The sequence below is a fragment of the Lutra lutra genome, chromosome 1 (assembly GCF_902655055.1).
Source record: "Lutra lutra chromosome 1, mLutLut1.2, whole genome shotgun sequence".
In the NCBI taxonomy this organism is placed as follows: domain Eukaryota; kingdom Metazoa; phylum Chordata; class Mammalia; order Carnivora; family Mustelidae; genus Lutra; species Lutra lutra.
The window spans coordinates 168,277,347-168,534,787 of NC_062278.1; the positions used below are offsets into that span (position 1 = coordinate 168,277,347).

The following is a 257,441-nucleotide window of genomic DNA, read 5'->3' on the forward strand; positions in this document are numbered from 1 at the left end:
TAGTGAGGGCTGTGGATCAGGAAGGCAGAGACTGGGGGCAGACAGAGACGGCGGAGTGAGGGACGCGGGAGAAGGAGGGAGCCATGGAGAGAGGGGGAGCGCCAGGCACACAAAAACAGAAGGGAGAGGGGGGAAACGGGTGGTGGTAACAGAACCGATAGAATGAGAGGGAGTCCGAGAGAGGGAAGAAGAGTCAGAGGCTGAGAAAAAGAGGGAGACAACACACACGGAGTTGGGGGGCCGTGAGGGGTTAGGGGTTAGAGACACGGGCAGGGAGACAGACAGGGCAGTTAGAGACCGGGAGAAAGAAAGAAAAAGGAAACAAGCCCGAGCCAGACAGGCCAAGCGGCCAAGAGGGAGAACGAGAGAGAGGAACGAGCGACGGAGGCGGAGGCAGCACCGGGAAGGGGAGCCTCGAGCCTCGGGCCGCGGGCGCCGCGCGGGCGCCGCGCGGGAGAGTCCTGGAGGGCGCGGGGCGGCGGGACCCGTCGACAGCCGAGCGAAGGCCGGGCGGCTGGAGGGCCGGGCGGGGCCGGCGGGCTGCCGGGGGGGGAGGGGGCCGGGGCGCTTGGGGAGGTGGCCGGGGACCGGAGGGGGGCCCGGGAGGCGGGGCGCGGTCGGGCGGGGCGCGGCGGGGGCGGGGCGCGGCGGGGGCGGGGCGCGAGGGCGTGTCCGCAGCGGAGCCGCCCCCGCCCCGCCCCCGGGTTGCGCGGCGCGGCTGAGCCGGGCCGGGGCTCCTGGGCCGGGGGCCGCTGGCGCGGGCAGGAAGCGCCTCGCGGCCCGGGCCCGCCCCCCGCCTCCTGCCGCCTCCGGGCTCCCGGCTCCGGCCGCGCCGCGCCCCATGCACTCGCCGCGCCGCGCAGCCCGCGCTCGCCCGGATGGCTCGTCGCGCCGCGGGCGGCGCACCCCTTAGCGCTCGGGCCGCCCCGGCCAGCCCCCCGCCGCCGCGCTCGCCATTCCGGCCCCGTCACCGTGCCCTCTGCTGCCGCTGCTGCTGCTCCTGGGGGCGGCGCGGGCCGGCGCCCTGGAGATCCAACGCCGGTTCCCCTCGCCCACGCCCACCAACAACTTCGCCCTGGACGGCGCGGCGGGGACGGTGTACTTGGCGGCCGTCAACCGCCTCTATCAGCTGTCGGGCGCCAACCTGAGCCTGGAGGCCGAGGCGGCCGTGGGCCCGGTGGCCGACAGCCCGCTGTGTCACGCCCCGCAGTTGCCTCAGGCCTCGTGCGAGCACCCGCGGCGCCTCACCGACAACTACAACAAGATCCTGCAGCTGGACCCCGGCCAGGGCCTGGTGGTCGTGTGCGGGTCCATCTACCAGGGCTTCTGCCAGCTGCGGCGCCGGGGCAACATCTCCGCGGTGGCCGTGCGCTTCCCGCCCGCCGCGCCGCCCGCCGAGCCCGTCACGGTGTTCCCCAGCATGCTCAACGTGGCGGCCAACCACCCGAACGCGTCTACCGTAGGGCTGGTGCTGCCGCCGGCCGCCGGCACGGGGGGCAGCCGCCTACTCGTGGGTGCCACGTACACCGGCTACGGCAGCGCCTTCTTCCCGCGCAACCGCAGCCTGGAGGACCACCGCTTCGAGAACACGCCCGAGATCGCCATCCGCTCTCTGGATGCGCGCGGCGACCTGGCCAAGCTCTTCACCTTCGACCTCAACCCCTCCGACGACAACATTCTTAAGATCAAGCAGGGCGCCAAGGAGCAGCACAAGCTGGGCTTTGTGCGCGCCTTCCTGCACCCGCCCGACCCGCCGCCGGGCGCCCCGTCCTATGCGTACCTGGCGCTCAACAGCGAGGCGCGCGCGGGCGACAAGGAGAGCCAGGCGCGGAGCCTGCTGGCGCGCATCTGCCTGCCCCGCGGCGCCGGCGGCGACGCCAAGAAGCTCACCGAGTCCTACATCCAGCTGGGCTTGCAGTGCGCGGGCGGCGCGGGCCGCGGCGACCTCTACAGCCGCCTGGTGTCCGTCTTCCCCGCGCGCGAGCTGCTCTTCGCTGTCTTCGAGCGGCCGCAGGGGTCCCCCGCGGCCCGCGCGACTCCGGCCGCGCTGTGCGCCTTCCGCTTCGCAGACGTGCAAGCCGCCATCCGCGCCGCGCGCAACGCCTGTTTCGTGGAGCCCGCACCGGACGTGGTGGCGGTGCTCGACAGCGTGGTGCAGGGCACAGGGCCGGCCTGCGAGCGCAAGCGCAACATCCAGGTACGCCGAAGGAGCGGAACGCCCGCTCCGGGGGGGGGGGGGGCAGGAGGGACAGCGTGCAGGTAACCGGGCGGGTTGTGTGCTGAGCGGGACACAGGGGGCAATGTGTGGGACCCAGACGTGCGTGTGGAGATTCAGGTAAGTACTCTGGGCCACAGGTGCGTTTGCTGGGACCCAGGTGTCAGGCATGGTAGGGGCACTGGTGCAAATATGGTATAGGTGTGCGCCGGCGGGCACTCAAGGGAGTGCTGAGTTACAGGTGAGCACAACTAGGTGTGTGGGAGGGGTCGAGGTTACACATGTGCGCTGGAGAGAGCTGAGGGCCGGTATATAGGTCAGGTGTGCACGTGGTGGTCCTACGTGTGTGCAGAGTGCCTGAGCAAGCGAGTGCATATCTGCCCAAAAGCGTGTCTCAGGCTGGCAGCGTGAGCCTATCAGGGCTGCCCTGGGAGTTGGCAGTTGTGTGCTTGGGTGTGGCAGGTGTGCAGGGAGGCATGCAGGTGTGCTCCAGGGCCCTGCAGGTATGTGTGAGGGGCAGCAAGGAGGGAGTGAGGGGGGTGTATGCGCCAGATTTGTGTGTCACTGAGCTGGTCCTGCAGGAGTGTAGGGCAGGTAGAAGTGTCCCAGAGGGACATGGGCAGCAGGTTGGGCCCGAGTATGCAGTGGGATGTTTGTGGCAGGGAACGCAGGTGTTTGGGGACCAGTAGAGACTCTGCGGAGACCCCTGGTTGGCAAAGAGGTGTGTTCCTGAGGCCAGCTTTTATTCACTCATTCAACACATATATACTGAGCACTTAGCACAGACCAGGCTTGGGGGCTGTGGGCTAGCCAACCACCTTTGTGGAATGCCTACTAAGTGCACCAAATGGCGTAACTGTTTTGGTTTTCACAGCAACCCTCTGAGGTAGGCTCTACTCTCATCCCCATTTTATAGATGAAGAAGTTGAGGAACAGAGAGGTTCAATAATTTGCTCAAGATCACAAAGCCGGGAACCAGCAGAGGCAGGGTTTGAATCCTAGCTGTCTGGCGTCATCTGTGTTCTTAATACCACTGTTCCTTTTCTGCTTCATGGATGTGGAACTCAGTGTGTGTGTGTGTGTGCACGCAAGTGTGTTGGAGGAGTCTCAGGTGGCTGGTATGGGGAGGTGCGGGAGCTGGGGGAGTGAAAGGAGGTGAACAGGACTGTGTGCAGCACTGGGATGTGCAGGGGGCAGGAGAGGGCCAGGGGCTCAGGAGGGAATGGGGAGGAATCAGGTTCGGCAGCAAACCGGCTGGGCAAGAATGGGGCCCAGGAGGATGGGCTGGGTCAGACAGAGGTGAGGGTGCCAGATTGGAGGATCCCTGTGTATGTTGACCTTGCAGGGGACATGACACAGATGTAGAAGGGAACTTTGTGTAGGTCCCCTCAAGGAAGCCCACTAGCAAGTGGTCCTTTCTTCAGGGAGCCCTGAGAGGTGGGACCCTGTGCCTTTTCCACACTCTGCATCCTGGTGTGAGGCAGGGGAGTCCATTTCAACACCTAGGAAGCCTCAGTTTCTCCCTCAGCAAGACACAACTTGGCCTTTTCCTAGGGAGACCTCTTTGGGGCCAGGCCCCTCGTGGCCCTGCCCCATGCCTTCTCCATGGTCTTCAGGCTACGGAAAACTCTCATGAGATTAATTATTCCCGTGGGTGTGCCCAACACTGGGGCTTTGAGAAAACGCAGATTCCTTCGCTTTCATGCTCCCAAGGCTGCCCACCACCAGCTGGCTGGGTGCCCTGAAGATAAAGGGCACGGTGGGTGAGCGGGGCAGGCTGCCACCCACAAGGGCTGGCCGGGTCAGGGCTGGCTGCCCAATCCGGTGATTGGGACATCTACCACTCCCCTCCTCATAGCCACATCCTCCAAAGGGGTGTGTTTGAGGTACAAGCTTTGTTTGGGGGTCTCAGGGCCAGAGGAGGTGGGTGGGGACAGTCTTCCCTGTCCTACGGAGGGAAGACCCTACTGTGCTGGCCCAGGCTGAGGTCAGGCCAGCCCCTGGGCCTGCCTTCGGCCTTTCCAGGGCCTGTGTGTCCATCCAGGCCCTTGGTGTGGGTTGATCCATGGGATTCCTCAGGCCGCCACTGCAGTATCCCCCCTCCCCCTCTGGCAGGAACCGGCCTGGTTCCCACGGTCCCCAGCCTGGCCTGGTGCAGTGACTCACTCTGCTGAAGGGGGCTGGGGCTTCTTTCTCCTTAGAGGGGCAGGGCCTCTCCAGGGACACAGCCCCAGGGACAGAGTGGCCATAGGCCTTCTCCCCACCCCAAGGTGGGGTGGGTTTCTGGCCCTCCTCAGCCACTCTCCCTATGTCCTCCCCCACACCCTTCTCCACTTCCCCATGCCTACTTGTGGGCACAGGACAGTGCTGCTAGGCCATGTCTCCCATATGCATCCAGGGCCGCAGGGTCAGGGTCTCTAGAGTAGCTGTGGGTGGGGGTGGGGCGGGGGATGGTTATTCCTGCTGCAGGCTGTTGCCAGCTCCCCAGTGACAGGCCAAGAACTTGGACTTGTACTCTGGTTCAAATCCTCCTCTGTCACTTTCCAGCAGTGTGACCTTTGCAAGTGACTTAACCTCTTTGAACCTCAAGTTTCCTCCTCCACTAAGTGGGGACACTAAAAACAAATCCCTAAGGATTGCTTCAAGGACTAAATTAACGTGTTAATGAGAAGCACGTGATGCCTGGCCCTAGTAGCACCTGGTAGCTGCCTGCTCTTCATGCCGTTACCCCGGGGGGGCTTATTAACAAGGTTTTAGGCTCTACCCCACCCAACCCTAACCTCTTTTGGCTCCTACAGCAGCAAACCCCCCACCCTTTCCCACCTCTAGCCACAAATGGAGGCCTCAGTAGACATTTCCTAAGCCCCTACTGTGTGCCCTAGCCTGGCGCTGTGTGCTGGAGACCAATGGTGACTCAGTTTCTGCTCTCGTGGCTCGTGCAGGTGAGCAGAGGACAGACGTGTGGCCAGGCACCTAGGGGTGGGTAATAAGAGATCCTGGACAGAGGGAGCCCCAAAAGGGGACATGACAGCTTCTGGGGGAGGGGCTATCAATGTGGAGGTAGATGAATGAGCAGGGTTTAGACACATGAAGCTGGCAGAGAAGACAAAAGGGTCCCAGCAGAGGGAACAGCCTGTGCGAGGGCCTGGAGGTAGGAAACAGCAAGAGCGCCAGAACAATGGAAGGTGGTCCCTGCAGTGGGGGGATCATGGAGGGGTATGTGAGAAAGGGGCTGGGGGAGAGGGGCAGGGCCTGCAGGTATAGGGAGTCTGCATCACGGAGTTGGGACTCTATCTTGGGGATGTGGGAGCCATGAAGGGTTTTAGCCAGAGGAGTGGTGTGAGCTGAATGAGCACCTCGCTTTCCTCTTCTGTCTAATGGGAACAATAAGAAGGTACTTAACCACCCAGGAGAGTTGTGAGGATTAAAGGAGCTAACACCTGGGCACCTGAGTGGCTCAGTGGGTTAAGCCTCTGCCTTCGGCTCAGGTCATGATCTCGGGGTCCTGGGATTGAGCCCCACATCGGGCTCTCTGCTCAGTGGGGAGCCTGCTTCCCTCTCTGTCTCTGCCTGCCTCTCTGCCTACCTGTGATCTCTCTGTCAAATAAATAAATAAAATCTTAAAAAAAAAAAAGAGCTAACACCTGTAAAGTTCTTAGTAGAGTGCCCGGCACACATATTTGCAATTACAGTTGACTCTTCAACAACTCAGGGGTCCAGGGTGCCAACCCCCTACACAGTCAAAAATGTGCCTATAACTTCTGACTCCCTCAAAACATCATTAACTACTCAGAATAGCCTTCTGTTGACTGGGAGCCTTACTAGTCACGTGAACAGTGATTGACGTGTGGCTTGTGTGTTATGTGTGTTGTGTGTATCCTTACAAGAAAGTGAGCTAGAGACAAGGAAATGGTATGAAGAAAATCAGAACAAAGGGAAAATACATTTATAGTGCTGTCCTGTAAGAAATCCATACATAAGTGGACCCACACAGTTCAAACCCACATTGTTCAAAGGTCAACTGTACTCTGATTATTTTTAGTGTAATTATTCTGCAAAGTCCCTAAGTTGCTAGTGAGAGGGAAGATGAGAGGCAGAAAGAGTGTTTGGAGGGTGGTGCTGTCTTCCAGTCAAGCATTTCACTCACTCATTCGCGAATATTTCTTTTTTTTTTTTAATATATTTTTTTAATATTTTATTTATTTATTTGAGAGAGAGGCAGTGAGAGAGAGCATGAGCGAGGAGAAGGTCAGAGGGAGAAGCAGACTCCCCGTGGAGCTGGGAGCCCGATGTGGGACTCGATCCCGGGACTCCAGGACTCCTGAGCCGAAAGCAGTCGTCCAACCAACTGAGCCACCCAGGCGTCCCTCGCGAATATTTCTTGAGCACCTACTGTGTGCCAGGCCCGTGGTGGGCTCTGGGCATGGCGGTGGAGGCGGCAGGTCCAGCCTTGATCCTGGGGCTGTATAGGGCCTGGTCTGCAGGCATAGAGGGAAGCAGCGGGTTCCAACCAGTTTCAGGTGCCAGGGTATAGCCCCTGAGGTGGGGTTGGACAGGGAGGAACAAGAAGCGGCCCAGTCTGGTCCAGCATCAAGATGGAAGTTGGTGTTGTTGGAGTAGAGCACATGGTGGGGTGCCTCCGTGGGGGAGAATAGATTTGGTCTGGGGGTGTTGGAGTTCCAGGTGTCTGGAATACCTTTCTTTCACAGAGCCCTCTGGTCTGACTTCTCTAGCAGTAGGTGGTCTCAGGGGGGCTGGACGTGGGGGACAGGACCCTGTCCTCTAAGGATATCTGACCTTCAAGTGAGGTGGCTGGGATGGGCTTCTGGAAGCCCAGGCTTCCACTCTTGCTTGGGGACTCTTTTGACCCCATAGGTCCAGCCCCTAGCTCAGAGTGATCTCAGACATCACAGCTTCTCTCTCTTCTGTCCTCGGCCGCCCACCTTTATGACAATGAAGCCTTAACCTCCACTGCCACCTTCCAGCCAGGAATCTGCTGGAGAAGGGAGGAGCTGCCAAGGTGCGAGGTCAGAAGCAGGGAAACTTGTCCACCCTGCCAGGCTTTGGAGGGCCCCAACTTTGTCCCTGATTATTTTTGGCATACTTGGGGCCGTTGCATGATTTTGAGAGCGAAAGCGAGTGTGAAAATTATCCTCTATTGCACGTAGCTTGGATCCCTTTCCTCAATTTATGTCTGAGGTGAAAGCCAGTTAGGAAGTTGCTGTGTGCTGTTGATGGGGGAAACTGAGGCACGGGTTACCCAGCCAGGCGAGGGCAGGCTGAGTCTAATCCTCTGCCCCAGAGTCTTTCCTCTTAACCTTTGAGTGACCATGATATTTGTTTTTTTTTTTTTTTTAAGTAAAAAAGAAAACCAACAAGGAAATGCCAATGCTGCATTTTCAAGGTGTCTTTTTATAGTAAAGGTGGAAAAAAAACCCTCAGGCTCTTTTAAACTGGCATGCTGTGGGTGGGTGTTCATCGTCAAGAAGGCGTTTTCTGAACCAATTTAGGGGCTGAAATGCTGGGTGGAGGTGGAGGGAGACAGAGCTTCCAAGATGGGCTTTACATTTGGAGTTGGGCTGGGGGTTGGGAGTGAGCTTCCTGCAGCCAAGGGTATAAGCAGACACTTGGTGGGACTCAGGGGGTTCCACCTGTGTTGGCCAGGATGCCCTTCTGGCCTAGAGAGACAGACAGGCCTTGGGCCAGGCGACAGTTAATATCCCAACCCACCCTGGGAATGTCACCAGTCCTGACTCCCAGGTACAAGCCATTGAGTCCCATTCTTCTGCCCATATGCTGTGTGACCCAGGGTGATCTTTTACCCTCTCTGGGCCTCATGCTTCCTCATTGTAAGATGGTACAGCATCTCTCTCTGAGGATGTGGGCAGATTAAAATCTCATATGCAGTGCCCAGGAAATGGCAGGTAGAGGTATTAGTAACAGGAGGGAAAAATTATATTTGAGAAAAATGTGCTCAGCATGTGTCGGAGAGCCAGCAGAGCAGGGAGTGCTCAGAGGAGGGGGGTCAGGTCCTTGGAGAAGATGGAGGCACACCAGGTCCTAAAGGTGTCTTAGGCGGGCGAGACAGAGGGGTGAGGCGGGGGCGTGTCCAGGGCTATCCCAACTGAGTAAGCTCAGAGGCAGGAAGGCAGCAGCTGACAGGGAGAGAGTGGGCATGTTTTCCCTGCTGTTGATGGGGCAGGCACCGAGCTTCTGGTGGGCCTGAGGGGTGTGTGGAGAGTAGGTCCCCCGTCAGCTCTCTGGGGCTGGATAGTAAACTTTGCTGAGCTCCCAGTTCTGAGTGGGTTCACCGTGTTGGCCCTTCATGAGCACCAGTGTATTTGATCTCACAGCCCCCCAGCACAAGGCAGGAAGTACTGTTATCCCCAGCTTACAGATGGGGAAACTGAGGCCCAGGGTCACACGGCTGGTTAGCAAGAAGGGGGATCTGCAGACTGGCTGGTTGACACCAGAGTCCATGGTGGGCGATGGCTAGTATTAGCTGTGAGCTCTTGGCTGGGAGTTCTGCACTTACCCTGCCCCAGGGAGACTTGGGCAAGGCCCTTTGTACAAACCCTCTTCTGTGACAGCACCTCCACGCAGGCCCAGATGGCAGCCGGGAGCTGATGGGGCAGTGACTCAGTTCCAGAGTAGGGGGAGGCTGCCTGGGGCATCTGTCGAGGCTGGGGCTGGTCAGGCCTTCTGAGGAAGTGGGGAAGGCTGGGAAGTACAAGTTGCATTCATGTCTAAAAATGTGATCCTCTGGGGTGCCTGGGTGGCTCAGTGGGTTAAGCCTCTGCCTTTGGCTCATGTCATGGTCTCAGGGTCCTGGGATTGAGCCCCGCATCAGGCTCTCTCCTCAACGGGGAGCCTGCTTCCCCCTCTCTTTCTGCCTGCCTCTCTGCCTACTTGTGATCTCTCTCTCTCTGTCAAATAAATCTTAAAAAAAAAAAAAAATGATCCTCTGGATTCTGGAAGGAGTGAGCCTCCTGGCCCTTTAAGTGTGCAAATGAAGGATGCGGACAGTTTGAACAATGACTTGACAAATCTCTTTCAACAGTGATCCCATCCCTGGACCAATGCTGTCTGGGTACTGGGGCTGGGAGGCTGCCTCCCCTCCAGGGCAGTACGGCACCATCCAGGGTTTGCTAGGAGAGGGGATGGAGGATCTGTCTGGCCCTGACCATACCCATAGTTAGGACCTGCCCTACCCAGGCAGACCCAGAGGGTACATGCGTGCTGGACCTCAGCACCAACTCCCTGGATTCAAATCCTGATGCTGCACCTTCCTAGCTGGGGCTTCAGCAAGTCACTTACTTTCTCTGGTCCTCCTTTTCCCCATCTGTAAAGTGGGTTCAGCATTGGGAAGAATGGGGTCAGCCTGGTGTTCAGCAGAGGCTGTGGGAGTCAGCAGCAGCCCCTGCAAAAATACTCCACAAGACAGAGATTCACTGGCCCACGGCTGCTGGTTTTCATGGACATGCAGGAGACAGGCCAGCTTCTGTGCCCTGGTTGCTGGACGGAGAACAGACATGGTGTATATGGAATAGGAGCCTGAGCGCTTGAGCCCTGGGCGATGTGGGGTCCTGTCCCCTTTCTGGACTTCAGTTTCCGGATCAGAGTTGGGCTGTGGGGTGGCAAGGGAGGGCTCACTGGCATGGAATGGCTTCTGCCAGCCCCAGTGGGATTGCTATTACTGCTGTTGTTTCTCAGGATTTTGTGTCAGGCATATCGCAGAGCGCTTTCAGGATAGCCTATCTTTTAATCCCCCTGGAAATGGAATGAGATGAGTGTTAACCCTAATCTACAGAAAGGGGAAACCGAGGCCCAGAGAAGTTAAGTGACTTGCCTGAGGTCACGCAGTGGGGAAAATGTGGAGCAGGTGTCTAGCTGCAGAGCCTGTGCTCATCCCCTTTACTCCCTGGTTCCTCCCAAAACACTGATGGAAGGGGTGTGATCCAAAGGGGCCCTCAAGGTCACAGTGGGGAGAGGTGGATGGGTCCATCTTACAGGTGAGGAAACAGACACTCGAGGCAGCTCTGGCCTTGCTGGGGCTGCTGGGACAAGGAGCAAGAGCTTTCCAGTGAGCCCTAGTGCCCAGCGTGGTCCTGGGCATGGGGCCCCGTCCCCAGGATTGCAGCTGCCTCCACCTTCACCCACCAGAGCCCGGCATCTCCTGTCTGCCCCTGCTCCTGGTGGAGGCTAGAATGTGGCAGTAGACGAAGGGGCCCAGCCCAACAATTACATGGCAGCCCCCAGAAAGGGATGAATCAGACTCTGCCCCTACCCTCCAGGAGCTCCTAGACAGTCCAGGAGGAGATCATGTTGGAAGATATGCTGCAACCAGGGCAGCATACCACCCAGCCTCTTCTGAGGCAGTCCAGGAAGGCTTCCTGGAAGAGGGGAATGTTGGAGAAGGACTTGGACAGATGGGGCTGGGGAAGGCATTCCAGGCAGAGGCGAAGGCCCAGAGATGTGGTAGAACGTGGCTTGGGTAGCAGGCAGAGATGAAGCTGAGAGTGTGTTGGGTCTGGGGTCCAGGCCACGGATTTAGATGCTCTCCTGTGGGCTGTGGGGAGCCAGCAAGGATTTGGGGGAAGAGCGAGGCATGGTTGATCTGATTCTAGAAGGGACTCCAGAACTGCCGGTCCCTTATCAGTCCTGCTAGGTGCTGGCAGGAGCAGGAGGCTCTGTCCCAGAGCCCCCACTGTGGCTGGACCAGGTGACTCCCGTGGGCCTCTCCAGTGCTGACAACGGTGTGGGGATTGCCATGGAAACCAGCCGGTGCCGTGTGGGGACAGGCCTGGAAAGTCTCCTGGTGCGAGCCACGTGCATTTGGATGCTGGCTACCCCCGGAGTGTGGCCAGTGTCTTCTTTTCAAAGCCCGTGTTTGGGCCAGTGCCGAACCCAACAGGCTGCCTGGAGGGGCGCCTGCACCCCCCACTCCTCCACTGACACTCGATGCCACCAAGATCAGAGATCTGCTGGGCCAGCCCAGGCCCCTCCCCGTCCACCATCCTTTCCCCTGAAACACGATAAATCACACGCTAGAGGAGGGAGGAAGCTCAAAGCTCCATTATGAGGCCCAGCGAGGCCCCAGAGGGGCGTTAATCATGTAGTGCTTTCTGTTCTGATCGGTAAATAATGGGGGGGCAGTGGGCAGAGGCCTTGAAGTGGAGGCCTGGCCCAGGAAAGGAGCTGAATGGGGCTCTGCAGTCACCTTTGCCCCCGTGCCCTTCTCAGGCCTGTCCAGCATCTGTGTTTGCAGTGAGGAGTCCTTCAGAAGTGACCATCTCCTTGATAGGCCTCAGTTTCCCTATCTTGCCACCCCAGGCCTTTCCAGCTCCAGGCAGCCAGGCCCCCAGCTGCTGTTGGCACTAGGCGGAGAGGCTGTAGTTAAGGGCAAGGACTCTGGAGCCAGCCTGCCAAGGTTTCAGGCTCACATCTGGCCATTCTGGCTGTGTGACCCTGGACAAGTCACTGCTCTGTGCCTCAGTTTCCCTTGCTGTAAAGTAGCACCAACTTCTCAGGGTTAAATGAGGCTCTGCAGGCCGGGGCACAAAGCCAACTTATTATAGTGTTGGTGATACTACTGTATTGTTATTACTTTAAAGCTGTCCTTTCCTGACTTGGGGGTGATCTCTGAACTGGAATGTGGGCAGCCAGAGAGAGGGACACCCGTGTCATCTCCATGTCCCCAACACAAGACCCAGACCAGAGCTGTTTGCTGGGGCCTCCAAGCCTGCCCTGTCCCCTCCACTGTGCCCACAATCAGTTATATGATGACTCTGGGACGGAGGCCAGCACCCAGGGGATGGGAGGAGGGTGTGAGTTCCAGTCCCCAGGGCTCCTTGGCCCCAGGAGGAGGAAGGCCAAATGTGCCCGAGAGAGAGGCAGCTGCGGCTCTCAGCTTCTCCTGGCCCACATCCCCTCTAGGGGAAGAGGCTGGGACAGAAACTGTTCCAGGGAAAGGAGGGGCCAGAGCCGCAGCGCTCTGCTGCCCTGCCTCCCATTAGAGCTGGCGGGCGGGAGTGACTTCCCCCCGGCCAGGGAAGAGTCGAGTCGCTGGCTGCCCATCCCACACTGGGCTCCTCTGGGACCCCAGGGGGAAGGGCTGGAAATGGGGCCAGGCTGGGCCAGAATGAGAAACAGCTTCAAGAAGGGGGAGCTGAGTGTCTGGGGGGGGGCTGTGTCCAGCTAACAAAACAATGGCTGCTTGAGTCAGCGGCTGTGGTAGGAGTTCCCAGGCCGGCCTGAGCAGAGCGGGCCTCGGCCTTGGCCGGGCTTCCAACGTGCATTGTGGATGAGGGTGGATGTGGTGGAGTGGCTGGTCCTGGGGGGCTCCGTGTGACCTGCCCAGCTAATGGGGAGCATTGACTGAACATCCGCAGGGGCCAATATCGAGGGCTGCAGTGAGCTGAGCCCTTGGTGGCAACCCTCTAGGGAGGGTGTTGTTATTGTCCCCATTTTACAGATGCGGAGACTGAGGCTCAGGTGGAAGCAGCATCCCATGCTGAGTGATGAGCCACAAGACTTTCTATGTCAGGAGCCTCAGTTTCTCTGTCTGTAACGTGGGGATACAACAGGGGTGTGGCTGTGAGGCAGCTCCACTCGGGGCCTACACACAGCAGGTCTGCAATCCAGCCAGGCCTCTGACCTCAAACTGAGGGCTGTCCCTCCTCACTGCGGCCAGCTTGGTGGCAGGGCCCAGGGTGCCAGTTGTGGCTAGACAGACAGATCATGCTCAGAATGGCTTGGCTGGCTGGTTCACGCAACCCTTCCAGATGACGCTCAGCGGGCCTGGTTGAATGTAGTGCTCTGTGGCTGAGGGACCCACCCTTCCAGAGAGTGGGTCAGGGAAATAAAGGCAGGTGTCGGAAACTCTGGAAGGGCCTACACAAGCTGCCATGTCCATTGCTACTTCTTGGTCGTCCCCCACCCGTCACTGCCTGCCACCCCCCATTCAGGCAGCCTGGGGTCAGGGAGGGGATTTTCAGGTGCTATGTGTCCCGAGGAAGCCTCTGCCCCTCTCTGTACCTTGGTTTCCCCTCTGGCTCAGAGCCAGGCCTCTCGGCTGCTGTTCTGTGGCCGGGTTGCACATTCTCTCCTCGCCTCCCCCTCCAGGAAGTAAGCATCTTGATCACCCACTGGGAGGTGCTGGTATTTCCTTCCCAGGCAGGGGTTGGCTTCCTCTGGTTGCGGGCGGGGGTGGGGGGGTGGGGGGGTGGTCAGGGAGGGGGGGCATTGGAGGGTGGTGCTTGCCCCTTAGAGGTCTGTCCTGGTCCTGTTTCCTCCCTAGGCTGGCGCACAGTAGGTCCATGGCTCTTTTCCCTGACTCAGTTTTTCGTCAGTGGAGGCGTCCTCTTGGTGGAGCCATAACCCATTAGCTGCGGTTTCTGAGAAACTGCCCTGGCTAAAGTGGGAGGGAGGAGTTTGGGTTTGGAGTCACAGGCTGACTGACCTGACAGAGTACCCACGTGGTCACCTGAGTGGGTGACCTTGAGAATGCTTCCTTTTAACTTCAGGGCTTCTGAAGAAGGGTGGGGGAAAGGCTGTCACCCGGGCTTTGTGGGAGGCAATAATCCTGCAGGTTTTTTTGTCTAGTCCTCCAGCAGACTGCCTGTCAGACCCCGAGACCACCCTACCTGATCCTTGCTTGCCCCCTCTCCTCTAGTCTGGGGCATTCTCCTTAAGGAGAATTCCTTGTCCTTGGCTGTTCAAGCTGAGGGAAGAGTTGGCAGGGGAGGGTGTTGAGGGGAGCCTCAGGGGGCCAGGCCAGGTAGAGCAGGGCCTTGAGGGCCCAGGAGCAAAGTCTGGGTTTATGTTGAGGGCACTAGGGATCCATTGATGGCTGTTGAGCTGCAGAGGGGACACAGACTGGTTTGTGGTTGCTTTTTTTTTTTTTTAAGTTTTTTATTTTGGAGTATTTTTAGATTTATAGGAAAGTTACAAAGGTAGGACAGATTGTTGCTATGTATCCTTCCCTCCATTTTCCGCATTGCTAAGGTTTTACGTTCCCATGATATATTTGTCAAAAGGAAGAAACCAACATGAGTACTTTACTCTCAACTGAACTTCAGACTTTGCGAGTGTTCTTTTTCTTTTCTGGGATCACATGTTGCATTTAGTGCTTTACAGTTTTATTTTTTTTTATTTTTTATTTTTTTTAAGATTTTATTTGTTTATCTGACAGAGAGAGACCACAAGTAGACAGAGAGGCAGGCAGAGAGAAAGAGAGAGAGAGAGGGAAGCAGGCTCCCCGCTGAGCAGAGAGCCCGATGCGGGACTCGATCCCAGGACCCTGAGATCATGACCTGAGCCGAAGGCAGCGGCCTAACCCACTGAGCCACCCAGGCGCCCCAATGCTTTACAGTTTTAAAAGCTCCCTTTGGCCTCTGTGGAGGGTGAAGAGGAGGGGGCTTGGTCCAGTCCCAGCCCACCTGTTTTTTAACAACCCACAGTGATGGTGTGCTTCTAGCTCCTCACGGTGAAACTTGGCTTTCCTGGGACCTTGGTTTGATAACAGCCAAACACCTGAAGTGGGAAAGTGCCCTCAGTTCCTGATCACAAAGCCCCAGAAGCCGGTGATTCTATCCCTCGGGCGGAACCCCTGGGCCTTGAAGCCTGCTATCCAGCCCACCATGGATGCCTCTCCCTCCTCTCAGAATGCCACCTACTGTGGGTCTGAGGTTTGGTGGGGTCTGCAGGCAGGAAGCAGAGGCCTGAGAAACTGGGCTCTTGAAGCTCCTGCTGCAGCCAGCCTCCTGGGGAGAGAAAGGCAACACAATTACAGTTGGTAGTGAAATCAATATGTCAGAGTTTTAATGGGGAAAGTAGGCAGAGCTGAGCTTTGGCCCCAGGAGGCAGCTAGCTGGAGTAAGAGGGTGTGTCTTGCTCTCAGAAGAAAGTGGAGACAGTGGCTAGCTATTGCTCGGCCCATTTCAGAGAAGGGTACATGGAGGTTCTTAGAGGAACAAAAAGTAGTAGCTGGGTGCTTCCTGGGCCTGACCACCTGACTCCCCTTTGTTGCCATACACAGTAGGTATACAGTTGGCTCATATGTTGTTCTAGTTCTCCAACAGCCAGCATGGCAGTGGTGTTCTTGATCTCTGTTTGGAAAAGCAGCAGCTGAATATAGTCAATCACACTTTAGTCAAAATTAGTCTCCTTTCCTTAGTAAACATTCACCCTAGAGCACAGTCTCTACCCTGGAGAAGCTCGTGTTTATGCTACCATGATAAATGAAAGCGGTAACCAGCACAGTGCCTCCCGAGGAGGGGAGGTTTTTTTCTGCATCACATCTTTGAAAGCTGGTGAAAAACTTGCTGCCTGGATATGTCTAGCAAAGGGACTAGCAGGGTCAAGACAAGGGGGACTGATGGGACAGGGGAAGTGTGAGGGCGCAGAGGGGCGGGAAGGGCATTAGCTGCTAAGGGAGCAACGTTATGAAGGATCAGGGGCCCCGGTGGGAAGGTGTGGCCACATGGGAGGAATTGCAGAGGCTGATGTGGTCAGAGCAGAGGGTGGGACAGAAGAAAAAAGCGAGACTTGAAGCCTGAGCAGCTGGAACCGGATCACAAAGGCCTTGAATGCCAGGTCTGATCCAGAGGACAGCCGGGAGCTGGAGAAGGGTTTGATGCTAGGGAGGAGTGAACCAGTTTTGTGCTTCAAAAGGTGCCTCTACTGGGTTGGAGGGGGCTGCTGGGAGAGGCCGGCCCTCCCCTGCTCCCAGGGGAATTTGTGTTTTGAAAGTGAGACTCAAAGGAAGGCTGGTGCTAAGGGAGGAATTTGAGGCAGCGTCAGACAACGACGGTCAGGGGGTACCTTGGGGCTGTGGAGCTAACTGCCCCTAGAGGCCAAGCTCCGCAGAGACCACGCTTGGGAGGGCTGCCCCGTCCCCAAGGGCACTGTCCCCCTTTCCCAGGCCTGCAGCTCCCTCCCCCAGCAGGGGAAGCACCTCCCGCCTCTTGCCTGCTCCGTGGGCACAGGTCCCAGCTTCCACTTTCCAGTGGGTTCTCAGCCTTGTGATCCCCCAGCAGTCCAGAGTCAGCTTCCCCTCAGAGCACAGACCATCCAGAGCAGCTGATGAGGGTTACTTCTCCTTTAACACTTTTTTTTTTTTTTAGATTTTATTTTTAGGATAAGGAAAAAAAAAGTTGGAGAAAAGGCTTTTTAGAAAATTCCTTCGGTAGAGAATTAATGGCTTGTGAACGTCAGGGCAGGCAGGCGAAAGCTGGATTTGCTGCGTATTCCTGCCTCATCCTCTCTGCCGCCTGGCCAACAAATCACCCTCATTGGGGTGCCTCATCCGGCTTTTCCGGACTGGCTGGGGTCCCCCATTGTGGGGCCCAAGGCCGAAAGACCTAAGGGTGTCATCCGGGGCCTCCCAGGTCTTTCCTTCCCTCCCCCGCTCCCAGAGCTCAGGGCGGAAAATCATATCCTCCAGGCAAGGGTTTACAATTTTAATTTTAAAACAGCTTATTATTTTATGACGCAAGTAATCCATATTCAGTGAAGAAAAGTTATGTAACCCCTAGGAGAAGCATCCCCCATGGGAGACCTCAGGCCCAAGTGTCCACTCTTCTGCCTACTTGCTGACAGAATCCCCCTCACCTCTTCCCTGCTGCTGCAGGATGGCTGAGGGGTGGACCCAGGACTGGGAGAGGCTTCTGGGGGAAATGGTCCAGCACTCCCTTTACACAGCTGTCCTCAACTTGGGCACACACAGGGTGAAGTCAGGCAGGGTAGGTCTAAAGCTGCAGGACAAGAGGGAGCCAATTATGTGACAGTCTGGGGAACGACACTCTAGGCAGAAGGAACAGCATAAGCAAAGACCCTGAGGCAGGGCCCAGTGTTGGAGGAACAGAAAAGATGCTCCTGTGGCTAGAGTGGAGGAGTGGCGGTGAGGAGGGTATGGGATGGGTTTAGAAGGGCTCAGGGCCCCTGATGGGAGGATTTAGGATTCAGTGTTTATTCTGAGTATTGTGTAAACTATCAGATGGTATCAAGCCTAGGGAGGCTTCTTTGTGCTTTTTAAAGGGCTCACTTGGCAGCTGTGTTCAGGGGGACATGTTGAGGTCAGAGTGAACCCAGAAGAGAAGGGCTGGGAGAGCCTCCCAGGTGAGAGGCTGCCTTAAGGGGCTCCTAGGCAGTCTGGCTGGAAGGCTTTAGAGGTAGGCATGATTTGTCCCAAATTCCACTTCATAATATTTGAGTGACAGTCCCATCTGAAATGGCAGTGGAGTCAGCTAACACCTCGGGAGTGTTTCCTAGCCAGTGATCCCCTCCCACTGCTTGGGAGGGGGTGCGAGAGATGTATCTACTTGGGAGCTCAGAAAAGCAAGGTCACTTGCCTCGTCACCCCCGGCCCTCCTGTGGAAGACCATCCACTCATGGGTTCTGGCCCAGGGGCAGCCCCAGCCCCACTGCACCTCTGGGCTCAGTGCCCGCCCCCCCCCCCCCCCCCCCCCAGGAATGCTGTGGGATACAGGCCTTACCTAGAAGCCTGTGGGGCCTGGAACTGTGTTTATTCGCCTGAGGATAGGTGAACCTGGTATTTTTTTGTTTTTGAAAACTAGCTGAGTTTGAGCAAACCCATACGGGCACATCATCAGTGGCTTAGGCTTGCAAAAAGCACAAATGAGAAATTAAAAAAAACAAACAAAAACCAAAAGACTCTAAGGCTGCACCCTTAATCCGGTTCTGATGCTACATGCTGGTGACCTTCTGAGTCCCCGCTCAGAGCCTCCGCTGCCCAGGGCCCAGCATCCAGGGTGCCGAGGTGGGGCTCAAGTCTGCTTCCAGTTTCTTTCTTTCCTTCTTTCTTCCTTCCTTCCTTTCTTTCTTCCTCCCTCCCTTCCTCCCTTCCTTTTCTTTCTTTTTCTTCTTTTCTTCCTTTCCTTTCTTTTTTTTAAGATTTTATTTATTTATTTGAGAGAAAGAGAGAGCACAAGTGGGGTGAGGGTAGGGAGAAGCAAACTCCCTGCCAAGAAAGGAGCCTGATGTGGGACTCAGTCCTGGGACTCTGGGATCATAATTTGAGCTGAAGGCAGATGCTTAACCAACCGAGCCACCCAGGTGCCTCCATTGCCAGTTTCATTCATGGAGGCCTGACACTGCAGCTGGGGAACTAGAGCAGGCTCCTTCTCCTCTGAGCCTCAGTTTCCCCATCTGTGACATGGGACCTCATAGAGCTGCCAGGATGTAGGGAGTTGATGCCCAGGCCTGGTACAATGTCAGTTCTCTGTCAGTGCAGCCTGTTATTATTATTCCTTTTTAAACAATTTTATTTATTTAGTTGAGAGAGGGAGAGGGGAGAGAACACACAGCAAGAGAGGCAGAAGCAGACTCCCCACTGAGCAAGGAGCTCCAACCCCAGGATCCTGAGATCATGACCTGAGCCAAAGGCAGACATGTAACAGACTAAACCACCCAGGCGCTCCAAACACAGCCTGTTGTGTTTGCTGTCATGACTATTACCTTATTGTGGATGCACCAGGGTTAGCAAAATGGCCCTCTGACTTCCTGTGACTTTTCTCAGCTGGGTATCTTTGTGTCCTTATCCATAGGGATTCATAATGTCACTCAGGGGTGGGGGCAGCTCTCCTGGACGAGGTGCCGTTATCTTCATGCTCAGTCCTGCAGGACCCTGAGGTTGTGTACACCTGTTCACTCTTCTAAACCATCCTCCTGTCTGCATCCTTGTGGATTTGCACGATTATCTTCTCAAAGGTGCTTCCTGGAGGCCTGTTTTGCATTTTTGTGCAAATTGCAGAAGGAACCTTTGAAGCGAGCCACAAGACCCAGGGAAGGGCAGGGACGAGTCCAGGGAATGGTTGGGAGCTGGGGTCACTAGCTCCATTTGTCTCATCCCAACATGTGGTGGGACTGATCTGCCACTTGGGGTGGCACTGAGCTGATGCGATGGCAGGGCTGGGCACTCGGACACACCTTGCCTTGGTCTACCCATCTGTAATGTGGGCAGATGTAGGGAGTATATGCTTGTGGGAGAAAGGGAAGGCCTCAGCATGGGGAGGCCTTAGTCTGGGGTCTGGCGAGCCACTGGGAATTTGGATGGTGGTGCTGGGGTCAGAGCAGGGGACCTGAGAAACCCCCGGGTCCTGGGGAAACCCCCAGCCAAGACAGGAGGGACACTCTTGGATAGCGGCAGGTAAGCTGAAGCAGAGGATGGCCTCAGGAGGTCTGATGTGGGCTCCTCTGCTCTGCCTGGCTATGACCAGCCAGGAGGAACAGCTCCAAGTCTATGAGGGTATGTGGGTCTCACCTGTCCTTACCTCCCTGGCCTCCTGTCCTTGTCCCACTGCCAGCTCTTCTTGCCTCCATCACATAACTTTTCCGGTACGCTCCGTACCTACCTGAAACACCATCTGCTTGGGGTAGCTCTGTGACGAACGCTGAGGTCAGGGGTCAGCCTATGGTCAGGGATGGGGTCCCGCTTGTGTTTGGGCCTCAGCCCCAACCTGGGCATATAAAGCAACGCAGGACTTTAAAGCTCTGATGCTGAGGCCTGACCTCCAGTGTGGGCAGGGAGCCAGAGAAGGTTCTAGAGCCAAGGTCTGACTTCCTGCTTCTCTTCCAGCTACAGCCAGAGCAACTGGACTGTGGGGCTGCCCATCTGCAGCACCCGTTGTCCATCCTGCAGCCCCTGAAGGCCACGCCTGTGTTTCGAGCCCCGGGCCTCTCCTCTGTAGCCGTGGCCACGGTCAGCAACTACACCGTGGTCTTCCTGGGCACTGTCAGTGGGCGGCTGCTCAAGGTAGGGCTGGGGGCCAGGCCTAGGAAGGCTGAAGGGGTAGAGGAGGTGAGGGGAGGCCGAGTCTGGGGAGGGTGTACACATGGCTTGTACAGGCCTGATACAAGACTTCATTCTCTCCGGTTTGCCTAGCACCTTACAGTTTACAAAGCATTTTCCACATCCATTTCTTCTACTCTTGCTTATAACAAGAAGTACCCTGTCCTGCAGAGGAGGGAAACCAGGCCTGAGAGAGGCCCTTCTCCTGGGTTTCTAGGACTCGGGCTTTGAAGCAAAGACCAGAGTCTCTGGATTCTGCCACTTGCTGGCTGCTTGACCTTGGACAGTGCACTTTCTCCCTCTGGGCCTCAGTTTCCCCATCTGTGGAGGGTTGTAAGCCCTGGCTCTGGAGACTATTGTTGGGCTCTGACAGGGGAAGGCTGCAGCCTGGCAAGTGGGGGCTCTCACTGCCATTTCCTCCCCCACCCTGCTGGCCTCCCTCTGAAGTTTCCCCCTCCCCTCACCCGCCCCAGCCAAGAAGACTGGTTTCTGGAGGTGGTGATTCCTAGAGCTGGGAAAGATGAGAGGATTCTTACCACCGTGGGGTGGGAAGGACTTTCCTGGGCCCCCAGGTGAGGGGCTGGGTCCGCTTCCTCCTGGCCCCCTCCCAACCCCTGCCTGTCAGGAAAGTCGGCCACCTGGCCCAGTTCCAGGGTGTACCAGGCCCTGGCCTAATTGACTCAGATCCGATAACTTAATTCTCTCAGCTGCCCAGGCGGACGCCATGGGCCGGGGGGGTGGGCTGGGGATAGGCGCCCTGGTTGCCTGGCCCCGGGACCCTAGCTGGTCCCCTAGTAGAGGTGAGGAAGGTGCCTGGTATGGGAGCAGGGAGGTGGTGGGGGGCATCCTCCTCAGCCTTTGAAGCCGCATTGATGGTCCTTAGACCGTGGGACTCATGTTTTGGGGGTCAGATACTTGGATCGAGATCCTGGCTCTGCTGGCCCCAGGAGTGTGGCCTGGGGGTGGTTGCTTATCACCCTGAGCCTCCGTCTCCTCCTCTGTCATGGGGGAAATTAGCTGGACCCTCCCAGACTGTGGTCAGAGTCTGTGGTCCCCTGTGAGGGAGGTAGCGCCAGGATTCCCATTTCACAGATGAGAACACTAAGCCTCCGAGAGGGGCAATGACTGCCCCAAAGTCACACAGTGAGAGCTGGGGTTGAATTCAGGGCCAGCCGACCAGGAGCCCAGCATGTGATCCCTCGACCCAGACCTCTTTACCTACCACCTTGTCCTGTGCACGGTCTTCTACCAGCACTTCCCTGCTTGCGGCTTCGATCGCAACACCCGGCCCCGGCTCTGGCGCACAGTAGGTGCTCAGTAGACCTTTGAAGGAGTGGAAATAAGCTGAGTGTCTGCTGCGTGCCTGAGGAGAAGGTCAGAGACTGAGCTGGGGCCCCGCCTGCCTGGGCAGAATCCACAAAGAGGTCCCCCAGGATGGGCGATATCGCAGGGGCTGGAACCCAGGCTGTGGGAGCTTGGGAAGAGAGTAATTTCAATTTGGTGTGTGGAGGGCATTTGAGAAGCTCTTCTGAAGGAGGCACCGAGAAGACGGATCTTCGCTGAAGGGGCAGGAAGAGAAACACTCCAGCAGGGAGCACAGTGTGCACGAAGGCCCAGAGGCCAGAACACTAGAGTCGGGTTGAGTGGGTGGAATAAGCTGTGGTTGCCTGTTGGGGCCTTGAAAGCCAGAGCTAGTTTATTCCATAAGCAGGAAGGAGCTACCAAAAGTTAGGTGCCCACAGAGGAGGGCCAGGCAGTAGGAGTCCCCTGGCCGCTGGCCCAGGGAGGCTTCTAGACTGTGGTCCCAGCTTGGCCCAGCGGGGCCTACAACAAAGCAGCATGCTGGGAATGTGAGGGGCCAGCAGAAAAAGAACAAGTCTGGATGCAGCTCTGGTGGGCATTGTCTGCTCTTAGGAGGACACGCAGGGGGCTCTCAGAGCCAGAGGACCTTTCAGGCCTCCACTAGTCCTGGTCTTCCTCCTGCCGGGACCCTGGACCCCACCACTTCACCTCATCCTTAGACTGTGGGGTCAGACAGGCCTGGGCTTGGGTTGTGCCCCCAAAGTGTCTTCATTTTGTGACTCTCAGCAAGTCTGTAGCCTCTCTGGGCCTTGGTCTCCTCATCTGTGAAATGGGTGCAAGAGGGGAAGGATGAGAAGTGTGGCCCCATCAGCACTTTGCGGGCATCTTCTCCGTGTGTGCTCACCACGGTCCTGAGGGGCAGGTGCCATCACGAGTCCCATTAGGTCAGGAAGCTGTGAACGAGGGGAGTGACGACTTGTACATGTGCACAGCTTGTGAATGTCAAAGCCAGAATTCAAACCCACGTCCCTGCTCTTAGGCATGATGCCAGACAGCCTCCCAGAGAATCTTTTGTAAACTGTAAAGTGTCTATGTATTCACACGGTGGGATGTGTTGGGGAACATCATTCAGGGAGGGAGTTCCTGGTGGGGGCCCAGCAGAGGCACTCGTGTAGAGGTCCGACCCACAGCTCTCCTTCACATGTCCGTGATTTCCCACCTGGGAAGGCCGGAAAGAGGATGAGGCTGAGACCCCAAGCCTGGGTTGAGTTCCCACCCGCAGGCGCATGTCCCTTGCCATGGGCCCTGTCGCGGTGCACCAGAGTCCCCCTGACACCCCCCTGCCCCCCCACCCCAGATCAACCTGAATGAGAGCATGCAGGTGGTGAGCCGGCGGGTGGTGACGGTGGCCTATGGGGAGCCTGTGCACCATGTCATGCAGTTCGACCCAGCAGACCCCGGTTACCTTTATCTGATGACATCCCACCAGGTAAGGCCAGAGCCCCAGCCTGACAGGGTCCCCAGACACCCAAGCTTTCTTCCTCTCTTCTGCCCAGCAGGAGCACCTTCTGTCACCAGCCCCTTTGTCAGCTAGCCCTTCCCCTCCCAGTGTGGTCATCACCTCTGCAGGGGAAGCCCTGTGGCCCCACATGCTCCCTGTTACAGCCTCGAGCCTCAGTTTCCCCAGCGTCTCAGGACCCTGGCCGTGGCTGGTTCCCCACGGAGCTGGGCCCTCACCTCTGCCTCCAGATGGCCCGGGTGAAAGTTGCTGCCTGTGCCGTGCATGCCACCTGTGTGGACTGCGTGGGGGCAGCTGACGCCTACTGTGGCTGGTGTGCACTGGAGACACGGTGAGCCCCCTGGGGCAGAGGCTGTGCCTGGGGGGGCCACGGCAGGGTGGGAGGGGAGAGGAGCCCCCTGGGGGCCTGACCTGTGCCCTGCCGCTCCAGGTGCACCCTGCAGCAGGACTGTGCGAACTCCGACCAGCAGCATTTCTGGACCAGTGCCAGCGAGGGCCCCGGCCGCTGTCCCACCATGACAGTCCTGCCTGCAGAGATCGACGTGCACCAGGAGTACCCAGTGAGTAATGGGGGAGCCGGCTCTCAGCTTGGGGGCAACACGGGGTGGGAAGCCACCTTTCACCTGGCCCCCAAGTCCCCCAAGGTAGAGACTCCTGCCCATGGTGCCCCACGGACCCCGGGGGCAAATAATGAGAATGACTTGGGCTCTGCCGAGTGCCTCACTGAGTGTCAGCACTCGCTCTGCACGTGATATTCACCTCTGTCGGGCTTCATACAACTCTGTGCACATGAGGAAATTGAGGCACAGAGAGGGAAAATGACTTGTTCATCGTTTTATGCTAGGGACTAGGGGACCTGGGATTTGAACTCAAGTGGGTGGGCTTTGGAGTCTCAGGAGGGAGGGCTCAGGTTGGAGAGTAGAAGGAGAGTGAGTTCCCAACCCCCACCTCTTCGTGGCCCCAGTACGGGGAGAGGGCAGAGGGGCCATCAAGTGCCAGGGCACTATTTCTTGCTCTCGGAAACTGATGCATCTACAGTCTGGAGGCAAGTGGCTCCCTTCCCCGCCTGGGCCGGGAAGGCCTGGAGATGCTCCAGCCATCTCCCACCCATCACAGGCAGTATGGTGGGGGTGGGGGGGAAGGGACAGATAGGCCTGGGCCCCCCTCGGCCCTGCCCTCAGTGACTTCTCAGAGGCTGGGTATCCTTATCCATCAACAGGTGGTTCTAAAGGGCCAGGGGCGTGGGGCTCCTCTGCAGCCCTCTCCCCGTCATTCTCTGTCAGAGTTTTTCACATGCTTTATCTCATCAGGCAGACTGGGCATAGGTTTGTCCATCCATCCATCCATCTAGTCATTCATTCATCAAATGTCTTCTTGAGCACCTACTATATGCTAAGTGCAGTTCTGGACTCTGGGGACGCAGCATTGAATAAGACAAAGACCCGGCCCCTGATCGGCTGACATGCTTGTGGGGGTGAGGGAGTAGGCAAGATAGGCTCAAGACAGTGAGAAGTATGATGGTGGGAAAGGAAGGAGAAGAGAGGAGTGGAGAACGAGTGGAGGAACATTGACATTTTAGACCAGGTTGGAGCTGGCCTCATACAGTGAATATTGCCTTTGAGCAAAGACATGAAGTAGGTGAGTCAGCTGGGTCTCCGGGAAGAGCATTCTGGGTGAAGGGAACTCACCAGGCAGTGAGAACAGATTGGTAGATTTAAGAGATTCTCAGGAGAGTGGGTCAGAAGAGTCTCGGGGACCAGATCTTACAAAGCCTCCTGGACTGTTATCAGGTGGTCCATTTCATTGTGCAGCTGGGAAAACTGAGGCCTAGGGAGCCCCAGGTAGATATAGCCCTCTGGTCTAGAGTCCCGGCCCCCTGTCCCCACTTCTCCCAGGGTTGTTGAGGTAGGAGTGGAGCTATGAGGGGGAAGGCCTGCTCCCCACTTCCCTTGCTGAGGGGCCCTGGCCCCTAGGGCATGATCCTGCAGATCTCAGGTAGCCTGCCCAGCCTCAGCGGCATGGAGATGGCCTGTGACTATGGCAACGACATCCACACCGTGGCCCGGGTCCCAGGCCCTGCCTTTGGCCACCAGATCGCCTACTGCAACCTCCTGCCGAGGGCCCAGTTCCCGTCGTTCCCGCCCCAGCAGGGTAAGCACCTTGCTCACTGGGCGGTGTCTTGACGGCATAGCCTGTGAGGTTGGTGGAGACCCCAGACCCCTTTGTCCTCTCCCTGGTCCCCCTGGTCCATTTCCCCGGTCCATTCTAGATCACGTGATTGTTGAGATGTCTGTGAGGGTCAACGGGCGGCATATCGTCAGAGCCAATTTCACCATCTACGACTGCGGCCGCGTTGGACAAGTGTATCCCCACGCTGCGTGAGTGGGTCAGGCGCGTGCCCCTGGGCAGTAGGCAGGGGCACGGGGTCGGGGGGGGCGTTCTCCGCTATCAGGGAGACCCTTGGAAGAAAAATGGTGGTGTCCTGGAGGCAGATAGGATCCTCACTTCTTTACTTGTCAGCTCATTTACCACCTGCAAACCCTCGCCTGGCTTCCGTGGGCACTCAGGCTGCCTGGGCAGAGAGAAGGGCTTTCACCACACTTACTTTCATCTCCTAAAGGCCCTGCTTGTCTCTTTGCTCCTTGCATACCTCTTGCAGCGGGGAGCTCACTATCTTAGAGTGCCTAGGCCCTTGATGATGCAGAAGACCTTTCCCTTTTGCATTGGGATCTGCCTCTTGGGTCCCAGTTCCCAGGGGCAGGGGTGAAGTGAGGGTGGGGAGCTGAGTGTGTGAGGGGTCCCTTGTCTTCCAGCTGCACCAGCTGCCTGTCAGCACAGTGGCCTTGTTTCTGGTGCACCCAGCAGCATGCCTGTGTCTCCAACCAGTCACGGTGTGAGGCCTCACCAAATCCCACGGTAAGTCAGGCCTGAGGGGGATCCCCCCTGCCTCTTTCATTACCATTTTTTTTTTCTAATATGTTGAGAACATTTCCACGTCATTAAATTTTCTTCCTGGCACTAGATCTAACAGCTGTGCTGGGTTCATCACATAACAGCACATTTAACCAATCCCCTATTGTTGGATATACGGATCGCTTCCCGTTTCTTCTTGTGTTCTAAAATAGCCCAGGCGTGGTGTGTGTCCTTGATTAATCCCTGGAGGCCAGTTCTAGAAATGGCACTTCGGGGGAGAAAGTGTGGCCATGATGTTTTTACACCTTTAACTCAACTGCCTCCAGAAAGTCTGAGTCTGGTTAAACTTCCACCTGGAGTAGGAGGGTCCCTTTCTGTACATTTTGCTGATACTGGCTAGTTTGTTTTTGTTTTTGTTTTTTAAGATTTTATGTATTTGTGGGGCACCTGGGTGGCTCAGTGGGTTAAAGCCTCTGCCTTCAGCTCAGGTCATGATCTCAGGGTCCTGGGATCGAGCCCCGCATCGGGCTCTCTGCTTAGCAGGGAGCCTGCTTCCCCTTCCTCTCTCTCTGCCTGCCTCTCTGCCTACTTGTGATCTCTGTCAAATAAAGAAATAAAATCTTTTAAAAAATATATTTAAAAAAGTATTTATTTGCGAGAACAAGAGAGAAAGAGCATGAGTTGGGGGGTAGAGGGAGAGGGACAAGTAGACTCCTTGCTGAGCAGGGAGCCCAACATGGGCTCGATTCCAGGACCCCGAAGATCATGACCTGAGTGAAAGGCAGATGCTTCACTGACTGAGCCACCCAGGCGCCCCAGGACTGGCTAGTTTTAAATTTCACCTGTAACATTTTCAACAACCCTGTGGGATCAAGGCAGCTGTCCCCGAGGCCAGGAAGTACCAGATTGGGACCTCGAATCCAAGCTCTTCTGGCTTGGAGCCCATGTTCTCCTATCTTCCCCAGGTCAGGAATTGGGCTGAAAGGCCCTCACCTTGGTCTCCCCATGGGTGCTGGGGACCCGAGGGCTGGTGATTCCTTGGGAAGAGAAGGTGAGCTGGCTTCAGGAACCACATGCTTCCAGGTCCAATTGCTTCTGCCGGTCCCTTGAGCCCTGCAGCTGGCCAGGATCCAGGCCCTCCTGGGTGTTCTGGAGTGGCTCGATTGAATCAGTTGCACCGGGGTGGGCCTGGTGGGGAGAGTTGGGGGACGGGGCAAAATACAAATGAAAATGCTGCGTAACTCGTGGCTGGTTGGTTTCTGCGGTGTTTATTCACACGGTGGCCTCCTGCCTTTGCCCAAAAAACCTCTAAGGCCACCCCAGCCTCTGGCCAGGGATGACCAAATGGGATTCCCGAGGCTTTGGCTGGGACCGTCGTGCTCAGCCAGGTGGGATGGCTAGACTGGTTCCAGGGTTCTGAGACCACAGCTCATGCCCTCTTTGACCTCTGTCTTGTATGAGAGCTGTGAGGGGTCAGGTTAAGGCACTGAGTCCCTGCCTGAGGCTCCTCTCACCCCATTTTCCAGATGGTGCAACCGAAGTAGCCAGTATGGTCTTGGGGGTCCTGGTTCCTATAGGAGGAGGTCACCCCGGGCATGACTCCCAGGGAAGCAGCCCCAGTCCCCAGAGCATCTAAAGCCCCAACCTCTTGACTCTGGGCTCAGAGAAGCTTATCACAAATCCTCCAAGCAGGTGCAGAGATCAGTGTGCAGGTGCAAGGGGTGGGTGCTCCATGGCCCACACCTGGAATCCTCTGGTCTCTGCACCTCCTGCCTGAGCCTCAAAACTGCTTTGCAGAGGGACGCCTGGGTGGCTCAGTGGATTAAGCCGCTGCCTTCGGCTCAGGTCATGATCTCAGTGTCCTGGGATCGAGCCCCGCATCGGGCTCTTTGCTCAGCAGGGAGCCTGCTTCTCTCTCTCTCTCTCTGTCTGACTCTCTGCCTACTTGTGATCTCTCTCTCTCTGTCAAATAAATAAATAAAATCTTTAAAAAAAAAAAAAAACTGCTTTGCAGAAGAGTCACCAGGAGTTTAACTCAAAGGACTGACACAGTAACATGGGCCTTCTGGCACTGGGGGAGAGCTCCAGGGGTGTCCATGTGGCCAAACCATAGGGGAGGCCCCCAGGCCTCTTCAGTGAACGCTAGGTTTCCGGTCCCGGCCAACTGGGACTCCTGTCTCGTTTGGGGTCCGCATTTCCCCAGCCTCCAGCCAGGGCTCGGTACAGAGCAGGGACTCAGTGAATGAGAACATACAGCATATGCATTGGCAGCCGGAGTCCTGTGCTCTAACCTACAGGAGTGGTGGGGTGAGGAGGACCCCACCTTAGCACGGTCCATTCAGCATTGATCGGGCACCCTTTGTATGCCTGAATCTGCACGAGGCAGTGGGCAGGACCCAGTTAGACATAGTTCTGCTCTCCCTATCATGAGTCAAGAGCCCAAGGTGTATGTTGTGGCTGTGTGATCCTGGGCAAGCTACTGAACCTCTCTGTGCCTTTTTCCCCATCACCTATTTTGCTTGCTATAAAGTTGTCCATTTTACTTCTTTAAAATGGCCCTCCTTCGCTGTGCTGGGAAACTGGAACTGCACCTGGGAGTACATTTAGCTCCATGTGTGGATCATTGTAGGTACTAAAAGGCCCCTGTGCTGCCTAGGGGCTGGTGGCCGCTTTACTGGGTGGGCCAGGGAGCCCTTCTCTGGGAAAGGGACCTTTGTGCAGGGTCCTGACAGATGCATAGGAGCTCGCCAGCCTGGGGATGTTTCTGCAGCAGCATCTTGTAAACCGCCCCCCCTCGCCCCAGGTCTGCTGATCTGGGGGTCAGGAACTGGGGTGGGGAGCACAGAGAGGGCCTGTCTTAGAGCATTATGATAATCTAGGAAGAGAAGAGGCAGCCCCTCCCCAGGCCTGCAGAAGGCTCTGATACTGAAGTTGGCACTTAATTACATCTCAGCCATGCGGGCGCCATGCTTCTGGTCAGGTGGTGGGCTGGGAGGTTTGCACATCTGTCTGCGCCCCTCAAGCGCTGGGAGGAGACAGTAGGGCTTGCGCTAGGCCAGGGAGGTGTCCCTGGGGAGCTGCCAGGGGCTGAGTCTCCTGTTATTTTCCCATTCCCTAGTGGGCACCAGAAGGAAAAGTGGAGGGGAGAAGAGGTGGGAGGCCAGGCCCCTTCGATGGCGTAGCTGCATCTGTGAACCCGAACTTCATTAGGAGCCAGTGAGGAGAGTGGTTTGGTAGGGACAGGGGAGAGCTTGGGCTGTGAAGGTACAGAAAGGTAGGAAGGGACCCTGTGAGGTAGATTCAAGGCCCCTGGGCCAGCTGTGTATTGGGACACCAGTTCTTGACCCTTGAGCCTGGGAGAGACGGCAAGAGAGTCTGTGAGGGGGCGCCTGGGTGGCTCAGGGGGTTTAAGCCTCTGCCTTCGGCTCTGGTCATGATCCCAGGGTCCTGGGATCGAGCCCCGCATCGGGCTCTCTGCTCAGCAGGGAACCTGCTTCCTCCTCTCTCTCTGCCTGCCTCTCTGCCTACTTGTGATCTCTGTCTGTCAAATAAATAAATAAAATATTTAAAAAAAAAAAGAGAGAGTCTGTGAGTCCCATTGTGGGGATAGGTGAGACCCTCTGTGAACCAGCACATGCTGGGCTCCCATCAGGGTTGGTGGTGCCTCCCAGCACTGCCGACCGAGCCTCTGTCCTTGTTCCTGGTATCCCACCTTCTCAGCTCTGCTAGAGTGCGGGTAGTTAGCTTTGGTTTCCTGAACTTGCAGGCTGTGCCCCGTGTGGCACTCCAGCAAAGGGGAGAAGCCACCCAGCCTCTTTTTGATGTGTCCATGGCCTGGCCTGGAATGGGACAGGGAGGCCCCTGTCCTTTGGTTGCATGTGAGGAAACCCTAGTTCAAACTGGCCTTGCCCCAACAGAATTAATTAACTTGTGAGTGTTAAGTCTGGGGGTTGCATCACCTTCAGGTACAGCTGGATCCAGGGGTTCCCACCACGTTGTCGGGGCTCTCTGCCCCTCTGGGTGGGCTCCATGCTCAGGCAGCCCTCTCCTCTTGGTAGCCAAGTCAGCCTCAGCAGCTCCAGGCAGGCTCCTGATTTCCTGGCAGCCCCAGAAAACAAAAAGAGCTTCTTTCTCTTATTGGTTCTACAGGAGTCCCGCAGCTGACTTTCACTGGCTGAACTAGGGTCACTTATGCTCTCTGAACCAATTGCTGAGGCCAGGGCAGGCCCGGGACACCCGCCTATCCCTGGGGCTGAGGAGTAGATTCAGTCTTCCCAAACCGCAAGCCTGTGGGGGAAGTTCCCCAAAAGCCAAGCTAGGCTTGGAGACAGATGGCTGGAGGCTAGTAGCAGACGCTCCAGCTGGCCCCATGGAGGGTTAGCCAACTCAGGGGGCGGGGTGGGGAGGAGGTACCGAAGGAGGGCAAAGGTGTGCCAGGACCCTTAGTCTTGATTCCACTCCAGAGAATGGTTACAAACATCGAAGTGGCCATGGGATCATAAATAGGGATCAAGGAGAATGGGAGGCCCTTGGGGGGTAGTCCCATGACATTCCCTCTGGGGAGCCTCCTCTGGAAGCTGCCGCCTCTGACCTTCACTCCCCAGCCCCTCCTGTCAGCCACTGACCCACTGGTGGGGTGGAGCCGGGAGGACAGAGCACAGAGCCCCCAGCCAGTTGCAAGGCAGAGCTGTCAGCGGCCATGTAGACTGATTGCAAACATGTGGGTTCCGTTCTGTGAAATTCCATGGGGTTTACATACGAGACTTTGCCAGACAGCAGCTCGGAGGGACAGAGGTTTGTGTGCACTCACACTGAGCTGGACACAAGCTCCTCCCTCCCGGCCCTCCAGAACCATCGCCCAGGAGGCCTCGCCCTGGCCTGGCCATGCTGCTGTTTCAGCCAAGGCCTCTGCGGTCTGCACTAGGCGCCACTCCTGAGGAAACAGACCAGTCCGGGCGAGGCTTCTGGCCTGGTGGTCAGCAAACAATTGGGACAACCAGGTGGGCTCTGGTGCTGCCCATTCCATAAAATGGGTGCGATGATTGTGCCTACCTCATGGGGCTGTTGGGAGTTAGGATTTGGTGAGTTAATACAGTGTGGAGTGCTCAGAACAGGCCAGGAGCACAGTGAGGGCTGTGTGAGCTCATGGCTACCACTGATAATGACATGGTGAGCACCCATTGACCTTGAGGTTCAGTGGGATCCTGGGTCCCTAGGGTGCCCTTTAAGGAGCTCCCTGTCCGATTAACAATAGGGAGAAAAGACCCGCCGGGGAGGCCTCTCAAGTCTATCCCCAGAAGCTGTTGCCCTGGTTGGGTGACCCCAAGGTGGACACACGTGGATCATGGTGTCCCCAAATCTGTCCCCAACCAGACTTGGGCAGGAAGAAGGCAGAGCAGGAAGCCCTCTGGGCTGGAGAGTGGTTAGGCCTTGGTGCAATGTGGCTGCTGCTGGGTCCTCGGTCTTCCTCTCAGGCTCTTGGCGGTCGGGCTTGGAGTGTGAGGAGGCAGGACACAGCCCACGGGGGCCCCCAGGTCAGGAGAGCCTAGTTCAGGGTGAGGGCTCCAGACTTAAAGCTCAGAGAGGTCACTAAGGCAGCAGAGTGGGCACAGCCCTGCCCCCTGGTCTCTGTCCCTCGCCCTAAGACTCAGGTTCAGGCCTGTTTCTGGCCTAGGAGGCAGCCAGTAGGAGTTCAAAGACCAGCTCTGCCCTTTGAACTCAGGTGTATCACCACCTGCCCTTCTTCCTTCCATCCCTTCCATTTTGGAGGTAGTCCCTGCTCTACCAGGCCTCAGTGGCTATACTGCCAACACTGGAATGCTGATGCCCAGGCCTGCCCTGAGACTCTGGGAGCCTGGCACCTCGGCCCAGAGGCGTGACTCTTGCCTGAGGCTATGGGGAGGGGTGTGGAACCTGGTGGCACCAGGGTCCTCAGAGCCCGTTTCCCACAGGCCATCCAGAAGCCTGGAGTTTCTTTTCTCTGACTCATTTAACATGTGTGAGCCTAGAAGCCGAGTCTTAGAGAGTGGGTGCAGTCCCTCATTTTATAGTCAGGAGAGATGAGGCTCAGAGATGGGAGGGGGGGCCAGCCCCGGAGCAGCCACGGGGGAACTGGTTCCTTCACTGGGCAGTTTATTTCATTGCTCTGTGCCTCAGTTTCCTCATCTGTAAAATGGGGTCAGTAAAGTCTCCTGCCCCTACGCTTGTCTTGAGGATCAAATGAGATGGTGTGTGGGAGGTGCCGAGCTCGTCACCCTCTAGGCTGTTGTGAGTTTATTCCTGGTGTTTCTCACCTCGCAGGCTGGCAGGCACATCTGCGGGGAGTCCTGTCCCTTCTGAAACGCTCCCTCGTCACCTTCTCCTCCTTGTGTTTTGACTGCAGAGCCCTCAGGACTGCCCCCAGATTTTGCCCTCAGCCCTGGTACCCGTACCTACAGGCAGCTCCCAGAGCATCCCAGTGCGTCTGGCCAATGCTGCCTTCCAGGTAGGTGGGGGCCGGGCCCGGGCTGGGTGGGAGGCTGGGGAGAACGCGTCCTGGATGGGGACCCACGCTCTGGGCCCTCCACCCACACTCTGGTTTTGTGTCTCTGAGTTTCCAGGTTCTGTCTGAGAAAGCCCCAGGGTGGTTGCAGGGGGTTGGAGGAATGAGAAGTGGGTGGTGAGGGCCCAGCCCAAGGGACGGCAGGCTGCTAACAGCTCCTGAGGAAAACGCTGGCCAGGACCCATTGTATGTGGAAATGCTTTGGTGGGGGACCCCCAGATTCCCCTACCCTCCAAAGCTCTCCCAGCAGAGCTGGGCCACAGCCCACAGGTGGACCTGGTCCTTGTCCGGCCCACCCCGCCCCAGGTTGAAATGTGGTTCTGGACACACTTCCTCAGTTCTGGCTGGCCTGTCTTGCCCGAAGAGTGGCCCTGTGTTGCCCCATTCCCCACTGTCCAAATGGGGAAAAGGAGACCTGGAAAGCGGAAGTAGATGTACATGACGTAGCGCTGGACTTGCACCCTAGCCCTGGACTCCTGAGACAGTGCTCTTTCCTGCCATCTGCCTTCCCCTCCCCACCCCCCACATGGGGAGGAGGAGATGCAGCTCCTTTCTGGGTCCCTCCTGGAAGAGTGTCTTGGGTGGGAAGCGTTGACGAGTTCTGGAAGTGTGCCAGCCATCCCTCTCCCCAGCTCCTGGGGAGTCACCATCTGTTGCTTCCAAGGGGGAGCGGAGGCCTGTGACAGCTGTCACACATGGGGGCCACGTGCTGGGCATCTGGGACGTGTCAGGCAGCCTCGTGGCTGGGGCCAGAGCTCTGTGGGGGGCAGGCACCCTCTGACTCCACCGTGCCACATTTGGGACAAGAAGGGGCCTGGGCTGGTATGGAGGACAGTGCTACTCCCTGGGGTTATGGGAGCCCAGCAGGGGGAGGCCCAAGCCCTGGGTTTGGATCCTGGCTGCCGCTTCCCAGCCAGGGATCCTGGGGGACATGTGTCTACCCTCAGTGTGCCTGAGTGATCCCGGCACTCCTGGCCCTAGGCCTGCTTCTAGAACATGAGGGGCAGGGTAGAGGCAGGCAGAGCCCCCTGCCTGGGCTCTGCAGCAGGCCTATTTGCTGGGCCTACCCCTTAGGGAGCCCCAAGACAGTTTGGGCTTGCTGTCCCAACTGGCTAAGACCTGGGTTCAGAGACTCAAGAGGACAGACCCCACCACCACCACCAACTGCCAAGCTCAGCATGGGCAGATGAGCTCAACAGCCACCTTCCTGTGAATGGGGAGACCGGGCCGGTGGTGAGGTGAGGTAGGGGGTTGTTGACCTGTGTTCTCCTCAGGGTGTCACATCGGCTAACAACAGGGATGTAAACAGGAAGTCCTGCCACGAGGCTGGCTGAACATGCTTGGAATCTGGGTTTGTTCAGTCAGCAAATATTCATCAATACTATTTCCTGGAGGCCTGTGCTGGACAAGATGAGGCTGGGGGGGTGGGCCCTGTTTAGTTAGTCAACAAACATGTATGGAGCACCTCCTGCATACTAAGAGCCCGCATATGTTAGTCACTGACAGTGTGCAACCTGCTAAAGATACATCAGCTCCTGTTTCCCCAGCAACCCTACAGATCAGGGAAGCCTGTTTCTATTGCCAAGTTTAGAGGACCAAGGCTCAGAGAGGAGGACCACTAGCATAGGGGTGCACACCTAGGAAGTAGCAAAGTGTGGGATTCAAACCGATGGAACCTGAGCTCACTTGCTGACCTCCACTGACCCGTGAAGGTGTCACAGGGGCTGAGACCCAGCCCCAACCCTCCCCAGGGTGCAGGGAGACCAGTGTAAACAGAACCTGGGCAGGGGGATAAGGGTGGTCCTCAGCATACACGGTGGAGGCAGGCTTTAGGAACTTCTCAGAGTCCCAATAGGCACCCAACCCCCTGCCAAATGAATGAATGATCAAATGAGGGGCGCCCACCTGATTTAAGGGGAGGGACTGGGAAATCTTTGGAATATGGGGCATTTGAACTGCATTCTGAAGGCTGTGTTGTTGCGCTGGGTGGGTAAAGGGGAGACAAGTTATTTGGGTGGTAGGAATGGACAGGGCAAAGGCCCGGGGGCAGGGCAGCCTGTGCCATGTCAAAAAGCATCCTGCCATGGCTTGGGCATCAGCCTGTGGGAGAGAGGAGGGGGTGTTTTAAGGTTCAAAGAGCAGGTGGAGTCTCCCTGGAGTGAACCTTGAATGCCGGCCATGCTGAAGAGTCAGGACTTTATGAGCTGAGTAAAAGGCCTTTGGTTTAGGCCATTGGGGGATGCTGGTGAGGTTTTTAATGGCATGGAGAGCTCAAAGCCAACGTTCTAGGTGTTCATGTACTCCTTGTCTCCCTTAAACATTGGACATGAAGATCAGGAAGGACATCTGTGGCAGGGAGGGGCCTGGGAGTAGGACTCAGCCCACTCCTCAGGGCAGTAGGCCATGACGTGCTACTGATGGAGGCAGAGGGTAATGAGTGCTGATCCCACACTCCTCGGCGACCCCATGTCTTCCAGGGCGCAGCCCTAGAATGTAGCTTCGGACCAGAGGAGATCTTTGAAGCCATGTGGGTGAATGAATCCACTGTACACTGCAACCAAGTGGTGGTGAGTGGTATGGCTCGGGTGGGGGTGGGGTAGGGGTGTGGGGGGAGGCCTGCACAAATCCGGATGCTGTCTCCTTCCTTCCCACCTTATTCCTTTCCTCTTTTTGATCCCCCCCATCCTCAACATCCCTGCCCTGTCCTCTCTCCAGGACATCCATCCCCTCCCCCAGCAGAGACCTAGATGCCACTCATGCCCCTCATGCTCTTTCTTGTCCTTTGGCAGCTGCACACGACCCAGAAGAGCCAGGTGTTTCCACTCAGCCTCCAGCTAAAGGGGCAGCCAGCCCGATACTTGGACAGCCCTGCCCCCATGACAGGTGGGGGCCCCCATCTACCCCATGTGGCCACAGGGGATTCAGTCTTAATGGGTGGGGCTCTCCCTTGGGGGACTCAGCGAGTGCTCACTGCAAAGTCACAGATGTCCTGTCCTGTCCTTCCCTAACACACAGGTTCTCAGAACCGAACCTTGCCCATCCCATTTGTACTTGGTCACTGGCTCGTATTCATTCGCTGGGCAGCTCCTCTGGGCCAGGCATCTCTGTGCTAACGGCTGTGCAGCTGCGGGCCCCTGCTTAGCCGTCACTCTCTGAGCCTCATTGTCCCCATGGGACATGAGGCACAGACCCGTTCACGGAAGGCTTGGTGAGGATTTGCTGAGATGATGCACACAGATCTTACATTCATGTCTTGGACATAACACCCCCGGATTGTGGCCAGTGTCCTTGCTGTTCCTACATGGACTGAACAGATTCCCCAAGAACCTGTCCATGGGGACCCTCGGCCACCCCTGATGGACATGGGGGCCCTCATCCCCATCATGAAGACCCCAGAGAGACCCCAGCACCAGCCTGAATACCCAAGGCCCTGGAGAACTCTTCCTGTGCTCCCTCTTGGGCCCCTCCGAGTGTCTGAGCCCCTGGCGCCCACAGAGCCCACGTTGCTCAGTGGTGGGTGAAAAGTCCCACTCAGGCCTGGGTGTGAATCCAGGCCCTGCCACTCACGGGCTGGGGGACCTTGGGCAAGTCGCTTCTCCCCTCCGACCGTCAGTCTCTTATCTGTCCAATGAGGCTAGTAAAGAGCTCCCCGCTGACTGAATCGTGGTGAGGACGGATTTTAATGAGGCTGTGGCTGCACTGTGCTGAGTGCAGGCCCTGGAGGGTTTGGAGGACAAGGACTCACCTCTGGCGGGGGTGGGGGGACATCCCTGCGAGAGGGAAGGTGCAGAGGGCACTGTGGTCATAGGGCAGGGGCCTGACCCATGCTGCCTCCTTGTCTCTCCCAGTGGAGGTCTATAACTGCGCCATGGGCAGCCCCGACTGTTCTCAGTGCCTGGGTCGGGAGGACCTGGGACATCTGTGCGTGTGGAGTGACGGCTGCCGCCTACGGGGGCCCCTGCAGCCCCTGCCTGGCACCTGCCCTGCCCCTGAGATCCGTGCGGTAAGTAAACCACCCCCCCCAGCCGTGGGGGCCCGTCGTGCCCACGTGCCTGCCTGTGTGACATACACGGCTGCTTGCTTGGGCCTTCAGACCCGTGGCTCCTGTGCTTCACGTGGCCAGGCGTGCAGAGTGACCTCCTGAGCACTGCTGGGGGCTGGGCCCCCTCCGTGCCATAGACACAGCCGTGAACACAACACACAGCACCCTCGACCCGGAGCTCATGGTGTCATCGGGGAGCAGGGTGGGCAGTAATAAGTAAGGAAGTCAATAACTTTTATATATAGAAGATAGTGCTGTGGATAAAAACAGAGTAAAGGGGGGAGGCTGGGATAGCAGAGACGTTGGGGCTTGCATATAGTTTTTATAGTGAGGTCAGGGAAACCTTGCCGATAGGGTGGTAATAACCACTGAGCCTCAGTTTTAGGGAAGAAAGTCTTAGGTCAGGATTGTCACGGACTTAGCCTGCGTCAGGTGCCCCGCTCTGGCTAGGATGCAGGATCCTGTGGTCAGACATCTGGGAGCAGACCTCATTGTCCCCAGGAGACCCCCCCACCCCACCCAAGTATCCTTGACTTTGTGCACACACACTCTCATCCCCACACCCATGTGGGCTCAGTAACCCACGCGCACACCCTCCCTGGCAGTCCCAGGGACCTGTCAAGTGAATGGTGGTCCTAGTCCTCTTAGAACCAGAACCTTCTCCTGAGCAGCAGGTGGGCGTGGTCCTGCCTCCCCCTGGGCAGTAGTGGGGGAGGGGAAGGCTGCTGGTGTCCCATCCTCAGAACTTCAGCCATCCTCTGTCACCTGGCAGATCGAGCCCCTGAGTGGCCCCTTGGACGGCGGGACCCTGTTGACCATCCGAGGCAGGAACCTAGGCCGGCGGCTTAGCGACGTGGCCCATGGCGTGTGGATTGGCAGCGTGGCCTGTGAGCCCCTGGCTGACAGATATACGGTGTCCGAGGAGTGAGTAGAGGGCAGTCCCCAGGGTGGTTCTGAATGACCTCTAGCAACCCGCCCCCAGCAGTGCCGGCCACAGCTCTGCCCTCCCCTCTCCCCTCGGCCATCCCACCCTCCTCCGCAGCCTGCAGCTCCCCAGAAATGGCCCACCGCCATTTGGACCTTGCTCAAGCTGTTCCCCCTCCCTGTGCATCCTGCCCTTTTCTGCTCTGGCCACTGGTCTTTACCCTTCAGGTTCCCATTTCAGTGCCTGCTGCTCTGGGAAGCCCTCCCAGGTGCCCCTAGACCAGCTCCCCTTCCATAGAAGCCTTACACTCATAAAAAACAAAACCACAAAAACCTTGCAATTAACAAAGCATGGGGCTGCCCGTGTGGTACAAAGGTCTGGGCCTGCAGCTGTGGGTCAGCCCAGAGGGGCTCTAGAAAAGCAGGGACTAAGCTGGATTTCCTTTTGGGGGGACTGTAAGACCAGCTTGCAGAAAGACCATCAGTCTCCCAGCCTAGCCAATTTTCTCATGGTTGGAGAGCATTTGGGTCCAAGGAGACTGTCTTACCTAGCCCCTTTTTTATAGGGTTGCAGAACTGTGGGAGAATCCTGGGGAAGAGCCTAGCATCAGGGTGACACTGGGGGGTTTCAGAGTGGCTGTTTGCCACGTGACAGGGAATGGTTTCAGTATTTTGATGTGGGTAATGCCTTTGGGTGTCCTGGCCACGTGGCTGCCCCCGCTGTGAGTGTCAGGGCTGATAGCTGAGGGCAAATGTGCGGCGCTCCCACACCGTCAGGGTGTACTGGGAGACATTATTCAAGGGAGGAAACCCAGCCCCTGAGATCCTCGGGCTGCTCTGCTGACCAAAGCTGCCTCCCCCCAGGATTGTGTGTGCCACAGGGCCAGCGCCAGGGGCATTCTCAGACGTGGTAACAGTGAATGCCTCCAAGGAGGGAAAGTCCCGGGAGCGCTTCTCCTATGTGGTAAGAGAGGCCATGTCCACCTTCCCGCCCACCCCACCAGGCACACACCTGGGGAATGGCCTGAGGCCTGACCACCTCTCTTCCTCCCCACAGCTGCCCCTGGTCCAGTTCCTGGAGCCTGACAAGGGCCCCAAGGCTGGGGGCACCAGGATCACAATCCACGGGAGCGACCTCCATGTGGGCTCTGAGCTCCAAGTCCTGGTGAATGACACAGAGCCCTGCACAGAGCTCGTGTAAGCCCCTGGGCTGGGCCACCCCTTCTAGCCCAGGGTAACTGGAAGGCTGGGGGGCTAGAGGGGTGGAAGGACATCCTTGCACCAAGGATCACTTGAGTTTCCACTGGCTGTGTCCCCTTGGCCAAGCCCCTCTCCCTCTCTGAGCCTCAGTTTCCTCATCTGGTAAGAACAGTAGTTATGAGTAATACTCTGGCATACAGTAGGCACCTCATAAGTGACAGCTGCAGTGAGAATGGTGATGATTGTACACATTCTCAGATCTTCTGATGTGTCTGCCAGCAGGGGTGTGGTCCATAACCTCTTGGTGAAAGCCTCTGTCTTTATCATGCACTTACTGCATACCAGGCCCCAAGGATGGGCATTGCTGTGGCTACCAAGAAGAGTGCAGTACAGTCACAGCAGGGGAAAGCAGATATTCCCACAGGAAATAGAAACATCTGAGATGGGGAGAAAAATCAGTGCTTTCAGAATCACTCCACAGCAGGGATGACCATTGAGAGAGGAACACTGGGAAGTCTTCTTGGGTGATGTGGGATGGGGCAGAAAACTGGGAAGGACAGGCACGGTTTGAGGAGAAGGGAGGATGTTGAAGGTGGGGAGCACAGACCAAGCAAAGTGTGGTGGTGGAAATATGGAAACAACAGGTTTCTGTGCAAGGGGCCAGAAGCCCAGGCTGGGGCCCTGTTGAGGAGGCCTGGAACCCAGGCCAAGTGCACAGGCTCCTGCCCCGGGCGATGGGACAGGCAGGAGTGACCCTGGGGGAGGTGGGGCCGTGCTGACGATGGCACTGCCTTCCGCAGGCGCACGGACACCAGCATCACCTGCACAGTGCCCGAGGGCACCCTGCCGGCCCCTGTGTCTGTGTGTGTGCGCTTCGAGCACCGGGGCTGCGTGCGCAGCAACCTCACCTTCCACTATATGCAGAACCCCGTCATCACGGCCATCAGTCCCCGTCGCAGCCCTGTCAGGTGAGACCGCAGACCTGCCCCACCCCAGGCTGAGCCTGCTCTCTGGACCTGCAGGGGGTCTGACAGGCTTGCCATCTCCCGCAGTGGCGGCAGGACCATCACCGTGGCTGGCGAGCGTTTCCACATGGTGCAGAATGTGTCCATGGCTGTGCACCACATTGGCCGGGAGCCCACGGTGAGGGGGCACAGGGCCAAGGCGGGTGGGGAACAGCCTGTGGCCCTGACTGCCCAGGCCTCACTCTGCTGCCTCTCCCTTGCCTCTGTCTCTTTCTCTCTCTCTTCCCAAACCTCCATCATTTCTCTCCATTTCTCCATGTCTGTCTGCCTGTCCCACACATTGACCCTGGCCCTCCCCTGCCAGCTCTGCAAGGTTCTCAACTCCACCCTCATCACCTGCCCATCCCCGGGGGCCCTGAGCAATGCATCTGCCCCCGTGGACTTCTTCATCAATGGGCGGGCGTACGCTGATGAGGTGGCCGTGGCCGAGGAGCTGCTGGACCCCGAGGAGGCGCGGCGGGGCGGCAGGTTCCGCCTCGACTACCTCCCTGACCCTCAGTTCTCCACGGCCAAGAGGGAGAAGTGGATCAAGCACCACCCCGGGGAGCCGCTCACCCTGGTTATCCATGTGAGTGCCCAGGGGTGCGGGGGGGCGGGGGAGGACATGGCGGGGCCGGGCTCCGCCACGGCCCTTGGTGAGCACCCCCGCTCTGTTCCCGCAGAAGGAGCAGGACAGCCTGGGGCTCCAGAGCCACGAGTACCGGATCAAGATAGGCCAAGTGGCCTGTGACATCCAGATCGTCTCGGACAGAGTCATCCACTGCTCTGTCAACGAGTCCCTGGGCACAGCCGAGGGCCAGTTGCCCATCACGGTGAGTGAACAGGGCGCCCCAGGTGGAGGTGGCCCTGGCCTCCAGCCCTGCCCCATCTGCTTGAGTGCCAACTCCTTCCCCACATGCCATGCTGGGGCCAAGCATTGTGCTCAGTGGATGAGGCAAGGGGAGCAAAGCAGAGCTTTACATCCCCGCTTGACAGAGGAGGCCCCAGCACTTAGGGACCTGCTCCAGGTCAGTGATGGGCCTGGGATAGGCCTGATGGGGCTGGACCTTCAGAGGCCATAAGAAGTTGTCCCTGTTTTTCAGAGTCCATAGTCTGAAAAACAATCAAGAGTTTTGAAGGGGCGGGGGGTGGGAGGTTGGGGGACCCAGGTGGTGGGTATTAAGGAGGGCACATATTGCATGGAGCACTGGGTGTGGTGCAAAAACAGTGAATTCTGTTCGCTGAAAAGAAATTTAAAAAAAAAAAGTAAAAAAAAAACGTTTTCCCTGTTTGACTTGATGCTCCCCCCGGAGTCTGGGCCTCCAGTCACCATGCAGAGTCACAGAGGGGAGGGAAACAGGAGGAGGGCAGAGAGGGCCCAGAAATGGGACCTTTTCTATGTTGTATCTGCTTGCATGCCTCCTGGGATGGGGAGCTCCCTCCCTCCCAGGCAGCTGGTGTTGCCCAGAATGGGCAAACTCTGACTAGAAAAACTCCCTTTCACCTGCACCCCAGTCCCAGTGATGCCTTCTGAGTTCTCAGACTTCGCCTGCTCCCTGGGTCCTTGAACAGCCCTCCAGGTATGGTGGGCTGCAGCCGGGGCCTGTGAACTGCCCTGTCTCTGGTTCCTCCATGGCTCCTGCCAGGCTATAATAATTAACACAGCCCCCTGTACTGAGCAAGTAGCCTCTCATATGGCCCTCAGGGCAACTCAGGGAAGTGGGCGTTGTTATCTCAGCATTCCAGATGTGGCAACTGAAGTTCAAAGAGATTAGGTGGTTTGCCCAGGGCCCCACAGCTAGGGAGGAGAGGAGCCAAGGCATAAGTCCAGGGAAGCTACAGCCCCTCCCCCGACCTCCATACAGATCCAGGTTGGGAACTTCAACCAGACCATTGCCACGCTGCAGCTGGGGGGCAGTGAGACGGCCATCATTGTGTCCATCGTCATCTGCAGTGTCCTGCTGCTGCTCTCTGTGGTTGGTAAGAAGCCCTTCTCTCATGACGCCATGCCAGACCTGTCCCACCTTGTCCCAGCCCCTCTGAAGACTGGCACGTAGGAGAAAAGACATGATGGGCGGGGGACACAGCTTGCACAAAGACCAGGTGTGCCCTGGCTACGGCTCATGCAGGCAGAAGTGATAGATACTGGGTATCTGTAGTATACTGGGTAGATACTGGGGGATGTGCTGCCTCCAGGCTGTGGGCCCTGAGTGCCCGGCACAGGAACTCGGAACCTTGTCCTCTAGGCGCTAAGGAGCTACTGAGGAAACTTAAAAGAGCGCTGTTCAGGGAAGATTAACCTACATATTTGGTAGGCTGCCCCACTGTTAAAATAGTGGTTATGAAGGTGATATGGTTGATCCTTGAACAACGTGGGGGTTGGGGTGCTGACCCCGCACAGTCAGAAATCCACATATAAGTTTTGATTCCCCCAAAACTTAACCACTGGTAGCCTCTTGTTGACTGAAGCCTTAGTGTCAACACATTTTGTATGTTACATGTGTTACATACTGCATTCTTACAGTAAAGTAAGCTAGAGAAAAGAAAATGTTATTAAGAAAGTCATAAGGGGGGGGCGCCTGGGTGGCTCAGTGGGTTAAAGCCTCTGCTTTCAGCCCAGGACCCTGGGATCAGGCCCCGCATCAGGCTCTCTGCTCAGCAGAGCCTGCTTCCTCCTGTCTCTCTGCCTGCCTCTCTGCCTACTTGTGATCTCTGTCTGTCAAATAAATAAATAAAATCTTTAAAATAAAAAAGTCATAAGGAAGAGGGGCGCCTGGGTAACTCATTCGGTTAAGCAGCGAACTTTGGCTCAGGTCATGGCCCAGGGTCCTGGGATTGAGCCCCGCATCGGGCTCCCTGCTCAGCAGCCTCCCTGCTCCCTTCTCCCTCTGCCTGCCTTTCTCTCTCTCTCTTTCTGGCAAATAAATAAATATTTTAAAATCTTCAAAAAAGAGAAAGTAGTAAGGAAGAAAAAATACACAGTTATTACTGTGTCTATTTTAAAAAATCTGTGTCGAAATGGACCCACACAGTTCAAACTCAGTTGTTCAAGGTTTGGCTGCGTGTGTGTGTCTGTGTGTTTCCCCCTTCCCCACCCCAGAAAGGGACTATGATATAATACTGGTGTATAATCTTTGGTGTTTCATAATTTTTGATCTTTTAAATGTTTCACAAGTTAATATCTAGTCATTGTGGAAAGGACTGAAAATGATAAAGAACAGAGAACAGAAATCACCCATCATTCTTTCACCCAGGGAAAGTCACTGTTTACCATTTTTTACTGAATTATAATTGGCATACATTATTATATTAGTTTCAGGTATACAACATAGTATTCAGTGTTTTTATTCAGTTACCATCTGTCACCTTACAAAGATATGACAATGTTATTGACTATATTCCCAATATTGTACATTAGGTCCTCGAGGCTTATTTATTATATAAGTGGAAGTTTATACCTCTTAATCCCCCTTACCTATTTCATCCAATCCTCCACCTCCCACCCCTGTCAACCCCCAGATTGTTCTTGGCATCTATGAGTCTGTTTCTGTTTTGTCTTGTTCTTTAGATTTCACATGTGAGTGAAATCACATAGGATTTGTCTTTCTCTGACTTCATAGCATCGTACCCTCTAGGTCCATCCATGCTGTCACAGATGTCCCTGATATTTTTCAGGGCTGGGTAATACTTCACTGTATCAATACACCGTGACTTCTTTATCCATTCATCTATCTGTGGGCGCTTGGGTAACTTACGTGTCTTGCCTATTGTAAATAATGCTTCAGTGAACCTAGGGGTGCATGTATCTTTTAGAATTAATTACTGTGTTTTCTTCAGTTAAGTACCCACAAGTGGAATTGCTGGGCCCTAGGATATTTGCATTTTTAATCTTTGAGGAACCTCCATAATATTTTCCACAGTGTGATGGTTGCATCAATTTACATGCCCACCATCAATTTACCAGGGGTCCCTTTTTCCCACAGCCTCACCAACACTTGTTATTTCTTGTCATTTTGATACCAGCCATTCTGACAGGCGTGAAGCGATATCCCGTTGTGGCTGTGATTTGCATTTCCCTGATGATTAGTGATGATGAACATCTTTTCATGTGTCTGTTGGCCATCTGCATGTCTTCTTGGAAAATTGTCTGTTTAGGTCCTCTGCTTGTTTGTTATTCAGATTGTTTTTTAGTTGTATGAGTCTTTGTATATTTTGGGTATCAACATTTTATTGAATATATTGTTGGCCAGTATTGTCTTCCATTTATTTAGTAGGCTGCCTTTTTGTTTTGTGGATGGTTTCCTTCGCCATCCAAAAGCTTTATAGTTTCATGTAGTACCATTTGTTTATTTTTGTTGCCCTTGCCTGAGGAGACATATCCAAAAATATATTGCTAATACTGATATCCAAGAGCTTACTGCCTATGTTTTCTTCTAAATGTTTTATGGTTTCAAGACTCACATTTAAGTCTTTAATTCATTTTGACTCTATTTTTGTATATCGGGTAAGAAAGTGGTCTAATTTCATTCTTCTGCATGTGGCTGTCCAGATTTCCCAACACCATTTATTGAAGAAACTGTCTTTTCCCCATTGTGTATTCTTGCCTCCTTTGTTGAAGATTAATGACCTTGTAAGTGTGAGTTTATTTGTAGACTCTATTCTAGTCCATTGACCTGTGTGCCTGGTTTTATGTCAGTATCATACTGTTTTGATTATAATAGCTTTGTAGTATAGTTTGAAATCTGGGAGCATGATACCCTGCTTTGTTCTTTCTCAGATTGCTTTGGCTATTTGGGGTCTTTTGTGGTTCCATTTGGATTCTAGTTCTGTGAAAATTACCACTGATATTTTTTGATAGGGATTGCATTGAATAGATTGCTTTGGGTAGAATGAGCATTTTAACAATAATTCTTCCAATGTATGAGCAGGGTATAACTTCCCATTTTTTTGTGCCATCTTCAATTTTTCTCATCAGTGTTTTTTAGTTTTCAGAGTACACTTTTTTTTTTTTAACCTCCTTAGTTAAATTTATTCCTAAGTATTATACTCTTTTTGATGCAATTGTAAATGATATTGTTTTCTTATTTTGCTTTCTGAATAGCTCTTTATTAGTGTATAGAAACACAATAGATTTCTGTGTATTAATATTGTATCCTGGGACTTGACTGAATTTGTTTAGTAGTTGTAATAATATTTTTGGTGGTCTTTAGGGTTTTCTGCATATATTATATCATTTGCAAAGCGTGACAGTTTTACTTCTTCCTTTCCAATTTGGATGCCTTTTATTTCTTTTTCTTGCCTAATTGCTATGGCCATGACTTCTAAATGCTGTGTTGAATAAGATTGGTGAGAATGGGCATCCTTCCTGATCTCAGAGGAAATAATTTCAGTTTTACCCCACTGAGTTTAATATTAGCTGTGGATCCATCTTACATGGCCTTTATTGTGTTGAAGTACATTCCCTCTATACCCACTTTGTTGAGAGTTTTTATCATAAGTAGATGTTGAATTTTGTCAAATTATTTTTCTGCTTCTGTTGAGATGACATGATTTCTGTCCTTCATTTGTTTGTTAATGTGGTGTATCACGTTGTGTGATTTATGGATGTTAAACCATCCTTTTATCCCTACAATGATGCCTATTTGGTCATGGTGTATGATCCTTCTAATGCATTGTTGAATTCGGTTTGGTAAAATTTTGTTGCAGGTTTTTGGACCTTGGTTCATCAATGATATTGGCCTGTAGTTCTCTTTTTTTGTAGTGTCTCTGTCCAGTTTTGGTATGCTGGCTTCATAAAATGAATTTGGGATTGTTTCTTCCTCTTCAGTTGTTTGGAATTATATCAAGAGGAGAGGTAGTAATTCCTCTTTAAATGTTGGATAGAATTCACCAGTGAAGCCATTTGGACCTGGACTTTTGTTTTAGGGGAGTTTTTTTGATTACTGATTTGATTTCATTACTAGCAGTCAGTCTATTTGGATTTTCTGTTTCATGATTCAGTCTTAAAAGATTGTATATTTCTAGGAATTGGCCCATTTTTTTCACAGGTTGTCTGATTTGTTGGTGTAGCCAACTGTATAGTATTCTTACCTTTTGTATTTCTGTGGTATCAGTTATAATTATCCATTTTCATTTCTGATTTAATTTAGTCCTTTTTTTTTTCTTGAGGAGTCTGAGTAAAGGTTTGTTGATTTTGTTTCTTTTCAAAGAACGAGCTCTAGGTTTCATTAATCTTTTCTTTTGTTTTTTAGTCTGTTTCATTTATTTCTTCTTTGATCTTTATTTCCTTCCTTCTTCTAACTTTGAGTTTTGTTCTTCTTTTTCTAGTTCCTTTAAGGTTAGATCATTTGAGACTTTTCTTGTTTCCTGAGGTAGCACTATGAACTTCCCTCCTAGAATGGTTTTTGCTGCGTCCCAAGGATTTTTTTTTTTTTCATTTTCATTTTCATTTGTCTCTCTGTATTTTTTATTTCCTCTTTGACTTCTTCATTTACCCTTTGGTTGTTTAGTACCATTTTGTTTAGTCTCTACATGTTTGTGCCTTTTCCCGTTTTCTTCTTATAATTAATTTCTAGTTTCATACTGTTGTGGTCAGAAAAAAATGTTTGATATTACTTCAGTTTTCTTAAATTCATTGAGGCTTGTTTTGTAGCCTAACATGTGACCTATCCTGAAGGATGTTCCATGTGCCCTTGAAAAGAATATGTATTTTGCTGTTTTTGGATGTTCTATATGTATCTGTTAAGTTTATCTGGTCCAACGTGTTGTTTAAGGATGATGTTTTCCTTATTGATTTTCTGTCTGGGTGATCTGTTGATGTGAGTTGGGTGTTAAAAAGTCTCCTGCTCTTACTGCGTTGCTGTCTATTTCTCCCTTTAGGCCTGTTAAAATTCGCCTTGTATGTTTAGGTATGTTCAATACATTGATCTTTACAAATGTTATAATTCTCTTGTCAGATTGACCGCTTGGTCATTATGTAGAGCTCTTCTGTGTCTTTATTACAGTCTTTTTTTTAGTCTATTTTGTCTGATGTAAGTATTGCTACCCCAGCTTTCTCTTCATTTCCATTCTTATGAAACTTGTTTTTCTACCCCCTTCCTTTCAGTCTGTGTGTGTCCTTAGATCTGAAGTGAGTCTCTTGTAAGCAGCCTATAGTTGGGTCTGGTTGTTGTTGTTATTGTTGTTTTTAATCCACTCATCCACCCTATGTCTTTTGGAGAATTCAGTCCATTTATATTTAAAATAATTATTGATAGCTGTACTTACTGTCATTTCATTAGTTGTTTTTTGGCTCTTTTTGTAGTTTTTCTCTGTTCCTTTCTCTTCTCTTTCTCTCTTCCCTTGTGGTTTGATAGTTTTCTTTAGTGGTATGTTTAGATTTCTTTCCTCTTTTCTCTTTCTTTTCTTTTGTGTATTTTATGTTCTTTCTTTTTGGTTACCGTGAGGTTCATATATAATATCTTATGTATATAACAGTCTCTTTTAAGTTGAGAGTAAGTTAATTTTGAACAGAACTTTATGTTTTTACTCCCCCCCTGTTTTATATATATATATATATATATATTTTAAGACTTATTTTATTTATTTCAGACAGCAAGAGCAGGAGAGGCAGAGGGAGAGGGAGAGAGAGGCTCTCAGGCAGACTCTGCAATGAGCATGGAGCCTGATGCAGGGCTTGATCTCGACACTGAGATCATGACCTGAGTCGAAACCAAGAGTTGGGTTAAACCAAGTTGCTTAAACCAAGACCCAGACACATTTCTCCACCGTTTTATATTTTTGATGACCACATTTTACTTGTGTGTTTTATGTATCTCTTAACTAATTATCATATTTTAATGAATTTTCCTACCTTTGCCTTACCTTTATACTTGCTTTATAAGTGTTTGACCCACTATCTTTATTTCATAAGGTTTACCATTATTTTAAAGCACACACTATTTTATAAGGTTTAAAATACACTATTTTATAAGGTTTACCACTGTTTTAAAACACAAACTAGGGGCACCTGGGTGGCTCAGTGGGTTCAAGCCTCTGCCTTCGGCTCAGGTCGTGATCTCAGGGTCCTGGGATCGAGCCCTACATCAGGCTCTCTCCTCAGTGGGGAGCCTGCTTCTCCCTCTCTCTCTCTCTGCCTGCCTCTCTGCCTATTTGTGATCTCTCTCTCTCCCTGTCAAATAAATAAATCTTAAAAAAAAAGCCCCATAAACTATTTTTTATAGTGAATTTAAAAAAGATATTTTATTTATTTATTTGACAGAGATCACAAGTAGGCAGAGCAGCAGGCAGAGAGAGAGTGGAAGCAGGCTTCCTGCTGAGCAGAGAGCCCAATGTGGGGCTTGATCCCAGGATCCTGAGATCATGACCTGAGCCGAAGGCAGGGCTTAACCCACTGAGCCACCCAGGCGCCCTTAAAACACAAACTATTTGTAAGAAAGGGACATCAGCATTATTTTCCTGGGCACTCCCGAACCCTTTACCATGTAAGCGTTTCCAGCCCTCCAGGGAGGGGAGGACTGTGGGCTGAGGGCACCCATCCACCTTCCCACACCCTGCCCAGAGCAGGTGGAGAGGAAGCCAGCAGGACCTCTCCCTCCAGGCTTGAGTCCTGTACACGGCCATGTGCCCACCAGTGTTTTCTAAAGGGCTTTCCAGGCCTGACCTGCCTCTCTACCACCCTTAGCCCTGTTCGTCTTCTGCACCAAGAGCCGCCGTGCGGAGCGCTACTGGCAGAAGACTCTGCTGCAGATGGAGGAGATGGAATCTCAGATCCGAGAGGAAATCCGGAAAGGTACTGGGGGGGGACCGTGCAGGGCTGTGGACCTTGGCTTTGCCATATGGGGAATGGGATTGAGATCCACTCACAGCTCCCCGGGGGCCAATCCACCAGGCTTTGCTGAGCTGCAGACGGACATGACTGATCTGACCAAGGAGCTGAACCGCAGCCAGGGCATCCCCTTCCTGGAGTATAAGCACTTTGTGACCCGCACCTTCTTCCCTAAGGTCAGCCCGCACCCTTGCCAGCCGCCTCAGGGGCTCCCTGATCCCTTTCTGAGCCATGCCAACCTAGAGGAAAACGTGGTTCCCCATGGGCCCCTTGAGCAGTGCGTAACCCGCATGCACGCTCACGGCAACCTTGGCCACCTGCCCTCACCTGCCAAGGGAGGTGGCCCAGTTTCTCCCCTCTTTTTTCTTTTTCTTCTCTACTCATTTGATGTTTGATTGTCCATATGGAAGCCGGCTACTAGCCCCACTGTACTCCTGGGGTGTAAGGCCTGCTTCTCCCTTCACTGAGGGGTGGTCCACGCTGTCCTGGGCCCCTGGTGCCCCACCAACCTCTCTCAATGCTGGGTCCCTTCCAGGGGTTTTGGTCTCTGCGTTCCCTCCTCCTGCCCACTGGACTTGGCCTCAAGCTTCCCATCCTTCTTTGTGTTTCAGGGGCTACTGCCCCGTCCTCACCTTCCCTGGCTGGCCAGAACATGTGTGCTGGTGGCAGTGGTCTGCCTCTTGCCCTGTCCACACTGCTCTCCAAGCAGCAGCCCGAACAAGGCCACGCCATGGTCCTTGCTGGCCTTTCTGCTCTTTCTCCCACTCTCTGCTCAGCTCCTCTTGCTTCATCTTAAGCCTTGTGCCTTCTTGCATTGCACACCTTGCATCTAAAGAGAAGGCTCTACTCCTTCCTTTTCCCCCACAAAGCCCGTTGGGCCACCCCTCCCTGTGTCTCTGGATCCCTAAAGCCCCTGGGCATGGCCTGCTGCCTCTCTTCCTTTGCTTTTGTTGAGTGGCCCTTGCCTGCCAGCCTGGGGAGACCACAGCCCTGCTGAGATGCTGGGGGGTGGTCTACCCCTACAGTGCTCCTCCCTCTATGAAGAACGTTATGTACTGCCCTCCCAGACCCTCAACTCCCAGGGCAGCTCCCCGGTGCAGGAGACCCACCCACTGCTGGGAGAGTGGAAGGTGAGTACCCCATGCACGTGTGTACACACACACAGGGCTGCCTCAGAGCCACCCACCCCTCCTTGGGCCTCACTTTCCTGTTCATCTGATCCACTGATCCTAAGCGTGGGGAGTTGGGAGGAATCAGTCATTGGAAGACAGTGAGTCCATCCCAGGAGACAGTCACGGAATAACACCATTCAGGGTGTTAGAGGTTCTGACTTCAAGCCAGGAGGCAAGGGGAGAGGATTGGGCCTTTCTGGACATCCCACTCCACCTGCTTCCTAGGGAATGAAAAGCGAGAGGGTCCTAGGCACAGGGATACCTCCCTTGACATTCTCTGAGCCCCCCTTTCCAACTCAACTGAGCCACTATTCCCAATCCTGGGGGGTTAAGAGACATCTGTCATGAAAAGGTGGTAAACTTACCATCCCAGGAGGCATGCACAGAGCCATTCAGGGCATTGTAGGTGCTGCCCCCAAGTCCAGGCAGAGGCACCAGACCCCCGCGGACAGCACCGATTGCTCCCGCAGATCCCGGAGAGCTGCCGGTCCAACATGGAAGAGGGGATCAGCCTGTTCTCCTCGTTGCTCAACAACAAGCACTTCCTCATTGTCTTCGTGCACGCGCTGGAGCAGCAGAAAGACTTCGCAGTGCGCGACAGGTCAGGCTGTGAGGCTCTGGGAGAGGGGCAGGGGCCTGCTGGAGGCCACACAGCCTGTCGGGGCTCGGCCTAGCTGGACCCATGCCGGGGGCGGTTTGCAAACTACCTTGCCTGCTGGGCAGGGGGCATCCACCCGGCTCTGGGCCCCCACGTGCCTCCCTCTCCTGGGCCTGGGTGCCTAAGGCAGGGGCCCGCAGGCACAGCGGTGGCCGTGGACATTGGAGAAAGTGGCTCTTTCTGCATGTGGGTTTGAGCTGTACTTGCCCACCCAGGCGGACGTGGGGCCGCCAGGTCTGTGGGGCCTCGCCAGAGCCCCCACAGCAGCCACGCCTTGGACCCCCGGGGCAAATGTGCCCGCCCACCCGCAGGTGCAGCCTGGCCTCGCTGCTGACCATCGCGCTCCACGGCAAGCTCGAGTACTACACGGGCATCATGAAGGAGCTGCTGGTGGACCTCATCGATGCCTCGGCTGCCAAGAACCCAAAGCTCATGCTGCGGCGCACGGAGTCGGTGGTCGAGAAGATGCTCACCAACTGGATGTCCATCTGCATGTACAGCTGCCTGCGGGTGAGGCGGGGCCAGCCCACCCCTGCCCCCAGGACCAGCGTCACAGGGCAGGCCCGCTCCGCTGGGAGGGGTCCTCACGCCCTTTGCGCAAATGTGGAAGGGGCTCAGGGAGCAGGGACAGACCTGTAGGGTCCATTATATGGCTCCAGGGAGAGCTGGCTTCCCGCAGCGGCCCAGAGCATGCTCAGAAGGCTTTGTTCCAGATTGCTTTCTCAGCCATCAACCCCCACCCCTGGCCTACTGCCCTTGTCTTCCTTTGGGCCCCGGCTCTGTGTTCAGACCATAACTCAAGGCCCAGTCCTAGCCCTTAAGACTCCTCCAGGCTTAGAGGAGACGGAGGCTGAAATAGCAAATACAGAGCAATCAAGGCCACACAGTGGCGCTCAAGCTCTGAGGCCTCGGACCCCGCTGGAGGGTTCATGGTGGCTTCCTGGAGGAGGTGGCCCTAAGCTCAGGTCTAAAGGCTTCGTAGGAGGGCAGGGGTATGAGGCCTAGCCTGGCCCAAGACACTGTCCCCTCAACAGCCTGGGATTGGAGACCAGATGCTGTGTTCTGCTTCCACCTAAACTCACCCTGGGTGGCTTAGCAGAGTCACGGGGACTTGGGAGCCAGCTGATCTGGGGCCCAAGGCTAACTCTGCTACTTCCCCACTGGGTGACCCTGGGCAGGTTGATGGTCCTCTCTGAACCTCAGCAATGAGGATCCCATCCCATATCCCATATCCGGCAAGAGTTGCTGAGATGACCAGATGAATGTGCCTGCCCACAGCCCGTGGTTTTCTGCCTTGGGAGTCCAGAGACATTGGGGGTGGGGGACAGGAGGCAGGGGGAGGTGGGGAGAATGGTGCTAGGATCCCAGAGGGGGTGTTACCCCGGCAGCCATGGAGGTGTTGGGGAGGGGCAGTGAAAGTGTTCCACATGGAGGCCACGGCATGGCCAGAGGCTGGAGGGCTGGACCATGGAGGGTGGGGGCTGGGCTGGGCAGGCTGGGTCCCAGCCCCTGACAGCTCTGTGCCCACCCCCAGGAAACTGTTGGGGAGCCATTCTTCCTGCTCCTGTGTGCCATCAAGCAGCAGATCAACAAGGGCTCCATTGATGCCATCACAGGCAAGGCCCGCTACACACTCAATGAGGAGTGGCTGCTGCGGGAGAACATCGAGGCCAAGCCCCGGGTGAGTTGTGTGGCTGGGTAGCCAGGTGGGAGCCCCCTCCCAGGCTGGCAAGTGTTGGGGGGATCTACATGCCTATAGCACCCTGACCCTAATCCTGACCCTGCTGCCCTGGGCAGGTGGTTGCCCTGCCTGGGGCCAAGGGTAGGGATGGGAAGGGCTTGCTGACTGTTTCCTCCTCTCTTGTGCAGAACCTGAACGTGTCCTTCCAGGGCTGCGGCATGGACTCACTGAGCGTGCGGGCCATGGACACGGACACGCTGACACAGGTGAAAGAGAAGATTCTGGAAGCCTTCTGCAAGAATGTGCCCTACTCTCAGTGGCCACGTGCGGAGGACGTTGACCTCGGTGGGCAGGAACGGGGTGACGGGCCTCAGCACTAGGCTACTCCAGCGGGAACTTTCTCCTGCTTTGGTTGCATATTCCTTTCACTCAGGAAATGTACGTTGATTGTGGCCCTGGGGACATGGAGATGATCAGACCAGGTGCCCATTGCCAGGGAGCTCCTGCTCTGGCAGGGAGATGGGTACTGCAGTGTGAGCAAGCTGCAGACAACAGTAAAAAGTATTCACGAAAGATGTGCTCAAGGAGTGGAAATTAGAGTGGGTTTTGAAGGATGCATAGGAGTTCTGGTTAGGCCAACAAGCTGCCCTTTGTTCTGTGATCATAGGCCCTGTTCCAAGCACCAGGTTGTGATGATAAATGGGCACAGTGACTGACTGTTCAGAGCAGGGGGTTCCCTGGGTCTGGCATGCAAGGGCCGGGATAGGCTATGAGAGGAGGTTGGGCAGGCACTCAGTCACCCAGAGCCTGGAAGGGCAGAGTCAGTACCTAAGGACAGTGAGAGTCATAGAAGGTATGTGATCCCCTTTACACGGCACTTTTTCTTACTTCATCAGCAACAGTAAAGTAACAACCTCAAGGGTGAGGACATTGCCAGACCTCCTGCTCTGTGCCCACCACCACCCTCTCCTCTGGATCTTTTTCCTCTTCCGCTATTTTACAGATGGAAAAATAGAGGCTCAGAGAGAGGCATGGTTTGCCCTAGGTTCCACAGAGAAAGTGAGAGGCCTCTCCCTGTGTGGGCCAGGCTGGTGCTGCCCCCTCCAGCCTGTCCCTGTCCTTGTCCCTGTCCCTGACACCCCGTTCCCTGTCCCCAGAGTGGTTTGCCTCGAGCACGCAGAGCTATATCCTCCGGGACCTGGATGACACCTCAGTGGTGGAAGATGGCCGCAAGAAGCTCAACACGCTGGCGCACTATAAGGTGGGGTCCCCAGCCCCACCCATCCCCCACTTGCACCCTCCCTAATCTCTGACCTCTGACCTCGGCCTCTCCCCTCCTGTCAGATCCCTGAAGGTGCCTCCCTGGCCATGAGCCTCACAGACAAGAAGGACAACACACTGGGCCGAGGTAGCACCGGTGGACACGGGGAGGGGGTCAGGCCAGGCTTTGGCCCCTTCTGAGCAGCCCTAGTAGGGAAACCGAGGCTTCGAGAGGCAGGGCTGGCCAGGCTCTGGTCTCCTTGTTTGGGGACAAGAACTGGGCCAGGCCCCTCTGCCCCAGTACTGTTTGGGTAGGGCCTGCTGCCAGGCCTCCTCAGGCTGGGATCCTGTGGGTAGCCAGAGAGAGGCCCCAAGAAGGCGGGATGTGGTTTCAAGAGGTCTGGGCTGCTGCCAGGTTGGAGGGGGAGGCTGGCATGCCCATCAGGGCTTTGGGCTATATCCCTGCCTCCATCCCACCCTCCATTCATACCCTCAGGCTCCCAGGCCTAGCTGCCCAGCTGCCAGGCATGGGGTCCAAGGCTCCTTTGGTCTCAGGGTCCTCTGCTAAGGTCAGGAGCATGATCTTGGGTCTCTCCCTGCCATTTACAAGGTCTGGGTTGGCAGGAGCTCTGGGTTGGGCAGTGGAGAGGGTGAGGGCAGCCATCCTGTCCCCTCTGGGGTCTCCCGCATGCCCATCTGTTTCTCCTTTCTCCTGGTGGGCATCTCTCTCTCATGGCCTTTTTCTCTCAGTCTCGTTCTGTGTGTCTCTCTCTGGATCTCTTGCCTATTTTTCTTTACTACTCTGGCACTCTTTCATTTTCTCCAGGTATTGCTTTGGATCTCTGCCTCTCTCCAGTTTTCCGTCTCCATTTCTGTCTCTCTCTCTCTCCCCCCTCCTCTCTCTTGTTTATTTATTGTGTTTTCCCTCTCACAGTGAAAGACTTGGACACAGAGAAGTATTTCCATCTGGTAAGTGCCCGGCCTCCGGCCCTGGGGGTGCCCGCCCTCACTGGGTGTGGACTTGGCTTCCTGCCACCCTGGGGATCTGGGCAAAGTATTCCCAGGCCCTGGGAAAGGCCAGGGATTGGAGAGCAGGGATGGGTTCCAGAATCCCCCGCATCCCTTTTGCACCACAAAGCATCTGTGGAACCAGATGGAACCCCGTACCTGTGGGTCTCGGGATAGGACCTCCCACAGGACGGCCAAGGATGGTGCCGGGCACCAGCCACTAGACTGACCGCTGCTCCGGCCTCCCAGGTGTTGCCCACGGACGAGCTGGCAGAACCCAAGAAGTCCCACCGGCAGAGCCACCGCAAGAAGGTGCTCCCAGAGATCTACCTGACTCGCCTCCTGTCTACCAAGGTGGGCCTGGCCTCTTCTCCCCCTCCCCCGTGGGCCTGTGCCTGGGGGTGGAGGGAGAGTTGGGAGAGCAGCAGGCAGAGGGCGAGGGAGGAACAGGCTCCTCACTGAGCAAGGAGCTCGACTCGGGGCTTGATCCCAGGACTCTGGGATCATGACCTGAGCCAAAGACTGACGCTTAACCAACTGAGCCACCCAGGCGCCCCCAAACAACTTCTGTATTAGCCAGCATGACAGGGCAGCAAAGGCCCAGAGGGGTTAGTGCTGTTCCTGAGGTCACACGGCTCAGGGGGGCAAAGTCAGCATCCCGGCCCTACCAGTTCCCCCACTCTGCCTCAGTATCTGGATCAGTCCTTACAATACCCTTGGGAAGAGGAGTTTGCTAACCCATTTCACAGACAAGAAAACGAAGGACCAGAGAGTTTAGGCACCAGCCTGATGGTGCACGGCTTTCCCACTCACCAGCTCAAGCACAGAGGTGCCCACTCACTCTCCCCAAGTGGCCCTGGGCTGATGGCAGCCCCCTCACTCCTCTGCAGGGCACGCTGCAGAAGTTTCTGGATGACCTGTTCAAGGCCATCCTGAGCATCCGAGAAGACAAGCCCCCACTGGCTGTCAAGTACTTCTTCGACTTCCTAGAAGAGCAGGCGGAGAAGAGGGGAATCTCCGATCCCGACACTCTGCACATCTGGAAGACCAACAGGTTGGTGGGCCATGGATGTGTGGGCCGTGGGCGGGCAGGAAGGGATGTGTGGCTCCGTTGTTTCAATGTGGATGGCGCTCAGTGCAGGGGTTCAGAGCCTGGTCTCTCAGCCCGCCTGCCTGGATTCAGTCCCTGTTTTGCCACTTCCTAGCTGTGTGACCTTGGTAAGTCACTTTACCACTCTTTTACTCTTCCCACCTCTAAAACCAGAGGGATAAAAAGTAATCCACCTTAATTGTAAGAATTAACCAGAAGCAAGCATGATAGTTTTGACCTCAGCATCCTCTCTCTCCTCCACTCTTCTTAGGTGGGTACCATCAGCTTCGTTTTACAGATGAGAACATTGAGGCTCACAGAGAAGTGCCTGCCCAATGTCAGGGGCAGAACCAGGCTCAAACCCACATGCTCTGACTCCCCTACCCTGTTCATAGCCTTCCTCTAAGGCTTGTCTGTCTTAGCTTTCTGGGTTGCAGAACCCCACAACTTATTGAGAACTGAAGCCTGAACCTTAGGAGAAGTGACACAGCCTAGAAGTTTCTGCGTGGTTGCAGGGGCTTCTCTGAGCTCTTGGGGGGGAGGGTGTCCATGCACGCCAGATTGCTGAATCACTGGGTGGCCCTGGGGGTGGGGATTTTGCCAATCTTCTCTGGCCTCCAGAGGCCAAGGCCAAAAATCCAGACGCCGCCCTTCCCCAGCCCTTTCTGGCTGCTCCGTGGCCCCAGCTAATGTGGACTTCCTGCTGCCGTGCAAGGGCTGGAAGGAGGAGCCGTGTGCTGCCAGGCAGGGCGGGGTTGGGGGGTTCTTCTAATGAGAACCAGGACCGGGTTTGAGGCTTCCTCGTGAGAACAGAAGGCGCTGTGGGAGCTGGGGGGCAGGCATGCAGGTAGGCTGGCCCGCTGCAGGCCGCAACCTCGGCTCAGGGCCTTTCCACCACCCCAGCCAGAAGGGATGGTCTTCAGCCCCCTTTGTGGATGAGCAAACTGAGGCTCCATCTTGGGTTGAAGCCTCTCTGGCCTGTAGAGGAAAGCAAACCTGTCCTTGGCGCCTGACTGCCTCCCTCCTGTGGACGCCACCCCTCAGCAACCACTTCTTCACTGCCCCATGCTCTGGGTGAGCTCATGGTGCCCCCATCACCCCCTCCCACAGCCTTCCTCTCCGGTTCTGGGTGAACATCCTGAAAAACCCCCAGTTTGTCTTCGACATCGACAAGACGGACCACATCGATGCCTGCCTGTCCGTCATTGCTCAGGCTTTCATTGACGCCTGCTCCATCTCTGACCTGCAGCTGGGCAAGGTCTGCGGCTCCGGGGCTGGCTGCCCATGGGCTGGGCGGGGAGACAGGCCACAGTGGGGCGCGGGGTCTCGGATTTTTCTGGGAGGGGGACCCAAGGAGCTCAAGCATGCTTCCAGCTGGGGCGTCTAGTTGCCCAGAACCTGGCCCTTGTCAGAAACCTGCACCCGCCTCAGCTGTGCTCACCACCACCTCCCACCATCTGGGCCCTAGAGCCAGAACCTGGGATGCCCGTATCCATGTGGGAAACCAGCGTGGGCAGGTGCAACATCTTGAGAGCCAGCCAGTCTCCAGCAGCCATCCTGCTGGTCAGGAGCCCTGCAAGTGGTCACTGAGTAACAGTGGGGGTGGAGGGGGCAGGTGACCAAGACCTCTGAGCTGCATGCAGGAGGGATAGCCCCAAGACCTCTGCGGGGAGAGGATCCGGCTGGCTTTTGAGCAGGGAGAGGAGGGAGAACAGTCTTCTAGGCAGAGGGACCTACCTGGCCAAGGGCAGGGAGGCATGAAAGCCTGGATGCTGGGAACATTGAGGAGATGGTCTGATGAGACCCGGCGCTGCAGGATGGCAGGTACATGACCCTGCCCTGCCATGAGCCCCGGACTTTCCAAGGCTGAGAGAGGGAGAGAAATAGAATGCCTTCACTTCTCACATATGGTCTCTGCAGACAGGTTGCCTCTGACAAAGCTCTGTGAGTATACTTGGCACGTTTGGCTTTCGGGCATTGGAAACATACAGTGGGAAATATTCCACTGAGCCAGCAATCAGGCTTCCAGCAACCTTAGCCACCAAGACCCACAGCCCTAAGCAAGGATCCAAATGAAACAGCCTGCGTGCAACACAGAGCTGGCCCACAGCCTGTGCACTTTTCCCCCCTAAAGGAAGCAGGTCCCCCTGTTTCAGGTCATTCCCAACGGTGTCCTAGAAAATAGGGCAGGGGGTCCATGCCAAAGGGCAGCCTGGGGAGGGGTGGGGAGGAAGAGCCCTGGCCTGGACTGAAGCCGGCTGTGATGGGGCTATTGGTGTGGCCGTGGGGACCTGGGCTGGGCCAGAAGCAGACAGGTCTGTCTGGTCTCCATCGGCCACCTCATCCCTGCCCCTCCTCTCTGCCCAGGATTCGCCCACCAATAAGCTCCTGTACGCCAAGGAGATCCCTGAGTACCGGAAGATTGTGCAGCGCTACTACAAGCAGATCCACGACATGACTCCGCTCAGCGAGCAGGAGATGAATGCGCACCTGGCCGAGGAGTCACGGGTGCGGCCGGTGCTGGATGGGCTTGTGGGCGCGGGGTTGGGGGTCACAGATTTCCAGGGAGAGGCTGGGAGAAGCTGGGGGCTTGCGTATCACCCCCCAGGCTGGGATGGTCTCCAGGGGTCAGCTCACCACCCCCTCCCCGCTCCGCCCTCCTTCGTCCTAGAAATACCAGAACGAGTTCAACACCAACGTGGCCATGGCTGAGATTTACAAATACGCCAAGAGGTATCGCCCGCAGGTGGGTCCCTGACAGGAGGCACGCACTCTGGGGCCCACGGTGCCCCCCCACGCAGCCCTGCCCGCCTCCCCTCTGCTCAGGGAAGCCCCAGGAGAGGCTTCTGCTCAGGGACTCACCTGCCGATGGCCAGCTGTGGCAATCCAGGCGCGTTGTCCCCCCATCTTCTGTGGCAGGGGCTGCAGGGGCCTCTGGGGCCAGGGCCGTGGGCTGGGACCCAGCTGCTCCTTGCTTCCCCCTCAGATCATGACGGCCCTGGAGGCGAACCCCACGGCCCGGAGGACCCAGCTGCAGCACAAGTTTGAGCAGGTGGTGGCTCTGATGGAGGACAACATCTACGAGTGCTACAGCGAGGCCTGAGCCTGGGGACGCTCACGACCGCGACCGCACTTTGTACCCCGTGCCTCGGACTCTGGCTGGGGAAGGACTGAGCAGGGTCGGCTTCGGGGAGGCTGGGGGGGCAATGGAGGGGCTTCTCTGTGCCAGGCAGAGGAGCCCCTAGCCCCGAGCCCCTTGGGCACTTCTGTCCCCTCCCACCAGCCCCCAGACCTGATCTCTGGGTTGGGGACCTGAAAGGCACAGCCCACCCCTGATAAGGCTCCCACCTGCCCCCAAGCACAGCCTGGATGGAGCCCCCACCCCCCAGCTCTGTCACCACCACCGCTGCTGTGAGCCCCGCCCCCCAGGGCCCTCTACAGAGATGAGCCCCTGGCCCCTAGGCCCCAGCCAGAAACACTACCTCATCCCATGTGGCGGAGAGGAGGCCTCCTTGAGCCAGCCCTCCAGTGGTTTCTGCTTCAACCATCCAAACGTTCCCTCCATCTTTGGTCACCCAGAGAGGATCCTGGCGATGCATGGTTCCCGGCGGCGTCAGGTGTCGGTCGCTGGAGCAGCTGCCTGTGGGCAGGCTCCGTGGGCTCTTCCCCCCAGCTGGGTGGGCAGAGCACGAGGGGACAGGTGCTGAGCGCTGCTGGGCTGCAGGGAGGGAGAGGGGCTTATGTTGTACCAAGGCTGTAGCTGGGCTACTTGATCTTGCTGGAAGTGTTTCTAAAGATAGCACCACTTTTTTTTTTTAAAGCTTTTATATATTAAAAAACTTATCACGCGCCAACTGTGAATAGCTGCCGCTTGTGCAGAGGACCTGGGGAGGGGTCCCCAGGGGCTCTCACCACAACACTGGAAAGGACTGTTCCAGAGAACAGGCAGACCTGGCAGAGACACCCCCCCCAACACCCAAGGCCCTGAAAAAAAAAAAAATCACCCATTTTCTGTTCCTGTGAGAAGCCACCCTCCGTGGCTGGGCCGGCTCCCCCCGCAGCACACCCAGCCAGTGCTGGGACTGGCTCCGAGCCTGCGGGGGCTGGGCTGGAGGGGGTGGCTGGGATGCTCTGGAACCTTCTTTATAATAAAAGCCTGATGGGAAAACCTGCTGTGGGCTCAAGCCTTTATCCTGAGATGGCCAAGGAGGGAAATGTGTGCTCTTAGTAGAAAGGAGAGGGGCGGCGGCGAGTAGAGCCCTGCCTTGGCCATGTTCCTGCATGAGGAGGAGCATGTACCAGCCCGAGCCCTGGGGAGCCAGTGGCAGGGCTCAGTGGGACAAGGTCAGCTTGGCCAGGGCCTGGCCCATAGCTGAGCTTCCTGGGCTTGGAGGGCTCTCATGGGCCCTCCAGGAAGATGTCATGGTGGCCACGTGCCACCTACCCCTGGGCAGGCCCTGCTCCTCTTACCTTTATAATAGGCCAGTGAGGAACGGAACATGTTACCCATTTTACAGATGTGGAAATGGACCCTCAGCACAGTGGAAGAATCCTCAAAGGCCAGGGAGTAACAAAGTGGGGACCGAAACCAGGTTGCGTGTCCATTTTGTGCTTCCTCCAGGCAGTCGCCACCGTGGCCCCCATATGCATGGGGAGGTCAAGGGGACAGCCCTAGAAAGAAAACTGATATTTACATATGCCCCCTAAATATTTCCTCAATTTTGAAAACCCCATTTTTTTTTTTCATGTGAGGAAATGCGCAGTTTCTCCAAGGCCAGTGTAACCCTAGACTGTTCCCAGAGGGGCAGTCCTTTCCTCAGGAGGGTCAACCTTGGGGTCAGCATGACCACAGAACCCCCAGCCCACCCAACGGGCTCTGGGCCCGAGCTGGGGGTGAGGCTCATCACTGTCCCCCAAGAAAAGGTCATGAGAGAACTAGCTCCAACTTAGAAACCACTCATTTTTCCATCATAATGGGGGAAAAAGCAAAGCACCCATTTATCAAGAACTAGGACAGAAAAATTCATACTATTTCAAACAAAATCCCACAAATACCAGTTCTAGAATTAATGAGAACAGAGAAGTAAGAAAAGAAAAACGAACAATTTTTAGATTTATAAAGAGCCTTTTCCTGTAGGGGCTTCTGGGTGGAGACAGATTCTTTGTCTTTTCAAATTTTCTATTCTGAGCTGATTCCTTTTCATTAAGCAGCAGATTTTCTAATTTAAGTTATTGACACATTTGATAGGGATTTTTTTTTTTTTGGTGTGATTTTAGAATGAATATATGTTTCCTGCCGAAATGTCAGGATATCCAAGCTCTCCTAACCCACCCACAGTTCATGTCCCAGAGAACACTGGCCCAGATCGTGTGCCCACCTGGGCCGGGGGCTGCGTAAATCTGGGACCAGGGTGTACGCACCGTTCCGTAACCTGCCTTTTCCCCATGCAACCATATGTCATGACATCTTCCCGTGGCATTAAATATTCTGCAGCCTGTTGTCACGCCTGACGAACACACAGTTCCTTCTTGAAGTTTAGAAGCATGTTGGCACATGGAAGAAATCTCTCTAGTTTCTGGGGGTCACTTCTCAGCACAGAAGGTGGGCACCCATAGTTACCTGGGGACCTGAAGACTTGCCATGCAGCAACAGGTAACCCTTCACTGTCTGAAGGTCATGGAAGGTCATGGACACTTCAGCACGGTGTCCTCAAGCAGGGAGGCCGTGTTCCCTGGGTGCTGGATGCTGTCCGGCCTAGGCCAGACCTGGGGTACTCCCCCACCCCTAGCTCACGGAGGTGCAAGGCCCAGGGATGCCACTCAGGAGCCTGGCCAGGTGCCTCCCTCAACCCCCTACCAAACCGTGAAAGGAGCAAGGGCACAAGCAGACCCTTTCCACGGGAAGCACCAGCCTGGCCCCTGCTGTCTGCTCACAGTACTCTTGGGGCGCAGCTGGCAGCCTCCTTACTGATACCCCAGGGAAGCTGGTAGCACAGCTAGAAAAAGCCTCACGTGGGATTCGAGGCACTGAGGACAGGGCTGAGGGAGCAGGGCAGGAAGGAACTGCCCAATGCTCCGTGCTGGCCTACATCGGTTTCCCTCTGTGCCCTGTCCCCTTGCCCGAGTCCTGTCCAGTCTCCTACCTTCTGTGCACTTCCTCACCCCTTCCTTCTCTGCTTCTCCCTGCCTCAGCTGTCACCCCTCGACTGGGCTTCCTCTCAGCAGCCTCCTGCCCGGGCTGAGTCCTCACCCCAGGAAATGGTCACCGTGGGGTCACCAGGCTGTGTCCACCCCACACTGTAGACTCTTCTGTGACCCCTTTCTTCCACACAATACTTCAACAGATCCCATCCACCCTGCTTAAACTTCCACTCAGAACGCACCACTTCTAAGCCCTCCTTCCATGAACAGCTCCCCTCACCGGGACCATGGCGGGGCTTCCTCGCTGCCCGTGTCCCCTGCTGCACTCAGCTGTTCATGGGCCTCTAATGGTTCCTCCTCATGATTAAAATGAAACCCAGAGATCTTCCCTTGGCTGACAACACCCTTCCCGATCTAGCCTTAGCCTACAGTCTCTGTGTGGTGACCTACTGCTGCGTTACTAACCACCCCAGTTCTCAGGGCTTAAAACAATCATTTACATTTAGCACCCCCCCTCCATGGGGAGACACCCGTGGAAGCCTGACACCACAAACAGTACAAACCCAATATGTACTATGTCTTTTCCTAGACATACATACCCACGATAAATTTCATTTATAAATTAGAGTAAGAGATCAGCAAGTAGTAATGAAATCGAGCAACTGTAACAAGGTACTATAATCACGGGACTGCGGCTCTTTCTCTCAGAATAACTTATTGTATGGTCCTCACCCTTCTTGTGACAGGAGAGGATACAAGGTCTGCATGAGGAGGTGCCACGAGGGGTAGAACAGAAGGACTGTGACCTAGCGTTAGGCTATTCTCAACTCTTGGATGATCCATCAGGAGGGTCACCTGCTTCCGGAGTTGGGCTGCCCACAGATAACGGAGACCAAGCAAAATGAAACCGCAGGACACACAGGGAGCAGAAGCAGCCAATCTCCTAAGGTCTAGGCCCAGAGACAGTCATAATGTCCCTTCTGCGGTATTTTACTATTCAAGCAATCACAGAGCCCAGATGTAAGGGGCAGGGGCACAGACTCCACCTCCCTCTGGGAAGAGGGTCACATGTGTTTTTAAAGCACCATGGATCTCATTTCCCACTACCATCCCTCCTCATTGGACTTTAGCCCCATGAAACTCCCTGAGGCTCTTTGAACCTGTCAAGCAGGTTTCCACCACAGGGCCTTTGCACTCTCTCCTCCTCCTGTTGATTAGAGCAGGGCTCTGCTCAGTAACCAGCTGTTGAATGGTCCTCTCCATAGCCAGAGGAATCATCTTCTTTCAGATTTGAGACAGAGAGATAGAACAAGCAAGGGAAGGAACAGAGGGACAAGCAGACTTCCTGCTGAGCAGGGAGCCTGACATGGGACTTGATCCCAAGATCCTGAGATCATGACCTGAGCCAAAGACAGATGCCCAACTGACTGAGCCACCCAGGCACCCCCAGAGGACTCTTTCTAAACACACACTAACCATATTAATCTCTCCCCTGCCCATAACCCTCCCAGCTCCCCCCCACCACTGTCTACCTTCCCCTCATCCACCCATCCCCCACCCTCCCCCCATCCCGAGCTCCTCTCAGAGCCACAAACCCCCTCCTTCCACGATACTGGCCAGCCCCACTGCACATTCTGGGTTCTCTGCCTACAGTGCCCTTCCCCGCTGAGCTGTCTCCTGCTCATCCTTTAGGACCAAAATCCACCTCCTGGGAAGCAGTTCCAGATTTCAGGCTGGATTTAACAGCCCTCCTGTCCCTCCATAGGCCCCTACAAGGCTTGGAGCCCTGCAGCAGCCCTTTATGTTGTACAGCTGGTCTCTGCCAGGGAAGAATCTCCTATCTGGACTCAAGCCGCAGGTGGCCAAAATCCTTGGACCTCAGCCTCCACCCACACCGATTTGTGACGGAAAAAAGTCTTTATTGATAAATAGGTTACAATGAAATAAATAGAGTGACAGTTTTTGGGGGAATAAAAACTCGGGTAGGATTTCCGTGTCTCCACCCCAGCTCTAGCTTTCAGCCTCCACCTTCCTACTGGCCAGTTTGGATGATGAGGCCTTGGTGGGCACGCCCGGCCTCCTCGGGCCCTTGGGGGCCTCTATCTTCCTGGCCAGGGGTTCAGGTACCATCTTAGACCCGCCACCCCTGGGACGAGCAGAGGCCTTGGCTTTGGGCCCCTCCTTGGCCACATGGGCAATGACCTCTCTAGGGATGTGGTTTTCCTTCTTTTTGGCTGGAGAAGCAGCACCATTCTTGCCCTATAAAAGAAAGCAAACCGTAAGTAAGAACAGAGTGGGGCAGGGTTGGATGCATAGCTTAGAGCCCACAAGAATAGGATTGAAATCCCAGTGGGCTCCAAGCTGGGGAGAAATCTGGGTGGCTTTGGACAAGGGGCCCCAACCTCAGCCTGGGTCTTATGTGGGAAACAGGGGTGAGGATCCTCTGAGCACTGGAGGGCCAGATGGAAGTGAACAGAACTTTGTATCAAAGAAAATTACTCCCTTCTCCACAAATTCTCCTTTCTCTAGACCCTCCCAGGGGCCTGGTGCAGGATGCCCAAGCTCTGCCCATGCTCAGCATGGAGATCCAGACCAGGGAAGTCATGCAGGACCTACCTTAGGGACCGTGGATTTTACACTCTGACTCCCAGCTTTTGTCTTCCTGGGGGCCTCACCACCTGTCAGAGGGTAGGGGAGAGCATGTGGGAAGGAGCCCTTTCAGGAGGAGCTGCTGAAGGTTCAGGGGCCCTAGTCCTCGCTCTGATACTTATTGGCTATGTGACCTGGGGCAAGGCAGTTGGTCTCTTTGAGCCTGGGTGCCCTTGTCTACAAACTGGGGGTAACAGCATCTCTCTCATGAGATGGTTGGGGGATTAACTGGACAGTGGGAGACCATCCCCCACCCTGAGCAAGGCACCAGGCGGAGCACCCCCCTTGCTGTGTTCACCCGCACCAAAGATCCCTAACTGGTTTATTGGTCTCTAGTCTTTAGCCTGCCTTCTACACTTGATATATTTTTAAAAATACTCTGTACCTTAGCTGTTCCCTGTTCAAAGTCCTTCCACGTCTTTGTTGTCCTCCAGATCAGGTCCAAACTCCCAGCTGCCTTTCATAGGCTCCCCCTTCTACTTCCCACATTGCACACAGAACAATTTGCACTTCCTCAATACCTCTACCTTCTTCATGCCTCTGGGCCTTTGCACAGGCTGTTGTCCTCCCTAGGACACTTATTCTAGGAAACTTCCCCTGACTCCTCTCAGATGAGCCAGGCTCCTCTTCTCTCTGGGTTTCCCCTTCCCTAAACCCCCCCCCCACCCCCAGCTACAATGAGTTCTCCAACTTTCCACGTCAAGCCAAGCACTCAGCCACATCTATAGATAAAGAACCCCTTCCCCAGAGCAGGCCTCTCCTTCCCTCCCACCTCATATCCAGCAGCTGCCACAAACCCTTGTCCCCAAGCTTTCCTCCCAGCCCCCTCACACACCTACCTTGGCTCTTCCTTCTGCCTTTGACATTTGACTTCTCACTGAGCCCAGTGGCACTGGGAGGAGCCCATGGGGCCTTGTCTGGCTGTTGAGAGGCCTTCCTGGCCTCACTCACTCTTGCCTCTTGGTCTTTGGTCTGGCCGCCTTTCTTGGGAGCCTTCTCTTTGGCTGCACCTGGTTTGGGAGGAGCCATCCTTGCCTCTCGAGGCTTCTTCGGTCCCCTTTTCACCTCAGCTGGGTTGGAAGGGTCCTTCTTTGCCTCTCTTGGTTTCTTAGGGACCTTCTCCTTGGCCTCACTGGGTTTCCTGGGGGCGGTCTTGGTGGATGTCTTCCTGGGTTGGACTTTCCTTTTATGCTTGGGAACCAACTGGTGGAGGAGAGAATGGAGTGGAATTGAGAGCATAAGTTCTCAGGGTCTCGCACCCCTACACACTACACGAGGCTCAGAGAAGGTGGCCTTGTTCCAAAGAGGGAAGAAGGTGGTCGAGGGCATGAGCACGTCCCAGATGCCAGATGCCAAAGACACATTCTATCCCTGTACGGCTCTTTGAGGGAGGGGTGCTGCCACTGAGAGCTGGGGGGCCCAAGTCTCCTAGACACATCCTAGGTTCTCTTACTTCCTGCATAGGTGGTTGGCAGGAGAGCATAGGCAAACCCCCTCCTGCCCCCGAAGTCTGGAAGGCTCAAAGCCAGGCTCCTGGGAGTAAATTGCACAGCACACATTGTGAGTCCTGACCCGTCCTCAGAGATGATAATCTACAAATCTCCTTCAACCTCCCAGCCCATACACCTTCGCTTGCACCATGACTCTGACTCCCCCTCCTCCTCCCCCTACCTAGGCCCTGCCCCTCACCTCATGCCTCATACCTCTATGCCTCCCTGAGTCTCCTTTTTCCCCTTTTGCCTTGGGTGGACCCTCCAAGTCAGAGAGCTGAGAGTTCACAACTTCCTGTGGAACTCAGCCAAGTCTTCTGGTCTCTCATTGGCCTCAGTTTTCCCATCTTTACAATGGGGCCATCAGGGAGTGATTGAGAGGCAGGGGTATGTGAGGGTCCCTGGCAAATAGGTGGCCTCATCCTTCTACAGCCTGTCTCTAGTGATGTTACTCCCTCTGCTCCCCAAATCTCATTATCATCATGACCAGAAACAACCTCCCCTCCTAGCACACACACATTCTTAATTCCACGACCTTTACTCCGGGCTCCCTTCCTCGCCTCCGCTCCTCTCAGCCCACTTTACGGATGGGCTCTCAGGTCCTGCAGCCTAACGCAGCCACATGCACCCTCAGTGCCCCCACCTTGCTCTCCTTCACCCACCCCTGCCCCGTGCCCCTGGACTTGCCATAGCTTGTGTCCAAGCTCTGACCCTCGCCTGGGAGTTCTGTGAGGAACTTGCTGTCCTCGGCCACCTGGTTACCACAGGGACCGGAACATGGTAGCTTGAGAAAGTTCCACAGTGTTCTATGGTTACGTTAGAGCAACTGCCACGTGCTGGGGCCCAGCAATGACAAGACAGACCCCATGTCCAGGTCCCCAAGACTTCCCTGGTGGCAGCTGACAGTCACATGCTGGGGTTGGATTTTATGCCCAATCTGCCCTCAGCTCTAGGTGTTTCTGGATGGCTTCCCTCCGGGACCCTTCCCTTTGAAAGATGAGAATGGGGTGGCTTAGGGAGGTACAAGCCCTGGTCTGGAGACCTGGGGTTTAGAGCCAGAGAGTGTGGGGTGCAAACCTGTGACCTTCTAGAGCCCATAGTTGGGTGTGCCTTGTCCATGATGGAGAATTCCAGGCAGGTGTTGTGGGCACTAAGGTCTCTGAGTGAACACAGCTGAGATAGTCCCTGGTCATAGAACACGCGGGACAGGGATGAAGGCAGATGCAGCTGGTGAATTGGAGCTCTTGACGGAGGCATAGCACCACCCTCCTGGAGGAGAGGGTATCTCCAAGATGACAGAAGGAAGACAAGGAGAGAAGATGGGGAACAGCCCCCCCGGGGGTGGGGACTGGGAAGGAGGAGCTGGGCTGAAGCTCAAAGTCTGGGGCCCAGACCCTCCCACCCTGCGGCCTCCCCCAACCCCACTCTCCAGCCCCAGCAGGCTCACTTTGAAGCTGCCAGTGGCGCCCCTGGCCTTGGAGTTGGTGGGCCTGATGAGCAGACCGCGGTGCACGCCCGTGGCCAGGGCCTGCTTCAGCAGGTGCTTGAACCGGAGGCTGTCTGCCATAGGGTAATTCTGCAGGATGTAAAGCTTGATGGCAGCCACAGAGGTGCCCCGGCGCTGTTCTCCTGCCTGCAGTGCCTCCAGGACCATGCGTAGCACAGGCGGGTGGCGGCGAGGCCCTCGGATGGCGCTGCGACTTGGGCCTGTGGGCGGACAGTGGCACGTCACCTGGTGCCCAGACCCCCACTCCGGCCCGACAGACCACGGACCTTCCTGGCAGAGCACCCACCAGGCACCGGCCAAGCCGCATGGCGGGGTGGGTCAGGGGTCTGTTGCGGGGGGGATCAGATACACCCCAGGTGGGTAGCCCCGCCTCCTGGCCTGTAAGCAGCCCAAGGTTGGGGGGCAGGCTGCTTGTCTGGCCACTGGCTCCCAGTGACTGGTACTGGGCTGGGCCCACACCGGGCGCTCCTTAGAGCCTCACTGAAAGAACTAAATAGTCCTTTTAGAAAACCAAATACATCAGGTCAGTTGTCTAAGCCTAACTACCCGTTTACAAGAAATCCAGAGGCTCGGCGAGAGGGTCACAGGGAGGAAATCAGCGAAATCCAGCCCGTGAGGAGCTTTCCAAGATGCACAACTCAGCTTCTTCTACAAATAAACAAGGAGGAAAAGAAAAAGTGGGAAGGGGCCCTAGAGATAAAGACACTGCAGAGCCCGTCCAAGCAAATGCAACGTGGGATCCTTTATTCAAACTCAGAGCGGGACCTAAATGAGCCAACCGGGGGGAGGGGGCATGTGGAGGGGAGGCAAACAGATAAATGTGAGAATTGGAGAAGTTTGGTGAGATTAAGGGTGATATTTTGGAGGGTTTGCTGATGGTATCACAGTTACTTTGTAAGAGGCTCTCTTCTTTTAAAGGTAAATACCAAGGGCAACGGAAGCAAAAATAAACGATTAGGATCACATCAAACTAAAAAAAAAAAAAAATCTTTGCAGAGCGAAGGAAATCATCACAAAATGAAAAGGCATCCTATTGGATGGGAGAAGATACTTGCAAATGATATATCCCATAAGGGGTTAATATCTAAAATATATAAAGAACTCCTACAACTCAGTAACCAAAAAACCAATCTGATTAAAAAGAGGGCAGAGGATTTGAATAGACATTTCTCCAATGTCATACAGATGGCTATCAGGCACATGAAAAGATGTTTGATATCACTAATCATCAGGGGAGGGCAAATCACAGCCACAACGAAGACAGGAGCTCACACCTGTTGCAATGGCTAATAGTAAAAAGACAGGAAATAAATAGGGGTGCCTGCTTGCCTCAGTTGGTTAAGCATCTGGTTCTTGATATCAGTTCAAGTCTTGATCTCAGGGTTGTGAGTTCAATCCCTGTATTGGTCTCCATGCTGGGCATGGAGCTACTTTAAAAAAAAAAAAAAAGACAAGAATAACAAGTGTTGGCAAGGCTGTGGAGAAAAGGGAACCCTTGTGTACTACCAGTGAGAATGTAAACTGATGCAACCACTCTCGAAAACAGTATGGAGGTTCCTCAAAACTGAAAAATAGAATTACCCCACCATCCAGCAATTCCATTTCTGCATTATTTATCTGAAGAAAACAAAAGCACTAGTTCAAAAAGCTATATACATCCCTATGTTCACTGCAGCATTATTGATAATAGTCAAGATATGGAAACAACTCATGTCCACAAATAGATGAATGGATAAAGAAGACCTACTCTTGGATCCAGTGGAATATTACTCAGCCCTAATCTTGTCATTTGCAACAACATGGGGTAGACTGAGGAGGTATTATGCTAAGTGAAATAAGTCAGACAGTTTGATATCACTAACAGGATAACTACACTTAATCATGGTAGGCATTTCATTATGCATACAAATAATGAATTTGTATGGTTATGTACTTAAAACTAATAGAATATTATATATCAATTAAAAATAGCTTTAAAAAATTAAGATGGGACACCCAGTTGCCTCAGTCAGTTAAGTGTCTGACTTTTGATTTCAGCTCAGGTCATGATCTCAGAGTCGTGAGATCAAGCCCTGGTTCGAGCTCTGCACTGGGCATGGAACCTTCTTACGATTCTCTCCTCCCCTCTCCCTGCCACACCCTACACATGCACCTACTCCTCTCTCTAAAAAAAAAAAATAAATAAAATTAAAAATAAAAAACAAAGATAAATGCTGGACTATTTGTAGGTGAAATGATAACCTTGGCATTTGCTTTGAAAGGACACAGTAGGTGAAAAAAAGAGTACCGAGGACCCGATAAGTGTTGAAGCTGGATGATGGGTGCACAGGGAAGGGAGGGGCGGGGGGACACTATACCACTCAGTCTATTTCTGCATGTGTTTGGAAGTTTCCATACATAAGCAATTACAAAAGAATCCCACTCCTAGGTATATATACTCAGGAGAAATGAAAACCCATGTTCAAATGAAGATTTATACACAAATGTTCATAGCAGCATTATTTATAATGGCCCAAAGTAGAAACTCAAGTGTCCATAAACTAATGAATTGGATAAACAGAACATGATATTAGCCATAAAATGGAGTATCATCCAGCCGAAAGAAGGAATGAAGTTCTTCCTTGAAAACATGCTGGGTGCCATTTATATGAAATGTCCGGAATGGGATAATCACAGACAGAAAGTAGATTAGTGGTTGCTGGGGCCTGGGGATTGAGGGTGGGGAGGGGCAGTGACTTTAAGGGCCTCAGGTTTTCTTTTAAGGGGATGAAAATATTCTAAAATTGCCTGTGGAGATGGATACACAGCTGTGAATATACTAACAGCCACTGCACCCTTTAAATGAGGGAATTGAATGGTATGTGAATTACTGAGATCTCAATTATCTGTTATTTATTTTTTTTAAGTTGTAAAAGAAAATAGGATCAAGGGAAGAAAAGCTGCTGGTCACTATCAGGGGCATAGAAGTGTTTTAAATATGAAGCCTGATTCAAATGTGGTGATTAGAAATGTTGGCTTCTGATTAATCTGCAAAAATGAAAGACTTTTTAAAAGGAATTGATTGGCTAAAAAATATGTTTTTTAAAACACATTTTGAAGTAGAAGAGGGAAAAAAGTCAAAAGAACTGTAGAGACCTAATCCAATTCAACTGTTGCTGCCTCCTGGCCAGGGAGAGCCCAGTGTCTGGGAACTTTGGGCCAAAATCTTGGAAATGGGTGGAATTGCTGGTCAGCCACACCCAGGACCCTGGGAGTTTCACTCTCCTCTCTGGGCCTTAATCTTCCCTTCTGTACAGTGGGGATGGGGTGTCTAAGAAAGTCTGCACCCTCCCAGCTGCGGTGTCCTTCGGCCTGGCCTGCAGTGACAGTTCTAACCCCTCCCCTGCCTCCTCCAAACCAGGCCCTGTCCCAGGGAGCCACCCCAAGTCTCTTCCTTCCCCACTCCCTGAAGCTGAATGCAGTTCCTCATTCTGCATTATTCAACGCCTATTTCTTGGGATGACCAGAAAAGAACTCCTAGCTCCCCAAACTTGTCCTCCATCCTCTCTCTCCCAGGAATGGCACCCACCATACCTACCTGGACACCCAAGCAAGAACCTGGAGGACATCTGGACCTCTCTTCCCCACCCCTTCTTCATAGACTTCCCTCCTCTCCATCCCGAGCACCACAGCCTTCTTCCCCCTGCACCTCTCCTCTCTGCCCTTCCCACTGCCCTCAGTGGAAAGGGCCCAAGGCCCTGGTGAAGGCTTGGAGGCTCAGCTGGCAGGACCTAGCCATCCCCTCCTCCTGCCCTGTCCCCGCTGCCCCTGGCCTGAGGAGGGCCTGTGACTCCCCGGATGCTTGTCCCAACCCCCTCACCTCTGGGCCTTCACCCGTGCTCTTCTCTTGCCTGGGTGGCCTTTGTCCCCCATGGTCACTCAGGTAGCCCTCACTCGTCCTTCAAGGCCCATGCAGCACCATGATTTGGACACCTGCCCTGACTTCTCAAGGACTGGTGAGCAACACTGCCCCAGGCTCCAAAGCACCTGGAACCCACCCTCCAACCTTCTCTGAAGAAGCATTTACTCACACCTGTTTCTTCTGGGTAAGGCCACCTGAAAGGCAACCTCCTTCAGGGGTCACCGCCTCCAGAAAGCCCTCCTTGATCTCCCAGAGTGGGTTAGCGACTCCTTGGGGCTCCGACAGCCCTCTGCATTCCTGGCGTCAGAGCACGTGCCACATTATGAAATGGCATCCATTAATGAGGCAGTCTTCCCCATCAGACCAAGAGCTCCTAGCATCAAACGCTCGCTCTCCGTTCCCCCCCACCCTTCCTCCAACTAGCTGCCCTCAGCTGCAGTGTGGCTGCCAGCCCTCCCCCAACAGGAAATGGGCTCCAGCTGCGGAGGCCCGCTCTGCCCTCTTCCCCTGAGCTGGGCCAGCCTCAGTCCCCAGACCCTGGCCCCCTTCCCCGGCCCCTGCTAAGTCCAGGCATCAGCTCTTCTGCCAAATGAGCACCTCAAGTCCACAGCCTCTAGGATGGGTGCTGGTGCTGGTGCTGGGCTGGGAGAGGAGGCTGGGTGGCACAAGGAGGGTCCAGGACACCCAAGGAACGGGCTCGCGGGGACCTACCTGGCTCTTCAGACCCAGACAGCCCGGATGACCCCACTGTGGAGGGCAAGGGGGCTGAGGACACTGAGGATGTTGAGATGTCGCTGGAGGCAAAGCTCCCAGGAGCCATTGCATGGGTAGACAGGGACGCAGACGCTGATGGTCAGACCCCTCCCGAGGCGTGAAACTTCCAGGGCTGCTCGTTCCTCTTATATATCAACAGCCCAGCCCCCCACTCCAATTAGCCCCTGATTGGGCTGGGAGGCTGTGTGGGCTGCTGATTGGGGCAGGAGGGCTGGGATGGGGCACTGCAATACCGCCCTGTGCACAGACGCCCAGCTTGGCCCCCCACTCCTATGTGACCTTGGGTGAGTCAATTGATTTTTCAATTGACTTTTCCCGTGGCAAAATGATCTGCGCTGAGATGACGGTCCCTCCTGCGCCCTCTACCCCCACAGGCCCGGAGAGGCTGACGGGGAACTGGGCACACCTGGGGCGTGGAAGTGGCCACTGAGGCCTCCAGGCCCACTTACCTCAATGCCACTCCTGTTCTCAGGCCACTGCCACCCTTGGTTTCTCAAGAAGTGGTGTTTCTCGACCTCATTGGCACTCAGGAAAATTCACACTGAAACAGCGATAAGATACTATTTTCCATCAAACTGACTAAAATTTAAGGCAGTATAGGTATGGATGCAGGAAGTGCATCCAGTGCCTCCACCAGGAGAGGGAATTGGTGGGCAGCCTGCTTTGGAAAGGTATTCCCTTGAACTCAGCAACTCCCCTTCTCTGTTCTAGAATTGCCTTAGTCAGAAAAGAAACAATTGATGCATTATCTGGAAAAAGAAAAAAAGAGAGAGAGAGAGAACTACCAGAAGAATCCCTCGAGGTTTGGCTGAAGTACTCCCTGAGTACCGAATACGGAGCAGCCATTTGAAACGATGGGTGAATTAGTACAGGCCCAGGTGGTTTTCCCCACCTGCTGGCATGACAGGTATTTACGTCTCTCTCATGCAGATGCCGGGTGGCCAGGCCGTCAAGAAATCACAGCTGCTGGGAGGGGGAGTCGCTTTGGGAAGCAGCGCGGTGACATCTAACACAAGGAGAGCTACAGATTTGGGCCACGTCCCAGCCGTGTTGCTCTGCTCCGGGGAGAAGTTGGGGATAAACTCTCACCCTGAGAGATACAGGGGCTCACACGCACATCCAGAACAACCCGAATCCGCAGCCGGGGAAGTGAGGACGCTTAAGCCACGGTCCACTCACTTGGTAGAGGAGTGCATGGCAGAGACAATGAGTGAACCAGAGGGCCACCTGGCTGCCTCAGGTGGTGGAGCATGCGGCTCTCAGTCTCACGGTTGGGAGTTCGAGCCCCACATCGGGTGTGGAGCTCGGGGCTCGATGCCAGGACCCTGAGATCATGACCTGAGCCGAAGGCAGCGGCTCAACCCACTGACCCACCCAGGCACCCCTAGATAGATAAATTTTTAAGATGAAAACGAATGAACCGGAATGAGTCTGTGGAATACGCTCCCCTGCCACCTATGTGTGTGAGCGTATGAGTGTGTGTGTATCTGTGTGTGTGTGTAAGTGAAGGTACGAAAGAAGGTCTGAAAGGATTCACACCAAGGTAATAGTAGTGCTTTCCTCTGAGGAGGGTGTAGAATTTGCAGGACACAGGTTTATTTAGTTATTTCAGAGAGAAAGGAGGGAGATTCAGAGAACAAGTGGGAGGAGGGGCAGAAGGAGAAGCAGACTCTCCAGTGAGCAAGGAGCCTGATGCAGGGATTGATCCCAGGACCCTGAGATCAAGACCCGAACTGAAGGCAGACACTTAACCGACTGAGCCACCCAGGCACCCAGAGGATTCAGGTTTAAAACACCACTTGCATTCTTCTCCCTATAGTTCTTTATTGTTGGGATTTTTCCAGACCAGATGTCTGAATTGAGAGAGGCAGTGGCCCATCAAAGTGCTCTAAAGTGAAATTAGAAAGTACTCCATCGCCTAGCACCCTTCATCGTTCTCCACTGCCCGTAAAGGGAAGCTTGACCTCTTGAGTCTGGCTCACGGAGCCTCTTTCCCCCTGGAGCCCTGCAGCCCAACCACTGTGGCTCTTGGAATGGGCTAGATTAAGAGCTGGCCTTTCTCCTTTGTGTTCCTTTTGTGTGTATGTTGGATGGATGCAGAAATGGCCCCAATTTTTCACCCCTGCCTGTGTCCATGTCCATTTGCATGTAACTTAGCAGCTCTTCTCATACTCCTTAAGTCTGAGCTGGTCTTGTGACTTGGTTTGACCAACAGAATACAGTGGAAGTGATGCTATGCCAGTACCAATCCCATGTGAACAGGCCCTGGCTAGTTTGCTGGATGCTCAGAGGCCCACAGCTTGGGCACCCCTGTCACCCAGCCCATAGCTGGCCCACTGGCCAAACCTTCAGTTGACCAAAGATGCTTTAAGGAGACCAGCAGGAATTGATCAAGCTGAGTCCAGATCAGCAGAACAACCTGGCTGACCCACAGAGTCACAGGCAACAATACATGGTGTATTGTTTTCAGCCACGAGGTTTGGGGGTTGTTTGTCATGCAGCATAAGCTAACTGATACAGTCTGCCTAGAGGGCCTTTCTTCATCCCCACCTACCTTCTCTGGATTGTTTCCCATTCATCTTTTCAGCCTCAGTGTAGCTCAGAAAAGCCCTCCCTGACTCCTTAGGAGGTTAGGATCCCCTCGTCTGGTTCCAGCAGTCCCTGGAACCTCCAGCACTCTGAGGCACAACTCTCCTACACTAGCCCCTGGAGGGCACGGGGTGGGGGTGGGCAGGGTTGTGTCTGTCTTGTTCCTGGTGGTATCCCTGGTGCCTAGAACAGTGCCTGGCACACAGTAGGCACTCAGAAACCACTGCTATGGAACCCCAGTGCCAGAGCCCAGCCTGGCTGAGTGGAGGGAGGCCTGAGAACCATCTGCAGGAACCATGTTAGAGCAGGAGGCGAGATGAGGCAAAGAGGCACATGGTGCTGGCACAAACAGGGGCCGCAATTTTGATCACATTGTGGGGAATTTCCAAGAATTGAGAAATAGAGAAAGACTCAAGAGATACAAACATTCCCACAAGCTTCAGATGAAACCCTGCTCCTGGGCTGTGCCAGGATAGAGTTTTGCATTTGGAGGGAAGAAGTTCTAAAATGCGCTGCAGATCTAAAAATTCTTCTAGAGGATTGCCTTTTCCCAGGGAAATGATAACTGTAAGGTTCAGGCTGCTGTAGAGAGGAAGGCTGCTCCGTGTACTTACGTGACTCCTACTGAGACTGGTGTGGGATTTAAGTCAGGCTGACAACTGTTTTACAATTTTCAAACCCTGAGTGGGGGCCTCCTACATGTGAACCCTCTCATAAGCCTGAAGATTATAGTTCCAGACTTTTAGAAGCAACAGCAGAGTGTTAGTTTTGTGTAACTCTAGCCCCTGTGGCATCAAGGAATTGGTGACTTTAGTCAATGAATGCATAGAGGGCAGGGTGGAAATAGTAATAGCTACCATGTTCTATGTCCACGTACATTTTTATATTCACTATTTTATTTATACATGAAGAAGCTAAATTTCAGAGAGGACCTGCACTAGATCTTCCCAAGTCCAGAGGGTGGGCTGGAACCAGGAAGCCCTCTGTTTTAGTGACGAAACCAGCTATAAGTCCAGAATAACAGTTGTTTAAACAAAAAACCATGAAGTCATTGTCTCATGAGACTCTTCAAGAGTGAGTTGTGCAGGGCTGAAAGGCAACATGGGACACCCAGCCAGGCTCCTTTTTGCTTGCTGCTGTGCTATTCTCTGACCACAGATTCTTCCTCATGATACAAGATAGCTGTTGCAGTTCTGGTCATCATGACAACATTCCAGCCATCAGACAGGAAACAAGAGAAGGGGAGGATGCCTCCATTCTCTGAAATGTGCAACCCAGAACTGCACATACCATTTCTGGTTATACGCCATTGGCCAGACCTTAATGTCATGCCACTGCAGACGCAAGGGAAGCTGGGAGATGCTGTCCTGTGCTGGGTCGCTAGGTGCCCAGCTAGAACTTGGGGTGATATCACTAAAAGAAAGCAAAGGGAATGAGTATCAGGGGCAGTTAGCATTTGCTTCTGCCTTTCCCAACACCCCTCCATTATATTAATCTCTTGACCACCACCCCGGGGGCTGCTCCTTTGAACTTGGTTCACATTTCTGGGAAGGGACCTTGCGTTTATCCAGTGTCTACCGTGCATTGCAGTTTTTACAGCAATCATCTCATTAGTCTCTATAGACAATTCTACCAATTGGGATGAGTCTCCTCTTTAAAGTGAGGGGCCTGGAACCGAACGAGGTTTGAGGTAATGGTCCGAGGTTGCATGACTGGGAAGGGCACCCACTGTCTCTCTGGGGGCACCCTGGGGTGTCAGGAGTGCAAGTCTCTACTGAGGGGGCATAGGGTAGGCTGCCATCAGGCTTTGCCGCCTTGGTGGTGGTACCCAGGTGGGAGGATCGGTTCATGCTCTCTGCTCCCAGAAACAAGATCAGGGGTGAGAGAGCTCTGTGTCCTTGAGGCTGGCCAGGTCACAGCCCAGACACTTGCTCCCTCCAATCCATCTCTGAGTCCCCAGGACATCCTGGCCCAGGGTCAGCTTCCTTAGGCCGGGTTGAATGAAGATATGATTGTATACAACAGGCGTTCCATAAACCAGTTTGCCACCTTGAGCCTGGAGATAAGGTAACACCCCCAACCCAAGCTAAGCCAGCAGCTTCGGCCTTGGTATATAGCAGGTGAATGTCGAATCAATGATAAATGAAAGCGAGAAAGAGGACTTCCTCTCTACCAGGAAAAAAACAGAGACTTTTCTGGTTTGAGAGTAAAGTTTTTTCTCTGGATATGAGACTGAAACAAGCATACCACTCGCCAGAATAAGTACAGAGATGGGGTGGTGAGGAAGCAGGGCTGCCCACAAGGCGGGGCAGCAGAAATGCCCCTGCCTCTCCCACTGCCTAACACGTCGGAAATGGAGTGAGACCTGTAGGACCAGCCACGGGAATCTTCTTTCTCGTGTCTACAGTGTGGGAAAGAGGCCTGGTATCGCGGGCCATCACCACTTAAACAGAGGCCAACCCCTCTGGGCCGCTGTTAGTTCTGCCCACCCTGTCTCTGGACCTCCTCCATCTGGTAACGACATCCCCCAGGTATCCCTTGGGCTCCTTCCTGTCCCCACCCTCACTCAGACAGTTTGGTTTATGTAGGGATGGGTGGGCGATGGGGCGGGGGGGGGGGGGGGGGGGGAGGTGTGCTCAGGTGACCCAGGTCTGGCCAATCAGAGGATGGTGTAGGGGTGATTAGGTGACCCTGGCCTGGCCAATGAGAGCCCTACCCAGTACCTTTGCTGGAACTGTCAGGGAAAAAGCAGCTCACTTTCTGCAGGGCTTGCTGGTAGGTGTTTGTGCTACCTCTTGGGAATAGTGAGCTTGTGAGTGGGGCCAACATAGGGAAAAGTGTAGCCAGAAGGAGAGATACAGAAGTCTGAGCACATCTGAGCCCCTGCATCCAGCTGTGCCTGAAGCCCTGGGCGTTTCATTTATGGGAGCCAATAACTTCTTCCTCTTGTTTTAGCCTATGGAATTAGATTCCTTGTGCCTTGACCCCGAAGAAATCCTGACTGACATCACTGAGGGAGGCAGAGTAAAGAGGGGCCACAGTAGAGATCCCAGCTATCACCTGCTCCAGCCCCACCGTGGCCCTGAGGACCTTTCATCTCAGGATCCAGCCATCCTTTCCCACCTTGGAGGTTGCAAGTAACTCTTGGGACTATATCTCCATCCTTGTTCCCCTTGTGGATGATGTTCTCAGTAAGGCCAGCTCTGAACTGAAGGCCCAGTAATATTAAATCTCCCACCGGCTGCAGTGTGCCAGGAAGTAGGCTGGGCACATGAAGTTTGCAGTCCTCTTAAGCTCGGTTTAAGATTCCCTTTGGCATATAAGGAGACGCAGAGAGATGACAAAACTTGCCTGCAGTTTCACAGGCCACCTGGGTCTCTGTGACTCCAGAGTTGGGGCTTTTCTTGTTCCCAGGCCTGCTCCCTCTACCCCACACCCCTAAGGGGCTCTGCTGGTTGCCCAAACCCGGCATCGTGGGGGTGAAGGGTGGGTGTGGGGTGGGTGCCGCCCAGTTTCAATCCACTCTGCAGATAAAGAGCTGGAGAGCAACAAAACCACCACCATTAACCCTGAGTGTAGGAGCTGAGCTTTCAATGTCCCAGTTTGCCCAGGGTCCTAGCAGAGCTGTGGTGAGCTAGAGCTTCCGGCTTCCGTTACATGGAGCAGGGGCAGCTATGGAGGAAACTCAGTTCTGATGCAAAGAGTTCTGGTCAGCTTCGCAGCAAGAACTCTCCAGAATGGAGAATGGACTGGAGCTACTAAAGACAGGCTCACCCAGCAAGGGAGCTGGAATCTGGGACCCATGAACATCCCCAGGGAAGGTGGGCCCATCGGAATTTCCAACTTTTTGTTTGTTTTTTAAGCTCCTCGAGACAAGGGTAACTCAGCTCTTCATTAAGTGTGGGCAAGTGAATGAATATATACGGCCTCCAGAAGCTCCAAGCTGGCCCACAGTTGCTGTGGCCTAGTTGCTGGACAAGAGAGTGGGTGGTTTGCAGAAACTGAAAGAAAGGCCCAGCTCTCCCTCAGCTGTATTGGGAAGGGGAAGCACCAGGCCTGGGGCTCTAGGCCAGAGGTGAGACCCTGGGCCTTGGCCCTAGACTCCACAGTCCCCTGACGTTTTTTCAGTCCTGATGACTGCATTCTGCGTTCACTTGACTCTCCCCCTTTGCAGCCCAGCCATCAGCCCTGGTCTGGCCTTCACGCCTGGCTAATTTTAAGAAACCTGCTGAGGCTGGATGCTTAAGACTTTGCCCAATCTCAAAACAGTCACTATCAAGAGGAGATGATCATATTAATTAATTATATTAATTTATATTATTCATAATGTTAACTACAATCTGTACAGCCCTTTACCATTTACAAAGTGCTTACACGCTCTCACACACGCAGGCACCTGCACACACAAAATCCTATTTGATTTCACAGCAGCCATGCGTTGGCAGAGCCAGGGATCTGGGATTTCCAGAAAGAAAGTGAAGCCCCAGGGAGGGAAACCAGTGCTCAAGGTCATCAGCTGAGGGCCAGCTGCTGCTAAGGTGGTTTCGAGAGGATAGATGTGCTCTCCCAGCCCATTCATTCCTTCACTCATTCCTCCATTCATTCCTTCCTTCATCCATCTAGCATTTATTAAGCACCTACTGTGTGCCCCACTCTGTGCTAGACACTTATCCCTAAGCCGGAACACTTTTCCAGAGAGCAAGAGTTCTTTTGTTCTTGAGAGATGAGTTGGGGAGAGGAGGGACAGCGATCCCATGACCCCTGGGAACTCAGGACTCCAGATGGGGCGTTCTGGCCAAGTGGGGAACCTCATCTTTCTCTCAATAATAATAATAATAATTTTAATTCAGGGAGCCTGCACAGCCTGATTCCAACAGGCCTGGCTCCTATGGGGCAGCTGTGGCTGGGGCTAGGTGTGGGAAATGGGAGACTTCTACAGTCGGCCGTAGAGTCCTTGGCAGGGCTTAGGCCGGTGCCACCTGGCTGGTCTCCGTCTTGGAGGTGCTGGTGGAGGCCTCATCATCACCCAGTGGGTTCTTGCCGCAGCACAGGGTAGTGATCATGCAGTTCCGGAACTAAAAGGCAAAAGACACGAGTCAGGGTCAGGGTCCGCTGGAAGTGTATGTAGCAGACTGTGGTGGTTGGCAAGATTTGCCTCCAACCCCTTCCCTGCTTCTGGCCCTCCCAGGATCCACGCCCCTCTCAAATCTGGCTCCCTAGAGGGAACTTCGTAAGCACACGTGGCCCCGCCCCAGAGATGCCAGGGACCAAATCCAACAGGGTTTTGCTACTCATGACCTTCTCTGGTGTCCTCTGTGTGCCAAGGGTTATTTGTAAGTTATCTTATTTAACCCTAGAGTTTAGGAGTTCGCCCTTTCTAGGAATGAAGACACTGAGGGCCAGAAAAGGGCATGACTTGCCTAAGTCACACAGCTAGAATATGAAAGCTGAGATTTGAAACGGATATGCGTAACTCCAGAGACCACGTTTTCCCCCACTGGATCATGGATTCTGCAGAGAAGTCACTGGTCGATGTTTAAAGAACTGCTTTATCCATTCATCCCTCAGCATAAGACTTAGCTCTGTGTTCAGCTTTGTGGAGACTGGCACCATCGCATTCCCAGGCTTGGGACTTACACTCTTTGACTTTTAAAGTGGGTCTCCAGAACTATCTGGACTGGCACCTCTCATGCATCAGAGACACCAGGAGGGCTTGTTAGAAATGCGAGCTCCTGGGCCCACCCCAAGCTTCTGATTGTGTATTTCTCCCAGATGACGCTGATGCCCTGGAAGATACCAATCTCCCTGCCTGGTTTTGCAGGTGGAGTGACTGAGGCCCAGTCCGGGCTGTGGCTTGTCCTCTGCAGGCAGTGCCTGCAGCCTGGGGCCCCTGGACCCTCTTGCCCCACCATTAGGCACCTGCTTGTTCATCATGATATAGATGACAGGGTTGTAGATGGAGGAGGACTTGGCAAAGAATGCTGGGATGGTCATGAAGATGGGGCCAAAGTTGGAGCCCTGATGGGTGAAGATGTAGAATGCGACGCTGGCGTAGGGCACCCAGCAGATCAGGAATGCGATGACCATGATGATGACCATGCGTGTGACCTCCTTCTCAGCCTTCTGTGTGGTGGCCGACTCCTGCTGCTGGGCAGCTGCCTGCAGGGACACAGGGCCTCCTATCCAGACTCCCTTGGGACAGGGGCCGGGCTCATCCCAACCAATGCACGCATCCCCAGCGCCCGACATGGGACCATACCTCCTTGACTGTAAAGACGAGTTGGCCATAGCAGAAGAATATGACGATCATAGGGATGGTGAAGTGGACCACGAACATGTAGATGACAAAGGACTCGTTGTTGACCTCTGGGTTGAGTGTGTAGTAGTCAATCCCGCACGAGCACTGCATGCCCTCTGGGATGTACCTGAGCACCAGGGGTGTGCGGGGCAGGGGGAACAGGAGAGGGCATAAGGGACACCCACCTGTGAGGGACTTGGGCATAGGCTGCAGCCGGTCAGGGCCCTGGCTCGGCCAACACACCTGCTATGTGGCTGGTCTTGCTCTGGGCCTTGCTTTCCCTCTCTGTAAAATGGATGTGATGAAATACCTGCTTGGCTTGGCTGCGTGACTGTGGGGATCAAATCAACTGAGATGAGGGGTTCAAATGCACCTGGTGAAAACTGTGGTTTGGTTGTACAGCAGCCATGGTATCCAGAGATGGCCTAGTCTCTTGCCTAGCAGAGCCCGTATACTGCTGACCTGCGCTGGGTTTCCTCACCAGACCTGCTGCTCCCCATGGCTGGAGGCCGGGCCTCAGGCTGTGCAGGGCAGAGGTTGGTGGGGAGAAGGGAAAAGCTCCCAAACTCTATATCTGAAGCAGTTTGTATAAACCAGGGTCTTACTGACAGCGTAAGGGTGTCTTCTAGGCCAAAGATGGGCACACAGGTTAACTAAAGGATCTTTGCACATTTTGTAGAAACAAGAGGTCCCGGGGCCATGTGATTTCAGAGGATGGTGACAATGGAGTGGCCCGAGTGGCTGTTGGCTGTGCCTGGGGGGATGGGACTGGGCAGGACTAGAGAAGACAAGGGAAGATGCTGGAGGGGGCAGGCTCAGACCCAACAAGGAACAAAAAATTGACCCCAGGAGGATGAGAGAGGAGGGGAGGGAAGAGAGATTTGGAATTTCCTAGAAGCAGAGGGACGCGAGGCCTCTGGGAACCCACAGCCCAGTTTCCCAAACCACTGTCCTCCCGTCTCTCATCTGAGCCCCATTTGGAGATGATGGACTAGAGGCTGCAGAGGACCAAGTTCCCAGGGGCTACCATGTCACCACCGGCACTAGATAGACTTGGCCTCCCCAGGTGTTGAGGCCCAAGGTCAGAGGGAACTGCCTATGGGGCAAAGAGGATTGGAATCTGGCCCTGGCTTAGTTGAGGATTAGGGGCAGAGCCAAGGTGAAGGGTTGAGGCATCTTGGATTCTCCTTGACATGGGGGCTCAGGAGATGGGACCAGCCCCCATAGCAGCATTAGGGTCTGTTTCTCTCTTTCCCTGCCCTAAACCCCTCCCTTGGGAGAGCTAGCAGGGTGGGCATGGGGGGTAGGGGGCATATAAACTGGATGCCCAGAGCAGACAGTGCCAGCTTTGAGTCCTGGCTGGGAGACCCTACAAAGACCCCCTGGGGACCCTTCTTTTCTACTCAGTGTCATTACCTGGACCAGCCAACGAGGGGGGGTGCAGCACAGGCCAGGGCCATGACCCAGGTGAAGGCGACGCCCATGATGGCATGGTTCTCCCCGAAGCGGAAGTTGCTCATGGGCTTACACACCACCACATACCGCTCAATGGCCAAAACCACCAAAGACCACAGGGCAATTTCACCTGCAAGGCAGTCAGGGATCAGTCAGCACACCACCCACCTGAACCCTGCTGTCTGTCTAAGTAGGAAGCGCTCTTCCTGGAATGGAGAGGGCAGCCAGGAAGGCAAACTAGGGCAGGGCTGGAGCCAGGACCAGGGATGGAGAGGCGAAGGGGCTGTGGAGCAGAAGGACCCAGATGCAGAAGGAGAGTGAGCAGAGCATCCCCTAGGAAGAGGAGTTAGTTCAGTAAGGGCTCTGGGTTCGTGAGGAATGGAAAATCGGATCCCAGGGTCATTGTTACACTGGGAACCCTGTAGGGAGTTTTTACAGAAGAACATGTGCTTTTTGGGGTGACAGGCAGAGTGCCTGTTGGAGTTGGAAGTCCTTCCCTCCCTTGGAGAATGAAATAACCTGGGTCTGTGGGTCCACATAGGTAAAATCAGGACAGAATGGGGGGATTCAGATATCACCCCCAGAAACTCAATAGGGAGGTTGGCCATAGAATTTATCAACCAAACCGGGATGTTTCTGAGAGAGAAAGCAAACACGACTAATTATTACTCCAGGATAATAATCGTAAGCTGGCACCAACCCTACAGAGATGTGCCTGCACGTGGCACCTGCCTCACCCCTGCCTTCTAGCCAGAGACTTCCCAGCCCACTTCCAGCCTTTCTGTGTGGGGAAGCTCCTTCCCTTCGAAGAAACCCCATCCACAGGGAGGCATTACACTGTGTGATGATCTGTAGCTTTGAAGGATGCTTTTGAATAGTTTCTTTGACTGGAAAACCGATGGGGGTACTGCAAGAGATAACAGACCCCATTTAGCAGCTGAGCAAAGAGAGACCCGGAGAAGGGAAGAGACACATGCAGGGATGTGGGAGGGCAGTGACCAGGGCCTAGGTCTTCTGGCTCTGACCAGGAATGGGCCCCCTTCTCTGGGACACACAGCCTCTTAGGCAAGCAGGAGAGAGCCGAGGGCAGCTGGCAGAGCCTAGCACCAGCCACAAGGACTGCTCGGCCTCCTCGCCTCCTCTTTCCTTTACGTGTCCCCGACGCTGTTTCAGCCCCATTCCCAGGGAATCTCTAGCCATCACTGGGTGTTTGTCACCTTTGATGACCGCAGATCACGCAGCGGCAGGCCACAGGCAGGGGTGAAACAAGGGTCCCATATACAGACAGACCCTTCTCTGCAGGTCGGAGAGATGCCAGTGGGGAGAGACTGAGCCCACTGGCCAGCACAGGCGGATTCCAGTGGCTGGAGGACTGATCATCTGGGATGATGATCATCATCCCATCTGTTGGGACAGGACTGTCCCACCCTGGGCTGAGAGCCCTGAGAACAGGCATCTGTCCTGCCCATCTCTCTTCCCAGTGCTCGACATGGGTCTGACCCAGCACAGGTGCTCTGAGGGGAACAGAACAAGGCCTGAGCGGCCATTGTGATGTGGGCTGGAAACTCCACTCTAGCCCCACCATAGTGAGACCCCAGCAAGGCCCTTGACGTCTCTCATGCTCAGTTTCCCTGATATAAAGTAAGACAGCAGCACCACTCTACACGAGATCAACTGTGCCCAGGGCTGCCCTCCATAAACAGCCTAGTGTATCATCACTGATGCTGTTTTCAGATCAAGCAGATAATGCTGACAGATGTAGGGGGGAGAAGGCCTCTTAGCCACCATCCCCGGGCTGTCTCCAGATCCCTCTGCTCCCTCTGGCTCCTGCATCCCCCACCCCGCCACCCCTACCCTGGCTCATACCGCCCAGCGTGGCAAAGAAGCCCTCCAGATTGCATCCCGTGGGCCCGAAGACAAAATATCCGTGCAGGGAGGTGTAGACGGTGGTGGTGAAGCCCCCAAAGACCATGAAGAGGTTGGCCACGGCCAGGTTGAGCAGGATGTAGTTGAGTGGCGTGCGCAGCTTCTTGTGCTGGATGGTGACGTAGAGCGTGAGGAAGTTGATGGGGAAGCCGAGCACGATCAGCAGGAACATGTAGGCAGCCAGCATGGAGAACTGCCATGGCTCGGCCAGGTAGTACTGCGGGTACTCGAAGGGGCTGCGCACCACGCCCGTCTTGTTGGAGAAGGGCACGTAGAAGTTCGGGCCCTCTGTCCCGTTCATGGCTGCGGTCCTGGTGGCTGCCCCGTGGGCGGCTCAGACCCAAGAGTGCTGCGGAGGCCTGAGCTCGGCCACCCAGGGCTCTGGCTGGACAACTCCGTGTGCTGACCACCCCCCAGCCCTTTATAAAGTGACCTCCCCTCTCTAAGCTCCTGGCTGAATCAGCACCTGGGAGATTGGGGGCGTTATTAATCATATTAATCCCCACTGCTGCAACTGGGGGACCTAATTGGCTTCCAAGAGGGGCCAAGGTGACTCTAGACAGAAGCCTGGGGCCAGAGATGGGAGGAGCTAGGGGCCCTGGGAAAGAGCAGGAGGTCCGCCCCCAACTCTTCTGGTCCCCAGGAATCTCTGCTCCTATCAGTCTGGTGGCCATGGCCTGGCGTTGGGACCACTGGCTGCATGCCATGTCTCTCTCACTTCATGTGAGCTGGCTTTGTCTCCCCGCTGGACCACAAGTTCCCTGAGGGTGGAGGCCCTGGTAGTTCTCTCAAGTCTTGCAACCCCTCACCCAGCTCCCTACCTATTCTTCCCCACCTGTCACCTCCTGGCTCACTCAGGTGCCGGGACCTGACCCTAGCCCATCTCACCAGATTATGAGCTCCGTGAGGGCAGGGGCCATGTCCTGCCAGCTCTGCACTCTCCAGGCCAGACATACAGCCCGGCACAGGCCAGGAGCTCAGTAGGTATTCGGGTTGGAATTCACTCACTCTCTCGTTCATTAAATATTTATGTACAGACCACTGGGGATACAAAGATCCAGAAAGGAGGAGGTGATGGGGTGGGGAGGACTCTGGTGTGGGAGGAACAGATACAGGGCGGGGAGACTGTCTATAAAGGAGAGGCGTCTATGGAGGGGAAGTTTGGGTGTTTGAGGAAGGGGAGTATTTTGCTAGGTTGCCAAGTGGGTGAGACTGAAGTCAAGGGCTGGCGGAGGCTTGAGGCCTGTCTGGGCTGAGGCTGCACCCGGATTGCAGGGCCAGCTGTGGTGGGTCTCGATGCCAAGCTGAAGAGCCTGGGCAGCGGACAGTGGCTTGGGTAGATCTCAGGGGTAGAAACATGGCTCAAATGCACCCAAAGATATATTGGAGGAAGTGAGGACAGAACAGGGGAGCAGGGAGAGGGTGACTGGAGCAGGAAGGGGACAGAGGCTCTCAAGGCTCCTGAAGCAAGGCCTTGCATCCAGGAGGTGGCTATGTGCCAGGTGCTGTGCTGGGCACCAGATTGCTGTCGTGAGCAAGGCTGGCTTGGTCCCAGCCTCCTGGGAACTCCAGTGTGAAGGCTAGGCTGAGCCTGGAAATAGACCTGGTTGGACACTGTAGCACACAGGGCACACCCAGGGACGTCTGGTCAGTCTGGGCTGGGTCAGTGGGTCTTGGAAGCTGTGTGACAGGTAACTCCAGGAGGGCAGGTTCTGGGGGCAAATGGAGGCTTGGCATGGACAGGTCCACCCCATCAGTGAAGGGAGCACAGCCATGCTTCTGAGGAATGATGTGAGGCAGATTGGAGTGCCCAGCATAGGGGTGCTTGAGGACCACCCTCCAGCCACAGATGTGTATGGAGCACCTACTGTGCTCCCCAGACAGTGCTCAGCTCTGACAAATGCCGTGGAGAGGGATGATGTTTGCAGGAAGTATCGTTCTGTGGGGTTGTCAGGGCTTGCAAACAAATACATCCTGAAACCAATGGAATAGGAAAAGTTCCGATTGCCACCCCCTCCAACACACTGTCATTTGGAGCAGCCCGGGAAGGTGAAGTTTGCACAGTGAACTTGGTGATGGAAGGAGCCAGTAGGGGATGTGTCCCTGTCTCCAAGACTTCCTTCCCTAAGATTCTCTTTTGTGTAGTCCCTTTCCACCAGACCTATTCACTCAGGAGAGTACCCCCTTCCCTCCAGCCCGCCTGGGGCTCCAGACCCTGCCTGTACCAGGTGGTGTCAAGGCTTGCATATGGGGGGTGCTGATGAAATGTGTGCTGGTGGAATGAATGAGTGCAGGGAAGGCATGGGGGTGCGGTGTGACCTCTCGAAATTTAAGGTGCTGGCTCAGGGATTAGGCCCAATGCTAATGAGGTCAAGGTGGAGGGTTTGATTCTGACGTGGGCCCCAGTAGCCACATGGAGGGAGGAGCCCTGATTCCCTGGGCCAAGACCAGCCCACACACAGCCCTGTGAGCCCCCAACCCTAGACCTTAATGCCTTGCCTTCACCTCCTCCTAATGCTTAGAACACCCTGGAAACTTCTATGTTCTGTTCACATGTTTTTTTGTCCATCTCACAGGCTGTCATCTGAGCAGGCAGGGGTGGAGGGGGTCTGCCCAGCTCTCAACAGGGTTCCTGGAGCCGAGCGTGGTGCTCGGCACGTAGCAGAACGCTGTAAATCATTTCCCCATGCACTGGAGAGAGCTGGGATTTCTGTCTGTTCTGTTCACTGGAGTATCATCCTCAGAGGCTGGCACATAGTAGGTGCTTAGTATTTGTGGATCAAGTGAGTAGATCTAGGTTATCTCAGTCAGTGCTTCCCTCTCTAAGTCTCAGAATTTAATGACCCTCCCTCACAGGACCATGGCCATGGGGAATTAAAGGCCTCACAGGGTGACATTGCACTGTATTCTGTGAGGGACGACAAAGAACCTTTTTTTAAACTAAAAATACTCCTTGTTCAGAGCAACTGGCTCACAGTGAGCAGTTAGTCATTAGAAGTCACCTCCTCTGATCCTCCCTACTACATTGCACAGGTGGAGAGACTGAGGCAGTGGGTCCGTGGCCCAGGTCATGTGACAAATCTGGGCTGTCACCTGCCTGGCCTTGCCTCCCTCCCCACACCAAAGACAGCTCTCAGGAAAGATCTGCTGCCATTCATACCATGGTATAAATGACCAAAAAAGGGTTGTGCCGGGCTGATGGGAAAGCCACTAGCCTGACTCACACGGGCCTAGGGCAGCAGTGGTGGCCCAGAGGGCAGAGGGTGGCACTGGATTCTAGCCTGGGGAGGCTTCTGGCCTTTCTGGCCTCAGTTTGTTGGAACTAGGAAACCTTGGGAGATCCATGCCCACCTGCTGGGTAGACATGACCTGCTTTCCCACCAAGGCCCAGTCACAGACCTCCTGACTTTACAATTTAGGTGTCATGGTCCCCCTCAGTTGGGCATGGTCCCTTTACACTTACCCTTACATCTGGACCAAGACTCTGTAGGCACATAGCCTGGGTGCAACCCAGCCCCCTCCCTTCCCTATGCTTCAGTTTCCTACTCTGTTGCCTATAAGTGATCAGTGACCGACAGTGTTAGCCTCTTAGAGTCTAACTCAGTTTACAAAGGTCTGGTCTCAGTTTGCAATGCACTCCTTGGTGAGGACCCCAAGTCTACAGACGAGGGCCCCCACTCCATCCCACTGGTTTTCTACTCAGAACTGATCACTATCAGCGATGGTCTTATTTGTCCCCTTACGACTCACTGCCCACCTCTCCAGAGTCCAGGGCTGGCCTCGCCTGTACTTTGCTGCATCTGAGCAGGCAGCTTGGGGTAGCGGCTCAATAAATAGTTGTCAAATGAATGGATGACTCCTGGCCCCTCGTTAGGAGGTCTCATTCCATACCCTCTGACCACTGAGGAAATGGGCTCGGAGGGTTAATGTTCCTCAGCAGAGCCAGAAGTGAACCGGCTGTCTGACTCCCCAGTCCGAGCTTTCTTCTCCCATGCCAGGTGCTCCAGAGAGGGCCCAGGAGCACACCAAGGGACAAGTCCCCAAGTGGGTGACTTTCTGAGCCATTGGCCCCTCAGTCAGGCTTGGGGATGATCTGTGGAAGTGGGCAGCTGGGGGTGGCTCTCTCTGAAGATGATGGCACCTATCTCTAGGTTTCTTGAGCCCGGCCCCCTTGGAGCCCAGGTGCAGGGCTCTGACTTGGCCATGGAAGATTAGGGGCTTAGCAGGTAGCACACAAATAGCTCTTAAGCCTCTGCATAGAGGTGCTGCTGCTTCAGCAGCTTCCTCCTCACCCCCCATCCTCCCCCACTCCTCCTCCCCATCTCTGCTCCCTGGCTTAGCCCCACCTGGCTGCATCACCATGGCTGAGTGAGGGCTTGGACTGAGTTGAGAATGTCAAAGGGAAGAAAGGAAGGAGACAAATTGACTCTCCTCCCCTTCCTTCCTCTTCTCCTCCAATCCCACTTCTTCCCTCCTCCCTCCCTGCAATTCCCTCTTCATATATATATATATATATATATATATATATATATATATATATATATAATTTATTTATTTGACAGAGATCACAAGTAGGCAGAGAGGCAGGCAGAGAGAGAGGAGGAAGCAGGCTGCCCTCGGAGCAGAGAGTCCGATGTGGGGCTCGATCCCAGGACCCTGGGACAATGACTTGAGCCGAAGGCAGAGGCTTAACCCACTGAGCCACCCAGGCGCCCCATTTCCCTCTTACCCCGACATTTGCCAAACACCGCCTATGTGCCAGGCTCGGGGCTAGGTGCTGGGGACACTCAGATAAATCCTATATATTCCCTGCCCTCAAGGAGCTCCCAGTTTTGGGGGCCAGCTAACAAGGAGATAATAACCATGGGAGGCAAGGCTCTGCTCCCAGGCCCAGTGCTGTGGGATCCCAGAGGAGCAAGGTGTGGAGCAGGAGGGAGGCAGGAGGCTTAGGCCGGGGGACAACTGTCCAAGGCACAGGGAGCAAAGGGCCAGCTGGCCTGGGGCCTAGGGCCAGGGAGGGCAGGCCTAGGAGTCCGGATGCTAGCTGCCTGTCAGTGGAGAGGGTTATAAGCAGGAGAGGGGTATGATCAGATTCCCATTCTAGGAAGATGTTCTGGAGTCTGGGTGGAGTGTTGGGATAAGTGCTTGACCCAGGATGAGAGCTCTGCCCAGTGCAGACCTCTTTGCTGAGGCCCCCACTGGCCCTGAGGCTGGCACAAGTGGAAGGTTGCCTGGTATCTGCCATAGGCAGATGGGGCCTTGGAGATGGGACATCTCTGCACCTGTGTGAGAGCCATGAGGGGCTCCTGGCTTCAGTAGCCTCACTGTGGGTGCATGGGGGACCCACATGGTTGGTTGGACTCACCCAGCTGGTTGAGGCCAGGCTAGAGGCAGGCCCACCTAAGGCCTGGCCTGGGGCTCTATCTGGGCCACACAATCCCCCTCTTCCTATTTCCTTCTTCCAGGGATGTGGGCAGTGTTGGGGACTTGGGAGGATCAAGTCCCAGCCTGAACAACCAAGCTGTGCAGTCTCCAGCAGCCATGTCTCTCTCCAGGCCTCAGTGTCGTCTTAGTGAAAGGGGCATTTCAACATCCCACGGTGCCTTCCTTGTAGCATGTGAAGGGTCGTCAGGCTCCTCAGATGGAGACTGAGGCTCGAGCCTCAAGCGGGAGTACGCCCTTTTGCACACATGAGAAAACAGCCTTGGAGAGAGAACAGACCTGGTCAAGACCCCATCTAGTCTGGGACCGGGGAGACACAGAACAGAATGCTTAGGTGTAAAGGCTGTGCCTGGGTATGAATCCTGTCTTGGCTCAGTATTATTTGTTGAAGGAAAGGAGAGAATGTTGCTGAGCCTCAGTTTCATCATCTGCATAATGGGCACCCTGGAGGCTGTGGAGGATTAAATGCCTGGTGTCTGGTACTCAGTGGGCATTTGACTTAAAGGCAGCTACAGTGATTGTTTCTCAGACTCAGACCTTGAGAGCTCAGCTTCTTGGGGGCAGCAGAACTTGGCATGGCACAAACTGGTTTTTGTGTTATTCAGCTGAGATGATGCATGCTGGAGTCTCAGGCTGGGCCCCTCCCCCTGCTTCTAGCCACGGACCATCTGATCTGTCACTGTGATTGACGCCTGTTGGGTGGCTGGGGCTGTTTTCTCTCTCTCCCCTCTTCTTCCCAGCCATATGCAAATGATTTTAGTTCAAGTAATGCGCTAATGGAAATCCTAACACATTAATAAATGTTTAGCAAGAGAGAGAGCATGCATGATCGTAAGTAATTAGACACTCAACGGAGGAGTTCTGTTGGCACAACTGTCTGGCTCTCTTTATTTTCCTCCATCATCTCCAAAGAAGTGCAGGAGGAGGCAGGGGAAAGAGGTAGGGCAGGGGCCAGCTTCAGGACTCACCGCTGGGTGGTCTCTGTAGCCACTCCCTTCTCGAGGTCTGTCTTCATCCCCCCAGTGGGGACATTTGTCCCACTCTGCCCACTTCACAGATGAGCTGTAAAGTATCAATATCTGATCACCAGGGTGGGTTTCTTATCTGACAGCCCAGTTCTCTTTCCCTGCTGTCAGGACTTTGCACAAAGCTCTGGATCATTGATACCTCTGGGGCAGGTAGAGTGGAGGGCAAAGGGAACAGGGGTCTCAGGGCAGGACAGATCAGGGTCTTACACCCAGGGCTGGGTGAGCCCTTGGGCCCAGTACCTCCACCCAACCCCATGGCTGCAAAATGGAAATCATAACCCTTCCATCACAAGGCTGGTATGAGAACGGAGACAATATATGAAAACTTGGCTGGCACAGAGAAGGTCCCCAATAAATGTCAGCTCTCCCTCCCCAGCCTCCCATGTGCTACTCAGTCTTGCCCTTGAGCCGCTGAATCAGACATTGTTGATGCTCAGGGGCAGGGACCTTAGCAAAACCTCAAACAGATCCACTAGCTTCAGGACCTGGAGGGAAGGGGAAAGTCTCAGTGGGGTTGCGGCCTCTGTGGAGCTGGGGGAATGGGGTGAAGGAGGGGGGCCTGGCCATAGCCAGAAAGCAGAGGGTAGGCTCCAGAACCTCTGAGGAGAGGCCCTCTTTGCTATCTTCTCTGGAGCCAGGAACCTCATTTTCTGGTCAAGGCGGAGCCCCACCAAACCAAAATAAATAAGTACCCATTCCCCTACCCATTCCCATATTGCCATTTCGATTAGATTACATTTTAAGAGCAGGCAAACGTAATGTTCCTCTCAGATCAAATTAGAAACAGGTGCACTTTTGCATAAGGAAATTAAGTTGCAGACAATATGAAGATTTGCTAAAATGCAGACACTGATGAAAATAAGTAGCCCTTTTATTTGTAATTATTGAGGCAATCTGTTCGCAAAGTGTACATGTTAATGGTCTGACAGATCTGTGGACTCCAGCAGGCTGCCACGAACAACTCAGAGCTTTTCTGAAAGTAACAGATTTTTTTTCTTAGAAAATATATGTACATTCTCTTCTCCATCTCCTGGTGCTATTTACAAGGCCTGAAATGCCATAAATAGGAATTCCGTGGTTACACAAGGCCCCTCCCTAAAATACACACTTGATCTGGGCAGAAGGTACATTCTGACAGTTTAACTCTTTCAGCTTAACTCTTCTTCCTTTGACAGCCCAGCCAAGTGCGAGGTGGCCCTGGTGGGAGCGCTGGTTCTGAGGGGGCCAGTCAGGGGCTAGGGTCGTCAATGCGCCTCCGACAGTAGGGGCAACAGGTGTGCTGAAGCACCAGCAGCTCGTAGTCCTCCGAGTGGAACATCTGAGGGGAAAAGGTCATGACCCAGGGCCAAGGCCTGAGCCTGGCAAGGACTCCCACCCTTCCAAGGGGAGGAGGCTTGGCAGTGAGTCAGGGCTAGAAACACCAGACCTAGAACACCTTTGTCTGAGGAGTGAAAGGGAGGGGAAGAAGGGTCTGGGGTCTGAGGCCCCTTTTTTCTAAGTGAAATTCCAAGGTATATCACACTTGCCTGGGCCTTCCTGGTTAGGGGCAGGTACAGAGAGCACAGGGTCAGGGGTAAGCCCACTCCAGACAGCATTCAGAACAGAAGTGAGAAGAGGGAGGGCCTAAGGACGGCCGAGTCTCTTCCCAGCTCAGAGCCCTGGCCTTGGGATCACTTGTGCTCCTCCCAGATGCCAGGTGTCTCCAAGGGGACACTTGGGAAATGGAAAAGCAGCAGAAAGAAGAAACTGGTAGCCACACAGGAGCTGTAGGCACGGTACCTGGAAGCAGGAGGGGCACATGGTGATGGAGGCATCCGGCAGGAGCGAGCGGAAGTACTGCCACTGCAGGGGTGGGGGCCAGCGTTTGATGAGGACGTCCCGTCGACTCATGGAGCGCAGCACCGACCGGTTCACCACCACAGGCACAAACTCGGAGCCACCTTGCTGTAGGATGGGCAGGTGGAAAGCAGGGGACACCCGTGTTCTCAGCCAGGGTGACATGTTTATATGAGTCACGATCCCAGAATCTTTGGGGCAACCAGGGAGGACCCCAGAGACTTCCCCTGCTGGGTACCTTCACAGAACCCTGCCAGGTCATGTAGCTCCTGCTAGCCATCTCTAGTGATGGGGTCCCCGCCACCACGACTCCACTGCAGCCCAGACAAGGAACAAGTCCGCTTCATGCCCAAGTGTGTACAGGAGAAGGGACCTCCGAACCCCCACCCAATAGGCCTCATGCACCTCCATAGCTCATCAGAGAGGTACCCTCACCTCAAAGCTCAGCTTTGCCGTGAATGGGTCATCATCTCCCATGGAGTCCACAGTCTCATCCAGCCTCAGAGTTTGGGAATCTGGAAGGGTCTGGTCAAGGACAGAACCTGAGGCTGCGTGGGAAATAGGCCCCACCCTGCACCCAATGCTTTTCACAGGAGCTTTCTGTGGGCCTGGTGTGTTTCTCTATGACTCTGTCTATGGCATAGGTTTCTAGATGGAGGAATGGAGGGCATGCAAGCCAGGGAGGAGACAGCCCTGGACACACAGAGGCTGGGACCAAGCCCCAGTGCCCAGGAGGGAAAGGTGCTCTGATGGGACCTTTGCTGCCCCACACAGACCACACCATGGCCCACAGGGGCCTGACCAGAAGCATCAAGTGAGCAGAGACTTTGGGCCTGCTGTGGGTGGGAGTAGAAATAATGGGCCAGCTGGAAACCAATGCCAACAAACTTGGCAATTCCTGGAGAAACACTTAGTAATCACTGGGTTGCCTGTAGGCACTTGAGATGGACTTGCAGGTCCTATTTCATGGAGAAGGGGGTGAGTGCTCCTGCAAATCCTAAGGCCAGCTAGACCAGGTTGAAGGTGCTAAGGAGCTGCCTCCTCTGCCAGGTGGTGTCAGAAGAGCTGATATGAGGCCAGGGCGGCTGGGGCTCCCACAAGGAAGAGTCCCAGGGGAATGGAGGCTGCTGGTGCCGAATCAGGTATGAGACGTGGTCCCACCAGGCAGCAACAACCCAGGCAGAGCATCTGATTTCTGTCTCACATCTTTGGCAAACAACTCCCTGGCTTTTCCTTTCTCCTCTGCTCCTCAAAATGTAAAGTGTGGCCCACAGACCAGCGTCATTGGCATTACCTGGAAGCTAATGGAAAGTCAGGCTCCCATGCCCCCAGACCTGCTGATCCAGCTGCTGTGTGCTAGCAAGGTCTGCAGGTGCTGAGTGTGCACAGTCACATGTAGAAGCCCCATCCTGTGTCCAGGTGGGACAGTGAACATGGTCCTAGCCAGAGGGAAGAGCTGAGGTGTGGCCGACCCAAGCTGTCCCGGCAAGGATGTGCCTTATGGTTTTGCTGTCATTCTGGGAGGAATGTCAGCCCTTTCCACGGATTTTAAGGCTGATAGGATGCAGGGTTGGTACTGCTGGTGGGATGGGGTGGGTGCTGCCAAAGAATGAAGCCACTCGAAGGACAACAGAGCCGACAGGCCAGGAGACAGCCTCCCACCAGTGCCAACTGAGCACCTGGATCCGGCTGAGTGTCCAACTATGGCTAGGCTTCTTTACAGCCTTTTGTTTGCTCAGCTCGATCATGGTTTTTCTGTCTCTTATACACAAACGTGACCTGACTAGAAAAGATGATACAGACATCATATGCTGTGTTGGTTGCTCATGAGCTTTGTGTGGCCAGAAGGACAGATAGTACCTTCTAGGAGCCAGGTGGGTGGGAGGCCCACCTGGAAATGAAGCAAAGGTGACTATCAAGCACCATCTCCTCTTCCACATGCCTCTTCTGGGCCTGTGGGCATGTACTGTCCCCTTGGTGCCTCTGTGCACTGGCCAGCTCTTAGCCTATTGCCAGCCCCTGTCCCTGCCACCATGCAGGCCTCTCCAATCACTCGGCAGTGGCCTGCCATGCCCATGCCTCCACTGGGCCAGCCATCCCCAAGCCTCTCCTGCCTCCTGTCTTACACCCAGGCCTCATGCTCAGTTGGCACACACAGGAGTCCAGCTGAGCATCCAGGATACTGTTGCTTGTAATCTCTTGCCATTTGTTCTCACGCTTGTGTCTTGGTGCTTCCAGGTCAATAAGGGAAACAGCTTCTTCATCAGTGATCCCCTCTTCCAGGTAGAATTCAACCAGGTGCAGCACTTCTAGAGGGCACAGGGCATGGGGAAGGCCATGGGATGGCTGCCTCAGGGGGAGCCAGGGCCTGGGATGCTCTCACCAGGCAGCATGAGGGGAGGTGGGAGCAGGCTTATCACCAAGCAGCAGGCTTCTTTGTAAGCAAGGAGACACAGTAGGGCCTCTTTCTGCCCACTGCACATCTGGAGGAAGCAGGCATGTATGCATGTGTGTGCATGTGTACATGTGTGCATGGGTGAAAACCAGTAGCCTTTAGCACCCCTTCTTCCCACTAATAGCCAGATGGGCTCCTCTACAAGGGAGGAGGAACGGCCTCTGCCCAGCTACCTGGAAGGGGTTTCTGATTCTTTGTCAACGTAGAAAGAAGTGGGACTTAAGAGCCCATCTTATGAAGGGTTTGAAGGGGCGGGGGGTGGGAGGTTGGGGGAACCAGGTGGTAGGTATTAGAGAGGGCACGGATTGCATGGAGCACTGGGTGTGGTGCAAAAACAATGAATACTGTTATGCTGAAAATAAATTTAAAAAAATAATAATTACTAAAAAAAAAAAAAAAAAAAAAAGAGCCCATCTTAGCCTTCCAGACCAAATGCCCAACCAGTGGCATCTAGGGCATTTATGTCATGCAAAGCCCCATACCAGGCTCTGAGGGGTGGGTGCTTCAAATTTGGGCAGCACTGGGTCTTATTTCTGGGAATCCTTTGTGACTGTGCATCTGGTGGGGTGGGTGTCACACTGTCCCCAGTTTACAAATGAGGACACGTGTGGCCAATCAGCAGCAGAGAGAGCCCAGCCATCCATCTGCACGTCAGACTCACCATAGGAAGAGGCAGAGAAGACGAAGGGCTGGCGGCAGTTGATGCAAACGTTGCCCAGGTTGTTCAGCAGCGGGTTGTTGGTGGAGCAGCGGTAGCACAAGGGCACCAGCTCCTAAAAAGCACAAGACCCACAACTGCCTGAGAGCCACACCCAGAGTGAGGAAATGCTCTCTACTCTGATTTGTCTCCTGGGGCCTGGCTGCCAAGAAGCAAGGCTACCTGTGTGGGTGGGAAAGGGGCACCGGGCTTAGGACTCTATGCGTGGTGACTCAGGATAAGGGCCTACAGAGGCATCTGAGGCCCTGTGACCTGGGTCCCACTGCCCTGGACTCCTTCACAGGCAGGGCTCAGCAGCACATTTCTCCAGCAGGAATGACAACACCACAGCCACCACACACATGATGCACACACACCACGTACCCTGCCGCGCACATTATCTGGGCTGGCTATTTATCCTGTGGGAAAACTATTATGTATGTCCCCTTTGATAAAGGGGGAAACTGAGACTCAGAGAGATGGGAGACAAGGCTAGGAAATGGTGGAGCTGGGATCAAAACCCAGGTCTGTTTGATGCCAAATCTCTGCTCTGAGCTTGAAGGAGACAATTGTGAGAGACAACAGGTTAAATTGGAAGAAAGGTGGCTGGGGCACAGCTGGGCTACAGGTACCTAGAAGAGTGATAACCTGGTTCCAGAAGAAAGAGGGGATGAGGTAGGAGCTCCTAGGATGAGGAGAAAGCAGAGCCATCTGGGCATTCAGGAGCAGAGGGAGGTTAAGGGCAGAGCAGCATGGGCTGGGCTGTAGCCGACTCAGAGTCTGATGGGAGGGCTAGGCAGCAAGGGAGGGCAGGGCTCTGGAGCCCACAGGGGACAGGGGACAGGGGCTGTGGCTGAAGCAGAGCTGGCTGAGTAGAGAATAGAGGTGGCAGAGAGGGAAAAGCAGGAGTCAGCAAACCAGGGCTTGGGAAAGGGAGGAGGGCACAGGATCCTGAGACCATTGTAGCCATCTTTCAGATAGAACCCGGCCGGGAAAGAAGGCATCAGGGGATGTCCAGGAAGAGGAGTGGAAGCCTCTTGCCTGAGAGAGCTGTGCCCTCACCTCGCTGTCATGGAAGGGCTTGGAGCGGATGGTCAGGCTGCCCAGCTCAATGGACTTCTGGAACCTGGCAGGGATCTGCAGACCCTGCAGCTTGTCATAGGCATGTCGGGCCAGCTTGTAGGCACCCAGGGCTTTGCTTTGCTTGGCCAGAGTGAAGAGCGTGTTCCTGAGGATGATAGGGTTAAGGACAGCAGAGGCCACACTGGGCCCGAGAGCTGGCACTGCCTATCCTCAGAGTGAGCCCTGTGCTGGCGTGCAGCTGGTGCTAGTGCCAGGAGGGCATAGGTAGGAGCCTGAGGAGTGCTTTGCTCACTTGTGGGATGTAAGTGTACTTCTCAGATATCACGGCATAGGGATTTTTCCAGAGATAAAGACAGTGCAGTTTCCATTAATATTTTAACCTTGCTTAGGTTAGATGAGCCAGCTGATGGCTCATCTTGTACCCTGAGTAGGCCAACATGGCTCTCCCCACCTCACCCAGCCTGCCAGCCAGGTCCTAGAATGCCCAGCACCAAGTGCCATCCTGCTCTAGGCTTGCCAGGTGGGGCTGGTCCCAGACTCCCTGTGGAGCTCACTCAGATCCAGCTCAGAGGCCACTGGCTGCAGGGCACTTCTCTCTGCCTGCACTTCACCAAGAGCCACAGTGATTTCTGAGTGGCAACCTCCCCTATTCTCTGAGACTTTCTCCTGAGCTCCTCAATCTGAGGCCCCAGGCCTTTGTGCTGGATCCCAAGTCACCTTATATGCTGTCTGCACCCAGGCCAGGCCTGTCCTTCCTTCCGTGTCCCGCCTGTGGACCCCCTTCCCCACTTCTCCCTGGCAAGCCTCAAGTACCATGTCTCCTTCCCACTCTCCTTCTTCCTGATGCTCCTGCTCCCCACAAGCCCAGTGTGGCTCCTTCCACTCCAGAAGTTACATGGAAGTAAGCTTTCTTGTCTATGTCTCCACGGTCACTCCTCAAAGTCAGGGACCATGTCAGGAGCCACTTCCAGGTCCCCAATGAACAGTATAGGGTGCAACTTAGGGCAGGGGTTCAATCAAACAGAACTTGCTGGAAAGACTGGGCACAGGTTCTCAGGCTCCAGCAGGTGTGGCCTTGGCCACACCTCTGCAAAGTTCTCAGTCAATAACGTACTTCTTGGTTCCCCTGGAATGTAAATGATGGGCCTGGAACCTTTAGAGAAGCCACTTCTCACCGATCAGTACCTCTGAGGCCTCTCCTGGGAGGGTCTTTTCCTTACAGAGAGAAGGTAGGGTTGGGGCTGGGAGGGGGCTGAGAGAATATAAGATTTAGAAGAGGATGGGGAAAATTATGACTTTTATGACCTTAAAAGATTTTGGTCATTTCCTGGTAGCTTCTAGAAGCATGGGTCCTCAGCCTCCTTCTTTAATGGCCCTTACAGTTCCAAAGAAGGTGAGGCCAACTCACATGGAGGCCCTCAGGCCACTACCTCTCCAGCCTGACTCCCACCTAGGGTGGGCTTCAGCTCCTCCCGTATGCCATGCTTACTTCACCTCTGTGCCTTTCCATGTGCGGGGTGTTCCCCTGGAATATCTACTCTACCATCTTCCCTGGTGCCTCATGGGATAGATGTCAGCTCTTCCAGGCAGCCCTCCCTGACCATGGCCCCAGCCTTAGCTACATTCCACACGTGGACACAGCACACATCCCACTGAACTAAGCCCTGACACTTGTCACCTCCTCTACTAGATAACAGCTTTGTCACCTACCACCTGCCCGATGTCTAGGGCACAGCAGGTGCACCATCCCCCAGGCTGAACAAACACCCTCTAACCTGACCCCCAGGAAAATGCCCAAGAATCCAAGAGCTTCCTATATTTCTGTTATACCCTTATTTATGGGTTCCAGAAGGGCTCAGGCAGTGGACTGGTTAGAGACCCACAGCTGGGCTAAGCCAGAGAGCCCTGGAAACTAATCTTCTCTTGGCAGGGGCCCCCTGGCCTCCCTGGCAAGCTGCTTCTACAGTAAAACAATAGCAGCAGGACAAACTCTCTCTCTTCCCTGAGGGCTATGGGAGATAGGGAAGGTTCTGCCAGTAAAGTGCTCTGGAAAGAGCTTCACAGGGGCCATTAGACAAGAGAGATGGGACAGAGGGTAGGGGTGAAAGGATACACTTTAGAGATGCCCAAAGGGGTGTCTTTGGTCAGGCTGTGCAGCAGGAACCTGGAGATGTTGAAGAGGGTTTCGGGAAGATGGAAACTGAAGGGCTCCTCCTGCAGTGAGAAAAGCAAATAGGGATTGAATTCCTCAACGAAACAGCTGCTGGGACAGGTCAAAAGGCAGACAACCAAAAATTCTGAAATATTTTAGTATAAGAACAGCTTCCCTTAATGAGCATCTACTATGTACTGGGTGCTTTACAGCTGTCTCATGTGGTCTTTAACAAAATTCTGTAAAGACGCACTTTCATCCTCACTGTACTGATGAGAAAACAGGCCCAGAGAGATGACTTGCCCAAGTCACCCAGCTAGAAAAGAGCCGAGCTAGGATTCAAACCCAGGTCTGATTCCAAAGCCCAAGAATGCCTCTCCTTGGCTGTATTGCCTCGAGGGTGGGTTATGATTCCATTTCCCTGAGCACTTCAAGTTGTCTCCAATGAGTTCTGAGAGAGAAGACCTTTTAGGCAATTTAGGACATGACCAGACCCTAAGCATGTCTTTAAATGGAGGCAGTTAACTCTTCAGAACATGAAATCGTGTGCCTCTTCTCCACTCTCCAGCAGTAGTCTGGCTGCCCAATGCCCACCAGATGTGCACATGTGCGGGAGCTCCTCAATTACTCATCCCTGCACCCCCAGCACCTGGCACAGGCCCTCACAAACCAGGCACTAACACACACAAACAGGTCTTCTGTACCTAGAGGCTGCCAGAAGCTCCACACAGTAGACCACGGGGAATTTTCTATCATGAGGGGGTCCATAAAAGGTTAAGAATACCATTTTGAAGGGATCTGGCACATTGTATGCAAACTGAGACAACTGTAGATGACAAGATGAAAGCAGGCCAGCTCTCCCTCCCCTTTGAGCACTTACATGGCAATAAACTGACATTTCCTGAAGGGTCTTACTAGGCTGTACTCCTCACCGTGCCAGCAGGACTCAGGCCCTAATTGGTCTAAATTTGTGAGGACTTACTTTACACTACTACTTGGTTTTGGAGCCCAAGCGTTCTCTCTTTAGCTCTCATTTACATTTCTACAGCCTCTGTTAGTTCCGAGAACCCAAGAAAACCTGAGACTGCATCCTTTTCTGGGTGAGAGCCAGGGAGAAGCCTGCCTCTGGTTATATCGTGGTAGGTATGGAAGCTAAGAACCATCCCAGGAAGAACAGAATTGGCCGGTGGCAGAAGGGTCCTCAGAACTAGCGCCTCTCCTCTGGGAAGGAAGCCATTATCTCATGAAAGGTCTGGTGCTTCCCTTTGCAGTCTGCTCTGCCTCAGAGCTGCTCTGCTGGGCCCCGATGCCAAACGCTGAAGTACCACCCACCTCCATGCCTCTGCACATGTTGTGACCTCTGCCAGGAATGCTGTTTCTTCTCCTCCTCTTCCCTTGCCCCATTCTTACTAATCTCCCTCCTCTTGGCTTAGGTTCACTTCCTCTAGGAAGTCCTCTTGGTCCTCTTAGTTTTTCCCTTAAGACAACTGGGCTACACCTGCTTGTTCATTGACTATGAGCTCTTCAGGGGCAGGGATAACATCTTGCTCACCACTATGTCCCAAGGTCTCAGCAGAGGGCCTGACACACAGAAGGGATTTGTTGAATGAAGGAATGGCCCAATAAAGTCTCAGCTGGGATGAATAGCCAGATACCCCAGCTGGTGTGAAGCTGCTACAAGCTCACAACTGCACAAAGGTCCTGGAGCAGAACTCAGTTGTTACAGAAAAGAAACAAACAGCCCAGCTCCAAAGTGGTTCAGACAAACTGACACTGAGCTGCGGCCCTGACTTTCCAGCTGGAGCTGAGTTTGGGGTCTTTCCCAGTGAGCACCTGATAGAAATAAGAGGCCCTAAAAAGACTGTAAGGGACGATGAGTTCCCTTGAAACCACTGACCGTGGTATGGGGAAGAGATGAGATGAAGGATTGATAGCTGACCAAGGCAGAGCCTAGCAGAGGAGTCTTTCTTACCAGACTTTCCTCAGAGACAAAGAATGTGCCGAGCACTCAGCACAAATGTGGGGGAAAGAGGTGCCCAGTGTGGAACACAGGGCTCTTGAGATGGTCAAAGAACTGTGAAATGTTCTGCTCATGGAAAATTGGTTGGAAGCCTCCACGCAGGGCAGGAGAACAGCTGACACTCATCTGTGCCAAGTGCTTTTCCAATATTAACTCATTTAATCCTCACAACCCCACCGAGTAGGTACTATTATCACCCCTACTTTAAGAGAAGGAAGCTGAAGCACAGAGGCAAGTAAACAACTCGCCAAGGTCACACAGTTGAGCTGTGTGGCTAGTGGTCTGCCTTCTCCAAGTTAGAGGGTGTGGGGGATCAGAGGCTAAGAGCACAGGCTCTGGAGCCAGCCCATCTGGTCTGGTCCTGGTCTTATTTAGTATTTGTGGGATCTCTGTGTTTAGTGCCTCAGTTTCCTTATCTGTAAAATGGGGAGTAAATAAATGAGTAAATAAATTGATACAATAAAGCCTTCAGCACATTTCCTGGTAAACAGTAAGTCCTCAATAAAGGTTCGTTATTGGTATTATCCTCCTGGCTTATCAGCACAGGATAAGCTCACCCTGTAGGTGCTTAATCAACATTTGTTGAGTGATTGAGGATACACAAAATGAGGAGGCTGATAACAAGCTACCACCTGTTCCCCATTGTCAGGAGATAGATTTAAAATAGCTTAATCAAAAAAATCAGGGAGTGACTAAAAAGAACTATTTGGGTCTCTGGAGATCAAGCCTATGCTCGTTCTTTTTGGTAGAGAAGGAAACTGAGAGCCAGCGAGAGAAAGTAAATAGCTCAAGTCACATAGCAATTCAGTGGCAGGGCCAAGAATAGAACTCAGGCCTTTGGTTAGAGATGGGGCTTCACCCACCTAAAATGGAACATCCACCCTTGATCACTTTATATTTTGTAAGATTTTGTTTATTCATTTGAGAGAATGAGAGAGAGAGAGAGAGAGCGAAAGCCCGGGGGACGAGCAGAGGGAGAGGGAGAAGCAGGCTCCCTACTGAGCAGGGAGCCCAATGCGAGCTTGTTTCTTTGACTCTGGGAATCATGACCTAAGCCAAAAGCAGACACTTAACAGACTGAGCCACCTAGGCGCCCCCACCCCTGATCATTTTAGAGATAACTCTTTGTCTGGCTAACCTGGAGTCTGCCTGAATTTTACAAACATAAAGCCGGCACCTAGAAAGTCCCATTCTAGCTCTGGCTCACTAATTCAGAAGCCCACAGCTTACAACAGGTCAAAGGGTAACTAACTGAGGAAAATCAAAGTCCCAAACTTTATCTCCAAGGAGGAGACCTGAATTTCTTGGCAAGTCATCCTGTCCAGTGGGTTTACTTTCCATCCAGAGGTCTGCTGCTCTGTAAGATGTGCCCAGGGCCCTTAGCTCAGTAGGCAGCACCCCCACCTGGCCCCCATATCCGGACCACCTTACCGTGTACCGCTGAATGGCATGGTAGCCATGGTACAGCTCGGCCAAGTGCTGGAAGTGGCGAAACTTGTCAAGCATCACGTCCTTCTGGGCAGGGTCTGGAGTATGCAGTGTGGGGGGGGGAGGGTGGCAAGAGGGGGAAGATGGGTCAAGCCATGTCTACAAGGGAAAGGCAATGGCAACACTGCCAGTGTCAGCTCTCCCCCAGTATCAAGACCTGTGCCAGGGAGACTGACAGAGACGCAGTGATGGGAAAGGTGCTGCTTAGGAGCTGGGACTGCCCCAGAACAGGGAAAGTCTCAGATGGGCAGAGCATGTGGCCATGAAAAGTCTGAGTACATTTCTTGCAGGCTCTCCCAGATGTGACACTACAGCCTATCAGGTCATTCCAGTGGGGAGCACCAGCATGAAAAGGGTGATCACTGGTGTGCAGACATACCAGAGGAGCCTGGCGTGGAGGATGAGCACATGTCAGCTCTACTCATCTCACCTCCAGCCTCTTCCCTCTGTGCCAGGCCTTATCCAAAGCACAGACCACTGGCCAGAACAGAAATATGACACCTTACACCTGGATCTAACAGTTTCCAAATCATAACCACAGTTTCTGTGAGGCTCACAGCAGCCTTATGAAGAAAGTAGGACAGGATTACCTCCAATGCCACATATGGGGAGGTAGAGTTTAGGAAGAAATTGTGACTCGTTACAAGTCACCTAGCTGCCTCCAATTCCAGTGTTTTTCCCACTCCGGCATGCTGGCCTTAGTCCAGTGAAGAAGATCTCCGTGTCCCCTCTGCTTCCAGAACTCCCTCAGTGCATCATGGGAAGTCTCAAGAAAGCAACATCGAAACTATTTTCCTGCCTGGAATGAGTGAGAATCTGGAGTGTGTTACTGTAAAGTGATCTCTTTCTCATCTTTCCATTTAATTAAATTTTTTAAAAAAGTGCTCACCTGGGTCTGGTTATAGGCTCCCAGGTAGCAGGGGAGAAAGATGTTCTGAATTAGCAACACAGGGCAGGACCTCCCAACCATAACCCCAGGATGGCCCTCATCCCATCATTAAACTTATGGGCAAACTGGAAAAAGATGACACACCAGATTATGCCGCTGCAAGACAGGGTTACGGACAATACACCCAATAAACAAGCCCAGGGCTTTAATTAAAACGTCCCAGCTCCTTCGATGTTTATCTTGGTGCCAGAGCAGGGCTGGGGAAAACAAGCAGCCTGGCTGATGTTTACTTACCTTGAGCTATATCAAGGCACTGCATGGACAGCATCCAGTAATAATAGGCAGCGTCATTAAATCTGCTCTCTACCACGGCATTGTGTGTGAGCTGCTCTAGCACCCGGACCGCTTCCCGCTGCCGCCCGGCCTTGTGGAACGCTGCAGGGGCACAAAAACACACAGTTTGGGGACTGGGATGGAAATGTGCAGGGCTTGCAAGGGGCTGCTGTAGAAGTAGGACACTCACTGGGAGCATCTGCAGCACTTCGTTGCTGGGATGCGCCACTCAGGCCGAAGGCTATAAATAACGGAGGCTACATCTTGAAAAAAGTGCAGTGAGACACATTCCTTTCTGGCTGGGAAAAGGCAACTGACTTTGGAAAAGCACGGCAGAAAGAAAAACCTAGGGGCCAAATTGCAGGGTAAAATCTGAGGATGGCACCAGTGAGGTCTTACCCTCACCCCATTCCGGGCCGGGACAAAGTTTTGTGATATCCAGCGTGACACTAGTAGCACCTGACAATTGAACAGGTTTGGTGGCTTACAAAGTGTTTTTATTGTTGATTCCTCGTTGGATGGTCACAACAGACTTAAGAAGGTGGAAGTAAAGTGGCATACCCAAGGTTACTGAACCTAGCCCCATTCAAGTCCTCCATCAGTCTTCAACTGTGTGCTTTTTAATGACAACCTTGAAAAATATGGCTCGGTTCTAGCAACCAAACATTTGTGAACACATGCAAAAAAAAAAAAAAAAAGCAAAAAAAAAAAAAAACCCTTCTCAATAATTCTTATATCCATTTAACAGAAATTTCTTGAATCTTGACTATGTGGCCAGACCCTCAGGAAGTTGGGGGCTGCCAGGAAGGCATTTCTAGCTGTGACACTTGCTCACATGTGAGCACTCAGATGATCCAAATCCTCTGCTTTAGAGAAGGAAAAGGTCTGGCCTTTGTTCCAAATCTCATCTCCAATCTCTTGTCTGAGTACCAAGTTACTATGGCGATGGAATCTTGGAAGGGCAGACACAGACAGATGGATAGGTTGATGTGTTTTGCCCAAACATGCACATACTTCAGCAACTGGGTGCTCTGGAAATGCTAAAGCAGAAGAGAACATGCTGTCTTTCAATGGGGGCTTTTAGCAGAGGAGCTCCAACAGGGAGACATTTGTTCCGCAATGTGTCCGGAGGTGGCAACTGTTACCATATAGAAGTGTAAATGAGATGCTATGGAATACGACACACCCAGCTTCAATTAGAAGACTTCCTAAGGAGGCAGTAAGACCTAGTCACAAGAATCAGGTTCCCAGGCAGACAGATCCTGGTCCAATCCTGGCTCTGCCATTCTCTCTGGCTTTGTGACTTTGCAGGGCACAGTTAGCCTCCGTGTCTCTGCAGGGCTGCTGGCAAGGTTCTGGGTTATGGAGTTAAGTGCCCAGCTACTGCCTGACACAGAGAAGGCAGTCACATTTTAAAATTGCTATTACCAGTTAAAGCTCTATGCTTCCTTTTGCTCCTATCTCAGATATTGCCATATGTGGGGTACAGCCCACTTAACCGGTAGAAATGCCAAGGAGCAGAGGACACTTGTTTATCTGAGCCAAATTACTGTTTGCGGTAAAGGAAAGTGGCAGGTAACACCATGCCGGACACTCTGTGGGAGTTCTCATATTTTGTCCCCACCCCAGCCTGGCTCAAATTCCCACTTGCTTGCTGTGGGACTTCGGGCAAATCCCTTTACCTCCTCCAACCTCAGCTTTCTCATCTAGAAAACAGTACCAAGATCACAGGGCTACTGTGAGAATTAAGTGGGAATCTACATCTGAGTGCACAGTGCTTTGCTCAGAGAAGAGACAGGACCTGCCTGAGGTCCGGAGGCAAGTGAGTGATGGACCCAGGTGTGTCCAACTCCAAAGCTCATGTTCTTTCCATTGCTCCCTAGTCTTTCACCAGGAAACACATCACATTCACCAGGATGAAGTCATCCATCTTCAGACCTGTGATGGGAGGGGTTTGGCAGCCTTTCTAAAATGTGGGTCTTGGCAATACCATCTCCTGCTCCTTCTGCAACGTGCCAGTCTGGGTGGCCTACCTTTCTGGGCTTCCTCAAAACGATCATTCTCTGCTAGCCACTGAGCATAGGGCACATAGATGTCATCCTTAAATTCGGGATGCTTCTCACCCAAAGCAAAGGCCTGGAGGAAGGAACAAATGCATTCTTAAAAAAGCAGCCCCCACAGCCCCCATGAAAACATGGCACTTGGCTGAATCCATTAGGGATGTGTCATATTTTGCCAGGCTGACAACTCAGAGGGGGAGAGTGCCTCCCCCTACCACCACCCCCAGAAACGCAAAAACAAATCAGCTCTTTGAAAACAAAAGGCAATTAACAGCAATATGCAAGCGACTGGATTCAATAACAACACAGTCTGTTTCTGGACCACAGAAGCAGCCCAGAATCGGAAACATTTTATTTTGAGGGTTTGCGTAGGCTCCTGTAGCGCTGCAAACAGATTTCTTTTAATTGCAGATGACACCTAAGGAAACAGAATTGACATTATCATCATCACTGCTTATTAGCTGTCAAATTTGACTGTGGACTTGGTGCTGTATGGGACCCAGTCACTGCTTTATCTAAGCCCCAGAACCACCTGTCAGGCCAGGAGAAGTGGAAATGAGTCACGGGGGACAGTATGTGGCAACAGGGAGAAAGTCTGCCTGATGCATGGTAAGGACTGAGTGTTTCTAAGATGCTCTAATTTATGCTGCTTCACAAATCTCCTAATAAATTTATCCTGAGAAGCCATTATTGCCTCTGTCCTTGGCCCCACCTCTTCTCATCAGTAACCTTGTCACCTCACCAAATGGAGCCACTCAGAGGGCAGAGAAGAGTCAGACAGCTTTATTCAGAAAAGGTCTTGCTGTGGCTCTGTAAACTAGACCTCAGCGGGTGGATGGGTGGGTGGGGTGGGGTGAGGACCATGGGTGCAGCCCCTGATCCTCTCAGGAATGAGTCCAGGTTAGAGGGAAGAAGGAAGAGAAATAGCTGTCCTTGAAATGGCTCTGGCAGCCTGCACCTGGAGAGTATGGGTGACATTTTCTGTCAAACGGCACCCAGCAGGTTTTGAATGTTACACAAGTGTGTCTCCATGTCAGAGATCTATCAGCCTGTAGTGCTGGTCACAAGCAGCTCAGACCAGCAGCAGGTACAGGGCTGTCCTGCTAACTCTCACATCCCTGGTGTCTATCACAGGGCCAGCATGAAGCCAGCAGTGCATATTTTCTGAATGAATGAATGAATGAACGAATGAATAAATGGGCCTCTAACACCCTGGCTCAGAGAATTCAAGTGTTAATCTCCTAATTGCCAGGCCAATGTTCATTCTCACGCGGGCAGCTGCTCTCCATCCAAAGCCCAAAAAGCACCCTGTGGTCTAGGGCTCACATGGGGCCCTCTACCCCATGAGGCATGCTCTGCCCTCACCTCATCCCAGCGCTGGGTCTCCACATGCAGCTGAACCAAGGACTTCAGGTCACCGATCTTCAAGTAGGTTTCAGCAGCATAGCCAGGGTTATCCAGCTTCTTGAAATAGTAAGCACACATCAGGAGGGGCTCCCGCTCGGCCTTGTCCAGTTTCCGGGCAATGTCAATTAACCTGGAGAGGTAAAAGCACGGGGAGGAGACAGACTCCTATAACAGGAACCTGATGGAAGAAAGCAGCATGGGCTTTTGGGTCTTCTTGAGGGCAGGCTCCATGTTGATTCATGTTGATGTCCTCAAAGTTCAATATGGTGCCATGGACCCTGGTGGTTATTAAATGAGTGAATATATAATCCAGAGACATTGCCCAGTGACCAAGAGTAGTTGCCTGCTAAAGGACACTGTCTCCCCCACTTTGTGTGTGCCTTTCACAGAGTCACTATCTATCCAGCAGTATCTGGGGATAGAAACAAACATCTACTGATCACCTACTGGTACCAAGCACAGCACCAGGAGCTTTCACATGTGTGATCTCATTGAATCTTCATTGCCCTAACAGGCACTATTATTCTCATTTTACAGATGAGAGGGCTAAAGGCTAGGTAGAGGTAAAGTGCCTGCTCAAGATTTTGCGGCCAGGAAGTGGCAGAATGCTCTTTCCACACCGTTTCAGGAATTCTCATAGGAAAGCAAGGGTAGAGGCGTGAGAATTCTTCAGATGACAGGACTTTAGAGGAAGAGGCATGTGTGGAGCCTGCTCTGACCTCTGGAAGAAAGGCCTCTTGGAAATCTTGGCTGTGCCTCTCTTGCTGCTCATGGTGCTGACCACATGGGAGGTGGGGTGGTGCCACAGGGACCTCTGGGGCTCACCACTTCTTCCCAGTGGTAACTGGCCCTCCCACTACTCGTAGGGACATGGGATGGGAGTGGATGAAACATGCTTGTTCCCTCTGGTCAGGATGGGTTTTTAGAGTAAAACCAGCTCTCGGGGGAAAGGGGCTCTACCCAGCTTGCTCTTTGTGAAAAAAGAAGGGGAAGCAGCTGTAACAGATCCCTGTCTCAGACACAGGCAAGCTCAGGGAGGCCTGTCAATCTGCACTTAGAATAATAATGGCGTCTAAAAATAACATTTCTCAGCAGAGAAAGAATACATTTTTAGGGAAAGGTGGCACATCAACCCCTTATAGCCCCCCCAGCCCCACCCATCAAACCAAATGTCCCTGGAGAGGAGGCACCTTTTATAGCTAGACCTGAGAAAAGGATGAACATGCTTAAATATCTCTTTCCTGAACTAGTTAGGTATCTCCAGGGTAACCTGATACATGTCAGTTGCAAATGAAAGTGACATGAAAAACCAGAGGGGAGAGAGCAGGGCCACAAATCTGCCTGGCTCTCTACCACATCTTTCGTGAAAAGAATAATTGGGGGGGGGGGATGGGCAAGATCTGTATCTTCAAGAACCTTCATTCTTGTACAAGAGAAAGATGGGGTGGTAGGTCACATACATATGGCATGTATATGAAGGGCATACATGGCATCTACATGGTGGGGTTCAGGGAAGTGACTTAGTTATTAACCAGCCCTCTCCTTCCCCAGGTCCTGCCTAGGCCACCACTACCTACAGACCACAGTGTGGCTTCCAGAATGACCAACAGCCTGTAGGGCTCAGACTGAGCCACCCTCAGGAGCTGTTCCCTCACCTGTTCTTTGCTGGCTATGGCAGTGTGCACCTGTATGTGTACACACACATACACACACGTGCACATGTGCATGTGTGTGAAGTCTACTTTCCTTGACTGTGGGAGGAGGAGGCCCTCCCCCTGGAGGTCTGATGCTCTAAGAGTCTCAAAACTGAATCCATCGTCTCTCTGGGCAGCCCCACTGCATGCCCGCCTCTCTTCTGGGCAACTCCTGGTTTGTGCTGTCCTTTTGGCCTCATGCCCGACTCCTTCCTACGACCCTCTACTTCTTAAAATTCAAGGCTCTTCATGCAAAGACCACATCCACGGCACCTCCCATGAGAATTCTTGTCTCCTTCCCTGGTGTGCTTTAGAAGCATTCTTTTTCTTTTTTAGTTCCTACTATTACACATATTAGGGGCACTGGAATCAGCCAAGTCAGTTTGAAGCTCAGCTCCACGGGTTCCCAGCTGTTTTGCCCTGTGTGATCACCTGGTTCTTGAGCCTTGGTTTCCTCATTTGGAAGCTGGACATGGAAACACCACAGCTTAGGGTGTGGGGGAGAATCAAATGCCTATAAGATATTGCAATGTCTGGCTCCTACGGAAGGATCAGTGAATGGCAGCTCTAATGCCTGGGTACCTCCCCCTATTTTTCCCCAACCCCTGACCCTCTCCCCAGGGATTCACTAAGCTGCTCAAAGGCAGTGACTGCCTTGTTTGATCTCTGTGTCTCCCAAAAACCTAGTTACTATTACATTTGGATTATGTATTTAGAGAAACATTTTTCCCCCCTTGTCAGTCAAAACCAAGAGCTGACATGACATGACATGCTGCCAAATGCTTCTTGGGGCAGGGACTGAAAACCCACGTGTCAACCCAGCCATGGTCGCCGCTGATCTCTATGGCCTTGACGTGCTCTCCTGCTGAGATGTACATCTCCACGGCAGCTTTAGGCTCATTGATATTTCTAGCCCAGTCAGCCTGTTTGGTGATTAGCATCTTTGTTTCTTTGGGGTCTCCAGATCCAAGGAAATCCTGAGGAAGCACAACAAACAAAAACACTCCGGATTAGAACTTCCTGCTGCCAGCATTACGTCAGACTGCCGAAAGCTGGAGCAAGGAAGGGCTCTGTTTGGCTGAAGTAGGCATTCAGGATGCAGGAGTGAGCCCATCGCTGTATGGTTGACTAGGGGGCAGTCCCAGGTGTCAGGGAGGAGTGCTCATAGGCTGCCCCACAGGTGCTCCTTGGGAGTATGGGACAGTGTCAAGGACTACAGCCCTGAACGTTTCCTGCCCCTCCCACTAACAGACATTTGTTCTTCAGCTAAACAATACTTTCCGGATTCTTTGGAGTACTGTACACAAACTCTGCAGTGTTGAGATTTTATGATCAGGTTACTTTGTCTCTCTCTCTCATACAGTCAGATATATGTGTGACTATTCCCATATAGTGACTCTACAATCTGGCTGCCTAATTTTGAATATCCAGACCTACAATCTTTATTCATTGATACCCACATGCCTTGGAGTGAGGCTAAGCATGTGGTCCCATAAACCTAAATGGACAAAATGAGGTACAGAGTTCTAGGGGAGCCCCTCTGTGCCCTCTCCTCAACTACCACACTAGAAGTACTGTTCACATCTGTTTTCTGATTCTGTTCACATTCTGTTGCCTGAACTTAGGGCATCTTCCCATTTGCTTCTCCCCCCATTATGTGCCTAGAGCAGATAAGGACCACAAGTGTTCTTGGTTAGTTACTTTCCAACTGGATGATATCAAATCCTGTTCTGATATCGGGTCTGTAGAGGTGGGGCAGCAGGAGGCCATGGGGGGGTTGGTGAGATGGGGGGAAGAGGCCCAGAGAGAACCTGGGAAGGAAGAGGTAACAGGGGGCTTCCCTGACTGGCATCCCATGGCTGGCATCCCTGGGTTAGCCCTTGCATGCGTGAGAAACAGCTTCAGAAAATCACCTCTTTTCAGGATATAGTTACCCCAAATAAATACATGGGAGTTTGCCATAGTTGAGGAAGCTTTGGTGCTGCCATTTTTAAAGGTAGGGCTTTTCAAAAAGGGAAATTAAGAGTGCTTAGAGCCCAGATCTGCATTACTAGTTAGAAGTGGTTTGTCTTAGGAATAATGTACCCTGCAGAGAGTGCACTGTGTCAGCCTCACAAAGTATAAAAAAAGCATTCCTTTCCCCATGATTAGCACTCATTTGTCAGGAAAGTACAGTCAATGTATGCTAAAAACCCACTTGAACAATTAGCTCTCTCTTTTTCCATTTGCTTTCAGGGTAATTGTGTAGCCCCTAAAATAATATATTAGATGGCCTAAGACAACCAACTGTTGTAAGGGGAGGAAAGGGCATCATTTACCCTGATGCTGGGGAGCCAATAAAAGACAGGCCCATCTCGCTGGTCTCTGGTCTCCCTGGAGTTCACACAGGGGAAGAAGCTTAGAAAGCATGCACTGGCAATCTGAAGATGCCTAGTTTAGACCATTATAGACACAGCCTTTACTCTTTTGGCAACTAGTACAACATATACTGTTTATGCAAGTGCAAAGCTGGAAACTCTGCTAACCTGGTAGGTTAAATGAGGCTAGCAGCCAGAGAAAACAGGCATCATAAGAGAACAGAAATGTCCTTCACAGTGAGTGCTCAATGGACTTGGGGTAACTATAGTGAGAAGGGTCAGAGACCGCGAGCAAGCCATAAATTTGGGTCATCAACAAGGAGACCAGCCAGACACACAGCTCACAGGCTAGAAGGAACCACCTCCAGCCCAATAGCCCAACTCAGGGAGGTCTGACCTAATTGAAGCTGAGTCTAAATGATTCCTTCGAGGCTCAGCAAACTGGGTTTTCAAGGGTTCTTTGGTTCCATGAAGCTAATTTACATGTTATCTGGGGCCACGGCAAAGACTATGTCCTGGAGTGGACAGAAAGAGGCTGTGCTGAGTGATGAATGAGACTAAACAGTGTTCTCATGCTTGGTGATTTTGATAAGGACATACTACATAAGAGTTAAGAGCATTATAATTCCCTTTATCACCATATAAACATGTCACTTATCCGGAAAGCATACAATTTATTTGTACGTGGGAATGTAATTTAAAAATTTTCTGAAAACCAGATTGAATCTTGGGAAGCAATTTTCAAGTAAACAAAAACATGCCATGTTAATAAGCACTGTATTCCACTCCCCCCCGCCCCCCAACATAATGTGTATGTACACATTTCCTCAAAGTCAGACTATTGGGGGGGATTGAAACAGAACCAAATTATTTGGAATTGCGATCAAAAATTAAAACCAAAACAACCCCCAGAATATTTACCTTCATAGAGAGGCAGACCAGATGGAGTGTGTAAGTGGGCTGCATTTCTGGATGGGAGACTGCGGGTACACAAAGCCCACCCAAGGTGTGAGGAGGGGCCTCAGTGTAGGGAGAGGAGTGGGGATCACTGGGGAGAAGCCTGAAGACTAGCCACTCTGTGGTCACACTTAGCTCCTCTCATTTTCCCAGGCTTTCTATAGTTTGGCCTTTGCAAAGGGCTTCCTCATACATTATTTTGTGCAATTCTCAGAAATGAGCTGAGCTATAGCTATGTCACCCTCTGAGAAGAAAATGGAAGCTCAATAAAGTGAAGAGGCCAGGAAGGACCCACAGGAAGGACCAGGACTCACACCAGCTCACCAAATGTGAAGGTGAGCACCACAGCTGCCTACTGGGAGGTTTCAGAGGCTCCAGGAAAGGCTGCTGGTTCTGAAGAACCACCACATCCTGCCATTCCTAATGCCCAAATTCCACTCCTAGGGATTCAATCCTTTAGTTAGGTTTTGTCCTTAGTTTAAATGTTGTTATTCCCAGGAAAAGACATACTGGTTTAGCTGTTCTCAGTATGAATGCAGTGTTAAATAGCGTGTGTGCGTGTGCATGCGCATGCGCACAGTGGGAGTATTGGGGAGGGTAAAAAAGTGGAAGAGGACAAAGTGGGGGAACCTCAAGCACTTGGATCTGGGGGATGGGGTGAAGGAACCATCAAGGTGAAGACACAGGCTAGGACCAAGGTGCTCATTTAGATATTAATGACCAGAAACTCTGTATCACATCACAGTCACAGAGATGCAACCTTCAGCCCCATGATCTCACAGGTGGAAGATAAAAGAGCATAACCATCTTTGGGAACAAAAAAGGAGAAAAAAAAATGGGGAAGATTTTTCCATCTTGAACTTGTGAGCTAGATAATTACCATTAATAGCCACTAATTGGTTGTGGCTGATGACTCACTTAATAACATTCTGAAGCCTATCCTGACAGTACCGGGAAAGGCAGTTTAACAAAGGCATCTCTGCGGAAGGAAGAGCCTGGTTGCTCAGGGCACCCAAGACTCTTTTCACCTTTCATTGGGCTGAACTACAAATGGCTTGATGGCTGGGCTCCCTAGTGGGACTTGTTCTCCCACAAACCATCAGGAGCCTGCTCTAGGCAAACCCCTGTCCTGTACCCAGATCTGCTGGGGACTAACCTTAACAGAAGATCTGCAATGCAAGGGAAATCACCACCACCACCCATACAGATGCACCCCGGGGGTGACAGGAAGCACACTGTGCTAGTACTGGAAGGAAGGGACTCTGTCATGGTGTCTCCAAAGCACAGTCAAGAGCCTAGTACCAATAAGAGAGCCGGCCCTTAGGAAACCTTGGGTGAAGTGAACCATACTGTCCCGTATAACAATGATAGAACCAACTTGTACCTGAGAATACTGAATCTCAATGGCTTCTACAAAGGTTTGAGAGAATTTGTGGGAGAAATACCTGAAGCCCTGAACCCTGAACACTTAATGAAAGGATCATGCTGGTTCAGGTTCACTCTTCAGATAGTCCATCCAGCTCTGTCACTGACAAAGGTCTGAACTGTCATACTCTCTTGTCCCTCTGATGTCAGCCTAACAGCTGAGTTTTAGGCCAGCTTAAACCAGTGGCCATTGATGGTTCCTTTGTTTGCCAGTTTGCCCAAACCCTTTCTAACAAGGCAGTTGCTATTTTCCATCCATATCACTTCTTGGGGTAAACACCTTGGGCAGCACAGTGTTAGAACACTGGTGGGTTCCATGTTGCAGCTTGGGCCCAGGATGTGGCTGGATTACCTTGGCATACTCAAACATGCGGAGGTCGGTGTACATGTCGAGTGCGAGGTTCTCGTGTCCACTCCTCTTATACAGTTTGGCGGCTTCATGGAACTTCCCCTGGTAGGAAAACACATCTGCCAGAAACAAGTCATTGTTGGTCTCTCCCCGCTTCTTCCTCTCCTGGAAAAATTAGAAGCACAGGAAATAGCCTCTGCAGCCATGGCAGGAAGCAGCCTTTACAGCCTTTACAAAGGTTAGATGTTGCTATTTTCAAGCCCCTGGGCCTTTCTGCTGGAATCTCCATTTGGCTCCTGGGCTGTTGTGTCTCTCACCTAGGTTTCTGGTGGGAATGCCTGACAACAAAAGCAGATTTTTTTCCCAGATGAATGAAGATCAAAAGTAATGCAAACTTTTGTTTGTTTAATGGAAATTCCTCAGGGCTGCTTTCTTGTATATTCTTCCAAGGAAACAACTGTATAGTTAGGATTGTATGTATTTTTTAGTAAGATTTATTTATTTTAGAGAGCAGGAGTGTGCATGCATGCAAGTGGGGAGGGGCGGAGAGGGAGAGAGACAGAAAGAGAATCTCAAGCAGACTCCCTGATGAGCACAGAGCCAGATGCAGGGCTCTATCTCACTGTCCATGAGATCATGACCTGAGCTGAAATCAGAAGTTGGGCGCTTAACCAACTGAGCCACCCAGGTGCCCTTAGATGGTGTGTATTATCCACTTGTTGGTGGCTCCTAAGCTCCCAAGATCTCTCATGTCCCCAGGCCTGCTTTAGCCGAGCTGTGACCCATGATAATGCAGACAAGCAAAAGTTTAGGGTCTCTTCCCAAGAGGGAGACTAACAAAATAGGATAATGAGCCTTCATACATCCCTGTCTCTAAAGAGAAGGTGAGTCACATGCTGAGCATCCACTAGGTGCTGGTTATTTACCTCCCACAAGGACCCAAGTGTGAGTGGTACCACCCAAGTGTCACACTGAAGGAAGCTGAGATTCAGAAGAGAAGCAGGTCAGGATCATACAGAGCCGGCATTTGGATTCAGTCTGTCTGACTCTAGATGCTCTTTGTACCACATAATACCACCTTCGGAAACAAGTGACAGTCCCCAACAACATACCTGCATACACACACACAGATGAGCTGCACTGAAGATGAAGAGAAGGAACTGGCATACTCCTTCCTTCCATGTTAGGGAACATTCATTAGTCTACAGCTCAAGTATTTGTAAACACTCAATAGCACCCAATCTCTCATCCCCAGCAGTTTCCTTTTGCTTGTTTTCTAGCAAGTGTATCACAGTGGAGGAAGATGAGACATTGAATCAAACTCCCAGACAAGCTGGTGACGTTTTAACAGCTGGAGGCAACATGCTTTCCCACTGACAGAAATAATTTTTTAAAAACCCAAAAAATCCCCAAAAAAGCAATAACACCCCCCCATAGTTTGGACTAATCAGTCAAAAACACCTAACTCCTAATTACAAGGAGTGAATCAAATCTTGCAGTGAAATTAAAAAAAAATAGGTTTCACTAGGCATGGAATTTAGGCGTAGGCCACAGAATACCACCATGATCAGTAGAAATGATTTACATATATTCAATATGTATGTAGCCATATGGGCAGATTCTCTTCCTCCTGCTATCAGTATAGTTATATCTCCCCTACCCCCAAGGAGCCTAGCAAGGAACCTTGGTTCTCTGGAATAATGCCAAATGCCCAGAAGCTACTAAGGCCTCAGCACAGCCAAAATGGATCATCACTTGAAAGTAGTTTGCTCTTTTTCAAAAGACAATTCTTACAAGTTTAACCAACTACCTAGCTCATAGCACACCAGAAGAACTAGTAAGACAGGACCTCAGTTAAGACATGATAAATGGTGAGCAGTGGTCTTCACAGAGGTTAGTTACTTTTACATAGAGAACATGTTCCATGGCTTCAGGTTAAGGCCCCTAAAACCAGACCAGTGAATTTCCAAATGCCAGCCCCTGAGAGTAAGCAGTACTGGGCATGACTAGTAGACGGCTCTTCACACATGCATTTAAGTAAGCAACTGAAGTTACAGATGCTCCCTATGACAGTCCTGGGGGAGAGGGCAGATGGGGAGGGTGTGCATCAGAAGCAACTTCTTAGATAGCAATATGGCGTCAAGTAAAGATAGCTTGAGCTTGGGAATTAGACAGAAGTGGCTTTGAGTTCCAACCAAGCTTTTGCCTATGGACCCTTGGGGACGTGACATAGCCCTTCTAAGCCTTAATTTCATTATTTATCAAATAGGAATAAGACAGTATTTGTGCTTCATTAAGTCAGTGTGAGGATTTAAAATACAGCTGACCCTTGAGCAACATGAGTTTTAGGGGCACTAACACCCACACAGTTGAAAATCGAGGCATAACTTTGGACTCCCCAAAATTTAACTACTAATAGCCTGCTGTTGAATAGAAGCCTTACTGATAACATAACCAGTTGATTAACACAGATTTTGTGTTGCATGTATTATATACCACATTCTTACAATAAAGTAAGCTAGAGAAAAGAAGATATGTATTTTTTAAAAGATTTTATTTTAAAGTAATTTCTACTCCCAATGTGAGGCTCAAACTTACAACCCCAACATCAAGAGTCACCTGCTCTACTGACTGAGCCAGCCAGGTGCCCCAAGAAAATATTATTAAGAAAATCAAATAGGATGCTTGGGTAGCTCAGTCAGTTAAGCATCTGCCTTCGGCTCAGGTCATGATCCCAGAGTCCTGGGATGGAGTCCCATATCCGGCTCCCTGCTCTACGGCCAGGGGCGGGGGCGGTTGCTTCTCCCTCTCCCTCTACCTGCTGCTCTCCCTCCTTGTGTGCTCTCTCTCTCTCTCTCTGTGTCAAATAAATAAATAAAATCTTTAAAAAGAAAAGAAAATCATATAGAAGAGAAAATACATTTACAGTACTGCTATATTTATCAAAAACAATCCGCAAATAGGTGGACCTATGCAGTTCAAACCCATGTTGTTCCAGGGTTAACTGCAGTGTATGCACTGATCATGCATGGGGCAGAGAGCAGGCACTCAACAAGTGGTGACTATTCCTCAGCTGAGCAGTCTGTGAGCTCCTGCAGTCCTCTCTTCCACTCATCTCTGCCCACAAGAGTCAGTACAAGGCTTGGCCCATGACAGGTGTTTATTATTCTGAACTGAATTACAGGGACAAGACATTTGCTGATTTCCTCCCTGATTCAAATGGGAATACAAATGTATCTCACATTCTCTTAGCCTCACAATAAATCTGCTCAGGAGAAAAAATATGTACGCCTTTTTACAGACAGTCACAGGAATTAAGAGTATTGTCTACAGTTACCTAGCAAATGGTGCTCACAGAGCCAGCCTCTTTAGCCCACTCCAGTCCACATGCGCCCTCCCCAGGTCCCACTGCCGTGGGCAGGGAGCAGATCATGTGCATTTGGGAAATGCTTCCTACACTGGCATATTGTTAGAGCCCTAGAGGATGGTAACCACCTAAAAACCACTGCAGGTGTGAAAACCAGTTGTTGATTTAGTCCTCTCAGCAACCCTGGGAAATCGACCCATTTCAGATAGAAAACAAAACTCGGAGAAATTAGGGACCCAACTGCCTCGCCCGCCCCACTACCAAGTGACAAACTGCACTCCTTGCTTCCATGTGCTATCTCCCTGACCCACAGCATTTTGTATCCCCAGAGCAAGGCTGTGGCCCAAATGCCCAGACTCCAGTGCGCTCTAGTTATATGCCTTCAAGGCTCTCATGTGCTAGAAGAGCTCCCTATAAGCCACTGATAGTGAGTCTGCGCTTTCTTGAGAAAGAACAACATTTTGTCTTTTACCTCAATGCTGTTGATGAGCTCTAAATATCGGAGGTCTTGTACTCTGGTGAAGGCCTACAGGGGAAGAAATAAAAGAATGAAGTCAGCTGCTTTCTGGGCTTCAAAAGTGGGTGATTGGCTGGGGGTGGGAAGTCAAGCTTTAGAAAGTAAGCCAGTAAAGAGGGAAAAGAAGCAAGCATTGATTAATCGCCATGTGTTCAGGAGGGTTATACCACCCAGTGAGGCACGGCTTTATCCCTGGGATTAGTCCACACAAAGAATAGCAAAGAAGTCCTGGTTGCATCAATCACTTTGGGATTAGGTAAAACAAAACTATGATACTGTAGTCTATGATGTGGCCTGCTTGGAGCACTCTCTATGCAAAAGAGAAAAACAGGGCAGTCTGATGCTCTGAGGCAGTGTCATCAGAGTGGGAGTGGGGAAGATGTACTGACTGAGCAGAGACTGCTATACATCTTGGTGACTGGGACGGAAAGCAGGAGACAGCTATGCTTACCAACAGTGCATAAAAACAAGGCACCAAGAGCCCACAGTACCAGCACAGAGGAAGAGGAGGAGGGGAAAGCTGAGAAGGAATAAAGATGGTTTCTGGAAGGGAGGGGGAGGTTAGGGAATAAATCACTCCACGTCCCTGGAAGGCAAACTCTTACGTAAATCTTAAAAGTGTGGCTCTTGCCTTGGACTCACAGTAAAGCTAAAGACTTTAACCCATGGGCTGCTAGAAGTTTCTAGGCAGCCTTTCTCAGGAAGATTGGTGTTAGTTAAATCTCCTTTGGTGCTTTCTAACTCTGCAAGGGGTTTAGAGGAATAAAACCCACAATGTCAGGCTGATCTTCACGTGGCTTTGCTGTCAATGTTTCTACCCAGGTGTGCTGCTTTACAATGTCCTATTTGAAATGGGCTGACACACACCTAAAGGAAGCAGCAGGTCTAGGAGTCCCTGAATATGAAATGTTGAAGAACCACCCTGGCCACTTGCAGCCTCTACATTGCTGCATGACATCCCCATCCCCCATCCCCAAAAGACTTGAGGAAATGAGCAGGTCATCTGGCCTCCGGCTACCTCACAGATGACCCAATTCACAGATGAACCCAATGGTTCATGCTGCAGAGCAGCCATCCTGTCAGGGACTGGGGATCCAGAGGTGAATATGACCTATCCCCCGCCCCATTCAGGGGTCCATGTTCTCAAAGGGGAGGCAGATAGATTAAACAGATCACTGAATCTCCATGAGCTAAGAGTATGAACTAGATACCCCAAGAACACCAATTCACTCTCTGAGCACAGGTAGTGGCAGAAGCCAGATTAAGAAGAGCATCACAGAGTAGGAACGGGCAAATGGGTATTCCTGAAGAGGGATTTTGAAAGGGTAAGGTAGGCATCACATGAGCAAAGGAAGGCCAAGAGTACTTGTGTTCCCTGATGGAGGTCTTATAAGCTATTTTCTAGATCTGGGCTTCCTTAAAGCAAAAGGAAAGGGGAAACCTGGAATATCTGGCAAAGGGGCAAAGAGGAAAGGAGCATTCCAGGTGTCATTCCTAGCTCTGAGATTTTCCAACTAAGGACCCCTGAACCTATTTCTTCCCTGTCCCTAGGCTCCCGATGTCTGCCTTATGGAAAGGGGCAAACTAGCTATGCCTTCTCCAAGTTCTTTCTAGTTCTGCTCTGCTAGGATTCTAGGATTTAACACTTTAAGAAATCTGTTTCTGAGTTCCTTCGACCCTCACACATTCTGCAGAGTCAGGGGTGCCCTGGTCAGCGTGGTCAGAGTCAAGAGGCCCACGAATAACCTCAGCAGAGGGAAGTGTGGGAACAGGGAAGCATCTGCAGTTCGGCTCACCATGGCCATCCTGGGCGCTAAGCAGCGCTCTCCTGCCATCTAGTGGGAACACCAGTTTATTGTTGGAACCACTCTACCTCTCGTGTGCCTGAGTGACTTGGCAAAGCAGAAAAAGAAAGGCTGGGGATTTGGAATTTGGATAAAATAATCAAGCTCTAGTCTATGGTCAAAATCTTGTGGCTTTAATACAATAATTTCTATTCTCAGGGAGTGTTTGGGGAATACATTCTGCGAATTAGTGTTAAACAAATGAAGGGTTATTCCAGTTTTGATCCATTCAAGCATTTGCTGAGTAGTCAACCCCATGCTGGCTGAAATAAGCTCAGATAGGTGTTTAGTTCTTGGGTGTGAGGACATGACAATCTCTAAGGAAGACTTTAAATTTCATTCCAGGCTGAAAACAAATAAAACGTAGTCAAGAAATACTTTGTTATTCTTCATTCCTCCTGACATTTTGGTAGGGGAGGGGGCAGGAGAGGGAAGCTCCCTCCCTAGAATGCTTCCTCCCACCTCTGAATTCTTACAGCCCTCCTCTATGACCAGTTTTCTGATGCGTAGTTGACATAAGAATATAATTAAATGACAGCAATTTTACTTGTTTTAATAACAGCTAGCATTTGTATAACCATTGCTAGTTCTGGAAGCCCTTTTACAATGTGGTAGTTAAGCTTAATGACCCTGTGTCAGGAAGACAAGGCAGTTAGCATTTTCATCATCCCCACTGCAGACATGGGAGGATGGAGTCTATAAGAGAAGTGGCTGGCATGGGGTCATCCAGCCCATATACAGAAGAGCTGGTATCTGGCCTTGGTTTCTCTCTCATGCCTAAAGTCTTGACCTAGCATAGGGTGGGCATCACATACCCCTGCAATTCCTTCCCTGCATGCTCAGTAATATAAGCAAAAGAGTCTATGATCAACTGGCTCTGGGAGATAAAGAGAGAAGGGAAAAGTAGAGAAAAGAGAGTTGAAGGCCATTCCTTTCCTCCACCTCAGGTTCTAGATGAAAACCCAACTAAGAGCTGGGCTTTTTCTGATGTGTGGCAAGGGGTCCAATGTTGTCAGCCTTTCTGTAGTTTTAATATACTGGCCAGGAAATGACACCATGATCGAAGCCATGAAGGTATGTGGGGAGTGACACTGCTGTCAGAATCAGAGAGCTCGACCATCTCTTTGATCATACCTAGCAGGGTACAAAGAAAAACAGCACTGTGTAATAAATGGCTAATACCAGTAAGTGCTCATACCAATAATAAAAGCTACCCTTTATTGCATCCCTATTATACGCCATGCTTTCAGCTAGGTGCTCTACCTAATGACAGCTAATAAGGGTGACAGCTAGATACTATCAGATGTTTCTCCTGTATCAGGCTTTATAGACATTACCACATTAGACCCTTAGAACTTTGTAAGGATGGGGTCAATCATCACCCTAATTTTATAAATGAGCAACCTTAGAAATGAGTTACTGGCCCAGACTCAGGAGTAGCTGAGCTGACATCTGAACCCAGGCCAGTCTATCTCCAGAGCTCACTACACTATGCGTCTGCCTCTTCGTATGTCACCTGGAGTCCCTTTTGCCTCCTCATGGGACCCTCTAAAGGTCAGATTCCAGCTCAGGCTGACTAGATGCTTACCTTCTTTGCTGTTTCAAACTCTAATCCTTCTAAAGCTTCCATAGCCAACTCACGCCAGTCAGTGTCTGTCACTCCCAAGCAAGCAATCTGGTAGGCTTCTTTGAACATTTTCCTATCCAGGTACTGGTACATCGGAGCAGACTGCAGGATTTCATCAAAAGGAAAGAATTGTTTTCAGAGCAATGGAAAGAACCAGATTCACGCAAAGCCTGACTCCAGATGTGTGTCACTGACTCAATTATAAATGCCCACAGAGAAACACCATAAAGATTAATCAGTGCTCTTCTCACGCCACACACACCACGTGCCTTCCAGTCACAAGCCCCTTTCATAACCAAAACATAGTGTTCAGCAGCACAAACGTTCTGTCCTTCACTCTACCACCAACTTTCCCCACCTCCAGGTCTGCTTTACCACAAGATATCACCCGTGTCTAGAATGCCCTTGCTCCTCCTCACCCTCTGGGAAATACCTATTGGGCTCTGAAGGCCCTGTTAAAATGTCACTTCCTCTGGAAAGTCTTCACTGACCCCTCAAGGAAAGGAGTCTGAGTTTTTTCTGCCTTTTATCCAGATCTCAGTTGTGCTCTAATTAAAGCCCCTCTCCCCAAGTATGGGAACAACCTGAGGGTAGTGGTGGGGTTGTACTAACCTCCCCCAGCAGGCCCTCAGTCTAAGTTTGCTGGAGGAAGGAACAACCTTACTGTGAGGAAGGAATTTAAGGATGGCCTCTTACAAAGGGCTGAGAAACCATCTTACCCAAGAAACCTAGGTGATTTGCTTCAGGTTACCCGGAAAGGCACACCCGTCTGAGTTCCCTGGAGCTGGGAACCTTCCTGCTTCCAGATGGGGCTGCCTCACTGTGATACCTGTGAATGGTTCCTAGTAACTTCTCTTCTTAGGTTGACACACTCCTTTTGGATCTGTCCCAACAGGTCTGTGTGGCAGGTTATCAGTCCCTGACTGTAGTCTGAGGACTGAGAAGTGGCACAGGGAAGACCTGGGGCTGGAGCCTGGGGTCAGCTGACTCTGGGTTCTGAGCACTTTCCTGGCACTTGGGTATGGGGTATGTGTATGTGCGTATACATGAGAACAAGTCTGATCTGGGTCTGCCATCCTGAATAACCCAAGGCCCTACCCTTGTTTTAGGCCAGTGTGCTGAAGGGAAGAACTGAATCTCTCCCAGACAGTAGAGATCAATCAACCAGTACCTCATGCTAATGGTTCCCAAATGTGAAGCTGGGAGTGCTGTTTTCTCCATTCGGGGCCTTTATCTTTGAACTTTCCTGTCTCATTTTTTAGCTTTTGAGTTGAAGGATTTCTTCTTCTTTCTTAGGCCATTTTGCCCTCTTACAGCAAGATGTGGCTGCTTCGGAGTGCTCATCTTTTCTCCCATACCATTCCACCTACCCTTCCTCTATTTAGTGGGATAGCAGGGTATGGACAGGGGAAAAGCTGAGCCAGAACCCAGGCCTAAGCTCAGCCACATCCTAGCTGAATGTACTTTTTTGGGGGGTAAACTGATTAACTTCTGTTTAAATGCCCTGACCAGCTCGTAGGATACCTGAGGCAAACAAGAGACATGCTCAGTACCTCCATTGTATTTTCTCAGTACCAACTCCTTGCATCTCCCCAACTCTCCAGACTTGTTCCTACCCCTAGCTTTCCCCTGTCTCAAACAACCTCCCTGCTCCTCTCTGACTTCCCAGACCTTTCAGGGCTCAGATCAAGTGTCACCATCTCCTGGAAGCTTTCTCAAACTCCCCATGCATAATGAACTTTCCTTTCTGAACTCTTTTAGTGAGCACCCTCAGTTCCAATTTAGTTCTGTTTTGTAGTGTTTACTGCTTTACGATGGTTAATAACAGTAGGAATTGGGCCAGACAAAACCTGAAAGATAGGTTTATTTAACTGCACAGAAAAGAAGTAAGTCCCCAAAGAGTGAAAGGAGTTGCTCAAGATCACAGCTGGTTCAGGCGGCAGAGTCAGAACTCAAAGCCAGTGTTCTTTTCCCTAAACTGCACAACTTCTTGCCATGCTGAATGCCCTGTGAGGCTGGAATGGGGACTTGGACAGGCACATCAGAATCGAGGATATGATGAATGGTTAACATTTGGGCTTGCTTGGGAGGCACAATCTGAGAGTGGGAGTTTTAAAAATATCCTAACTGAACAAATGCCCTCTGAGTTCTACTTTATCTCACTGTTGCATTCCAAGCATGAAGTCACCAACCGCCCGAGAAGCCTGACTAGGGCTTGCCGCCCTACTTGGCAGCTCTGACAAACCAGTTCTTGCACAAGATGATGTAAATTTCGAAAGGAAACCAGAAATCCCCAGAGTGGTTCTGATGCTTTCTCCCTCCTCTCTAGGCCAAAACCACAGGATGGCTGGAGGCAGAGGCAACAGATAAATAGCCTTTGTCTTAGGCTGCCTCTCCTAACCCTTGGCAGTTCTGACCCTGCTGCATCAGCAGGATGGGCTTGGTGAAGCCATGAGGGTGGGGGGGACTGGACGGGGACTCTGGCTTCTGAATTGTAAAAGGCTTGTCAGAGGAAGCCCCAGGCCGCCCCTCTGGCTCCTCTTGGCCTGCCAAAGTCAGGAACAACAAACTGCATTTATCTTTGAGGTCAGGATGGCAGTCTTGGGAGAAAAACTTTTAATCAGCATAGCCTGTTTGGCATGATTAAGGAAGACCGGATTTCTGGTGGATGTGGTGCATGGGTTTGGGATGGGGAGCAGATGAGGACTACAAGGAAACAGTCCAGCAAGGGCTGTTCTTGCCCCTCCTCCTCCTGCCACTTCCACCCACCTCTCTCCCTTCTTTCTTTCTGTTTCTTTTTCCTCAGGTCTGAATTCCACTAACATTTATTGAATAACTGCTCTGTGTCAGGCACTAATGATTTCTTCACAATGAATAAAAAGTACCATCAGCTTAGAGGAAAAAGTGGACCCCAGCCCCAGCCTTTACAAGAAGCCAACTCAGGCTTTCAATGACTGTGAAGGTGGGGAGATCCTGGCTGGGCTGAGGACAGAGGATCTCACTGTCCTCCCAGCCCTTCGAACCTTCTCTGAAGCCCCCCAATAAAATGCCCTCCACCCACATCCAGAAAAATGAAGTTCAAGGGCAATCTAGAAACATGTCTAAAAATCTCTCAAATGTACATAACCTTTTATCCAACAATTTCACTTCAAGGAATTCACACCAAGAAGCTAAGGTGGGCTAGGTACAAAGACTTGGCAAGAAAGATGCTATCTACAACAGCAAAAAAGCAGTAAGTAGCGAAAATGTCCAATGAAAGGTACCGGTTGAGTAAGCTGTGGAACATCTATGTGATAAGATAAAAAGCAGTCATTAAAAACAATGTGGAGGTGGGGACAGCAGGGAGGCGGGTGTGGTTATAATAAAAGGGCAACCCAACATCAGAGATCTCATGGGTTGGTGGCGGTAGTGACAAGAACCTATGCAGGTGAAACATTTGTTCTGTAGTTTTGCATACTATTAGCAATGGGTAAGCTGGGCAAGTTGTACAAAGATCTCTGTATGATTTCTTACAACTATAGGTCAATCTACAGTCATCTTAGTATTTTTAAAATGCTAGAAGTACATTTACTGAGGTGGAGTCATGCTTCCAGTAGACCGCCGAGAGAAAAAGCCACACTGCTAGCTGACAGCCAATAATTCATACAAAGTGATGGGTCTGCAATATGTACATGTTAGGTGAAATTGGAAGATGGCAATAAAGGGCAGTGATTAAAAATCTCTCTTGTTTGTGGTCCACATTCAGTAAAGGAAGTACAGTAAATCAGGTTTCATTTATAGGAGCAATATTTATAGATAAGAATCACAAAACAATTATTTACAGTAGATTCCACTTTTGTTTAAAATGTTCATATAAAATTGTGTACTTGTAATTGTATATTCTGTATATATTACATATACATACAGAAAAGGCCTGGGCGGATATGTTCTAAATGTTTAAGACCAATTCCCTCTTGAGGTTGGGATTCTGAGGGCTAAGCCTCTCCTTCGTGCTTGTCTCCACTTTATGGCAGTTCCACAGTGAGAATGATTCACTTGGGGAGCAGACAGGCAGCTGGGACAGCTGGGACTAGGCCAGCCCTGACTTGGGTTGCTAATCTCTGCCCTCCCATCTATGTTTCTGCCCTCCCGTTTGTGGCTCCAGGCCCCCATTACTGTTCTGGCCTCCTACTTGAGGTACTTGTGGTTCCTAAGACCTCAGGCCCCTTCCCCATCCCACCCATATCCTCTTTCTCTCACACACACCACCCCTGCTCTTGCACCTGCACATACACCCAGCCACACTCCCAGCTTTGCTGGCTTACTCCACTCTGCCCCATGCACAGCTCTCAGTGAAACACACTCTGAAGACAGACAACCCTGAATACCCTCCCTGTCCCAACCAGGAAAGGGGGATCAGAAAGAAATGGAGGCTCAGTGAGGTGGAGCTGTTTGGCCAAAAACATACAAGTTGTACAGGGTGGACACAGGGTTTCAGGTTCTAGTCCAGAGTACCTTCCATGACATCATAGCTGCAATTCACCTCTCTTCCCTCTCCCCTCACCATCCATCCCCCAACCCAATGCATCTGTGAGGGGCCTGGCTTTCCTGGTCTTGCCCTGCCACTCACTGCTGAGAGCTGACAAGTGCCCCGGTTACCTGTGGCACCTCCACAGCCGACATGGAGAAGACATGGAGGCAGAAGATCTTGGAGCCATTGTAGCCCACCACAAAGCCCTGTAGCTTCTGCTGGTGCACGGGGAAGGTGCTGGCTTTGATGTTGAGGTAGCCTCCTCCTGAGAAGCAGAGCATGTCCTCACACTGGGTATTCCAGGCCACGCTGTTAGCATTTGGTTCCTAAGGGACAGGGATAGTGAGGACCCTGTGACAACCCCCTGGCTTTTGATATCATTCCTGCACTCAGTCAAGCACTCTCTCTAAAGCCTGAATCACACTAAATCGCTAACAGTGGGAGGGGGGAAGCGAGGAAATGGGAACTAGAAGAAAAGGATAGAAGCACAGAGGCAAAATCCTCTATGCACTTGTTTATGTTAGAAATGTTTTTAATAAACATTACTTTCAAAAAAATTATTATCCCAAATATTAATTTTTAGTGAGAAAATGAGGGTATACACAACTATGTATAGAAGATTTAAAGGGATATGTTCCAAAAAATTAACAGTGATTGTTTAGGGGTGGGTGGAATTGTGGATGCTTTTTATTTTTTAGGTTTTTTTTTTTTGCCTGAAATTTCTTTTGGTCATGAACATCTATTTTTTTTTAATAATAAGAAAAAAAGTGTTATTTTTATATTAGAAAATAATGCATTATCTCTGCATTTTAAATTCTCACACTGTAGAAATACAGTCACCCTGGGAGGCACCTCCTTCCCCCTACCTTCTTTCAAAGTTTTCTGCTTAGCTCTGGAACCCCAGGGACCAGCAGGTGTTCATACCTTTCTGCCTAGAATCTTTTACAATGTCTGAATCTTTTATAATGAGCCTGGATTGCTTTTATAATGAGAAAAAACAATATAGCTGTTTTCATTTGCAGAGGGCAGGAGCAGCAGAGAGAAGAAAAAGACAGCTGGGAATGTTTATGTCTCCTGGCAAAGTCTGAGAATCACCTTCCCTAGCCTATGACAGAACCCTCAGTGGGAATGGGGAAGGACACATGCCCTTCCATTCCTATGTGGTTCTAGGCTCAGGCACAGATTCACAACTGGGGGCCTGCTAACCCACCTACAGGAGGTGGCTGTGAGGCTGCAAGAAGTTAACAGTTCAGGCCCTGTTTTGTACCAGGCACTGAGCTAGGTACTGTGGTACATTATTCTGTCCTATAGCATTCTGTGAGGGGGCATTTACTAGTTCCATTTCAGAAGTGAAGAAAAATTTAGGCTCAGAGAACTGTACTGACTTGCTGGGTATCACACAGTAAGTGGTGAGGGCAGAACTGGAGCCCAGGTCTGTCTAAAGACAAAACCTGTACTCTTGTTTCCCCCTTAAGCCCTCTGCCCTGACAGAGTGTAAGCAAGCTGTTATTTACTAGAGTTAGCTTAGGCTAGCATTAGCCAGGTAGCCCCTTCCAACTGACCGAGGCAGCTCCCTACCCTCCAGCATCCCTCTGCCCTGCTAATTCTGCTCCCAAGGACAAAGAGGAGCCCTGAGAAGGGTATCTTGATCTACCCATTAAAACTGGGAGACCTGTTGTGGTTGAGGAAGCCAGACAGGGGAAGTTTCAACTTCAGTGGGGGAGCTTGCTTCTGCCAAATGGGCCCTGACCTCTTACAAAAATCCTAAAGAGGCAAAGAATGGCACTGAGTATGGCAGAAAGCCAGCCAGGAGCTGGGCATAAAGCCTTTGGGCTCTCTTCTCCAGTGACACACTTCTACCAGACATAGGACCAAACAGTGTGTAAACAATGCTTATCTCCTAAAACAGTTCACATTCTGTTGGCTCTGAGAGCATCCTTGTGAAACAACTAGAAGAGTGGGCTTCCCCTCGTCCTTTCCCTTCTTTTAGATGACAAAACTGGTTCTATTTCTTTACTGTGTCTTAGGTCACTTACAGATACAGGCAGACCTCCAACTGGCAGGAAGTACTTTTTCAAAAGAATCATCCTCACATTAACCAATGCACTGACAGCCTATCAAGTGCCCCACTTAGATTTCTTTCTGTTCACAGGAAGAAAGGTGTTACTTGCCCATCTCACCTATGAGGAAAGCGAAGTTCAAAAAGGCTTACCCAGCTCCTGCAGCTCATGTGTGGGAGGAGTGGGCTGTGCCCTGGGACCTCTTGGGCTCTGTGCCCCTGTTCAAAGCCTACACTCCTACACATCACTGCTCCTCCCAGAGACCTGCCTGGGAACCAGAGGGTGAGTGCCTCCTGCAGGGACTGGGAAATAGAGGAGGCGTCAAAGGACTACGTCCTAGAAACTCTCTGGGATTTCACCTGAAAAAGCAGCTCCTTGGTGTGGATGTCATACACCAGGCATGTGTCATTTTCATCCACCACAGCCAGCTTGTTACGGGAAGCGCTCATGTCCAAGCAGCGCACGGCTGTGGCTTGCTTTAGCAGGACAATGGCAAAGAGATTGTCCACAAAGATCTTCAGGATCTGGTGAAATTTCAGAGGAAAAAAAAAGTGTGAGTCACCATGGCAACAAGTCCCTAGGACTGCACCAGGCTGTTGGAATCCCATGTGTTCTATAAGAACAACTCCCACTAACTTCAACAGAGGCTCCATGCAGAGAAAAGGACTTATCAAAAGAATGGGAGCAGGGGCTTATCCTTAGGAGACCAGAAATGTGGTTCATCAGAGGTTGCCAAAGTAATGATCGGCCCAAGATGTGACAAATTCACTTGAATGCCTGCTTGACTGGGGATTTGTTAACAACATTACCCAAGCTGTGGGATTAGGAGACACCATCTAGTGAGATATGAGTCACAAACTAACATAAGAAGAGGCTACTTTAAACGCTGATAAGACATCTGGTATAACCATAGCAAAATAATGATGATGATGAGAAGGATGATGACAGCTATCAGTTCTTGACTATTTCTGACAGCCCTCTGAAACATAAGATATTATCCTCATTTGTAAAACCTGAGCCTCAGAAAGGCAAAGTGACCTGCCCAGGGTCACACAGCTAGTGAGTAGCTAAGCACTAACATGACTGCAGGTCGACCTGTCCCCAAAGTCCATGTTCTCAAGCCTCACACTGGAAGTGACAGCGGACAATGAGAAAGATACAGACTTTCCATCCCTTTGGTATTGCTATCCTGCAGCCCCCACTAATTTCATACTCCATGACTTCTGTCCCCAGGAAAGGCCTGATAAGCTTTAGCCATAAGCCATCTGCTAGACAGCTTGGCTCTCAGGCTAATGCAGTTATATTTTCACTTTCATATTTCCATGAAGCCCACTTAGAACTTTTCTTATTTTGAGCAAAGAACACATACACAAATCTGTTTAACTTTGTATAACCTAGATTTTTCACATCTATATGAGCAAAGGGCCCATTTTTCTTAAAACACCTAGTAATAGCCTGAGGACCAGCACCTTCTAAAACACAAGCTAGAACACATTGCCTTAATCCATTCATTGCCCTAATAGGGATGTGACCTAAGAATAAGCTCTGCCTCCCTCCCTAGCAAGCCACTGAAACTGTATCTCTGAAAAACATCCCATCTTCTGGGTGCCTTAAACTCACTGATCCACACTATAGGCAGCCCAAAAGCCACAGTGCCAACCCTGCCAGAATGCAGCATGCTCTAAGTCTAAAGTCCACTGCATCTTCGGCTTGAAGCTGTCCTCAAAAAATAAAATTCTGGGCTGCCCTCCAATGTGCCTACAGTGAATGTGGGGTGGGAAGCTCTTTTCCTGTCCCCAGGAAACCACCTTGGGGTCATAATGAGTCTGGTCCCTATATTGTATACAGATAATCAGCCTAATGGGAGACATACGGGAGCACTCACCTGTCCATTCTTCAGGCCTACTAACAGACCTTCCCTTCCGGGAGGGCCACCAATCACCTTGATGTAGCGAATGAGAGACTCCATCTGCCACTCCCGCTCCTTCACTCCACTGAAGGATAAGCACTGTAGCCGTTTCTCCTAGAAAGCAAACCTAGTTCTGCATGGATATTTAACAGGGTAAGTGTTCCCAGAGCTGCCAAGGAGGTCTTCCTGCATGTGAGGGATGAAAAATACCTGCACATTCATTGTCTATTGAACCCCATCTAGTCCCCCTGATTGGCATTGTTCATTAATCCTTCACATAAGTCCTCACCACAAAGCACAGCTTAGCTTCACATCTTCTGTGCAGACCTCTGGGAAGCCACAGAGGTAGCATCCAAAAGCACACTTTTTTGTCACATCTGTAACTTGTGATACCTCTAAATTGCTTGAGTTCTAGACTTTCAGGGAGATTTTAATTGCATTTTACATATAGTGATTTCTAAAGGATTTCTTCCACTTTATCACTTTCAATAGTCCTACTTTTGTGAACCTAGATCAACCACTACTTTCAAGAAAGATGCCAGGCTGGCCTTCCCTCAAAGTATTTCCAAACTTCTCTTGACATTGCCCTTGACATTTTGTAGGAAGCTCTAAGTTGAGAAATTTTTTTCTGTGAAAAAAAATCTTTCAGAAAGTAAAACTTCCTTTACTATTTTTGAGTTATTATATATTTTTTGTTGTTTAACAAGAAAGATATCATAAATTTTTACGTGTGTATGTTCACCAAAAAAAAAAAAATGACCTTCATTTCCATCAATTTATGCTTTAAGTCATTCAAACATGTATAATTATAGGATAATAAAGTACCTTGCAATACCAAAAGTTATTCTCCAGGTATGGTCCATGACCTTCTAGTAGAGTCTAACTCCTCTAGATGTCAATACAATTAAAGCAATGAACAGCTACTGAATTTGATGGAAAGAGACTTGTTTCTTGGTGCTCAATTTTTAAACCCATGATTTGGGTAACCTACTCTTGGAGGAAACATGAAGAGGATTAAGCCCGACCCCTCCAACCTGCTGCCTACCTGGCAGAGGATGATGTGATCGGCACACACCACCAGGAGGTTGCATTCAAACTTCTTGATGATCTTCTCCTTCACCCGGTAATGCATATCTGATGAGTCGTCTGAATACAACTCATAGATGAGGATTTTCTCTGGCAGTTGGATAGCTAATCGATTTTTGTAGATGGCAATCTTCTTGACAAGCTCTTTGCATTTAATCCGAACTGTCAAAGGAAAAAAATCCAGCTCTAGCAAGAGATTATTAAGTAAGGTAGAAGGCAGAAAAATTAAAAGCTATCATTTACTTAATGTTACTGGCAATTAAAGGAGACACTCTCATCAAAAAATCTTTGCAGAATGTCTAATACGTACAATCAGCTCTACTAAACATTGGGATCCAAAATCATATACAATCTTTGTGGCCCAAAGCTTAAAACTGAGTATGGAAAGTAAAATTTTTAGTGCTACCCTCACTTGCTGAATTTAAGTTTAAACTCCTCTGCCAGCATTAATATATTGCCCCTGATGATCAGACGTCCATCTGGATGACCACCCATGCCTGTAGCTACTCCCCACCCACCACCCTTGACAATATGGAACTGCATGTAGTTTCTGGTATATACTAGGCTCTCACACTCTAACTGCAGACCAGATGGAGGAAATGTCCCCAGAAGAGAAGCTGGGGAGCTGCCCAAGTGGCTATACCTTCACCAGCACAATTGGAATCTTCAACCAGAGGTGCTCCCAGATGAGAACAAAAGGATGCCAGCTGAATCTCTAAGACAACCCTCAATGTGTATCCCTACACACAGGCACTGGGCAGGAGGCTGTGGCTGGTACATCTGTGTATAATTACTCTTGAAATAAGTGGATCCTTAGCCCATTGAACCAGCATGGCAACTTAAGTGGATAGTGGATGAAACTGAGGTTCAGACTGACTGTGCTAGGCCTAGAACTTGAATCTTCTGACTAAATTTGTGGTTACTGTCCCTGCTTACCCCTGGGGTAGGGACCCATCAGGAGGCAAGTGGAGATGAAGATGAAGATGAAGCCGAGAAAGAAGCCCTCCAGTATCCATACCAGAGAGGATATAGGTCCACAGAGACCCATGCAGCTCAGCCACCCTGGCTCTGAAATGCTATACATTATCCTCCCTTAGTCAGAGGGTCCATGTTCCCCTTAGAATTACCTGCTGCAAAATTATGTGAGCCTTTGCCTCCCCCTACCTTTTTTTTTGAAGAGAGGGTTTATTGCTCTCCTTAGATTCTCAAAGACCTCTATATTCTCCCCTTACCCTCCAAAAAATAAAAAAAATTTTAAAAAAGCAAACACCAGTGGTCCAACAAGTTTCTGAAAGATGAGGAGGACCATTCCCTCTCATTTCACTTGCCCTATCAGTAGCCCTCTCAACCTACCCCTCCTCCCAAAGGTTGGAGGGCAGAGGGGCCATACCTGCCTTTTACCTTTCTGCTCTGTGATCAGGTGCTGCACGATGACATCAGTCATGCTATCCCTGTAAGCATACCGGTCCTTGTAGAGCCCATGGACAGTACTGAAAATAAGCTGGTAGAAGGAAATGGTGCCATCTTGGCAGCCTACCACCTGCAGGGAAAGAGAGCTGTTAATTCCTAGCTCTCTGTGGAGAGTCCACCCTCCCAGTTGCCAGGAACAAATGTCAATCATCTGACTGGTTACACATGGCTGATGTCTGTGCCTGCTCAGACAATGGCCCAACAGAATGAACTTCCCCTCCTTACCACATAGTTGGAGTCAGGTTTCACTTTACACGTCCACACCCAGGAGTTCTGCTCCCCAACAGTCCCAAGCCGCACTCCATCCTTGGTGAAAAGGGATACTTGCTTGTCTGACCCTCCCAGCAAAATGTACTCCCCTTTAGTAAAGTAGCTCAGGCAGCAGGGGTCAAAGTTCAGTGACCGATCCTTCCCAATCTGAGGAAAGAAAACACACACCAAGGGAAAAAACACTCCTGAATCCATAGTATTCACAACACAATTTAGGGCTTTTTCTACCAACTTTAATGAGGGGAGTCAAGAAGACAAGGGCAAGCTAGGCATTACCCCCTGTGGGATTCCATCATGAACACAAGCTAGTCTCCTCTGGAGCACCCTACTCCATCCCTCCACATAGTTGTATACTCCACTGCTGGGATCGCCAGCATCTCCCCCAGTCCCACTAGCTGCTCCAGGTGTATGTCTTAGCTCCTCAACCAACCCAGACACAGAGATTGGGCTTTCTCCCATAGGGCTTGCTTCACACACAGCCCTTACAAGGGTTCCATTGGTTCCCCTCAGCTTCTTTCTTCTTCCTTTTTTTAAAAAAGTATTTCATAAAGCCAAATATATCTCATGTTAAAAACTGTCCTCTATTCTGAAACAACCTTTCTACTTCTCTTTATTTAGATATAATTCACATATCATACAATTCACCCATTTAAAGTATATAATTAATTGTGCAAACATCATCACTAATTCAGAACTAATTCTATCACCCCCAAAAGAAACCTTGTACCGATTAGCTGTAGATCCCAATTCTCCTCTATTTTCCTCCCCCTGGCAACCACTAATATACTTTCTCTGTCTATAGATTTGCCTACTTTGGAGATTTCACATAAATGGGACCACACAATTTGTGGCCTTTTGGGACCAATTCATCCATATTGTAGCGTATATCAGTACTTCACTCCTCTTCAATGCTGAATAATATTCTATTACATGGATATACCACATTTTGTTATCCATTCATCAATTAATAGCCATGCCTACTTTTTTGACTATTATCAATAATGCCACTATGGTATATGTGTACAAGTTTTTATGTGGACATATATTCATCTCTCTTGGATATATATATATCTGGGAGTGGAATCACTGGATCTACAGTAACTTTATGTATAACCTTTTTAGGAACTGCCATATTTTTTCAAAGTGACTGTACCATTTTATATTTGTACCAGTAGTATATGAGGGTTGCAATTTCTCCATCCAAGTGGGATGATTTTGATTTGCATTGCCCTGGTACCTAATAATGTTGAGGATCTTTTTATGTAGTTACTGGTCACATGTATGTCTTGTTTGGAGAAATGTCTATTCAGATCTTTTCTCCAATTTTTAATTGGTTGTCTTTTTATTATTGAGTTGTAAGAGTTCTTTATATATTCCAGATACATGGCCCTTATCAGATACATGATTTGCAAAAATTTCTCCAATTCTGTGAGTTGTCTTTTCAGTTTTGGTATTCTTCCCTTAGCTGTGAGGGTCAAGGTCAAACTCCTGAGCTCAGCTCCCAAGAGCCTTTTCTCACTCAAAATGAACATCTTGTATTTGCCAAGCAGACCATGCTCTTTTAGGCCTCCATGTCCTCACAAGTGCTATTCTCTATACGACCCAAGCCCTGGCCAGGAGTGTCCTCACTCTCTCTCTCTCTACCAGGTGTCAATTCCTACGGAAAACATTCCCCAATCTGTCCCACCCAAGGCCTGATTTAGTGCCCCTTCCTCTGTGCTCCCATTGCCCTGTGCTCACCTCCCCCACAGTACTTCTCTCACTGCTCTAATAATAGGGTTAATTTGATGTACCCCCACTCCTCTTACCACCCATTAAAGTCCAAGCTCCTTATTGTCACTGGAGTTTTTTGCTACCCCTAAGGGAACTTTTTGTGAATAAAAAGATTATTTATAATTGCCATTATTAAACTATTAGTTTAGAAAGAAATAATTCTAAAAACCTGGTTTCTCAATAAGTTTTTAAGTTCAATTTATAAATATTTTCCTATTTATTAGTATAACAAAAGTAAACAACTAATTGAAAGGGGACCTTGATGATCATTTACTGAATTAACTTTTGAATAGACTTTTAAAATCCCTTAGTGTTGGGGCGCCTGGGTTGCACAGTTGATTAAGCATCAGAATCTCGGTTTCGGCTCAGGCTTGATTTCAGGGTCACTGGGCTCCACACTCAGCCTGGAGTCTGCTTGGGTTTCCCTTTCCCTCCCTCTGACCCTACCCACCCACCCCATGCTTGTTCACTCTCTCTTGCAAATAAGGAAATAAATCTTTAAAAAAAAAAAAGAAAAGAAAAGAAAATCTCTTAGTGTCATTTACAACTTAGTTGATTCCCTTAAACTAATTTAAACTGCAATTATTCATTTTATACATTCAATTTTCCTTTATAAGAATTTCAAATGCCTGGGGCATCCGGGTGGCTCAGTAGGTTAAGTGTCTGCCTTAGGCTCAGGACATGATCTTGGGGTCCTGAGATCAAGTTCCACATCAGGCTCCCTGCTCAGTGGGGAGCCTGCTTCTCCCTCTGCCTCTCCCTCCCTCCTGCTTGTGTATGAGCACTCCCTCTCTCTCAAATAAATACATAAAATAAAATAAAATAAAATAATTTCAAATGCCTAACAGTCAAACTGCTCCTATTTCTGATATAATGATAGTAAATCTAGTAAGAAAACTAAAAAAATATTTTTAAAAGATTTTATTTATTTATTTGTCAGAAAGAGAGACAGCATAAGCAGGGGAAGTGGCAGGCAGAGGGAGAAACAGGCTCCTTGCTAAGCATAGAGCCTGATGTGGGGACTCGATCCCAGGACCCTGGGATCATGACCTGAACCAAAGGCAGATGCTTAAGTGACTGAGCCATCCAGGTGCCCTAAAAAAATCTTTTTAAAAAGATTTTATTTATTGGGGCACCTGGATGGCTCAGTGGATTAAGCCTTTGCCTTCAGTTCAAGTCATGGTCTCAGGGTCCTGGGATCAAGCCCTGCATCGGGCTCTCTGCTCAGCAGGGAGCCTGCTTCCCCCTCTCTCTCTGCCTGCCTCTCTGCCTACTTGTGATCTCTCTCTCTCAAATAAATAAGTAAAATCTTTAAAAAAGAGAGAGATTTTATTTTTGCAAGAGAGAAGGAGAGCAGGAGCAGGGGTGGAGGGTGGAGTTGGGCAGAGGAAGAAGCAGACTTCTCAGCAAGCAGGGAGCCCAATGCAGGACTCAATCCTAGGACCCTGGGATCATGACCTGGGCCAAAGGCAGACACTTAACTGAGACACCCAGGTGCCTGAAAGTTAAAAAAAAAAAAAAAAATCTTATGAGTCATGAGATGGAAGGCTTGCAGCTTCTGGTAATGGCTCACTAGTTCCCATTGGGCTAACTCTCCTACAGGTAATAACTATAAACTCTGGACCAACTATAAATTACAACCACCTGAAGGCACTAAAGCGCAATCAGAAGCAGACAAAAACTGAAGACACATGGACATTTGGAAGAAAAGACTGTACCAAATGAGCTTCTCACTTTTTTAATGGTTTTTTGCCTAAAGGTAGGTCCTATCAGCACCCTGCCAGATGAGCACAGGATTTGGAGTGGCTATAACAGCTTGAAAATGAGGGGAATCCCAGAAAGAGACAGATGAGAGAGGGAGGGAGAGCCAAAATTCCGCACATACACTACTGAATATCTGAACTCTTTGAACTACACACATGTGGGGCAGATGCCAGGCAGCCTAGCAAGGCTAAAGAACTCAATAGAGACTTCAGGGCTGCTTACACTGGAAAGATGGGACTTTAAATGTTGAATCCAGCAAAGTTAACTACTTGTTTTTTAAAAAAAAACAACTATAGGGATGCCAAGGTGGATCAGTCGGTTAAGCAACTGCCTTCAGCTCAGGTCACGGTCTTGGGGTCCTGGGATCAAGCCCCGCATCAGGCTCTCTGCTTAGGGGTGAGTCTGTTTCTCCCTCATCCTCTGTGATCTCTCTTGCTCTCACTCTCTCTCAAATAAATAAAATCTTTAAAAAATTAATTAATTAAAACCCCAACTACAGTGCTCCTTCAGCAGCACAAATACTAAAACTGGAACACTGTAGAGATTAGCATGGCCCCGGTGCAAGGATAACAAACCCATAAGTGTCCCATATTAAAACAAAATAAAACAAAACAAAACTACACAATAATCCTCAGAGGAACATGACAGAAATGAATCCCTATGATGCATCATTTACAATGTTCAGGATATAACCCAAAATTCCAAAAAGCAAAAATGTGAACCATATTCAAGAGAAAAGATAATTAGTAGAAATTAACCCCAAGGTAACTCAGATACGAAGTAGCAGATGAAAATTTTAAAATAGCTATTATAACTATGGTCAAGGATATAAAGGAAAATATTCCTATAATGAATGGACAAATAGGAAAAAAGAACCAAATGGAAATCTAGAACTGAAAAATGCAGTAAGTGAAACAAAAATTCACTGGATGGGTTTAACAGAAATATTATAGATGATAGAAGAGTCAATGAAGTTGAAGATTGAGCAACAGATCAGAGCAGGGTGTTAAAAGATTTAAGAAATGAATAGGGCCTCAATTATCTGAAGAACAATATCAAGAGGTCTAACATGTAACTGGAGACCCAGAAGGAAAAGGAGAGAATGAAGATGAAGAAATAACAAAAAATTATTCCACATTAGGTGAAAGAATAAAGACATAAGTATATAGATTCAAGAAGATCAGTAAATACCCCCACCCCACTGCAAGCCAGAAAATATAATGAGTCTTTTTAACATTCCAATATTACTTAGGTACTTAACTAAAAATTTCTTACACCTTTCAATTTAAAATCAGATGTATAAAATTGATTACTCAATTATAACTCTTAAATGGTCATCACAAGACAGATCTGATAGATATTCTAATATGGATTTCTAGCACCAGTCTGCCTGGGTTCCAAACCAGACTTGGCCACTACTACCCTGTATGGCTTTGGCTGGTTATTGAACCTCCCTATACCTCAATTTTCTAACATGTAAAGTGGTAATAATACATACATAACTCACAGAGTTGTTACAAAGATTAAAAGTTAACCTTGTAAAGAGTTTATACAATGCCTAAAATTCAATATATGTTAGCTATTATAATCATTAATCCAGATACCCTTAAACATTACAAACACTTAAAAATGCCAAAAATATACAAAATATACCTAACACAAAAGTATAGGCTTGATTTACTTCATCATCCTATATTTAATTCTAAATCTTCCCAGATTTCAAAGATACCTAACTAAGGAAACAATTTTACTGTCCCTAGTCAACTGGGTTATCTCGGCGTAATGAGGTTGCTTATCATTCAAAAAACTCTGAGCCACAGGATGAACTCTAGTGCTACATACATGCAAGATATTGCCCATGGCTGTGACCACCAAGTCAGGTTCTTTATAGCAACAAGACCCTATTCCTTCCCTGTGTAGTGTGGTTATTTGTTCCCAAGAACTTCCAATACCCATGACCAGGGCCTCATACACAATAGATATGCCAGTAAATATTTGTTGAATAATGATATACACACATATTAAGTGAATGAACAGACAGGACACGGCTAGATGCAAGATAATTAAAAATGAGGGTTTGGGGAAATCGGCCAAGGCAAACTCAGAAGACACTTCACTATCTACCTTTATCTTTTCTCTACTCAGCTACGGAAAAAAAAAAAACAACACAAAAAAAAAAACTAATGGCAAGATGAGGAAGAAAAGAAATGGCCTCAAAGCTGTAGCAGTTAGGGCTACCCCTAACTGAAACCCCTCCTTTCTAGCAGGACATGTTTTGAGGAGTAAGGATACTGTTAAACAAAGGCTCCATTGAACAGGCTGTATTTCTCACCTGCTTAGCTGTGGTACCTAAGCCACCCTGTATTACCTTCACTCTAATCCTTGGTGTCTCCAGCCTAATAGGTTTTTCTACCACCAGGTTCTATTTTAATCCAGCCCTCCACAGAAACAAGGAATTCTTCTGAAACAAGAATCTGATCAAGTCACTCCCTACCTAAATTGATGGTTCCTAAATGCTTATACGAAGTTCAAACTCCTAATTCACATGACTCAGGTCCTTTAGACTCATATCCCCATCTTCCTTTCTAGTTCCATCTTTATCCACAATTCTTGGGATTCAATCACTCTGGATCCCTGAGTGGGGATCCAGAACCCTCTGGAATCCTCTGTTCCCTGAGTTGACATATATCTTCATTCTTCCCTGCCTTTGCAGATGCTATTTCCTCTGCTGAGACACTAGTCCCAATGTCCTCTGCTTAGCAAATTCCTGTTTATCTTGCTCAAAGTTCACCTCTACAAAATCTCCCATTTCCATCAAGCAATGATGTTATCTTTTGTGTCCCTGTAACAGCCTATCTATACATCTCTCTAAGATACCATGTACCATGCTGCACTGGGAGTAGTGGCTATCAACTGTGCCCCTACCAGCCTTAACACAGAGGCATTAACAGCTCTGTCAGTAGCTCCTAGCACAGGTGAAGTGCTGGTCTAAGTGGGTGCTCGTTAATGTTTGTAGAATGCATAAAGCAAATAAAGGAAGATAGATATATAACTAAGACCAAGGCTTTGAATCAAAACAATCAGGGGGGTGCCTGGGTGGCTCAGTGGGTTAAAGCCTCTGCCTTCGGCTCAGGTCAGGATCCCGGGGTCCTGGGATCGAGCCCCGCATCGGGCTCTCTGCTCGGCAGGGAGCCTGCTTCCTCCTCTCTCTCTGCCTGCCTCTCTGCCTACTTGTGATCTTTGTCTGTCAAATAAATAAATAAAAATCTTTAAAAAAAAAACAAACAATCTGGGTTTCAATCTCAGGTGCCACCCATTTACTAGCAGTATAGCACCTTAGGCATAATCTTTATTTCACTGCTCTGAGTCTTGCCTACTCATTTCTACAAAGTTGATAACCAACTGTACCCACTTCACAGGGTTTTGTGATAATTAAAGGAGATAAAATACGTAAAACACTGAGCACAGTACCAGGTATTAAAGTAAATGCTCAAAAAACAGGAGCTAGCAATAATAAAGTATAATTACTAATAATATAATCTTTGAAAGTAAAAAGAGCATATAATAGGCATGACCAAAACTGTATTTCCCACTGGGTTTGTATAGTGCTACATACCTGTTTCCCACTTAGTTGGTAGAAGGAGAGTTTCTGTCCCCAGTCAGCTACAGCCAGGATGTCATTATGTTCCTCTCTAATCAACAGAAGACAAAGAGGTTATGTGGGGCCATGACCCACTGATAACTGTAGCCCTAAGGGTTTAACAAACAACAGGAAAAAGTGCTGGCCAGACTGTCAGATTGCCAAATGTTATACAGCAATACTGAGGCCAAAAGTTGTAATCTGGGCCAACCCATCAGTCCACTGGGATGAGGCAAGGTGAATCTCCTGGGACCCATTATTTCACTGAATACCCTACTATGTGGCCCTGCCACAGTGAAGAGGTTAAATCCCTCATTTCAAGTCTTCCTGAGAGTAGTGCTAAGAAAGAGCAAGGTGATAGAGCCAAAAGTGCTTTTTACTCATGTACTATAAAATGTGGGGAGACAGTGAAGAAACAAGTCTAATTGCAGTGGAAAGGCATGGGCTGTCTGATTTTTTAATGGACAAAGGGAAGCTGGCTTGCTCTTCCTGAAGAAGGAAAATTAACATGTAAAGCTATATTATCTCACAGTTGGGGTTCTCGAACAAGTGAAATGGTTTCTGACTGGATCTAATAAAATATAGTGGGTTCTCTGAAGACCAACAATTGTCTTTGAAACTGAGAATCTATCACTATCAGTGCCTTGGGACTAGGGCTGTAGGACCAGCACACAGGAGAAATCTCTTCAGCTGAGGCTGGAGATCAAGCTACTTGGGAATCTAGTTCAAGAAAGAGATATTCCCAGCTCTTGAGAGCTGGTCTTACTCTACCTAATGTTGCCTCCTCTCTGTTTATTAATTCAAGCTTTTCAAGCCCAGGGCCTGCAGTCATCTGGAAGCACCATTAAATATGCAGGCAAGGAATGGTCCAGCCTCATCTGCAAAACCCAGCCATCATATTGGCAAATACAGTCACTAATTCACAACTAAGGAAAAAAGACAAAGAGGGAGAAGGATCTTAACAGGAAAAGACCTGTAGGGGAACTCTGTATGAAATCATACACTGAGGTCCAAACACAATCTAGGAACCCATCCCATGGTGAGCCTTCCTATGGAAGCCATATCATGAGCTGGATTGGTGGTTTTCAATCTCCCTTTTCCCTTTTCTCTTTTTTATTCCTGGCAGTGGGACTCTTCACCAAAACAAAAACTCATGTCAAGCAATAAAAGGGGCTGTTCTGGTTGAAGCAGAGATAGGGATCTGAAGCCCACCCTTTCCTCCTTTCCTTGTCCTCCACCTCCACCTATTTCTTCTAAGAAACCCCAGGTACCATAAGCTAGATCATTTTTGCCCAGTCAGAATATCCTGGCTCCCCCAGGTCTCCCCACTCCAGGCTGCCAATGTTTTCCTTATAGGTAAACTCAGTTGAAAAGAAGAAAGAACGCCTAGACAGCCAGGAATTGGGTGTGAGGATTGTGGGTAAGGCAAAGGCTTCCTCTTTGATATATGTCCTATCGAATGCAAGGTAAGGTACAGGGGAATAGGCCAGGAAAAGTGTCCAGTAACAGAGGAAGTGTTTAATGAACTATGGTGTTTCTACACAGCATATCCTATGCAGGTATTAAAAATCTGTTTTTAAAAGGACCACTAATGTTACCAGAAAGAGTTCACTTTATGATGGTCGAGTAGAAGAAAAGAAGGTTAGATATGACTTAATCATATGGACACACTAAAAGACCGAGGGAAAATACACTAAAGTACTAACAATGGTTCCCTCACAGGATAGGGATTTATAGAAAAGTTGTTCTCCTTTAGATTTTTCAGTAGTTCTTAAGTTTCCCAAAGAATAATTTTGTAACACAAGTTATAAGGGTGTGTTCCCCCTTGTTGAAGGACCTTTCACCAACAATTCTCCCAACCCAACTTAGAATGGAGCTTCAGAACAGTGTCTGGCCTGGCAGGTCTTCACTGGGGACTGGACCCCTCCTAAGAGGGGTCTCATTCTTCAGGACACACTCACGAGTTGTCGTCCCTGGGACTGTCGTCCTCTTCCTCTGGCTCTTCCTCCTCTGCCTCACTACCCTGACTACTGTACACTGCTGACTTCAGAGTGGAAGGGATTTCCTGAAAATATCTGTTGACATTGACTTCCTCGGCATCCTCGCTTTCTCTGTTCATCCAGAAACTCTCCCATCGGCTGTAGACAGTAAGTGGTTGTTCACAATCACATTGCCTAGAACTGCACTAAAGCTATAATTTCAAAACCTGTCAAGGAGTCCCTGAACCCTGCCCGGAAGAGGACAGCAACCAGGTATACTAGGCATCCTGCTTCTCATGAATTAAAAATGGTACCCTGAAGCCACAAAGTCATCTGTGGCCACAAAATCAAACAGCAGGAACTCTGGGGTAGGCTAATGGCCTTTGAAGGCATTATACATGCATGGTGCAGCCCTGGGCTGGACACAATTATTCAGGAAGAAACATAATAATCTGGTATGAGAAAGGCAATGGAATCAAACAACCTTCTAAATCAAGTAGGTACCACCCGTAAAATGACATTGGGCTGGTAAACAATTAAGTCCTTTACCTTCAGAAGATTCTTTGAGGGATACTGGGAATTTAATATTAGAGGATTATACAAAGAACACCTAAAGCTATTAGTCTACCTTTAAATTCACCTAGGCAGAAGAAGGAAAATGTGTATAAGGTTTGAGAATGTAGATGCCAATCGTTTGTGGAGCTACAAGCTTTGGGGGCATTTCTAGACTTAATTTTTATTTTTTTGGCAAGGGGCAGCAAAAAAAGGCTCATGAAATAGCTATTTATTATTCAGTGGGCACATGTTCTGCCCAGATTTGGGAGGGAAGAAATTAAAAGGGGAAAAGACCAAAATGAAGCCAGAGCAAAGAGGTGAGTTATTAATTCATAAAGAAATGGGCTTTCTGGGGTGCCTGGGTTGCTCAGTGGGTTAAGCCTCTGCCTTCAACTCCAGTCATGATTTCAGGGTCCTGGGATCGGACCCCACATTGGGCTCTCTGCTTGGCGGCGAGCCTGCTTCCCCCTCTCTCTCTGCCTGCCTCTCTGCCTACTTGTAATCTCTCTCTCTCTGTCAAATAAATGAATAAAACCTTAAAAAAAAAAAAAAGAAAAAAGAAATGGGCTTTCTGTAGCATGCATGCACACAAACATACACACATATATACACACACATTAGGCTGGCCTACATAATTCATCTGCTTTGCTAAAATACCTGGGATTCATTCCAAAACTCAAAATGGGCTCTTAAAAAATTCCATTCAAGTGGAATGGCTTCCAAAACAGATTGGTCAAATGGAGTGAAAGGTTTTGAATGGATGGAGACCTTAGGAAGAAATAAGGAACTCAGCCTGTGGAGAAAGCCCTTTTTCTTAATAGTATTTGTTCTAGGAAGAGAATAGCTATAAGATCACCTTGAAGGGTTCCAACAGATGGACCATATGGGGGAGAGAGAGCCCCCTGGCCGCTCGATCTTCACTTTCTCCTCGCCATTTTTATTCCGTATGCTGATGATCCCGTTGAACATCCCGAGAGCCAGGTACTGACCATCATTTGTCCAGCTGTTCATACAACCAACGAAGGGCATGGGAAGATGGAAAGGAATACACAGAAGATAAAACTAATGAGGATGATGAAATACATCATGGTTGAAATACAGTCTGAGGAGACAGCCACAACAGGGCTCATCCTGGTCCTGATGTAAAAATCAGGGGACCAAACTTCAAAACCCATTTATTTTTAGAATCAACAGTGAGGTGTGAAGGCAATAGCACCATTTTCTGAGCTCCCACAGCTTTCTGCACTTACCTCCAATGACAGCTCTTAGCTTGTGCCCCCATCACTGGGCCAGCTGCCATTCCCCATTCACCATTTCAACCTCCTCCCCCTTCAAGAACGCCTAAAAACAGAATCTATATCTTGGTGTATGCCTAGCCTCTCAAATAGATAGGCAGGTGCTTAACAGATAATGAGAGAAAAGCTACCCTCAGAAGCCGTACAGCCAGAACAGCTATCATTTATAATCTCTACTGTACGTCAGGCACTGTGCTGCTTATTTTATACTCCTTAGTTTGTGTGCATTTCACAGCAGCCCTATCAAGTCAGTTATCCCCATTTGTCAAATGAAGAACCTCCTAAGGTCACAGAGCCTGTTAGTGACTAAATCTGAACTCAAATCCAGGTCTAGTATCAAAGCCTGTGCTTTCTCTGGCATAGGTGCTACCTGGACATGAGGAAAGCTGTGCACCTCCAGAAAACCTCCACTGAACACAGCTTCTGGATGAGGAGGCTTGTTGCTAGAAAACTGCAGGAAGGCAAGTTGCTGTTCTCTTTTGCTTGATGACCAAAGGCACAGGTCTTTCCCATCAAGAGGACCACGAAAGAAAAGAGAAAATACAGAGGCCCAAACCACCTAGGTCACACAAGACCTTTTCCACTGTGTAAATGAACTGGAGTTTGAGAGTCTGTTTGGGAGAAGGGAATGTGAAACCTACCTTCAGAGCTGCCTTTAACTCACCTGCAGCAGGTGATCTTGCTACTGGATTTGTGCTTGGAGACAGACTTCTGTTCAGGAGACCACAAACCTTCAACATAAAATAATTTAAAGAAGAGAGATTGGATGGAGTATTACTCAGCAATAAAAAAGGAACAAGCTATTGATACACCTCCAGGGCTTTACGTTAAGTGAAAAAAGCCAATCTCATAAAGTCAAGTACTGCATGATTCCATTTTATAACATTCTCAAAATGGCAAAATTCTATAAAGACTGAGACCAGCTTAATGGTTACCAGGTGCCAGTTAGGGAAGAATAGGAGGAGGATGACAACAAAGGAATGTCTTTGTGGCAATGGTAATCTAACCAGGTGATGAAAGGACAGAACTATATATACACATTGTGCCAGGCCCCATTTCCTGGTAGACTTCTCCCTACTTTCTTTGAAACTGACAGAGAATCTATAATTATTTCAAAAAAAAAAAAAAAAAAAAAGGAGGGTATATTGGTGAATTTCTAGCCAACTTTTCAGAGCTTTAACTCAAAGAAATGGCAACAGCTCGTAACTATTACACTGCAACCAGCATACAACTTAGCATTTGAAGTAATGAACAATGCTTCCTGAAAATCAGTTTCCTCTTCTAGGCCTCACCCACAGCACATGATCCTGCTTGTCCAAGGCACACTGGCCACTTTTGGCTGGCTCCCTCCTGCTAGTGGCTCACTGCTCTGTAACAGGTATATGTCTAGGCAACATGAGCAAATTCCTCTCTTTGCCTGAGCCATGAAGTATGATCAAGAAGGTAAATCTAGGGGCGCCTGGGTGGCTCAGTGGGTTAAAGCCTCTGCCTTCGGCTCAGGTCATGATCCCAGGGTCCTGGGATCGAGCCCCGCATCGGGCTCTCTCCTCAGCAGGAAGCCTGCTTCTCCCTCTCTCTCTCTGCCTGCCTTTCTGCCTACTTGTGATTTCTGTCAAATAAATAAATAAAATCTTAAAAAAAAAAAAAAGAAGGTAAATCTAGGGCAATAATGTATTTACGTAGCATACTGCAACATCACGCAAGCTATTTGTTTCTCCCTCCCCCTGGTCGAGAATGCCTCCCCCAAATATTTCAACCTCTGCATATCTTATCTATGCTCCACTGAGCCTGTCTGGAGCCTCCAGCGGAGGAAACCTCTCCCTTCTGTGTCTCCCATAGCACTGTTTGCCAGATCATACTCTAGATGAAATCCCATGGCCTAGGTCCAAGCCCTGGTTCCACCACTTATTGGCTGGGCAACCTCAAGTGAGTCACCAAACCACTCTAAGCTCCAGTTCTTTTTTATCAGTGGTGTGAAAATGAGAATAATACCTGACCTAATGGGTGATCATAGAGCTCAAATAGGAATTCATTTTAACTCTCAGCACAGTGCCTAGTACATCTCAAACATTCAACAAATATTATTATTATTATTACTTGATGTTACATTTTTACAAATTCTACTTCCCCACCTGCCCCAAACCGCAAGCTCTTTGAAGACAGGGATTCTATTTTGTCTTTTTAATCATAAAAGTAAGCACACAGACCAATGCCTTACATGGAGAAAATGCTAAAATTTTTAATGAATGACAGTCCCTTTCCCATTTACACAATGTGATTTCCATTATATTCTCTCTTTTGAACCTCAGAACTCCATCATGAGGTAGACAGGGTAGGAATGTGTTCATCTGAGATAGGAAGAGTGAAACACTGAGAGGGATTACATGGGTTTCTCATTCCTCAATAATGCCTGTTCTGTTGTACTCAGCAAGGAAGAATGGATGAGCTGAAAACCAGAATTGACCTTAAACAGAGATAACCTACATGCCTCTGCTCCTTCCCTCCCTGCGTCAATGGACATTTCACTGGCCTCTCCTCTGTGCCAGCACCATTGCCAATTCCATAAACAGGGCCACAGTGAGCTCCTCCGGGCATCCAGCCCCTCAGAAAGGACAGCTATAGCCACGGAACAAGTAACGGTGGCTACACAAGAAGCACAGTTGAAACAGTTTCCCACACACATGGATGATGGATGTTTGGGAACACAGAGGTGCAGGGATAATGACCTACTCATGCCAGATGAGACAGGAAGGCTTCCCAGAGGTGGCAACACCAAGTTATGCCTGTGCTCTCCAACCCTTCTTACCATCTTCCTCCCTGGGGCCCTTCCTGCTGTCGCCCAGTTGCTTACCAGACTTTGTTACCATTTACTCTCTTGGTTTCCACACAATTTAAAGAATAACTATTAGCCTCCCCTTAGCCATCGAGGGGAGGGAAGTAGCATTAACTCTCTAAGGATGAAACAACCACATTGTGGATGGGTTTCAGGATTTTTTGCCCAGATTTTCAGTAATTCCAGGACAAGACACTGGGAATCAGAACTTACCAAAGTCACTGGAGGAACAAGATGCCAGTTGGTGGGTAACAGGGTTGTAGGAGACACACTGGATAGAATCATTGTGTCTAAGAAGTAAAAACTATAGATTATTATGCAGCAAACCACAAACGTTTCAGTGGCTACAACTGAAGATTTTATGATAAGCCCACAGTCTCTCTGACTACACACCACAAGCTCTTATGCAAGTGACCAACAAAAAGCACAAGGATGAATTCTCCTGCCGTGGATTGCTCCTCACCCACCATTTCATCTCTTAGACCTTACCCACAAAACTGGCCCAGTCTAAATGCTACCTCCTCCAAGACCAGCATGGTAGCTTCCTCCAATTTATGAACTGATAAGATAATGAAGTAAAGCACGTAGCCCAGCACCAGGTGCATAGGTGATGGCTGTTATTTATTGCTTTGTGGAGGCCTGGAAATACAGGATGGAGGTGCAATGAAGATATTATAGGTCAAGATCTGGGAACGTGGCAAATCCTGAGACAGCAATGAAAGACGTGTGAGTCATGTACACACATGGCATCTCAGCCTGTTTTATTACTTCACTTCTGGGTAACACTTCACTTATAACCTCATTCATCATTCATTCATTTATTCACTCATTCAAAGCTGTTGATCTGTATACCCACATTCATAACAGCAATCAAAATAGCCAAGAATTGGAAGCAACTCAATGTCCATCAAGGATGGATAAGTGGAAACATACACTGGAATATAACTCAGCCATAAAAAGAAAGGGAATTCTGGGGTGCCTGGGTGGCTCAGTTGGCTAAGTGGCTAACTCTTTATTTTGGCTCAGGTCATGATCTTGGGGTCCTGGGATTGAGCCCCACATTGGGCTCCATGCTCAGCAGGGTGTCTATTTGAGGTTCTTTCCCTCTGACCTCTCCCCCACTCTCTCTCTAAAATAAATAAACAAATCTTTAAAAAAAAAAAAAAAGGAAGGGAATGCAGACATATGCTATAAAATGGATGAACCTAGAGGACATTATGCTAAGTGAAATAAATTAGTCATGAAAGGACAAATACTGCAAGATTCCACTTATATAAGATGCCCAGAGAAGTCAAATTCATAGAGACAGAAAGTAAAATAGTGACTGCCAGGGGCCAACGGCCCAGGGAATAGTTGTCATTGAATGGGTATGGAATTTTAGTTTTGTAAGACGAAAAGAGCTATGGAGGTTTTGTACAACAATATGAATGTACTTAACACTACTGAACTGTATACTTAAAAGATGATTAAGATGATAAATTTGTTATATGTATTTTACCACAATTAAAAAGAAAAAAAAATCATTTTCTAAGTACCAGTTATGGGCCAGGCATTGTACTAGGCACCAGGAACACAAGGGTGAGCAAAAACAAATGCAATGTTTGCTTTCATGGAGTTTATAGGCTGATGGGAGATATCTCAATCACCAGAAAAACTGTAAAACTACAACTGGGAGAAACGCCAGGAAGAAGACCTGAGTCTAGAGGACCAGGAACAGCTTCCCAGAAGAAGCAACATCTGAACCTGAAATCTGCAGAGCAAGTAGGGGTTAACTTGGAGAAGGAACAGGGAAGAACATGAGCAGAGCCCTTACAGAGAGGAAGCTTGGAGCACAGTGACCCTGGGTTTCTGGCTGTTGAAACTGGGTGAATTCGAGGCCAATCCCCAAAATGGGGACATTAAAAGGGGACTGGTTTGGGTGGGGTGGAATCTATGATGTCAGATTAACTCAACTGAGCTATATGAAAACACCTAGCTCAATGTTGGCCAGGCTAGACATGCTCAAGAAATTTTCATTCATGTATTCATTACCCAACTTTCCTATACCCACCATATACTCCTTCAAGTTCAATTGCAGAGAAAAAAGTTCTTCCTAAAGAGGCTTTTGCTGGAGTAGCTCAGTATGAGTCAAACCAACAATACTGTACATCTAAATGGTTACTTACGTGTACTTCAGAATGCCTTCCAATTTTGAGGTCCAGATAATAACGCTTTTGTCAGCTGATCCAGAAGCAAAGCGTTTGCCTAAAAGTATTTTAAAAAGAAAACTGTCACATTTATTTTAAACCAGCATTTCCCAAGGAGTATTTCTTAGAAAACTAGCTCTTTGAGGTAACTAATAAGGGTCAGCTGTTTCTCTACTTCTTTTTCTTATTAGTACTGGATGGCAGTCAGGAAGTTTGGATTCAAATTTTGCTTTGTCCGGCACTGAGTAAACAATGATGTATTGAGGGTCTACCACATGCTAGGTATCATATTCTATGCTAAGGATTAAGCAGTGATTAAAGCACACATGATCCCTACCTTCATAGAGTTTAGTCTATTAGTAAAAGAAGGCATTAAATGAAATTAATCCAACACAAATATAATGTGATAAGAAGTGAGTCCTAGGAAACAGAATAACTGGGGGACCTAATTTAGATGAGGTAAAGGATTCTCAGGAGGAGAACCTTCAGTTGAGACCTAAAGGATAAGCAAAGCTTAGCCAAGTACAAAGAGAAGCTAAAGACCCATTCGCAGGGATAGAAAAGATAAGCAAAGGCCCTGAGGAAGGAAAAGCCTGTTATGTCTGAGGGGCTGACAGGCACCAGCATGGAATACCAAGGCCCAGGGGGTAGGTGGGTGGAGGATAGATCTCTAGGAGCTTCAGGGTCATAGTCAAGAACTTGCTCTTTATCCCAAAGAAAGGATTTAAAAAAGAGCAACAAATGAGATTTTCATTTCCATACTAGTTGGGCTTTATGAAAGAATGGGACTAGAGAGAGGCAACATATAACAAGTAATTACTTCTTTTTTTTTTTTTTTTTAAGATTTTTATTTATTTGTCAGAGAGAGAGAGAGTCAGCACAAGCGTACAAGCAGGCGGAGGCAGAGAGAGAAGCAGGCTTCCCGCCAAGCAAGGAGCCCGAGTCCCAGGACCCTAGGATTATGACCTGAGCCAAAGGCAGTGGCTTAACCAACTGAGCCACCCAGGCATCCCAAGTAATTACTTCTTAATGACATTGTTGCAAGTTTACAAGTACTTAGAAGTGGAGCAGGGTATCATGGCAGCAAACAACAGGGAGCCTTCACCTACTCTAATGAGAGATGACCTCTGAGAAGTAACCGTGGGCCAGATTTTATAAACCTTGTTAAGGAATTTTAGACTTTGTTCTTAAGGCCCGTGGAAGTTGACCATGGGCAAGTAACTGTTTTCTGAGCTTCTACATCTGAAACATAAAGGAATAATAACATCTTCCTCAAAGGCTCTGTATAGGGAACAACTAAGATAATATTTGTAAAACACATTTCATGATGGCTGGAATAGCAGATATCTGGGTGAGTCATAGGACATTGCTGCATCTATTAAATACACAGAAGCTGCTTTTATTTGTTATTATTTCTATCACTCCTCCCTCCACAATGGCAGACAGCAGGTAATGAAGAGTGTGGGCTATGGCCTCAGAGTCTGAGTTGGAATTCCTAGTGATAGTACTAGCTGCAGGACCCAGAACAAGTTTCTGAACATCTTATCCTTCATTTCCTCATTTGAAAAATGGATGCAACAGTATTTACCTTATAGTTGTTGTGAAGATTAAAGGAGATTATTTTGGACAGTGTCTGGAATAGAATCAGTACTAAAAAAAAAAAAAAAAAGAAAATTAGGGACACCTGGGTGGCTGAGTCAGTTAAGTGTCTGCCTTTGGCTCAGGTCATGATCCCAAGGTCCTGGGATTGTATCCTGAAACAGGGTCCTTGCTTTAGCGGGGAGCCTGCTTCTCCCTCTGCTTATCACGGCCCCCTGCTTGTGTGCTCTCTCTCTCTCTGACAAATAAATAAAATCTTCTTAAAAAATTTGTTCTTATTGGGGCGCCTGGGTGGCTCAGTGGGTTAAGCCGCTGCCTTCGGCTCAGGTCATGATCTCAGGGTCCTGGGATCAAGCCCCGCATCGGGCTCTCTGCTCAGCAGGGAGCCTGCTTCCTCCTCTCTCTCTACCTGCCTCTCTGCCTGCTTGTGATCTCTCTCTGTCAAATAAATAAATAAAATCTTTAAAAAAAAAAATTTGTTCTTATTATTACAATTATTTCTTCATATTGTCTTATTTTTCTTGAACCAAAAACTAGTTCTTTCATACCTTTGTATCATGATTGTTCATTAAATATTAATTAAACTAGGTGAGACACTGGAAACAAGCAAGCTTTAAGAGCAATACCATAATTCAGAGTATTTCCATTGCTAGAGCCAGGAGGAAAAGACCAGTTTAGAGGAATTAAAAGACTTCTGAATCATGATGTAATGTCCTGGAGAAGCAGCATGATCTATTAGAAGGAATGAGGGCTCTGTAGTCAGAGGACCTGGGGCAGGTCTGGCTTTGTCACCCTCCTGTAATTTCTCCAAGTCTGTTTTCTCATCTATGCAAGGAGCTGAGAATCCCTCCCTGCTGGTTGAAAGAGTTGATGGGAAGGTCAAATTTGATGATGTGTGTGTCAGGACTCTGCAAAGTGCTGACAATTGCCACTAATCATAGGCCACACTCTGACCCCTCAAGGGACTTAATGGCATAGTAAGCCAAAGAACCCCTAGGTGTATAAACTCCAGAGACACCAAAGCCCTCCCTACAGTATTACTTTGAATTTGAACTCAAGCATGCACATAAAAAAAAACAGAAAACAAAACAACCCATGGCTACTGTGACACAGCACAGCTGACTACGAGGCAAGAAAGAAGTGTTTTTGCCACTAACTTGCTACATGATCTTAGCGAGTCACTTGACTTCTCCAGGTCTTTACATAGGACTAAACTGAAGACACTGGGCTAGATCCAATTAAAGCTATACTTACAAAATTGTGTGTATACATGAAGAATGTGCACTTTTCTACAAAGAGGTCTGCAGCTTTCATTAGATTCTCGAAGAGGTTAATCATCCAAAAGAAGTTAAAAACCTGGAACCTGAATGATTTCCAAGGTTCATTCAAGCACTGTAACATTATGATTCTGGGCCTTCTTAGCAGTGGTCACAGAATGTTACCTCTCATCCTATATCCATTGACATATAAGGAAACTGAGACTCAGAGAGACTCAATAACTACCTTAGGATTGGAACTTGGAGCCATCTCATGCCAAAGCCCATGTTCTTCTCAGTAACCCCACACAAAGAAGAGCAGAGATTTATTTTTAATTCTCAGTATCGATTTCAAGCATCCATTCTCTTACTACTACCTCTCCTCTTTGTCACCTCACCATAGCCAGTAGCCCTTCAAATCTACCAGGACCTAGAACTTCTCTACTGCCCCACCCCCTGTGGTCCTCTAATCTTCCCCCCAGCCATTACACAGCTTACACAGCCAGCAGTTCAAAGTCAATGTATATAAGCACTCCTTTGCATACATCCTCCACTCCCTTGCCCTCTTATTTCCTCTTCAGAGGTGCTTGCAAACCTACCAAATTGATTAAACCCAACTCTCTTCAACCCTGCATCTCTGCAGCCCGAAGTAGTGGGGGGGAAAGACATAATCACACCAACTGCTCTCACTTTCTATTGATGATCAGCTTCAAGTGGGCCCTTCATGTTGCTTGGGATTTCACTGTACATCCACTCAGCCATTCTTCTAAGTGGCAACTTTCCATTTTTTCCTTTCTTCTCAACTCTCTGACACCTCCCTCCCCATCCTCACTCTGAGGTGATGTAGATTCCTATTTCACTGAAAGAATGGAAGAGACTTCCCGTTAGACTCCTAATACAACATGCCTCATTCTGCCAGCCCCCGTGTGACATCCTCTACCTTCCACCATGCCCCATCTAGGTCCTAGATCCCATCTCCTCTTGCCCACTCAATGATTCTGTTCTGACAAGTCCTTCCCCTCTCTCCTATAGCATCAACGTTTCTCAAATTCAGCATGTCCAAAACTGAACTCCTGATCTTCCACTTTAAGTATATTATCTGCAGCCTTTCCCATCTTAGAAAAAAGTCACTCCAAACTTTTCAGTAGCTCAGGTCAGAATCTTTGCCGTCACCCCTGCCTCCTTTCTTCATACCACATACACCATCTGTCTGGCAATCCTATCCTTCAAACAATACCCAGAATCTGACCACTCCTTACTACTTCCTCTACTCTCACCTCTCTCAGAGGTCTGAGCCACCATCACTAGTGTTATAAAACTTGCCTGGATGATGCTTCTTCACTGGTCTCCCTGCCCCAACCCTCACCCCTTGCAGGCTGTTTCCAAAATATCAGCTAGAGGGATCCTTTTAAAATATAAATCAGATCAGATTCCTCCTCTGCTCAGAAGTCTTTAGTGGTTCCCCATTTTCACTGAGAATCTAAGTCAAAGTCCTTATGACAGCCAACATGATCTGGCCACCCCAACCATACCTGTTACCTCTCTACCCATATCCTCTACTGCTCCCCCTGATTCTCTCTGCCAAAGCCCCTGGAAGGTACATTCTCACCTCAGGGTCTTTGCAATGTTTTTTCCCTCTGTGAGAAGCTCTCTTCCCCTAGATGCCCACTATCCGAATCTCACTGGCTCCCCACCTTCAAGTCTTTGCTCGTCTGTTCCCGTCTCAATAAACCCACCCTCACCACCTCCCTCATTCCTGTATCTAATCTCCTGCCCCACCCAACACTCCAATTCCCCTTATTCTGCCTTATTTCCAGCATACTATTTAATTTACTTATTTCAAGCATCTAGAATAGTGCCTGGCACATAGATGACTCTCAGTAAGTACTTGTCGACTTGAATGATTGAATTGAAGCTTAAGAAACTTAACTATCTTCTGCAACCGCAAGTCGTATTCAGGAGTGACTAAGGAGAAAAAATGAGCAGCTATGACGCCATTGCAGAGAGTGTAAAATCAGAATAGACTCTTACCATCCTTTGCATATGCCACACAGTACACAGTATCTTTGTGTCCCTTTAGGGGCTGAAGTAAGGTGCCATCAGAGGTATCATAAACCTGGCAAAAAAGAGACAGAAGTACAGGGGCGCCTTGATGGCTCAGCCGGTTAAGTGTTCGACTCTTAATTTTAGCTCAGGTCATGATCTCAGGGTTGTGAGATCAAGCCCTGCCTGCTACAGGCTTAAGATTCTCTCTCCTTCTCCCTCTGTGCCTCCCACAGTGGGGGTGGGGGGAAAGACAAAGTACAGAGTATCCATGTGATATCCATTAGTTAGAATTTCTGCAGGTTGCTCCTGTTTTTGTTTATATAACAAAATATTTGTCACTTTGTCGATATTTGTCAATATTCTAAATTTTATCAAGTAAAAACTACACTGAGAAACCAGAAAGAATATGATGTAAAGTGGAGGAACCCAAAAAGTAGAAGTCCCAACTCAGTGAATTACATGGCCAGGAACATGCTATTAATCCTTAAGAAATAGAAGTTCACTCCGTGGAACTTCTCTACAAAATTCACTCAACTTGTGTGAATTTGGATATCTACCCAATCAAGCTAGACCCTCCCAAGTTAAGCTAGCACCCACAAAGAGCCAGCTACAACATGATTAAATTTTAGTACTAGCCCCTTCCCTAGTATGAACATTATAGAGAGATGTTTCATACCTGCTATCAAGAGTTTGAAAGTCATAGACCTGAACTCTGGGTTTGCAAATCAAAGGAAATATTATAAAACCTAGCTGTAATTTGGATTTAGGATATTTTGTAGCACTGTAACACCTATAAATATGTGGAAATTTTAAAAACACACTGAGTAATCAAGGCAAAACCCTCCAGAAATGGTTAGTGTTGGAGAAGATAACCTTGGGAAAAAAAAAAAAAAGTAAAAGGAATTGGATTGTTTACCCTGGCAAGAAGAAGTCTGCAGAACAATTTAACCAAGGTTTTAAGATTATGTAATTACCATACAGAGAATGGAGATCAGTCAGTCTGCATATCTCGAGACAACAGAGCGAGGGGAAGTGGACTTACGTAGAAGGAAAGAGAGATCATACAAAGGTTTTTAGGTCAAACATAAAGAGTTCTCTGAAAATTACTTTTATACACTGGGATAGGTTCCAGAGGGAGCTTATATTCTTTGAAAATATGAAAAAAGGACAGCATCCATATGGAATTATTTAGGTAGGCCAATGCCTGAAAGTTGGGGTCAGGCTATCTGGCTTCTCCGGGAGGGGGCTGCTTCAGTCTTATTGCTTGAATTTTTCAGGGGGACAAAATGTCAGCTGACACCAGTCCAGTTTCAAAGGCATTTTGATTAATTGTTTTCAACTCTTTCATGGGTGTCTCAAAGTAAAAAGGGAAAGATTAATGACTCCAAAGGAGGTATTGTTCACAGGTTCCTATCTGATAGACAGTTTACTTACCTGTTTTAAATAGCCCATTTCCTTCCCTAATAAAAAATGACTGGTTTTTCCGCCCTTGCCTTTTTTATCTTAAAAAAAGGGAGTCAAATTTCAGAGCATTTACAAGAGGGAGAGGGAAAAAAGCACCTAAAAAGGAAGCTCAAACACAATCCTACCAGTAATCTGTTTCCTGCAGCCAAAATCAGTTGCGTTCCATCGGGCTTAAATGCGAGGTCATATATACTAAACAGGAGACAAGACAAGACAAAAGGACAATTAGGAACCAAAATGATGAGGTCTGCTAATGGCCAGGAAAGCAAACTTTATTTCCATTATGAAACACCGCTTGTGTATGAGGGTGAAAAGTAATGGCTAAGAATTGCATTTGGTTGCAAATTCCGTTCAACCACCATACCTCGGCAGCCCATTCAATCACGATTTTCTCGGCAGTTAGCTTTATGTTCCAATTTCCACTTGTCCGGCAGCCAGACACCAGAGATGATTCAAAGGGTCAACAGTCGAAGGCACTAACTCTTCTATAAAGGCTAGACAAACTGAGGGCTACTAAATCCACATGTTTCTGAAAATTGGTCATTTATTAAAATATCATTATTATTTCCAACCAATCAGATACTTAATGAATGCCTCTTGGGTGCGAGGCAGTAACAGATACAAAATGAGTAAATCACAGTAAATCCAGTAAATTATAGCAGCAAATGCCTGCCCTCAAGGAAACTACCATCCAGTTAGGAGAAGTGACTCAGAGACATTCACAAAGAACTACCATATGTCATCAACTCTGAAGCATACATTTTTTCACATTTTAACATCTCTGAGGTGGGGATGTGTCTTGTAGTTGATGATATGTCAGCCTAACTGAAAGCCTTTTTTGCTTTCTTAGTGGTATGTAAAATAATGGTATTTTACAATCAGTGACCTCTTAGATGAAATACAGAACAATACTGAGTAAAGGTTTTAGGCAGAATTCAAAGGAAGAAGACTCAATGTTCTGATCTGGAGAACAGATAAGAAAAAGCTTCATGGAAAAAAATAGTACATGAAAAAAGTAGGGCTTTTGAGACATGCAGTAGGAGATCTGGAGGGGGCAGCATTTCAGGCAGGGAAAACAGAATAAGCAAAGACAGGAAGGTGGGGAATAGAAAATAGTCTAAACAATCGAATTGACTGAAACAGTTTATCACGCCAAGGCAGTAGGGAGAGATCAGGCTAGAAAAACAGACTAGAGCCATATTACAATGCTTCTTGAATGCCCTAGGCAGATTTCCTTAGTTCAGTGACTCTAGTAAGAATGTGCTAGATAGTACTGCCAGGGCAGCCTATTTGTAAAACTGTGGTATAAATATAAATAAATAAATATATTTTTTAAAAGCATGGTATAAATTTACCTGATACCTGTAGTAATCTAGACGTATATTACAGTCCCTGGGGAAGAGTACTTGGAGTGTATTCCAGAGATACTCCTGCTGAGCTCTTCAAATTATTATTATTATTATATTATTTTAAATTTATTATTATTATTATTATATTTTAATTTATTTTATTCGTTTTTGTTTATTTATTTTATTATATATTTATTTATATTTTATTATTATTATATATTATTTATTTTATTTCATCCTCACAATTCCATGAGGTAAGAATTATTACTCAGTTTTGTAGTTGAGGACACCATAGCTCAGAGAAGTCAAGTAACTCACCCAACTTCATACTACCAGCAAATGGCGGAGCCAGAATTTCAGTTCAGATAAGACTTCTGGAGTCTGTGCTATGTTGCCTTCCACTTTCTTGAAGAATTCTCAAATATGACAAACCTCTGTTATCCTTAGTACTTGAACAGTAACAGTGGCTAACATTTATTAAGCACATCTATTTACAGTGTATGCTAAGTACAGTTTAAATGCTTTATATGTATTAGTTTACTTAATCCTCATAACCCTACACCCATTCAGCAGATGAGAAAAATTAAGGCCCAGAGAAGTTAAGTAACTTGTCCGAAAATAAACTGCTACTGAGTGGAGGCAGCACCAGAATTCAAACCCAGGCAGTCTGGCTCCAAAGCCCAAGATATAACCACTCTGATTTGTGGCCCTCATTTTCATTATTATTAGCATATGCCATAGTTGACAAAATAATTAGCAATAGTTTCCACATTTTATCAATATGAAAAAAAGGCATTACATGTAGAATTCAGAAAGCTTTTTATATAGGCTCTGTTGGCCTCAGAAGCTTCCTTTAAAAAATAATTCTTTTTTCTTTTTTTAAAAAGATTTTATTTATTTATTTGAAGACAGAGATCATAAGTAGGCAGAGAGGCAGGCAGAGAGAGGAGGAAGCAGGCTCCCTGCTGAGAAGAGAGCCCAATGGGCTCAATCCCAGGACCCCGGGATCATGACCTGAGCCGAAGGCAGAGGCTTTAACCCACTGAGCCACCCAGGCACCCCTAAAAAAATAATTCTTAAAATAATAACAATAATAACTCTTCACATATATTCAACAGCTGGCTGATGGAGAAGCTGGAACAAGGGTGGGCATCCCTCTTGATAGAAGCAAACAAAGACACTGAGTTCTTCAGCTTCCTCCCTATTACATGGTAACATATCTGGGCCTTACTGTTTTCTGCACTTTCTCTGAGTCTACAGGAAAATATACTTGGTGCATATCACAACCTGAGGCAGTAAAGTGAAACTTAGAGGGGACCTGGATTCAGAAGAACTTACGTCCTGTTTGAGCTTTTGTCCTCACCTACAAAACAAGGCTAGAGAGCTGCCCTCCCACCTCGGGGTGCATGGCCAGCCTTGTGCAAGCACCTGACACCTGTGGGTTGCTGTGATGAGGTACCAGATTTTGGAGAGGATCTGTACCTCTCTTTTATAGTCATCCTTGGTCATGTGGCTTCCTTTCTGCATTGTAGACAATCTAAGCTCATTAAAGTGGTTCCTGTGGGGAGCTTCTTCATAAGGATCATTTTGGGTTGAATTCTCAAAAAATCATTTAGGTGTCTGATTTGGGCCAAGCCTTTAACTATTTTACTCTCAGATGTGAAAATTCATTTTCTCTAAATATCTTCAAATTTGCCTTCCTAAAGTATAACGTAATGTTCAATTTACCCCAATCTAAACTGTTAATCCACTTAGGATCTGTATAATTCATTGTAGCTCTGAATTATATTGCCTTCTATATTTCACAGTTTCAAATACTATCTTAATTATAGCCATGTGCGGTTTAAGGGCAAGGACCCTATTTTAGACAGTTGTGGGCCCACCGTGCATGGCATTGTCCTAGACACAAAATGAATATAATCGACAAACTATTTTATCTTAAACCCCTCAGACTTTACATCATGAGACTGAAACCAAATAAAGAAAACCTTATTTAAAATGGAGTCCAGGGGCACCTGGGTGGCTCAGTGGGTTAAGCCTTTGGCTGAGGTCAGGATCTCGGGGTCCTGGGATCGAGCCCCACATCAGGTTCTCTGCTCAGCAGGGAGCCTGCTTCTCTCTCTCTCTCTGCCTGCCTCTCTGCCTGCTTGTGATATCTGTCAAATAATAAATAATCTTTTTTAAAAATTACATTATAAAAAAATATAATAAAATGGAGTCCAGAAGCCAGAAGCAGGAGCTCTCATGGTGTACTACTTGTTGGCAGCCCTTTGAAGAACCAACAGGAAGAAGCCTATACCTTACCCTAGATAAAGATTTTTCTCCTGGCCCAGCAACATGAGAGACTGTCACAACTCAACCAATGAAAAGCCACTACACTGAACTCCCAGTTTACTTTAATGGACTTTTTGCTTATAATGGCCCCTCCCAACTTCCTTCCCCCTTTCCTCTACAAAAGTGTTCCTCTTCCTTTGTTTCCAGAACTTGCCTGTGTTTCACCGTAGCTTTCTTCTCCTGAATCGTAATTCCTCTCCTATTCCTGAATAAACCCACTTTGCTGGTAAAAATGAACAAACAAACAAACAAACCAACAAAAACAACTGGTTGTTTTATTTTCAAGATCGACAAGATCACAGAAACTCAGAATTGGGAAAGACCCTAAAATTTGTCAGGTAGTCCAGCTCCCACACACAGCAAGGAATTCCCTAGGAATTCCCTAGAGATAGCCATCCAACCTCTGAACACTCCCAGGATTGGGGCGCTCACCAGGCTGCAGGCAGTTTATTGTACTAAAGGATGGCTCTCTCCCCCCATCCACCCTCTTTTCAGAGAAGGATTCACTGTCAGAAAGACAGAGGGCAAATCTTGCAAATTGTCCTCGGCCAACCTTGTGCCCACTGCACTGTAAACTGAAGTCCCAAGGTGCCCCTCCAAATCCTGCACAATCGGACCCAGCCCCAGTTATTTGCTTTGAATCTTAGGCAAATTATGTCATCTTGTTAAGTCTGTTTCTTCATCTGTAAATGGGGTAACAATTCCAACCACACTGGTTGCTGTGGCGATTAAATAAAATAATGAATGTAGACACTGTCTGGCCTATAGCAAGTACTCAGTAAATACTAGCTGGTGTAACTGGAGGGTAATAACAAATGTTGTCCTGACTGGAATAAGGCAGGCTAACCAGATAAGGCATCTTGGTTGAGATAAACCTGGAGCAGTGCTTTTAAGGAAGGAGGGAGTTCAGGGACACCTGGGTAGCTCAATCAGTTAAGTGTCTGCCTTCAGCTCAGGTCATGATTCCCGGGTCCTGGGATGGAGCCCTGCTCAGCAGGGAGACTACTTCTCCCTCTGCCTGCTGCTCCCTCTGCTTGTGCTCACTCTCTCTCACTCTCTAACAAATAAATAAATACAATCTTTAAAAAAAAAAAAAAAAGGAAAGAAAAGAAAGGAGGGAGTTCAGAGAAGAATAAGAGCATTTGGGAAGGAGTTTTGGATAGGAAAATGGAATTTTCAGCTGAAGTGGAAAGCATATATTGAAACATTAGCAAGCAGAGGATGAAGGGGGAGGATGAACAGGACCACCTAGCAAAGTGCACAATCTGATGATCACAGCAGAATTCAAAAAATAGAAGTCCTGTTACCACGTGAAGTTTGGACTGGAAGTCAAAGAACAGTGGCTGGTTCTGTTGTGGATGACTAATTTTAGACATCTAAGATCTCTTAGTTCCACTATTTATTTTTTAATAGTTTTTGTTTTATCGTATTCTGGGCTTCCAGCTGGCATATGTAGCTGCCATCAGGATTGCTGGTCTATATAAGCCCTACAGTCCCTAATCTAATAAGTAGTTTCAAACCTAAAATGGGCCAAAACCCAAATAATCAATCTAAACTCAGCAATCATTCATTCACTTATTAATTTATTCATGAATACACCTATCCATCAATCAGTCACACCAACCACTGATTTGTCTAGGCTCTGGAATATGCCTTAGAAATGAATAAGAAGTAGCCATTGCTTTTAAGGGATTTATAGACTTCTGGGATAAACAGATGCAAAAATAACTCGTTACACTAGACAGATTCTAAGTACCATAGAGAGGAATGAACAAAATTCTATGCCAGGGGTTGAAAACGGAGCAAATCAGGCTGTATCTGGCCAGCAAATGTTTTGTTTGGCACACATGGTGTTTTATTTCAGTTTCAGATTAGTTGCCAGCAATTAGAAATTAGGGCATTTCAAATAAAAACCCAAATTCATAGCTTCTGGTAAAAACAGGAAGATCTGAGCACACTAGGCCAAATTTCTGCAGGGTGGGAATTGGCAGGAGCTGAGCAGCAGCTGCCCTTTTTAGGCAGAGCATGAGATCTCTAGTTTGCCACACTCCTTGCCACTCCCTTTTACTCTCTGACATGAAAGTCAAATTTGTTCAAGCTGCTAGTTATCAGCAGTTGGTGGTACTTTCATAATAGAATTAAGTAAAAAGTAATTTTTAAATTTATCTTTTATTATTTTTTTAAGTAGGCTCCACTCCCAGCATGGAGTCTAACGTGGGGCTTGAACTGAGGACCCTGAGATTAAGAACTAAGCTGAAATCAAGAGTTGGACACCTAGGGGGCAACTGGGTGGCTCAGTGGGTTAAGCCTCTGCCTTCAACTCAGGTCATGATCTCAGGGTCCTGGGATCGAGCCCCATATCAGGCTCTCTGCTCGGCGGGGAGCCTGCTTCCCCCTCTCTCTGCCTGCCTCTCTGCCTACTTGTGATCTCTCTGTCAAATAAATAAATAAAATCTTAAAAAAAAAAAAAAGAGTTGGACACCTAACCAACTGAGCCACCTAGGCACCCCAAAAGAATTTTTTATTTTATTTTATTTTTTTTAAAGATTTTATTTATTTGACAGACAGAGATCACAAGTAGGCAGAGAGGCAGGCAGAGAGAGAAGGGGGAAGCAGGCTCCCCGTGGAGCAGAGAGCCCGATGCGGGGCTCGATCCCAGGACTCTGGGATCATGACCTGAGCCGAAGGCAGAGGCTTTAACCCACTGAGCCACCCAGGTGCCCCCAAAAGAATTTTTTAAACTCAAATTTCTATTAAAAGTGAAAGATATACTGGTAGGGCTATGTGTTTCAAGAAAAGTGGGGTGTAGAATAGCAAAATACTCTTAGGAAAGACAGACGATTCCTTGAGTTTAAGATACAAATAAACATCTCCCATTATATTGCCTGCCTGACTCCTGTAGGCATTTGGGTTTGCAACCTCTGTAACATAAGAAAAAACTAATTTAGTAGCTAAGAGTATTGGCTTTGGAGTGAGGAAAAAAGCTGGCTCCACCACTTACTTGCTGTGTGACTGTGGCAAATTAGTTACCCTCTCTGTGCTTCAGTTTCCTTTTAAGTAAAAGAGAGGTAATTACAATACATAGTTCAGAGGGCTGTTGTGAAGTGACAATGAGATAAAAAGACATGAAGTTCTTAGCCAGGGTCTGGTGCATAGTAAGCATTAGTTATTACCAGTGCAGAGTACAGAAGAGAGAGAAACCATATCTGAAGGGAACGTTACAGAATGTTTACAACTCCAATGTAAGGAGACGAAGAAAAAAGGCATGCCTTCTGCACACCTTCAAGAGAGGGAATGTTAAAGGTCCTGTTCCAGTGGCCAAAACAGAGGCTGCACCACGAAGGTGAAAAGATTAGCTACGAAGATTAAGGTCAGGCTGAGGGGAACTATCCAATAAGTCAGTATTTCCCAAATGTTTCCTTGTATGACGGATTTAGCTGATAAAAATGGAATAGGACATTAACATCGACTCATAAGGTGAGAAAGTCATTCTCTTCATTCTCTTTCCAACCTTCTAATTAACCATAGGAGAAAGTCTTGCTCTGAGCAATTCACCTCAAGCACCTCTCAAACCACACCTGCTAAACTTCCAGTTCTCCAGGACAGCAGACCAGAGGCTTAAAGGGTTCCTAGCAACAGTATCTAGCTACAACTTACTAACACCGTTTTGTTTCTCCCAACTTTGAGTTTTTCATTTATCTCACGGCAAGTGATACTGACTTTCAAATACGGAGCAATAAAGCTTCCTTGTAGAATCATAGAGTGTAAAATCATATTTGGGTGATAATCAGTGAGGCAATTCATAAAAAAACGCCAAGATTTTGTACATGTGGCAAAATCTGTGACCTTTTTGAAGGACATTGTCACAGGTAGTAAGATGAAGCCAGGACGGATTCTGACAGGCCCAGGCTGATTCTGTGTAAAACCACCTCGATAGGACACTACCTCACGCGTGGTACACCCCTTGGCTTCCTCTCCAGGCCTCAGTTTCTCCATCTGCAAAAGGGTGGCGGAAGGCGACCCTGCAGTTGCTCAGACCCGGGGTTCAGTGCCCTCAGCCCCGGCCTCAGGCCCGTTGCCCCTGGCAACCACGGGGGTTCCCGCCATCCCCGCCAGGGCTCGGCCTCCCGTTCCTCCCGGATGCCCCACTCCTCACCACTGCTCGGCTTTATCTCTCCACGTCAACACGGCCCTCATCGCGGCTTCCCTCACGCCTCAGGCCCCTCCTCCCGCCTCAGCAACGGGCCCCGCTCCGCCAGCCACTTTGGTTACCTGCGCTACCCCTGGCAACACACATGCGCAGTGAGCCTCGTGCGCGCGGCAGAATTCCGAGTGCGCAGGCTTAAAAGGCAGGGCTGGGAACGGAGTAGAAGATGGGACGGAGCCTAGGAGTCTGCGTAACTAGGACGCGTGCGACTGGTCGGAATGGGCAGAGGGCGGTATGTCTTTCTCGATGAAGGATTTGATTGGCTGAGCTGTGGAAATGGCGGCTGTGGCCAAGTGGGCGGTCGGAAAGCTGCTGTGGAGTCTGACAAGCTTTTACCGCCTTCGGCTCTCGGATTCAGCCTAGCGCGCTGAGCTGAAGAAGTTTTCGCATCTGATTTTGCTCCGCTCCTAGAGTGTCGCACACTCTCGGCCGGTTGCTGCTGTTGAAGCCCACCTTAAGGGCATGGCTGGGATGGAGAGTCCGAGCCTGGGAGACTGCGGAGCTGCCCCCTCGGTCACGTCCAATGAGCGCTCAGCCGCAGACCGGCACTGTGACCTCCGGCAAGTTATAGTCCCCTTTCGGGACTCATTTTCGCCATCTGTAATGGGAGCGGGGGTGGGGTGGGTAGAAGACGGATTGACCTTTTTAACCTAGGATCGACAGCTCTCGAGACCCACAGGGTTAGGTACTCGGAGCTGTGGCTGTATTTGGCTCAGGAACTCTTCCAGTGGGTTCAGCCCTGGGTTGCATCTTGCTTCTTTAGCCGGAATGACGAAGGAGCTGGAAGGAGCAGAGAGGTTTTGTGCAGGGGGTGCAAGGAGAGGTCAGCTTGGGCTGGAGTACCCTAGGAAGACCTTGGAGGAGATGTCATGTTAAGCAGCCAATGGTGCCCCCAAAATGGGTCCTATAAGAAATTAAAGAGGCAGCCACGGGCAGGTATTCAGTACAGTACTTGTGTATGTGGGATAAGGGGCTAAGATGATTTATCTACTTTTTTCCCCCAAAAATTTAATCCCCAGAACTACCTTAGAAGAAGTATTACCTCCTTTTTAAAGATGAAGAAAGGAGGCTTTGAGAGGTTAGGTAATTTGCTCTTGGAGATGGATATCTATCTATCTATCTATCTATACATACATATGAAATATACATATATACAAATACATATGTATACTGAAATAAATATATATATATATATATATAGTAAATGACAGAGCTGTGATTTGAACCTAGTCTGTTGACTTTAAAGTTTGTGCTATTTTCACCAGGCTTAAGTTTCCTTGTTCCTAAAATGTGAACCATATAATTTCTTAAGATCCACTTAGCTCCGCAAAATTATTAACCCCAAATTACTACAGAAGAGCTTGATTCTAATTCTGGATACTAGCTCTTGCTTAGTTTCCCTAAAGAAGTTGGGTTAGATAGCTCTATAGACCCATCCGACTTTTAAAATGTGTGATTTAGTGATTAGGATACACTTTATTGAAGTTTTTCAATGATAATGCAGGGGGAGAGGTAATAGACCAAGATTTAGTAGACCTAGGTTCTGTATCAGTTTTGCAAGTAATTTAAATCTTCCCTGTCACTTAATTTTCTCAGTAAAATTAGAGTAATCTTTGTCCTACCTACCTCACAAGATTCTCATGAGGATGAAAGAGATTTGAAAATTCTTAACAAAAATTATTTACCTTTTAGAGGGTTACAACCTCTGAAGAAAGCAATAGACACTCTCCCCCAGAAAACTGCAGATATATATAAAATTTTTACCTCACTTATTTGGGGAGAAGGAGGGTGTCTCACTGACTCTTTTAAGCAGCTCTGTTGATCCCAGTTTAAGAGCTCACATACTGGTTCATATTTTTAAATTTATGCCAAGTGTCAACCAGACACTCAATAGCCCCATTCAGAAATTAACAACAACATAAAGTTTCTAGTGAATAGCTTGAACTTTACATTGTGCAGACACTTCCAACCCTTTGTAACCCATGTTGGAGGACAGGAAGATATTCACATAGCATAAGACTGGTCCATACTGATTTTAATCTTTCTTGTAGTCTAAATTTTAGTCCATAGGGTTCCTGCTCTGTCATGGATTGAAATTGAATAAGCAGAGGAAAATAAATTTTAAATGAGCTGATCACTTATACTTTGTATTTTTCAGCCAGGAAGATGGTGCTCTGGGATTGGAAAGCATGGGAGAAAATGAGAAACAAGTGATGATAAAAAGCAGCAGTGAGTGTAATCCCCTGCTGCAAGAATCCATTGCTTCTGCTCAGACTAGTGACACTACTATGACAGAATGCCCTAAGTCTGTCCCATGTGGATGGGAAAGAGTTGTGAAGCAGAGGTTATCAGGGAAAACAGCAGGAAGATATGATGTATATTTTATCAGGTGAGCATGCAAGGTGGTACAGATAGTACAGCCAAATCATTTTATCTAGACAGGTATCAGGAAAACATCACAGAAATCTTGGCTTTTTTCTGTTTTTACTAGAAACCGTTGTAGATTTTATTCCTTGAGTGTCACTAGTTAGTTATATCAAGTGATCTGGGGACAAGGACATAAATCTTCTGCTGCAAATTGTTGCCCTTAAATTTGTAAATTTGTAAGTAATTGTAAAATTATACTATCATAGAGCAAACTATTTAAAAGTACCACTTTATTACTTTTTTAAAAAATTTTAAATGACAGATACCCATGGTAACATTGGAAATGATTAATTAAAAATCTGAAATGTGGTGTAGGTCTTTTTAAGTCACTTTTATTGACTAGCAATAAGTTTTCTTTAATATCATTTTCTAGCCCACAAGGACTGAAGTTCAGATCCAAAAGTTCACTTGTTAAGTATCTTCACAAAAATGAAGAAACTTCTCTCACACCAGAAGATTTCGATTTTACCGTACTTTCTAAAAAAGGCATCAAGTCGGGATATAAGAACCGCAACATAGCACCTCTGACATCCCAAATGCAAAGTGAAATTAATAGTTCAAACCGGAACCTCAGGACACGAAGCTGGTGGAAAAAAGATGTCTTTCCTCTACCAAGCAGTTGTCTGGAATTGCAAAGTAGCAAAGGACTATCTAACTTTAAAGATAAGGGTGTTAATGATGTGGACTCCAGAAAGGTTAGAAAGTCCAAAGAAAAGGTGCCTATTTTGAAAGGAATTCAAATTAAGAGAACTAAAACAAGGTGCCAGAAGGGTCTTCCAGATTCTGCTCAAAGTAATAAGAAAAGAAAATCTGAGTATAAAAAGGCAGATGATGAAAGTGAACCTGTTGTGCAAGAAAGTCAGCTTGATAAAACACTCTCCATTGCTGATGCTGGGACAAGCAACAAGACCCTCAGTGCAACCAGTGAAGAAAAGAAACTTGTAAAAGAACAATCATTGAGTTTGGTATCAAATTTTTGTTCTGAACAAATAACTTCTGGCATCATAAACAAATTATGTTCAACTGAAGAAGCAGAACACAGCAAGAAGTGTGAGGAAACCTTTTTAGAATCTGAGGAAATAAAATCAAAAGTACAAGTTGGGGAGAGGAAGGAACATTTGCATACTGACATTTTAAAATGTGGCTCTGAAATGGACAACAACTGCTCACAAACTGAGAAAGACTCTGTGGAAATGTGTCAAGGTACTCAGAGCATTAAAGCTGCTAATAAACACATGATGAGTTTATGCTTCCAGACACTATATTTCATGCCTGTACCCAGTTAGGATATGGAAATAGAACAAAGAAATAGGACCAAATATCAGCTACATTGTACCTGTTGATCCTAGTACCTTATTTAACCGATCTTCAAACGCTTGGCTATGGCATGGAGGGAATTGGCTGACTTCTGCCTTGATAACCCCAGCTAAAGAGAATTGTGTCATTTACAGCTGCTACCATCTCTTCTTGGTGCAATAGCTGGGACTTTCCTCAGCAGTGCTTTCCCTTCCCATCTTCTTTCCAGCCAGTAATATTACAACTTTAGGGAAAATGAAAGGCTTCATTTGTGAAAAGGTTTGGGGAAGACTCCTTTTAATGCATAAGCTGGTCGAAAATAGTCCATGTCTACTCTTTTGCACCCCTCCTGTTATTTATTCCTGATGTGTGACCTCCAATTTCAGTTTGTACAGATCATAGTCATTTTTATCTTCTATTATAATGTAATGCTTCTCTAAAATGCTTTAGAGCTCTAAATAATTCAAAACTGTAATCACATAGTTCATTTATTATTTGTAATATGCTCTTAATACAGAGTTCAGAGCTTAGCAGTACCTGCCTTTATAGTACCTCAGTGAATAAAAAATAAAAAGAAGACCTTTTGAGCAGCCCTGTATTAGTTATTCATTATGCCATTATGGTATAATGAATAACTCCTTTAAAGGAGAAGACTAATTTTACTTAAAGTCCTGCTGGGAGACAGCCTGGACAAATTGGTGGAGCAGGGGCTTAGACTGATTCTGTTCTCAGTCCCACTCATGATTTTATGTTTTTGCTGTGCCTGGAATTCCTTTACCTTTAATAGCAAATGGCCGTATATACCTAGGAACTGCTTAAGAATTCAAGTCTGCCCTTTAAAGACTTTAAGCTTCTTAGAGCTTGGAGGTTTATGTAGCTTTGTTGCTAGTATAATGGACAAATAAAATATTTTAAAATCCTTTTGTGACCAAAACGGAAGATCCTATTCATCCTATACATAAAGAAGTCTAGTTCTTAGCACAAGATGAAGTACCCTGAGTTTAAGAAGTGTCTGATGGAATTGTAAAGACTTTCCCATTGGCTTAGTTGGAAATTGCAAAGTAAACTGAGCTTCAGTCTCCTACTAATAAAGGATGCTAGTTAATAATTATTTATAGGAACCCACAGAAGAAATCATGTAACTAGTAAGAGTAGTTTCCTTTGTCCTCTTTTTTTTTACTTTCTACTAGGCTTTGCCTATCTGCTTCTGAGCCTTTTGACTAAGATCAAGTGTGAAGTGTAGAATAACAAAAAACAGTAGTAATTATCTGGAGAGCTGGATACTTCTCCCAATCTGCAGTCAGTCCCACTCTCATTTTGACATTGTTGTTTAATTTCTAAGCCTTCATTTGTTTATCTGTAAAATGGAGGTAATAATACTCACCAGTCCAGTTTTTTACATCAAGAATACTGCAGAGTAAAATGAGAAGTGAAAAAGATGGCTTCACACTCTACAGCTGCAAGTTATTATTTAACTGACATTCAAATTGAGGGGGTAAGGCTATGGAGAGTATTAAATATGATGATTTTAGAAACTTGGGAAGCCCAGTAATGCTGGTCAGGTAGTCTTTGTTACGTTAACTGAGCTTCCCAGTAGATAGTGATCCAGTATTCCAAGGTCCCAATCTTGGGTTTTTCAGTAGGTTTTGTTTTATCTTTATCCTTTTCTGTTTTTTAAGTGTAAAAGTGTTCACTGCAGAAATTTTGGAAAATATAAAAAAAAATCAAGGGAGAAGAGAAAAACTAGCAACAACCATTATACCATTTTGGTTTATTTCATTCTAATTTCTGTATTTTTTTTCTTCATTAAATTGGGATCATATGTAGAATATTGCATTTTCACTTAAAAAGTTAAGGACATGGGAGAAAATATTCATGATGTAGTCCAAAATGTTTAATGACCACACTGTACAAATGTGTCATAATTTACAATATCCCATATTATTTCTAATTTTTCAGTACTATGAACTCTGAACATAAATCGTAGAGTACTACTTAACAGTGGTTAAGTTACTCAGGAGCTGGACTGCCTGGATTTGAATTTCAGCTCTGACGTTAGCTGTGGGACCCTGGCCATGTTACTTAATTTATTTTTACTCAATTTTCTATCTGTGAGGTTAAAGTAAATAGTAGCTAGCTTGTCGTTCATTTGTGGGATTGAGTTGGTTAATTTTTGTAAAGTGCTTAGAATAGCCTGATATGTACTAAATGCTTTATAATAGTAGTGTGTTGTTATTTGCACCCCTGAATATTTCTCTAGGCTAAGCCATAGCTTCTGTAAACAATGTTCACTCTTCCTTTTCAGAAGATACCATTCCACGGACACAAATAGAAAAAAGGAAGACAAGCCTGTATTTTTCCAGCAAATATAACAGAGAAGGTATCCCTTTCCCAATCAGAAAATTAGATTTTAAATCTGTTTCAGGTGTTCAGCTCTGATGCCCTGTGTTTGTTTAGCTCTTAGTCCCCCTCGACGCAAAGCCTTTAAGAAGTGGACCCCTCCTCGGTCACCTTTTAATCTCGTCCAAGAGACACTTTTCCACGATCCATGGAAGCTCCTCATTGCTACCATATTTCTCAACCGGACCTCAGGTTTGTGGATTACATCTTAGAGAGAGTGTGATAAGGAGAAAGGGCACTGGATTCATTAGGAGGTTTGAGTTCAAATTTAACTTTGAGTCTGTGTGACCTCAGGCAAGGACTTTCCCTTCCAGCCCTAGATGACATCCAAAGCCTTTTTCGCACTACAGAACAAATTGTCATTTATTTTCTACTTCCAAACTAGTTTTGGTCAGCAGTGAAAATCAATTACCTAATATTCCTCCACCCTCTGTCATGTGTAAAAGCATTTCTTTTTCATTGAATGCTTTCTTTAATGTCATTGGCGCTTTGTATTCTGTATGTTTTTATACTAGTTATCTGATGACTGGATTATTTGAAAACTAATAATCAGGCAAGTCCAGGTATCAGTATGATTGAGACTGTTAGCCCAATAGCTGATAGTGTTGACTTTCGATTCTGAAGGTGGTTGCCAATTCAGGTAATAGCTTCTCACCAGGGGTTTAAAAAAACAAAACAAAAACATTCTATATGAGATTTCTCGATGAGGAAGTACCTGAACTTAAAAACAACCCATCTGGAGGCTTGTAATCACAGTTACTTTTACTTCCAGGCAAAATGGCAATCCCTGTGCTCTGGGAGTTTCTAGAGAAGTACCCTTCGGCTGAGGTAGCAAGAACCGCAGACTGGAGAGATGTGTCAGAACTTCTTAAACCTCTTGGTCTCTATGATCTTCGAGCAAAAACCATTATCAAGTTCTCAGGTACTTTCTTGTATACCCAAAAGAAGGAACATAAACTGCCTACTTAAGAGAGCCACACCTTAAACTTTAATGTCCTTGGATGCTACATTAATCGAGGTCATTCAGCTGAAGCCCTAAAGACATTTAAAAATAGTCCGCTTGCCCCAAACTACAGTCTCTCACCCAAGCAATAAGTCTTTGCCCAGTACTGGGGCAAGCCATCTGGGCAGGATTAGAGGAAGAAGTCAGTGAAGCAGAATACCCTCTTGACCTTAAGGACTTTGCCTCTGCATAGTTAGCACAGCACAAAATAATAACGGTTAGTAAGTGGCATGTGAGAGGTTCAGACAGGGTCCTGGGGAAATTCAGAGTCATCAGAACTGGGGTTGTTAGAAGAGACTTTTTGCTGTTCCTTTCTGCCGTACTCACCATCTGGCTCTGCATCACTACGTATTTAGGGAAAGTGTCTTTCTGAGGCTGACCTGATCTGTGGGGTGTTGTATTTTCAGATGAATATCTGACAAAGCAGTGGAGGTATCCAATTGAGCTTCATGGGATTGGCAAATATGGCAACGACTCTTACCGAATTTTTTGCGTCAATGAGTGGAAGCAGGTGAGACCCACTCCCAGCCGTAACATCTCCAGCATATTTTGTCTCTGGGGCAAATTAAGTCCATCCTTAGAGCTAAAACTATTTCTTGGGCACATGTGCTATCACTCTCACAACCAGTTTTGTTCTAGGCTCGAGGGGCAAGTGGTGGCATGGGGCTAGAGGCAGCAGGGAGAGGATCCATAGATACTGCCAACTCCATAAAGATTCCTTGGTGTGGCCTCTGACTGACCTCCAGCAGTTTGTCACTTCTGGCCCCGTGCTGTCATTCTCATTCACGTGTGGTCTCTAAGCCTAATGTGGTTCTCCTCCTGTCACAGCCATACTAGCCTTCAGAAATATACCACTGAAGGAAAGCAGACAGGTTTGGGCTTGGAAGGAATGCTTGTTGGGTTTCTCCTACTGGTCTCAGACTACTTTTGTGGTAACTGGGCCGTACCTCAGCTACCCAGTCAGTTGAGTATGCCCTGCCCACAGATATCCAGGGGGTGTCCTGGCAGCTGGTGGTACTGCCAGGTGGCCCGGTACACTGCCATCTTGGTCTGTGACTCACCTTAAAGCGTTTAGCCAGTAGGTCTGCCCAAGCCTATCCCTGCTCCTATCATTTACTATGACCTGAGCAATCCATGTAACTCTCAGGGTCTATAACCTCCTGGAAAATGGTATATTAGTACTTGACTCATATTATCACTACCCCACATGGTAGGTCATGGTGAAGATCAGTACTAAATTGGAAAGTACTTTGTGAAGAATTACCTTAATGTAAGGTATAGTTTTAAGCATTCATGAATCCAGTTAGGTTAAAGGTTATAATTTTCAGGTATGCTGTGATAATGTATTGTTCTCCTACCATCCCTTTAAAAAGCCCATTTTAAAAATGTATTTCTGACAAAGTTATATAAGACCTCTGTCTCCTAATGTGTTTTATTTCTTCCAGGTACACCCTGAAGACCATAAGTTAAATAAATATCATGACTGGCTTTGGGAAAATCATGAAAAATTAAGTCTGTCTTGAAATCTTTTTCAAGCTCATTTTTTTATACATTACTTTGCACTTGATTCTTAAGAGCTCCATTAAGCACAACCAACTGCCTTACAGGTATATAGATTTTAATTAGTCCAACTAGAAATGCAATGTAAGTTTTCTTAATGTGTGTAACACTGGTAGAACTTTGCTGCTGAACATACTAGAACATGTTTTGAGATTTTTAAAAGTAAATTGTTATTTGACAAGAATCCTAAAAACGTAAATGACTTTTCCAATAATAAAATGTGATTCAAAGTTGAAAAAAAACTTTCATAAGCTCTCAGTAATACAAAGCAGATTTCTGTCAATGTTGCTTAGGAGAGTTTGGATTGTCTGTTCTCTTTCTGTAAAAATGGAATTACACAGTTGTTATATAAGACATAGAGTTTGCAGCCAAATATGTAGGAAAATACATTACAGGGTATGTTAGGCAGTTAATTTGTATTTTTACTAAAAAAAAAAAAAGTAACAGTAAGGTTCTTTTGTCATCACGTATACTTGCCGGCTCTGTGCTAGCTTAGGAATTAGAGATTTGGCCCTAGCATCCATCTGATAGCCTGTGAATATCTGCCTGCAGCTTTGTTTCAGAATGTCAGCTTCTGGCTCATGCATTTTACCTTGACCTCCTTGTGAAAGGTTGAACATTTACCCATCTCTCATCTCCCAGATTGGGGACAGGACCTTTTAAGTTTTGTAACCTTTTTTTTTTTTTAAGATTTTACTCATTTGTTGGTGAGGGAGAAGCAGGCTCCCTGCCGAGCAGGGAGCCCAACACCAGGGCTGGACCCCAGGGCCCTAGGACCTTGACCAGAGCCAAAGGCAGACAACTAACTGAGCCACCTAGGTGCCCTTTGTGCCATTTTTAATACAGGTATTATAATGTTGTAGTTCATATACTGCAACATTTACCTTAGAAGGAACTCGTCAAACAACAATAACAAAAAATCCCAAGTTGTTAACTCTACCAATTTTCATTTTAAGGTATGATTTCAAAATTAAATTGATTGAATAAATAAAAAATAAATTGTTGGGAAACTACCTTTGTTGTTGGGTAGAGTGTGCTGTAAGACAAGTTGGTTGTTTCCACTTTAGTGAGCTAGTTTCAATTTTTAGTGAGAGAGATGGATTTTGACCAGAGAATGGGAAAACTGGCCATATCCCCCAACAAGGCAGACATCCACTTTATAACATCCCATCACATCTTTATTTAACAGTCCTCAAAATAGCATTTACTAAATGCAAACCCTAAATGGAGAGAGACACAAAGACGAAAGCATTCTGTAGGGCGTCTGGGTGGCTCAGTTGGTTAAGCGACTGCCTTTGGCTCACGTTGTGATCCTGGAGTTCCAGGATTGAGTCCCGCATTGGGCTCCCTGCTCAGCAGGGAGTCTCCTTCCTCTTTGACCCTCCCTCCTCTCATGTTCTCTCTCTCTCTCAAATAAATAAAATCTTAGAAAAGAAGAGGTTCTGTAGAGGGGCGCCTGGTTGGCTCAGTCAGTAGAGCATGTAACTCTTGATCTTAGGGTTGTGAGCTGGAGTCCCATGTTGGGTGTAGAGTTTACTTAAAATAAGATCTTTAAAAAAAAAAAAAAGTTCTGTAGAGACATGTGATCACAGGGAGAGAGAAAGGCACACAGAATAATGGAAGAGAACAAAAGGAGTAAGCTGTAAGGACAAGATGCCCAAACCCTGCAGCTAAGAGTATAGAAGCCCTCTGAAACGCTGGGCCCCAGCTGGGGTTGGAGGCTAAAGCAAGCTCACCAAGCCTAGGACATCAGGTGTGGCTGGATGGCCGGGCCTGTGGTCAGATACCCTGGGGAATGGGTCTGTGTACACACAGCAAGAGAGCTCCAGCCATGGCCATATCTGGCTTTTCCCATTTGTTGCAGGTGAGGTCGCCTGCCCTCTGTAACTGTTTCCTCATCTCTTTCAAAAGTGATAGGCTATCACCACTCATAATACTTCACACGGTTATGATGATTATTGAGGTAAGGCATGTAATTGCTTAACCAGAGCCTGGCTTATGAAAGTGCTATGTTAATGTGGCTCATAGGGATGGTCTGAGTGACTACTTGAGGTTGAGAGGGTCACAAAGATAATGCAATTCATTGAAGATGGTGCCTTATGCAGAGTGAGCACTCAAGTGTTTGTTTTTTTTTAACTTTTTATTGAGACAAAATTCACATAATATAAAATTCATCATTTAATCATTTTTAAAGTATACAATTAAATTATTTTTAGTACACTCAGCAATGTTCTGCAACCATCATCACTAACTCTAAAACATTCCCAACATGTTGAAAAGAAACCCTGTGCCTGTTAGCAGTCAAACCCAAAGCCACATACCTCACCTCCAGCCTCTGGCAATTACCAATCCGCTTTCTGTGTCTATAAATTTGCCTGTTCTGTGCATATCTTATAAGTAAAATAATATGTGACCTTTTGTGTCTGGCTTCTTTCGCTTAACATAATGTTTTGAAGGTTCATCTGTATTGCAGCATGCATCAGTACTTAACTTTATGACATTCCATTGTGTGAACACAGCACGTTTTGTTTATCCATTTATCAGTTGATGGGCATTTCAAGTGTATATTAATATTCCCGTTATCAGTTCTGTATTTCCAAGCCATAATACTGCCTATATTTGGCCAAGACTCTTGGGGTTTCTACAACACCTATGAAGGAGGCAGGGTCAGTTCCTTGGATGAAGAGGAAAGACGTGGAGGCCGGCTCAAGATTCTACTGCTTTCGGGAAAAACACGGATTTATTATTTATTCAGGGGCCACTGGGCCATACTAAGAAACCCTGTCTTTCTCCAACCCAGGAATTCTGAACGGCTGCGATTGCCTCTTAGGACCCACGAAAGGAGCAGCACTAGGCGTTGGGAGCGGGAGGGGGGCGTTTGGGAGCGGGAGGGCGGGGAGGGCCAGGAGGGCCCGCCCCCACAACCCTCTTCCTCAGCCAATCCGCGCAGGGCGTCTGTAGTCCTGGCAACAGTAGCTTCTAAGCTTGCTACTTCAGAGTCTCTTGCAAAATTTGGTATTACTGTTTTTTGGTGCTCCGACGCAAGCAAGCAAGCAAGCGCGTGCACACACGCATGCACACACACTTCAGCGCCCGCTTCTGACGCTGCGACCATGAATGACGATTCCTATGAAACGTATGAGGCTCTGTTCCTGTCGGTGGTCGGTAAGCTCCGGGAAAGCAGTGCCGTGCACATGCGTACAAGTGGGGTGAGGGCAAGGACAGGGGCAAATATCTCATTATGCCGTCCCCGCTCTGGGTGAGGGGTTGCCAGGGAGTCGGGGTCAGGTCAGGCACATTTCTCAGATTTCCATGCCCAAGCTGGAGGAGTGGGCCAACTTGCCTTGGTCTGAAATCAGAGGTCCAATCTTTGAGCCTGGGAAAGACATTCACAGCCCTCTGGCTCGTCCTCTGCCCCATTTCTCCACTGGATATTAATATATTGGGTACTGGAGAAGAAGCATGGAGAAAACTCAGTCCTCAAACCTTCTACCATAGCCTGCTGCAGCAAAGCCCTGCAACTTCAGAGGTGAAGGACAGGCAGATAAACAGCTAATTACAGAAGAAAGGGTGGATGCCAGGCCAAGGGATGACACCCAGGAGTAAGAGTTCTGCTAAGTATAAAGGATGGGGAGGAACAGTTCCAAGGTTCTGGAAGAGATATTTACACTGGGGTCTAAATTAAGGATACAAGGAGTTCTCCATGCCAAAATGGGGAGGAAAGGCATTCCAGTCCAACAGAACCACATGCAAAGGGGCTCAAACATATGGTGTCTTCAGGAAACTGCTGTTCATTTGAGTGTTACTGGGGATGAGAGGTGAGAGAGGTCAGAAGGGACAAGATCATGAAAGAGCTTGTGAGCCAGGAAATGGAGAAACCACTGGGAGTGACAGTGTTAGACTGGGAGCATTAGCAAATGCAGAGTGAACTGGCAGACTCAGAATGCTGGAGGCACAGATTGATATGATCTGGGGCTGTCCAAAACATCCAGATCAAAGATACTGAGAGGTGAGGGGGAGTGGCCGGGCTAGAGGGGCTAGAACACTTGGGGGGCTGGTTCAATAGAGCATGGAAAGAACAATCCAAGATGATGGTCAGGTTGGTAGCTAGGGTGACCTGGAGATGGAGGTGCCTTTCACAGAAATCAGGAACCTAACAGAAACAGATTCAGTGGGGACAGTACATGGAGATCAGTGAAGTCTTCACTGGTTGAGTCTGAGATACTTGTAGGTCGTCCAAGTGGAGATGCTTTAGGAGAAATTGTATGTAGAAAGTTGGAGGCAATTTCAAGTCTTAAATATTGGCATGGGTGTCCTCAGCATGCAGAAGGTCACAGAAACATAAGAGTAGAGGAGATTGGAAAACAAACAAACAAAGCCCAATGTAGACTTGGAAGGCACCAATTTTAAGGGGTGGGCAGGAAGAGAGGGGCCAAACATCACCTGGCTTGAGAGGTAGGATGGAACTTAGAGATTTGAATCAGCCAAGATAAACAATTTCAAGAGAGTTGAATTGTCTCCAGATGCCTGAAGGCTGTCCCACTAAAGAGGGAACAAATGCATTTTCTGGTGCATCAATAGGACTAGGACCAAGGGGTAGAAATTCCAGGGAAATGAAATCTGGGTCAATATAAGGAAGTCTTTTCTAGCAATCAGAATTAGGCATCCATAAGGCGAAGTAGAGAACTCCCTGTCGCCAGAGGTGTATACAGAGCAGAGGTAAAATCTGCCAGGGTCATTGCAGAAAGAGTTCCCTGACCTGGGAAGGCAATGGGACTAGCTAGCCTCTGAAAGCAGTTCTCACAATCCCTTGGGGACATTTTCACACAGTCTCTATACCCACAACTATGCAGTGACCTCTTTTATTATAAGAGCCCACCTCACTTTCTTATCAATGGACACAGGACCCCAAAGATCACTAGAATGGAAGCTCCATGGTGTGGTGGGCATGTGATCTTTGATAGGGTAGTCAGGGTGACTTTGGGGGTGGTGCACTTGGGCTGAGAACTATATGGTGAAAAGGACTCAGCCAGGGGAGATCTTGGGGAATCCCATGCCCTTCAGAGGGCACAATAAATGCCAAAACCAAGTTGGGACAGAGCTAGGAGAGTTGGACAAACAGAAAGCAGACCTGTGCAGCTGGAGCAAACTGAGCAAGGGGGAGAGAAATGGGGGGAGAAGCAGATACAGGGCCCAGGTAAGTGCAGCGGTGTAGATCATTGCAAGAGGGGCTGGTTTATTCTAGAGGCACTGAGAAGCCATTTCAGTGAAGCCATTGAAGGGCTTCAAGGGGGAGTGACTCGTGACTCTTCTGGCTAAGGGAAGATCATGGATTTGGAGTCTAGGGAGGGCACAAGTGGCAGTGGCAAGGCCAGGGAGGAGCGTATTTTGAGTATGTTCCCATGGTCAACATGGTAAAGTTTAAACCCCTTAATCTGCATTCAAGATGATTCCAACTTCATTTCCCACTAACCTCCTCCTTCACACATATGTGCTTCCAACTTGTGGAACTACAGTAACCCTTAAATCTCCAAATATCACCCCTGACCTTTCTCAACGCTGGCCCCTCCACCCCTTGAAATCTGACTCCTTCTGGAAGGCACATGTCGATGGCTCCTCCTTCATGATGACCTCCTGGGTTTCTCCATCAGCATTTCTCCCCCAACTGAGAGCATCTTGTTACCCCTCTAGTTAACCCACCTTGTTCCATGCCAGTGCTCTGTGGTCAGGCACCCAGCCTCATTTGGATCTGCACCTGGCCATGCCAAGTACTGGATGATTCTCAGCAAATAGTGGTTTGATGAATGGTTACAATCTCAGCTGTACCCAGCATCTTGTCCTCAAAGAAATGATAAGGGGGTTGTTAAGAAGTGCTCACTTCTGTCCACATTGATGTATAATCATCATTTCTGACCTGAAAGAAACACATGAGCAGTAAGGAGACTTAACAAATGTCCTGAATGTTCACTTTGTGCCAGGCTGGGGACCAGGGATACATGGGCTCTAGGACACAGCCCTTAACATTGCAAAACTCACAGGCCATTGGGAGAGAAAGACTCAGAAAGCAGCTTCATCCAGAAAAATATGGTAAATGCTATGATGGGGATGGGCATGGGCACTGTGGGAACCCAGAGTGGACATGAGGGTGGTGGTTGAGGGGTGGGAAGGTTTCAGAGGATGGTGATGCCTAACCTAAGTCTTGAAGAGTATTCCAGAGAGGAAAGAGTATGTGGCCGGGGCAAAGGGACCAAGGAATGGTAGCTCAGTTTTGGGGTACAAATACTGGGGGAGGCCAGAAGGAACAAGAGAAGAAGCCCATTAGAGAGTCTGGCAGAGGTGGGTAGTTTCAGTGGGGCCAGCTTAAGGAGATTGAATTTTATTTTGGAGGCAATGAAAGGGTTTTAAAACCTTAAAAACAAGGGAGTTTGGGTTTTCAAAGGAAAATATGGTGACAGTGTTTTTAATAATAATGTTATATCCCTTCTGAATTTTAAAACGTATCTGTTATTCATTTGATCTGTCCCAGCTCTGCTACTAATCAACTGTGTGACCTTGGGCCTCTTGGGGCCTTTGTGCCCCTATCTGTAAAATGGTATAATCATAGAGCTGACTTATTGGGTCTGTCCATTTGACATCCACTCGTTCACCAAATAATTACTGAGCTCCCTCTGTATGTTGGCATGTGGAGGTGTGGGGACTCCAGCAGGGAGAGATGAGGTCCCAGTCTATAGTCTATTGAAAAAATAAACATCGACCAAGTATTTACACCAGGGATTTCAAACACAAATGTCTGCTTGAAGCACACACTTAATAAATGAACTGATGTGCATGTGAGATTATAGAGAATGGTGGGGACTATGGCAACCTGGAGAGGGCATGCCCCAGTGTAAAGTAACTCAAGTTGGAAAATTTTAAGGAATATGTCAAACAAAACAGGCGTCATTCAACATGAAGTGGTCCAAAGGAAAAGTATAGGTTATATTACATAGAGATAATATGAGGATATAACAGAGCTTGGGAGCTGGACAGGTAACATGTGGCCTGAGGATGAGGAGTGAGGAGGGGATGGGTAGGGAAGGGAACATTTCTAGCAGATGGAACAACACCCTTGTTGGATGTTGGATGTTGGATCCTTAGAACATTCAGGGATCATTGAGAGAGGTCAAGGCATCTGGGTTATACGAAGGAAAGACTGGCAAGCGATGAGGTAGAAAAGCTTGGCGGAGGAGGATCATGGAACTTTACTTTGAAAGTCGTGGAAGGGTATCAAAATAGGTGAAAGGCGAGTACATAAAAATAACTGTGTACTTAGTATAAACAAAACACTTCTAAAATGGACCGATTCTAACCATCTCCACAACTCAGTAAAGTAGGTACCCTCTTTTTCTCCATTTTGCACATGAAGAATTGAGATGGAGATGCTAAGTAACTTGTCCAAGATCATGCAGCCATGAAGCAACAGAGCCAGGACATGACTGGAGTATTCTGGCTCCAAAGCCTCTGCTCAGATGATCAGACCAAATCAGAATGGCATTTTTTTTTAAGATTTTATTTATTTACTTATTCTAGAGAGAGTGCATGCACGAACAGGGTGAAGGGCAGAAGGAAAGGGAGACGCAGACTCCCCGCTGAGCATGGAGCCTGACACAGACCCCAAGATCATGACCTGAGCTGAAGGCAGATGCTTAAATGACAGAGCCACCCAGGCGCCCCCAGAATGGCATCGTTCTGGAAGCGCCTGGGTGGCTCAGTTGGGTAAGCGTCCAACTCTTGGTTTTGGCTTAGGCCGTGATCTCAGGGTTGTGAGATTGAGCCCCATGTGGGGCTACTCACTGGATGTAAAGCCTGCATAAGATTCTCTCTCTCCCTCTCCTTCTGCCCCTCCCCTTGCTTGTTCTCTCTTTTTCTCTGTCTCTCTCACTCTCTCAAATAAATAAATAAATAAACAAATCTTTTCTTTTTTTTTTAACCCACTGAGCCACCCAGGCGCCCCTCTTTTCTTTTTTTTTTTTAAAGATCATTCTGATTACTGGTAAGGAGTGCTGGGGTGGGGAAGAGTAAGATTAAGTAAGAAAAAGCATATAGAGCTTTTAGCATTGTGCCTGCTTTCAGGAGTACACAATTATTATGATAGCGAAGCAATGATAAAGCCAGGCCTGGAACCCAGATGCCCTATCACTTAGCCTGCTGCTGTAGCATTTTTCTTTCCTGACTCTGTTAGTCCTCTTCCTGAAAGAAACTCACCTCCTAACACTCTTCCCCCAAGGGCTCTGCCAGTCTAAGACCTCAGGTGATGATGAAACCTCCAGCAAGGACCCCATCTTCAATCCTGAACCAGTCATTGCCCACTGCTTCAAGCAGTTCAAGCAGAAGGCTTTCCACCAGCCTCAGAGCCGCCGGCGGATCATCACCTTGCCTCAAAATGAGGATCCAATACCCATCAATCTCACGACCCAAGCCCAGACTCCCCCACAGCCAATATCCAGCTTCAAAGTCCTGGGAGCCGGGGATATCCTGGGGCAGCCGGACGATGCAAAGACCTGGCTCAGCCAGAGACTGAAGCTTCGGCAGAACCTGGAGTCATTCGGTGACACGGAGAAGTGGCTGCAGAACAAGCCTTGCCTCACCCCTTCAGAGGCCAAGGTCTTAAACATGATCCAAAAAGAGCATGAGGCCCATTTGCTGGCCTGTCTGACTCCTACCAGAGCCACCAAGGTGAGCCACCCCACTTGATGATGAAGAGACTGAAGGTGTTAGGGGCATACTGTCATTTCATTCCCTGTGGTTAGGCAGAATAGGGGGTGTCCCCCCGCATCAAAGAGGAACAGAGAAGTCCCAAAAGGGGGGTGTATTGGGGACAGAGCAAGGAGGAGGGCTGTGATGCCTCTTATGACCTCATCTCGGGAGATCACAGTTTCAAGAGAATCACATGGTCACTTTCACCGTATTCTATCTAGCAGAAGCAAGTCATTAAGAGCTGTTCACACTCGATGGGAGGGGAACCAGGCTCCATCTCAGAAGGGAGGAGTGGAAGAATTTGTGACTGTATCTTAAAATCACCTGAGGAGGGATAATTCCTGGCATTCCATCTATGGGACATTTTAAAATACTTGTTCATTCATTCATTCATGGTCACATGTTTGTTGAAGGTTGATGAGTGCCAGGCAGGTGCTCCTAGTGCTGCTGTGAGGATTAGAGCTGCAAGGCTGGAAGAAAAAATGAGGAACTCCCTTTTATAAATATAGAACTAGAAGCTCAACGAGGCCAGTCAATTGTCCAGGCCTATGGAGGTAGTCAGTGGAAATCTTTTTTTTTTTTTTAAGATTTTATTTATTTGACAGAGATCACAAGTAGGCAGAGAAGCAGGCAGAGAGAGAGGAGGAAGCAGGCTCCCTGATGAGCAGAGAGCCCAACGTGGGGCTCGATCCCAGGATCCCATGACCTGAGCTGAAGGCAGAGCCTTTAACCTACTGAGCCACCCAGGAGCCCCAGTCAGTGGAAATCAGTATCAAAGCCCTCATCCCCCAATGCTTGGTCGCTGTGACATTCCCTTGTAATGCAAACACTTGAAATTTCTCCCAGGTGAGGTTAAGTTGGGGTAAGAGGTCAGATAACTTGGGTTTAAACCTAGCTCGGCTACTTCCTAGCTCTATGATCTGGGCTTCAGTTTTCCAATCTATTAAATGTGGATAACCATTGTGCCTACTTTCTAGGGTTGCTGTGACATCTAAATGGATGAATTTATATCAGGTGCCTTGGACAGTGCCGGCCACAGAGCGAGCACTCAATATTATGTCTGTCCTTTTGATTGCCGTCTCACTGATATCAGAGTCAGTCCTTGGTGTAATCAGAGTCCAAACCCAAATTTCCTAGGTCTCACACACCCTTCCTGACAGCAGCACGGTGTCTATGAATAAGCACTAGACTTGGGTTAGAAACCCAACTCTACTGCTCAAGGGTCGTGTGAACCTGGACGAGCCACTTCACTTCGCTGAACCTGTTTTCTCATTTGTAAAAAGGGAAAGTCATCCCTAATACCTAATTTACAGCATCATTTAGTCATTCAGAAAACAATGACTGCCTGTCTGCCTGGGGCTGGAGGCTTTTTCAGTAGGGGGGACGGGAGGTAAGGGTATGTAGCTTAATAGGACATGGTCTTCCTTCAAGATGTTCAGATATTAACGGGGGAGGCAGACACATCAGATCAATGACTTCAGTTTGCTATAGACCATTAATAGAGGTGGGTCCCAAATGCAGAGGAACTATAAACTAGGGAACAGAAAGGCCCTTCGTAAACTTTCAGGTGCTGCACCAAGGTGAGGGGTATTATTCTGAAATATTCCCCATAACCTGGAATTAGAGGAAAAGTAAGATTTGGACAGGTAGAGAAAGGAGGAAAGGTATTCTGGTCAGGAGGCCTAGCAGGAGCAAAGACTGGGAGGTAGGAGGATTAGAGCCTTGTGTGGCTCTGGGCGGGGGCATGTGTCTGGGGGCACTGAGAGTCCAGTGGGATTATACGCCTGACTTGTCTGACAGGAGAGATGGGGTAAGAACAAAATGTTAGTTCTCATAATATCCAGACCTCTTGTTTCCGATGGGAAAATGGAGGTCCTGAGATGCAAAGAATCTATGGCAACAGGTAGTTGCCCCGAGTCCAGTGCCCCTTGTACTCCATCCTGCTGTCTGTCTAGAGCTGCTCGGCCACTTGCTCTCCCTGTTCTAACTCTGGGAATCATGCTCGAGTAGCCTGTCTCCCCTGAATTCTCCCCCTCTGCCCCACTCTCTTGTCTTTCGCAGAAGAGCCCCCGGCCTTCCCGCCGACCTGTGCCCCAGCTCCGACTGCCCAAGCCTTCTGCCTTGACCACCTTGTACTCGTACCTGCGCAGCCGCAAGATCAAGATGCTGGAGATATTCAGCAAGGTGGACTGGGGTGAGAACCAGAGGATCTCTAGGGAGGAGTTCATTGCGGCTCTGAAGGCGGTAAGTGCCTCCCATCCTCCCTCCGGGCTGGCCTGAGTGGGGAAGATGTCCATGCTCCCTGCCCCCACTGCTGCCTGCACCCAGGTCCTGGCAACTGAAAAGTAGACGCAGGGGACTCAAACCATCAAACAAGTAACAAGCCTTGTTACTTGTAAAGCCAACTTGGAAAACGTAGCATAATTCGTGGCCACATCAGACCCCTAAAAGCAACCCTGCATGGGTCTGACCTAAAAAGCCCTTATCTGAGTGGAAAGTCTGCAGAACCAACCCCATAACCAATCAACTGCATGAGGAATCACTGTCTTGCCCATTGGACCCCAGAACTGTGCACAGAAATTTCTGGGCCTTCAGTCCTGCCTCTAGAACCTTCTAGACCTTCTCCAGCTGTCACTGGCACATGATCATATAGAGGTCTGTTAAAAATGCAGCTTCTGACTCAGTACCTCTGTGCATGGCCTGAGATGTTACACTCTAACAAGCTCCTAGTGATGTCTATGGTACTGTCCCTCAGGCCACACTTTCAAGGGCTAGCCAAGATTTTAAGTTAATTATAAAGAAATAAAATTTTAAAATCCAGTTCCTCACTCACAATAGCCACATTTTGGATGCTCAGTAACCACACATGATGAGCATTTCCTCTACCAGACCACGCAGTTACAGAACATTCCATTATTGCAGAAAGTTCCACTGGTCTAGTGAGGGGTCTACTAACTATTGCCCAGAAGTCAGATCCAGCCTGCCTCTGTTTTTGTAAATAAAGTTTTATTGGAACACAGCTATACTTATTTGTATGTATTGTCATGGCCGTTTTAATGCTACAATGGTAGAGTTGGGTAGTTACGAGACCATATGGTTCATGGAGCCTAAAATATTTACCATCTGGCCCTTTATAGAAGAAGTTTGCTGACCCCTGGTCTGCATGAATTAAACTTTTATATACTTTGAATACAAGCTACCTTTACAAAACACTCTAGGAAGCTGGCAGGTACCATCTTTCAGCCCACCATCTTTTATGGTTTTGAGTCATCACCAGTCCTCACCCTCTTGTTTCCTGATATGTACTCATCTAAACAACCTTTCAAAACATGAAAAAAAGATAAAGCGTTTTTAATCATCATAATCAAAAAAAGATAAAATATTACATCCTTTCATCCTAGGAGTGTTCTAACCCTCTTTGAGGAAAGCTCAGTGAATAATGACTGCAGTGTACAAAATTATATTTCCTTTAAGACTTTTCCTCTTGAATATTTGGTATTGATGGCAAGAATTACAGTCCTACAAAGTTACTCACTGTCCTTCAAAGAGTAACGTGTATTGTATTTCTGATCCTCTTTTACTTCAGTTAAAGGAGGCTAATGTGTTTCTCATGAACAAGGATGGTAGACGTGAAATCCTTTTTCCCGTCCAGCCTGGGAAAGCTGGCATTGAGCTCAGTATGGAGTGGGGTGGTGGTCCGGAAGGAAGAAGGAGCGGATTCTGCAAAGATGGTGGCTTATCTGGACTGGGTTTTGAAGGAGGGATAGGAGTTCTTCAGATAGGTGGAAACACCTGAGAAAAGGCAAAGGGTGAGAAAGTGTAGAGTGTGTTCAGGGCCTGGGAAAGGGCTCTAAGCTCCTGCGGCAGAGGCCTTGGGCATGAGCTGGGAGTGATGGTGGATGAAACCAGAAACTAGACTAGAGAGGTAGGGCCAGGTTGCTATGGCTTTGGCCATACTGGCTGGATGTTTGGAGTAGAGCCCACCCACCTTGGTGGCTTCTCTTCCCTCCTCAGGTTGGAGTCCCTCTGAAAAACCAGGAGATGGAGGATGTTGTGATCTATCTCAGCTCTCTGGGAAAGTGCAACAACATTACCACGGATATCCTAGCCAACACCTACAAGCAGTGGTCTTTGGGTGAGCAGAGAAGCACCCTGTCGACTGCAAGGGAGTGTACGTATCCACCCCCCAACCCCATGTCTCCACTTCCCCATCCTGGGAACAAGCAGGGTGGAGGCAGCCTTGGCTTACTTTCTGAGTGTGTTCTCCAACTTTGGCTTACCATAAGTGGGCCAAGCTTCTAGAATCCCCAGGTCCAACAATCAACTAAAGAGTAGATATTCTCATGAGTGCTCAGCTACCATATCCATTCGAAGATCTTGAGGCCCAGCCCTTGTCCTTAAGGGAGGATTTCCAAAAGGTAGTTTCAGCCCTCCAAAGCTTACCTAATAGATTGAGATCTGACCCAAACAAAAGGCCCTTCCACTTGTATGTGGGCCCAAGGCCTTCTTACTATTAATCTATATTTTACTGATAAAAAGTTAACTAAAATTCAACCCCCCCCCAAAACCCCACTAAAATTCAGAAACCAGAATTAGCACATGTTTGGAATTTACTGGAAAATCTATTTTGATATTCTGCTATCAGAGATATTAGTAGGGTTGCTGTGAACAGTTGTATGAGTTGTGCACAGCTCAAGTTCCATTTGCTAGGCCATATGCTTGTGGAACCACTTCTGTCCAAATATAGGACAGAGGCAAATTAGAAATGGACCAGCCATGGCACTGGCTATGAATTTACTCTATAACACAAGGGTACATCATGGTTCTTTAGAGCTTAGTGCCACTGTTGGTGCAAAAAAATTTTAAATTGAACAACTACAGATAAAATTAAAGCTCTCCTTTTAACCTCCACCCATCATTCCAGAGCCCTCCCCAAATGTAATCAAATGTAACATATAATAACTATAACAACAATATAACATATCCCCAAATATAATTTCTTTTTCTAAATCAAATAAATCTTGCTTTGGCCCCACCCGTCAGGCTGGAAGGAGTTTCATTTCAGATGTTGGTGTGGGGTGTTCCTCACACTCTCTGAGGTCACAGGAGAGCCCTGGGGGAGGAGAGGAGGGGAGAGGTTTCTTCTTCCAGAGTCCCAGGGAATCTGTGCACCCTCCAGGCACCTCCTGCACATGTCATCATCACCACCCCCAGTCATAATCTCCAGCACCCTTCATGTCCAGCATGTGCTCAGGGCTGCCTCAAATCGGGCTTGCTTTCCCATCCATGCTCTTTTGCCTTTTCATTATAAATTACCAAAGCTCGCCCTTATTCATGTGGTTTGCTATGAGCCATTTAGTGAATGACCACAGTACTCATAATGCATGTTTGTAGCAAAGGTATTTGGGGCCTGTTATTTCCCAATAAATAGACTTGAGGTCAAGAGCAGGTATTTGCTTGAATGGTGCCATCTCAGTGTCATCATAGAGCCTTTCTCCTGAACAGCATCAGTGGGCAGGGTAAGCAGACTTGGGTATCACTTGCTTTGCCTAGAGGGACAGCAGCATCAAGACTCTAGATGCCCAGCTCAGAAAGGGAAGGCGGTAGCATCTGGGGGCACCTGCTGTGGGCTGGGTCATTTTACCCACAGCAGCAGCTCAGATAACCCTCCAAGTCCCTGGAGGTCAGAGCTGCATTTCACACTCGACAAGGAGGAAGCTGAAGCGCAGCCACCGGTCTGTAGTCTGGAAACTAGAGGATGGCTGGGCCATGATTTCATGTCAGCCCAAGACAGTGGAGCCCTGAACTAGGGCAGGGGCAATGGGAGGCTTTCATCCATCCAGATCTGTGTTGAGCACCTATTATGTGCCAGGCACCCTTCAAAAACACCAGGAACTGGGAACACAGGAGTAAAGAAGCCAATGAGCTTCCATGTAGCAGGTTAGCCAAGATGATGTCTAGTTGTGATTAATGCTTTGAAGACAAGAGAACAGAGTGAGGAAGTGGTGGTCAGGGGAGACCTCTTTACAAAGCAGCTCTGGGGGCTGACACTTGAGTGACTAATGAGGAACCAGTCTGGTGGAGCGCATCCTAGGCAGTTGGAGCTACAAAGGCAAAGACCCTGACTTGGGAAAGTTTTCAGGGTACAGAAAGCAGTTAGGGTGGCTTGGGGGAGTGAGGGAGGGGTGATGTTTAGAAGATGGGTTGGGTGGATGCTGAGCTGAGGCCAGATCCTGTAGAACCTTGCAGACCAGGAAGAGGGTTCTGGGCTTTAGTCTGAGTGCTGTGGGAAGCCATCAGGGGAATGAGGTGATTATATTTTGTAAAGGTCCTATTTGTTGTTTGGAGGAAACAGGATGGTAGAGGATGAGAGGGGTAGTAGGAAGGCTGGGACTGTGGCGCACAAGGGATGCCATTGTGGAAGCAGAGATGGCACAGACGGGCCATGTGGGAAGTGAGCAAAGGGGTGGCCCACACCTGCTTGGTCCCATCAGTTAACCACTCGATGGATTCCTTAGGTGGGCCTCCTCTCAGTCTCTCTGTCCTTTCAGATTATAGATCCGCCAAGCACAGAGGTTCCCTCCAGAGTGCATCCAAGAACCAGGTGGATTTGGCCCCACAGCCTTGTAAGATGGACCTGCTGACTGTGCCCCTGGTTGACATCCACATGGAGGCACGGCCCATGACTCTGGAGGAGATGGAGGACGTTGGCAAGCGGTACCGCGAGAGGAAGCGGCAGCACAAGGTACCCAGGCCAACAGGAGGGGCATGGGGCTAGGTGCCTAGACAGGCTCGGGTTCAAGTTCACTAAACCTTCAGGCTGCAGAACTCCAGGGAGCAGGCTTCTTCGTCTGATAATGAGAACAACACCTACCTCACGAAGTTTCTCTGAAGATGAAATGAGATCATGTTTCCGAGAGTATGGAGTTCCCCTCGTCCCATTCCTTAACTGTGACTTTGCATCCTGAGACCAGGGCTGAGGGCTGCATCTCCATCACAGCTGGAATCCAAGTGCCCAGCACAGGGCCTGCCACTGTGTGGGCACTCCAGGCACTCCAGAAACACATGACCAGTGAAAGAGGAGTGGATGGCGTGAATGAATTCATCCAACAAATATTTATCGAGTGATGGCAATGTGCCAGGCACTCTTTCAGCAGAGAACAAAACAACCCCTGCCAACAGGGAGGCAGACAATATTAGCATTATACTATATATAAATACATATTTTATTATATATAATAAATATAATATAAAGATATATTATAATATTATGATATTATAATACTATATGTTAAATTAATTGTATAAGTATATAAAATATATTAATATATTCTATTTATTATATATATATATAATAAAATGTTAAGCACTATAAGTGCTATATCAGTTAAGATCTGATTCACTTCATGACACAAAAACCCCAACATATTTGAGCAGGGATCAACAAACTTTGTAAAGAGCCAGGCAACGGGGGTGCCTGGGTGGCTCAGTGGGTTAAGCCGCTGCCTTTGGCTCAGGTCATGATCTCAGGGTCCTGGGATCGAGTCCCGCATCGGGCTCTCTGCTCGGGCTCTCTGCTCGGGCTCTCTGCTCGGGCTCTCTGCTCGGGCTCTCTGCTCGGGCTCTCTGCTCGGGCTCTCTGCTCGGGCTCTCTGCTCGGCGGGGAGCCTGCTTCCCTCCCTCTCTCTGCCTGCCTCTCCGTCTACTTGTGATCTTTCTCTGTCAAATAAATAAATAAAATCTTTAAAAAAAAAAAAAAGAGCCAGGCAACGACTGTTTTAGACTTCTGGGGCTCTATAGTTTCTGTGGCCACTGCCACCCAAGAGCAGCCACAGACTGCAGCCACGAAACAAATGAGTGCCTCTGTGTTCCAAGAAAATCATTTTTATAAAAACAGGTGCTGAGCCAGGTGTGGCCTGTGGGCTGTACTTTGCTGATCCTGGTGTTAGATGGTGCAAAAATATAGTTGGTTTTTTTTTTTCTTATTTCCTTGTAAATAAATAAGAAGGCCAAACATGGCTCGGCATTCCGCAGGCTTCTTTGGCTTTGCTCTGCTATTCTTGACACCATGATTCAACCTCAAAAGCACAGATATCTGCACCTAATTTAAATCCTGGTGCAGCCAAATCTGTGGATGCCATGTTTCACCAAGGCATTGACGTTGCACCCTACTGTACCTATGACATAATGACACGCAGCTCCACGTACGGGGCTGTTCACACTCACACAGCACTGCCGGCCTTAACCTTAGCCATTCAAGTGCTCTTGGGGGTGACCTTGACTATGTGTGATTTTTCTCCCAAGGCACTGACTTCAGAGCCTGAACTTGGGTCCCTCCCTGCACTCTTTGCCATTTCCCCTCATGGGGGAGATGGAGATGAGGCTCCACATCTGCCTTCTGGACAGGAAGGCAAAGAGAAACTGGAGGGAAGTGTGTGCCAACCTCTGTTCTCTTTGCAGCTCAAGATCCCCTCCATCCAGTACCTGGAGCGGTGCCGCCTGGTGCGCAGTGGGAATAAGCACTTTGATGAGCACTGTCTCCCGTCCACCATGCACGGGGATATGAGGGAGCTCGTTAACATGTCCCGCAGGGACAACTTTCTGGTCTACCTGCAGTGCCACAAGCTCTGTGAGTACTACGGCCTCCCACTGACGGAGGACATACTCATGAAAGGTAAGGGCTTTGGGGGCTGGCCCTTGGGAGGTTGCCAAGAGGGCCCAGAACCTGGGTGCAGGTGGCATCCACCTGTGGTTTGTCCTTCCCCAGCTGACATACACCCAGCTAAACTGCTGTGGCCTGTGGTGGGGGTATGGAAGGTGGAGGGGGAGGGGAGGAAGAGTCCAGTCTGTTTTCCAGTTAGATAGGATTTCTAGAATTCTAGAGGTACCCAGGCTCCACAGACACAGAGGTCTGGGTTCCCCCAATGGAGCTACTAGGCATTCTAGAACAGGAGTTCAGGGTGAGGGAGCCCTGAAGTTGAGCAGAAAGGAACAGTCCCATTTTCAAAGAGGGAGATATGCTAGAAGTGATAACCACTATGATTGTACTGGGCTTTTCCAAAACCACTTCCTAGGTCAGGTCTTTTTCTCGGTTCTTCTGCAACACGGAGGTGGGAACACACAAGGGGGCAAGTTCTGCTGAGGCCCTTTGCTCTCTCTGCTCAGACCACAGGACTGGGCCCTGAGATTTCCACACTGGCCTCACCCTCTGTTTGAGGGAGAATTGTGTTTCCATATATCCAAGCAGACCTAAACTCTCCCCACCTCTGGGTAGAGCATGTGCTTCTGGGAGATGGGGATGGGGAAGTGCCCCATAAGCCCTCAATGATCACCCAGCGATGCTGCCGCCCCCAAATCTGTGAATTTATAAATTTAACGGGCAGGTCCCACTTCAGGCCTTAAAAGCATGAAAGAGTAAGTTGCTCTTGAGGGCAGAGGTTTCCCAAGTGGCCAGGAAGGAACCATGGCCAAACTGGGTTGTGGCTTTCAGAGAAAGGGGCACACGGACAGGCGTGTGACTTCCCTGAGAATAAGTTAACCGTCACAACTATTTCCCTCTTTTTCCCAAGAGAGAGGGAAGCAAGTGCACATTGTACAGGGCCCTAGGTCTTGTATTAATTTGCTCAGGCTGCCACAATAAAATACCACAGACTGGGTTGAACAAAACGAAATTTGTTTTCTTACACTTCTGGAGGCTAGAAGTGCAAGATCAAGGTACACCAGGGCTGGTTTCTTCTGAGGCCTCTCTCCTGGGCTCACAGAATGGCCACCTTCTCACTACCTCTTCACATGGTTTCCTCTCTGTGCACTCACGCCCCTAGCACCTCTCTTGTGTCCAGATCTCCTTTTACAAGAACACTGGTCCAATCAGATTTGAGCCCAGGCTCATCTGCCTGATCTCCTCTTGAAAGATCCTCTATCCAAGTACAAATTCTGAGGTTTCAGGGGGTTAGAGCTTCAGTATATGAATTTGGCCTTGGGGTGGGGGTTGGGGGGGACACAATTCAGCTTATAACAGGTCTGTACAAAAGCGTTTAGCCAAAAACCTCCAGAAACACAGGCAAACCAACCTGAGGGGTCGTTGTCTCCGGGTGCGCTGCACCCCCTCACTTGGGCAGCCAATTGCTGCCCCCCTGGGCTGGGAGGGCAAAGACAGGAAATCCTGGACGCATCATCCTTCCTTCCTTCTTCCTCAGGGAGACTCATCTTCTCTGATTGTGTACATTTCCTGGTCTTGGCTAGTGGTGGAGGGGCAGCTAACTGTCTTCTGAACGCAGGCAGGCTTGCCACACCTGCACCTGGGACTGCCCTGCGGGCCAGGCCTTTCCTTGGAATGTGCCTCCTTTGTCCCCTCAGAACACTGAACCACTACTGATTGCCTCCACTGCTAGCTTTTGCTAGCTCCTGGGCCTGTCCACCTCACCAGCTGGAAGGATCTCACACTCATGGGCATACGGGAGCATCCGTGGGGTGAGGGGGGCTTCCTTTTGCTTCTGATTGTTCTAGATGGAAAAAAATTCTAGTCCACCTCTGACCAGTAACCTGGCCACTATCTAGTGGCTGTCTCTGTGACAGAGGCCTGCTCTGGGTCTGTGTTAAAAGAAAGAAACTCAAACACTGGGACTTCCAGGTCTGTGTTCTGGAGTAGAGCTTGGTGGGCTCTGACTCCAGCCCTCAAGCTCAAGGGCTAGAGTTCTACAACTCTGAGGCATTTCCCCTCTCCCCAGTGAATACGGCTTTATCATTTGTCCCCTGATTTTATAGATACTACTTGCTCACTTAAGCTTTCCTTGAAAACAGAAAGATAAAAATTTCCCCAGCTTGAGTTGACATCATTAATATTTTAGAGATTGTCCTTTCACAGACCTCTTTTTCTTTTCCATTTATACAAAATTATTTATGTAAATTATTTTTAAATTGTGTATATATATTATACGTGTATATTATATATATTACATAGATATATCTTAAATGTGGTTTTAAAAATCCTGTGTACTTTTCTAAAATGTTGATGCTGCATATCTTCCTTCCCTCTTCCCTCTTATCTGCACAGTCCCTGCCCAGCCCGCAGATAAGCAGCATTAATAACCTGGAATGTAACCTTCCATTACTTTTTCTAGAATATGAGTAAGTTATGTGTTACCATCTTGGGACAAGCACTGCTCAATGGCTGCAGGAAGACAGAACCCCTGGCCCAGTGTTTTTTGTGCTCTGACTTCTTAGAGCAGTCTCCCAAGGATATCTGTGAGATTAATTCTGGGCAAGGAGAAAGCTGCCGTCGACTAAGTCTCAGTTAACCTAGTGAAGTCTTGGGTGAATCTCCCCTCCTCCTTGTGGGTTCCTGACCAGCACAACCCCTGCAGAGTGCTCACTCCATCCTACCTGCACCCAGGCCTAGGGGCCGTGGCTGAACTGGTTATGAACACGCTCCCTCATCTCTAGTCCAGAGAGGGGTGTTGTACCAGGCCCACTTCCTGACATTGCACTGTGGTTGTATGCCACATTGCCATTCGGGGAAGCCAGGGGAAGAGTCTAAGAGACCCTCTACACGCCTTTTGCAACTTGCTGTGAATCTACAGTCATTTAAACATAAAAATTTAGCATGTATCTAAGAAAAAAATCTTTTCAAACAAAAATGTCTATTAAAAAAAAAAAAGCCTCCCTCTGCCCCAGAGGCTCAGGGGAAGAGGGATCCTGAGCTGACAGGTCACATTTCTCTTGCTGCTTGCAGCCCTGCTGTACCCAGGAGACAAGATAATTTTCCAGAAGGACCAGGTGCGCCCGATCCGGCAGCCGGGAGGCTACTACTCAGACTTGAAGATCTTCAGTCCAAATCTGGCACTGCTCAAGCTCCAGGGCTTCAGTGAGGCTCTGGCTAAGAAGGCTGACAAGCTGAGTGTCAGACCCCCTGTGTTCCCTGCCATTTGCCTTCTGTCCTACTGCTGCTCCTTCAGTGCTGGGGATAGGATGGTGGCCTACCTAAGGTGTCATGGTGCACCAGTGCCTGTGTCTAAGCATGCCCAGCATGTCCATCCCCACTGGTCACCAGGTGTCATCCCTGGCACATGTCTGAGGGCCACAGCCTCCCTGCCTCACCCCCATACAGCTACTCTCCCAACCACATCCTACATGATCTCAAGCTCTCTGGGAAAGATTAAAAAGAGGGACTTCTTCAAGAAATAGGGAGGCTCCTTCAAAAATCATGGGCAGGCCTTCAGGGGCCCTACAGAGGAGAGACGTGGCAGTCCCTTCTTTGTCCTGGCTTCTCTGGCAAGAGGTGGGTTTGCAGCCCTTAGGAGGAGGAAAGAATTCTGCACTGGGGCCTGTCTCTGAGCCTCAGACCAACCTGAGTCCTCTCTAAGGAAATGTCCTTCTTTGGAAGGAGGGGACCGGTGGGCAGGTGATAAACCAGCATCTGTTGGAGACTGCAGACTGGAGAAGGAGAGGCTAATGGGGCTAATGTGGGATGGAGAAGGGCCTGCTCCCCATCAGGAACTGCCCACATTCTGGATCCCTGCCAGCGTCCCACTGGACGGTATGGCCAGAACGGATAGGATGCAAGTGGAAATTAGACCCTGCAGGTTAAGTGGGCAAGATGCTTCACTGTCTGAGCCTCAGCTTTTCATCTGTTACATAAGCATTCCAGCTCCTGGGTGGCTGACTTCCATTTCTGCACCATGAACCTAGGGAGTGGGTGGGAACATGAGAAACAGACTCTTATCCATGCTTAAGTAGGCCACAGCCATAAAGGATAAAGAGAGGGCCCCAAGGGCAGGGACGGATATTTGTTTTATCTTGCTACCTGAAATGTGTTGTCAAGGTTTTGGAGGCCAGATGCAGGCCCGCCGGGAGAGTGCTGTCTGCGGTCGATTAGTGATGTCTGCCAAGTCTATGCTTGGGGAGTTAGTTTTCACCACACTTGTTCCAAAAGCTGGATTCATACTCAGTAGCATCTCTCAGCTACCTTGGGAGGTCTCTGTTCTGGGTAATAAGAAACATAAGGCTTTGCAAAGGGAAGTGGCCTGCCCAGAGTCACCCAGCCAGCCAGGATGTGAGCCCAGGCCTGGCTGACCAAGCCCACTGTTTGTTCCACTGGAGCATGGAGGGAGAGAGGCTGGGTCCCATCTCAGGAAGAAGAAACTCTGCTTTTGGAGCTCGGGTTTGGACTTACTGACAGGCCCACCCCCCCATGTACTGAGGCCCCATTAACTTGGATTTCCCCTCTCCTGACAAGAGACCTTTCTCTCTTATCCACTAGGAAAACATTGAAGAAAGTCAAGAAGATACACTTTAAGGAGTTTGAGGAGTTCACCAGGTCTGTAGCAATCATCCAACTCTGGAAGGGGATGGGGGGGAGGGAGGACCCGCCTCCCTTTGGAGAAGGTACCTGAGAGCTGAGAAGCGGTAAAACTGCTTAGAGTGCCAGGCAGACACTGCTGTGGTGTGTTCCATGTTTTAACTCATTTAAATCCTCTTAGCAACCCTATAAAGTGACTCTTGGCATACCCATTTTACAGAAAACTGAGATACAGAAAAATTAATGCACTTACTCAAAGCCACCCATTTATTAAGTGGTGAAGCAGGGATTTGAACCCAGCAATGCTGGCTCCAGAGTCTGTGCTCTGAACCTCACAGGAAAATGGTGTACATTTAAGAATAGGAATTTTAGGGGCGCCTGGTGGCTCAGTCGTAAGGCATCTGCCTTCGGCTTGGGTGTGATCCCAGGGTCCTAGGATAGAGCCCCGCATTGGGCTCCCTGCTTGGTGGGGAGCCTGCTTCTCCCTCTCCCACTCCCTCCTGCTTGTGTTTCCTCTCTTGCTGTCTCTCTCTCTGTGTCAAATAAAGAAATAAAAACTTAAAAAAAAAATTGGGGTTTTAGAGACAGATTAGGCATCAAGCCTGCACTCTGCCACTTGCTCACTGAGTGACTTGACTTATCCTCTCTAGGCCTTCAGATCCTCGTTGGTGAGGTAGACAGGGTAAGGAACCTAGCGCTTGGAGCCGAAGGGCTTAGCACAATGCTACACCTCCACTCTGGTCACAGTTGGCCTACTCCGCTGAGCAGAAGCCCTGGCCCCAGGTAGTCTACCATGACACACTTCTGTCTTCTTCTTCTCCAGGAAGCTGCAAGTGAAGAGCCCCAGAGGTCCACAGCGAACTCACCCCAATTTCTTCTGGCCGGGGCACCTCCTGGACAAGCTGCAGCTCTACCTGCCCACTGTGGCTGTGGACCGGAGTCTGGCACTCTTCAGTTGTGTCCAACCCCAGCCCCATGCCTACTCAGCCACCTACCACCCTGACCACTGGTGGCCCATTGGGAACATGAACTACATGACCTATGGCTATTATGATGCCCCCAAAGTCTACTACATCAACTAGAGTGACCAAGGTGTTGTGGGATCCAGCCATCCTGGGACTGTGACCATTGCCTCTAGCAACCTGGGGCCATAGACACCGGGGAAGTGTCAAGAGCCAGATAAAAGAAGTCATTTCAGTGGAATGGCCTAGAACCAGCTCTAGCTAGAGCAAAAGTATCCAGTGTCTCAGAAGGCAGATGTAACCCAGGAAAGATACGCAGTTTCTGAGTATTTCCCTGTCTTGACCTCTGTCCTTTTGAAATAAACTAGGTTGGAGTTTTTTTCATATCACCTGTGATCCAGCTGATGTGACTTCCTGCTCAGGAGCTGCAGCCAGACGAGTGTTTAGAAAGCTGATGTCCTGAGCCCCAGGGGACTATAGCAGGAATATTCCCTGGGATGCTTTCATGGCACCTCCAGTTTCTTGTCTTGGGATCTCAGTGCTCATGGGAAAGCAGCTGGCAGTGCAGGTACCTAGTGCCCTTCTCTATGAAGTACAGTGGCAACGGGTCTCTCATCCCGCAGAGTTGGAGCCATTTTGGTTACTGTTTCTCAAATCCCTTGGATCTTTCACAGTTGGAGGCATGGTCTCTGGTTCATTGATCCCTTTGCTTGATTAGCCCACCCGACCCCATCAAGACCTTTTCCTTCACAGCACATAATGTTGGCTGCTGTTAGCACAGTGATTTCATGCTCTGCATCCCATCCGACTTCCCAGAGCCTGCAGGATAAGCAGGATCCATGAGATTTGCTGTAGTCATAGGCACAAAGGGGTTGCAGTCTCAGCCTTATCGCTTGCCAGCTGTGTGACCTCAGACAAGACATTTCACATTTCACTCTTCTAGGTCTCCTCAAACTCCCCTACCTTTTACAGTCAAAATCTTGTGAAGGAGCTGTCAACCCTTCCTTCCCTTCTAACACTTCTCATCCAATGAGCAACACAATCCAGTGTAGCTTCCGTCCCTATCTGGACCCTGGAACTACTGTCAGCATCAGTGGAGATACCTGGGTGGCTTAGTGGGTTAAGGGTCTGCTCTCCAATTAATCGGGTCATGGTCCCAGGGTCCTGGAATCCAGCCCTGCATCGGGCTCCCTGCTCAGCGGAGAGCCTGCTTCTCCCTTTCCCACTGCCTGCTGATCCCCTCCCCCAACCCCGCCACTTGCCTGCTATGTCAAATACAAAAAATCTTAAAAAAAAAAAAAAAAAAATCAGTGATGACATCTGTATTGTGTTCAAATTGTGGAATCAAGGTGCATTTTTTTAATCCTGAAATGTGATTTTTTACAACAATCTTAAAAACAAAATCTAAGTAAGACAAAACCAAGAACAATTTAACACTAAGCAGATTAACCTAATGATTAGAAGTGTGGATTTTGGAGTAGAATCCCCAAACTCCCCTTTCTACATATGTAAAATGGGGGAAATAAGAGAACTACCTTACAGACTTGTGGGAAGGAGAGTAAAACCCATCGAATGATAGCTGTTACAGTCTCTTTGCTATATTACTCTATACATTCACGCGAGGGAATTAAGAAGTCTCTGTTTTCTTCCCACCTGGCCACAAAGAGGCGCACTTAGCAGCAGAACAAACGCGGGCGGAAATAATAAAAAAAAAACAAAACTGGATTCTTCTCCGGAGGAATGGCTTCAATTTCTGGCGGAAGTGTATGCCCCTCCCCCCAGGTCTTAGAAGCTCAGAAAGAATTCTGAACGTTCTATGTAGTCCCAACAGCAGGTATGAAAAATTCTCAGTACTACTCGCAGATATTAATATCTAGGAAAATAAATGTATCCCTCGACTTTTTTTTCCAGTAGTATTTCTCTGAAGTGTCTTTCTTTTCTTTGAAGGACGAAGAACCGGAAGTGCTCTTTTTCCCCCGGCCAGGACCGAGAGGTTAAGTCCCATCAGCCCTCGCGCGCCACCTTCCGCTCTCTTCTTTGGCGCTGCCTGCAGAGGTGGCAGCCATCTGTTACTGGGTGAGTTTTAATCGTTGTCCATCCGCATCTGTGCGGTCTTCATCTGGGTTTGTCGCTTCGTGGTAAGGAGGCTTGCCCTTCTATGCAATCGTCTTGGCGTGCTTTGTTCTTGTCAGTTGGCTGGTGTATGTACGGGAACAGAGCGAAGCGGCCCAGCCGATGATGGAGGTTCGCTTCCTAGGGCCACTTGCCCTTCTACGGAGGCCGCCTGTTGTCTCTCTCAGTGTTGCGGACAGCTTGTTTGAGCCCTGGGAGTGAAGGTCGCCCTTCGGGTCTAGCCTGAGGGAACTTGTGGGAGCCGTGGAGCGACCAGAGGGTTCGGGTGTGATGACGAATACTCGAGTCACCTTGGTCAGTGAAGTGTGCCCGCGTGTATTTTCTGTTTCCGCTGACGGACGCTCCTTCCTCTGCAGTTTTCTGGTTGGTCTTGGGGTTGCTGCTGCGGCCAGATCACCTAACAAAACAGATCAGCCACCGTGAGCTGCGAGTCGATTAGTTCCGTTAACAGAAATGCTGATGGCGGGTCAGGGTCTCCGGGAATATAAAACAGCGTCCTGCGAGGAAATCGTGTTGCGGGCGGGGTGCGTTCCTTTATCGAACACGACGTTGGCTGCGCACTTCACCGGGTGTTAAAGAAAAGAGGCGGTGAGGAGACTAGAACAAAAAGTGTGCTGCAGGAGGAAAAAATGGGGTGACCGGGAAGTCCGCTTTGAGGAGGGGTATAAATCGAGACTCGGATGATCTCCAGGTAGATCGGAAGTTCAGAGGCCTAGACACATGTTCTGAGTACATCGTGGTTTTGTAGGCCTGTGGTGAGGGAATTGCAGAGCAACAGCCCTCAGGGAAACCGGTTTCTCGTCAGGTCGGCTTGCGTTCAGTCACTGCAGGCATTCAGTGTGCGGTATCCTTGCCATTTTACAGGTGAAAGAACTAAGACCCCGGTTCTTGTAGCCTGCCCAAGCTCTGCGTATCTAAAAGGAAATTGGACTGTCTAGGGTTTGGGATACTGGAAGTGGGATTTGCTGCCCTGTGCAAGTTGAGAACATTTGGGGTCGATTTGTCTTAGATCAGCTGTTAGCATTCTTCCTTGGCTTTAGGGGGTGACGTGACCCTTGACCTCCCAGGATCGCGTCTGGAGAGTGGTTAGTATTCTGCCAGCTTCGGAGACGGGAGGGAAAGCAAGCCTGGCAGAGGTACCCATTCCATTCCCAGTTTGCTCAGTAGCTGGTGATTGGAAGACACTCTGCAACAACGTTCAACTCCAGTGTAGGAAAGCCTCCTTCCAGGACTGCTTGACACCATCTCTGCCTCTTTCTTGAAGGCATCATGGCTGCCCTCAGACCTTTGGTGAAGCCCAAGATCGTTAAAAAGAGGACCAAGAAGTTCATCCGGCACCAGTCAGACCGATATGTCAAAATTAAGGTATATATCGTCCCGGGATGGAAGTATTTGTTGGGGTGGAGAAAGGAACTCCTAAATGGGCTTCTGGACTTCTGGCATCACCTGGTCCAGAGAGTACCTTTGGCAGATGAACAACTCTGGTTGGTGGTAGAGCTTTCCAGAAACTCAAGTCTCCTTGAGTATGCCTGGCACTCAGTCACTTCATTATGATATAAATTGAAATTTAAACGGTCGGGGACACTTGACTGTTTTGAGGTGTCTGGAGGCTTGAGTCATTTTAGGTGGCCTCAAGACATTAGATTATCCTTATTTTTATGATGAGAAAACTTAACATCTTCAGTGCAGTGTTGAAACCCATGCTCTTCACTCTTCATCTTAACTTTATATACAGCCTCTTCACATTCTATCAGTATGTAGTCTGCTTTTCCTTTGTTGAGGAGTGTGGATGTGAGTCTATTCCTGGTAGTCAAATGCAGGAGCCCCTATTTTTTCCACCACAAAATGTGTGTGTGTGTGTGTGTGTGTGTGTGTGTATGAAAAGGTGTAGTGAAATACTGTAACCCAGATAGCTACTGTTTGGCATATTTCCTTTTCATTGAGTCCTCTTTTTTTTTCTCCAAAAGGAAATGTTGTTAGCAAAGACACTAACCCTCCTGTGTTTATTTCAGCGCAACTGGCGGAAGCCGAGAGGCATTGACAATAGGGTGCGCAGAAGATTCAAGGGCCAGATCTTGATGCCCAACATTGGTTACGGGAGCAACAAGAAGACAAAGCACATGTTGCCCAGCGGCTTCAGGAAGTTCCTAGTGCACAACGTCAAGGAGCTTGAAGTGCTGCTGATGTGCAACAAGTGAGTTGGGTCCCACCTCTGGGTTCAGGTGTCAGAAGTCTGCATCTGTGAGCATTTTTGGTAGGGACTCTAGCATTTAGAAGAGTTGTATGTTCTCTCAGGAGCTTAAAGAATGCTTGTTGGGGACTTTGAAGTATTTCCTTTGCTGGAGTAGGGTAAGGGAACTTACCTGAAAAGTGTAGAGACCTGAGATCTGGAAAGAGAAGGACTTTGCCCAATAATACAAACACTGGTATCCTTTTGGCAGTTCTTTGCAGAACACTGCTCTGTGTGGAGGTGGGGGGGGGTATCAGATACAGCCTCAGACCAAAGGGGCACTTAGTGCTGTGGCCAGGGTATCTTCCTTCAGAAGGCTATGGGGATAGACGAGTTGCCTGATAAGGAGCTCTATTCTGAGATGGAGAAAAGGAGGAAGACTTGACAGGCAGAGGATGACTTGCACAAAGTTGTAGAGATGCAAGAGTGCACGAAGGGTTCACAGCATTACTTTCAAGTATTTTGAGAAAGTTAGACACTTCATGAGCGCTGTGTGAGAAAGACTTGGGGACTGCTGAGGCCAAAATTAGGGTGGTGGGATGAGAAAACATTTCACGCAGTAAGTGATTTGGATGCTTTGAATCTGGTTTGGAGGGAATGGTGTTTCTTTGGTAAAGCGGAGGACGGTTTTCTTCCTATTAAACAGAAGCTGAAAACCTGTTTTCTTAATTAGGATGTAGAGAGGGTGACTAACTATAGGACCTGTGTGTGCTTGCTTACAAAGATCTTTCATCTGTAGTGATTGTAGGCACAAGTAATAGAAATAAACGAAGCCATTATTCTCACTTTGGTTGAGTTTTCTAGGTTGGGAATTTAACTGGGTGTTGGGATACTGGAAATTTTCCTTTGAAAATCCTTGGGTGAACAGAGGATTTAGGGGTGGCTGCCCAAACCCCAATTAGGTGGATGGAGAATTGTGACAGAAAGATGCAACTCCTTTTGTGTAGCAGAAATGCTGCAGTGCTGGTGTCGCTGGTTACCAAAAAGATACTCTTAAATAGCTTGTTAGTTTGTATCTGGAGCCATAGAAATATTTGAAATCTATGACCTTTAATCCACAAGTTCCATTTCTGGATACTTATCCCTAAATAAAAAGCATTTTGAAACAATTGAACAGTTGTTCAGTTTGAGCAGTTGAAAATACATTTTATAAATGATGTAAATTTGTAAATGACCACTGGGTGGAGTGTTACATGTGTATTTGAAATGATTGTCATGTGTGGGGAAAATACCTGGGCAGACAGAAGTATTTAAGATAATACATAAAGCGATTGATTGGTTATTAAATATGCATTGAGGTATTTTTGGAAAAAGCTTTCAGTGTTGAAAAAGATAATTGGAACATTTCAAAATACAGCTACTTTGAGCTTGAGTGGACTCCTTTATAGAAAATAAAAATTCTTTGGGTTTGCTTGTCTCACACTTAAGCTATTTTGCTAAGAAGAATTAAAAAGAATTTATGTATGTTCATTGCCTGACTTAGTCACTCCTTATGGCTTTCTTTCTGTCTTTGCTGAAATTCCTCCAGGGGTAGAGCATCCTTTTTAAGATTTTTTATTCTGGGGGCTCCTGGCTGGCTCATTTGGTAGAGCGTGTGACTCTTGATCTCAGGGTCCCATGCTCTATTGACTGAGCCAGTCAGATGCCCCGAGAGTGTCTTTTCTTAATCTGCTCTTGATGGTGTTATAACTTCACTGAAATGTTCTCATTAGACCAGTTTGTTAACCGAACTGGGGGTTGCTGTGAGGAATGAGTAGATTAGAACAGTATCTGCCAGCCAGATACTCAGGAAATATTATTGCTGGGTGACTTCAGGCAATGTTACTTCTCAATTTGAATTTTGTTTGCAGCAGTCAAACAAGTAAAATGTTAATGTCTGGGCCAGGAAACCCATGGCTTAATCAGACTGTTGGATTCTCCTCCTGCTCTGCAGAGAGTTTAAGAACTTAATGGGCAAGTCCAAGCTCCCTGAGACTGCCCTGTGTTGGGCAGATTGACTGTGGAAGGATTGGGGGAGAACGTTTGAACTTGGAATCTGGGACTGAGCCATCCTAGCCCTGTCCATTTCTAAGTATCTTACTTGGGAATTCACTTGTACCTTTAAGGGTCATGGTTTGTCTGTAAGAGGAGGCAATACCTGGATTACAAGGCTGCTTATAAGGATTAAATGAGGGGACAGTGAGTACTTCTGTCACTATCAGTAAATACTTGAAGAGTCCTACTGCTCGTACCATGGAATTTAGGAAAGTTAGGATTTGGGATTGTGTGGGTCTTGTTCATCAACTTTGCCAGAGCCCTCATGGCTCTGTGCTGTGGCTCTGGAGGTGATGTGACCCAGAACTGCTACCCTCCCAGGGCAACTCCGGAGCATGTGTTCATCTGGCTTGCTCCATACTCACCAACTGCTTCTCTTCCAGATCTTACTGTGCAGAGATTGCTCACAACGTCTCCTCCAAGAACCGCAAAGCTATTGTGGAAAGAGCAGCCCAGCTGGCAATCAGAGTCACCAATCCCAACGCCCGGCTGCGCAGCGAAGAAAATGAATAGACAGCTTGTTGTGCACGTCATATTTGTGTTAATAAAACCATAAAACTACCATCTGGCATTTCCCTCCTTGGTGTCTTACCATGAAAGCTTGTTCATGGAGATTATTCTTTTGCCCATTAATGCTCTGGAATCCTCCATTTGGAAGGGGTTTGTTTATAAGGATACTTAATTCTTCATAGGGCACAGGCCTCTGGTGCCCAGAGCAGCTTTATCAGCTCCAGTTGGGGCTGGGAGAGACTTGGGCTCAGACCAAGGAACATTCTAAGACTTTTGATTGAAGGACCTTGCAGCTCAGAGCAAGTAGTCATTCTTAGCCTCACTTTGTAAATTTGGATGATGGTCACTGTTGTATGTAGTTCTTGTGAGGTAGCCTCTCAACAAAAACATGACAGGATGATGCACAAATCCCTCTACGATTAGCCTTGGATGTCTGAAGATAACTTTCAGTCTCCCTTTTATAACCCTCCCCCAGCTTGCTGCTTCAGGTAACTTAACAGCAGTTTCTGAAGGCTGGGATTCTTAACATCATTGGGCCTCTTGATTGGTACTCAGGATTTAACAGTCAAGCTGCCTTTTCGACTACAGCCCTAAACCTTAGGTTGCAAAAGCTAGAATTTAGCTATGTGAATTACAGGCATACTTCTCGAGACCCTGCAGTTTGGTTTCAAACTACTGATGAAGCAAGTCAAATGCATTTCCTAGTTTCTGAGTGCATATAAAAGTTGTTTATACTGTTATAATTTATTATGTGCAATAGCATGTCTAGACAATTCATACCTTAATTTAAAAATAAGTTTATTGCAAAAAATGCTAACCGTCTAGTGCAAAAGTGCTAAACATATTTCGAGATGTGATCTTTGCTGGTGGAAGGTCTTAACCTCCATGTTGATGGCAGCTGACTGATCAGGGTGGTGGCTGCTGAAGGCTGGGGTAGCTGTGGCAGTTTCTTAAAATGAAGACCATGAAGTTGATTGCATTGACTGAGTCAATTATGATTTCTCTGTAGCATGATACTGTTAGCACTTACCCAGAGAGCTTTCAAAATCGGGAGTCCCATCTCCTCAGACCCTACCACTACTTCATCAACTAAGTTGATGTAATGTTCTTCAGTTCCTTGTTGTCATTTCAACAATCCAGCATCTTGAGGAGTGGATCCCATCTCAATGAATTTTTTGCTCATAAGAAGCAATTCCATTAAAGTCTCGCGAGATTGCAGCAGTTCAGTCACATCTTCAGGCATAAGCAGTAACATCAATGATCACATCACCATAACAATGAAAAAGTGAAATAGTCTGAGAATTAACAAAATACTACAGGAAGTGAGCAAATGCTGTTGGGAAAATGGTATTGATACATTTGGCTGAACACAGGGTTGCCACAAACCTTCATTTTGTAAAAAAAAAAAAAAAATCAGTATTTGCAAAGCACAAGAAAGAGGCATGTCTGTAAGGTTATGATAGCACTTATCTAAGAACTGGCAGCAAAGGGCAGTATAGTTGGGGATGTGGCATGAGGTACTCAAGAACAAGACAATTTCGCTTATAGGGTGTTTTTTGCCTTACCAGCCTGGTCAACTGAGCAGAAATACTAGCCTGCTTAACAATTTTCTTGGCATGCTAGTCATGAGTGGATTTAAGTCCCTTAAATTGGGTATGTAAATTACAGGTTGCCTGCCTCCATCCAGTTCAAAGCCTAGTCTGAAACATCTGAGTTGTTGGGTTGTTTCCATGATTTCTTTAAATTGACTTGGGAAGTATACAGACAATGGTCTACTGAGTAGAGGAAGTGTGCACAGAAAAAGTAGCACTAGGTCTGTCCTTTATTAACCTGGGATAGCACAGAAAATTCTTTAGCCTATTGTTTAATTTGTGTCTTCAATACTAAAAACTAGAAACAATATGTTCAAAGTCTTCCTCAGGACACAAACCAACTGTTGACACCTAGGTGGGTGACATGAAAGATGGTCTGTACTTTCTTGGTACTTATTTCCCAGTTGGCTACATAAGAGTTTCAAAATTAGAAAACTAGATCTAATTCCCTATCCTGGTCCCCCTCTCCCTGCAAAAAAATTTCAGATTCATTACTGCCAATTAGAAAGTAAAGCATTTTGAATTCTAAAATGTTAAAGCTCAGAGAAGTAGCTTGACTCTTCAAGATGCCCACCCAGCACTAATGTTTGGCCTATCAGATCAAGTGAAGTGAAGAGTGGGAGAGGTGTGAGTGACAAATCTGGGACACTGGTGGGCAGGGAGGCCAGCCGGCTGTCTCCTAACCTTCCGCAGCTGTGAGCACAAGAGTGTTTCTAAACACTACTTAGTCCTTAGTGAGGCAGGGACTCCCCGCTTTGAAGGTACAGACCGTCCTGTGTGAAGTCACACATCTATGTTTGTGTGGAAAGGCTTGGAAAATGTCCGTGCCCTGTTTCTTTGAATGACTGTCCTGAGTTAAAGGGCCCAACTGTTGGCAGCCTTGCAGCTCCTGCTGGGGGGCCTCGAGTTGGGGGTCCCTGGAGAAGGCACTGTAAGCCCCGACCAGGAGCAGGAGGGCCCCCAGTGAGATGACAAAAGGGAAAAAGTAGAGAAGCCTGTGGTGGGCAGGGGGACAGTGAGGCCTCGGGCTTGGGTAGGCCTCCTTCTCTTAAGTAAGGGCCCACCTGGGGGCAGAGTTGGGGGGTACTAGCTGAGCTCCATTGAGTCTGTGTTGGGGGCTGAAGCAGAATCCTTCTGGATGCTTTCAAAGAGGGCAGCAAGTTCGGGGTTGGATCGGATTTGGGAAGAGAAGTCAGCCATGATGGGGCTTTTCCCTACTTCTGGGATGGTCAGCAGGGCGGCCACTGCCCTCATCGCAGAGCGTTTCAGCTCGTCTTGCTTCTCAAATTCCTGCTTCACAGAACCAGCTTTGACCTAAAGTAGGAAAACAACAAGCCATCCTTTATTGAACTTAGCATCACACCACAGCTCCCTCACTGGTCTCTGGATTCGTCCCAACCACCTGTATCCATCCCAGTTTAAACCACAGCACACTGTGGTTCCAGCCTCCTGAGGTTTCTTCTGCGCTTTTACCCCAGTGGGTTTCCCCAGAGGGGGATTTTTTTTGTCATTAAATCAACCTCAAGGTCACCTAGGGGGCCTCCGACCAACCAATCTAAACTGCCCACCTTTCTTTTTATTAATAAATAACTGGATGGTGATAAATGCTGTAAAGTGTTCAGTTAGTTATCTCTTTCCCCTGACAGGATTCAGCCTATCTTTTCTTACTGTGCTTAAAACAGACTCTTGGTACCATGACTTAACTCGATGACTGGATCACCATGACAGTCACCTTGCTGGCCTTGTCGTCCCCTCCCCCCCAACTCAGGTGCCTGCTCCTGCAAGCTAGTCTGTGCAGGAAACCCCTCACACTGCCTTGCCGGTCTTGTTTCTTCATCCCCCACCCTCTCTCACTTAGAGAATCTCGGAACTGCCCCACCCCTTATGAAATAAAGTCCGGATTCCTCTTGAGGCTGCTGACTTGGCCCAGACAAAGACTCTTCCCCCTCAAGATTCCAGTGTAGAGGTTAAGAGCTTGGCACTGGGGTTCGACAGTCTTGGGTTTGAATGCTCTGCCCTGTAAGCACTATGACTTCAGGTTGTCATTGCGAGATGCACTTCCCTTTCTGTATGGAAGAGCCTCCTTTCCATAGAGTTGCTTTGAAGGTTAAATGGCTTAACACAGGTCCATATCCCCTGCTCTGAAACCCTTGGGGCCAGGTGTGCTTTTGGAATTCAGGATTTGGCGGGGGGGGGGGGGGGGGGGGGGGGGGGGGGGGGGGGTGTTTAGAAAAGGGATAGTGTGCAGACAACGTGGTACAATATCATGTAATCAAATACATTAATATTTCCCCTATATATGAAAAATGAAAGAATATTATGCGTGTCACAGCGAGAGAGAAAAGCCGTAAATAGCCTCAGGCCAGTTCAAGTCAAGTTTTGTTGCCAAACAAGTTCCAGAGCTTTGTAGGTTTCAGCAAGATGAGGGATTGTGGACACTGATGCAGCAAGTTCTCATCTCAGTGCCTGACAAACAGCGTCTTCTGCAGCCATTCCGAGTGGCCTATATGTGGGCCTCAGATTGAAGCTCCTCTTGCCATCTGGGCTGAGTGAAGGGGGGTCTGCAGTCCTTCCCTGGGAACTGCGATCCTTCTCCATGCCAAACAGCTCAAAGAAAATTAGAAATGATTTGGCCACTGAAACGGTCAAGACTGCAAGAGTCCTGCAGAAACACAGCTTCTTTTGACTTCATACCCACATATGTTACAAAGGGAAACTTACAAGGCAGGTTTCTATCTATTAAGAAACCACCAATTTTAATGTTTTATCCACAGAAGATTTTATTTTATTGGAAAAGGTTTTGCTACTTGAAAATCACTGTTCTGTGGGTATCTCTCCTCCTTAAGCTCCAAACTGAAATACTCTACCACTTTTTGGTTAATTCCTACCCTTTCAAAATCTAAGTTAGTTCTTTTAGTCACCAGGTAATTACTGGATACCCACCCCCTGGGTATGCCAGGCTCTGTTCCCAACACTGCATGTTGCCCCCAGGCCTCTGGCTCCGAATCCCTCCCCTGGATCCTTGAGGCACTCTAAATTATCAGCAACTCTGCCCTGTATCAATCAACCAATCAATGGTTTCTATCTTTCCAAGAGTCTCACTCAGTTTCTCAATTAGGATGTGGGAGTAAGGGGGAGCCTGGGTGGCTCAGTCAATTAAGCATGTGCCTTCAGCTTGGGTCATGATCCCTGAGTCTTGAGATGGAGCCCCACGTCAAGCTCCCTGCTCAGTGGGGAATCTGCTTTTCCCTCTGCCCTTACCCCCTTCATGCTCGCTCGCTCTCTTGCTCTCTCTCAAATAAATACAATCTTAAAATTTAAAAAAAAAAAGGATTTGGGAGTGGGGAACCCACCAGGCTCAATGTTGTATTCCTAGTACCTTGTAACAAGGCCCAGCACCCAGGAAATGTTTAATGAATGAAAGAAAGAGCTGGGTTTGAATCTCAGCTCTGCAATTTACTAGCTGGGTAGCCTAGGTCCATAACTTCACCTCTCTGAGTCTCTGCTCCCCTGTGTATACAGTGGTGACATGTACAGGAGGACGACCACAATGAAATGAAGCCCTTCATACACCACCTATAAAGGGTAACTGTGAGCAATCTGCAGGTGTGCCCAGCGCTAAGTGGGGTAAGGGGAGGGAGGTACCTTGGCGGTGCAGGTGGCCCTGAGTGGCTCAATGAGCCGGTCCACTCTCTGCAAAACGGGTGCGGGACACAGGGTAGCCAGTCGGGCGAGCATGATGAAGGTCAGCATCTACCCAGAAGGAAGAAGACAGAGTTCATGGTGAAATGGCCCAGGACCAAAAGGAGCAGAGGCCATGGGAGATCAGAGGCTCTGGTCCCAACACTTGGAGCTCAGGTCCAAACTCTAGCACTAATTCCCACCAGGGCCCTGCCCAAGTCTCTCCTGCTCTGAGCTTCAGTTTCCTTATCTATAAACTGTGAGTGGCAATGGCTCCCATGCCTGGCTGACCTGGGGAGGATCAGATCAGAAGAGGCACCAGGGAGGGGGTGATTCTCCAGCTCTGATGCCCACAGGGCCAGGCAGAAACTGGCCATGAGTGAACAGGGCCAGAGGGCAACTGGGCAGGAGTCAAGAGCCCATACTCCAGACCACAGCTCTCAGCTCCAGCCAATTGTGGCTGTGGGAATGTGGTCCCGGCTGACAGCCTGCTTTCCAAAGACACTCTGATTTTCATGGAAGATCTCTCAACTTTTAAATGTTGACACCCAGTTAAAAAGCAAACAAACTACTGTGTGAGCCAATTAAACACATCCACAGGCCTGGATGCGGCCTGCTGGAGACTAATGCTGACCTCTTGGGAAAATGGTCAAGTTTTCTTGGGAAAATGGTCAACCAGCGCTCCAAACCATAAAGGATGGTTGTCTGGATTCTACGTGCCCTACCCAACCCCTCCACTGTCTACCCTGCCCTGATCCCCCCACAACCCATGGCAAAGGAGGGTGACCAGGGCAACAGCAGCAAAGAGCACAGCATTACACAGCACAAGCTGCGACCGAGGGCTCCTCCACTGCCCAGCCGGTGCCCTTAAACCCACCAGCTCTCTGGTCTCACCCCTGTAAAGTGGGCTACACCATCCAAGGATATGGTGTAGACTCAACAAGATAACTCTGGGGACTCAAGACATGTCATACCCACCCTCCTCAACACTAGAGGGAGCCCGGACACTGGGGTCCGAATGTGGCACTGATGTCAGGCCCTGTCCTGTGCTCCTGGGAGGACAGACAAGAGGATGATGGGGCCAGAATGGGTGAGAACAGGATAGCGTGGGGAAAATGCCTGTAAAAACAACTGGCTTTTATCAATTGACAGTGGGGCTTGGCCATCTCTCACATCAGTGCGAAGGGACTGGCTCACTCTTCTCAGTGCGGCCAGCATTCTATGACCAGAGGTACCCAGCCCACTGATGGGTGGACATTCAGGAAGCCACCAGCTTTCTCCAACCCCCACAGAGCTGGGAAGTACAATCTTGAACACAGAAACTCGAAACATATTTCAAGGAGTGAGTCCAAAGGCTCTGTTTATGGAGACGGAACTGCTAGATCAAGAATGTGTCGAAGAATTCTAAATGTTTCTCCTTACGGCTAAACCATCCTCCAAAGAGCTCGCCCAGTGTAGACTCCCGCCAAAGGTGTTTTGAGAGCTTGGCTCTCTTTCTATTTTTTAAAAGATTATTTATTTATTTATTTGACAGAGAGAGAGAGAGAGAGAGAGAGAGAGAGTGATCACAAGTAGGCAGAGAGGCAGGCAAAGAGAGAGGAAGCAGGCTCCCTGCTGAGCAGAGAGCCGGATGGGGGGCTCAATCCCAGGACCCCGAGACCACTATCTGAGCCAAAGGCAGAGGCTTAACCCACTGAGCGACCCAGGCACCCCAGCTTGGCTCTTTTCCTGATTGATAATCAGGAAAAAATCAGGCTCAGTCAGTTAAGCATCTGACTTCAGCTCAGGCCAGGATCCCAGGGTCCTGGGATGGAGTCCCACATCAGGCTCCCTGCTCAGTGAGGAGTCTGCTTCTCCCTCTGCCCCACCCCCTGGTCTCTCTGTCAAATAATACATAAAATACTAAAAAAACAAACAAACAAACAAACAAACAAAAAAACGAGAGGGGCGCCTGGGTGGCTCAGTAGGTTAAAGTCTCTGCCTTCCAGTCAGTCATGATCTCAGGGTTCTGGGATCGAGCCCCACATCTGGCTCTCTGCTCAACGGGGAGCCTGCTTCCCCCACCATCTGCCTGTCTCTCTGCCTACTTATGAACTCTGTCAAATAAATAAATAAAATCTTTAAAAAAAGAGAGAGAGAACAATGCTGTTATCTTCATGGGGGTGCCTGTGGTGGAGAGTGGGGGACAAACGAGCAGTGGGCCCTGGTGGTGCTCGCCTGTCCCCTCGGTACGGGGTGGGTGCTGTCCTGGCGGGGGGGCCTGTCCTACCCGGATATCATAGTGGTCCTTCAGGCCATCCTCCACGTGGTTCAGGAACTCGCAGATGTCCAGCCGGCCCAGGCAGCTCTCAAGCAGCGAGTACATGCACTCAAAGGCTGCCTTCCGCACGTCCAGCCCGTCGTCCACCGTGTGCTTGAAGGGCCCCATCTCCACCTGCAGGACAGAAGGATGATGAGGGTTATGGGATGGGACTCTAGGGTGTAAGGACACCTCCCTCAGTCCCTGCTGCACACCCCACCTCCCTTGTTCGGTATTGTGTTCTGTCGCCGAATCAAGCCTCGTACTCTCGAGCCTCTTGCCTTTGCTCAGCCTGCAATATCCTCCGATGATAACAGTAACGTGGGTGTCTGGGTGGCTCAGTCGGTTTTAAGTGTCCGACTTGGTTTCAGCTCAGGTCATGATCTTGTGGCTGCGGGATGGAGCCCCGCATCAGGCTCTACACTGACCCTGGTGTCTGCTTCAGATTATCTCTCCCTCTCCCTCAGCTCGCTCACACCCACCCTCTCTCTCTAATTAAATAAATAAAATCTTAAAAAAAAACAGTAACAATAATTATTATGGTCTACAGAGCAGTGATAAGATGCCAACCACTGTGCTGATTGCTTGACAAATGACATTTTACTCAAGCATCACAACAGCCCTAGGGAGACAGTATTACCAATAACCCCATTTAACATATGAGGAAACTAGGCTCAAAGAAGTTAATTAACTCGCCCAAGAACATACAGCTAGTGAGTAGCTGAACTAGAATTAAAAAACCCAGGTCTCTGAAGCTTTTAACCACAAGGCTCTGTGCTTAATGGTAAACTGCTTCTCACCCCTCAAACCCCCATTAAAGGTCCCCTCTTTTGGGAAACTTTCCAAACCCCTCTAAACACAGTCACTTCCTCGTCAGCAATGCCAGGTGGTTCAAACCTTTTTATTATATCATGTGATGACAGCTGTTAAGTCACCTTTAATCTCTGCTCCTTAAAACCTTGTTTAAGGATTTAAGTCAGTGAAATAATTGGCAGAATGGGTTCCTCTGCCCCTGAGGAGGGCAGGAGCTCCCTGGTGGCAGACACCATGTCTGGTCCAGCTCTGATCCTGTCACCCTTACACCAGGCTGGCCCTCAGTGAACCCCTGCTGATTGCTGAGTGATAGTAAGAAGTACCAACACTTACTGAGGCCGATGGTGCGCCAGAGCAGTTCTGAGCCCCTGCAGGACATAATTCATGGAATCTCCTCCATAATGCTCTGATGCAGATAAAAATTAGTCTCCTCATTGTGCCAAGAAGAAAACTGAGGCTCAGAGTGGATGAAATAGTCCTATGCTCCCATGCCCAGGGTCATACAACCGGGAAGTGGAGGAGTGGGACTTGACCTAGGCCCCAGGTGACCTGAATCCTTGCCACAGCCCCACTGGTCAGGCCCAGGGCTTCCTGCTCTGTGCCTCTCCGGCCTCACCTCTCGAATGAGGTCCCTACGGATCTTCGTCTCCTGGTAGAGGAAGGGGAGGATGTCATCCAGCAGGTCCCGGACCAGCGAGGGCTTGTTGTGCACAGCCGAGTTGAAGAAAGCCAGAGTGGCCCGGCGCACGTTCAGGTCTGGGTCCTGCAGGCTCTCCATAAACTCTCCTGATGGAAGGATGAGAGGGGGTGTGTGGGACGTCTGGGCCAAGACACAGACCACCTCCAGCCCTGACCTCAATTACCTGCTTAATGGGCAGACTTGGCCGAATGGGGGCAAACGTGTTCTGAGCATTTACTTTTTTGCCAGGCACAAGTCCTCAGAGCCCAGATAAGAATGTGAACTAGAGGGGCGCCTGGGTGGCTCAGTGGGTTGAGCCACTGCCTTCGGCTCAGGTCATGATCCCAGGTCCTGGGTTCGAGCCCCGCATCGGGCTTTCTGCTCAGCAGGGAGCCTGCTTCCTCCTCTCTCTCTGCCTGCCTCTCTGCCTACTTGTGATTTCTCTCTGTCAAATAAATAAATAAAATCTTTAAAAAAAAAAAAAAAAAAAAGAATGTGAACTAGAGTCTGGCAGGGTTCAAATCCAGGTTCCACAACTGCCTAACTATGGGACCTTGGATAGCCTCAGTATCTTATCTATCAAATGGGAGTAAGAGCTGTACCATAGTGGAGATCTGTTTTTAAGATTTAAAATGTAGTGATGTGAGATATATATATATATATTTTTTTTTATTATACACAATAATATATAAGTTTTTATTATTATATAATATATAAATATTTGTACATATTTATTTACATAAGCTAAATCTATATAAAATATAAATACATGGAAGACGGCCTGGCATGGACCAAGGATTCTATAAATGGTAACTTGATATTATTATAGATAGGGCTCTTGGAGATCAGAGAGGTGAAGAAACTTACACATTCACACAGCACTTCTCTGAGTATGACTTTTTATACAGTTTAGACTTTTTAATAACTACATTAATGTTCCATATGCTCTGTAAGTAAATAAAATCAAGAATAAGGTGAGTCCCTAAAGAAAAGCATAAAAAATTACAACAACCAAACCCCTAACTATATTTCAAATGATTAACATAACCATCAGGTTATGAGAGAGTGAAACAAGTCACCAAGTAACTTCCGAGGTATTTTGGTTAGACGCCCTCAAGCTAAGGACAAACAGCCCTACAAACAAATGCTGACTTTTCAGCTATAAAGGTTAGCAATTCTCAGTCTACTTTCTGTGTATTCCAGAATACATATCTTATAGGTAGTAGGAGGTGAGTTTCACCCTGTAAGAGAAGGGTATGGAATGGGAAGGAAGGAGCTAGGGGAAACCTTGCAGTGCTGGACTGGAGAGGAGGTAACTCATGTCCATGTGTGTCTGTCTGTGTATATACACTCATACACACACACACACTCCTCAGCTCTTTGTGCTGAGGGCCTCGCAGCGGTGGCACCCCAGTAGCAATGAGCACACCTAGAGTCCAGGTTTGGGTCCTAAGTATCATTCTCCCCTCAAAGGAATCAGGACTCCTTGGAGAAATGGCCAATTCCTGAGCTGGGGCAGGAAAGGTTCAAGGCGAGTCTAGAGCATCTTATTGTGCCAAAAAGCCAGAATATGTTCAAAGGATGATGAAAACATGCCAATAGAACCTTGGAACCAGCCTGAAGGGCCCCCACTGGCCACACCTAAGACAAGCATGAGAGTCAAATAAATGAAGACGATAATAAATTACAAGTCACTGAATGAAACAGGAATCCATGAGTCTATAATGACATGACTAAATCAATGAATAAATAAGTGGGGGAGAAGGAAAAGTTCTATTCCAGAGAATAGAAGGCAAACTAACAAATATGAAAGGAATGCTGGAATTGGAAGTCAGCATTTGCCAACTGTCAGAAATCACTGAGGCAGGAAAGAAACCACAATGGATGCTCAGTGCAGTGGGCAGAAGTTTGATGAAGGGGCACCTGGGTGGCTCAGTGGGTTAAGCCTCTGCCTTCAGCTCAGGTCATCATCTCAGGGTTCTGGGATCGAGCCTCACATCGGGCTCCCTGCTCAGCAGGGAGTCTGCTCCTCCCTCTGACTCTGCCTCTCCCCCTGCTTGTTTTCTCTCTCAAATAAATAAATAAAATCTTTTTTTAAAAAAAGGAAACACGATGAAGAGGATATTTCAACAGATTCAAAAATACTCACTCATTCCAAAAAAAAAGTAATTTTAAAGATTTTACTTATTTGAGAGAGAAGTAGGGGAGGGGCAGAGGGAAAGAGACAGTCCCAAGCAGACTCCATGCTGAGTGTGGAGCCTGATGTGGGTCTCGATCCCACGACCCCAGGATCACGACTGGAGCCAAAATCAAGAATCAGTCATCCAACTGACCATGCTACCCAGGTGCTCCAGGAAAAAGTAATTTTAGAGTGGTGAAAACTGGATGTCTCCATCTTAACCAGGTGATCAGAGTTACCAAGACCCGTCAAGGGGCAAACTGTCAATATGATGCACTGGGAAGAATATAAAGTCTTTCAGCAGAGCAGGATTCAGACTGAGTTGGCAACCTCTGGCCCCTTGTACTGTGCCCTGCTGGCTCCTAGATTCCCCCATTCTCTCTGAGAACACAACTGTGGGGTAGCTGGCAAGACCTGAGTCCAAGTCTCCACCCTGAGCCTCTGCTTCCTCATCTGTAAGATGTGGCTGGGCCTACATACCATGCAGGGAGCTGTGAGAGTGAACTGCGGTGAGGTGTATTAAAGGACATAGCCTTGTACTCGATACACAGTGAGAGCTTGAGAACTGGTTCAATCATACAATAAGAACCAAACACCCAGGCACACGTCCAGGCTGCCGGGCATGGGCAACTCAGGCACGATGAGGGAAGTCAGGACTGGCGGCAGTGTGTGCCCCCTGGGTAAGCGGGGGGGATGAAGTTGCTGCGGACATTGCTGTGGCTTCTGGACGTGTTCTCCAATCCTGAGCATGGCCATGTCTGCTGACCCCTAGTCTCACCCAACAGTGTCCTGGCAAGTGGGGATCAGCACTCCCATTTTATAGCTCAGGATGAGATGATCTGTCCATGCTCACACAGCCAGAGAGAAGCAGAGAACCAGGCTGCCAACCCAAGACTCCCCACATTCCACGAGGCTGCCTGGAGGAGAAGGGCCAGATGCCAGTGTGGTCCAGTGACAGACCTGCAGACTCGGAGCTTTGAATGTCTGCCTTTTCTAGGAAGAGCCTGGTCCCACAAAGCCCCAAGGAAAGAGGTCACCAATAAAGGCTACTTGGTCTCCTCAAGACAGAGGGTTCCTCAGACAGGGGGTAAGCTGCTCCCCACTCCAGTGCATGCTCCCCACTCCAATGCAGCCCTACTCAGCTTTGTGCCCGCTGAGGCCAATGCACATGAGAGGCTGGTGGTTTTCCACTTATAATAGCCTGCATGTTCAGGGAGTACCTTCCTCTCAGTAATGGATAGGGTCTCTGAAATAACCTCAGAACCTTACCCCCATTCTACAGAGGAGGAAACTAAGGCTCAGAGGTGAGAAGGGGCATGCTAGGCTTACCCAGTGATTCAGTGCCAGCAGAGGGATTTAAACCTAGGCTCCTACTTCCCGTCAGGGGAGTGAGGTAGTCTCCTGGGTCTCCAACTCTCCTTGACTCATGTGTAAGAAAAGTCAGCTCAGACTCAAAGGCTGGGAGGGGGTACTGAATGGGGCTGGAGGCAGAGGGAAGGGGTGCTCACCAATGAGGCTCTTCAGGAGGGGATCAATAGGATGGGGCTGGTCAGAGATGAGGAACTTGACTGCTGTGATAACTGTGCTCCGCGTGTGTGGCCGACCTACAGGATGAGAGGAATCCACTTGGTGAGTGGCAGGGCGGACCCTGGATACCCACAAGTCAGAAGGCACCAAGGCTCTCTGCCTCCCCAGAAGACAAAACAGGACCCCACCCCTCTTTGGCGAAGTCAATGCTCCCATTTCCCTTGGCAGCCTAAAATTTATCCCTAAATTCTCTCTGCTGTGACTGACAGGAAAACTCCCAGTTCTCAGGTAACCACACTGCAGGATGCAAACAGGGAACCAAGAACCCAAGACAGTGGTCAATCCACAGCCCAAAGACCTTTGCTTAGGCCTTACAGCTGTGTTCTATTTTTCAGACACACTATCTCAATTAATCCTCAGGATGGTTGTGCAAATTAGTTAATAAATGGTAAGATAAATCAAAATGTTGCATAAAAATTATTATTTATCTCTATTTTATAAGAAGAGGAAAAAACCCAGAAAGGTTAAGTTCACATCCAAGGTCACACAGCAGATCCAAAATTCAACGGCTAATTCTGAGCCGTAGCAGGGCCCTCCTCCTCAGGCCTGCATCCCTCAGGCAGGGGCAGGTGTGCTGAAGGCCAGGCAAGCTGAAGGCCAAGGGGATACCAACAGAATTCAGAACACCCCCGAAGCTTGGTAATGAAGAAGACACTTAATTTTACTTTTCTGCCTGCCGAGTAGAGAAGGTGAAGAAAGGGAAGGGAATATACCTCCCGTTTTGGTGAAAGGAACAAATCAGAGGGGCTCGCTCCTCTCCTCCCCAGCACATGGCAGAGATGGGTTAAGGTTGTTTCCATCATGCAGACTTTACATTCGAGACTCAGGGAAGAAGTTTACATTTGGTGCCCTCATAAGGGAATGAGTTAGTGACTTTAGACTTGCAGATTTTCCCCTCTTGCTCTCTCTATCCTGACTGGCTCCTAAGAATATTCAGGGTGGCCGATGAAGACATGGGCAATAGAACAGGATTAAGTGAATTTGAAATGAGGAAAATGATGGGGCGCCTGCGTGGCTCAGTTAGTTAAATGTCCTACTCTTGGTTTCAGTCTTGATCTCAATGTCATGGGATTGAGCCCTGTTGTTGGGCTCCCTGTTCAGTGGGACGTCTGCTTACGATTCTCCCTCTCATTCTCCTCTCTGCACATGCTCTCTGTCTCTAAAAAATACACTTTTTAAAAAAAATTAATTAAAGGGACACTTGGGTTGCTCAGTTGGTTAAGCATCTGCCTTCGGCACAGGTCATGATCCCAGTGTCCTGGGATCGAGTCCCATGTTGGGCTCCCTGCTCAGTGGGGAGCCTGCTTCTCCTTCTCCCTCTGCCTGCTGTTCCTCCTGCTTGTGTGCTCTTTCTGGCAAATGAATAAAGAAAATCTTTTAAAAAATTTTTAACTATAAAATAAAATGAAAAAAAAAAAATGAGGCTGAGGAAAAATATAGGTAGGGAAGTGAGAGGAGGATTAAAGTGAGGGCAGGGAGAGCCAACTAGGAAGTCCCACAAACTTGCTAGGAGCATGCCACAAATTTGGCTCCAAGCTTCCAGGTGGCTAAAAAGGAAATGTGACCGGTTAGCTGGCTCAACAGTGTGCATGAGGTAGAAACAAACTGGAGCTGGGGAATGGCAGAGCTGCTCCTCATCCCAAGATTCAGGCCTCTCAAGGTTCCTCATGAAGAGCCCTGCGAATATCACAGGCAAGGTTCTTGATATGTTCTTCCTGTCCACACAGTGCTGTGAGCCACAGAGCTAGCTGTTGCTTCTAAACCCAGCATCCTAGTCAGGGCTTAACTGTAATCACTAACAGCAATGACAGCAGTTACTCCTTTAGTGTTAATTACACACCATGCACTATGCACCCAGCATTTTGCCTGCATTCTGTCAATGCATACACCCACTGACCTTATCAGCAAGCCAGCAGACCAGCTCAAGGCCTGGAGGCCTTTCCTTCTCCAGGCTTCCACGTGCCCAAGAGCCCCACAGTCCCACCTGTGTGCTTTCTTCCTCCGAGCTTCAGAATGCCCGGACATGCCCTTGTCTGACTACACAAAACCTGCCCTGGTTTTTGCTGGATGTCTCCCACCCCCCAAATCCCGAGGGATATGGCCCCCAGTCCTGGTCTACACTGACATTTGTTCCTGGCTCCAAGTAGCCCAAGAGAGGTGCACTCTCTTCAGGCAGAGAACTGCTTTTATTAACTTTTGCCTAGAGCACAACACTATGGTCCATGCCAAGGAGTACAAAAATGGCACCATGAAAGGCTTATTTTTTGAGGGGACATATTAAGGATTCTCTCTCCTCTATCCCAAAAAGTCCCCCGGGTAGAGGCAGCAAGTCTCTGAAAACACTGGGTTGAAAGGCTCCCCTGCCTTCACCTTATCCACACTGCGACTCTCTGACCCAGTTGCTTGAATTAGCTCACTCTGAGTGGGCGGCTCAGATGCAAACTGCCTACTTCCGCCGAGCTGGAACTGTCTTCCCCCATGCCTGTGCCCCTACCTGCAGCGAGCTGCTTCCGGAATCGGGGCAGAAGGAATGGAGGGTTCGCGAGGACTAGCTTGCCGATGCACTCAGCCACCACCCCCCGGGTGCCCTCCTCGGCACCCTCACAGCGCTGGAAGAGCAGGGCCCAGATGTCCTCAGCGTAGGGCTTCAGGCTGTCGGGCTGGGCAGCGCCCAGGGCCTCCCTGAGTGCGTGCAGGAGCAGGTACTGCCGCCGGGGCTCAGCCTTGATCTGCCCCAGCAGAAAGGGCAGGAAGTCGGGCAGGTTCCCGGCACCCACGCGGCCCAGCGCATAGGATGCGGCCGTCCTCACGTCCTCACTGGGTGACCCCAAGGCTTCCAGGAGCACTGCCTTCAGCTCCCGCTGGGGGCCTGGCCCAGCCACCTGGCCCACCTCGGCCAGCGACAGGAACGCCAGGACCTTGACCCCTGTGCTTGAGTGGGGTGACCTGGCATCGCAGACCAGGCGGTTTGCTGTGCCTGCCGCCTCCTGGGGACAAGCAGCTGCGAGGGCCGCCACACACCGAGCCAGAGAGTGGAACACCTGCTTGTGCAAGCCTGGCCCGCCCTCTGCGGCCTGGTCATAGACAGGTGCCGTGAGCATGCGGATGAGCTCCTTGTAGTCCACGCACGGGGGGCGGGTCCCCACCAGGGCCTGCAGGAAGCCTTCAGCAGCGGCCAGCACGCTGGCAGGCAACAGGGGTGAGCGCAGCAACCGCAGCAGCTCCAAGAGCACAGGGCCGCTGACCTTGGCCAAGGAGGCTGGCTGGGCCTGGGTCATTGTGGCAAGGAAGTCCACGGCCAGCTGGGCCACATGCATGTCACTCTCATTGACCAGGGCAGGCAGCTCGGCCAGTACTGCCTGCACGGCACTCGGCGGGAGGCTATGTCCCTGGCTCTGGGCCAGGGAGTCCAGGGCAGCCAGCGTGGCCAGCCGCAGCGCCCGTTGGTTCTTCCGCAGGAACGAGGCCAGAATGGGCAGTGCCTCAGCCACAATGGGCTGCAGGTCAAGCTGCAACGGGGACACAGCCACCAGCGTCAGCGCCTTGACAGCAGGCAGCCGGGTGATCTCATTCCGCAGGCGGTCCAGGAGAAGCAACAGTGATGGCCCTAGGTCGTCCCCGAGCTGGTCACCCAAGTGGGCCACAAGGTGGCCCATGCAGGAGATGGTGCGCTCCTTCACCTCCTGGTCCAGGTCAGTGGCACGGAGCCGTGCCAGGGTGGCCGCAGACATCTCTCCAACGTATGGTTCAGGGTCCAGCGTCCGAGGCCTGTCCAGGGGCCACAGGGCCCGCACCAGTTCCTGGAGCACCAGCAGGGCTTCGGCCGCGATCTTGTAGAAAGGGTCAGCCACACAGGCCATCACAGGTGGCAGGAGAGTTGGCAGGTGTGAGTGGAAGGCCTCGGCTGGCTCTGTGCCCAGCAGCCCCTGTAGGAAGGCCAGGGCGTCCATCCGGATAGTGGAGGAGCTTGAACGGTCCGCCAGAGAGAAGACAATGCCTGTGGGGTGGGTGCAAAAGTTATAGGGCCACAAGCAGTCCCTGGTTATGGGGGTGGAGCATCCGCAGGCATCTGAGCTGGACCCAGACCCCTAGGCTCTTAGGCTGCAGATTCTAGAAAGTCAGGGCTTGTCCAGGGCCAGAGGGGTGGGACACAAGGCCAGGAAACCCTTCTGAAACGAGGAAGTAGGACCTGTACCCCAGCTTTGTTCTCAATGCTGGCAGTGGGGAGCCACCGTAGGTTGCTGAGCAAGGGTACCCACTGGGATTGAGGCCTGGGGTCTGGGTTCTGGAAGAGCACAGGACAGCAGATAGCCAGCTGCAGTCCATCCTACCTGCTACCAGCACAGGCATGTGCTCTGCCAGGCTGCCAGGGAGGACCCCCGCCAGCTCGGTGAGGAGGTTGAAGCAGCCCTGGCGGGCCCTGACGCTCCGATCCTTAAGCTGCCGCTGCAGGGCCTTGATCACCAGAGGCACCTGTGGGCAGTTTGCAGGAGATCAGTGACCACCCAGGAAAGCTGGCTGTCCCACCTAGTAGTGGGGCACTTTGCCCAGGGAGAGGCCCATGGAGGACCCCCGGTGGGGGAGGATTGCTCCATCCCCAGCTTTCCATCACACCCTCCATACCAGACACCTGATTCCATATGCAGACCCTCTGCAGTCGGTCCTGTTCCTGGGCCCTCTTTACAGATGGGGAGCAGGCCAGAGAGATGAAGTGACTTGCTCCAGGTCACCCAAGGCAGTCTGGCTCTCACCCCTACACTCCATGAGGGTTAAGCACTGAGGCCCCTTTCCTTTCCCTCACTAGATTCTCTCCCCTGAGGAACCCAACTGTCCCCTGAGATTCCGATGCCAGTGAAGCAAAGACTCCCAGATCTACATCTCCTACATCAGACTTGTGTGCTCGCCGCCCAGCAGACTTCTGAACATGGGCATCCAAGGACCTCCCACATAAACGTCCAGAACAGAACTTTAGATATTCCCTTCACATGTCAAGGAACTGCAGTTCACGCTTTAGCCAGAATCTGGCACTCACATGACACCTTCCTGTCCCTCACCCTCCACATCCAATCCATCAGCACGACCCAAAAACTTCCCCTCCAGTCTAACTAGTCCTCTATCCCCTACTCCCAGCCCACAGCACCATCCCTTCCACTTAGACAACTAGCTGCTGGCCTCCAGCGGCTATTCCTGTTACAGTCCCTGTTACAGTCCATCCCCCCATATAGCAGCCAGCGTGAGCTCCTTCAAATGGGAACAGGATCCTGTAATTCCCCTCCTGTGGCTTCTAGGCTCTTAGAATAAAACTGAAACTCCTTCTCAGGGGGCCAGAAACCCTACTGGGACCGTCTGTCTGTCCCCAGCCTGTGTGGTCCACAGGCCAGTGTCTTACCTGTCATGGTCCCCGCTGGGCCTCAGCACCCAACAAGGGCTGGGGACACTCAGGGCTCAGGGCACACACCTCAGTGGGTGGACAGATGGTAGGGCAGCGGAACGATGGGAAGGTGGATGGATGGGAGGGTGAGTCTTGAGTTGGGGAGCGAGGATGGGAGACAGAAGGAGGCATGCCCACCTGGCCGTGCAGCGCGTGGAGGCTGATGCCTGTCTGGGTGGGCTCCTCCATGGACCCCAGCCACCCCTTTGGGGGTCGCGTCTGCCGCAGCAGCACAATGTAAGCCCCGAAGACATCAGCCTTGACGTTCTCCTCGCGTTCCTTGAAGCGATGGATGAGCGCGGGTGCCAGGGTGCCATGGAAGTCGGGCAACAGGTCAGGCCGGGAGCCAATCAAGGCTGCCATGCACTTGGCTGCGGCCCGGCGCACCTTCCAGCTCATGTCATCATCATCGCTGTACTCGTCTTCACTCTCTAGGGCAGGAACAGGATACTCATGGAGCCCCCTGCGTGCTGCAGCCTGGCCCCACCAGGGCTGCCTGCCGGGAGGGGGCTGGGAGGAGGGAGCCAGGCCTGTTCCAACATTTGATGACTCTTTACAGGCTATGAGGAAGGTTGCCTGCCCTTTAATGAACACCTACCGTGCGCTAGAGGCGATGCCGAGCACCTCAGATCCACAAACTCATGTGAGCCTCACAACTAACTGCCTTGTGAGACGGGGGTTATTTTCTTTCTGTAGAGATATGGAAACTGGGGAGAATGGTTTACCCCAAGTTACTTGAGCAGGGATATAGCTGGAGTGAGACCAGGATGCTCCCTTTGCCTCCAGACCCTTCACTGTTTTGCCTACATCAGGGACAAAACGAACTTTACAGTCATTAGTGAGGATTTCAGAGAATCCATTTGGGCACAAAATCCATCCTTGGTCAGAACTGAACTGTGTGATCCTTCACTTATTAGGACTGAGAAGGGAGAGATGACAGGCCTTGCTTTGGCTTCCTCCTTCCCTCTACCCCCAGCCTCTCAAGTCCTGATTCTGGCTTCCAAGCAGAACTACTAACAAGGAAAAGCTGGGTTTGTGTGCCTTTCTATTCTCCAAGCACCCCTGAGAGGACAGAGCTCATCAAGTCTTCACCACACCTCAGGAATGAGGGTGCCTTCTTGTCATTTTATAGATGACAAGAATAAAGCTCAGAGAGGGTGAGACTCTCCTGAGGACACACAGCTAGGAAACAACAGAGCTGAGATTCAGGACCACGAGGCCCACACATACACCTAGGGAGACACACATGAAGCTAAGAGGGGGATGGTCCTAACTAGGGACACCACCAGGCACAGACCCAGAAGCCAGTGTCTTCTCTCTACCCATGCCACTCTGTGCCACTCTGTAGATGACTTTCTACAACTTTCAGAGCACTGGTGTCTGGAGAAGCCATAGAGGGCCATGTGGATGGTCCCATGGATATGTCCTGTCACCAGAGCAGATGTCCTCTGATGGACTGTGGTTTGTTAACTCCACCCTAGGCCACCCAGGAAGAAACATCCATAGCTCCAGGCTACTGATGAGAAAATGCCCATCCTCCCTGACCTGGGATTCGAGGCCCCAATACACAAGTCCAGTCTCATCTCCCACCATCCCATCTTATTCTGAGCACCCCACCAGACCCTAAGTCCCTCTCCTCCATCAATGCCCTGCTTCTAGGGCCCAGGGCCATCAGTCTGAGTGACAGGTAGGACGACAGGCACAGAAGGAAGGAAGACATAGCATCCATTTCCCATCCAGGCATCTCTCCCCCGTTAGTATCTATCATTCCACCATTAGAGCTTCACTCTGCTGGGTTAAAGCATCGCTTGGAAGCCATTACTAAGCAGGCAGAGAGATGACAGCATAGAGGTGGGGGTTCCAAGGCCCGGTTTTGTCACTTCCTAGCTGTGTTATCTCAGGCAAATCTCTTCTCTAAATCCAGGTTTCCTTGTCTGAAATATGGTGATAACAACAAGCACCTGGTTTTCTAGAGTTATTGGAAGGAGCATTAAATGAGAATGCTCAGGACACCAGTAGATTTTCAGTAAATGACAGCAATTACCACTATCATTACCCAGATCTGTGCATAGGGTGGGGACTTTGGGGAACCCAGGTCACAGAGGGCAGGACTGGAGACCAAGGAAGATCAGGATGGGGGTGCTAGGTGAGGCCTTGTTTTTGGCTGGGGATGTGGGGGATATCCCAGGAAAGCTGCACCCATTTCTGCCTTCCAGCCCCGGTGACAAGTTGGCCACCTACCTTGCTCACTGAATTCATTATCTTCTGTCTCCATCTCCTCCTCATCCCCGTCACTGTCGTAGTTATAGTTTGGGTCATGCTTCATGTACTGGAGGCAGAGACTGGTCACATTGGGCACATGAGGACCCATCTCCTTGGGGCACCTGTGGGTGGGGTGGGGGGGAGGCTCTGCTGGATAGGCAGGAGAGGGTAGGGGGTGGGCCCAATGTTGAGTCCTGAATCTAATTGTTTTGAGGCCGGCATCCTGCCCCACCCCTTCCCCACCAAATTCCCAGAGAAACCCTGGGCCCCCATCTCCTGGCACCCACACTGCACCTACTTCCTCAGAAAGGCCTCAAGGGCCTGGAGGCAGGACTCCCGGAGCTCATCGTCGTCCACGTTGCAGAACTCCTCCACCAGGGGCACCAGGCGGTCCAAGTGGGCCCCTACAGGGCCAGTTGTGTCACTGAGGGCCACTTTCCCAGGCTCCCTCAGCCCACAGCCCTTGTCCCTGCTCTTGCAGCCCTGACCACTGCAAACTCAACTTGGTGGCTTCAGAATCAAGCAGATGTCAAGGTTCTAGTCTTGTTTCTGCCACCTAAGAGCTACGTGACCTTGGGCACACCACAACACTTCTCTAACTTTAGTCTTTCCAACAGCGATAACAGTGCCTATCAGGCAGAGATTTGGGTGAAGATCAATGACATGATCTACATAAAGAGCTCCCCCTAAGTCCTGGCACATGGTAGGCACCCAAGAAGCATCTGTCGTTGAAACTGTTACTCATGTCCTCATCTTCTTCCCTGCGCTAGGTTACAGCCCTGGATAGGAAACATGGAAATGCAGGTACTGCTCTTATGCACCAGGCAAGAGCAGCTCTTGGTGCTTTAAAGATTCTGTCCTAGCCCTTCTCCAGTCATAGACTTCCCCGTTTTCCTGTCCAACTGAACATGAACCCTAGTCTGGTCCTATGCAGGCTCCCTCGCAGGTTCATACTCCCAAGAGTGACCAACTGGTGGCTGTTGTTTGAGGGGGGATATGGACAGAGGATGAACTTTGGGGTGGGGTCCCTGTGTGTGTTCATAAAATCCCCTAAAGTGAGAGAGCCAGAGGGGAAAGAGGGGCAGACCATGGCCAACTCTCCCCACACTGTTTTGTTGCAGCCCAGAACTCCAAGGTGCTTGAAAATAAATGCAAACCTGCAGGATTCCATTTCTATAAAATTCATCTCTGGTGACAAAAAGCAAAGCAGTGCTTGCCTGGAGTGGGCTGAAAAATGGCACAAGGACACTTTAGGGGGTGATGGAAATGTTCTGCATCTTGACTGCAGTAGTAGTTTCACAGCTGTCTACAAAGGTCAAAACACACTTAACTATGCACTTTAAGTAGTGCAGTTTATTGAATATACATTATGCCCCAATAAAAAGTTTTAAAAATTCAAGCTTGGCCTCTAGCTTGTTATTAAAGTATATCTGTCAAAGTAGGAGAATAGAACATACTGTATTTCATTTGGTGTTATGATTTATTATTATCCACGAGCCTCAGAATAGGTAGGTCAGGCTCAGTAGCACATGGAGCTCAGGGCCCACCCACTGCCTCTCAAGCTCCGCCTCCCGGTTTCAAGATGTCAGCCACGCCCCCTTATCTGGGAGGTGGCTGACACTCACACCCCGCCCCTTATTTTCAGCTCGGGCCCACCCCTCTCCCCAGCACCTCCCTGCCTCAGCCACGCCAACTATCGGAGGTCTCGGGCCCCAGACTCCGCAACACCTCCCCTCCTCGGCCCCGCCCCTTGCAGTGGAGCTCCACCTCCTTACCGAGGCGGTGGCCAGCCTGCCGGCCGACGCTACCCAAACATTGGATCAGAGTGCGGATGGCGGCCGGACTGGCAGGTGCGCGCGGGCCGGGCAGCCGATCCAGCAGGTGGTCCGCGAGCTCCACGAAGAGGTCGGTGTTGCAGGCGGCCGCCAGGTGGCCCAGTGCCCCGACTGCCCTCTTGCGCACGGCCAGGCGTGGGCTGTTCAGCTGCGGCAGCAGGCAGTGCAGGAGGCTGGCGTGGAAGGCACCCAGAGGGGCGCCCAGCCTGGGGAGTCAGAGAGGATGTCGGACGGGGCCTACCTAGCAGGCAGCCTGGGCTAGGCACCTCTCCTCTGCCCATCCTCTCCAGGGCTCCTCCCCGGAATTATGATAACCCAATGGCCCTTGGTAAATGGAAAGGGGCCCTACAACTGTGTGGAGTAATTATTTATTATCACAAAAGAGAAAGCAGAGAAGAGAAGGGACTTTCTCGAGACCACTCAGCCAAGAAAGACAAGGCCAGGACTTGAATCCAGATTTCCAGGTTGCTAGCCAGGGGAGAAGCCCTGATGGTAATGGAATGTGGGGGACTCCAGCGGGGCTGATTTCCTAGGAGTGTGGCCACACTCTATATACATACATACATACATACATACACACACACACACACACACACACACACCCTGTTAGTCCATTCCCTTCACTGAGACCACAGTGGTCTAAAGTCTACCTCTGACCTGATCAGTCCTCTGCCTAAATCCTTCAGTGGCTCCCCAGTGCTCTTTGGATAAGCTGAGCTCTGGGCTCAAGGCAAGAAGCAAAACCAGAGAATGGCTTCTGCACAGGGAGAATGCAGCCCCCTACCCACTGCAGCAGCCTCTATCCTCACCTTCAAAACCAGGTTTGTTGCATTTTCTGTCCCATACATATGCTGAGACCTTTTCTTCTCTCACTCCACACAAACACATTGGCCTCACACTCCTATATCCAGCCCAGCTCTCTCTCCTAGATTTCATTTTTCACTTGTTTGTTCACCTACTATGCTACAGGGCCTATGTTGGAAGCTTGGGGGGAGATTACATTGGCCCTAGAGCCTGCCCTCATGGATTCTTTGGTTGAGTGGGTGGCCCCCAGGCACCTCATATTCAACATTCCTCAAATGAACTCCCCATACACCTGCTCCTGTTCCCAGAGTGCACCCCACCACAGCCAATGGCCCTGTGCCTGTTCTCCCCAGTTAGTAAAGCCAGACCCCGCGGGTGTCATCTTTGAGTTTTTGCCCCTCACCCACCCCAAGTCCTGTGGAGCCTATCTCCTACGTACAACCTGAGTGCCCTCCCAGAAGCCTCCTAACCAGTCTCCCTGCCCATTCAACCCCTGCCATCTACCGTACACACAGCAGATAAGGAGTCTGAAACACACAAATATGCACAAGGCATTCCTTGACCTCTGCCCTGACCCTTGCCCCCACTCCTCACACATTCAGTGTCATCATTAGTCACCCAGCCTGCAGCTCCTGCTCAGCCCTCGGCCTCATCTCTCCACACCAGCCTCTCCACATTACACCCCAGCCCCATGCTGTCTCACACAAGCTCCAGGATCCCATGTCTTCTCTAGCCTCTGCCCTCTGGGCCATGGGCAGTGTCCCCCTTTTGCCCACCCAATCCTGGCCAAGTCCAGCCCATCCTTGAAGGCTCATCTAGCAGGACCCTCTCGAGGAAGGTTTTTACCCCCAGCTCCTCCTCTGAGCTCCTAAAGGCTCTGCTCTTTTCTGTACTGTTGTTCTTACTGCACTTAGTTTATGTGTTTGTGAGCTCCTCCCTAGGAGGGCCCAAGACCCATGCAATACCATATTCCCAGCACCAGTTCAACACCTGACATCTTTCTGGGTCATGGTGTAGGTGTTAAGTCTTGGGACGCTGAATGAATGAACAGTTTTAAAGTGTACAGTGCAATTTAAAACGAAGGCCCAGCTCTATTAGACCAAAAGAAGAAAAAGAGGAAGAAGGAGATGAGGAAGAGGATGAACACATAGACTTCGGGGCTTGGAGTGACCTGAATTCAAACTCCAGGTTCTGCCATTTACTGTTACCTTGGTACCAACAGTGTGACCTTGGGCAGGGCTCAGAGACTATAGAATTGTGATGAAGGAGCTCTCCTTTGCAGGGCTGCTAGGAGACTTAAGGAGCACCAAGCACAGAGCCTGGTGTGCAGTTAAGTGCTGGCTCTGTGGATCTGAATCCCTCTCTGTCCCCGTGTCGCCCTCCCCCCTTCCTCCTTGCCCAGGGTGGCCTCCCGCACCTGCTCAGCATGTCAGAGAGGATGTCCAGGGCTTCCAACTGCACAGCCACATCCTCTTGCTGGGCGATGGCGCTGGTGAGCTGGCCAGTGATCTTCCGGCACACGTTGGCAGCCAGGCCAGAGCCTGCACAGAGCACAGGGATGGCACAGTGAGGCCCGGGGCTGGCTGCCACCTCTGGTGGCCCTGCTCTGGTTATATTCCTGAGCCTACATCCCCAAGAATCCAGCTGACCCTGGCCTTGAGTGGCCCAGGGTCTGACCCAGAGTCTGACAGCCAGGGAAGCTGAGGAATTGATGGCTGACTCACCCGACACCCAGCCCCTCTGCCTTGTACCTGCTAACGAGGGAGGCAAGAAAAGCTCCTTGCCTAGATTCCCTTGCTGCTAGCAGGGGCAAAGTGACCCTGCTCTGGCCAGTGAAATATAGGTCAAAGCCTTCTGAGGGCTTCTGGGGAAGCATGTGCTATTCTTAAAAGATGCAGAGACCTTACCCCTGTCCTAATTAAGCTGCTGAATGAATTGGTGCAAAAATGGAATGGCTGATCCCTCCAGAATTCTGTGAGAAAAGCAACCCCGAACTCCCTCAAGCTGTCATTAGTTAGATTTTTGTTACTTACAGCTAAAGCCTTCCTGACTCAGAGCCAGGAACTTAAAACAGAGCTGGGACTGAATTTTCTGCCACTTACTAGCCGGCTGGTGTTAGGAAGTACCTTCACCTTTCTGGGCCCCAATTTCTTTAATGAGAAAGTAGGACAAATAATGACAATGCCTAATCCCTGGGACCTGGGTACCTGTGGCTGCAGGAGGGAGCTCCGACAGGACAGTCTTGAGGCCGATGCCAGCGATGTCTCGGAGCTGCTCCTTATCTGACCGCATGTTGGCACAGAGGGCATCCACGATGGTCTCCACCTGGTACTCCTTCACTTTGCCCACCAGAGGACCCAGGCTGAGCAAGGAGGGAAGGAGGATGTCCAAAAGCCCCAGGCTCAGCCTGAGTCATGCTGCCCCTTAGGTTCCCTCAGGCCCATGGGGCCACATGTGCTGAGGAAAAGGCCCAAGATCGACATGGGACTCTCTATTTGCCAGAAAGAGGCACCCTCTGGTTCTGCCAGCATCATTCCTGGCACCGCCCAAGCCAGCACCTCCTCCTGGGTTTTGTATGTCAGTATATGGCCAAACCCCTGAACCTAGTAACCTCAGCTGGAAACCAAGGAATGCCCAAGAGATTCTCAAACTTGAGCATGTATGAAAATCCTCTTGGAGGAGTTGTTAAAACAGATTTCCAGGCCCCACCCCACATTTTCAGACTCAGGAGGTCTAGGTGGGGCCGGAGAATTTAAATTTCTATCAAGTTCTCTGTGGATGCTGATACTGGTGGTCCAGGGACCACACTTTGAGAACCTCTGCTTTAGAGCCTTGTCTTGCCAATCACAGTCACAGATCAGCTTCACCAGCATCACCTGGAACTTGTCAGAAATGTAGAATCTCAGGTCCTACCCAGGACCTACGGAACCAGAATCTGCAGTTCAACAAAGGCCCCAGGTGATGTGAATCCACATTAAAGTTTAAAAATAACTGTACCAGGGGCGCCTGGGTGGCTCAGTGGGTTAAAGCCTCTGCCTTCGGCTCGGGTCGTGATCCCGGGGTCCTGGGATCGAGCCCCGCATCGGGCTCTCTGCTCAGCAGGGAGCCTGCTTCCCTTCCTCTCTCTGCCTGCCTCTCTGCCTACTTGTGATCTCTGTCTGTCAAATGAATAAATAAAATCTTAAAAAAATAAATAAATAAAAATAAAAATAACTGTACCAGATACACTTATTCTCAGCCTTAACTGTGCACTGCTATCACCTGGGGCATTTAAAAAACTGTCACCTGGGTGCTAGCCCCAGAGAATCTGAGTTAGTTGGTTTTCAGGTGTGGCCTGGACAGTGGGAGTTTGTTTCTGTTTTTTAATTTTTTTAATTAATTTATTTATTTAAAAGATTTTATTAATTTATTTGACAGAGAGAGAGATCACAAGCAGGCAGAGAGGCAGGCAGAAAGATAGGCAGAGAGACAAGGGGAAGCAGGTTCCCTGCTGAGCAGAGAGCCTGATGCGGGCCTCAATCCCAGGACCCTGAGATCAGGAACTGAGCTGAAGGCAGAGGCTTAACCCACTGAGCCACCCAGGAGCCCCTGTTTCTACTTTTTTAATTCCCTAGGTGATTCTAACATGCAATTAAATTGAGAACCTCTAACCTAAATGAATTCTGAGATGAGGGTGTGCGTTTGAATGGAGATTCCCAGGTGCTACCTTCTCACCTGCCTACCTCAGATTCCTCCCTCCCCCTCTCCTGCTCCTGAGTCCGAATCCCTGCTGGGGAATACATAGCCTTAGCAGAGGTCCCAGGGAACTGCAATGCATACCAGTTTACAAACCGTGGCTCTCTTTTGACGGTTTTCTCCATCAATTCTTCTAAGTAGTTATGTGGTCTCCCCTTTCTGCCTTCTATAGTTTGATTGGGGTGTAGTGCCCTCAGGAGAGTTCTAGAAACTTATGGGGGCCTTTTTTGGTCATAACTAATGAAATGTCACTTCTGGCTTTTATTTTGGGGTGGGGGGATGCATGTGGCTGGGAAAGACAATATTGCAAAACAAAATATGTTCCATGTCCAGTGGAGTTTCTAACACCCCACTGGGCATTCATATAGGAAAAAAAAAAAACTTTCCATAATTATCTGAGTCCAAAATCTAATTTCAATTTGCATACAATTTACATACAAAGTAAAAAGTACATACAAAGTACTTTTCCCACTATCTTAATATGTTCTAAATTCCCCAAGAAGGAAGACTGTACTTTGTTTTCTGGAAACCTACCAGGAGATGTTTGCCACTTCAGGAAATCTCATGGCTAATTCAGAAAATCAGCACCACAGTGCTGCTCGTGGGAGCTGAGTCCCCAGCATTCGCACCTACCCGGCAAGGGCCACGGCATTCACAGTTAGTGCTGGCTTCTCATGACTTTATTATCCCCTCAGTCAATGTGCCCAAGCATTCACATACGGGAACACACGCTACTGTACTGTTGGTTCTGCTGGTGGGAAACCACCATCCACCCTCTCTCCCCCACATGGCCAGAGACATGCTTCCAGACTACAAACATGACCAAGTCATGTTCCTGCATGAAACTCTACTGAATTTCCTCTGTTCTTGGGATCAAGTTGAAATTCATGAAGATGGCCTAGAATGCCTGGGCCCAGCTCACAGAGTGCCGTTCCACAGGCAATGCCCCAATTCTCTGTTGACTCTTGACCCCTGCCATTCCTCAGTCCTCCACCGACCCACACCCTCGTGTGCCCTGCACATACCTCATCTTGTTTTTTTAGCTCCAAAGGTAACTGGCCAAGGTCTCAGGACTGCAGTCTCAGGGTGCCTAGGGCAAAGGCTTTTGGGGCCCCTCTGGCCCTTCAGCTCTCACTACTCCCTCTGCATGTCGGCATGACCTTCCAGCTGCCAGAGCCTGCATCTCACCCTGAGAGCTTTCTCTGGCAGGAGGGGTCATGGAATACACAGCCCTCCATGCTACGTGCTACCCCAGGAGCAGCTCTCAACCAGCCTGACAGCCCTCGGGTAGAACACTCCACAGGGCATGTCCTTACCTGTGTCCCAAAGGCCCCCAGTAGGGTTAAGCTCCACTGGCCCACAGCAGTAACTTGCCTGATCTTTCACACATTCTTGGCTTTCTTCCTTCCCTACCTCACTTCTCTGTTCCCCTACCGGAGTTTTCTGGGATCACTTCCCAAATAAAATTGCACTAGAATCCCTGCCACTGGGTCTACTTCTGGGGGAATCCAGACCAAAGCACTGTCCAACTCCTTTGGGGCTTCAAGAGCTGCTCACAGCAACTACTCTCTCAGAGACTGTCCCCCAAAGGGGCAGGGACCCCTGGTGTTCTCCCACACTTGGCCTTGCCCCATCCCCACCAAGGCCAACACTCACCACTTGACGGCCAGGTTCTGCACCTCACCGTTCTTGTCCTCCAGCAGCTTCAGCAGCATCTTCACCACCTTGCGCTCGCTGTCCTCGTCCAGCTGGATGGAGTCCTTCTGCAGCTCTGACATCAGGTCACTGGTGGCCATGAACCTGGGCAGATGGGCAAAGGAGGATTACTGAGCAGCTCCTGGGCCCCAGTGTTATGGGCAATATCTTAGAGTTCCCCCAGGAGGAGACCTCAATACAAAGACTGAAGGGCAAGTAGATTATATGGGTTGGAGGCGCAGTCGGGCCACCACCAGGAGACCCATAGGTGAGATACAAACCGCCTCGTCCTAGCAGACTAGGAGTGTCAGAGCATGTTGGCTAAATGCTGAGTACTTTGAGTTTGGTGGCCCCTGCTTCTATCACTCATGGAACCGTGAACTTGGACTAGTCACTTCTCCTTTTGGAGCCCTAGTTTACCTGTCAGAAAAATGGGGATAAGCACAGCACCTGCCTTGTGGGGTTTTATGGAAGTTAAAATGAAATAATGTGCGTGATGCCCTGAGCACACAGTGAGCACTCAGTAAGTTGCACCACCATTATCCCAACAGCTCGTTACACCATTCATCTCATTCATGCCAGAAGGTCGAACAGACACCTCTCGATCAGACAGGTGGAGTGGGGCTAGCCCTGCCCAGCTCCGCCTCAGAGAACCCACTCAGTCCCTGCTTGCAGACCACTGGTTCTCAAACTGTAGCTGGCGTCAGAATCACCTGCAGGGCCTGTGAGACACTGCTGGGCCCCACTCTCAAGGTTTCTGGAATCAGGTCTGAGCTGGGGCCCAAGAATTTGGATCTCTCACAAATCCTAAGAAATAGGGACCACACTCTGAGAACTCCTGTCCTAGGCCATGCTAATGGGCTGCAAGCATATCTTAGACACTGAGGTCAACAGCTGGCCAGTCCCCAGCCATGGCTCCCTGACCCTGGGATGGGCATCAGAGCCAAGAGCTGCTCACCCACAGATGTGCAGACCCATGTGGCCTGATACCGTGTCCCAGGGAGTTGAAATTGCGGAGGGAGTCTGAGCTGGGAGGCCAGGAGCTGGAGCTTCAGGAGCATCATGGTTCCTGGCCAGATTAAGACGGCAGAGCAGCCTTTACCTGGCAGCCCTCAGCTGTGTCCTCCTTGCAGATGTTTTTCAAAAATTTGATTTAACAGCATTGAGAAACTGGGGGAGTTGATGTAAAAGTTGTAATTACCAGATTCTCTTAAAAATATTCTTTGTTTGTTTTGTTTTTTAAGATTTTATTTATTCATTTGAGAGAGAGAGCATGAGCAGGAAGAGGGGCAGAGGGAGAGGGAGAGGGAGAAGCAAACTCCCAGCTGAGCAGGCAGCCCTACGTGGGGCTTGATCCCAGGACCCCGGGATCATGACCTGAGCTGAAGGCAGACACTTAACCCATTGAGCCATCCAGGTGCCCCAAAAATAGAGTCTTTGAATACAACTGGGCCAATATCCCCTGGTGACAATAACTGTCTGGTCAAAGCACGGCTGCCCTCATTAGGTGGGACACTATCTCCAGCTGACCAGGTTCCTACCAGGCCCACTGCACCTATTCACTGGGTCTTGCCAGCATTTTCGAGGAGAGAATGGAGGGGAAAAGATGCAGCAAAGTCAGGGCCAGAGAGTGGCAGCCCCAGAGAAAGCCTCTAGCTTTTGCTGACCCACCAGACCACCCTGCCTCCTCACACCAGCTTTGTTTTAGGCTTGAGCTTGCTCTACCAACAAGAACCCCACGGTCCTTCCCAAGCATCCTGTGGCAAAATCGATCACAGTCAGGATTCCAGCCTCTTCTTTGCAGGCTCAGACCTGCTGCTTGATGTCATGGGGAGACTCACAGCACCCTGTTGCCAGGAAGGCACTTGTCCATGTCACTGCTGTTTATTTTTAACAGCTGAGATTAGCCTCAAGCACTGAGAGAAAGGAGGAGGCTGGGCTGGAGACCAGGAGGGAGTGGCAGGGCTGACTATGCCCACCTCTGGGCCTGGTCGTTGCAGGAGAAGCAGCAAAGGGAAGGTGAAGGAGGTTTGCATCTGGGCCAGGCTAAGGCCTGAGCTAGGAACATGCACTCCTAGGTCTGCCTGGCTGAGGGGACATTCTGAGATGGCAGGCAAGGGTCTCTAAGCTGTGTTTCTGCTGCAGGTCATAGAGACCCAGCTCAGCCTGGCAACTGAAGGAACATGTTCCTTTGCCCAAGATGAGCCTCCTGTCCCCCTCTTTCTTCTCTGTGGAACTCCTATTCAATCGTCAATGACCCAGCTCAAATGTCCGAGCCTCAGAAATGACTCCTCTGATCACCGTGCCTCAACCCTGACCCACACTCCCTAATCACACTTGGTTCCCCTGGATAGGATTCTCTCAGAGCACTCCACATTCCTCATCGGAGCACTCCCCAAACTGCATTGCACACTTCGTTACCAGTGTGTTTCCCCATTAGAATATGAACTCATGGGAGCCCATCAGGTTCATCTCTTGGACTCCAGACCCAGCAAAGAACAGGTCTGGAGAGGGCCTGGGAGGTAGGGTGAGGGCAGGAGGGGAGGCAGGGAAAGAGGCAGCCCCTGGCAGCCAATAGCTGTGTGGAAACCTGAACTCAGAAACCAACCCTTCTGAGATATGCCTCAGCATTTCAGACACCCCCGAGTTCTTGCAAATAACCAGTTCTCAGAGAAAGAAAGCCGTATTGTAATACGTACGTGGTGTTGACAGTGGGGGATGTACAGCAAAGCATATAACTGAATAGATAAGAGTTTGAGCACTGAAGTTTGCCTTTTTTTTTTTTTTAAGATTTATTTATCTATTTTAGAGAGAGCATGAAAGGGCGGTGGTGGAGACAGAGGGATAGGGAGAGAGAATCCTAAGCAGACTCCACACCAAGTGCAGAACCTGACACAGGGCCCAATCCTACAATCCTGAGATCATGACCTCAGCTGGAATCAAGAGTCAGTTGCTCAACTGACAGCACCAACCAGGCACCCCTGAAGTTTGGCTTTAAGTAAATATATAGGTCTTGCCACTTATCAACTAGGTCACCTTAAGTGACTCCTGAGTCTCAGTTTTCCACCTTTGAAGTGGGAATTTTCTTTGCCTCACCTCATAACATCTTCAGGAGATTTCAATAGGACATCCAGCTCTTAGCATGAGGCAGATGGGGAAACCAGGCTCAGAGGGGCTGCACAAAATGCCCAAGGTCACACAGCAAGTTGGGAGGAGCCTCAGCACACCATTCAGGTCTCCTAATTCTTCAACAAATACTACTGTGTTTTTGAAAAATGATTTAGGAATTCCTGCAAGACCCTCACCCCACCCCAGTTTATCCATCTGGCTGCTAGAGGCTGAGTGGGAACTGAGCAGCCTCCTGCCCACAGAGGGACAACAGGAATCAACAGCTTACTTGACCCTGCCTGGGACCCTCACATGCAGTCACCACCTGCCTCTAGAAGCCAGAGGATACAGTTTCAGTTTCATTCCAGAGAGACAACTCAGCTGAAACACTTGGCCACATGGGCACCTGGACAGTTGGTCAGCAGGACCTAGCCTTCCCGGTATTTGGACTTTAAAAATAGACACCTTTCTCATATGCTTGGGATGGTTTTAAGTGTTCTCCGGTAGAGCAGGCTGAAAGGGCTTCTCAGGCTTTGGCAGGAGCCAACTCCCTCTCCTAGAGACTGGACCCAGGGCCCAAGAGACAGGGGTGCAAATCCCCTCAGCCACTAGCTGGCTATAGGCAAGTGACTTCAGCTCTCTGAACCTCTGGAGAACAGGAAGGACAATCACTACCACCCAGACCGCTGGGTGGACTGAATGAGACTGCACTGGACAGCCCAGCAGGGAGTCTGGCACCCAGAAAACATTCACTGCGCACCTGCTGTGTACCCAGAACAGGCTCTAGGATGCAAAAAGGAAGCACACAGTCCCAGTGCAGGGGTTCTGATATCTCAAGGCTAGAAGTGATGCAGTAGAAATGTGGGGCAGGACAGGTGCTGTGGGAGCCCAGGGGAAGTGGGCTGGGTGTGGGACACCCAGCCCTGCCTGGGTGTCAGGAGGCATCCCAAAGAGGTGACAGTGAGTTGGAGCTAGCCAGATGAAGGGAGGAAATGAAGGGTGGGGGACTACAGGTAAAGAGTGGGGAGAGGACATGGCAGATTTCTGATGTGCGCATAATCATAAGCGTCAACTTACTTAGCACTTATCTGGTGTCAGCCACGAATCAAAACATTGCACATGTATTAACTCTTTTCAAACTCACACGAACCCTCTGAGGTGGGTTCTATTATTATCCAATCTTCTGGAAACAGAAGTGGAGGCTCAGAAGTCGAGTCACACAGCCAGTAAGTGGTTGGGGGCAGGATCTGAACCCAGCACCGTGGTCCTAAAGCTCTACTAGAGGCTGTTCAGGGGTGCCAGGAGAAGGTGGGAGTCAGACCAGGAGAGGTGGGGAGTCCTCACCTGTCAGAGGGCTGCTTCAGATAGCCTCGCTAAGATCTCAGCCTCTGTGCGAAGACTGACCTGGATTTGGACCCCACATCCTCCACTTCATAGCTCTGTGACTGCAACTGTCCCCTTCCTGACTCTGAGCTTCCATTTCCCTATCTGTAAACTGGGGATAAAGTGACAGAATGTTCAATAAGTGGGCTATGTTGTTCTCTGTAGGCTCCTTTCAGCTCCCAGGGTCCAGAACTGGCTGTGTGACCAGAGCCAATCCCTTCATCCCCGGGGGACCTCAGTTTCCCCCGGAGGATGAGGGGGTTGGAGGAGAGGTTTCCTCCATTCTTTCCAGCTCTGTTCCGGTGTGGGCTCAGTGATGTCTGGCGAAATGGGAACAAAGAGAAGGGGAGTGGCACCCAAAAGCTGAAGCCCCTACCCCAACCATCTTCTCCCTGGGACCCGCAAAGCCACTCAGCCCAGACCCCTCCTTCAGGCTGTGTCAGAGCAAACCTGGGAGGGGCGGGGAGAGGAGAAGGTGCCCTGATGAAGCGCAGGCAGGAGGCCTGGGGTGACTTTGAGGAGAAGAGGGCGGAGCGGAGGGTGCAGAGGGTAGCGGTGGAAAAGTTGGTCCCGGGGTTGTGGGCCCGGGAAGGGGCTGGGTTTCAAGGCGGGAAGGAAGAGGCAGGCGCTGGAATCCCCAAGGAGGAGCCGAGGGCTTCACCGTGGGTAGAGGTGGGGGGCCTGGGTGCGTCAGCTGCGGGGAGAGATGAGGGCTGGGCACAGATAGAGAGAGAGAAGGCACAGGAAGGGTGCCGAGGGGAGGAGCTGGGGTTCCGACCAGGCAACAGGGCAGGGGCGACGCGCGAACGGTGGGAGACCAAGCAGGGACTGCATAGAGGGCAGGGCTGCGACGCGGGGAGCAGGGTGCCACGGGCAGAGGGCGGGAAAGGCAGCGGCTGGGGTCTCGGTCACGGGAGGGGTGGAGCTTAACGCGGGTAGAGGGGTAGGGGCTGCACGCCCGTGGGGGATGGGCCGGCGCGGCGGGAAGCGAAGAAGGCCGGAGTTTCAATGGGAGGCGCAGAGGCGGGGGGCCGGCAGCAGGGCGCACCTGAAGTCCTTGTCGCTGGATGTCATCTTCTCCAGGAGGCTGGAGATGTGGAAGGCGGCGGTGCTCATGGTGGCTGCGCGCCGCGGGGCAGGCCGGCGGGAGCGAATATGGCGGCGCGGGCGCCCCCTCCCCCGCCTAGCGGCGCGGGCTGGGCTCACCAGACAGAAATAGCAGCCCCCGCCCCGCCCGGGTGGTGCAGCGCTCGCGCCGCGGCCCGGGCAGCCGCGGGAGGCGGAAGGGGGCCTGCGAGAGGCTCTGCGGTCTCCTCACCGGTACCAGCGACAGCTCCGTGCGTCGCCCGGCACCGACGTGCACCCCACCCCCCCAGAGACGGGGAACTCACCACCTTTCACCGGTAAACGCCTCCCAATGACTCCTGTGGGTCCCGACCATGGTTGCATGGCACGCGCATGGGATTGTAGAGTCTCATCTTCGAATCCCAGTTCCGCCAGTTCCCCTGCTATGTAGTCTGGGCCAAGTTACTTTACCCCTCTGAACCTCAGCGTTTTCATCTGTAGGCATTCAAGAAGCAGGAGCTGCTGCTGTAGGTCAAGCCAACCAAAGCACTTTCACCCTCCAACCCACTCTTCATGCTGGCCTGCTTCAGAGTCAGGCAGGATCTGAAAGGTGTACCCAGTCACCAGGTCCCCTGCCTGCCATCTCCAACCCTCAGACCATAAGGTCACTTTCTTCATTTTATAGAGATGCAGCTGAGAACCAGAGAGGCAGAGACTTACTAAGGGTGGAACAGCCAGTGGATGCGGGGTGGAATCAAGACTGACCCTAGATCCCTCCGCACCTTGGGCAATAATCCTTACGTGAAACTCCCCACACTTTTGTCAGTTAGGTACAAGCTCAGCCTTGGAGAATGTGTAAGAGTACCGGAGAGCCCTGTGCTTCTCTAAATAACCAGGAGGCGTCTGGCTCTTAAGAAAGGGAGTAGCACGTGCTTTGGAGCAAAACAATCCTGGGTTCAAATCCCTGCTAGGCAGCTTCCCGGCTGTGTGACCCTGGGGATAATAACACAACCTCTCTGGCCTATGTTTTTCTCATCCATAAGATGAAGAATTAAAAATACCTTTATAGCACACTTACTGTGTAGCTGGGTTCTAGAGCAGTGCTGTGCAACAGAACTTTCTTCAAATTTTCTTTGTCTGCTCTCTCCAATATGATAGCTACTAGCCACAGGTGGCTATTGAGCACTTGAAATGTGACTAGTGTAACTGAGGAACTGAATTCTTAGTTCTATTTACTTTAAATTAATTTAAATCAAATAGCTACCCATGGCCTGTGGCTACCATAGTGAACAGGACAGTAGGAACACAGCCCCTGACCCTTGGGGATTTATATTCTAGTAGGTGATATGAGCATTAAGGAAGTAAGTGATTACATAAGGAAAACAAGAGCTATACTGAAACATACGAGGGGGTGAGGGAATAGAGAATGCCTGGCATATGGAGGGGCAACTTTAACTAAGATGGTCAGAGAAAGCCTTTTTGAGGAAGAGACATTTGGGCTAAGACCTGAATAGATGAAAAGGAGACAGCTGGGCAAAAATTTGAGGGAAGAGCTTATCAGACAGAGGGAACAGCAAGGGCAAAGGTCCTGAGGTAGGAACAAGCCTGATGTATTTAGGAAAAGGCAATAGCTGGAATGTGGTCAGTTCCCTATTAGAAGAGAAGTCAGAGAGATGGGCAGGGGGCAGATCATTCTCAGCCTTTCAGGCCAAGTTGAGAAGTTAGATTTCATGTCAGAGCATTAGGGAGTCACAGAAAGGCATTAAACAAGGAGACAATGTGATTGGTTTATTTTTTAGAAAGCTCCCTCTGGCTGCTGAGCAGTAGTGCAGTCAAGAATGATGGTGGTTTGGGGCACCTGGGTGGCTCAGTGGGTTAAAGCCTCTGCCTTCGGCTCAGGTCATGATCTCAGGGTCCTAGGATCGAGCCCTACATCGGGCTCTCTGCTGGGCAGGGAGCCTGCCTCCCCCCCTCTCTCTGCCAGCCTCTCTGCCTCCTTGTGATCTCTGTCTGTCAAATAAATAATAAAATCTAAAAAAAAAAAAAAAAGAATGATGGTGGTTTGCATTAGCGGAGCAGTGTGAAGGTGGGAAGAAGTGGACAGATTCTGGATATATTATAGAAATAGATTACAGCAACTTCACTGAAAGATTGGATGTGGAAGTGAGGGAGAAGGAGGAGTCCAGGTTTTTAGCAGGAGCAAGCTGAGAAGATCATGATGCTTTTTATGAGGATGAGAAAATCAGAGGGAGGAGCCCTTTGCAAGGAAGGAGGACTTAAGAGCTTTGCATTGACCTGTTATCTTGGAGATGCCCACAAGACATCTGAGAAGAAATGTCACATTGACAATTGGACACGCCATTTGTGTGGTGGGGAGAGCACTGGGGTTAGAGATAGAGATCAAGGGAAGGAGTTCACACAGAGATGGTGTTTAAAGTGATGGGAGGGGCTCCTGGGTGGCTCAGTGGGTTAAGCTGCTGCCTTCGGCTCAGGTCATGATCTCAGGGTCCTGGGATCGAGTCCCGCATCGGGCTCTCTGCTCAGCAGGGAGCCTGCTTCCCTCTCTCTCTCTCTCTCTGCCTGCCTCTCTGTCTACTTGTGATCTCTCTCTGTCAAATAAATAAAAAAAAAATCTTTAAAGTGATGGGAGTGTACAAGGATGGATAACATTAAGTGTTATCAAGGAGGTGCAACAAACAAAACTCTTCTATGGTGGGAGCTTTAATTGATGCGAACTACATTGGAGGACTGCTTGGCAATATTTACAAAAGCTAAGCATGCATCTGTTTACCTTGACTGACTCACATAAGCAATTCCACTCTCAGACATGTATCCAAGATATATGAATGCATGTGTATCCAACAAAAGAATGAATATACATATATGCATACATATATCCTATGGATATACATATACTTATAAAATAGAATACTATATAGTAATGAAAACCAACAAACTGCTCTTATGCAAAATAATGTGAATGATTCTCAGAAGTATTACACTGAATAAAAGAAGCACCATAAGAGTGCATACTGTATGATTCCTTTTGTATGAAGTTCAAAACCAGGCGGAACTAAGTGACAGAAGTCAGAATAGTACTTAACTAAGGGATACTGGTTGGGAAAGGGCACAAGGTAGCCTTCTTGAGGTGCTTTAATATTCTCTATCTTGATGGGACTTATAATTACATATATATATGTACATATGTATCAATTAATCAAGCTATATTTTGATATATGTAAGTTTGCCTCAGTAGAAAGGAAGGAAATGAAATAAATATATAATTTAATATGTTTATTTTTCTGTTTAACAGTATTTTTATAATAATTTTACAAGTTAGTAAATATATTTTTTTTCCAGTCAGAAATTACTAAACAGTTTGGCAGTTTCTTATAAAGTATACGTACCATATGACCCAGTGGTGACACTCATAGGTATTTACCCAAGAAAAATGAAAACCTATGTCCATACTAATACTTGTACATGGATTTTCATAACAGCTTTTTTCCTAATTACCAGGAACAGGAAACGACTCAAATGTCCACCAACTGGTGAATGGGGAAACCAACTGCAGCACATTGGTATGATAGACTTTTACTTAGCAATTGAAAGGAATGAATTGCTGATATATGCAACAAAACAGATGAATCTTGAGAACATTATGCTATGTGAAAGGAGCCTGACACAAAAGTCTACATATTATTTGATCCCACTTATGTGAATGTCCAGAAAAGGCAAAACCATAATGATAGAAATCAGATCAGTGGTTGCCAGGGTCTGGGGGTGGGAAGATTGAGTGGAAAGGGAACAGTTTAGAGTGATGGAAATGTTTTATACCATTATTGCAGTGGTGATTACATCACTACATACAGGTGTCAAACTTTATCAAGTTGTGCTCTTAAAAAGGACAGAGTTAGGGGGTGCCTGGGTGGTTGAGTCAGTTAAGTATTGACTTTTGACTTTGGCTCAGGTCATGATCTCAGGGTCATGAGAAGGAGCTCTGAGTCAGATTCTATTCTGGGCATGGAGTCTGCTTGGGATTCTCTCCCTCTGCCTTTGTCCCTGTTTGCTCTCTCCTCTCTCTCAAAATAAATAAATAAAATCTCAAAAAAAAAAAAAAAAAAAGGAAGGCAGAGTTACTCCTCAGTAAAGCTGGTTAAGAAGAATTAATGAATATATAAAGTCTTAGAGGTGAATGAGATCATTAGAGAGGGGAGATGAGAGAGAAGAGAGCCTGGGACTGTGAACTATGGAACTCCAACATTCAAAGGTTGGGGAGAGGAGAGGGAGACAGGGAGACTCAGAAAGTGTAGGGGTAAGGTAGGAAGAAAAGTTGAAGATAGTGATATCCCAGAAACCAAGGAAAGAGGGATTTAGGAAAAGGTAAGTGGGGCGCCTGGGTGGCTCAGTTGGTTAAGCAACTGCCTTCAGCTCAGATCATGATCCTGGAGTCCCAGGAAAGATTCCTGCATCAGGCTCCCAGCTCCACGGGGAGTCTGCTTCTCCCTCTGACCTTCTCCCCTCTTATGTTCTGTCTCTCTCAAATAAATAAATAAAATCTTAAAAAATAAAAAAAGGAAAAGGTAAATGGGCACATAGAGGGTTATCCCTGACACACATCAAAAGGTAACTGTAACACCGATTAGGATGCCTATCATTAAAAAAAGAAAGAAAGTAAAGAACAAGTGTTAACAAGGATATTGAGAAATCAGGGCCCTTATGCACCATGGGTAGAAATGTAAAATGGCGCAGCTACTGTGGAAAACGATATGGTAGTTCCTCAGAAAATTAAGATTATAACTACCATATGATCCAGTAATTCCACTTCTGGGTATATACCCCAAGGAATTGAAAGCAAGGTCTCAAAGAGATATCTGTACAACTGTGTTCATAACAGTATTACTCACGATAGCTAAAACTTGGAAACAACCGAAATGTCCATTATTGGATACGAATGGATGAGCAGAATGTGCTCTCTATATGCAATGGAATATTCTTCAGCCTTAAAAAGACGGAAATTCTGACACATGCTACAACAACCTTGAGGCCATTATGCTAAGTGAAAGAAGCCAGTCACCAAGGTCATGAATTCAAGACCCACATTGGGCATAGAGCCTACATATAAAAATAAATAAATAAAAAACAACAGAAATTTTTAAAAAGTGGGAGTGGGGCACCTGGTGGTTCAGTCTGTTAAGTGTCAGACTCTTGGTTTGGGCTAAGGTCATGATCTCAGGGTCGTGAGATCGCCCCGCATCAAGCTCTGCGCTCAGCTGGAAGTCTGCTGGAAATTCTCTCTCCCTCTCCTTCACTCTCCCCCTCTGCCCCTCCCTTCAAGTGCACACATGCCTGCTTGCTCTCTTTGTCAAATAAATAAATAAAAATCAAAAGAAAGAAAGAAAAGAAAGGAAGAAAGGAAGTAAGAAAGAAAGGTAAAAAAGAAAGACCAGTCACAGAAAGACAAATACTATATGATTTCACTAACATGAGGTATCTGGAGTCATCAAATTCACACAGAAAGCAGAATAGTGATTGCTTAGGCTGGGGGTAGTGGGGGGAGTGAGGAGTTGTTCAATGGGGTCAGAGTTTCCATTTTGCAGGATGAAGAGTTATGGAATTAAATGGTAGTAATGGTTACACAACATTATGAATGGATTTAATACCACTGAAGTATAACTTAAAAGTGGTTAAGATGGTGAATTTGATGTTATGTGCGTTTTAAAAGAATATAAGAAAATTGGGGTTGGGTGGGAAATAACTATTATCAGAGATAAGGAGGAGAGGAATTAAATTTAGACTTAACAAAAAGTTGTATAGAAAGAAGAAAATAATAAACAGCTGAACAGAAATGAATGAAATAGAGACTAAAAGGATAATATAAAAAAAATCAGGGGCGCCTGAGTGGCTCAGTGGGTTAAGCCTCTGCCTTTGACTCAGGTCATGATCTCAGGGTCCTGGGACCGAGCCCCACATCCGGCTCCTTGCTCAGTGAGGAGTCTGCTTCTCCCTCTGCCCCTCCGACCCATTCATTCTCATTCTCTCAAATGAGTAAATAAATAGATCTAAAACAAAACAAAACAAAAAAACAATCCTTCTCAAACTCTTCCAAAAGGTAAAATAGAAGGGAACATTACCAAAAAGTTGCAAAATAATACGACATTCCCATATACCCTTCACTCAACTTCTTCCCTTAATGTAGAGAAATAGTTTTCCTTTAGAACACTAGGATTGGGGGCGCCTGGGTGGCTCAGTGGGTTAAGCCTCTGCCTTCGGCTCAGGTCATGATCTCAGGATCCTGGGATGGAGCCCCGCATCGGGCTCTCTGCTCAGCAGGGAGCCTGCTTCCTCCTCTCTCTGCCTGCCTCTCTGCCTGCTTGTGATCTCTCTCTGTCAACTAAATAAATAAAATCTTAAAAAAAAAAAAAAGAACACTAGGATTGAACCAGTAAGTAAAGGCATTATAGGTAACAAGAGCAACATTTATCACTGTCAAAGAAGGAAGTTACATATAAGAAAAGGGGGAAGGCTAGAAGGAACCCTGCCTGTGGTGTTGGATTGAAATCACATCAGTATGAACTTGTGGTGTTTATTATAAATATAATATCTTAGTCCATTGGGGGTGCTGTAACAAAAAACCATAGACTGGGTGGCTTCTAAACAAGAGAAATTTATTTCTCACAGCTCTGGAGTCTGGGAAGTCCAAGACCAATGTACTAGCCGATTCAATGTTCTGGTTCAGGGACAACCTCCATCTTTACTGAGTCCTCCCACAGCAAAAAGGGTGAAGGACCTTTCTTAGATCTTTTTTATTTTTTAAAATTAATTAATGTATTTATTAAAGATTTATTTATTTCTTTGAGAGAGAGCAGCAGGGAGGGGCAGAGGGAGAGGGAGAAAGAGTCTTTTTTTTCTTTAAGATTTATTTATTTATTTATTTGATAGAGAGAGATCACAAGTAGACAGAGAGGCAGGCAGAGAGAGAGAGAAGCAGGCTCCCTGCTGAGCAGAGAGCCCAATTCGGGACTCGATCCCAGGACCCTGAGATCATGACCTGAGCCAAAGGCTGCGGCTTAACCCACTGAGCCACCCAGGCACCCCAGGGAGAAAGAGTCTTAAGCAGACTCTGTGCTGAGCTTGGAGTCCAAGGCAGGGCTCCATCTCGTGACCCTGAGATCATGACCTATTTCTCTACTCACAATGCTTCTGACTTTTCAAATGTGTGCTTTTTTTCCCTCACACCAAGCAATTCTGACACTAACTACCCATACTGGGCACAAACCCCAAAGTTTAAGAGCTTAGGGTGACCTGGGTGGCTCAGTTGGTTAAACGACTGCCTTCAGCTCAGCTCATGATCCAGGGTCCTGGGATTGAGCTTTGCATTGGGCTCCCTGCTCAGCGGGAAGCCTGCTTCTCCCTCTCCCTCTTCCCCTGCTTGTGTTCCCTCTCCGGCCATGTCTCTCTGTCAAATAAACAAAATCTTAAAAAAAATAAAATAAAATAAAAAAGAGCTTATCTGTGTAACATTGTCCTCATTTCAGATGCTAATTGCAAGTCTGACCCTCTGATATTCCTGACCAAGTGGCTATGAATCAGGGGTTCCCATAATCTCCTCCTTAGGTTCACTAATTTACTAGAATGGCCCATAAAACTCAAGGAAAAGTTTACTCATGTTTACTGGTTTATGATAACAATATAAAGGATACGGATGAATAGCCAGATGAAGAGGTGCTTAAGGCGAGGTCTGGAAGGGTCCCAAGTGCAGAAGCTATTGTCTCCAAACCCCATAGTTTAGGGATTTTTTTATGGCAGCTTTGTCACATAGGCAAGATCATGATCAACCCAATCTTCAGCCTCTTTCCTCTCCCCAGAGATTGAAAGTTTCAGACTTCTAATCATGACTTGGTCTTTCTGGTGACCAGGCCCCATTCTGACACTATCCAAAGCCACCAAGACTCACCTCATGACAACAAAAACAAACAAACATGACAAACAAACAAACAAAAACAAAACATTCCCATCAGCCAGGAAATGTCAAGGAAATTAGGAACTCTGTGTGAGATGCTCCTGTCACCTCCATGAACTTGGGAAATGACAAGGGTTTTAGGAGCTGTTTGTCAGGAACTGGGAGCAGAGATCAAATATTAATTTCTTATTATGCCACATATACATATACAGTGGTTTCAGAATTGCTAACCCTTACTCCCGGGAGAAATCAACTCACTAACTACTGTTTTTGTATGCAGTTCTCTTTGTCTTTAGCCTTACAGAATCCAGTTCAAATACTATATTCCGAAGTCACTTAGGTTGGCTTTCTCTTCCCCACCCTCTTCAGTGTCCTTTGTATTTATCTGTAATACAGTCAGGTGCCCTCGTTAGTGTGTATATTTTGAGTTCCCCTAAAGTCCTGGTTGGTTTTGTTTTTTGCTTGTTTGTTTGGGTCTTTTTTTTTTTTTTTTAAGGATTATGTATTTATTTGAGAGGGAGAAAGAAACAGAGAGATGGCACAAGGGCAGGGGATGGGAGGAGGTGGAGGGAGAAGGGCAAGCAGACTCCCCACTGAGCAGGGAGCCTGATGTGGGACTGAATCCCAGGACCCTGGGATCATGACCTGAGCTGAAGGCAGAAGTTTAAGTGACAGAGCCACCCAGGTGCCCCCGTCCTGGTTGGTTTTAATTGTGTTTTTATTTGGGGAGAGATGTGAACATCACCATTGCTGTAAGAGTCAAAGACTATCAAGAAGGTACACTAAGGAAAGTGTACTCTCATTCCTACTACCCCAGTCCTATTCTGCTTTTTCTGCTTTTTCACCTATTTCCTCCCTGTAGGTAACTGGTCTCTTTGATTTCTGGTTCATCCTTCCTGGATTTCTTTTGCACAAACGAGCAGACACATGTGTATTTTCTTATAACTTCTTCTTTCTTACGGGACAGGTAATATACCATAGATTTTTTTTTTTTATTTTACTTTTTTCTCCTTAACTATCTATATGGAAATCATTCCATAGTAGCTCACAGAGACCTTTCTCACTCATTTTTTTCTTTTTTAAGATTTTATTTGTTTATTTGACAAGAGAGAGACTGTGAGAGAGGGCACAAGCGGGGGTTGGGGGTGGAGAGGGAAGAACAGGCCTCTTGCTCAGCAGGGAGCCCAATGTGCAGGGCTCGATCCAGGACCCTGGGATCACGACCCAAGCCAAAGGCAGATGCTTAACGACTGAGCCACCCAGGGGCCCCTTCATTCATTTTTTAAAAGAGAAAGCAGCGTTTATTAAGTACTAGCCTTGTTATAGTTATATTTCATAAGGTACACTGATATGCTTCAGTTTACCCTCACTGTCACGCAGGAAGTTGTGTCTTCACCGGGCTTGCTTGCTTGCATCCCTGATCCATTTGCCAGCAGCACTGACTTCTATTTGGAGACAGCCCTTTCTCCACTTTCAGTCCATGGGTGAGGCAGCACCTATAGCTCTAAGATGGGCCACATGACCTAGGTTAAATGCACTAGACCATTCCTCTGGCTAAGGTCATTGACTCAGGAATGGGCTTGTGACCCAACCAGAGCCATTGTATTACAATGAGGCAGTGACAGGGGCTTCTGAAAAAGAGATTCTCTCTTCCTACAGATCTTGAACTAGATTCTTCCCACTGAAGGTGATCCTGAAAGTTCATAGTCCAGAGCTGTTGTTATAAGAGAACGAAGACAACATATGGAGAATAGACTTCTGTTTCAGATGACCTAGAGTGTCTGGTCAAGTCATTCCTGACTTAATTTTAACCCTACAAGATACTATTACATCAGTCATGGAGTTAATTCTATTTTCACTTGAGTCAGAAATGCATTCTAAGTGGCTCACAAACTCACACAAAAAAGCTCAAATAGAAACAGGGTTTGGGGCGCCTGGGTGGCTCAGTGGGTTAAAGCCTCTGCCTTCAGCTCAGGTCATGATCCCAGGGTCCTGGGATTGAGCCCCGCATCGGGCTCTCTGCTCAGCAGGTAGCCTGCTTCCCCCTCTCTCTCTCTGCCTGCCTCTCTGCCTACTTGTGATTTCTCTCTCTGTCAAATAAATAAATAAAATCTTTAAAAAAGAAAGAAAGAAAGAAAGAAAGAAAGAAAGAAAGAAAGAAAGAAAGAAAGAAAGAAAGAAAGAAACAGGGTTTAGAGCAAGAATCTAGGGGATGCCTCAGATCCCAGCTGTGGGAGTTATGCTCTACCTTCTTGAGGGTAGAGTATCTACATATATTATTTTAAATTCTTCTGCACTAGCTATGTGTTTACTCTCTCCCATTTCTTTATTTACTCAGTCATTTATTTATATCAGTATGGATATTTATTTTATACTTTGGGTTATAATCTGGTACTACTTTATTGTGTTGCTCGAATTATTTCAGCTTTGACCATTGGGAGCGATTTTGGTTGGTTCTTGTGTCCATATGACATACCCTGATTGGGGGGGGGGGGGGGTGCGCGCGCGCACACTGCGGTGGAACTGGGGGTGGGGAGCATTTCCTTATTTTCTGGCACTACAAGGTACTTCAGACTCATCCTGTGTATTTCCTCACCCAATCCTAATGTTAGCCATTTCTCTAAGGAGTCCTGATTCCTTTGACTGGAGAATGGTATTAGAAACCAGTTTCTGAGTGTGGGATGTACTTGTTGCTACTGGGATGTCATTGCTCGCAGATCCTCTTAGCTGACAGAACAAGGAGTAACAAGAACCTACTTATATCCAAATACCTCTAGAAATGTCTATATGTAACCATTTGTATCTCTAGTAAGCCTCCTTCCTTTGATAACTATAACCTCCTACTCCAACAATGAGAAACCTGGCTCCCACCATCAGCCACCCACTTACCTAATTGTTCAATTCCAATGTATATGTACAACAACATCAGAGTTGTGAGCCTGTATCTCCATGGGAAACAATTTGATCGAGTATAGTACTTTGTATATCTTCTTTTGCCTTCAGTTTTGCATCCCCACTCATTTTCCAAAGGATTTAGGTCAGCATCCTTCTCCCCCACTCTATTCAATGACGTTGTTGCATACTTTTATAATATAATTAGATTGTTTTGTCACATTCTGCATTCCATCTTCAAATCTTCTGTCCCTCCTAAATGGTTTTATAAAATTTGAATATATTAAGATTCACCTTTATGCTGTAGAGCTCTGAGTTTTGAGGAAAAATGTCATGTGTTCACTATCATAAAGAATAAATTCATCATCCTAAAAAATCCTCTCTGTTCCACTTATTTGTTCCTCTTCCTTCTCCTGGATTCCCTGGCAGCTACTCATCTTTTTTACTCTATCTACAGTTTTGCCTTTTCCAGAATGTCATTTAGGTGGAATTATACAATGTATAGTCCTTTCAGATTCTCTCTGTTACTTAACAACATGCATTTAAGATTCACGCATGTCTTTTGTGCCTCGATAGCTCATTTCTTTCTCTTTTTTTCTTTTTAAAAATGTTATTTATTTATTTGACAGAGAGAGAGTGCACATGCAGAGGGAGCAGCAGGCAGAGGGGGAGGGATAAGCAGACTCACCGCTGAGCAGGGAGCCCAATGCAGGGCTAGATCCCAGGACCCCGAGATCATGATCTCACCTGAAGGCAGAGGCTTAACCAACTGAGTCACCCAGGCGCGCCAGCTCATTTCTTTTTATTGCTGAATAATATTCTATTGCATGGACATACCATAGTTTGTCCGTCCATTCACCTATCAAAGGCCATCTTGGTTGCTTCCAGTTTTTAGCAACTGTGAATAAAGCTGCTATAAACATTCACATGGGTTTTGTGTGGACATGAGTTTTCAAATCAGTTGCATAGATGCCTAGGAGTGGGATTGCTGGGTCATATGCTAAGCTATATATAGCTTTTTAGGAAATTTCCAAAATGTTTTCCAAAGTGCCTGAACCACTTTGTATTCCCACCAAAAATAAATGAGAGTTTCTGTTGCTCCACATCCTCACTAGTATTTGGTGGTGTTAGCTTTTTGGATTTTGGCCATTCTAATAGGTGTCTTGTGGTATCTTATTGTTCCAATTTACAATTTCCTAATGACAACGATAATGATCATTTTTATATGCTTATTTGCTCTCTCTGTATCTTCAGTGAGGCGTGTTCTTATTGTTGAATTTTAAGAGTCTTAAGTTTGTATGTTTTTGGATACAAGTCCTTTACAGAACTGTGATTTGCAATTATTTACTCCCAGTCTGTGGGAGTAATAGTGTCTTTTGCAGAGCACTAGGTTTTACTTTTTTTTTTTTTTAAGATTTTGTTTATTTATTTGACAGAGAGAGAGAGGAAGAGAGCACAAGCAGGAGGAATGGCAGAGGGAAAGGGAGAGGGTGAAGAAGAAGCAAGCTCCCTGCTGAGTAGGGAGCCTGATATAGGGCTCGGTCCCAAGATGCTGGGATCATGACCTTAGCCAAAGGCAGACTCTTAACTGACTGAGCCACCAAGGAGCCCCAGTAGGTTTTACTTTTAATAAAGTCCCACTTACTAATTTTTTCTTTCATAGATCATGCTTTTCATGTGTATCTAATAACTCATCACCGAACCCAAGCTCATAGTGATTTTCCCCCAATATTTTCTTCTAGATGTTTTATACTTCTATGTTTTATATGTAGGTCCAGGATTAATTTTGGGTTATTGCTGTGAAAGGTAGAAGGTCTATATCTATGTTTGCTTTTTTTTTTTAAGATTTTATTTATTTATTTGACAGAGAGAGAGAGATCACAAGCAAGCAGAGAGGCAGGCAGAGAGGGGGGGGGGGACGCAGACTCCCCGCTGGGCAGAGAGCCCGACGTGCAGAGAGCCTGACGTGGGGCTCGATCCCAGGACCCTGAGATCATGACCCGAGCCGAAGGCAGTGATTTAACCCACTGAGCCACCCAGGTGCCCCCTATGTTTGCTTTTTGCATGTGGGTGTACTATTGTTCCAGTACCATTTGTTGAAAAAACGATCCTATCCCCATTGAATTGCCTTTGCTCCTCTGTCAAAGAAGAGTTGACTATATTTATGTGGATCTCTTTCTGGGTTCTGAGTTCTGTTCCATTGCTCTATTAATCTCTTCTCTCACCAATACCATACTCTCTTGACTACTGTAGTTTTATATCAAGTGTTGAATGTGTGTAGTATCAGCCCCCTGAATTTGTTCTTCAATACTGTGCTGGCTGTTTGAAGTCTTTTGCCTTTCCATATACATGTTAGAATCAGTTTGTTGATGTCTCTGAGATAGTTTGCTGGCATTTTTTTAGGATTATGTTGAACCAATAGATCAAACAGGGGATAATTGATATTTGAACTGATTTTTCTTCAGCCACCACGAGTCTAATGAGCCCATCAAAGTCATTCTTCATTTCTACCACAGTGTTTTTGATTTTTAGTATTTCCTTTTGATTCATTCTTAAAGATTCCATCTCTCTGCTTACCTTACCTAACTGCGTTTACATGTTGTTTACATTTTCCATTAGAGCCCTTAACAATGTTAGTCGCAGGTATTTCAAATACTGTTTGATATTTTCAGCATCTGTGTCATATCTGCATCTGGTCTTCATGCTTGCTTTGTCTCTTCAAGCTGTTTTTTTTCTTGTTCTCTAGCATGCATTTTGGGTTTTTTTGTTTTGTTTTGTTTTTTGTTTTTTTGTCGAAAGCCAGACACAGTGTTTCAGTAAGTAGGAACTGAGGTAAATAAGCCTCTAGTGTGAGAATTTATGTTAATCTGGCTTGGAGTTGGGGTTGGTTAGTGTTTTCTGTAGCTATAGCAGCTAGAAGCTTCAAATTCTCACATCTTTGTTTTCATTTTTCCCTATTGACTTTGGGCTTCCCTAGATTCTCCTTCTCAGAGAGAATCTGCATCTTTCAACCATAGTCTACTGTTATTAATCTGGAGTTCTATTGTGGTGTGGTAAGGGGTGAAAGAGGAGAAGTGTTTTATAAACTTATGATTAAATCTCAGTATTTCTGTGCATCTGTGTCCCTGGGCTGTGAGTCTTGTGCATGTTTCTTAGCTTTATTCCTCCACTTTAGGTGATGTAGAACAGCCAGTGGGATCTGGAGTGGGAGAAATGTCGTTCCCCTAGATGGGATAAGGATTGGTAAAGTCGTTTTCCTTGGTGTGTTGGAGTTTGTTATAGAGAATACTCTGGGTGCATTTCATGGCAATTACTCTTTATCTCCTGTCAGAACCAGGAGGACATCTCTCTGTGCTCTTCATTCGAAGAATTTAGTGAGATTTCCAGAAGTAAAACTCACAAAAGTTTGATTCTTTGATTCTTTCCTTCCTCCTTTGTTCAGTTTCTTTTTTATTGATCTAGGAAACCATGAAAGTTTTTTTCAGCAAAAATCTAGGAATGATAAATGTACTAACTCTGTGATGCTTTTATTAAGACTTTGCTCTTAAATATTTAGGTGGATTTTGAATTCTAAGTTGACAGTTATTTTCTTTCACCACTGTGAAGATATGATCTATTATTTTCTGGTTTATATTGTCGCTATTTACATGTTGGCTCCCATTATAACTAACTTTCCTGGTATTGCCTCACGGTCAAATATTGCTACTCTGACTCCTGCCATCACCTCTACATTCCAGTAGGAGGAAATACGTTCACTTACAATTTCTTGGCCACATGTAGGTATTAGAGCACTGGAAAATGTAGCCATGTGCCAGCTATTTTTCTAGAATAGGGATCAGAACTGGTTCATTCCTGGACTTTCCACCTGTAGGTACCCATAGGTAACTGAAGTTGGGTTTTTTTTTTTTTTAAGATTTTTATTTATTTGTCAGAGAGAGAGGAGAGCGAGCGAGCACAGGCAGACAGAATGGCAGGCAGAGGCAGAGGGAGAAGCAGGCTCCCCGCCAAGCAAGGAGCCCGATGTGGGACTCGATCCCAGGACGCTGGGATCATGACCTGAGCCGAAGGCAGCTGCTTAACCAACTGAGCCACCCAGGCGTCCCCTGAAGTTGGGTTTTATCAACAAATCTTCCTCTTCACTCATACTGGTTCCTAGTCAGGACTTACAGTGTTGCCTGAGGAGAAGGCCGGGGCAGCAGAACCAGCCCCTTTCCCCCAGACACAACCCTCTGCCCCCGGGGTTATTTCACTTGGTCCTGTGGAGAGGCCAGGCTCCCCTGTGTCCCACTTCTGTCTGGATCTCAGCAGGGCTCCCTGTCTGTCTCTTGGCACTCCCTGTTATGAGATCTCAGCCCACTTTAGAGGGGCTTGGATGAAGTCTTTAACTTACTGCAGGACTCAAAAGAAGCACTTACTGAGCACTCTTAGACACTTTCTCCTGTTGGCAGGTGACTTCTCCATTTGCCATCTGAAGAAAATGTGGCTTAGAGAGGTTAAGCAATTTGACTCAACTCAGAACTCAAGTTGAGGTCCCCCAACTCTCAGCTCTGCACTATTTATAAGACTAAACTTCTTTCTGAGAGAAAGATGTTTGTGGCTTGAAGCAAATAAGGTTGAACTCTTGTTGCATCACATAACTGAGGAGTGAATGAGGCAGGCAGGTTGCTGGGAAAGATTGGCATCTCCCAGCTGTAGGGGGAAGCCAAGGATCGAAGTGAATGTTCCTTCAAGCATTTACCGAGGAGCCAGGCCATTTGCAAGGCATAGGAGGATATAAAGGCAAGTTGAGCTTAGAGCTTAGAGCTATAGCTTAGAATAATTTACTTTGTGGGAAGACAGAGCTAAGTTTGAGTACCCTCTAGCTGTGTGAGCTTAGGCTAATGACTCAATCTCTCTGAGCCTCAGTTTCTACATCTATAAAATGGAAATAATAACACCCACCTCAGGAGGTAAACTTTTGGCAGAATACTTGGCACATGGAAAGCCTGCAGTGAATGGTAGCTGTCAGTTTTTGCTGTATTATTGTCATGACACCTAGCAGGGGAGACATACACCGCCAATGTGTTATGGCTGAGGAAGGATTATGAGAACACAGGGGAGAGAGGTGGGATGTCTGAGTCAGACCTTGAGGAGCGGGTATGTCCTCCAGGCAGAGCACTGGGCTGCCATTCCAGACACACAAGCTTGCATCTGCGCAACCTCAGGCTTCATCACTGGGTATCCTGAGCCTGTCCCTCACACCCACAGGACAGCTGTGTCCTGTGACATCTGGGCTTGAGCCAAGTCTGGACAGACTTGCAGGGAAGTCACTTCCCAGAGTTCTTAGGAGAATTCCCAGGCTAAGGCACTATCTCCTCCAGCAGAGAGTACCTATTTCCAGACTCTTGGTCTTGGATCTCAAGATGCTTTCAAAAGCCTCCTCTTTAAAAATCTTCCTCCTGGAGCCCCTGGGTGGCTCAGTTGGTTGAGCATCTGCCTTTAGCTCAGGTCATGATCTCAAGGTCCTGGGATTGAGCCCTGTGGGCTCCTTGCTCAGTGGGGAGCCTGCTTCTCCCTCTCCTTCTGCCCCTTGTGTTCTCTCTCTCACTCTTGCTCACCCCCCCCCTCAAATAAATAAATAAATAAAGTCTCTTAAAAAAAACTAACTTTTCCCATCTTCCCTCCCTCCAGTTCATCTTTTTCTTTTCTTTCCTCTTCTCCCTCCTTCCCATCCTTTCTCCCTTCTCTCCTCTCTTCTTTCCATTCTTTCTTCCCGTCATAGAGGTTAACAACCCACATTTCCCAACTTACAGAAATGGTTGAACCTCTCCTAGAGCACATGACTGTACTTGTGAGTCAGACAACACCGGGATGGGTTCACAGTTCACAGCCAGAGGTTCCACGACACTGTTTCTAGCTGGGAATCTTCTGGTGTCTGGTGTCTGATTGCTAAATGTTTAAACACTGGGTTTAAACAAAGACATGAAAGCCACAGTCCAGACACTATTAAAGAACAGGACCTCTCTATTGCTGAGGAATGTGGGTCCAATCACATACCGTATTCTTTTCTTTTGTTAAAGACTTTACTTATTGACAGACAGAGATTGCAAGTAGCAGAGAGAGGGGGAAGCAGGCTCCCTGGTGAGCAGAGAGCCCCATGTGGGGCTCCATCCCAGGACTCTGGGATTAAGACCTGAGCTGAAGGCTGAGGCTTAACCCACTGAGCCACCCAGGCACCCCAACATACTGTATTCTTAAAGACTTTTATGATGGAAACTTCAAACATACACAGAAGTAGGAAGGGTTATTTGATGAACTCCCACCTACAAATCACCCAAATTCAGCTCTTATCAACATTTACTCATTGTGATTCCTTTCTCCCGCTCAGAAAATTCACATTTTCTCCATTGTTGGAATGCTTTAAAGCACACCGCAGACACTGTCATATCACTAGTAATCACTTTATTCTGCATCACTGACAGATCACATTGCTTTTACATAACTGACTGTGCTATCATCACACCTAACAAAAATAACAATGGACCTTAAATAATCTAATAGTTAATCCACACTCAGATTTCCCAGATTGTGTCCAAGATGTCTATTTGCAACTGGATTCTTAGAAAAGCATATTATCGGGGCGCCTGGGTGGCTCAGTGGGTTGAGCCTCTGCCTTCTGCTCAGGTCATGATCCCAGGGTCCTGGGATCGAGCCCCGCATCGGGCTCTCTGCTCAGCGGGAAGCCTGCTTCCTCCTCTCTCTCTCTGCCTGCCTCTCTGCCTACTTATGATCTCGCTCTCTGTCAAGTAAATAAATAAAATCTTTAAAAAAAAAAAAAAAAAGAAAAGCATATTATCATCCCCATTCTACAAATAAGGAAACTGAGGCTGCCCTCCCTCAAGTCACAGAGTTAGTAAATAACAGATCTATTTTATATCAAAGACACTGTCCTCAATTTTTATCCTGTACTGCTGACTTAAAGCTTCAAAAGCCCTAAGAAAGAGAGAAAGAGAGAGACAGAGAGAGAGGAAGGAGAGAGGGAAGGGGGGAGGGAGGGAAGGAGGGAGAGAGGAAGGAAGGAGAAAGAACAGCCATTATCATCTGGAAGCTGGCCATGTGCTCACAGTTGGGCTGTGCTATTCTCTGCCAAGACATAAGCAGTTTCATGAAACACCAACCTCAGATAAGGTCCCTCTGGGACCGTGATAGAGACAAAGCAAGGCCACTTCACAACTGTGCTTCAGCCCAGACAAAACAAGGTCCCTGTGCCACCCACTAAATACCTAGCACCCCTCTCTTGGCTAAAATCAGTGGGAGTGCTACATCTTTATGGATCGTAGCTCCCCTCCCTGTAGATGAGATTTATCGAGATCTCTCATCATAGGCTAGCCCCTCCTTTCTGGCAGCATCCAATCTAGTGAGCCCCTGCTACCTCAGGCCCTCCCCCAAACCATCTGCCCAAAGCAGCAATCCTGTCATAGGCTCTTTCTAGTACCCTCTATCAAGACAACCCATGGGGGCACCTGGGGGGGCCTCAGTCCCTTAAGCGCATCTGCCTTGGCTCAGGTCATGATTTGGAAGTCCTGGGAGGGAGCCCCATGTTGGGTTCCTTACTCAGTGGGGTGTCTGCTTCTCTTTCACCCCCTCTCCTCCTCCCCCCATCTCCCCCTCCTCCTACCCTGTATACACTTGCTCTCTTTCTTTCCCAAATAGATAAATAAAATCTTAAAAAAAAAAAAAGACCCCCCCCATGGTCCCCACAGGTGTGTTCTCCCTCACCTCAATGAGTAGCAAACCCACCTTGTTTAACCACAGGTGGCTCCAGTAGCTTCTGGCTGGAGGACAGTGATGGCCCTTGGGGTTCCATTTGGCTCTGGATTCTGTAACTATGGCATTTCCACAGTTTTGCCTCCTAGACCAGCTGCAAGGCACAGAGCAATAGGAAATGCATCACATCCCTTCTTCAAAGCTGCAGCTGGGTGCTGGACACAAATAGGCCCTCGAGATGAGACCAGGTTCCCCCCAACCCAGTACTGAATCCAGCTGACTCCAGGGTCAGCCCTCGCTGTTCTGTTTCCCTGGAGGCCACTTTCTGCTCCCCCCAATCCCCCCATCAGAGCCGCAGGGTTCGGAGTTTTGCCTGTGTTCTTCCTGCTCTGCAAATGAAGGGCGTTGCTATTTGGCCAGAACTGTGGGGTCCCAACTCCTGGAGCCTGGGATTTGAGCCCTCCCCCATCTGATGGGGAACTTGATTCATTTCTCTTTCCCCTGATTCTCTGACCTTCAGGAAAAACAAATCCTAAGGACCCCAGGGCCCATACTCAGCCATAGGACCCAAGTTCCCAACTCACTTCTCCCCCTTTCTTCTAATGGCACCGCAGCTCCCCAGGACAGAGGAATCCCCCACCCTGTCCCTGATTGTCACTGTTCACTTTTCTCCAAGGAGTGCTGCTTTTTTCCTTTCTTTCCTGTGGGCTGAATGTTTATTCCTACCGGAGCCATTGAATACACCTGATTTCTCTCTTCCTTTCCTATATAAAGCCAGACTCAGAACCGAAAGGAGGGGGCTGTCAGGAGTTTGGTAACTGTGGTTCAACCCCAGATCTCATCATTTCATCACTTTGTGGCCTGGGGCAAGTTACTTAACTCCTCAGGGTTTTAGCTTCTCTCCCATGAAGCTTCTTGTGTTATATCTGCTCCAGGGTCAGACCCTTCCCTCACCTGGAGGAAGGTTCACATTTTCTGAACACAAGATTCTTTTGGGAAACTGGACCATCTTTAGGTGCAGACATCCCTCTTCTTTGACTAAAGCCTCCACGAGGGCAGCAGCTCTAGACTGTGCTTTGAGCACCTGAGGTGACAGTGGAGGAAAGAGGAGTGTCTCTTTTTTCTACCAAGTGGTGTGATCACTGGGCTGAGGGTCAGGAGTTCTGGGTTCTAGTCCCACCTCTGCCCCCCAAACTTTCTACACATCGGTGGTCAGGTCTGTTTAATCTCTGGACCTCCGTTTCCTCACCAGTAAAATGTGTTCAAGAATGCTTGTTCAGGGGCACCTGGGTGGCTCAGTTCGTTAAGCGTCTGCCTTTGGCTCAGTCATGATCCTAGAGTCCTGGGATCAAGCCCAGAATCAGGCTCCCTGCTCAGCAGGGAGTCTGCCTCTCCCTCTGCCCCTCCCCCTCCCACTGCTCTCCTATGTACACACTTTCTCTCCCAATGAATAAGTAAAATCTTAAAAAAAAAAAAAAATGAATGCTTGCTCAGTTTGCATCCTTGTTCAGCCAGATCCTGAGAACTGGAAGAGAAAATAACTGGTACTTTGAAGGGTGGCCCATGGACTGGGAGAAAATATTGGCAAACCACATATCTAACAACTCAACAGTAAAAATATAAACATCTCAACTAGAAAATGGGCAAAAGACATGAGTAGACATTTCACCAAAGAGGATGTACACAGATGGCAAATAAGCACATGGAAAGATGTCCAACATCATGAGCCATTGGGGAAATGCACAATGAGACCCATCAGAAGGATTCAGATAAAACATGGCAGCAGCATCAAATTAACTGGATAACTTGTCCATGGCTGGTGGGAATGCAAAATGGTACAGCCACTCTAAAAAAGATTATGACACTTTCTTAATATACTAAACAGGTAATCACCATATAACTTGATAATTGCATTCATGGGCATTTATTCCCAGAAGGGTGAAAATTTATTTCCATGTAAAAGCCAGTATATGAATGTTCCTAACAGCTTTATTCGTAATAGAACTGGAAACAACCAAGTGTCCTTCGGTAGGTGAATGGCTAATGATCTATAACAGATCCACACCATGGAATAGGGCTCAGCCATGAAAAGGAACAAGCTATTGATACAAACAACAATGGGAACAAATTTAACAGAGAAGCAAGCAGAATGAAAGAAGCTAATCCCCAAAGGTCACAAACTATATGGTTCCTTTATATAACATTCTTGAAACGATGAAATTATAGAAATGGAGAAGAGATTAGTGGTTGCCAAGGATCAGGGAGGGGAAAAGTGAGAAGAAGAGTGGGTGTGGCTCTCAAAAGGCAGCTTGAGGGATCCAGGTAGTGATGGAAATGTTCTGTATTTTAACAGTATCAATGTTAATATCCCTCTTTGTGAAACTGTCCTGTAGTTTTTCAAGATGGTCCCATTGGGGAAGCTAGATAAAGGGCATACGGGATCTCTGTATAATTTCTTAAAACTGCATGTGATTATCTCAAATAAATAATTATTTCAAATACATTATAAAAAGTTTCATTAAAGAAAAAAATGGTCAGAGGTAGTTTTTTTGTTTAATGTTTAATACTTAATATTTATTTATTTGAGAAAGAGAGAGAGAATGAGTGGTGGGAAGGGGCAGAGTGAGAGGAGAAGCAGGCTCCCCACTAAGCAGGAAGCCTGAAGAGGGGGCTCAAGCCCCAGAACTTGGAGATCATGATCTGAACTGAAGTCAGCTGCTTAATTGACTTATCCACCCAAGCATCCCTCTTTACGAATTTTTATTCATGTTTTTTAAAGATTTTATTTATTTATTTGACACAGAGAGAGAGATCACAAGTAGGCAGAGGCAGGCAGAGAGAGAGGGGGAAGCAGGCTCCCCGCTGAGCAGAGAGCCCGATGCGGGGCTCGATCCTAGGACCCTCAGATCATGACCTGAGCCAAAGACAGAGGCTTAACCCACTGAGCCACCCAGTGGGTTAAAGTGCCCCATCTCTTTATGAATTTTTAAAATGTAACTTTGGTCCTTGTTCTTTAAAGTAGACATAGAGACCCTGGCATCTGAGAGTTAGAAGCACTGTCAGGGTCACCAGGTTCAAACTCTGCCTTCAACTAAGGCTGGTTTTCATCCTGCCCATTTTATAGGCAGAACAACTGAGGCCCAGAAGCCAGCATGAATCATGCTTAATCTGAATTTAGGAATATTTTAAATTCCAGCTCATATAGCATCAGCTACGGCTGTTGGTTCTTAGACTATGGAGTTGCAAAGATTCGAGTCTCCGCCAGAGGCTAACTCTTCAAACATGGATTTCAGTAACATATACAGGGGTTTCTAAACCAGACATTTAGGTTGGGGTTTCTGCACAGAGCAGTGGAAAAAGTCCCAGCTTTGCAATCAGGGAAACTGGGTTTCAAATCCTGACCCACCCAGTCAGTTTCCGCTTAGTTATGTGACCTAGAGCAAATCATTTCAGCTCTGACCCTCAGTTTTCTCATCCATGAAATGGGGCCAATGCCCCCTGATTTAGAGGATCCATTTAATACATGTTTCAAGGTGCTTAAGACAGACCCTGTCTTCACAGATATCCGTTTGGTGACTCAGTAAAAGTTCACGT

The 257,441-nt window shown here is 49.2% G+C and overlaps 8 protein-coding genes, 1 long non-coding RNA gene, 1 other non-coding gene and 1 pseudogene across 22 annotated transcripts; 6 read left to right on the forward strand and 5 right to left on the reverse strand.

Annotated features, from left to right (window-relative positions):
- Window positions 1–752: 752 nt before the first annotated feature.
- On the forward strand, window positions 753–59,340 carry PLXND1 (plexin D1). Its single transcript, XM_047744061.1, is given in 37 exon segments — window positions 753–966; window positions 969–2,197; window positions 19,815–19,991; window positions 22,687–22,818; window positions 23,079–23,179; window positions 23,279–23,408; window positions 24,822–24,999; window positions 25,118–25,226; window positions 25,662–25,764; window positions 32,144–32,245; window positions 34,780–34,869; window positions 35,092–35,185; window positions 36,151–36,305; window positions 37,117–37,268; window positions 38,133–38,232; window positions 38,326–38,465; window positions 39,269–39,436; window positions 39,521–39,611; window positions 39,798–40,061; window positions 40,156–40,305; window positions 41,338–41,452; window positions 48,156–48,263; window positions 48,363–48,475; window positions 49,325–49,429; window positions 49,942–50,072; window positions 50,441–50,639; window positions 51,664–51,810; window positions 51,999–52,155; window positions 52,968–53,071; window positions 53,155–53,218; window positions 54,005–54,039; window positions 54,328–54,432; window positions 54,969–55,132; window positions 56,279–56,426; window positions 57,536–57,676; window positions 57,840–57,914; window positions 58,155–59,340. Coding segments are annotated over 37 exon segments (5,781 nt in total). The 5' UTR covers window positions 753–878; the 3' UTR covers window positions 58,272–59,340.
- On the reverse strand, window positions 56,011–58,192 carry LOC125108358 (uncharacterized). Its single transcript, XR_007129882.1, has 3 exons — window positions 58,031–58,192; window positions 56,906–57,034; window positions 56,011–56,146 (listed from the first exon to the last, which is right to left on the reverse strand). It is a non-coding gene; the product is annotated as an uncharacterized LOC125108358 (long non-coding RNA).
- A 3,878-nt stretch (window positions 59,341–63,218) lies between the features above and the next one.
- LOC125087818 (histone H1.8) lies at window positions 63,219–71,696 on the reverse strand. Its single transcript, XM_047708551.1, has 5 exons — window positions 71,568–71,696; window positions 66,896–67,155; window positions 64,798–65,161; window positions 63,926–63,987; window positions 63,219–63,568 (listed from the first exon to the last, which is right to left on the reverse strand). The coding sequence occupies exons 1-5, from the start codon at window positions 71,674–71,676 to the stop codon at window positions 63,320–63,322; spliced, it is 1,044 nt and encodes a 347-aa protein (XP_047564507.1). The 5' UTR covers window positions 71,677–71,696; the 3' UTR covers window positions 63,219–63,319.
- A 7,487-nt stretch (window positions 71,697–79,183) lies between these two features.
- RHO (rhodopsin) lies at window positions 79,184–84,199 on the reverse strand. Its single transcript, XM_047708673.1, has 5 exons — window positions 83,839–84,199; window positions 81,934–82,102; window positions 80,479–80,644; window positions 80,139–80,378; window positions 79,184–79,294 (listed from the first exon to the last, which is right to left on the reverse strand). The coding sequence occupies exons 1-5, from the start codon at window positions 84,197–84,199 to the stop codon at window positions 79,184–79,186; spliced, it is 1,047 nt and encodes a 348-aa protein (XP_047564629.1).
- Window positions 84,200–91,221: 7,022 nt separating this feature from the next.
- On the reverse strand, window positions 91,222–162,616 carry IFT122 (intraflagellar transport 122). Of its 3 annotated transcripts, XM_047744078.1 has the most exons (30): window positions 162,460–162,616; window positions 154,746–154,812; window positions 153,142–153,226; window positions 148,235–148,313; window positions 146,283–146,359; window positions 143,901–143,967; window positions 142,798–142,944; window positions 141,369–141,545; window positions 139,384–139,459; window positions 132,186–132,377; window positions 131,892–132,030; window positions 130,450–130,652; window positions 129,381–129,518; window positions 127,855–128,019; window positions 125,564–125,761; window positions 120,887–121,027; window positions 117,410–117,463; window positions 113,574–113,735; window positions 109,293–109,459; window positions 106,747–106,918; window positions 105,355–105,457; window positions 103,283–103,423; window positions 102,043–102,137; window positions 98,553–98,653; window positions 96,419–96,584; window positions 95,321–95,432; window positions 94,388–94,513; window positions 92,640–92,719; window positions 92,148–92,312; window positions 91,222–91,686 (listed from the first exon to the last, which is right to left on the reverse strand). In XM_047744078.1, the coding sequence occupies exons 1-30, from the start codon at window positions 162,498–162,500 to the stop codon at window positions 91,597–91,599; spliced, it is 3,726 nt and encodes a 1,241-aa protein (XP_047600034.1). In that variant the 5' UTR covers window positions 162,501–162,616; the 3' UTR covers window positions 91,222–91,596. The 3 variants fall into 3 exon arrangements, with proteins under 3 accessions (XP_047600034.1, XP_047600042.1, XP_047600050.1); XM_047744086.1 differs by lacking the exon at window positions 141,369–141,545; XM_047744094.1 differs by lacking the exons at window positions 153,142–153,226; window positions 162,460–162,616 and having other exon boundaries at window positions 154,746–154,808.
- LOC125089958 (uncharacterized) lies at window positions 136,266–136,363 on the forward strand (annotated as a pseudogene).
- A 53-nt stretch (window positions 162,617–162,669) lies between the features above and the next one.
- MBD4 (methyl-CpG binding domain 4, DNA glycosylase) lies at window positions 162,670–172,530 on the forward strand. Of its 6 annotated transcripts, XM_047744133.1 has the most exons (8): window positions 162,766–163,130; window positions 164,669–164,899; window positions 165,311–166,140; window positions 168,539–168,613; window positions 168,691–168,825; window positions 169,406–169,555; window positions 170,044–170,147; window positions 171,082–172,524. In XM_047744133.1, exons 1-8 carry the CDS (start codon window positions 162,973–162,975, stop codon window positions 171,157–171,159), a joined length of 1,761 nt encoding a protein of 586 aa, XP_047600089.1. In that variant the 5' UTR covers window positions 162,766–162,972; the 3' UTR covers window positions 171,160–172,524. The 6 variants fall into 6 exon arrangements, with proteins under 6 accessions (XP_047600100.1, XP_047600064.1, XP_047600089.1 ...); XM_047744144.1 differs by lacking the exons at window positions 162,766–163,130; window positions 171,082–172,524 and adding an exon at window positions 162,670–162,742 and having other exon boundaries at window positions 170,044–171,066; XM_047744108.1 differs by lacking the exon at window positions 171,082–172,524 and having other exon boundaries at window positions 162,765–163,130; window positions 170,044–171,067.
- A 1,644-nt stretch (window positions 172,531–174,174) lies between these two features.
- EFCAB12 (EF-hand calcium binding domain 12) lies at window positions 174,175–194,699 on the forward strand. Of its 6 annotated transcripts, none has more exons than XM_047744199.1 (10): window positions 174,175–174,361; window positions 177,175–177,283; window positions 179,463–179,911; window positions 181,994–182,176; window positions 183,947–184,103; window positions 186,484–186,677; window positions 188,393–188,606; window positions 191,664–191,823; window positions 193,191–193,247; window positions 194,053–194,699. In XM_047744199.1, exons 1-10 carry the CDS (start codon window positions 174,314–174,316, stop codon window positions 194,309–194,311), a joined length of 1,830 nt encoding a protein of 609 aa, XP_047600155.1. In that variant the 5' UTR covers window positions 174,175–174,313; the 3' UTR covers window positions 194,312–194,699. The 6 variants fall into 6 exon arrangements, with proteins under 6 accessions (XP_047600155.1, XP_047600166.1, XP_047600134.1 ...); XM_047744178.1 differs by lacking the exon at window positions 174,175–174,361 and adding an exon at window positions 174,429–174,725; XM_047744192.1 differs by lacking the exon at window positions 174,175–174,361 and adding an exon at window positions 174,429–174,725 and having other exon boundaries at window positions 183,947–184,067.
- A 1,445-nt stretch (window positions 194,700–196,144) lies between these two features.
- RPL32 (ribosomal protein L32) lies at window positions 196,145–201,152 on the forward strand. Its single transcript, XM_047744222.1, has 4 exons — window positions 196,145–196,267; window positions 197,589–197,689; window positions 198,337–198,518; window positions 200,972–201,152. Exons 2-4 carry the CDS (start codon window positions 197,594–197,596, stop codon window positions 201,099–201,101), a joined length of 408 nt encoding a protein of 135 aa, XP_047600178.1. The 5' UTR covers window positions 196,145–196,267; window positions 197,589–197,593; the 3' UTR covers window positions 201,102–201,152.
- LOC125090074 (small nucleolar RNA SNORA7) lies at window positions 197,382–197,521 on the forward strand. Its single transcript, XR_007124185.1, has one exon. It is a non-coding gene; the product is annotated as a small nucleolar RNA SNORA7 (small nucleolar RNA).
- A 723-nt stretch (window positions 201,153–201,875) lies between the features above and the next one.
- CAND2 (cullin associated and neddylation dissociated 2 (putative)) lies at window positions 201,876–235,384 on the reverse strand. Its single transcript, XM_047744166.1, has 15 exons — window positions 235,230–235,384; window positions 229,652–229,795; window positions 226,468–226,622; window positions 225,678–225,801; window positions 223,397–223,662; window positions 221,920–222,025; window positions 221,601–221,743; window positions 219,498–219,790; window positions 218,260–218,401; window positions 216,423–217,925; window positions 213,850–213,945; window positions 210,100–210,269; window positions 208,641–208,805; window positions 206,336–206,443; window positions 201,876–204,004 (listed from the first exon to the last, which is right to left on the reverse strand). The coding sequence occupies exons 1-15, from the start codon at window positions 235,295–235,297 to the stop codon at window positions 203,777–203,779; spliced, it is 3,711 nt and encodes a 1,236-aa protein (XP_047600122.1). The 5' UTR covers window positions 235,298–235,384; the 3' UTR covers window positions 201,876–203,776.
- Window positions 235,385–257,441: the final 22,057 nt, after the last annotated feature.

What these genes read in the sequence shown, in the direction of transcription:
- MBD4 (XM_047744108.1), top strand. Translation starts at nt 162,973, where the DNA reads ATGGCTGGGATGGAGAGTCCGAGCCTGGGAGACTGCGGAGCTGCCCCC. An exon ending in CAGCAAATATAACAGAGAAG is followed by an intron (nt 168,614 to 168,690) that starts GTATCCCTTTCC and finishes GTGTTTGTTTAG; the next exon opens with CTCTTAGTCCCCCTCGACGC. An exon ending in AACCATTATCAAGTTCTCAG is followed by an intron (nt 169,556 to 170,043) that starts GTACTTTCTTGT and finishes TTGTATTTTCAG; the next exon opens with ATGAATATCTGACAAAGCAG.
- RPL32 (XM_047744222.1), top strand. Translation starts at nt 197,594, where the DNA reads ATGGCTGCCCTCAGACCTTTGGTGAAGCCCAAGATCGTTAAAAAGAGG. An exon ending in ACCGATATGTCAAAATTAAG is followed by an intron (nt 197,690 to 198,336) that starts GTATATATCGTC and finishes TGTTTATTTCAG; the next exon opens with CGCAACTGGCGGAAGCCGAG. An exon ending in GTGCTGCTGATGTGCAACAA is followed by an intron (nt 198,519 to 200,971) that starts GTGAGTTGGGTC and finishes CTTCTCTTCCAG; the next exon opens with ATCTTACTGTGCAGAGATTG.
- RHO (XM_047708673.1), bottom strand. Translation starts at nt 84,199, where the DNA reads ATGAACGGGACAGAGGGCCCGAACTTCTACGTGCCCTTCTCCAACAAG. An exon ending in CCCCTCGTTGGCTGGTCCAG is followed by an intron (nt 80,645 to 81,933) that starts GTAATGACACTG and finishes CCTGGTGCTCAG; the next exon opens with GTACATCCCAGAGGGCATGC. An exon ending in TCGTCTTTACAGTCAAGGAG is followed by an intron (nt 80,379 to 80,478) that starts GTATGGTCCCAT and finishes GTGTCCCTGCAG; the next exon opens with GCAGCTGCCCAGCAGCAGGA.
- LOC125087818 (XM_047708551.1), bottom strand. Translation starts at nt 71,676, where the DNA reads ATGGCTCCTGGGAGCTTTGCCTCCAGCGACATCTCAACATCCTCAGTG. An exon ending in GCGCCACTGGCAGCTTCAAA is followed by an intron (nt 65,162 to 66,895) that starts GTGAGCCTGCTG and finishes CTCCTCCACCAG; the next exon opens with TTGGTTCCCAAGCATAAAAG. An exon ending in TAAAATCCACGGTCCCTAAG is followed by an intron (nt 63,569 to 63,925) that starts GTAGGTCCTGCA and finishes TTTCTTTTATAG; the next exon opens with GGCAAGAATGGTGCTGCTTC.
- IFT122 (XM_047744078.1), bottom strand. Translation starts at nt 162,500, where the DNA reads ATGAGGGCCGTGTTGACGTGGAGAGATAAAGCCGAGCAGTG. An exon ending in CTGCAGGAAACAGATTACTG is followed by an intron (nt 153,227 to 154,745) that starts GTAGGATTGTGT and finishes CTTTTTTGCCAG; the next exon opens with GTTTATGATACCTCTGATGG. An exon ending in CCAAGGAGCTGCTTTTTCAG is followed by an intron (nt 125,762 to 127,854) that starts GTGAAATCCCAG and finishes CCTGTCCCTTAG; the next exon opens with GAACCAAATGCTAACAGCGT.
- CAND2 (XM_047744166.1), bottom strand. Translation starts at nt 235,297, where the DNA reads ATGAGCACCGCCGCCTTCCACATCTCCAGCCTCCTGGAGAAGATGACA. An exon ending in TAATGAATTCAGTGAGCAAG is followed by an intron (nt 219,791 to 221,600) that starts GTAGGTGGCCAA and finishes TTCCTGCCCTAG; the next exon opens with AGAGTGAAGACGAGTACAGC. An exon ending in AGGACCACTATGATATCCGG is followed by an intron (nt 206,444 to 208,640) that starts GTAGGACAGGCC and finishes CCTTCTGGGTAG; the next exon opens with ATGCTGACCTTCATCATGCT.
- EFCAB12 (XM_047744178.1), top strand. Translation starts at nt 174,438, where the DNA reads ATGCCGTCCCCGCTCTGGGTGAGGGGTTGCCAGGGAGTCGGGGTCAGG. An exon ending in TCATTGCGGCTCTGAAGGCG is followed by an intron (nt 182,177 to 183,946) that starts GTAAGTGCCTCC and finishes TTCCCTCCTCAG; the next exon opens with GTTGGAGTCCCTCTGAAAAA. An exon ending in CCTGTCGACTGCAAGGGAGT is followed by an intron (nt 184,104 to 186,483) that starts GTACGTATCCAC and finishes CTGTCCTTTCAG; the next exon opens with ATTATAGATCCGCCAAGCAC.